Raw genomic sequence first — 231,454 nt, 5'->3', positions numbered from 1 at the left:
GCAGCCGCGGGCGGGGAGGGGCTGTGCCCACCCTGGCTAGAGGCGGCGGCCCGGTAGTGAGGGGCCGCGCAGCCCCTCGGTTGAGGCGGGCCTAAGAGGCGGGGCGAGGGCGGTGGCCCCGGGCCGAGGCCTGGCTCTGGCTTTGGTAGAACAAACCCCCATTGTTTGTTGTTTGTTTGTTTGTTTGTTTGTTTTCTGGGATAACTCCGCCGATGTGCAGCTGCAGGGGAACGGGGGCGGGGGGGGGAGCCGCGGTGTGCAACACTGCGGGGGGGAGGGGCGGCCTCGGCAGCGGGGCCCGGGGCGGGCGGTGCGGCCCAGCCGAGGGGCGGGCGGGGGCCGCGGGGCCCCTGGACCTGTTCTTGGCTGCACGGTGTGACATTAATTACAGCTCGTCACTGGGGGCTAGAAGCGAACGTTTAGATGTCTTAGAGAGTCGCTTTGCCGGCTTGGGTTACCAGGTGTGCGTGCAAACGCAGGCGTTCGAACTTAGGCTCCTTCTAAAAGACTGCTGAGTTTCGCAGCCTATCGTTGTTACACAGGATGTGTGACTGTTGTCACAACTAACAAGCAACTGCAGTTAATGAACCCAAATTACAGCACTGATGCTTTAGTGGGAGGCATAGCAGAGCCTGTACTTAACAGGCATTGCCTGCAAAGTGCTATGAATGCAGCAACTAGGAAAATGTGCTGATCTGACATACCCCTGTGACAGTGTCCCCATCGGGGTTTCTGTTCAGCTCAGACCACGGGTTAAAGCCTCTCTCCCAACAGCAATTCAGTTGTTTTATCAAAACGCTTCGGTGTAATACTGCATTGCAGTCTCTCCCTTGTAGTATGTTCCTTCCTTGAATTCATAGGGCTGCAGATTGGCAAGAGCAAGTATGATTTACAGTCCCCTTATTATCCTGAGTGAAATTTAATTTTAAATACTGTAAATCTAAGCAAATGACAGCTGTTTAATCAGAATTCCCTTTAAAACTGGGAGCATGTATGCTTCCAGATGTTACAACATAGTTTGATTTACATTGTGGGAAAAATTTTCTATTTATGTGTCTTACAAAGCCAGTCATGTTATTTAGATGGCCTTCCCAATCCATTTCTGTCAGTCTGCCTGTTCTTCGCTGGTGGGGATTCCCCTGGAAGGCTGCTGCACAGACACGGTGTACTTGTTTGACATTGAAAGGCTTCTTTATACTTAACTAATGTTTCTGATGTTTGTTTTGTAACAGTATGACCAATGTCATTCCACTAGGTTTTCTCATCCATAGTATGTTCAACAAAAGTTGTTCTGTGTTCCTACCTTTGGACTGATTTTGAAGTTGTCAGAAAGCAAATGGCATTTCAATTACAATCAGCAGCATTCCTTCTGTACCAGGGATGTGGAAAATGTGTGTTTGTTTTGTACAATGTATTTCTCACGGTAGCCCACAAAGGGGCTTTGCTTTCTGTTTTCTAGCAGGAAACAGAATGTGATTTGTTCAGCTCAGTGAATTACTGAACAAGCTGCTAGCTGACAGTACGTGTGGCTGGTATCCTAGTTCAGGAACTTAAAAGGTGAATGAAGAAAACTGCATAATATTGCGGCATTATATCCTGTGATGTGTGCAAGAGTGATTCAACTGTCTGCTAGGAAAACTTTCTCATTGTGGTTATGTTCTGGATTAGATTGCCCAAGAGGATTACAGAATCTCCGTAATTGGAGGCTTCTAACAAAGAGCAGACAAATATCTCTCCGAGTCAGGTACAGCTGATCCTGTCTCAGCCCGATAGCTGTATCCTGCAGGGCTGCTGGGGAGCAGCTGCCTCAGGGCAGCCTGTCAGGCCCTCAGGAAGCAGCGCAGGGGCTGCCTGGAAAATGCAGACACCTGCTTGGGTGCCGCAGTTTGCACAGAACATCCATGGTTATGATGTTCTCATGTTCTTTCTCATCCTTCTCCAGCCTGAAGTTTCATTCATTCTTTCTCGTTACAGAGAAGTAGCGTACTGTAAGTGTGTACTGGCCGAATTTGCACCAGCTTGCACGCTGTGGTTCACCTGAAGCCAGCAGCAGTGTTGCTCACCCAGGGTATTCAAGTGAGGGAAAGCAGCTAGGAGAAGCAGCTGAAAAGTGCCAGCCTGGTAGTCAGTGAAGAGCTTGATGTGGCTGGAGCATGGCTATGTGAGCTGAGCTGCTGGTGTGGGACAGGACACCCCCAGGCTCACCCAGAGGCATCCTAATACCATTCAGTGTGGTTGCACTACAAAGGTGTGCTTTCACATGGAGAGACAACCATTTTGCAGAACTCCACATTGAAACAATCTGAAAACTATTTTATATTATACAGCTACAATACTGGTAGGAAATATTAATAATAGTCATTGACTTTCCCCTTACTCTCCCAGTTCAGGGATAAGCGTGATATTTTTTAATTTTTTTTGACCTGCATCTCATTTCAGTGTACTTTTAAAGACATTATAGTCAGCTACATTTTTCTCTACTTTGGATATTGCCATTGAGACCTGTGATCCCCACTGAATGAAAATCAGCTAGAGAGCTTTCTAGCAGGTATGTTTTTATTATAAAGAGGTTTATATATTAAATTCGGGCTATAATAAAACAGAAATGTACTTTAATTACATTAATGATTAAAATAATAATTGATTTAAATAAAGTACCAAGAGAACTTGACTTAAACTGATTCAGTTTCCACATTGATTCCTACAAAAACACTAATTTTATGCAGTGTTTGAAGAACTTGGAGGCCAGAGCTGATTCCTTAGCAAATATGTAACTACAAGTAAAGTGCTCTGCACACAACTGTAACATTTACAAGGTCTGAGGCGGGCTGTGTTTTGAAGCAGTACTCCTACAAAGGGATTAATACAGGTCTGAAAATGGATGGGTTTGCTCAGCTAATTCTCTACCTTACATGTAAATATTCCCACATTATCTTGTTTTAGTTAAATTCAGCAATAACCTTGTACTAACCTCTAGATTGTAAGCGATACAGCTTTTACCTTGTAAAACATGAAATACCTTTTATTTTGAAACACCAGTGGTAAATCTCATACCCCTAGCAAACTCAGTTGAATGGAATTCACACATTCAATTTCATGTAGGCCCAGTTTTTAGTTAAATAAGACCAAAGGAACCTGACAAACATAGATACAGGAGATTTTATTTAACATTGTGTACAAAGAAAGGCTACAAATGCCTTAGATTCCCCCCCCCCCCCCAAAATACAGTTTTTGGATCCCTTTTTCATACTTTTCTCAGAAAATTTTAAAAAAAAATATCCAGAGTAACAATCCCTCCACCCCCACGCCCCCCTTATTTTTTCCCCCTTTCCTTTTTCCCCCCTCTCTTTGGGCCTAAACTGAGAGATGTTTAGCGGTAGATTCAACACCTTTCAGTATTAAAGTATTAAGATTAGGTTTTCTTTTCCAAAAACAGAACACAATAAGATACTGAAGCACTAGCAACAGCAGTATAAAATGTCAAAAATTGACTCCCTAACATGGTAAAAACAATGCCAACAATGTTAACTCTGATGAAACCCGAAGTTATCCAAACAATAACAAGTTGTTTATCAACTACACCTGATAATTTAGCACTAATTATATAATTTAATTGTATTTATATTTAAATAAATAGTCTTAACTCCTTTCCTTGGAATTCTTCACGGATTATAAACACTTGTAATACTAGAGATAAGAACAAACTACACAACTTACATAGGCAAGAGAAGGCTTAGTTTTATTTTTTTTGCTGGACAGACAGAAAGGACAACACTTCACAGGGTCTGGCTGTGAGATGATTTTTAAATTCACTGTTTCATTGTGGTGCTTCTCAGTCAGCCAATTCCTTACCCTCCTCTTGCTGCCTTGGTAATCACATCTGTCCCTGGGTAGCTAAATTTTATCCAGGATTCCACAAGTTTCATATGTAACTGCAAAGTCCAAACCAGGATTTCTCTTAGGCTGTGAGAAGCAGTAAGGGGATGCAGAGAGGCTGTTATAAAGAAATGTCCTTTTGCTGTGGCAGCTTTTATGTTACCACCTACTATATACAAAATAGTTTTTAGATGCGGATCCATTTTCACTGCATAATCCCTTGACTCTGCATAATCCTAATTTCTCCAAAAATGGGACTAAAATGCAGGAAATTTGAGCTACTCTGTGTAGACTGGCGTTTGATCATTCAATTAGGCACAGTGAGAAGTAACGGGAGGAGTCTCTCTCTTCCCTTAACTGCCTTGTGGGCCTTGCCCAAACTGCCCCAGGGCAGATGTGACCATCTAAGGACCAAGGCCATCTGCTCACTGGTGGCCTTTACCCATTGTGGTCCTTCCTCTGGGTCACCTGCAGAGAGCTGCTGTGTTCTCCTTCCAGGCAGGAAGCTGTTTTGTGCACAAGCCTGCCCTTCTGTACAGCTACAGGGATATAAAATGGCCTCGTCATATAAATCATTCTGCAGATGAGAGAAGTAGTTCGTGTGTAGAATGTCTTGGGTTCTCAGAGCATCTGACCACCAGGCAAAAGACAACTGAAACAGTTACACAAACCAAAGCTCTAGTGAAAAATAAAAAAATAATAAAAAGTTTTCTCCATTCTGATGAACCCCTTTTTGAAAAGAGGATTTGAACATGCCTGCAGTTATGCCAGAGCACTAGAGCAAACCATTCTGCTGGGCTTGGGGACTCTCCAATGATGTTAATTCACAAATACGCTTGAACAGGTGTAAATAATAGAATTTTACTTAATTCACAAAGCAGGCCTACAAGAGCCCAAAGTTTTAGCAGTACCTGGTCCATTCTGCACCAGAAGACTGGAAATACTTTTGTTCTTTCCAGGGATAGCTCTGCTCCAAACCGAACCTCCTGTGTGGTAGTTTCTGCAATGCAGAATGAAGTGGTTTCTGTTGCAAAGAAGGGGTCTTTCTACTGCAAAGTGGGACATGACAGTAGGAAGTGACACGGAGCACACTGGCATGGTTCACCTGCATGCTCTTATTACAGGGGTCTCCAGCAATTCCAATATGGATGGTAACACAAAGAGAATCAACAGCAGAGGCAAACTAGGGCATTTAATAATTACCTGGTTCTTGGCAAGAGCTTTTATGTATTTGCTTGACCCGGAAGGCCTAGATCTACTGCTGTGGTTATGGAAGGAGAAGAATCAAAGTAATATGTACACTCAGGTTTGCTTTGGTCCTACCGTTTCAACCATTTCATCAGAACAGAATGTTGTGGTGTTTTATTCTTGCAGCCTAGTAACAGACTTTTAGCTCGCACAACAGTAACTTTCTGATTCTATTAGCTTTCTCCTTCTTCGCGGTGGTGTTTCACTTATGGTAATATATGGACTCTATTGCTCTTCCCTATCTGTTGCCACAGGGGGAAAGAAAAGGTAGTGAGCAAGTGATAAGCTTTGCTTTCTTAGCACTGAACTGTGAACTTTTTGTAGCAAGGAAGAGGGGTTGCAGCACGTCCGAACCGGGAGGCTACAGCAGCTACATTCCTGGTGTTCCTCTATTAATATTGATTTACTGGCAAGACAGTCTTTGCTCACAGTTACCTAGGGCACGAGACGCCTTCTGTCACCTGAAATGAGAATTTCTATCTCGTCCCAGATGCTATGACCTGAGTGACTTCTAATTATGCTTCTATTTTGAATTTGTGTTACTTTTATTCCCCAAAACCTTTTAAAGGAATAATTAACTGTAAGCGCTTCCTTTAGAGCTTCTGTTGATTTTAAAGGCAATCCATGTATTTAGTTCTATTCAATGAGAAAATTCATGGAATACATATAAACGTTAATTTCAATCTACTTCAGAATGGAGAATTATTATTATCCAAGTCTCCAGTATCGCAGTTGCACATACCTTATGTGAAAGGCAGTGAATAGCATCAGATTTTTTTTCCTAACAGTACTATGACAATGATAGCAAAGTTTACAAAAAAAACCATGTCTGAACTACAAATTTAAGAGGGCATAAACAAATGAGTTACTAACTACACCAGGACTTTGATTAATTTGATTGTATCTACTTAGGAATTGCCCTTTCAGATTTTTCTTCTTGAAGGAACAAAAGCAAGTCCCTTAAATCTAGCATGAACCTATTGGTCTTCAGCTCTTAGAAGTCCCTGTCGTCTTGAAGTGAAAAGAGAAAGGGTAAGGGTTTTTCTTAAAGCATTTTCCATTGCTCACTAAAATTTCTGTAAGAATGCCACATCTGATAATATTATCCCAGTAGATGACCAAGCACTGAAACAAAAGGATTAACCAGGGAGGAATCAGAGACGGTGGGGTTTTTGCCATCAGATTTTAAACATTTTTAAAAGCCATGTTGGTCAATTTACATTCTATACATACTTGAAAGAATGGCACGTTAAGATAAATGACACATTGTGATGCCTTCCAGTGTTACAAGGATGACAAACAAATCTGGAGATCCATGTATGCTTTAAAGAACAGTACATTTGTTTAAATAAACTCATAGAAAACTAACATAAACAACCGTAAAACAGGTTTTTTAAACAGGTAGAATGAATAAACTGTAAAAATACTGCATCTCCCATAAACATACTCTGTGGTTCTACCACCTTGTGGCCAACACAAGAAGTTGCAGTTTTGCTTCAGACGGTGCACGCCGATGGCCTTGGGTTAGCAACTGCAGGTCAGAACCGAGGCAGGCAGTGGGCATCAGCAAAATATAATCACCACACTGCTGTATTTTGCCCTTAGCTGATACACTGAAAAATAGCAGCATTACAATACAGCCTGAAATAGCTTAGCTACTACCTCAACTTGTTAAAAATTGTGCAAGAATAAAGAACACCAGCAGCATTTTTAATGGATGTGTTTTGATTTGGTTTCAGACACTCCCCTCCCATACAAAGCACACACAAACACAAAGCTGAAGCTGATCTAGTAACTGTTATTTCTTGTCCATCTTTGAAAACTTTTCCCATAGTTTGCTTTACTTAACTTTTTTTAATTTCACTTAAAAACCTATCCAGTTTTGAAAAAAAACAACCAAACCACAAACATGAGCATTTTAAATAGTTTCTAAATGCCAGGAAACTGATGCTTATTCCTCTCCTCAAACTGGAGACACACAGACTATTCTAATAACTTGAAATTCTTCAGTTGAAAGTTTCAACATTTCAAATTCCTGTTACTGAAAGCTACATTTTTAGAAAGGTCTCTCCAATACACTAGGAACCGCAAGAGCATAAACTCCCAGTACATATGTAAAGGGCAATTTCTTCCTAGTTTGCTCTTACATCGTTTATATTGTACCTTTTTGATACAGAAAATGGAAGAGTTAGGTTTTCTGACGCAACTCGCAAGGGAATATATGAGTAGAAATCAGAAGGCCTTCTCTAAAACCGAGTTTTGCAATTCCCTTTTTGTTTAAGTATGGTAAGGCTTATTAAAAAAATAGCAAAGTAAAAAAACCCCAACAAAACAAAACCCACCAACAAAACCCAGCCAACATCCCTGGGAAAAAAACATAAAAGCCTTCTGGAAATACTTAATTTCTCAAAACATAAGACTATTTGAAAAAAATCTTAATTGCAAAATCAAAGGAAATTCAAGAAATCAATTCTCGTATTTCAAATCAGTCCACGATTTCATCATCAGCAATAAGATGTGCTATCTTTTCCAGCCCAAAATTACCAGCTTTGGGGAAAACATATTCATACTTAACAGAAATAATTAATGGGTTACGTTAAATTAACTTTTTTCCCTGATCCACATGCCTGCATGTTAGATAATGTTACATTAGAACTGAGCATTGTAATGAGAGACTAAAAGCAACAACTAGTAACAGTAACCAAAGCAAAAGCAATTTTCTCGTGGTTACATACTATAGATCAGTAATTTAATATTAAAATTACTTCCTATATAAATAAAAATTAAAAAATCGGGCAAAAGTAAATTGGCACAGTCATTATGGTATTGCTTTCCAGTTTCAACACTGCAAAGAGCAGCCACAGATTCCAAACACCGAAAGGAAAAGGCTATCCCCCAACCACCTGGTGTAGTTTGGTTGATGTTATTTTTTCCTTTTACGTGAAGTTATCAACAGTGCTGCTGCCTCAGATGTGTCACACACAGCTTGGAACAGACGGGTGTGCAGCTTGCAGTAAAAGGACTGCTATAGAACCACTATGTAAAAATGAGAACAGATACATTAACAAACAACCCATAGAGTGTGGTTCACTGGTCTGCGTGACTTTTCTTAAGTCAGAGTTTTTCAGGATTGTGACTAAATTTTACCTTCAAAAAGGCAAAATAATAAAAAAAAAATACAAAATCTTAAGCCTTCAAGTTTCCTTGCCTTCATTCCCTCCCTCCTCCAAAAAGCACCTTCTACTACAGACACTTTTTCTGTTTCATGGGTTCAGAAGTTGGAATGTAGTGGGAATACATACAAGGAGAAGGAATTTCTAGATGTACATTACATTACAAAGAGGTTTGCTCCCAGACCTAAGGAGGGAGGGATACTAAGCAATATTAAATTCCTATAAGAATCCTTACAAAGCATGCAAAATATTGATATACTCACAAAACTGAAATTTATATTTCTTCCTTTCTGAGTTTGCAACTTCACAGTACAATAATTTCTAATATTATGCAGCAGTCAGAATTACAGTGACTACAAAATTGTTTCCCTTTAATTTTTTTCTTTCCATTTGTTTGAAAGACTCCTTTGTAATTTTTTTTTTTTTTTGAGAGGCTGCAGATCACCCATCAGAAAATGTGAAATTCAGCATAACAGGGGTTGCTTTCTTTATCGTACTTCCCCTCAAATGACATTGACAACATAACTACCAATCTTTCAAAATCTGTCCCTCCCTCCCCTTCTCATGCTGATTCCTTCCCTTGTCTTCAGGCTGTACTTTTCTTCTTGCCAGGATGATGATGGACAGATGCCACTACATGGATGCTGCATAACTGGGTAGAACGTAAAGGAGGCCGGAGTAGTTTGTGAAAATGGACTCGCTCCCACCCTGCCAAGATGTTTGGCACAACTGCTTCACAGCCAGGACACTTTGCTCTGGATAGCAGCAGTCAGAGCTTCCCTCCAGTTCCCTAGACAAATACTGCTGTCCTGTACGCCAGTGTAACCCTGTGGCTTCACCCGATTTAGGCAGGGAAACACAAATCTGGTATTTGGCTAGACCTTGCGTACTGCTCTATGTAGTTCCATAGAAATTTCTTCACTGCTCTTACAACAGGGTTGGAATTTCTGGAGAATACTCACTAGATTGTCTGTAAAGTACATTCTGACACATTCTATCGAAGTATTTGTATCTATCAGAAAAAGACTCCTGTAGAAGCAATGTACAAAGCCTCCAAAAATTCAAGTATCGGAGAAAGAAAAAAAAAAAAAAAGAAAAAAAAAAAAAAAAAGGGATGTTCTGATACAAGTCTGGAGTAAGCAGCCAGCCCAACTGATAGCCACTGTTTGTTATTTTTTTGTGTCCACAAATGCGTCAATTATTTTTGCAGTAGTAACACCTTTTCGTTGGAGTGTTGGGAATTAATAGTCTTTCCAATTAATTTTCAGTAAGTTTGGTGGGGGCACAGGAATTTAGGAATCCTGCCTCTGCATTTATATGCAAACAAACAACAGAATCACAAACAGAATCACTGATTCTAATCCTCCCTGCCTCTCTTTAATTTGCTGTATTTATTTATAGTGTAACATCATTGGGTCTGGCTCCCTTAACCCCAAAAAACCCATCAGAAGTGCAACACAGGCAAGAGCAGAGCATCTCCTTCCCTAGAGCTGTATAAACTTTTGCAAGGGAAGGGGTGAGTGAGACAAAAAAAAAAAAAAGAAAAAAAAAAGGAAAAAGAAGAGAGAGAAAAAAACCCAAACAAACCAACAGTTCTAGTTGTACACAAAACTGTTTCATTTCTTTAGAACTCTGTTCAAATCAAGACTTCAATTTCTGAGGAGGGAATCTTAGATCCCAGACCCTTCCCTTCTCTCCTCTTGCAAAGCAATGCTATTTTTGTGGCCCAGAACAGTACTTTAAAAACAGCAGTTATTAAAGACACAGTTGTGATATATCCTTTAACTCCCCCTCACCCAAAAAGGCATATCCTATCAAGTGGTCCAGTAGAAATCTTGGAAGTTTCTTTATGATAAATTAAATCCATAAAATGAGGAATACCTTCTGTCACATTCCCAACAAGAATAACAGCCACACTCTGTGGTGCATTTGTTCAAGTGTCTATTGCTCCTTCTAGTGGAGATTCTGCACAGCTCCATCTCCAGTTCAGTTCTGGTCCTACCAAACAGGAGTAGAGATTCTTCTCCTTTCTCTTCAGCTTGTCTCTGGTTAACACACAGCAGAAGCACTGAGGGCCGTAATTCCCCAGGACAGGAACAGGCCAGTAATGTCTGAAGAAACACCAGTCGTCTTTTCCTCGGGTGAGGCGGGTTTATGCCAAGAGCAGTTTTTTTCTGTCCTGTTGGTATCGCAGAAACCTACACCTCTGTGGAAAAGAGAATGCTTTGCCTCTTGCTGTCCGGGGTAGGGATAGTCTCTAGCTGCAGGAAGTACAGAAGAACTTGAACCTGGAAAGAGAAAGAAAGGGGGAATAATAAAGCCTTGTTAACTCATCCTCATCCTGGCTCTTTCAGCGTTGGCAGACGTGCCTGCAGCTCTCTCCACAGGAACATCTTGCAGTTACATATTTGTTCTAATAAAGCAGGAATATTAAAACTTGCAGTGCTTCAGAAACACTTTTCAGCTTGCAGGGTGTAACAATGTGTTGGTGTTCCACTGCACTGAAAAATGTGATCTCCAATTCGCCATTACTCAATCAAGAATGTACAAAACAGCCTGAGTAGCTAACATAGCCTCTGCGTGTTAATTCTCTGTATTGCCTTCAAATGGCAGCAGTGGCCAAAGAAAGCTGAATGTAGCAAAGAATCTTGTTGTGCATAACTGAAGGTGGTTATTGAGGAGCACTGCAGAAGAACACTGACAGTCCTTTTATCCCAGGCTAGCAATATGGGTCTGTGAGACAGCTCTCAAAAAAAAAAAAAACCAAACCAAAAAACAACAACTTGCTATGCACAAACACAAAACATACACGATATGTGCATACTGACATTAGTACAGATGCAAGCTGAACTGCCTGAAGAGGCAGTTCTACAAACAGTCTAAAGTTTCTCTGTAAGGGCGAAAGGTGTTCAAGTTTTTCAAAAACACCATCAGGAAAACACAGAAGGGTGGCTGCACCAGGCCTTGCAACGGGACTGCCAGAAGTTTCCCCGTCTTCACTAGATTCAGTAGCACATTTTGGATTTTACCTGGGACATGACTTCCAGTGACCAACTATCGGTCATTGTGATAGGCTGGGTCGGGTTCGCGGGGATTTTACTGTCCTTCTCTGAAGGTCTGAGCAGTGTTGGTCCAAAGACAGTTGCAAGGTTATGCAGGGACATCTTGTTAACGCTTTCCCTCTCAGCAACCCTGGGAGAAGAAACAATGAACAAGGCAGATCTTTTTAAAATACCTGAATTTGGATGTGTCCTTAAGTAAGAAACCATATTTACTCCTGTTGTAAAAAGTTTTAGATAGATTCAACCAACCACTCTCTCCATATGTGCCTAAATTAATTTTATATATCTAAAGCAAACAGCCTGATGTGACACAACCACAGCCTCCAGGCACTCTACAGACATGGCTTAAACCAGGAAAGGGACTGCTGCTTACTGCCTGGACAGGGAGAGGTGGGACGGGAATAAAGGAATGTTTTTCATCCTGGTTTTATAAATGAGAAACTGAGGCACAGAGGTTAGAACATTTACCCAAGGGCAGAAAAGTCTGCAGCAGAAACACAAGTAAAACCCAGATTTCCTGGATTTTAATCCAGAACCTCAGTCACGAGATCATCTTTCATCTCACCACTGACAGTCTCTGGTATGTACAAAACACATATGTAAATTAACACATTGCGCATATAGTAAAGCAAGCTTACTGCATTAATATCAAATGCATGGAAATACTTCTTCACAGTTACAACCCTATTACAGAGACATAGACAAGATCAGAAAGACTAGTTTAAGCAAGGAACTGACAACTCCAGTTAGCAAGAGTGCTGTAATTTTTGAGAAGAAATCATGTTAGATTGCAGACACCTTCTGAAACAGGGCTCACAAGTCCTTAGACACAGCCAAAGCCTCACGATTTACACTAAAACTTTTCCTGCTCTAAAACCTTACAGTAAAAGATGTATCCAGATGGAGTTTTGCAGTGATATTGCAGCACAAATTTGCATTTGCAGTAGATAAGCCCCGAGAGTTTTGTTACCCCTTTCCTCCAGTTCTAATCCTTTCAGGATGAGTGGGAATGGAACTCAGGGTTTAGCACCTCACTGAGTACCAGATAGTAGTTACCTGACCAGCATTCACAGTAAATCAGCAAATGCTTCTTCATTTGTGAGATTCAGCATTAAAGGAAAAGGCTCTTTTCAAAATAATGACACTTTACACATTAAATATGTGTCTAAAGGATCCACATATTACCTTTTTAAATGGTCCAAAAGGAAAAGGAATGTCACAAGGTTGGGTTCTGGAAGCGATAACAATAGATTCAACATACAGCTTTCCTTTGCGACAGGATCTGAAAGTGCTACAAGACAGAAAATTACAAAACATCAGCACAAGAAGCGAACAAGAATTTCTGCAGAATTTCTGCATAATTTCCCAAACCAACAAATACGGATGGTCCTGAATGGGCTGTAATTGCATTGTAGGTTGGGAGGTCAGAGCTGCACATCAGTACCCCACAGGTTCTCTTTCCTTTATTTCATACATGTGTAGAGAATCCTTTTCTCTCAAGCAATTCAAGTGCTTTCAGACTTTCAACTGTTACGACATTCTTCCTGTGCATCCAGATATGACAAGGTATACCCACCCTGCCCCCCCACCCCCAAGAACTTCCCTGGAAGATTGAACGGGGCAAACAGCATGCACAGCCTCAACAGCTAGGCTGTCATTCTATCCTTAACCTATTCTTCAGAAACCTGGACATTTTCAACTTACAAAAATGCACGGGAATTACCCACATTCAAGCTCACAGGAAGAAGATGTCACTCCAGTGTTCACTGCTGAGCTCCATTTCACTTCCCTAACAACTTGTTCTGGGCTTCTCTCCAACACCGCCAATACGGTTTTGTGTTGCTTTAGGAGCAGCCTCCTGCAGAAGAGTTTCAGTTATCAAGGGTTATTTCTGCTACTACCTACCAATGCCCTCAGCGAAGTTGGGGTACAGTTCGTCCGTAAAGAGGGGTTCAGGCAGTTCCCGGAAGTACAGTTTCAAGGTGCCTGCAATGGCATTAACATCCATCTCGCTCATCATCACTGACACGTCTTTGTTATCTGGAAGAGGGGAAGCACAGTAAAGAAGCTGCTGGCGTTGCATTCATTTTTTTTCTTGCTTTGGCTCTCTTAGTTATTCTTTGTCTTTGCCCAAATAGCTGAGAGTTTTCCTGTTTACATTTCTCCAGATTAAATGAGATACCTTCTGACAAGTAGTTCTGAGAAGTGCTGCACAAACGACTGCAAACAGTTTAGAGCTTTAGACGGAGTTGAGGGAACCTCGCACTACCCAGGGTTAGCTGGGCTGTGCCAACAACCTCAGCCTGATCTGCAACAAACCCAGCTTGAGTGTATTTATACGCATTTCAACTTTTGTTAGTGACAACAGTTGTTATTCCAATTCCCTGCCTCTAACAGCTTAGAATAAGAGACTCTGAGGCTGTCTAGCTCCCCACTGAGCACAGCTGAAGCACACAGGCAATTCAGGGCTTCACATTTCCATTTTGCTACTACTAAGAAAAACAAAACAACCCCCTTTCCCTAAAACAAGCAGGCCAACCAGCAGAGCCAGCACGGGTTTCACGAGTTTAGTGTAAAACAGGATTTAATATAAATGAAAAAAGTTGGTTTTCAAGATACAAAACACCCTTACTTGCACTAGGAAAGATTCATAAACTGATGTTTTTGGTAGCTTAGGGGGAATGAAAAGAAAATAGAAGAAGGAAGATACTGCATAAAATAAGTGGGGGAAAAACGTGCGGGGAGGGTGAATTTGGGCACTTGGCACAGGCCTCATGACTGCTCGCATCAAAAGGGAGCTCGAGTATGGCCAGAGCAGTCTTTGGACCATCATGTGGAGGCTGGAGGTAGGGCAGAATTTCACTTTTTGTACCTCAGCAATTTGGAGGATGCCTTCTAGGAGATACACACCATTCTTTTAAATGCAGTAAGGAGCCCTTTTCTGCTCAAGATCAAAGAAAGCTTTACAAAGGTTGGTCAAAATTATCTAATTTTATGATCTGCACACATCAATCTAGACTGAGTTAAGAAAAGAACTCGTCAGCCCTGACCACCTAACTCCACTTTTGTAAACACCCTTCCTACTCAGCCTTAGAATGTTGGGGTTTTTTTGCTGGCTTCCTTGCACAAAACTTTGTTCATTCCAAGGACTTTATTATTTTGGAGACCTCACAACAGTGAGGAAATTATGACTTCTGATTGCTGCTGCTTCCCCTGAGGAAAGTGTCTGCCATTTACAAAGATTTGGCAAGGCAGGCAAACCCACTATGTCATGTCTGCTGGGAAGAATAACACACACATTATTTGGTATAAGGATCCATCCAATTGTATGCCTTGGGTTTATCTGTAGCTGAAGAATATTAATTAAAACACACAGCCAGGGTTAAAATGATTCTCCTTGTGTGAGAATCTCTACCTCTTAATGCTTCTTGGGGAACATAAGATTAAAATTAGCACAGCCACCTGACAGGGAGCTCATGCAAGTTCTCACAGTGCAAAGGAAACATCAGACACAAATACTTACTGACATCAAAGGCAGCTTTCAAAGCTTGGATATCGGTTGCAACCCCAGAGACACGGTAGATGCCCACCTCTTCCATTCCACGCCGCTCTATCTCTTCCACACACTGGCGCACTATGTAAGGCACCTTTGATCTCTCTCTCCTTTAAGCAAGCCAGATAGAAGAATTCAGTACAGCCTGTGCCCTCAATGCTTGTTACCCCAGCCGCCTGGCTGGTTAAAAATCACCCCATCATTTTACTGCGCAAACCTCTTCTGGAAAACAGGGTGGGAGAAAGTATGAACAGGCAATCAAGTCTGAGCCAAAAAATTCCTTTTAAAACTGGAAAGGGTTTTCTGGCTGTCTCAGCCTGGCTTTGGCCAAGTCCCAGTGCCCCTAGAGCCTGTGACTCTGCGCAGGTAACGAGAGGATTCCCAAACAGTCCTTGAATACATAGCAACGCTGTTGCTTTTAAATGAATGCAATTCCATAGGGAGGAAATCCCACACTTCCCAAACTATATAACAGAACAAATGGCTTTCTTCCGGCAAATGATTCATGACAAAAGATCGGGGGTTAAAATAATACAACAGGATCCAAAGAACCTGGACATTTCTGATTATGGAAAGGAAACATCACTGTTCGGTGGCTCTGGAAACTTGTGACCAAGTCAGCTAACTACAGAGTACAGGGGCAAGGGGTATTTCCGGCACTCAGGAAAGTGATATGCTCTAAGTAAACACCCTGGGTTTCAAAGCCTGTGTGCACACTGTTTTTTCCCCCCGCAAAACATGAAGCTCAGAGAATGTACATCACCTCCTTTCTGCAGCCACAGCCATCTACACTCTACATGAATGGAGCAGGCTGGACTGACAAATCCCGCGGTGGGGTGAAGACAAGCACAACCCACTGCCTAGCTGGCTTTCCAAAATACAGTCGGGAGAAATATGACCCAGCAGCTTACTTGGTGACAATAGCGATCTTGACCCCAAAAACCCCAGTCTGCTTCCGGGATGGCATCCTTTTCAGGCTAAACTCCCGGCTGGTAAACTTTACTGACAGCTTCACTTCAACCTGAGTGAAAGAAAACAGCTGTTAATTTTCAAACGTTGGTTTTTCAACACTGCAATGAAGAGCAAAGAAATAAAGCACATAAGAGGTACAGAAGCAGTGCTAACTTCTGTTCTCTATACTTACTCCATTCATTGAGATGACTGTGCGTTGCCAGTCTTTGTCCTGCAATGCCTGTGGGTCCAGCTGAAAAACATGCAAATTACCCATGAGTTAGGAACAGACTGCAGAGAAATCAGCAAATCTGACAGGCTTCTGTAAGTAAGCAGAGCACTACTGTTTTCAACATGTTATTTCTTTTCCATAGGAAAACACACATTCCAAGGTTTTCCCAGTTTCAGGTGATAGGCCATTCAGATATTGTGCAGTTCTCTAAGCAGAGCTGATGAGGACTCACACACATAGAAAATCCAGCAACATGTGTACAGTGTCTGCTCAACAACAAAGGCAACCTCAGCAAGCAAAATCAATGTTTGAAAGCCAATAACCTCAGCTTTCATAGAAAAAGAGACTACATTCATTGCTGTAGCACAACAGGCACATTAACAGCCAGCCAAATTTGTCCTATCCCACAGGGCTAGGAGTCAGAAGACAGGAGGAGAGATTTCTGGAAAAACTCTGATTTGAAATAGAGGAACTGTCTCCCTCTGCAGTTTTCTAAAGACAGGTGAGGTTGGATGAGTGTGAAAACACTGCACTGAAATAAAAAGCCAGGAAGGTCAAAGAAGAGTACCATGAAGTGATCTATACAGAGACAAGTAACTTTAAATAAACCAAACCTCTGTCAGGATCTGACAGGAGAAATGGAGAAAACTGGCCCAGAAATGGAAAGCTGTCCTCCTTCAACCTGCCTATTCCTTTTCATTTCTATTTGAGCGTGCAGGCAGGAAGAACACCTGGCCCTGCTATTGCAAGAACTCATTAAACAGAAACAAGTTCTGATGCAAAGCCCCGATCTCACATTTTCAGCTTTGCTTGATCTCTTTTGAGTGGACAGCTGTGAGGCTGGGCAGTAGCTGACTCAAGTACTCAAACTATCACCCAGCAATTCCAATACTGCAGGGAGAGTGCAAACATATCTGAATGCCTGAAGAGTGGCACTCTGCTCGAGCTAGACTGGCAAAAGAGAGAAAAGAGCTGTCTCCATGGGGACTTCCACCAGCAATCAGAACCAGCCAAAGCAAGCAGGCTTCAGCGCCTCCTGAGATGGTTTTGTAACACTTGGCTCTAGAACAGCGAGACACGGTAAGACCAGGAGGAGGCAACTGCAGTAGACTCTGCATTTTGAGTTTACTGGCATCAGCAAACAAAAAGACAGTAACTACAGCTACTTCTGCAGCACAGGTCCTCTCTCTCACAGAACTCGTGCAAAAGCAGAGTTCTCTGACAGGCAGAGGTAAGTGTTGAAACAATGGCAGCTACAATATATTCTGAGATCTTAGATGCAATCATGCTCACACTCTTTCAGATCATCAAACCAGCCCAATGCCGCTGACAGCTACAGAGACAAGTCCCCTCACACCCTTCCCCACTCCCCCAAAAAGACAGCCAGCAGGGAGGAAGGTTTCTCCCTGCTTGCTCACACCACAGAGACCCCAAGAAATAACAGACAAGCAAGTCAGGCCAACCTTATCTCTGCGCACTTTGTTACGAACGTGAGCCCACAGTGGGATGCTGCCAGCACACACATGCTTTCCTGTTGAATTGGACCGGTTCCTGTAGGTGCAATTCTGGCAGAAATTCCTGAAGACCCCTTGCAAAGAGTAGTCAGTAACCAGTAGCTCCCACATTTTGGGAGTGCACAGAGGTCCAGGAGGCCAATGGGCAGCAGTACTTCAGCGCTTCAGCAAACCCAGATAACAGTCTGCTTGCCAAGAGAGTTTGCTTATAACTCTGGCGGAACAGATCCGCCCCCGCCTGTGCAGCTGGCCAAGGTCCCTACATGTTGGCCAGAACCTAGGCTGTTACTCCCTGAATTTCCGTGCTGGAAGTTTGGTTTCTTTCAACAACTGCATTCCTTCCCAGAATCAATAGGAAACCATTTCTGAAGTGTCTGGTTTCCTATGAAGAACAACCATGCTCAGTATTTCTGAAAGCTTGATCTCCAGCTGCCTAAATAGTCATCTCATTAAGCTGCCAAAATGGCCCTGCTGATAGACACACTCACAGCCAATCCTTCAGCTCAGAAGCAGTTTTCCATATGCTTTTAGAATGGAGTCACCGAGAGTGTATTATTTATAGCAGGGAGAGACTGCTTAAGATTGAAGGGGAAAGAGGGTTTTCAGTATTTGCCAAAAATGTTAAAGAGATCAGCAAGGTCCAGTTACAGTTTATTTAATCTAACAGGTATTACTGGTCATGTCTCAGTGATGACCAGGGAACTACTACCACAAGTAGCTGTAATTAGCAAGTAAATAGCTGTTAAAAAGTACCAGCCAGACAAAGTCCTGTTCTGTCTCAAGAGTGAGTATCATAAGGTTACAAAGGACTAGTAAAAGCAGTGTGCTGGAGCTGAGAGCTCACTGAGACTCCTCCTTGCTGAGTAACTACTGAAGCTGATCAAGGACTTCGAGTGTACCTGCTGCTACCTCTTGCTCCCCTGACCTCTGAGCTCCATTGCAGGACTGGCAGGACCCCCACACTCGCCACCTGCTGTTGGACAACAGCTTGTACGGAATGGAGACAGCTAAGGAGAACAAGCACCAGGAAGCAGGTTTGACTGACCCAAGGCAACCCTGCATAAGTCGCTGTCAATAACAACAGCAATTAAAAAAAAATAAAGTCCAACCCCAGGTGCTTTTTAAAGAACAAAGCAAAATGATGGAAGCTAATAAAAAAGCAAGTTTGACTAAGCTCTCAGCAACACCGAGACAGGAAGATCAGGTCTAACAGTCTGATAAAGTCACAGTACAAAATAACAGCATCAACAGGAAACTAAGAATGTCAGTTAGACTTTGAGCAAGCTTTCAGTCTTGGACCCTACAAATGACTGACCTTCTAAGGCCAGCAAGAGCAATCCAGGGAAAGGGAAGCCGTTGCAGACAGGTTACAAAGCAGACTGAAGGCAGAGTGAGTTAGTGAATGTGATGCTTCAGCACAGAGAGGGCCTGTGACACAAATGGGGTCATGCTGTCTTCTGGCCTGATTTGAAGATCAATGACCTGGAAGGAGGAACACTGAGTAGAAGAATGAAATCTACAGACAGCGTGCCAAAAGGAGGCTGCTCTGAGTGAGCAAGCACATAGCGCTCGCGTTGCCAGCTCAAGCAGGGGGAGGCACTGTGAAATGGCTGCCTCTGCATTAATTTGACAGTGAAATGTACTGCATCTCTGAACATTTCCTTCGAACACTTGCTTGGTTTGAGTGACAAAAGGACCTGTCCCATCTCCACTGACACTGTGAAAAACTGTGCTGTTTCCATGACCTATGCAAAGAGGACAGACCTGCTAAAACCCTCAGAGACTGTATCTCACAGGCTTGTTTGCACAGTCCCCACCAAAAGCACATGCTGCACGGGAAAAATAGAAACAAACCAGTTGGCCTTTACTTCCCCAGCACCTCCAGTCCTCTTGTACCTTGTTCTTTGGCATTTGCAGTGACAAGCTACAACCCCAAATTTACTAATGAATCAAGCAAATGCCCCTCTGTACCCTGCAAAAAACACAACAGAACAAAGCTGCTCAGCACCACAGGGATTTCTGAGTGCAGGTCTCTGGCCCTCATAGCAGCTTAGCACTGAATTATGGCAGACAATGAGCGTCTAGCAGTCAGCAGGGGCTCAGCATGCAGAACAGAGTGGTGAGGACCTAGGAAAAAGGTGAACTGAGGATGCTGGTCAACAGCAAATGCAAGCTAGGCACTAAGAAGGGTGTCTGTGCTCCACCTTAGGAAACCACCACAGAGCATTTGATGATTTCCCCCACCCCCAAGAAAAGAAAAGAAAACATACAGAAAGATGTAAAAACAAAGAAGCAGCAGTGGAAATGAAATGCCTGGGAGCAAGAACTGAGGCAATCTTAAGGTTAGTGTATTTTATGCTATTTATTCATATTACTTCCTCCCTTCATTAAATCTCCCTGGCACCTTTACACTCCATCAATTTTTAATTGTAACTGATGTGACATACATGTTGTCAAGTCTCACTGCTGCTGGAAACTCCCACTCCAGCCATAACCCCATTCTTCTCAAAGCTCCCCACTGACATGTTAATCTTTCCCGCCATCACCCTTTAGACATGACCCATTGCCTTCTTCACTTCCACCCTATTTTCATTGCTGGGATACTGTTCTGCATGAGCAAACTGTTTAAATGAACTCGGGTGTGTAAAAGGTTTTCTGAATTGATGCTTGGGAGGTACAGCATGCGACAATCTGTTTTACACGGAAAACAACCTGGATGTCTGAAATAGCCATGAGCACTGCTATGAGACATCCCAGACAATTAAGCTGATAAGAGTGATTGTTTTGCATGGCAACAGAGGAATGGTGTTGCGCTGCTACCACAGAATGACTGATCTAAGGTCATATCCTCTCCGACTTTCCAGCACTGCTGTGAGGGAGAAGGAAATTGTTTGCCTGAGCTGGTCGTGCAAGAAAAAAAACACAACACAACAACAACCCCCCCAAAAAAACCCAAAACAAAATACCAAAACAGCAAAGGAAACAGCATTTGTAGGAGGCACCAACTGGAGGAGATGGATCACAGGATGAAGTATCAGTTTACTCATCTAATTTGTCCCCAAATCCTGTTTTGCTGACACATGTGCCCACTTAAATGCAGAGTCTCAGGACCAAGCAAAAGGCGGCTACACTCAAAACATGTGGATATGCCTGCCACATGAACTGCAAAATTCAAAGAGCAAAAGGGCCTGCCTCCCAAGTGCCAAAGATGGATTGCAAGGTAACAACAGAAAGAAAAAGAAAAGAAGGGGAGTGGGGGGGGTGGGAAGAGAGAGTTTAAAATGAGAGGAGCTGACACTCACAATTGAACTAAGCCTTACGTTTCCTCCTATAAGATGATGTCCATTTCTTCCTCCCCTAAGCCTTCCAGTAATTTCAGTTTCACAGTGTACCCAGGAATGGCACCTTCTCCCAGTACTTCTCATGCCTGAGATGTAACAGAAGCCCCAACCATGCATGCTGGGTAGTTAAACACTGCACATTCAGTGCTGCCATTCCCAGAAGGTCTGATGAGAGCTTCCCTTGCACATTTACAGGAGGTTCTCCCATATTAAAGCCCCACGGTTTTATTTTTCAGGGATAAAACTTGCAGGCTGGCAAGCAACGAATCTCTTGCATGTGGCTACAAAAACAGGTAAATAAAATATTTCATAGGAAAAGAAAATATGAGCAATGGGAGCTATTAAAATTACTGCCCATTCCTGGAAGCTTCTGACCACATGGACCAATTTCCAGCCTTCCTTCCTGCAGTGCCATTATCTAACAGAGATTTAATAAACATGTCACAGCCAAAACGGTCCTCGTCTCCTTGATGCATTGTCTTCATCACTGCAGCTCAGAGGGTTTGGTGAGTCAGAAATCCCAGTAGTGGGAAGTTGCAGATTTATAATAATACATGACTTAACAATACACTGCAATTTAGCCAACACAGAAATTTCCCTGTTTTTATCACAGGAGGATGTAGGCACGACTCTTGATGTTCCCAGAGTTTTTAACTAAAAAAACCTCATCCAACTTCACAGACTTCGCTTTTCCACGAGGCAGACTTTGGCTGAATGATGACAATACAACAACAAAACAGAAAGCCCCACATACGCTAGCAACTCTAAAGTAAACAAAATTTAATGTAAAAGCACCTGGAAAATCCTGAAAGAAAATTACTATAAAACCAGTGACTGGAAAAGATGCTGAAAGCATTAATACAGCTAACCTTCAGCCACAGGTTGTAACTTGATTTTGTTGTTGCATTATTATGATTTCTTAATAGAGAAATGGTATAAAACTAAACCAAAACAGAAACCTTTAGTAATTCTTATCAACCCCCAAATCTTACCAGACTCTCTTATGTTATTCTCTTTGCAGTTATTCAATAGTGTTAAATTAAAAGGTATGTGTGATAGGACAAAAATCCCTGAGAATTACGAGGATGTTCTGAGAGTTCAACAACTTTCTATATGAATTGCAAGGGGGATTTACTGAAAGCAGGAGAACTTTCACATTTGCCTTTTACAATACAACAGAATGCAACTTCTGCACATTAATCAAAAATTATATTTTTTCCCCCAACTTTTCACTCTTTAGGTTTCTCTAAAAGAATCAAGATGTAATTAATATTCAGGTATGACTAAAGAGTATTTTTACTTATTAACTTCAGTATAAAATGTTTTAACAGAATGTATAACTGCTGTGCATGAAAATGCCTACTACTGTGAAAAAAAAAAAAGCCTGTTAAAAATTTTACAATATTTTATCATTTTTTATCATTTTTTTAAATCATTCTATGTAAAATACTTGAAGAATTTAGAGGGTCAGTGATTTCAAGGCTCTCCATTATAAGCATAAAAATCTCCAGGGCATTTCAGGGCTGAAAACTTGCTCTTTTGTAGTTGCTCAGCTCCACGGAAAATAAGCTTTTGTTACCAGAAGGGACATACAGATTCCTGGTTAGCCTAAAACATATATAGGAGGCATCTTTTACTAGCATTTATTGATTTCTAAACAAATTTTCTTTCAAACACCCACCATGCATTTGGTGACAAAAGCTTTCTTTGAAAACGCCACAGCAGCCTCAGGGCTGCGAGGAGGGAGGGAAAGGAACAGGCCTAAGGAAACTCATTCAGGCAGCAAACCCTTCTAGAGTAAAGGTGAGATATGATCCTGCAGGCTGCCCTCGATCAGAGCTGCTTCTGAAAAATGGCCACAAATGGCCTTGGCTGGTGTGAACATCACTCAAATGTTGCAGAAAGTTGTCACCCATAGCAGTGATGAAGAGTCAAGCATAAATGGAGGAGAACTGGTGGTATTTTTCAGTGTGCCAGAAAGAAAAGGGAAAAAAATAATATAAATGGGTAGGGTCTCTGCTCTGTACAACAGCCAGTCCAAGACAAAGAATGTATCCTCAGAGCAAACATTTTAACACCCTCCCAAAGGTGTGGACAGACAGTGCAACAAACTGGAAGAAGAAGAGGAACATACGTTTCTTCACATCGTCCTCCCCTGATGGCCTGATTTCTCCTGCATGGAGCTTTAACACTTTATCACACAGCAGCTCCCTGAGAGCAGCAGCCGTTTACAATCACCTCTTCACCTCCCCTATTATATTACAAATTTGCCACATAAACAAAGTGTCCCATGCTGATTCTCAGTGGTAGAAATCTCTCTTAGATGCAGCTTGCTGTCACGGACACTATACTCTGGACATGGCAGTTATCAGGACAATAAGCCTGTCCTCCAAGGCCTTGCTACACATTAATCAACTTCCAACACATACAGAAGGTAGCATTTCTTCCACATGATGTACAGAGGGGATAGCGTATTCATTGCTTCCTCTTTTGTCACAAACGGAGCATCCTCAACAGTGCCCAGTGACAGTGGAATTCCTATATACTGTGCTGGAAGTTTTGAAGTTAAGAGGCAAATCAGAGATCAAAACATAAATTTCCATGAAAAAGCATCTATTCCATAAGGGTACTGAAGTAGGAATAGGGGACAAGGCAAGAGGGAAAATATCTGCTGACTTCCCACCTGTGATTACGCTGTATACCTCACTATCTGGAGAAAACTCTCCAATGCTGAGACAATCAGAGAGCAGAAAAAACCCTCCCTGGTACACTCCAGGATTCAAAAGTCCTGTTACATTCTGCAGTGAGGGTAGCAGCAATGAGTTAAGCACAGTCTTACCTGGATCTGTCCTTTCCCCATTATGCGATCTGTACTCTCTCCATCCTCTTTGGTGAGCTTAGTTTTGTTGTAGCACTTCTCATAGCACAGAATCCGCAGAGTTTGTGAGCCCTCCAGCTCAATCTCAAACTCCTGCAGGGCACCAGGAAAAAGCAATGAATATATTGCGGCAGGACGCTAGTCTCTTAATAATCAGTGTAGTCTCCTTAAAGCTCATCAGGAGGGAGCACTAAAGGACTGACCAAAACCTCCTCTCTAATGGAGCTGGTCCAGAACTAAACTGAAATTGTATTTTGTATGTATAAGTGGTCAAATTGGAGACTGAGATGGTTGACCCTTTAGTCAGATTTCACTGAGCATTCAAAGGAACAAACTCGCCCACACTCCTTGTATTTAATTTTGCTCCCTAGCAGGTTTGAGCTGACTATAAAGAGGCAAAATGCCTATAGTTAATTCTTTCCCCTCACAACAAATAAACAAAACCACCTCCTTCTTCAACATTTTCACTTGCGCCTTTAAAAAAATAATCAAACATGCACCTGTTTACATGATAAAATACTGGACAACACTAATTTGTACTACAATGTTTGTTTAACTACAGCTAATCCAAGAAAAAAAAGCTTTTGCAAGCCCTGACAGCCATAAGAACCTGGCATAAAAGTGTTTTCTGAGAGGCAGCATATGCAGCACAAATGCTGAGCATGCAGAAGTTCTTCCATTTGAGGGTTTTCTGCCCATCACGCGTTGACGTTTGGCACACAGAACAAATCACATTAAGAAAAATACAACCCACCTCATTCCAATTGGGCTCCGTGGTGTCTCTGTAAACTCTAGTTTTAGCCTTGTTCACGAAATACCCAAAAGAATCCACTTCTAATGTGCAGTACAAATCTGAGGAGGGGAGACAGGGACAGAAACTTTAAAAAATTTTCTAGAATCTCCTAACCTGCATTAATCGCCTTCAGGGTGTGTCTTCATTTGCATCTTCTTTGTGTTAGTACCAGCAACACTACCCAGCACAAATATCTGGTGTTTCTGAAGAGCTACTAATGAGCTGTAGACATTGCCCCTATTTGTAAGTTATGTTTTAATTGATGTTAGCCAGCACCTGGGAAGCCAGTGGTTCAGCAGGAGGAAGGCTAACAGAAATCATGTGCATCTAGTTCACTCCTTTCCTCCTGAGACTGCACATGCAGCTTAGATAAGAACGGGATCCCCAGGCACATGGCTACGTAAACTTTGCAGCTTTTCCTAGATTATTCTCATCAATGGCTGAGAAGTTTGTTTCTTTCTACAGATGTCCTCTTCACTCTATTTTTTGACCTTTCTTGATCTTTCTGTCAAATCACTCCCCTGAATTTTAACACCTGTTTCTTCACACCAAAAATTCTGGACGTCAGAGCACGCTTCCCATTCTTCCATTGCAAAACCAAATACAGTTGAAAGAATTCGGGATAAGGGCTGACTTTTATCCAAAACCGTTGGGTAATTAGCAAACAGTGCTTAAAAAAAACCCAAAAGACTAGGCCTAAAAAATAATGCTTCGTGCTTGATCCTTGCTCCTGATCTTTCTGCAAGTTAATAGTTAAAATAGCATTAAAAAATTACATTCCCTGAAATTCACACCAATGCCCTGATTTCACTTCTAGTTCCCTAAATCACCTCTCCTCACCATCATCCTCTCCAATCTTAAACCAGTACATGCCCAACTGTCACAGCATCCAAATTATCTACCCCTATCAATACCTCTGTATATTACAGAACTGCAACTCACTTGAACTTTGCTTGAATCCTGTGGCAGAGTGGACAATGACATTCAGGAATCCATAGAGACCTGGGGATTCATCATCTGTACAAAAGACCCAAGGAATTTTGTTACGTTCACAGAGAAGCCAAGAGCGAAAGATAGAGTGATGAGATTGATATTACACGTGTTAATGAGCAGAGGGTAAACCGTCCCTAAAAAGGATGGCAGGAGCATGCAATCTAGCTATTTCAGCAAAAGAGAAGACTGTTCCAGGTTTAGTGTCGGTTTCACCTGTAATGCCTTCTGGCAACATGTGGCTTTTACAATGATTTCTAGGGTCAGCGAGACAGCATGGAAGAAATTCAAAGGAGAAAAAGTAAAATATAGAGGCTAAGTCTATACTAGTAGATTAAATAGTAATTTAGAATGGCCTCTGACACAATTTTGGTCAACTAGTGTTCTTCCAAAGGATCCCCAGGCATAGTTCAAAGGCGTTCCAGGCTAGGACCCCAACAGGCACTTCAATTCCTTGGCATGATGGCTGCATGTAAAGACCATTTAATAGTTACTGAATATATGTTGGAAGATGCTCAGGAATAGCTTACTACTTTAGATGCAACCATATAATTTGGAGCTTGTATTTTTATTGTGGAAGCAAGTAATATTGGGATTACAGATTGTTCTTTTTCCTGCTGCTCTCTTTTTGTACGCTATCATCTACTTCAAGTAAACTACACAGGTTGGGTACATATAGTCTCAGCTTTTGTTTTATAGGAACTCTCAATTTGTAACTCATTACCAGGCTGAAGCCTGTAGCAAAAAGAAACAATAAAAGCAGTTCCAGAAGAAATACACAAAGGCAGGCAGAGGTAGTTTTTCACTGCAGCTGTACCATGTGAAAGCATAAACCAAAAGTCTCACCTTCCTTATTTATAGTGAGGGGAATGTTGTGGACTGTCTGAAGCTTCACACAGGAGTTTGTCAGCATCTGGAGCTCCACCGATGTGAGTGAGAAACTTTTAAAGCCTGCCAAGGAGATTTCAAAGAGGGAGGAATTAAAATTCAAAGCAGAGGCTGGATGCATGCTCCCTCATTCAGGGCATATGTGGGGTAGCTGCTCCCTAGGCAATGCTCAGCAACAGCACCATGGTGCTCAGGTCTGTACTGCTGCTGCAGCCCAGCTCTATTGAGGGCATACTTAGTTACTCTTCAAAGTAAAAAGACTCAGGATGGTTCACAGGAAAGAAGGGGAGCTCTTATTTTCTCACAAAGCCAAAAAGCACCCATGCCTAAAAAAGTAAGTTTCTTTGGACTGGAGTTAGGTAAAAGAGTGTAAGTGCTCCCTCTACCTGGAACTGTGCAGAGCTCTGACCTCTAGGATAAATGGGAGAATCTCTCCACACATTTCCTACACGTTGCTGTAAGCAAAAGTCCCCCAGACAGGCTCAGATATGCAGAGATGGAAGACATCCATGTTGTGCTGTGGATTTTAATGCACATCTTTTTTTGGCATCCTGATCCTCTGGACTCCTGCTCTCTAATAAGACCACGGTGTTTCTACCAGCGCCCAGCTGAGGGACACTCACATTTCTTCTGCTGTTCCCGGATGTTCTCCCTCCATTCTGCCCTTTCATAGTCCGAAGAAATGAGGAACGTGTAACTCTAGCCAGGAAAACAGAAGAAAATGGGGTATGCATTAGTCTGACCGACCACTGAGAGCAGGCCTGCCTGCCTTCCACCCTCCTCCAGTGGAAATTGTTGGATATACTGCCCTTCTAGCATTCCTGCCAGCTGCCCTACATCACAGCTTTGTCAGTGACAGGCAGGACTCGGGTAACGTGCCTTCCCAGCAATGTGCCAGTGGTACCGACACGGACTCCTGCAGTCAGAGCTTTCACAGAGCTCCACCCTGCAAACAGCAGCTGCATCAACTGGCAGCATGAGGTCCCATGGCAGCAGCTCTGGGCTATTGCTCACAACAGTTGCACCAGGAAACCCAAAAGCCTCCAACACAGGACCAGACACTGATGCAAGCTGAGGAAGCAGGGACTAGCTTGTGGATTTTCACTGAGTAGTAACAGGACCTTGTGGGATTCCTTTGCCATGTGCATGGAAAGGCCACAGCGACAGGTTACAGCACTGCCAGAGCAGAGGATACTTCTAGCTTGCTGAGCATCCCGCTGTGCTAAAGGAGATTGTTCACAACCATTCAGCATCCCTGGTGCCAAGCGCAGCCTGCAGTCCTAGGGAGACAGCCCTGAGCGCGCTAAGCCTTGAACTTGAAGGGGAGCCTGGAAGGCAGCTGCTGCAGAGCTTTATCTTAGGTGAAAAGACCCATTCCTATTGCTCTGCCAGGGCAAGTGCTGAGCTAGGGGATTAATTTCTAATGTTGTTTTTTAAATGTCAGTGTTGCACACAAATTAGTCATAGCCTTACAAGATGTCGTCAAAACCTTTTGTATAGCAAGGATTAGGTGTGTGCTGCTTGGAAAGTGCTTTCAGGCCAGATAGCAGAGGGCATGAAGACCTTGTACAACAGCGTATACAGACACACACCCCCCCTTGACCTCTGCCTTTTACACTGAGGGACCAGAAGAGCCACTCACCTTGCCATTGCGATTGTGTACCCGGAAGGCCATGTTGGGAGACATCAACAGTAGGAGGGATTCCTGCTCTGAGAGCTTCTTTTTCAACCTCTCAATGACCTTGCTGCCTTTATTGGCCCTCTGAAGGGTAGGAGAGAGGGAGACAGAGGGCACAGGTCATTCTCCAACATCTGCGCCCATTTACACTGACAGACATTTTAAGATCCACAGTCTCTTCCCTCTGTGAGTAGTCAAATGGCCCCAGGCAGGAGAAATGCTGTCCACAGGATCCACAGGGCTCCCAGCTGCTCAGGAAGATGCTACCTGCAGTTATCTCTACAGTCAGACTTGGCTCCGTTCCCCAATTCCAGCTGCCCCAGATGAAGGTGCAGAGGTGTGTGACCACTGCCCCAGCTACACCCTGTACTCCTGTTCCAGAGGCTGCAGTAGTATCATGTCACTGCGCAGCCATAGCACTGCCAGGTCCCCCACAAGCATTCTTGACCAAGGAGGCTGCAAGGAACTTCTCTAGAAGCTGCCCAGAACTCTCCCACTCACCACCCGCTGATCCATTTTCAACAGAGGTCAACTAAACCCAAGGTTCTTCTTAGATAAAACCCAATCCCAAACCCAGCCATGTATATTACTTGGCACTGATGCGCCAAAGCGTGTATCTTGACACCTGCGTCTTGTGAATAAGAAGCTTCCACATGGTGTTCCTCCTAATATCTTACTTTTCCCAGGAAGCCCTCTTTGAAAGCCTGACAGGACAGAGAGGCAGAAGCATGTTCTTTTAAGCACAGGGGATGGTCTTCTCACGGTACAAGCAATGTTATTCATATCCTGTTCTACATGCCAGTAGGCTTTCAGTTTTCAAACTTATTTCTCTTTTGGGTTCTAGGAAGGTTTGGAGTCTAACCTCTGAGAAAACGTCTTGCAAGCAAAGAGAAGCCTGGGCCAGAGACACCATATCTATGTCAGACCGCCCAGTCAGCACAATTAAGTGTTCTCCATGCATTTGCTGGTGCTTTGACACCAGTGAAGTCAGAAAGAGCTTCAATAGAATAACTGAGCCTGCCAAAATTCAGAAGTACGTGGCTTCTGACCAAAATCACTTGCAGGATCATGCTTTAATGGCCTGAAATCGGGATGCCACACTCCCAGTCCTCCTTGTGTCCACAGCGTAAGAGCCCTATGCTCCACATGGATGCTCAGGGACAGCAGTCACAGGTGGCTCCATGCAACAAGAGAAGCTACTGGGTACAACTACAGCGTCTTTTTGTTTCTACCTGCTCACAGGACACCACCATTCAAGCCACACACTAGGATGAGCAATGACAGGCTACAGAGCATCTAGATATCACTGAGAAGAGAGCAGCACCACAAGTCTCTGCTGTGCAGTCTGTTTCAGCATAGTCCCCCTGCTGTGCAGCTCTGGGAATACCGCTTCTGTCAGCACCTCACCTCAGCAGAGACACCGAGTCCATACTTGGCATGGAGTGCTCAACTCGTTTTACCTTTTCACGCTGGATGTCATTCTTGATCTGGGATATCTTGATTTTCATGGCATCCAGTTCCTCATCCGGCACCAGTGGGATATTGGGCACTGCTTCAGACTCATCCACCATTTGGAAACTAAGGTCAGTGAGTGGGATGTACCATTTGCAGTCATATTGCTGGCTTTTTCTGAAAGACAGAAGGTCCAAACCTTTTACTATTACTGGTGTTTGGCAGCACCCACTCCCCCTTCCCACAAGTTCTTCACCAATATAGTGCATAAGATACACAAATGGGCACAACTTGACTGTGACTCCCATGCGGAAAAAGCCTAGTAAAGGGCTGCTTTCCAACAAAAACGCCTAGAAGGCCAGTACAGCACATAACAAGACAACTTGTTTTTTGTTAGTTCTTTTCACCCAAAGAAAAAACAACATTTTTTTGCAAACCCTTCCCATGCTGTGTGCTCTCCCTTTGAAGCCTCTGTGGAGGTGAAGTTCAAAAGCCATGTTATGCCTCTGACCTGGCTGCTACCTATGATCTAAACCCAGGTCTCTCCTGCCTGAGCTAGGAGGGGCAAGTGAGCCAATACATAAATCCCTGTGTAATCCAACCAGAAGAGAAAAACTACAGCTCATAACTGCTGCTCTCCAGTGATTTCCCCAGGATAACCAGTTCATTTTTTTTAATATTTCATGTGATTTTTTTTTCCTCTCCACCCCTCCTGTCAGAAATATCCACTTTGGGGAACGTCCCGCTCTTTTGAAGGTTCATTCCTCACAAGCATGTGCTTCCCCAGGGGCAGCAATAACTTTTTGCTTGAGGAAGGCAAGAAGATGAGAGGGGTCGCCCAGAGCAGAACATTCACCAGATGAAAAGAAGCCCTGTTTGAGGCAGGTGTGTTGGTAAAGGTTTCTCCCCTCTCATTTGTGAAAAATGCCAACAAAACTGCTCGTATAGTTGCACTTCAGGGTTGACACATAGTCTGCTTATTGTACCTTTTCCATTTTTCTGCAAAACTGTTAACTGACTGTAGCTGAAAGGCCAAAATTCACCTTAGCAACAAAAGAAAGTGAAGAATGTCACCTATTAAAAGAATGGGCATTAGAAAAATGAATGGCATTTGCCCAGAATACCAGCAGCTACAGCACATCCTGTTTTCCTAGGAAGGCTCGGGGCAGGAAGAGGAGGAATTAACCTTTCCTGAAAGATCAGGGCTTGGCCAAAATCTCATATAATAGCCAGTACTATCTTGCTGATCATTCTTTGTCTTTACATCTTGTGGATTATGGTTACAAGGTCTGGAGTATTCATATTCAATTAAAATTGCTGGCTAAACCCATGACTCTGCTGCAGCTGAGGTGCAAAGCACATAGTCCAGTAAGAAAACCTCACCCTCCAATCTGCTTCTTGAGTTTGGCACACAGGAACAGATCAGTAAAAAGAAAGACATGACGTAGCTTACGAGCCCCCTCAACCAGCTCCACCATGAAACTGTCCTTCAGCAGCTGCCGGTGCTGGTGAAAAAACAGAAAAAAACGTTTTAGTTAGTGCAATATGAGCCCCAGATTTGGCACTGGGGCAATGCATTCCTTAGACATGACTCCTACCAGAGCTAATTGAGTAAATTGGTCTAATTCAGAAAAAAGACTATTAAATGTTCCTTGCTGTAAGCTCTGCTCCCTGCTGCTGCCCTCTCTTCCAGGGGCAGAAATGGCCATGTGTCTCCTTTATTATCTGGTTCTGGGTCAGGCTTCAGGCTTCTGTCTATCACCTGTTCCTGACGAATGTAATTTATTGTGAGTCATTGCCCAGCTTCTGCATACCCAAGGGCCAGAATCACTGACAGCACATCATCCTCTCAAAAACCAGCAGAGAGCAGCAAACACCACTTTTCTCAGGAGTCACTTACCCAGCCACTGAATTCAGCTTAAACTACTCCACCAGGGAGAAAGAGTGAACGCCTCCACTCCCCATTCACAACAGTAGTTTGTCAACCTTAACAGCTGAATGCCATTGCTCCTTCTTTATTACAAGTGCTGTTAAGTGGTAATTCCTGAACAAAATGTGTATCTAGCTAAATTCTCAGTAGTCCCTTATCAGCCTGTGTTTAAAAAGGACCATCCGGATATGCCCCCACTCCACATCTACTTAAATCTCTTATATATATATATATATATATATATATATTATACAAACATTCCCCAAACCTAGAAGACGCAAAGAAGCTGCACAACCCTAATGTCTTTATTCCTGTTTCTGGTTCCAGGGAGCTTTACAACTTCCTAAATAAGAGCCACACATTGGCAGGCAGAAGCATTGCTTTCTAATTCCCTTATGAGGGCTCCAGAGTTGAAAAAAAGGTTGGAACACTGGCACTGAGACAAATGGCTGTATGCTGTTACCAGTGTCCAAGCCAGGAGTTTCAAGCCCTGCTCTATGCCCAGGCCTTCTGCTCTGATGTCATGATCAACAGGACTCTGAGTGCACATCTGGAATAGGTATCTCCCACTAATTTTCAAACAGAAGCCGGGGTATTCGACCTGGGACAAATTTTATTCCCACCCCTATGTATAATTGTCAGTGCTGCCTTGCTGCACAGCCAGTACAAACAGGAACCATCAGCTTCTGCACACATGCTGTGGTATGCTAAGGTATGTTACATATACTGTATATACCTAGACAGGACCATGGCTGGGGATAGGAGAAATCTGCTAACATTGCCCAGTGCTAACCAGCACTCCCTGCTGTCTCACTGTTAGCTTTCTGCAGGCCCACCCTTACACTTGTCAGCACCACTCGCTCCCAGCCTGCAGTATCTCTGTGATCCCCACACTGGGAAATGCATACATGAAAACTGTCCATTTCCAAGAAGCAGCTGTGCTCAGCTATGCAGCTGCATGCAACAGGAAAGTAGTTAACCTGAGCAAGGTCAGGACATCCAAACCAGAACTGATGCCTCAGTTTCTGAGGTTATGCCCCGTGGGTTTTGTTTGCTGCGTGACTTAACAAGCCCTGAACACATTTACTGCAGAGGGTGTGGGAGTGCAAACCCCCATGCTGCCTCTCCTTCCGCCTACCATTCTTCCCATCTTGGCTCTCCAAAATGAAAACAAACCACATCAGTCCTGAGCCCAGCAGGCATCATGGCAAGGAACACAAGGTAGAGAAATTCCCTTGCAGACGTAATTCTTGTTTCCACACTGTCCTACAGCACCCTAAACTTCCTGACATGGACTATGAGTCTGCATTTTCCCGTCTGCAGCTGTGCTAGCACCGCAGCTAGCTTTTAAAGCACACAGAGCAGTGTCAGCATCTCACCTTGGTGCTGCCTTCCATTACACAAAGATCCTGGAAATCTGTGAGCAGCAGCAAAAGCTGCACCTTTCCCATACTGACAGGAAGCAAGGTTGCTTCTTAGCAGACTGTTGCACCATCTCTGAGCAGGAGTCTGCAGAGATCTGGTATCCAGCAGTGATTCAGGCTCAGAAAGGCCTGTACATATGTTAATGTTTATTTTTAGGTGGGCGTGATCCTCCTGGCTTCTTCTCAGTGGTTTTGGAGAGAACGCCTGCCTGCATTAATGTCTCTGTTGCTGATGTGCACTTGTGCATGCCTCCCCCTCCTGCCTGGCAAACAAACCCCAGGTAGGAAACTAGAAACACTGAGCTTTAAAACTAAATAAATAAAGGGGGAGGAATGTTGTCAGCAGCAAAAACACTCTCCACAGTTGCAAGGAATTTCATTTGGGACTAATAATGAAGCAGGGAGAGATATTTTCTGAACAAGCCAAAACCCTGATCTCAGGTTTCTAGATCTGATGCATATTAATTACGCTGCAAATCAGCTCAGCTCCTCTGGGGCAATGAGAATAGCTGTTTGTTGCCAGCTCAACCTCTGCTCATTGTTCGTAGGTGTAAAGATGTTCTCACAGCTCACTCACCTCTGCTACCCAGCAGGATGCAGCACTGTCCCTTCCCTACCCAGCAGGGATACAGCACAGTCCTGACCTGACCTTCTGCCCCACTCTGCCAGGCACTGGCAGTGTGTGGGGTCAGCCAAGACCCCAGCCCAGCACCCTGCTGAGGGTTCCCAGCTGAAAAATACCCCAGGCTAGTCCAGAGCACAGACTCAGCCCCCATCCTGGGAAGATGTTACTAGTGGCAGAGACAGGCCAACAACACGGCCAGCAATGTGTTTCTTCACAGGCAATGGAGGGCATAGCCTCACGAGAGCTGTTGGAAGACTGTGAAGGACTATGGCTCAGCCCTAGATCAGCTACCCTTGTTTTGGCAGTATTCCAGTACCATCATCAAGACCAGAGCATTTTGAAGACACATGTGTCCTCAAGTGAAAGGGAAGCCCATACAGCGGCACCACTGACTGGAAATCTTTGTTTAGGTTAGGCCTCCACGAAGAAAAGAAGAGCCCATCAGTACCCCCTGCAGCAAGGCTACAGTCCTCCTCACATGGCCTGCCTGGTCCAACCAGGTCACCTCTTCTCCTGCTTTCCCAAGTTGCACCTGACCTGCTGCTGCACAGTCCTTGGCTGCCACCATCCAAGCAGACTTCCTCCAAGCAGCCATGCTCTCTGTCCCACATCTCCCCAAAACCCAAGCAGAAAGTTCAGACATACAATGCCAAAACAGGGGTATGATCTTCATACAGCCCATCTGGGACTGAGGTGCCACTCATTTGCACTGAGTTTATTTTGGTTAGCGCTCCTGAGTACAAATTACCCTGACTGACATGGCACACTGCTACCATGAGGCAAAAAGTCTTTGGCAACATGATCTCCCAGAAGGAGAGCTGGGTGGGAAGAAGACAAGGCTGTATTTCCTAAGCTTGACTGGAACAGAAGAGGTAAAAGGGATGTAATCCAGTCACCCACTCAGAAGAAAACACTGAGCTTCCCAGATGTTTCACTCTTCCTATCTTCTTGCTCATAAGCTAGTTGGGAAGGTCTCCCTTCAGCAAGCAGCAGGGGTAAACTGCCACAAAAGCAACCAAGTACCTGGGGAGGAGAGGACAGGAAAAAACATTTGTGGATCAAGTCAGGAAATCTCTCCTCAGAGGGCTGTGAAGCTTGATGTTAGGTCTACCAGCTTCTCCTAGAAAATAGGACTTTCATTAGGGCTGGGCACAACAGGCATGCCCCAGGCTGCTCAGCATCAGCGGTGCAGAGGAGGAGCACTTCCAGCAAAGGGTCACATCCTTTGCTGCAAATGATTCATCTTGCCAGGCGAGTTCAGCAGGTCAGAGGGAAACAATAAAAGGATTTCCCAACTGGCTTACCAGATCCCTGCCAAATCCCACAGTGAGGGAGCACAGGGCACCTTCCCAGACCTCCCAACATGAGTCAGCCCATCCTATGTCACCCTGGGGGAGCCAGCAGCCCCCTCAGACAGGACTCGTGCTGGTCAGATGCCCTTGTCACCTCAATTCCATAGGTCCTCTCTAGCACTTTAGGAACCAAAGCCAGCTTTGGTCAACTCCTCCCAGCCAGGGTTAGCAATAGCTATTCCTTTGGTAGTACCCAGTTAAACAGTGTCTCCTGAAACATGAGGTCTTTTGCCTGGGTGATCTTGCTGTGCATGATATACAATATCCTACATGTGTGAAACCAGCTCTCTACCTTGTCTCCAAAGTAACTCTTTTTGCTAGGACTACCAAAGGTGCTAAAGGTTTCCTAAAATACCCTGAAATGACACCTAGATTACAGAAACACCAAATAAAACATCTGAGGAAACAGAAGCTTAGGATCAGAGTGGCAGTACAGTGGTAGTGACCCCACACACACACAGACAGCCCCAAGACTGTCAGGTGTCCAGCACAGGAGCTCAGTTCAGCTATAGAAAGATGTTCCAGGAGGCCTGGGGGAAACCTTCCTCTTTTGTAACATAATGGAGTGAACTGATCACTCAAACAGAGCCTGGGCAGACTGTTACCTTCAGTGGCTCTTGCAAAGCTCCTGTACTGGTGCAGTGTAAGTCCCAAGTCTCCTTTCTAGGCCCTGCTTTCCTCTGCATATTTTCACCTGCTGCTTCTCCCACGCACCTCAGTGCTCTGGACAAAAGAGCTCTCCCTGTGCTTCATTCAGTGCTTGGATATTTTCTTTAGATTGCCTATCGCTGTCCTCCTCCTCCTCCTCCCCCTGTCAGTGAGCATCTCTCTCCTCTGCTAACAACCTCACGACTACCTGTATACTCATCTATTCGTCCTACAGTGTTTCTGTGCTGTTTGCATATGATAAATCCTGCTGCTGTCACATACTGTTTAACTCCAGGAAGTGTGGCCAGCTTGTGTGAGACACATTACAAAAAGTGGAATTTAAAAATCTACTCAGCCAGCATCACAGCTGTATAAAAGGCCATCTCCTTACTTGTGTGCTGAGGAAAGAGCTCATCTGATGTGGTGACAGCAGAGGCCTGCAGCGTGCGTGGGTGACAGCCCGGGGAAGGACTGGAACATGTGTGATGCAGGAGGAGGAGGGTAAAAGCAGGAGATGGGTATTGGCATATGCCAGTGAGGAAGAGGTGGTTTGGCTTTCTGCAGAGTGTAGGAAGAAAATTATTCTGTGTGTGTGTATGCGCGTGTGTGTGTTGCAAGACCAGCACTGCAGAATAAAGGGATGCTCTGCCTAGGGAGCTAAACTGGCTGGTCTTTGAGCATTTTAATAGCCTTTCTTTTTTCTTTCCAAAGCTCCTGTCACCAGCTCTCTGACTCCAGCTGTAAGACAGAGTGTGCAGCATCCAAGATCATTTTAAAGTGCTTTATGGCCAACATCTGCCCAAGGCCTCCAGAAAGAGTAGGCACCGGGCCTCAAGCTGCGCATGGCTGCCTGTGTCCAAGCTTAGCTCCCAGCTTTTCAGAGGCTTTAGTTTGCACTTCTGCTCTGTTGCAAATGTTGTTTGTCCTTTTCCTTCCCTAGCACACTTGGCCTCTACCAAATTAAGTGGAAGCTTAAGGCAATGATAGCCAGTCCCTTGACCACAGTTTAAAACCACATTTAGAAACATGACAGAACAGCTTCTTCTCTCCAGGGCAAGGGAAAAGGTGCACAGTAGCATAAGCTGATTCAATGTGATCTAGTGAACTTGACCCCAGAAGGAACTGCCTGTCAGCCCTCTTGTGTCTAGAGTGGTTCTCATGAGACAAGACACTAAGCCATTCAGCCAGCAGAGTGACCTGAAACTCAAAAAAAGCTTCATTTTTAGGCAGCTCCATTCCTCCGTGCCACTGTGGGATCACACAAATACCACTGTGAACTCTTCAGAGAGGGTGGGACTGCATGGCCAGGGGCAAGGCAGAATGGCAGCCACTACCACTCAAGTCAGTCTGAACTGCCCTGAAACAACATCCTGAAAGAGCATTCAACAAAGAGCAGTCAAGAAAGGAACCACCATCTCCCAAATGAACTCTGCAATTTTCTGCAGTTTCATTAATTCCTGCTTTACAAGAATGGGCTGAATTAGCTGGAAACACAAGCCTTTACTTCTGGCAGGGAAAGACAACACAAGCTCTACAGTCATTTGCATCCCAGCTTATTTGAAAAAAAAAACAAAAAAACAACCCAACATGCAGTCCATATAGCTGCTCTGTTAATAAGACTAGAAAGGTTATTAACTCCCTTCCTTCTAGCACATAATAGTGGCACATAATTCACCTCAAAGCATTAATTTTCCTGCTTCCCCACAGGACCATCCCCAGTAGAACCTTAAACAGGTTCCCTATGTAAGCCAAGAGGATAGTGGTGAAGAAGGATCAGCAGTGAGCAAATAAGATGCCTGCTCCATGGTCCTAAGGGGTGCAAGATTCTCCACCATTTGCATTACGAGTCAGAAGGTACAGTGCTGTTAAGACCCCCTTTCCCTCCATGCATTTGTTCGGTTACTTAGAGGGTTGACAAAGTGGATACGTGCAGATGCTCCATCAAAAAAAAAAGTAAAAAAGTAAAAAAGTAAAAAAGTAAAAACAGAGAGGTAGAAAGATGGGAAGAACAGGAGGGAGCAAAAGAATGTGGCAGATCAGGCTGAATGGAAGCAGATTCAAAAGCCCAGGTAAGTCCTCCCGGCTCCTCTCTGCTGCCAGGTTGGGGCTCTCCTGGCTCCTCTATACTGCAGCCCTAAGCAAACCACAAAATAGAGAAGACTAGCTACAGTCAGCCTGGCAGGCAGCATGGACCAAACTATGTGATTGTAGGCTTAATCCACCAATACTACCTTCCCTGTTGTAGCTTTTTCTGTCCCTCTGGTGAATGGTTTTACTCCCTGTTCCCATCTCCTTGTACTACCTGAAATATTCATTTAGCTCAGCAAATTATTCCAGGTCGACGCATCACAGAAAACTTTTCAGTCTTTATGCATAAGTCGAGAATTTAGAAAAAAAGCCTACTGAGGCAAGCAGAACCATGGGGCTGGTGTGCAGGAAGGCCACCTGGCATCATGCAGGAAGACAGCAGGCAGTTCAGACTGAATCAATGCTCCTGGAGCAGGGAATCTCTTCTTGGAAATGGGAGGAACACTGTGCTGATGAGCCTGTACTCTTGCCTGACCTGCGCTCCTCTCCTTAGCAGCCTGTCACTAGGGAGATTAACAACTGACTGCTTTCCCCAGTTCAAAGCAATCCTGAAAAAAAGAGCCAGAGCAAGAGGCTGGCAAAGGAGATTGACTCCTCCCCACAATGCACTCAAAGGGGAAAGATATTCCACATAAAAGGCAAGGACTGGCAAAAAAAAGATAACTGAGATCAGCACCTAAGCAATACATAAGGGGAAAGGGCTGTTTTCCCTCCTTCCTCTCCACCAAGGAAATTTCAATGGGAGGAAGACAAATAATGAAAAAAGCCATCAAAGCAAGCTGGTGATTCATTAAAATAAAAAATGCATTATGCATTGAGAGCAGTCAATTAGGAGATGCAAACTGCACACTGTCCTGTCACCCTAGGGGAAGCACAAGCAAGGCAAGTGGGAGGAAAGGATAAGTAGAAAAGGAAAGATTTACAGGCATAAACAAAACCCAGCTACGACCCCAAGCTCAGTAGCTTGTCGGAAGGAGCAGCCATCACTAACCCACACGTAGTAGCTGGGAACAGACTTGCGTCTCTGGATTACTATGCAGAGAATGAACATACCTACTGTCCAGACACAGACTGGTGTCAACTGGGGCATTACCGCTTTGAAAAAACATGGGATATTGGTGCCAAATGACTAAAGAATCCACCATCAGATTTCCAGAGTGGAAGACAAACTCTGGGAAGCATCAGAAGCAAGTCCTTTTCTTCCCTGGCCTCAGTGCAAGCTGTGTGCACTGAGGGAGAGTACAAAGGGTTCCCAGTCCCCTCCAGCACACCCACAGCCCTCTCCTTGGGTACATCCCCTTCCTTCCCTCCCCACATCATAATGGAGTCACTTCAGGACCAGTGAGAGTATGAACAGGTCTGCTGAGCCCAATCCTGACAAGGTTCCCCCTCCTGCTTTCTAAGATCTGACAAACACAACACTCCAAAAAGAGAACATCAGGACCATCCTCCTGAGCCTGCCCCTCTGCCTGGGCTCTGACACCTCATTAGGATTCTGCATGACACTTTTCAAAGCCTGTACTCCTCATTGAAATGCTGACAGACAACCAGAGAAAACAAAATGCTCCCTCCCCTGTGAGGGGGCATTCTAGGCTGCAATTTCTGCTATGACTCAATCAGCATCCACTTTAATGAGGCCATCTACTATCACTGAAGCCCTAGTGACTGATGTCTAAGCTTCTACCTCAGCCTCCAATTGCTCAGCCCCTCCTCTTCTTTCCTCAGCTGCAGACTTCTGCAGTTGACAAAATGAGACAATGAATAAGACTTGCAGGACAAAGTGCACCAAATTCCCAGTACTGCAGCTTCCAGCAAATCTTTTGTCAGTTGAAAATCAGTTTAGCAGCCAAAAGCAAGTATGTTTAGCTGACAAGATTTGGGAATACACCATGAAGGTTCATCGTATCTTAACAACCTCCTGGGCTTAATGTGAGATGTTTTTGTACACAATAATTTGGGTCACTTTTGATCAGCCAGTATCTCTGGCATGTTGCCCAGTTCCTCTTAACACATACGCTATCTGAGCTGCACCTCTCTTCTCCAATCTCCTACACCCTTCTCTTTCTTTAATACTTCTGTCAGTCCTAGCCTTCCCTCATCAGGAAGGTCTGTATTGCTTTCTAATGAAATTATAAGGCAGATGAATTGAGCCCACTGAGGCATACAGGACTTGACCACTGTGTAGTTCTACATCATCCTTGCACAACATTGCATGCATGTAAAGGAACTGCACATATTGGAACATTCTGGGTGTAGTCCAGCTCCTAGCAGAGCTGAAAAGAGTTATATTACACCCTTAGGAGTCAATCATCTCCCTCAGCTTCTGCATTCCATTTGTTTTGCTTCCTAGTCCCATTTACAACATTCTTCCTTAGGAATGAGGATGTAAAAAAAAAAAAAAAAAAAAAAAAAAAAGAGTTTTAGGGCAAGAATGAAGATTCTGGAAAACAGCTTTTCCTAATCTTTTATGATTTTTTATTTCCCTCACCTTTTTCCCCTCCCAGGCTTCCTGTTTGGTTTCAGTTTGCAGGTAAGATACAAATCCATTTAGTGCATAGCAATATCCATCGTAGAAATTATATATGATAAATGACTGTAACAGTGCTAAGGATAAAACTCTAATCATATTTTTCCTCTAGGTTTCCAAACAGCAAACAGAGAGGAGCTGTACCACATCCTTTAGAGAATGAGGACACTGCACAAACTGTATCTTAGCAACAAATGAATTAATAGCATAACTTCCTAGTCCGCTGTACAGAAAAGGCACAACCAGTATTCAGAAACTGAGAAAATAACGAAAGCTGGAAGACTCACCTCCCCCTTCTTTACAGTCATGGACTGCCGACGAGGAGTGATCTCCTCATTGATACTGGAGAGGAAGTTCTGTGAGATCCGCAGAGCATCCTGCAGGAGTGGATGATCAGGGTGGCTCACTGGAGTGTGCTTGAGCAAATCCTGACACCAGGAACACAAAGAAAGAACAGAACCATGAGCAGCACTGGAAAGCAGGAGGGTCTGAGGGCCCCTAACTAGAGCTGTAGGAAAAGATGCTCCAGCTTCTTATGGATTAAAGCATGGCTCTATCTCTAGAGGAAGACGATAATACTCTGCCCTTCTTGGTAACACTGATGAAGAGGTAGCGGGGTCCTACATATGGACTCCCCCCGCTTAGTGTAAAGGGACTTATGCAGCATGACAGGTTTATTTTTGCAGTCCTGAAGCTCCATGGAAAATCTGAAGTGTGAAGAAAACAGGAAAGGGGCCTAAAGTTTGAAAACTACCCTTCAGATACTTACATGCAGGACAAGTGTGCTGCGAGTCACTCGATCCACTGGCTTGTATAACAGAGCTGTGGAGAAAAAAAAAAAAGGCAGCAGGAACATAAGGAAAAAGTACCTAAATACAGCCCCTACAGAACAACTTGTCCAATACAACTAAATGTACAGGTACAGGTTTATTAACCAATGAGCTGCTGGAAAATCCCCTTCTCTAAGGTTAATGTGCTGCACAGCCAATAAAACACACATGAACACACAGAGGAAATAAACATGCTCCACAGCAAACAGATGGCCACTTGTGAGCACGCCTTGCCAGACACTGGATGAGGAGCACACAAGGTAGTACAGAATACCTGCACGCAGCATGGCACAGTTCCTATCATTCCCTGGCAACATGCCTGGTCCCACAGGTCAGAATCAGGCTTCGCACTCTAAGTTTCCAAGGAGGTACCTGAAAAGTTGACTGTTCATCCCTCCTTCTGGAGTTCAGCATAACACGCCGAGTGCTTCCAAATCCCAATAACAGGCCAAAACAGGAAGGGGACTATCTTTTATATTGGTGAGTATGGAAGCTTCTTCCAACACAGATTGTCTTCTGCTTCTACTTACTTCTACTATTGTGCATAGAAACAAGCACCATGGAACCTGATCTTGATCAGGCTCTCTAGATGCTACCATAGGGCAAAACCCACATAACAATAACTGCTAGGATTGCATTTGTGCTATCACTGGGTAGCAGATGTTCTCTCAAAATCACAGCAGTCCTTTGGCTGGCCTGGTTCTGCCCAAAGGGACTGATGAAGTTTTAAGCTGGGCAGGGACTTCCCCATGAATGCACATAGCTTACTATGCATCAGCTCTGCTACTTAGCAAAAGGGAACTGATTTCCCAGGTAGAGCCAGCAGAGACTCCATAATTTTCCAGCATTTAAAAACAAAAAGGGAGAGTGGAGGTTTGGCAACAGCCTTCATCCAGTCCTGACAAACCAGTCTCCTTTCCATGGATCACTCACTTTCCAAGGAATTTTTCGTCGTCTGATCTTTAGATTCCTTTGTGCTTCTAGCCTTTAGATTCTAAAAGAAAAAGAAAACCCACATAGCAGATGGTCAATCACCTTGAAATATCACATGGGAATGTAAGAGGCTATCTGCTCCTCCAGGGGAGGGCCTAAGTGTGAATGGAGGACAGTCTTATCACAGCTCAAGTCAGTGAAGGAAAAGCGTGCTTTCCTTGGTAAATCCACCATTGCCATGTCGCAGGCATCCACACAACTCAAAATAAGCAATTTTCTTAGGAGTGCATATCAGTAGAGATGCAGCAAAGCAGGTAACCACCTACAGCAACAGGGATGGTGGAGTTTTAAAATTACCTGAGGAGAAAGACACATCCATAATGATGCAGCTGTTGTCACAGCACGTGCACACCATCAATAAATAAAGTACAGGATTGGGATTCAGTACCCCCAGGTTATACTTCCTCATACTTGTACTCAGAGCTATGCCTGCAACTCCTCCCTCTCTGCACATGGACTGTGAAGCTACATGCATTAGTGTGCTGAGCTCTGAAATCCTCACCAGGACACAAATGCAAAAGCATCACCACCATTATTCCAAATACAGCAGATACTAGCATGATTTCAGAATCACCCTTCAGAAAACAGCAAAACAGAGGGATCACATTTGCACAGAGCCCAGGACCCTGGGGCCTTAATCTCTATTCTGTCTTCTAGGGACGACCATATGGGATGACCATAGTATCATCTATACATATTACTATTAATAAACAGGAAAGTCCATGAAATGCATTTTAGCACTGAAAGAAAAGCACAGGGGAGGCTACTTACTGATGAGAGGACACCACTAGAGCACTGAACTGGTCAGGGAAAGGACCAGAACCTGATGGAAATCCTCAGGAAAGGAAAGAACAGAAGACATCTGCACTCCAATGAGTAGTACAGCAGGCAAGTCTTACCTCCCTCGTTTCATGCAAGGAACATGTTTTATTTTACTTCTTTATCATAAAAATCTAAAGGGACACACAATACTGAATATACTCAGGATTTTTTTCAGAGCAGTGAATGCCCCTAGTTTTATTTGGCTCTGATTATCCGTTTCTTTTTAAGGACACACATATGAAGTTCATGTCTTTTTGGCAACGGAGTTCTTCCAAGACATAATCACCACAATACAGCCAGTCAATGAGAACATGCACTGCAGGTAAAGCTGGTGGCCCGGGAAGTCTAAAAAAGTATTCGATGTCAATGCTCTGACACAGGCATTCCTCTTAAAAAGAGGAAATCAGAGAAGCCCAATGAATAATATTATAAACTATGGTGGACACACTTGCTTTTTTAAACAGACAGCTACCCTCTCCTCCTCTCCATGCCAGCGAAGCCTGCAACTCCACTGACAGTCATAATGGAAGCCATTAAGGATGGCTTTTTACACCATAGTCAGCATCATTACTAGCAAAAGAAATATGTGAGAAACTTAAATACAGCTTTCCCTTCTGGAAATGCATGAAGGTGGCACAAAGCTGAGAAGTTCAAAGCAATGCCAGTTTTTACAAGATTCCCTGGGTGGGAACAGCACATAAAGGCTGTCTATGTGATAACCTCTATTAGCCCAAAGCATAAATCGCTGTAAGAACATGAGCTGAAGACGTGAGTCTACGTGAGGTCACAACTCCTCCAGAAGTCAGGGCTGCAAAGATACTTGGAGGATAGACAGGAGTGACATCGAAGAATATTAGTCAGATCCAGACAGCTCGTGTGTCTGAATACCATGACATTACCTCAGAGATTTCAGCAAACTGAGCGTTGGCTTGGCAGCATTTCTCTGCTGTCTCCATAGCAACTTCATAGTTATCCACAAAGGCCCGGTACACTCCCAGCTGGCTGGCCTGCAGGAAGCAAAACAAAATTAAATAAACTCTGGGGAAGAAGACAGTTTGGGATGGCCAGCCTCAGTATCTAATGATTGGGTCATGTTCCTTCACATCAAAGAATCACAGGGAATGCTAAGCAGGCCCAGGAAGACATCACTGACCTGTCAGCTTTGCTTAACCAGCACAGGTGCTCCCATGTACCCAGTTCCATGTATGCTGAACAAGTTCACTTGCAAAGGATGTGGAAGCCTGCAAGAATGATGCATCCTTATCACTGCCATCTATTTTTCCCTTCTGAACTGCCAGATTAGTATCTATTAATATTTTAGCTCATTGATGTAAGTGGAGCTGCTGGCTATTTGCCACATAATATGAATCAGACAGGAATGATTCAGCCCAACAGCACAAATGTGACCCCAGCAAGCTACTTGTTAGCTTTTGCATGATGGACACACTAAATCAAACCTAATGCAGATATTAACCCATATTTGCACTAGTGAACATTGTAATAAGGGCAGTGGAGCACTGAAAATACAGAAGAAAGATCCAGAGCAAAATCTGTTTGGAAGGCAGTGACTGCAGCACTAGGTGATGGAAAATGGCAATTTTTCCAGCAGAAGGAATAAGCATTGGTCCAGAAGAAGATGGAACAGGCCTCAGAGTACAGTAATAAGCCATTATTATCACAGAGTCTTAGTACTGGTCCCATTTGCTGACTTAGGAATTGCAGCCAGAGAACGTAAGATCCAGCTCCGGAAATCCCTGGGTAGCTTCCAAGGTTGTCTGGATTGCAGAGCTGGTTTTGTGCTGCAGCGCTGCACAGGGTGTGCTGTAAACACCTCAGCAGCTTGAACATGCTTGCAAATGCATGGTGAGCCAACAGGTGGAGTGCTGTATAAGGCTCCATTAAGGAGTTCTTACCAGATGAGCTTGCACTTAACCTTATTATTTCTGCAAATTCCCTGACACTTCTGCCCAAGACATGCAACAGGCAGAGCAGTTCACTTTCCCACGCAGTGCACTTTTCCTCTCCTGCTGTCTCACAGTCATTGTGTTCCCCATTCTCTATGAAGCTTCATGCAAGAGACGATGGAAGAGAAAAAGCGACTCTCAGGAAATATATGCCTACACAAATTTCTTTAGCTAACAGAGGCTAAGAAATCGTAAGCTATTTCCTAGGGCACATTCTACTGAAAGATTAGGAACCAGTCTCAACCCCCATACAAAATGATATGGTTATGACCAAAGCTGGAGGGAACTGTGCTCACTTACACCAGGGATGACCTGGCCCATACAGTGTGGAGAGAATAAAATCTGTATTTGCCACTGGAACACAATTCTGTGAAGAAGCTGCTGTCAGAATTACTAATCATTTGCAGGATTTATGACATTCAGTTTTGGATGATGCCAGCTAACATGGCAGAGCTTTACAGTTTCTCCATTCCTGTGTGGCTCTTTCCATTTCCTGCTACTCTTGAACAGTCTTTCTAAGCTTTTGTTTTCCTCCTCTAAACATGCCGCCATGAAAACATCATATTAATTAAAAACTGAGTTTCTAATCAAAGCAATAATGCTCACACAAGTTTTCATGCTGGTTTAAGTTTTCTCTTTTCCAATTAAAAACAACACATGGCAAAAAATAAGCTTTGGTAGAAATAACTGGCTTTTGGTTACATTTTTTTCCAGTCCTGAAAACTAATCAGTGATAATATTTGCTAAATATTTCATCATTTCTAAAAACAGTTCTAAAGTGCTTCCTTTCTAGTTATAAGAGATACGTACAAAATATTCCCCAAAAATGAGAAGCATTTTTCACTCCCACATGCCTAGTGTCTTTTTTTTTTTTTCCCTTTTCCTTAGTTTCAACAGGAAAAAGGTGGAATAACAGTCACTGCCATTGCAAATGGATCATACCGTGCCAGACCACATGAAATTCTAAAACGCCTTGCATGCACTACCTATATAACTCCAATCCATGGTGCTTTGTTTTGTGTGATATTAAAGAAAATTCATGTCCCCAGGAACCTCAGGATAATAACAATTCCAGTGTTTATCATCAGATTGCATGGCATGCCCACAAGTAAACAGTCTGCTTCAAAATATTTGATGTACATCCAGTATGGATGTCTTGTAATGCCTCATGCTCTTGCCGTCTCTCTCATCTAGCTGCTTCCCACTGCCTGCCAAGAATTATTAGCTTTATCTCATCCAGCAAAGAGTTCACAATTCCCACTGATACTGTACCAAACCACCAGAAACTGAAACTGCTAAGCTAGCTCAAAGCTTCCTGTGCTAGGGCAATTTGCTCCTTTGCTTCCAACAGTAATCCAACAAAATAAACAATTCTGTAACAAATGCAGAAGAGTCAGGGGAACATAAAAATAGAGTTCTGGATGGGCTTAACTCCTGCACTTGCAACCACCATCAGCAAGAAATGGTCTTAAACAAAGGCCTAAGTAGCTGTATAGTGAATCAAAGCTTGCTCCACAGGCAGCAGTGGTGAAGATTATATTCAGGTCTTCTACAATTAGCGCTATCTTCATTGCTGCACTACACTTTCAACGGAGTTTGAGAGGCTTCCACTTTTCAGCAGCCTTCTGTATCTTTGCTTCAGCAACCAGCAGCAGGTGGCTTTGTCTTCTTAAACCAGTTGCTCAAATTGCATACCATGAACTACTCACCAAGGCACCAACTTGACCCCTCCTGGCTAAAACATGCTGGCAGTGAAAAACAGATTCCCCTATTTTGATCTTGAGCTGCTGGCATGCATGGAAAACATCATCTTCCAGACCCATCTCCCCCTGCTCCATAGGGGATGGGGATGGTGCTGGGCTACACAGCTGCTAACAATTGAGTGACCCTGGTAAAGCACACTCCTCATCCAATAACCCCCTCACTGGAATGTCACTCCTACCCTGAGAATCAGAGGCACCTCTGGAATGCAGAGATTCTTTTCTTTTCTGAAAAGGAAAAAACAGCTCCTTTAATCCTTTGCTTTCTCCACATGCTAGGGGAGAGGCTAAAGGGGCCAAAGGAATCCCCTAGAATGCAAACAATTTGTCATCTGGCACAGAAACTCAGCAATTTTAATTTAGCCTCAGGAATATGCTGTATATGTCTTTGTCCTGTTCCGCACTCAGAGAATTTTGTTGAGGTTCCTTGGAGGATTCTCAGGAGCAGGTGGACTGCATCAGCATAGCAGCAAAGGTAATATTAAAGGCCAGGATGGTGGTAGAAAAGCAAAGCCAAAAGCGATGACCATAAAACCGAGACAATCAGTACAAGATACAGCAAAGCACCACAGAAAGAAGGAAATACATGTCAAGTAGTTCAGCAATAGTATGAAACATTTTTAGCTGTTGGTGTTTCAAAGTATGCTTTTTAACACTGCCATTCTCCCATCTTCCTCTAAAGCAAATGGTCTGATGACACTGCAGACACCCTGGAGATTCAACATCTCTGTGAAACTGTATTTGTATTAGGAGCATAGCTTGCTCGAGTCTTGAATTAAAGGCAATGAAACAGCCACTTTTGCTGCAGGCCCTTCACTGCAGTGGTAAAGCTAGAAGCCTCTCACCTAACCCAGCTATGAGTTTTCATCCCTTCAGACTATGCACAGTCACCAAAGGGAGTAGTACCAGCCCTTGCAAGATGAATGGGAGGTAACAGAAACTTTGGTGATGGTAGCTGACTCACCAACTTTTGGAAGAGATCCCCTACACGTTGCTGGTGACTCCACTGCTGCACTCGGGGAAAGAGCCCATCATAGAATTCTTTGTGGATCTCATAGAGCTCAGGCACTTTGAAAAATATTGTCTCAATCTGCTGACTAGTCAGCACAGGCTGAGAGGTGGTGGCAGCTGCTTTCAAAGGCTTCATGGGCTGAAATTAGGAAAAAAGGAAATTGTTATCATGCAAACCAAGTACCTTCACCCTTGCCACATTACAACACATCCCTCCAGAGAGCTGTTTTTCATCTTATTAATAAGTGATACTTGCATTCACACAACTCCTGAAAGCTAGACATTAACAAGTTCTGTCATGGGGATCAGCCACCCCTGGTAGGTGGATTTTCCCAGGATATTAATGGTGTGATTAAAATCCCTCTGCACTCGATTTCCTTAATCTCTGCCCAACTGTACAGCAACATGTCTAATAATTAGCACAGAATACTGAAAGACAGGGCTCCTGGATACTACTACGCTAACCCTAGGTGTGCCATATCCAGTCCTTTCTTTAAGCCTCTCTTTCTCTACTGGAAGTAACAGGTGCTCTTTGCACCCAGCAACTTGTAACCCATGGTATGTGAAGTTCTGGGAAACCTCGGATGGAAGCAGCATCAAATTCAAGTACCAGTGTTTGAAATGGCATCTGTCACAAACGCTTACCAGCAGCAGAGCCTCCAGGTGGCTCAGGTAGGTTTCCTCACTGGCTAGGATTCCGGACAGGACCCATTTTCTCATCTCCAGGCCTTTTTCCAGGTCTGGTTCACTCTACAAAGCAGTTGTCAAGGAGAAAAAAAAATAAAAAAGGAAGGGGGAAAAAAGGGGGGGGGTTGGAGAGAAAGAAAAAAAACCAAGAATGAGAACGGAGAGTTAAAGAGATCATTCAGCTGACCATAGCATACTTGGGGTTTTTATTTACTTTTAGACTAAAAAACCCCACCTGTGCTCAGCATCTTGTTTCTAGAAATAAGCAAATATAAAACATTAAAGATATTTTTATTTACCAGCAACTGATGTCACTTAGATGAAATATAGGTGTTGGCTTTAGTCATCCAAGTTCAGTGCCTCAATTAGGAGCCCAGACTTCTTCACAAAATTCAAAACTCAGAACTTAAATATTCAGAATTTATCCTCCTAAACAAATCTCAGGGGACTCTTGGTTACGTGCAATTTACTCACTCCTCCCGCAAGAGTTCTCTATGATCTTACTCCAAAGCCATGTTTCTCCATGCAGACAGGATTATTTCCCCTGCATTGACACAGATGCACATGAATATACAGCAGTTACAGCCTGACATCGGTGTTAAGATGGCTGTTTCTTTCTCCCACTCTCTACTATTCACTAAATTATTCTTCAGTGCCAGCTTGTACAATGTCTATTTTTAGTGAGAGGATGGAATAATCAGCACTACTTGGAACACACATGCTGATTTTCTTATTGGGATTCCATGAAGGAGTTCTTCAACAAAACAACTGAAGGAAGAGAGAGAAAAAAATAAATACATTCACGGGCAAATGTACACATCAAGGGAAGACTAACATCAAGTGTTAAGAGAAGCAGTAATCCCCTCTGTTGAGTTTCAATTATCTTTCATCTCAAAACTGTTACCTGAAAAATGTTTAACCTGATAAAGTGAAATTGAGTATTTCCATAAACTCCGTAAAAAAATATGGCTGAACAATGAAGGTTATAAATAATCTTATAAATAGAACTTATTTCTAGTTCATTTCTGTCATTCACAGAAATGGCTTTTTACAATTGTTGCAACTTTTTAATATTGCTAAATGTCTCTAACAACAGAGTCGGTAGTTGAATCTGAAAGGGTGGATACTTTTCAAAGGCTTTGGGTAGGTTGTTCGGGGCTCTATCCTACTCCTTTTAACATCCACAGGAATCTTCAGCTATTGATTTCAGCAGCAGGAGGATCACAAAACATAGCTGTATGCACCACTCTATTGACGGACTATAAAGCCCTATAGCTGACAAAAAAGCCCTCCATTTAGTTTAGGGTCGAATACTTTGAACCCTATAGATGTATACATGAGGTTCATTATGGACAGAAGGTATCTCGACTATAGGTAAGCTGACAGTAACTGTCACATTCTGAGTGTGACTTTGAGCCTACGCACCACGCGAAGAAAGAAACAGATCCTCACGCTCCCAGATATTTCTGGATTCAGTCTCATCAATAACTATCCTGATTTTTGAATGCTTTCATTAAATGTCACAAACTATTTTCTAGGCTAAAAGACCTTGCAATGACTACCTCATAAAAATTTTGTGAGGTGTCAAATACCACCACCACTTCTTAAATAGAAGTGGCAGACAGAAGCTGTTCTAAGGAAATGAGTAAAATTTACATACACATCGGGTGCTAGATGGAAAGAAGAACTTGTCTTTGCACCTCACTCCTCAGTAAGGTTCAGTAAAAACCACAGGGCTTTTTAACATCTTGAGAGAGCATCTAAGAGGCTAGAAATCTGTAATTCAGCAGTTGTGTTCAGATGATTTCAGAAGAACACCAGTAACAAACTGCACGGTAAAAATGAATGCTGCAACAGATTCTGTGTACCTACAGAGTACCCATATGACTACCTGTAATAGCTCCAACAGAAGTGTGCAACAATATTGTGACCATTCCTTATGATTTCTCTACCAGTAGTGCCTGGATGTCCACCTCATGGACCATTTTGTGAGGTATGGTATGTAGACCATAATCAAGACAGACAGCCTCAAGATGTTTAACGAAGATTGCCTTCATCCAAAAAGGCAGGGATATAGCAGCCCTGGTGCAAAAAAACCCAACCCAAAACAACACCTCTGGGTTTCCAGAGACTTCTTACAACACTTACAAAAGAAAAATGCAGCTTCACAAAGAAGCATTGATAAAAACTAACAGTGCTCCAAAGTCCACACTCCCGAGGATGAGGTGACTGGTCAATATTGACACAGCACTATAATTATCTTTAGCAGGTTCTCTTGGAGGAGGTAAGGATTTAAAAACCAGCTGGGTATTTGTAACATAAAGAGCAGCACACAATGACAAGTTATTTAAATGGTTCAAACTTCCCCGTCATGACAGTGGCACAACAGTTTTCCTCTTCACAAATAAAAGCTTTAATTTACAAGCCAGTTCTTGCTGGGCACTGTCAGCTGACAGACAGCATTTTCTGTCTGAATGTTAATTTCCTCTCTTTAAAAAAGATGTGCTTTCAGTGAGGCAAACATCTCCCAGGACACACTAGAGGCCTTCCTTCCTGGCCACTACCACAAGGTTACTTTGCAAAGTCCATAGTATTGTCCTAACCCTTTTTAATAGAAGCCTTTTCCAAGCGTGATGCTTGCAAAACAGCTTCAGATGCAGCCAAACAGGGCAGGGCCTGGCTGCTTTAAGATACAGTACAGCAGTTGCTGCAGAAACCCTCTGGGGAGTTTATCCAACAATCACACAAGCACATTAAAAGGTTTCCAGTGCAGTACCTCAAATTTACATGCAGATCCCTCATATGTGAAAAGATGATCTCCTGCTGCTCCTGCTGTGTCAGGGATCAATATGACACTATGATGCTGCTGCCTGCATTGTACTGCCACTCTGTACTTCCTCCTGAGAGCCAGTGCCCGGACACGTGTCCCCTGCTGAGGGAGGCCTTTTCTGACAATGTCACCTGGGGTTGCACTGAGCAGCAGCTCTTGCTGCTGCATGAACATCTGGAAAACAGTCCCCATGCTTCTTCAGCCTCAGGGTGCTTTTTAAGTCACACTTGTTATGAAATGTATTCCAGGACTGAGAAACTCACTGGGAGCTGGTGCCAACATCAGGAAGAGGAGGAGTAAGTTTATTAGTTGGTATTACAACATCCCTCACTTACAGAATTGGGAACAGGCCCACCTGCTCACCCAAAGCAAAGTAATTAGCAGGCAGAGATACTGCGAGGCTGTCCAACCACTTTCCCCTTAGAGTACACCAAATCTGATGCACCCAGTGCCAAGGGCATTTTCTGCTTTGCCCGTAACTGACAAAAAAGGGAAACAAAGAGCAACAGTGACCACAACAGCCTCACTGACTGATCTGTTTTTGCACTCCAGGCAGAAGGGCAGTTAAAAGAGGGAACATCGTGGGTGTAGGTATCAAGCTTCCCACCAGTTCAGGGAGACCTGCCAAGGCTGAGGACTCCTTTCCCCTACCCTGGCAAGGAAGTAGTCAGAAATCTTTGAGCTGCTTGTGGCAAGGGGAGGAGCTGGTACCACATCTACCAGACCACATTAGCTAGGGGAAAAATACACCTATTAACCAAAGTGCAGATGGGATGTTCCCAGCAGGACATGGGAGCAGCCTGTATTGGCAAACTAACTACTCAGCAGGGAGTGCCAGGTGGTCAGCAGTCTATCCCATGCTTCCTACCCAGCTTGGTTAGCCCTTTTTTAACTTGTACAAGTCTGACTAGTATTTCACGTTCTGACTCTGTCCCTACCTCTTTGATGCCAGCATCCATTTCTAGCCTTTCTCCACTGCCCTTCCATCTTTTGGCTGCCTCTCTACCTCCATGTTTCAGAATAAATCTATCTCACAAGACTATCATGGGGCAGCAGCCAGAGCATTCCTGTCTATCTGCCATGGGAGCTGTGAGGACCCAACACCCAGCCAGGTCTGAACAAGCACGCAAGAAATCAATCCTTCCCTCCCACTCCTCATGAACTACCTTAAAAAAAACAGAAAACACAAAGGAAAGTGGAAAGCAGTATAAAGGAAGTTTCACAGGTATCTCATGCCTGTAAGGTTATGGTGTTTTCTTCTCAACTGGGTGGTGGTTCTTGCTATTCCAAAGATTTAAAAACAGAAAGATTGAGGCACAGTCAGAAGCACAATCTTGTGACCTAAACCAAGGCCAGTCAGAGTGGCTAGAAGCACTGAAGATATTACAGAGCACGCATGCACTGGCCCTGAGCCACGGCTGTTTTGAATGTGTTTACAGCTTGTCAGCCTAAGTACTTTAGTTTACTAACCAGGTTGGCATTGTATGTTGTATTCAATTACTGCCAGCCTGAGATTCACCAGCTCCAAGGATTAGACAGATTCAGCTCTTCCTGACCGTTTAAAGAACTTGGGGCTTTCTGGTTGTTGTTTGAATTTACAGCAATAATTGTTTTCTTGCAAATGTTAGAAGAACACAGATTAAGAATCTAGAAACCACAACACACAAGATTTTGCAAAGTGGTTGCTGCCAAGGCAGCTCTGTAAAGAGAATCAGTGATTCAAAGTGGGCGTATAAAAGGCACTTTAACTCTCAGACCTTCCTTTGGTACAGTGTGTTCATATGCTGTGTAATGAATGTGTTCAAAGGAGAGGTTTCCCCTAAGGACAGCTCAGAATCTCATACAGAAGTTGACAGCCTATGGAAGAAAAACTATTAATTTCAATTTTTAAAATGTAAATATCTTTGAACGCTTCAGCTAAACAGGCTGGAGGTGTCTCATTGTCTTGGTGATACTAAACAGGGCAAATTCTGTAATCTAGCCAATCATGCTCCATGCAGGGAAGGGAAGGAGCAGGGAGAGGAGCCAACATTATTTATAACATTAGTACTGGTGTGCCAGCTCTCCTCAGGAAGGGCTGTACATCCAGGCAGAGCCCTTAAGGAGCAAAGAGTTGGACAATAAAAAGGAAAAGTTGCATCTGTTGGGGGTGGTGAGAGGAAAGTGACAGTAAAACAAAACAAACAAACAAAACCAAATACTCAGAGGAAGAAAGTAGAAGGATTTAGAAATGCTGGAGAGGGAAAGACAAGCTAGCAACAGAAGTAGCAAGCAGAGCAATATATCCCATTTACTGATGTAGCTTCAGAGGTCAACTTTTCTGGACCCCCTTGGGATGAAGCTCAGAGAAAAATCCACAACCTGCTCTGCCATAGCCCTGCTTTCCATGTAGCTGGCAAATAGTGAGAACAGAAGAATCTGGTCTGAGGACCAGCAGTAACTGCCAATGCTGCACCAACTGCAAACTGCATGGCTGAAAATGGAAGCGAAATTCTACCTGGAAATCTCCAAGTACCAGCCAATTTCCCCTCCAAACAGAATGGGAAGTAGGAGTTAGTCGCTCGGCTTTAGCAGTCCTGCCTCCCTGGGTATGATACATACAAGAATTGGAGAGATCTATTTTGGCAAAAACCTCATCTTCTAAACTCTAGAAAAGTGACTCCCCTCCTTTCCTGAGGGGGTAGAACCAGTTTTGCCTTTCCACTGGCTGCCCTGTGCCCACCTCCATAGAGCCCCACACACATCTTTGAGCCTGGCTTTGACAGCGACCAGATCTTGAAAGGCCTTTCTTGCTTCTACTCTTTCGATCACTGTAATCTCTCCCCACATAAGTAGTGTCAATAGAATCATGATGACTGAAGCTTCCCATCCTCTCTCGGTCCTTTAGCCTCTGGGCTGCAACCCATCCACTCCAAAACTCTTGGCAATAACTCTTCTCTAGTGAAGAGTGTCAGTCACTAACCTTCCAGCTGTCCCAGCACTTCCCTGTGCCCCAAGAATACCGTAGCAAGCTCTTGCTCTGTCCTCCTCTAACTCTATCCAGATATCTTCTCCACTTTTCACCCCAGCTGCATGGCGAAGACAGACACGTTGTCTCTTTCTGGGAGTGAAACATCACCACCTATTACAAAGACTGTCTGACACCTTCTGAAGCTACCAGCACTGTCTTATTTGGCAAACATTTGGGCTGACATTTTCCAAGACAGGTTTCCAGAATTTTTGGAAAGTTCAGTCACAACAGCTCAACTGTTACAGAAAGCGAGGTTCGGGAAAATTAAATCACTTCTCAAGTTAAATAAACAAACAACTTAAGCGTTAGTGGAACCTATTTCTCCTTTTTCCTCTTTCCCCTGTAAGCTTGCTTCAGAGCAACAAAGTTTGGCAGAAGCATTGGCTTTATACCAGGACATGCGTCAGCAGCTCAGCACGAGATTCTGGAAGAGCCAGAAGAGGGGGTACGACCTAGCTTGCTCAATGCAAACATTTGTTAAGGCCTCCTTACCGCAAAAATGACGAGTCAAGGGATGCCAAGATCCACGTTACAAACACCCATGTTGATTAATTATGTCCTCTCTGGGTCACAGACAAAACTAATGCTGGTGCACCTTGTCACCCTCCTTGGATAGCAACAGAAGTTTATGCAACGGATACACAGCAGGTGGAATATGAATACATAAGAGGTGGCTTAAGTGGTACAGTTTGGAGGCAGACCAGCCAGCTTCTTTTAGTCTGCTTATATGGCACAGGTGGTAGGGGGGATTGGAAAAGAGATCCCAAATGACAAGGTGCAGAACACCACAAACCTTCTGGCAGTCAATTATGGCCCTCACTTCCTGAACATGGAACAGGGAGCTGGTTACTCCCCACACTGAGAGAACAACATGAAGCCCCCCCACGAGTACTCCAGGAGGTATCCCTTCATTCTTTTTTAGAAAGAGACACTGCTCTCAGCCACTCTGCACATTTTTTATGCTGGCTGGGTAGACCAGGTGGAACCCTGATGCACTATCCAACCAAAGGTGACAGCTGCTACAAGGAGGCAGAAGGACTCAGTCAAACACTTGGCAGAAAAAATACAAAGCGGAAAACAAGCTTACAAAATAAGTCAAAGCAAAATGCCCTCAAATATCCAGACAGCAACAACCCAGTCTCCAAGTGGAAGGCTGGTCTCATGGATAAGGCAGATGAGCACCACACAAGAATGCTGCTATGCCTGTGTGATGCTAAGTGAATTACTTAGGACATTTTAAAAAAATAAAAATAATTGGTTGGAATGTTTTCCATTTTCTGAGTGCCTGACTGGAGTGTTGTTAACTCTTGGTTGCAAGTGAAATTAAAGGGATTTTACTTTAAATGTGAAGAAAACTGCATTAAAAGTCAGAACTTGGTTTTGCACAACATTACGCATCTCACATTAAGCACCCAAAATTAGCAGATGCTTTTCCTATAATCTGTCTGCCTTGATTACCTGTGGTTAGTGAACATACCATCCTCTTATCTCACAGGAACATTGCAAGGATAATTAAGACCTGCGTAGCATTCCAACTGTATTTGGAGTTAATGGTCACGTCAAAAGGAAATGAGTACTGTTGTGCTGAGAGCAGAGTTTGCCCAGCATCCTGTAAATAAGGTATACACAGAGCTCTAGAGAGAAAATACCGAATCCGGTATCATTCACTATATATGCTGAACAATGCATGAATACCACAGAAAAAAAGATGAAATGATAGTTTCTTTTATAGTTATCATCGTGATTCAAGACAAGGCTACAGCCACAAGGCAAGGCTTATTAACCATCACCACTTCCTAACTTCTGAATAACTTTACAATCTTAGTATTTTGTCAGACTGGTGTGTATATAGTACATGTGTTGTATTGTCACACACTGTTAACTGTTGATTTCTAGACTCTGGTCATAAACTAAAATTTTCAGAAGTAATTGCGGGCACCTAAGAAAGATGTAAAAGGGCAAGGAGACTACTATAAAAGCAAACACAGGTAAACAAAAAATATTTTCCTGCTAATCAAGTGTAGTGAAAAAGAAAATAGAAAATACATGTCCTGGTATTTCTCGTCCAACACATCTTATGTGCTTAGCTCAGCACAGTGTATTTGACACAATTTTGCTACTGACTCTCTTCCACTACATCTGAGAACAGAACTACAGTAAAAGCCATCTAACAACTTGTGATGACAGAAAGTTTAACTTGTTTGGGAAATACTGCAACCATACATAAATTAGTCTCTTCCTCCTTGCCAGGGACAGTCCTTCATGAGTCGCATTGTCATTTATGGACTAATTACAGACAGGATCAACTGAAGCTGCTGAGGTTCATGATTAGAAGTCTAATCTGTATCAGGACACCTCTTTCTTTTGGAAGCCATAAACCATCTTTTTATAGTTAGAAAGAAGAAAGCAGCCATTTATGTTAAAAATTATTTTTAAAAAGGCAGCCTTCCAGCATTATTAAGGTAACTTTGAAATTAACTACTGTTAAGTGCTTATGAGGCAACACTCAAACAAATAAAAAACAAAATTAAGTATTAGGCAGTGTCCCTTCCAGGCCTCCAGTTACAGGCACTATGACAACTGTTTCTTTGAAGATAATTCTCAGCCATATGTAGCCACATGGCATTCTTCCTTCATCCTGAGAAACAAAACCTGGAAACCTCAAGCCAATATTAAAACATTCCTAGAGCTTTTGAATTTACTAATGATCATTTTTTCATTCAAAAGCCTCTTGCACATCACAAGAATTCTCATCTTGAGAGATAAAAAAGCATCTCAGAATTAATAGCATAAGCAGCTAACTAGATTCCATACTTAACAGTCCAACAAAATTAAGCAAACATCCACAATATATGTACTTGATAAAGCTTTAAAAGATCTTGCCAATGCATTTTTATAAATGAGAAAGAACAAGAACACTGTCTCAAGCAGGCTTCTTAATCTAACATTCATCCTAGAAAAAGCAAGTAAGTATATGATATGGTACTAACCAATAAGGAGTAATAGAAAGATGTATACAATGAATGCTTTGTAGCAATGGTTTGTGGAACTTGTCAGACTCTCAAAATCATTTTGATGCAAGACAAATAAAACTGTCTGATAAAGGTGATTGTGTTGATTTACATGTACACTGATATTTGTAAAATATTCATCATCTTCTCCCATGACATCTTAATTAACAAGACAGAACGATATAAAGCCAACACATAAGTTGAACCACTTAAACGACAGGTTTCAAAGTGTCATTTACAATGTGGGAATTCAAGGTTGTTTGGCTACACTTTCTTAGAAACACAGTAGGAAGGAAGTGACAGTTGTCTTTGTGCTATTAAGCATTTTTATGAATGACCTGGGGAACCAAAAGTTTGCAGATGACAAAGATATTCAGGGAAACGGCAATTTGGGATTGAAATGCTCTACAATCTAGGAAGCAAAGGGATAAAGAGAAGCAAAGGTTGAAAGTCAAACAGATTAATTCAAGCTGAAACAGATTTTTTGACTGCGAAAACAGCAGAGTTAATAGTTATTTACAAAGGCAAACAGCAGACTCTCTACCAAGACTACCGTAAAAACAAAGTCAGAAATTTTCCTGAAGTTCCAAGGTATAGCCATGCTACTGAACCTGAAGCAAATATAAAGCAAGATAGCCTGAAGGTCCACATCAAACCACAGGTCAGGCCAAGTGGTCCCTTCCGAAATTTTTATCTGCCGTAATTGATAGCTATTTAGTGAAAACTTGGATTTTTTATAAGCGGCCATCTAACACCCAAAGTCACCATACTTTGGAGGTGGCAGTTTTAATTCCTGTTATTCTGTTTGCACAGGGTAAAGGAAACACATCTTATATTCTAAATGCTTTATCAAAGCCTTTAACCTACCTGAAAGCAACTCTCTATTTTCCCAGCAATGACCACCCACATGCACAGATGTATGAACATCATAATGTGGGATGTTTTGTTCCAGAGTCCCCTTTCCAAAATATCTGGTATTTAGAGACCCTCTCAACAGCAATTAGTCACCTATTCTCTGCACTAAAATTCACAAAGGGTGGAAAACTGAGGCTTAAAAATCATACACACAACACTCATCCCTGAAGTAAGTTTAGGCTTAGCATCAGCTAGAAACCCCAGTTTAGTTTTAAATATACAGTATCAATCAGGCACTGACTGACTCTATTCTGTCAGGTTATCTGTCCTACAGTGTTGGCAGTCCCTGTCTTTGCTCCCCATTAAAGCAGTCTATCCCTTGCAAACCTACAAGGCTTTGCTGACTCCAAAACACAGAAAGGACTCACTGATTTTGTAGATTCCAGAGACCCTGAAGATAAGGTGTCTCGGCTGCCTCGACTCTTGGAACTGAGATGGGGTGAGGAGGATGGTGAGTCATCAATATAGGGCATCATATCATGATGTCGTCTCTGCTCTTCAGCACGGTCTGCATCATACGCATAGCTAGGTGGCGTGCCACTGAATGAAGCATCTGTAAAACAGGAGAAAAATCTGTCTGGTCAGAGTCAACCTGGACATAAGACAGCCTGTCAACCAAGGCACTGCCTGCCTCCCACCTATTATGATTACTTATCAGTAAACCCTGATTCAGTAATCGTTAAATATAGATCAAGTGGAGGCATAAAGGTAATTAAACTCAAGTTGTCACCAAACATTCACTTCACTCATTCCAAGTCCTAAAAGGTAAAGTCCTTTACAATATCTAACATTGGTATTCATTTAATTACAGCTCCTTCCCTCAAGTTTTCCTTCAAAAGCATTAGCATCAAAATAAATCCTTTTGCAGGCTCCATGCAAGTTATGCAGCCTGGGTTTCAGAACATAGTGGGGTTAGGGTAAGAGAACCTGTTTTTTTATGTAGAAAAAGAACAGATGATGCCCCTGCCAGTTTAGCAATCATAGATAATACATAGCTCAGGGGAGAAACATAACTCTTTCCAGACCTCTCAGGAACAAGAGGACTAGGAAAGAAAGGTCTTACATGTCAAGTGAACAGGCCTACTGCCAAAACAAAATCCTAAGAGGTGCTCCTCTACTGGCTGCCACTCCTCCTCCTCCTCAATTTTGAGACTAACTCCATAAACAAATGAACAAATCACCACCCTGCTACCTCCTACACCCCACCTCACCCACCCACATAAAACAAACAAACAAACCCCAACCACCCAATCAAAAACACCCAAATAAACAAAAAAGAATGGTTGGCATGAAGAGTTAAATTAACCATTATTGCATGAGATATCAATTAACTTCTGCTGGAAAGATGAGTACTAAAAGTGGTTCTGGTACCTTTAGCACAGAGACTGTTTCTGCAAAGATTGTATTGAAGGACACACACTGATCAGCTCCCTCTACCACAGGCTAAAAGGTCTTTTACCTCTCTGCACAGAGAAACATACTTGCATTCTGCACAGTGGCACCGCATCGCATACATCTTGCCTGAGAGAAGCTGGAGGCACCCTTCATGTAAGTTACACTGGCCTGTGAAGCACATTCCCTTGTCAATGCCCAGAAGGGTGCTGTGTGTAACAGTAATAGCCATGCAGGGGCCACTGAATGCAAAATGTTAGAGTTCCTCCTCCTCTTTCAGTTACGAGTCACAAAATGCCACTCTTCTCCCAAAACTGAAAAATAACCACAGGGAGATAAGCTAGATCCACTTTTACAGTAGCAGGTGAGCCTGATGGAAGACAAAGCCACACACACACACAAAGCTTTTTTCTTATATGTTTAAAATTCTGCATTAAATTCACACTTGAACACAAGTAGAACCATTTTTTACTTGTTTTCACAAATATCCAGGTTCTGCGAAAATAATAAGCAGCAGCTGCCAAGCATACTAATAATCCTGTTATACATCAGTAAGGCGGGGTGGAGGAGTAACATTTTAAAGCCCACTTTCCTCCCCCACAGTAAACTTAGTTAAAGCATGACTCATTCCAGTGAAGGATGTGAACTTTGTCTGGAACAGAATAAAACTTGATCTGTGTGGCTTATTCAGGACGGAGAGCTGGTCTAGGGAATTTATGCAAACAATATACTGAAAATCCAACAATAAATGCACTGTAGAAGTGAGCCTCTGTCTCGGTTCGTACCAAATACCACCCAGCTAAATAACAGCTGTATACGAGGCCTTTAGGCTGCTGAAGGAGCACGTCAATATTATTTTAACAAGCTCAATGAGCTTTATGTCACCCACCCGCTCATGGTATTACCTTCTGGTCAAGCTCTCAGAGTTCCTCAAAAGACTCATTAGATTGTGCAAGACCACGGGGGGCGGGGGGGAGGGAAAAAAAAGAAAGGTGCTACACATTCTCTGGAAGGCATGTTTGTCTAGTTGTTACAGGTTTCCAGAGCTCCCCAACCATTTAGAAGTCACCTATTAAGTTGATTTGGTAAACGGAGGCTTGAAAGGGAGTTGTTGAAATAAGGATGCTCAGTCACAAACAAAAGATATTTTTAGATATCCCAAAGTTGGATATCATCTACAACACCTGCAAGTCAAACAAATGTCATGCTGGACTTTTCAAAAGCTCTTTGGCCACAAGAAAGTGTAAGAGAAGACAGCATGGCCCCTACCTTGCACTACCCGAACAGGCAAGGAAACACTGAAAGAAAAAATAAAAATAGACTCCTCACACACAAGATGGATGGTCTTCTGTTTGGCCAGAAAGTTAAGGGACTGTTTTGATTCCAGAAACCAGAACTGTAAATAGGAAGGAGGATGACTGTCTCCTTGTATCTCTGCACTATATATGCCATATAATTAAAAAAATAATAATACGTAAATAGAAACCAAAACCTTAACACCATTTAACTTCAGTGGAAGAGTGCAGATACCTGTTTTCCATTCAGCTGTTCCTTGTGCAACTTTCTAACCCAAGAAGCCCGCAAGGCATTCCTGACAATTTAACCTGGCATTATCCAAGGAAGAACATCAGTACTGGGCACCTACGTAAGCTTCATGCCTTTGATCAAGCAACAGTTCTTTTTCTTTCAGTAGTTTCTTCAAACTACTCCTATCCAAACCAGTTTCTCCTGCACACAATGCAGTAACAAAACCAAGTTACTGTGCAGAAAGCAAAGCATGCATATTTCTTTCACTCCCGATGCTCACATTCAAATTTTATAGTTTGCTCCACTTCTGTTAATGGGGGAGTGAATGCAGACTAAAATATATTAGCAGAAAGGCTTGCAATGAATCACAGCATTTTCACTTTCCTCACTTTCTCCTGCTAAAAAGCAGGCTTCACACTTCCATAACATGTTCTGTCTCCTACTGCAAAGGGAAACCTTTATCTGAAACTGAAGGAAAGGGCAGTGGAAGACTTGGGTTCAGAAGAGATTTATTGCTAGCTTTGCAACAAAATTCAGTCTACCTTTGAATCACTTGGTCTGCCTGTCCATAAAAATGAAAATAACACATCTCAACAAGGAATGAATCAGTGTCACAGACTGTCATGAGATCTGTGCACAGAAAGCTCCACACAGAATTTAAAACTTTTTTTCTGTATCCTCCAGGGATCCTTCACACATTAAAAAGATTAAAAGTAGTTATAATCCCTCTTCTTTCTATTATTGCTGCATACAGCACTGAAATCCACCTATGGAGATTTTAATTATCTCCAAGGCAGAGGAACCTTCTTGCTTTTATTCTACCATTTTTTTCCAACAGAAGCAAAGTATTACCACAGCCAGATACACTACGCAAGTCTTAACACTAATAACAGAGGTAGACTCGTGTCTCTGTGATTAAAGAGACCACTGTTGCTAGGGAAACGAGGTTATTCAGATCTCCTAAACCCAGTGCAATGCTGCACAGGCTGTTCAGGCTCTACCTGGGAGCAAAAAGACCAGAGCAAAATGATTAGACCCAGGAGCTCACCTGCTCAGGCACTTCCAGCTGCTCTGGGTGCTGCTGTTGTAGATTGCAAATGGAGAGAGCAGCTGGGCCTAAGCAAAAGCACTTGGTTTCTTAGCCGGTGTCTCAGGTAGGGTGAACATTAAGAGAGAGAGTTCTTACTCTCCTTTTAGGGTCAGCCAGTAAGTCAACAGTAACACAACCATCAAAACAAGCAAAAGATGAAACACAGGAACAACAGGCAATTGCTGACAAGGGACAACTAAGGAAATGGGCTCACATACGAGGATGATGGACTCAAACATGTTGTATGGAGAGAGCACCAGAGATAGATACTGAGGACATTACTCAGGTGTCATGCTCCTCCCACCTCAGCAGCAGGCCCCCTTTCTCCTTCTCTTCGGACAACCTGTAAGATATCCCATCCCACAGAGAAGAGCAGCAGTTGTGACTTAACAGAAACGAGCCCTCTCAGCACCTAGAAGTTGCCATTCCTACCACTGGCCCTCTGACATTCTCTCACAGTACCCCTCTCCTGCACCAGCACAATCCTCAAGTGCAGGGCACTACCTGCGGATAAAAGGCTCATCACCACTTCACATATTCTGCTAAAAACCTCAAGCATTTACTTCCACCTTTGGTTCCGACAGCAACAGCCTCCCTGGCCTTGCTTTGCTCCAGCTTTCATGAGTCTTTTCTACTATCCCCCTCCTTAGTTACTGCTTTCATCCTTTCACCACCTTTCTCATCTCTGTCCCCTTTTCATTTTATTTTGGTTTTCTCAGACTTAATATGACTTTTCTTTATTTTGCTGTTCTTCCACTCTTCTGAACTGCTCCTCTCCATCACTGCCTTGAATTCCACCTGGCTGGGGGGTAAGGAAAAATCTAACAAATTTACAGTTAGTCACAAAAAATTCACTGGCCCTCAGACAGCATGGCAACACTGTTCCCTTGTCCTATTGCCTACACCCTTCCTGCTGGGTGCCGCATTCATTCTTTGGGAATATGAAATCAAGTCATAGATCTAACTTGAAAGCAGGAAGGGAAAAAGAAATTAACTTCTAAGTAAAAAGGAAGATTAGCTGAGTCTAATCCAGGGCCACACAATGGTTCAAATGCATGTGTCATACTTTCACAGCATCACAACATCCATAGCTGCTTGAGAGGCTTAACAGCAGCATGCAGCAAAGCTTCCAAGCTAGCTGTGCTCCAGCTAATCCTGCTAAAAGAGCAGCGAAGCCACTGCAGCTCAGACCTGCCTGCCTAAGTAAATACCCAGAATCCTGGAGGGGGAGGGGGAGTTGCACCTCATACCAAAGGCCCACATCACTGTGGCTTCATTGTAAATGGTACCAAGGCTAGCACAAGTTTGTAATGTCTATACTCATTCCAAAAACATTCCTACAGCTGCAGAGCAGAAGAGGGCTAAGGCAGTTTGCAACCTCTGCCTCTGTGTTTCTATGCCAAGGAATGTGTGAGGCCATAGTTTGACAACACATTGTCTTGGCAGCAATAGGGTTTAAGGTTTCCCCCACCAAGTCATAAACCTCTGCATGGCCTTTCCCCTCTTATCCCCTTAGTTCTGCAACCCCACAGATGTCTATGGCCCAGATAAAGAACTCAGCCAGCTCAAAGAAAAATATCTTTGACACTTCCCTTCTAAGCTGGATCAGCTCTCTGATCTAGTTCATGGCACAGAAATCCAAACGGAAAGGATACATGCATGGTAGTTCAGGGGTGAGTATACTTAAAAGTTTGTACTGCAACCTAAGACATCATATTTGCAAAACGCTGCTTGAGTTTCTTTAGACTGAAGTTCAGTCACTTCCTGGGATTTACACATGGCTGGTTTGGAGGCAATTTACCAGAATGCAACACGCTTTTTTTTTTTTTTTTTTTTTTTTTGTAACCTTTACGTTACTAACATGCCTTACTGACCTTAGCTCCAGCTTTTACATACTACCATTTGCTTAGTGATAAATAATAGAGAGTCATGTCATTTTATTTCTTAGTGCTGGCCAGGCTACTTGGAGAAGTATCAGGGATTCAGTCCCAGTGCTGAGCACACGTAGAAGTACATCAGTGTGGATGGACTGTGAATGCTGTTGCCTAGGGAATACAGCAGCACTTTCTAAAAAAAAAAAATAGAAGAGTTAAACTATGGAAAACTAAGCATTTTGCTTATTTCCTTGGCACCTTCTGAATCATCATTTCCAAAACAAGGAAACAGCGTGCTCAATACTTTGTACACTTTCACACAAAACTGAGATCCACAAACAATGATTTTCTTCTGCCCCACAATGAATCAAAGGGGGGGGGGGGGGGGGGGGAAGATACATTCACCATGTCAAATCCCTACAGCTTTGTTCTTAGATTGATGAACAAAAGGCTCCCCTAGGATACTAAACAGATTCAAAACAAATTATCTCCTTCATGTTCTGTATTTCTTCTCTGTGTAGACAGTACATCTACCTGTAAAGATGTTTAGTGAAACCTGAAGCCCCCACTGAAATACAAAATCAATTCACTTAGCAACAAAAAATACCATTAGTTTGCAAGTTCATTCTTTAATATTAGACGAGCAGGAAAACAGAAAGGCAAAAAGTAACAAAAGCTAGTTCCCAGCCTGCCTATGGCCTCATACTGTATTTCTCCATTAAGTGCATGAAGAGAATCCAACTATCAGTGCTGACAGACTCTTACAAGGCACCACTTTATTTGCCATAGAAGGAAAATGTCCACAGAGGATGATCTTGCTTGCCGCTGCTGAACAAGCTGTTTGGGAGCATGAGTTGCAAGAAGAAGAATTGCAGTGAAATACATAACATAGCCCACCCACAGGAAACACCCATCAGCACACAAAACCAATGCAGCGTTAAACAAGCGGTTTCATACAATGCAGCCAAGCTGCAGTTTCCCTTCTGCAGACATGAAATGGGCTCTGAAAGCGTTCCGTACATTGACAATCTGCAAGGAAACACTCTTTCGGGAAAAGGATGAAAGGGGAGTACCCCAGAAAGGTAGGTTTCTAAATATGCAGCTGAACATTGGAAGGCCAACTACAGCTTACACAGAAACTAAAAAAGGGGTTCTGTGAATCCAAAACTTCAGCAAATTTTCCTGAAATCAGCATATCCACTTCAGGCTTGCATCCTTCCCTCTCACCTTGTAATAGTTCACCTTTCTGCAGCATGTTAAGTGGCTGCAGAAACAAGTATGTCATGTACATTTTACCCAATGTTTCATTTTCTTTTAAGGGCAAGGGTGTGTTTGTGTGTGCACATGTGAGTGCATGTGTATACATGCATGTAAAGATTGAGAACTGCATCTTATTTTTGAGATGGAAGAAGGAGAAAGCAATGTACCTTACATATAGAAACAGCAAGACAGCTGGTGGTTCTCTCCACCCTCCCTCCCACAGGGGATCTCAGACCATAGATGTTAACCAGCTTCCAAGAAACTTATATCTCTACCACAGACGAGCTTTATCCTTGTTGCAGCAGACAGCACCCTTAAGTCTTTGGGAGATGAATTAACTGCAGTCCATTTTTAATCTTTTAGGTGTGTCAAACCCAGATCATTAAACATCTAAAAAAGATCAGAGTTCTTTAATCTGCCCATATATTCCATAAAGAGTTCACACAGAGACTAGAGGACAGGTCTGATCTGTTTGTTACAGAGACAAGCTGCTGCATTTTGCTCCAACTGGCAGTTTCCTGGGGACAGATTTAACATTTACACAGATCTAATAGCCATACAGAGTGAGGTTCCATGATCCAGCCACAATGTGAAAGCTGGGACTACTGAGACCATTCTCCAGCTCAGGGAAGCCTAAGGCATGCTCACACAGGACAGAAAGAACTACTCACTGAGGCTACCAAGAGAGTTGTTACCATAAGAAAAATAATCAGGAAGCTAACCTGATCATCCAGGAGAGTCCATTTATTACTAGACAAGACTGCACTGTAGCATGCAAATTCCAAAGATTTCCCTTCTGCCAGCCAGCACAACTTCCCCGCTGCCAATCTTTGCTTCAGACAATTCCAGCTTAGCAGTCATGGGGTGCTACATGCCAAGGAGTGTAGACCAAGCTGTCATCCACACATTGCATTCAGCCAGGCTTTGACACAGTACATGCCACAGAGGTCGGCAAGGGAAGAGTAGTAGCAGAGGTGTAAATTCCCATCTCTCTAAGACATCTGACACTTGGATCAGTTTCAATCAAACTGACATGCTGGGAGGGAAGCACAACCATTGCACACCACAAAGTAGACAAAGTGCAACTGATTATAACAGTTGTGATCAGGAAGAAAACAGGTTACACATTTAGAAGATGTGACCTTTCAAATACAGGGTGTCTCCACAGCAATTGTTAAATTTTAGCATATACTATAAGCATGCAGTATGTAACTAACATCAGGAAATAAAGTTACCCATAGTTACTGCAGAAGGCAAGACCTGAACATTTTGCTATGACAGCTGACAACACCTGTGTCCTACTGGTTGCTACATGGCCTTCAGGGTGCTTAAAGGGTTTAATCACCATCACTTAGAGCCCTAAACATCAGTGAGTAAACACATGCATATATGAATGAGGTATGTTTCCAGCACGACTGGCTGCAAATATGCTGCCAACAGGTAAAGATGGAGAAATTCTTGTCAGGCCTGAATTACATAGGTACCATCCATTCCAGGAAGAATGTCAGAATACTTAATTCACAATGCAGGCCAGGGCCCAAAACAGTGAAACTCCTGTTGCCTTTTTCTTTTTTTGCTGTTTCTCCTGAATGTTTACTGTTAAATTATATGGCACAATATAACACCCCATAACATGGACGAATACCTCTCAGACTCCTGCCTTGGAGAGAGCAGAAAGTGAATCTGTTTCCATCCAGGGTCTACGTCTTTAGATTTCTCTCCCATTCTATGTTTTCTCAGGCAGGCTGGAAAGGCTTCCATTCATTTTGGCAGTCAGGCCACTGGATGTTCTTGGCGAAGTAAATCCCAGAGCAAACTGCAACACCTTTCCAGTTTTGTTTTCCATTCCTTACTCAGGATTGTGCACCAAGTTTAGCTGTTCTCATTCACTGCAAGTCTAACAGGCAGAAAGTAAATTTTAGGCCCGATTGTTCAGAATTAAAGACTTCTTTCAGTATAAAAATACACAGACAGGCAGATACATTCATAAGTTCACGTGGCTTTGTACCAAAGGCACCAGGAGCTTTTGCACTGACTAGATCAGAGGTGCAAGCTGAAATAGAGAAAGGTTTCCATGAAAAATAAGGTAAAAAACAAACCCAAACAAGTAACCAACAATGAACCACACACAGCTGCAAGGAGAAGAACCTAGAGGTCAGACTTTTTTCTCAACAAAAGCAGGGGCTGCATTGTAAGAGCTACAGTTGTAGGATTCAAGCAGTCTCCACTCTCTTTGTGGGTTCCTGTCCACGTCTCCCTCACTGTCCCATAACAGGCATGTTTGCAGGGAGCACAGCAAACCACAGCAGGAGCCGGCTAAACTAAAAATAACTGGAAAGAAGTTATTTTGTAACGCAGAGCAGTTTCCTATTCCATTTCACTGATCGGCTCCAGACAATGCATCAGTATAACAGCACAGAGGTGGGATGAAGCAAATGTGACTGTTCATGTCAGCACTACTGCTGTGCTCAAACTACAGCCTTTGTTGCATTTCTTGGGGGGGGGTTGGAAAAAACAACCAAAACCAAAACCACCAAAAACCAACCTAGTAACAAAGTCTACAAGGAAACTGCACGTACTAACTACATTGGGAAGGCGGCTTCCCTCATACCTAATGTGACTCTGTCATTTGTCAAGTGAATGAAGAAAATTCCAACCATGATCAGCATTACTATTTTGTTTTTCACAGTTGCCTCAAGAGTTTTGCAGCCACTTCAAACAATGTTTGCAACAGGAATCTCCAGAGAAGTAGAAGAGAATAGAAAGTTAATAGAAACAAAATGGACCAATTGCCACAGCATGATTAGTTAACAAAAAACTCCACGATGTATATATACCATTTTGTGTATTTAACTAGAGCAGATCAAGAGTCCTTCCATGCAGAAAGGAAAGTGCCTGTTAAAACAAAAGTTTAAATGAACTGGCAATTTTGTGAGAAGGGAAGGGAGGATCAGCCCTTGGCAGCAGGAGGTACTAAAGTCTATTAAAAAACTCCCTGGTAAACATGTGTGATAAGAATACTGTTCTATTTCTAGATCTCCAACTTCTTTCAGTATGAGTTGCTTTGGCTTTTTTTTCATATTGTTTTCTCACTAGTGTAGCTAGGACACTAAGAAGCCGATAAAGCTAGCCACCATTTTCCTGTTTACACTGTCAATCTAGCCATTGACATCTTACTTATTATACTGTAAAAAAAAAAAAAAAAAAAAAAAAAGCTATTGATTTACCATCTTGGCCTAGAACAAGCAACCCAAGCTAAAAGCCTTGCTAGGCAGATGGCTCTGCCTACACCACTAACAACCTTTTCTGAACACAGCTGCTGCCCAAGCTCAGTGTCTTCCTGTCATCTGGCTGGAGAAGAAAAAACAAGAGTTTTGTATCATTCACAAGCACAGCAAGGTAGTTATTAAAACATTTTTTTTTTTTTTAATTAAAGATGCTGAAGGTAGAACACAGCTCCCTACCAGCATTAATAAACACCATCTACTCTCCATCTCTTTTCCCTTGAAACTACAAGATAAGATGAAGTAGTTGGGGGTCACATGTCAAGGTTTGTTCTGGGCGAGTAAGTTTTCACCTGACACACCATACCACCTTTCTTCCCAGACTGTGTGCTTCTTTTGCAGAATCTCCTTTTAGAAGTGGTAGTCCTCCTCTAATTACAATTGTGAAGAATAAATTCAGAAAAACATGAATCAAGAACAAGCAGCACAGTGGTGCCAGTTAAAAGTTCTCAGAGAAGCTGAAGAGCAGATGAGAGGAAAAAACCTCTCAGTCTGAGCTCATGGCGTACTCCATCAGACACCAACAACGCTGTTTTACACTTCAGCATCATTGACCAATTCATTGCTGTTCAGATTTTATTAAATATGGGATAAAAGAGAGCTTATTTTGGTAACACAGATGTGTTACACCGCCATTTCATTAAGCCCTGCCATCCCACGGCATGAATGAGCCAAAAAGTGATTCTGAAGCCATGCCAAGGGGAAGCACTAAAATGCCAATTAATATCATCCAAAGGAAAACAGGACCACACCAGTCCCAACTAATATGAAACAACTTACAGAGACGACTATGCTCCCCAACAGTTTTCTTCTGTACCCAAACTTGTATATACAAAGCAGAGCTTCTGCTCAGACAGTAGCTCTCAAAGCGAACTGTTGGAGTCCTCATGCCCAGTGAGTCACAAAGAAGTTTCATACAGTAACTTTACACCAAGGCCAAGAACTGAGCTCTTGTGGCTCCCTAATACTTCAAGGAGAGCTGTGGATTTGCAGAGGCGCACAGACCCAAGCAGGATCAAAACCCAGCTGCCTGTGCAGACAGCTGTGACTGCCACACACCCACTTCTTCAAGTGTACTGGGAAGCTGTAATTCAGATCAGCTGGTGCAGGTGAAGAGGGCAAAGCAGGACAAGGACTTACCTGTGGAAACAGCTCTCTGTTGCAGACCCTGCTGCAGGCTTTGCACTACTGCTGTACTACAGATGATGTAGCCAAGGACTGCTGACAGTGAGGACTTGTTCCCAGGCAAGTCACAAAATAAAGAGATTTTCAGGAGTGTGACCCCACACCCCACTTCCCCGCACAAGATCTCTTTCCCTACTGGTGAAGGAAGCTTCTTAGGGAAATACTCTGGACACAAAGTGTTAAGAAACACAAAATATATGCACTAAGTGTGTGTATATATACACACACACAGAGCACAAGATTGATCAGTTATCCCAGCTATTTGGGAACTGGACTTGTCTGTGCCAAAATACAAGCTGAAACCAAGGAATCCACACCAGACACCTACTGAATAGTCTGCACAGCAGGGTAAGATTTTAAAAGATTAACCAGTATAGCATGGACACTCACATACAGAGCAGACACAGCCAGTGATGATGTTTACTGCTGTTAACACTTTCAATTCCAAATTCCATTGCTTAATAAAAACAGATAGAGTGTGAGCACCTAGTCCAGAGCATAACACAAGCCAGAAGCAAACCTAGAGAACTGGTTTACCCCAGAGGAGCTAGTTCAAAGCAAGAAATCTTTAAACACAGTATAGCAGCAAAAGAAACACTTTCTCCTTTTATTTTCAGTGGCATCCCCCTCCTGGGAGCCAGATGACCATTCTCCAAGCTGAAGCACTGAAATTCCAGAAGGAGTGATAATCACAGTGTTCAGACACTGGTACTTAAGGCCTGCTTCTGATTTCAAGCCCGAAAAAAAGAATATCAATTATTTACCAGAATTACGACCTACTTCGCAGATAATAGCCTGGGATCTCCTCCCTCCCCCCTTTACAAGTAATATTTTGCTAGAGAACAAAGCACTAAAAAGGAAAGTAAGTGGGAGTAGCTGGAACAGGGGCTGTCTTGCATGAGCTATCAACCACCAAAAGTAGCATCACATCAACTGCTGGTGAACAGCCCCGGGCAGTTCCCAGCAGGCAGGTGGTGATCAGAACCAGCTCCCATCGTGTCAGGGACCACTGCCCACTCATCCCTTTGCTCACTGCAGCACTCAAACAAGGGGCTTAAAAGCATCTTGTGCTCAGCCAAAGCAATGAGCAGGCCTGAATGCCTGTGACTGACACCTGAATAGTGACCATGGAAACCCCAGCTAATAGATGCTCTGCATGAACTGATGTTGAAATCTGTATTTTGACAGGAAAAAGAATCTACAAATTAAAGAACCTCTAAGAGAAGCTCTAAGGGGGACCACCTACAGCTGTGAAAAGTCTCAAATTCGTAAGACAAAATCCAAAATCTTCAAGACACAGGGCTTCTAAAAGCCCTTTGTGTGCAGCAAGAGATAACAGAACTTTGTGCCCAAATGCATTACAAGTACACATAATGGTCTCAGTGTCTTGACCAGATATCTTAGAAGGAACAGAGACAGACCTAAATGATTCGTTGGCCCCATTCAGTTAAAGTTAACAGAGGTGGGGAAACACAAATTCACATGCATTTCTATTGCACTGGAAGCTGGTTTCACCCCACTTACCCCCAAACAACTGATTTAGGAATGGTGTCAACCTAAACTCCTTATATAGTCCAGAGGCATGTCCGGAAGCAGATGAAAATCTTAGGTGGGATAAACAGTTTACTGGAAGGGGATAAAGCGCTTGACAAGAGAAGAAATCCTCACAGTTATGCCCCACCCCACCCCCCCACCCCCCCCACCCCGACAGAGGGAGAGGATCCAGGCCATGGTTTCTGATCTGACCTGACCATTTTGGAAGGGAAAAAGATTAGCCAGGCACAAATACTTACTCTGAACTGACTAAATTGTATGTACCACTAATCTTTGTGCCAGTTACAGAGCACACACCCAAAAGGATGGCTGTGCTCCTCCATGCAGCACAGCTGTGGCCTGCTGGCTGCTCTAAAGCTTAGCTGCCTCATATCTTCATTCCTTTTACAGGAAATGTATTTATTTATTTTAATCTCTTGTCTTTCATATCATGTTTGTAGGCAGTCAAATATTTTGAGTGAAAACTTCAGAGAAAAACCTAACCCTCTTTAAACAGAATAAACATACAACCCGAAGCAAGTAAAACACAACAGGCAAAAAAATAAAGGAACACTTGTACATCAGCACTATATTTAGATACTGCTTTACTAGGACTTCTAGAGAAACTTGGAAGACTTGTTGTGTTGATGCTTAGTCCAGCCCTAAAAAGCTTCAAGCAGTTTGAAACAACCCTGAAATAGAAGTTCTGACGTTTTTGACTGCAAGCTGCACAGAACAGATACTGTTCAACAGCACAGTAGCTGTTTTCTATAAAACCTCTGCACACCACTACTTTTCCTGGACTAATGCTTCACTTTCATTTTCTGCAGCATTTTCAAACAACTACACGGTCTGACAGACACACACTTTGAAAGGTTTGAGATAACTGAAGAATTATAGGACAAGACAAGACTCCTGTCAGTATTACTACAGCAGACAGACAGAAATACTACCTGGAAGTTGCTATATGGGACTAGCTATCCAATGTGCCAAGCAGGGCATCCACTCACATCAAGCAGAAAGGTGGTTCCTGCCCCAAGAGTACAAAGTCGCATCCAGGCAGGTTTTGAATGCCTCCAGAGAAGGAAACTCCACAAGCTCTCTGGGAAGCCTGTTCCAGGGCTCTGTCACCCTCAAGGTAAAGAAGTTCTTCTTCGTGTTCAGACAGAACTTCTTGTGTTACAGTTTGCGCCCATTGCCCCTTGTCCTGTCCCTGGGCACCATTGAAAAAAGCCTGGTCCCATCCTCTGGACACTCACCCTTAAGGTATTTGTACACAATGATAAGATCCGCTCTCAGCCTTGTCTTCTCCAGGCCGAACAGACCCAGCTCTCTCAGCCTTTCCTCATCAAGGAGATGCTCCAGCCCCCTCATCGCCTTCGTAGCCCTCTGCTGGCCCCTCTCCAGTAGCTCCCTGCCTCCCTTGAACTGGGGAGCCCAGCACTGGATGCAGCATGGCAGATGTGGCCTCATCAGGGCAGAGCAGAGGGGCAGGATCCCCTCCCTCGACCTGCCAGCCATGCTCCCCCTAAGGCACCCCAGGATCTCACTGGCCTTCTTGGTGCTAGGGGCACACTGCTGGCTCATGGGCGACTGGCTGGGCACTTGCAGAAATAAGTTGCAGAGTAAGGTTTGGCCAGAATGGAAGAGACAAAAAAAAAAAACCCAACCAAAAAAGATAAAACCAACAGACAAACAAAACACACACCCAACCCCCATCCCCACCTCCCAACAACATCAAAAAAACCCTTAACCTGGGATTTGTTTTACTTCTTCACAGTGGTGCATGTCACAGTATAGATTTTACATAGTTCATAAAATGTGCCCACAGTGTTGGGCACATTTTATGAACTATGTAAATGTGCCAACACTGTGGGCACATAGTTTATTACAAAAGCTGCATGTGGCAATAGAAACCCCGTTCAGAACATCACTACCAGAAAACAACCATCTTCAAGAGGCTCCTTTTCTGTCCCAAATACTCCTTTCTCCTCCTAAAACCAAAAATGTTAAGAATAGAAAAGAAGGAAGGTATCTTGGGAAGGTGAATTAAAGGGGGAGTACTGGTACAGGACACGGGGCTGAATTTTTGGGACCACACTGGTACCTCCTAAGCCCAAGCAACTAAGTAAAATAAGACTTAGACCCAAGCTACTTGACCAAATTCTACCCTAGATCCTTGGCCAAGAAACTTTCAATCAAAAAAACTCTAGACTATAAAAACAGCAGGTGTTAATGCCACAGAGAATGACATCAAGTAGTAATGGAAGAAACAGTTCACACAAAAGAGATGACAAATATCCTCAGGCACTTTCTTCCTCTTAATAATCACAACCATTTCAGTTGTTAGTTTCATATCAGCAACACAGGGCTTGTGGACCACAAGTAGCTAGACACAGAAGGAGCTACAGGAAGTGAAACATGCCTCTTCCATCCTAAAATAAAAATGGGCTGGACCTCAGTACCAACTGAACATTTTATAGAGGGCAAGCTGTCTTTTAACAGCAGCTTGGTAGAGATGAAAAATGATGGGATAGCCTCATTTTTGTTTATGGGTTTGTTTTTAACAGATGGGAATGAGAGATGAGAAACAAAACAAGCATTACTCATTCCTTTTGCATATTACTCCTGAACATAACAGCCAAGAAAAAACATAGTTTCATAGGCACCTGCACTGATGATCCATACGTATTAATGGATCTTAACACAAAGCTTTCCTAAGGCTGAAGGCTGAATTCAGTGAGCAAGGTGAGAATTTCCTAGGTGACGCCAGTGTATCCTTGTGCCCACTACCTCTCAAAGACTAAAGTACTCAATCCTCAGTTTAAATGTCAAGCAGATGGGGCTGGGGTCTCTGGCCATCGATTAGTGTGCCCCTCTTCAACAGAAGCATGAGGATCCATGCTGTCCAGCTCTATTACAAGATTAGGTGCAGGTTTTCCTCTGGCTATGATAAGCACCTGATGTTGACAAATGGGAGTGAAGTAAGAAAGGGGCAAAAAAAAGCACAGCTGACCCTTGTCAAAGGGCAGCAGTATAGTGGCCTGGACTTCACATAAACTGGATGTTAACCAAAGGACTTGGTTGTTCACCACCCTTATTCTCTACTAGTCACTACAGGACCATAGAACTGCCAGGTCCCTCTTCCAAAGCCTGGAGTTTTAATCTTAAACTGAACCTGAAGTTAACTTGAAGTCACGCATACCAGCTGTTCTGCTTCAAAGAGGCACAAAGGGTTACAGGAGCAAAGGCAACAAGAGTCTCAGAACCTGAAGTTCTCACGAAAGTGACTATTTTAGTAGAGTACCACCAACTATTCCTGGTGCTGTTGTGTCTTGGTTATGAGGATTTGAGCCTCCTTCCATGGCTGCCTCCCTCCCACAGGAAAGGATAAGCACTGACTGATAGGTGCCTAGCAAAGAGGAGCCACTATTCCTTTTCTATAAAGCTTATTGGAAACAAAGTTCCCCATGGGACCTGGCAAAAAGCCAAGGGTGAAATGCAAAATTTAGCAACAGCAGGATCTGCAGCACAGTAGTCTCAGCGCCCAGACTTTTCTAAAGGGATTACTGGCTATCAGACATTCTCAGAGGGGGCTCTTTTACATGAGGCTGGCACTTTTCCCAGTAGAAGGTGTTAGGGGATGACACAGACACTAGGTAACAGAGGCATAACAAGGCAGTATGCACTCACTATGGACAAACCCCCTTCAGGAATCAAGGAAAAGCAGTTACTGCAACAGCGAGTCTTGTCAGATGACAGTATAAACTCTGACAGCTACTAGTAGTGCACCAAACTGTGCTTAACCCCAGAATACCCCTTAAACAAAGGAGATTAGGCCCCCCTCCTTCACTCCAGGACAGGCAAATGGCACAAGTGAAACCAGTGTTTACCAAAGACCATCACATGTCTTGGCAACCCATGAACTAGTCTCATAAGGATGTTACTGATCAATGTGATTTTTCACCAGATGGATGTAACCAACCAGCAGATACTACTGACACATAGAAGCACAGGCAATCATGCTGTGACTTATAGTGGGGATGTGCATTAGCAGGCATTAAGAAAGCTTGTGCATTCCAAAGACAAATGTTTAAAACCCACCCCTCAGCAAAAACTTGGAAAGACGGTATTGCAATATGAGCTTCCCTCTGGATATGTTTCTTATTCAAATCCAAACTCACCTTTCAGGCCAGAATTAAAATGTCCCTTTCTCCCAGTGACAGTATTTTCTCTCTAATCTGCCCTCTGGATAGGATTGGCTTGCCTCTCCCCAGTGCTTCTCTCTGGCCAGAATGTAAAGCTTCTTCTTGCCTGGTATACTCCAAGAACCTCAGGCTTCTCTTGCTTAACCCACAAGGTCTGCCAAGAAGTTGAGGCTGGAAAAGTTTTGTTATGTGAATATTCCTATTTCACTGTCCCAAGCATTTCTGTAAAACAAGAAGAATGCTACACACCCTATAGCTTTGCAGATGCCAGGACACCTGGCAGGACACAGCAGGTTGCCCTATGCAGCACATCCAGTAAAGATTCTCACCTCCTTTGAGTTCTGTTAATAATCCACTTTTCCTACTGAATGCTGTCTGTACATTACAGAGCTCCTAAGAATGCAACAGCATGGGTCGTGGACACAGCCTGCACATCTGGAGGCCTGCAAACAATGGGAGGCCAAGGATGCATCATATGCCAGGAAGCTTTAGGCACCATGCAATCAGCTCAGCTAGTTCTGTGGTTTAGAGGCTAGCCTCAAAATACCATGTTCCCATTTTGATCCTACCAAAACCAGCTCAACTAATAGGTCCAAATGCTGTGTGTAAAATATATATTTAAGGAAAGCAAGATTGGGGGCGAGGCCATGAGTAGAAGCCTTTGTGTCAGGAGTTACTCCCCATCTAGTTGTTGGGTATTTTAAGTCTTTCCTTCTCCACCACCCATGGTTATTAAGTTCAATATAAGAGGAGGAGGGAACCACCTTGGACAAGCCTCTTCTGCTTAGTTTCCTTAAAAGGTAACAGGTTCCCATTTAGTTTCACAATGTGTAACTGAACACTAGCATAATCCACTATTGCAACTACTTATTTTAATTACTTAAAACACAACAACAGGTCCAGTCAAACTTATTTCCCTGTCCCCAGTACTAGTCTTTCCCTCTGTTCTCACGCTGGGTAGGAGAAGTATTACACAAAATGGCATCCAATGCCAAAACCTCTTCCATTCTTTAATTAGCAAAGCCCATGACATTAATCTTGCAGAGCAAGGCTCTCAATCAGTGACGAAAATAGCTTGCACATAGAAAAAGAAGTGGTATTACTTGGGATGCCATTACTTGCAAGAAACGGAGCACAGACATCCTGCAGTACCATCAAGAAGAAATGGAAGAAAAGACTGTAGAAATGGCTTGAAATAGAAGTTACAAAAAAGCAGTTGCTTTAAACGGAAACCCATCAAACAACTTTTTTCTGCATGAGCAAACAATCCCAATAATTTCTGACTGGCTTCTTCAATATTCCATCCAAAGAGTCAGGCATTCCTAGCTACAGAGATTTTTTTACTCCATTAGAGGAACTGAAACCTTTTTCCTCCTGACATGGGGAACACATTTAATGTCAGCTGTGTAACAGATTATGTATGCATGTGAGTTAATGTCTCTCCTGGCAGTAGTTAATGGATGATCCTGGTAACATAAGAATTATATCAGAATTCCACCACAAAGGATAAAACTAACTTACAAGGAAACAGCTTTGCACAAAGTGAGCTAGAGCTGCAAATTCAGACTAAGGCTTAATTTAGGTATGCTTCTGTCTGCGAGGGTAGGAACAAAAAATTAAACTGAGGAGGAAAAGAAGAGCAGAAGACCTGGTGACAAACAGAGAATTCAATCCAAGGAGAAGATAGCAAAGAGAAGGTGGCTTTTCTGAGAATGACAGCTGGAGAAAGGAAGTCCCAGCATGCAGGAAACCCAAGGCAGAAAGCACTTTCCACGCCTCCAGGATGCTGGAAATTAGGAGTATTCCAGTAATTTAAACTTAATTACTTATAAAATTACAGCTCTCTGAATGCAATCAGACCACTCTGGAAACTGGCAAAACCTATCACTACTTCAGTATCACTTGGGCAGTTTGTTATTCATGAGAAGTGACACAATAAACTCTTCCTTCTCTGTACCTTGCATACGTAAAAAGTAAAATATGACAGTCAGTCATTCACAGTGATCACTGGAAAAGCATCTAGGAAACCTTTGCAACGTTTAGCAGTGTGGCACCATGGTTACTAAGACAATGCAAGGCACAAAATCCTGCTATCTAATCCCTTTGTGTGTAACCATCTGGGGCGGCAATTCTTTCATGTAATAGGGATGAGCCCCAGTATTTTAGAAACGTGATGGTTTGTCCAACATCCAAGGTTTTTCCATTACTTCTTATCTTTCTAAAATGTACAGATGTGCTAAATTTATTTATTCATTACTAACAGGACATGTGACAAAGACAACAGCTAAGAAGATCACAGTTGTTTTGTTCTGCAAGTGAACAGTTAAGACTCTAGGAAGAACCAGATTAGTATCCAGCAATGCCTTGACTTCCTCCATTTTTAACCTGAGGTATTATTTACCTATACTTGAAACTTTAAAGTAAAAGTTAAAAAAAAATATTTAAGATCTTTGGGCAGAAGTCAGTTATTACAGGTAACATTAATTCAACTTTTCTTAGGCTAACCACTTGCCAAAAAGTACATACACACAAGAAATCAATTTTCATAGCATGGAGGGTTTGGTAAGTGAATTAGGATAGCCTGCATTTCTAAGGACCAAATTATTCAATTGCAAAGAGGGGAAATTCCAAAGCATCATTCAGGAATAGCTTTCTGAGACAAGGAAAATTAGACACCTTTAAGTTACTATAGAAACAAGCAAAACACACTGCCACATGCAACAGCAGAATTTCAGAATTACATAAATCGAAGACCTCAAATATCTTACATCTATCCCCATCATCACCAAGTTGCAATCCACTATTTTGCAATCAAGCTCTTCTGGATGCCATGCTTTACTCCTCTTTTACCTTTCCAACTATCAATCCTTTAATGAAAGCTTCTGCAAGGGCATAGAAAATGCCTACATCACTCACAAATTCATAATGTTTATAGTTTTTACCTGTGCATTCCCTTCAGCTGTGATTTTGCGAATGCCAGTCCCAGCAGCTAGTCTTCAGACAAGCTCATACAGTAATTGACTCAGCATCTTCTTGAATACTTATGCATTATTATTTCGAAAGCTTACAAGTCGGAAGGTCATTGTATGAGGGCATCCCTCTCCCACACATCCTCCACTTCTCTTAAAATCATGCTCTGGAATACATCATCACATCTGCTGTCAAGGTATTGCCACATGAGGAAGCTTAACAAAGATTAAGCCAGCTCCTGTATATATCCCACCACCACCCCTCCACTCAAGGACACAGGCTGTATAAAGACAATCTGGAGTCTCACTGTCTGCAGTAGGCTGAAACCTGCAATGCATGCTTATACAAATGAAATTTCAATAAATAAATCAATCTGTAGAATAATGCTCTTTGACCCCCAGCACATATGACCAGAATGTTGGTTCAGCCTCAGTAGTTTCCACTGCTCCAGGAGCTCTGTATGTGCAGTAGGAAGGCAGCTGGGTCACTGCAGTACCTCAGCAGACCATAAATACAGCTTCAGCAAACTTTACACCAATCTCAATTATTTGGTGTCTTTTTTTGTTTTCTACAATCAATCATTCTCTTTAAGTCAAATTCTGGGTTTTCCTGTTGTTAAGAACTGAGATTCACTGCTTCAGCCTGGTTTCCTCTAGGACACATGGGGAGAAGAGATAAGCCCTCCCTTTCAGTCACTGCTGACCACAGATAAGAGCAGGGGCTTTATTATTTTCCACCTGGTCTCTACCAGCAGAACAGAAGCAAGGATAATATGAAAACCTGACAGGTTGAGGAGTGGAAGAAGCAAATGCTTCTTCAGCAAGTCTCAGCTTGCTAACAAGGTTTAAGCAACAGGGCACGTTATTTTAGGCTCAGGAAGTAACCAAATCTTACAATTCCGCAGGAAAGAAAATTAGTTCTCCTCCCTAGCAAAACTGAGGGCAAAGAGCTGATGTGCATAACCATTCTTTGGAGAGCAACACGTACTGGCAAAGCTTTTTAAGCCAGCCTTTAGGTGCATTAATTCCCTTTAACACAAAGGAATTTGAAGACTGCTGTCTAACATGAGGAAGCTTGGCCATCTCCTTTTCAGGGAGGCACAGGCAGCAACACTTAAAAGTGTCAAAGAGGGACTGAGCAAAAAAGAAGAGAGGGAGGATTTAAAAATACGCTGTAGTTCTAGTGCTTTAATAAATGCCAGGAAATTCCAAAGTCCTGCCTCCTATTTTGTCCCAAAATACAACAGTATGATTTAAGAAGGATACGAAAAGTTATTTGGTGCACCTTAACTGTGTATGTTGCTGCCCACAGGCAGAGAAACCGTACTCCAAACAGCACAGCACTGTAAAGTCTTGGTTTCTTATCACCCCAAGCTATAATGGAAGAGATGCATTTTTTAAATTTGGTTTTGTTTTATATCTTGTACCCATGTCACCTTGCAGATCTTGCTAGAGAAAAGCTTGTCCTCTGAAATAAAAAAATACAGCATTTTGGGAAATACGCAAGCAGATTAACTGAATTCCTAAACCCATTTCAGCAATATTGCTTCTCATTTATGCTCGTGCGCTGCATTCTCCAATGCTTTTAAGTTGCTGCCACATTCCTAAAGACATCTATCAGCATGGCAATTGCCATTATAAAACTGGAGTTCCATCTTTAGACTTAAGATGAAAAGGTCTCAGAAATGAGATGCAAGAAAACAAGTCTGTACTATCAAACATTTGGAAATTCTTACTCGAACAGCTGAGACAATGTTTCTGCACTGGAAGAATGTGCTCTGTTCATCAAAATGCTGCCTAGTACTTCACGCAGATTTTCTCTATGCTACCATTTCCAAGCTGGTTTCTCCTGCTAAATCAAATCCTATGTGGATGCTTGTCAGCACTGATCTTCAGCAGATAGTCTACATTTCAGAGACATTGCTAATCTGCACTCCCAATGTGATCCCTATACATAATGCACTGAAATAGTTACTGTAGGCTTAAAAATTTACAGGTCTGGTCTCTCCCTCAGAAACTGGGTTTTCTCCCAGTGAAAAGTTTGAGATATTTGTGGGCCTGGGAAAAGACATATGAAAGAGACTGTTACTAAAAAAAAGATTCTTGTAATTCATTGAAAGTTCTTTTTACTGAAACCAGTGGGACTATATGTCAGAACATACGTTTAAAAGAAACACCAAAAACACTAGAAGAAACACTAATAAGTCAAATATTCCAGTGCTTTGGAGCACATGCTCCTTAAGAGACAAGAAAGTAATTTGCAAAATAATCTCATTTTAAAACCAACAAAACCACTCCTCCAGAGACACAAACACAAAGCAAGATGCTCTCAGTATGCACAGGCAGGCACAGCTAGGATCTGCAGATCATTTGCCTGTTTTGGTTCTTTGTAATGTTTCTGTAAAATAAAGCATTTAGATAAGCAAATCCAAATATTTTGTTTAATCAATGCCCAACAGTGTGCTACAAGACTGCCTGTCAATTTAGAAAAAAATAAAAGACACAGTATTTTATTTAAAATAGAATGAAGACTCTTGATTAAAATAAGCAGGAAAGTACCCTTCAGTGAGGAAAAGGAATAACCCTGGAGCAAATAATTGAAAACTGGTTTAGATTTGACAAGTTACACAGTATGCTCAGGGGCTATACAAGCAGTACACTCTGTGCAGCACACACAGATAAGGAAGACCACACTATGTGCACATCAATGGGTAACCTACACCATGCAATTAAATATTTAGAGAAATTAGGGCCTGCATGAAGCTCTGCAGGAGCCCTTCCCTCCTTATACTGACTCTGAAAGAGAAGGTATACATTAGCCTTTGCACAGACTCTGCCCTGAGTAAGGATAACTTTCGCCTTCATGACAACATTTTCATTAGGTAGCTGTGGCAGAGGAAGATGTGATGCCCCAGGTGACAAAACCATTCCACACAAATCTTGCACAGTGAGCAAGAAGGAAAAACTTACACAGTCCCAAAGACTTAAGGCTCGGAGCTCTTAAGCTGACTACACAAACAAATTTACATTACATGCATATGGAGAACACTGGAGGCCAAAACATCTGTGTCAATGAATCAGATCGTCTATCTCTTCCTGAAACAAGAGTTTCGAAGGAACTTACGCTTTATGCACTGCACAAAAGGCCTTACTGCAAAACCACAAAATATTCTGCACATTGTGGTAACAAAAAAAACCCCACACCACACTAAGATATTTAAAATGTTTGATAACCTGTACACAGCAAACTGTAACATCTGAACTACATCTTTTATAGCATACGTAAAGAAGTGTATTTGCCTTGCTTTTAGAACATTGTAAACCCAGATTTCCTAGAGAAGGAGACTTTCAGCATTGCTGAAGTAGAGCAAGTAAGACCAGACTGCAATAGCTACCCAAAAGAACACAGATAAGGACATTATGCATGCACAAAAATGGTGTCAGCCGCCAACTTGTACATGCATTTGTCTGTAATTATAGCTTATTACGGCTGCAGTCATAACAGTTATTCAACAAATTCTGAAGACATTAGCCTCCTGGAGAGTATGAAGTACTTTTTCACCACCAGAAGAACCAGCTGCCTGAGGATTACTGCAGTGATAAAATGCAGTGAAAAAAAAAAAATCTCTTTCCATCACCTTACAGTGACAGCAAGGGCATCGAGCTGAAGGGACAATGGACAAGCCATGAGTCTGTTTAAGCAGACATCTATGGAGTACAAGGGTGGCAAAGAGATGGTTCTGAAAATGATTACCCTAGAGGCAACACAGACCAAAAAGGATGGATGCCAGTTCAAATGAAGAATCTGCCTGGTGATAGGTCCACACATATTCACAGATTACAAATCGCTACAGGAAAAACAGTGGCAACATTACATGCTTTATATGCTGCTTCTCTGACATGTGGAATTAAGAAGTTACGTAGGTATTTCTACAGCCTTAGGTCTGACCACAGCAGAACTGCGTTCCCAGAGAGGAGTGGACACCAAAAGGCTGCAAGGAGGAGCTCCTGGCAGAAGAGGCCATCGCTTGCCAGTCCAGTTGGACAGCACTGTGGGAACATCACTGCTGTACCAGCACAAGGAGTCTGGCCACTTGCTCAGAGACAAATCATGTTACTGCAGCTCTCCCAAAGTCAATTCATTTAATAAATCACCCTTGTCTCATACCAGTTTTCAGCTTCAGTATGAAGCCTGACCTTGATTAAACTGTAAAATCAGACTGGCAAAGAAATACTGCAGAAAAGTAAAACAAAAGATGCAGATTTCCCATCAGCTATTCCATTAATTTTCATTTGTAAATCCAGCTTTGAAGCTAAAAGAGGACACAAGTCTCCCATGAAAGGGGTATCCCTCATCATCAGAAGGGAACATACCAATACAGCTGCAACAATTTATCTTTAAAACATTCTGGAATTAGATTTAAATAAATGCTGTCATACTCTGCAGACCAATTTCTTTTGAGGAGCTCATTTCTGTTACGTTTGCATGCACAGATCAACATGAGGTATAAACAATATTTCAGAGCTGGTACTACAAGGCTTTTTCTAAATCACAGCTTCACCCAGACAATGCTTCAATGCCAGGCAGAGATTTGAAGAACTTCTTTTTCAGGATTTCATAGGTGTATACAACACATTCAGATTTTTGAGGTTATACTACGCACCCAGATACTTCAAACTCACGCAGAAAAACCATACTCCCCAAAACAAATTTATTGGCACTTTCTGGCCAGTATTTCAGCAATTAAAGAATTTGGAATGTAAAGTGTGCTGGGACGCGAACTCTGGGTGTGGTTACCAGTAAACTTAAGGAAAGAAACAAGCCAATGCAAGAACCACCTCATGTTTTGCCAAGGAGATAGAAACAAAAGTAAATTAAAACCAGAAACTGTGGTAATGGATACTAAGTGTCATCTTGAGTGGCACTGACTTCAGATGTGCAATAGCTACGGAATTGAGGAATTGACTGTGCACCTGAGGACAGCCAGCCAACATTCTGTTCCTGTTGATCAGTAATGTCTTGGCAGGTGATACATGAAACTTATCACTGAAAACAAACACAATAAAATAAAATTTCATCTTAAGTTCTTTCAATGAATGTCTGTCCAAGCAGTAGTTTTCTCAAGCTTTACAAATCCAAACTATATTAATGCAATAAGGTGATAGTTTTCTTCTTAAAACACAAGAAGAAAATTCTCACACTTTACACTATCCGTAGCTCACTCCTTTGTAATTGAAGATAGCACACTCTCTGCAGTACCTAAACACAAGGACCAGACAAGTCTTCCTATTATCAAAGATGATTGCTCCTTTATCCCAGCCTTTACACAAAGGACTTCTTTGCATCCCGCATCCCTATCAGAAACAAAAGTAGTATTCAGTCTTCCATACTCTTCTCTACTTCTCACCACCCAATAGCCTTCCCTAACTAAACAGATACGGAAGAACAAAGTCTGCCTGTACACTTTAATTTACAACAGATTCCAAAGTGATACAAGTGGTTGTTAATCAGAGCTGAACTTGCAGCCTCCAAGACATTTTCTTTCTAGGAAGCAGTAGACTTTCTTGTGTAGAAGAATTCACAGTCTTATTCAGAATGTGTAATTAAAAATACATGTATTTCTAGGGTAGGTTTCTTATGAAAGGCTCAGAACTACCTTCACTAATCCCTTTGAAGGTGATGAATATTTATAAGTGACAGAGTACCACCGAGACAAAGGACAGAACTTTTGAAAACAAACCAGACCCCCAAATCCTCCCCTTAAAGAGATAACACTTGTTCTAGACATGCACGACAACCTTGACAAAGGCACTTGCACTTAAAAATCAATCTACAGTTCTTTCACAAACAGGTCTGTATAGCTGGCAGAGGAAATCCCATCTTGCTACACTGGGCAAAAAAGGACTGAAGAGCCAAATGTGGCAGGAGGAACCCTTCCTGTTGCTCCTCACTGCAGAAAAAAAAAAAAAAAAAAAAAAAAATTCAGGAGTCCCTCCCAGTCCAAAATAAAAATTGCACGAGTGTTCCTCCTGCCACTCCCCAATTCCCTCCCCTTCCCAGCACCTGTAGCAGAGCATAAGTTTCTAAATCACTGCTGAGCCATCAGCTGTGCCCACGAAGCAAGCAGACAAACATTTTTTGTGCTTCTCTCATTCAGCAGCTGTGGGGAGCAGGGGGGGTAAGGGGGGGGGGATGCTAGGAGGAGGGTGTTCTCCCCTAACACACCCAGGGGAAAGCATCAGCAAGCACAGAAAAAAGGACTCAAGAAAATGGGGGAGACAACAGAACAAGCACACAGATGCCCAGATATCGATGTTTTCTCCTTCCTTTCAGCTTGCAGTTATTTATTCTGAGGGCTAATTTTTAATGTTGGGGAAACTCCAAGTCCACCTAAGGCTGGAGAATTTTAAAAAGAAAAAACAAAGCACGGTAAAAACTTGCCTGCCTGAAGCCTTTCTGGGATAAGGAGAGAAGAAAAGCCTGTCTGACAAAGCATCTTAGCCACAATAACGCACCACTTCCATCAGCCAGCCTTTGGCAAGATCCAGGTGACTAACGCCTGCAACAAACGCAAAGTGCCATCAAGCACTGGCATGCTGCTGGAGGATCTCAGTCCTGCCCCGCAGCCAGGCGGCCAACAAGCAGATACCATAATGGGGTATGCAACAGGCTCCTATTCCACAGGCAACAGGTGGATCAGAACAAGTGGTAAGTCAAAAAGTCACAGAAGGGGAGTACCAACTGAACAGGTGAAAGCTCTCAGCAGACCCCAGCTGGAACCAAATACAACAAGTTAGGAGTATGATGGCACAGCAAGTGAATCTAAGCACCAGGAAAAGCTACAGTTTTCCCTGGAGCCAAGTCCTCAGAACATGGGAGAAAATGGTAAGCAAAACTAGCAGAGTAACTGTGGCAGGGACACCAGGAGAATCAATTTAACATGCTTAGATAACAACATTTACCATGTTTAGTGGTAACATACTAAACATATGTTCCCTTTGTGAACTTTTTCTGCACCTTCCTCTGATTCTCTGTGTTCCTCTAACTAAACAATCACTATCCCTCTACAACTCAAGTAAGCAGTGAAACTCAAATGTAGACATACCACACTCCTCTCAGGCCCATCCTGCAATTTTCAAGCTGCGTACTTACACTGTACAGCACAACTCAGGTAATTAACACCAGCCCAGCTTTGATAGCGCCGTCTGTTTTTTAATGCTGTCAGCTGGTATACCAGCTGTTTTCCGCATGTACCCTTGCAAACTTAAGAGGCAGGCCAAGCAGCAGAAGTTTGAGCACTAAACTCTTGGATGAACAGGTGTTAGATGGGGCAAATACATAAGCAGCAACACTCTGAGGAAGTCAAGAATGGAAGCAGAGCTGTATACAGGCCAGCATGCAAGAGCCACTCAAACGGTATTCCTCAAAATCTTACAAAGTTTACAAATGTACAAGTAGTGGCTGAAATAGGCTGAAACTCCCTAAAAATACACACAAGTAAGCTTCTCTAAATTACAGATAAACCCTGCTATAGATCCATACTCCACCAACAGAAGTCATAAGAAAACAGGAATAAACAGGCAAGTCATCCAATTTTCCACCTACCCTTCTTGTATCACTTTATCAAGCCCAGATTCTGCAGCATCTAAGTCATCCAACATTGCACGCAACTACCAGCCACCAAACCTCACCTAGCAATTCATACACACAGCTAAGAGACCACTTCTTTTATTAACACAGGCTCCACTTTGGAACAAAAGGCTCCATATATCTTCTTTTCCCCTCTAGCTATTTTAGAGGGGGTATTATACAGCTGCTGAAGCTCCCTTATCCATACAGATTAAAAAAAAAAAAAAAAGAAGAAAAAAAAAAGAAGCACACCCACCCACCCCCCAAAAACAAACCCCCCATGCCCAGCATGCTTCAGGAAAGGCATTCAAAGTTAACCGGAACAGGCAAACCCAAGCAGAGCTCTGTAGTGCTGTTGGCCATTCCTAACGAAGAAAGCTGCCACACAGCAGCGTTCAGACTCACAGGCAGTTCTGGCATGGATTTGGTCTCGCTTTGCATTATGTAAAGTTCAAACCAATTTACAAGGAAGTCATCATCTTCCATGAGAAGACAACAGAAGTGCAAAGAGGCAAAACACATCCCCCTCAACAGTCTCACCTTCTCCCACTGTACCACACCATATTAAAGAGATCCCATTCACTTCAGGCTTTCTTGTATTGCAGTGCAACAGGACTTTGTACAGTCAGAAGATGAACTGCCTTTCACCGACCCAGTAAGATGATCAGCAGACAGGAGCTCAGGAAGGCTGCGCTGGAGCATGCTTCAGAAGAACCTTGTCTACCAGCTCTACGTAAGTAGGCTGCACTGCTCCAACACCTACTCATCTAAGCACCTACTATTCACGGATGGCATATGAGGGGTCTAGAGATTCCCTTTTCTGGCTCCTCATTTTCATTCAACCTCAACAATTTCCCACTGAAGACACTCCATCCAACATTCACCGAAAGCTATGGCATGAAAGGAATTACAAGATAAACCACCTGAACTGGAAGGATGCGTGCCTCTATCTGGCATCCTTTGAGTGTTTTGGTAACCTTGAGCCTTCAACCTTGCTAACCAGCAATGCGATCTCTCCAAAAATGCTCCACAGGTAGAGGTTTTGTTGTGTCCATCGTAACTCTTTCTATCCACTCCCCCACAAACAGTGACTCTGCTGGTGTGCAACAAAACTGTGAATCTCCCATCCCCTTTTATGTAGTATCAATCAATGAGCAGGGTCCAGAGGCAGCAGAGTGAGAGAAGTAGTCGGAGGCAAAACAGCTCCTGCTGAGCAGCCCCTAACTGCTCCAAATGGCTCTCTCCCTACACAGATATAGCTCATGCAGTCATCTTTCCTCCAGCCCTTCTGCTCTCAAATGACTGAATGACAATACATAAGCAATGCTCACTTCTCACAGCCAGAGAAAACTGAAGGGCTCATAATATGTGAACATAACTGACATGCCATCCAAATCTCACACTGCAGTCAAGGAAAGACAAGTGGTTCTAAATCTTCTTTTCAAAAAAGAAACAAAACCAACCCAAACAACAAAAACAACACAGGGCAGACCACAGCTCCCCTACTTTCAGGCCTTCCTCTCCCTAAACAGGAGTTCTAGACAAACCCCTGGTAAGCTCAGGGAATAGGAGCTCCTTCTTGACAAGCCACTAACTGCTCTGCGGAGCTGCTCCATGAAAGCAGGGTTCCTTTACTTACAGTTTCTTCCCTCCCTTTCCCACCAGTTATTTTTGAGGGATCATATTTCCTGTTTTCACTGCTCTGCCTCCATTTGTCATTCATTACTGCCATTAAAGTAGGAGGGAAGCCAGAGGAGCAGACCAACACAAAGCAAACCTTTATGGTTCAGCAAGCAAGGGATTAAATGTCACCTCGCCAGCCCGCCCCCCGCCGCCGCCTTCAGCCTCATCTCTGTCTCAGGCATCCTCCAAGATGTTATGTAAATATGGCTTATCCTCCAGCACAGGCCCAGGTTCTGAGCTTTGACAGGTCAGACATTTCAGGATGGATCAGACAAGCAACATAGTCATCCTGGTCTGTGACAGCAATTTACCTTCCCTCCACCTAATCCATTTTGGATCACCAACAAACAACTCATTCTGGAAAACTCCCACCTGTATCTTGTACCTACAAATGGTGCCACAGCAGTTTCTAGAGATGAAAGCAGAGCAATATAGCCCAGACACTCTTTCTTATTGTGCTGTTGATTTGCAGACATTGTCTCCCCACCACCTCAATACTGGCTACCCAATTTTCCTGAAAACATAGTCAGAAAAAAAGGGAGATGGAAGGGGGAGTCCCGGCAACAGTTTAAAAGGCTGAAATCCACAGAACTACTGCACTTTCCTGAAGTTTTTGCTTATACGTTCCCTGGCAGCAGTCTCACAAGCCTTCCTGATGAAGGTTGTACTTAAAATTCAGATGCAGTATAGTTGCTACAACTATACTGCCACTCGGTACTGCTGCAGCTCTTCTGCAATTTATATATGTACAGTGACCTCCAGGGACAATAAACACATGGGGTATCAAAGGTTAACAGTAACAGAACAACTGGCTTTGAGTCTATAAAGGGCAGTTTTACTATTTTAACACCTTTTCAAGTATCTCAGGCTATTTGCTCTCCTTTCATACATTCTTCTTTACTATAGCCCGACTCCTGTCAGTCACCTGAGATTCTCAAACACATGTGCTATCTATGAAGGATAAACAACAACCATTTTATCAGAAGAGGAGCTAGAAGCATCCCCACCAAGTCTGTTAGACCCCTTCAACAGTTCACAGGCTCCTATTCAGATGATGGCACAGCTTCCCCAAGAGTGCTACTACAGCTGCAACCTTCCCACTCTCCTCCCTCCCAGTCACATTGCAGGGCTGCCCCAAAGATTGACAATGCATTATACTAGCAGCAGATGATGGCTAAGGGATGGAGGGAAAGGAGAGACTAAAAAGCAGAATGTTGAGATAGGGACACAAAGACTCAGAAATAAAATGCATTTGGTTTTTGAAGACAGCTGCAAGTATGGCTCAATTATATGGCTAAGCTAGTCTAATGAACAAGCGTGTGTTTGTACACCAGCAAGTCATACACAGAAAGGATTCTTACCCAGGTATCAGAAAACAATCAGGGTTTAATTAGGCTCAGGATAGGGTGTTGGATTAGGATCAACACCAAAGAGGAAACTAATCAGATGTGAAACTGAACCATGGGTGGCATGTACAATCAGGAGACCAGGAGAGACTGGAATGGTAAAGGGCACCGAGAAGGGAGAAAAGTGCCACAATCAAAAACTCTTGTCAACAAAGAGGGAAGGTCAGCATCTGAGATGACCACTGCCGCTTCAGAGGAGGATACACTTCTGCTCCCAGGCACTGAGCAGAAGTAATGTTAACTTTGTGGGACTGCAGAAACAAACATCTCTCAGCAGTTGAGAAAAAAGTCATAGCAAAGGATCAGGAGATCCTAGGCTCAGTATCTAACAGCTCAGATTGCACAGCTGGGCAAAAGAGAATAACCCTGAAGATAAAAGCAATTTTGCAAGGTGGAAATCAAGTTCTCCGTTCCACTGCATTAGGAAGAGCTGGAGTCCTACTAACACTAGCTCACAATAGGAGTCTAGTCCTCCCTAACAAACTGTGCCACTGTGAAAGTCTACCACACTGACGCCTGTGCATCATTTTTAATTCTGATGATTAAAAGCCTATAATGAGCAACAAGTGGTGCATACAGAGAAGGGTGTAACACTGCAGGGTTATTCACAAGAAAGTCAAGAAAGCTGCGTAGGTACTGTTCCTCTCAGATGATACATTCCCTGAGGGCTGGGTATTTCTTTTTCTTTTGAACAGTATCACCTTATTTCTTGATACTAGTGTAAATGGATTCACCACAAAAGACTGGTTTAGGGAGCTGCTGATTCAAAGGATTAGCAATTTAAGATTTTAAAGTTCTCTAAGAGACAGAACAAGCAGAGCGCCCAGTAAAGGAGCTCTGGAAATAATAATAATAGAAAAAAAAAAACCACAACCAGGTACAAAGAGTATAAATAGACCACCAGATGCTGAAAATCTAAGCAAAGCTGCTGCAAGCAAGAACTGAAAGTTTCTAGGCTTTGCTAGTGTACCACAGTCACAATATAGTTGCATTCCTTTGCAGAGTAAGTACACCAGCTAGTCTCACTGATCTTGCAAGAGAATGTTAATGACACCTACCTGGAGGGCTTTAAAATTTAGGGGGAGAACTGTTCTGGCAGGAACTTACTGGTTAGTAAATCAATCTGAAACACAAATGACCTTTACTGTAAACGAACCTTCCCAAGCACTTTAAAAAACAAACACCACACACAAAAAAACCCCAACACTCGCCAAACATGAACCCACCCCCTCAAAAAAACCAACATACAGATCTGCCTTTGGAGAAAAGTAAATGAGAAAAGCCGGTTAGTCTAGAAGGCAATCCTGTAGCACAAGAAAACTGGAAAATTTTTTAAATTCCCGTCTCCTTTATTGTTGCCAGCTAGGGGCTAGGCTGATTTCTTAAGCAAACTCAGGGGAGAACAGAATGGACTTCCCTGAAATATTCTCCTGCCACATAATTTCTGTATTGCAAAGTATCATTCAATTAACAACAGTTATGGACAAAAGTAGTGTTGCTTGCACTGCAGTAAGTGAAGAAAAGCCCAAACCCTGGATTCTAGTGTGCTAGGTGCTGTAGAAACATTTCGAAAGGCAAAGACAGAAGAGCTCCCTAGTAAGGCATCTGGTAATGAGACACCAACTACTTTATCGCTTCAGTGCATTCACATGCAATAGTAATTAAAAAATAGCTGTTTGGTTGATAACATACAAGAAGTTGTGGTCACCAGTATGGTTCTTCATCATTCAAGTAACTACTGCAGAATAAGCCAACAAAAAGGCAGTAGTAATGGAAAGACAAGAAAGTTACGTGGATTTAACTAGCTTTTCTCTTTAGGCCCTAACTGCTGCAGGGCTCTAGCAGAACTGGTGAAAACAAAAAAAGGTTAAACCACACTTATCTAACCACCACACAGGTGAGCAAGGATAAAGCTTATTTAGCATCGATGTTACTGCCTCACTTCACAGATAAGATGTATGTAGTAGAGACTTGGAGGTTAAATTCTAGAACTAAGAACAAAAGTTCAGGGTCGAGACCCTAGACCTTATCTGTAGATGATCTGGGACACTTTATTTGGAATTATCAGAGCCTCAGTTTCCCTGGATAAACAGGCTCTTGATAGTTGAAGTCATTCATGTTTCTGGAACACCTGCAGATCCCTCCCATGGGGGAATAAGCCCATATCATTACAATAATGCAAGAGAAGAATAGTTTTAACAGTGCATATCTGTCCCCTTTTGTGCAGAAAATCTTAGACTGAGTTTTCTCCTCCACACTCCCTAAACAGACACAGGATCCTTATATGCATTTGTAAAGCCAACCTCTAAAACAGGACTTTGAAATGTTAGAATGACAAGTTATCCTTTCAAAAGTAAGTAACTGACCCTACTCAAGTTTCACACAGACTTTAATATAATTAACTATATTTCAACATACTTAAAACAAACCTCAAGATTTTTTAAAGACAGGACTCCCAACATCTTACATGCTATTCCATTCTACAGGCCTGCTTCTCTGAAAAACATTCACCCACCCAATTTTCGCCTTATCAGGAACCTGCTACATTCCAAAGGGCTGTGCTCAAGGTTGTAACGTTCTTTCCAGGCATTTTGCTGACTATTTCACTGCCAAATATGGCCCTTTGCAGGATGCACTCATTTGCAAGAACTCAAAACCTGGAGACACTACAACAGGACAGCACAGTATGCTGACAGGAAGAAGTAGACTGCTGTTTATTTACTTCAATCAAAGAGAAAAATTGTGTCACTTTGTTTATTTTTAAAACCAAGAATTCATAATGACATTTGCCTTCACACACTCCTTTGATCCCAAAGCGAAACAAGCTAAAGGGATACATACAGTAGTACAGCTGCCCCAGCGCGAGCCACTAGACAACTGCATACTGCGCAAGGTGGAGAAGAACAAGCAAAAGAACATGAAATTCGCCCTTGTAACAGGGAAATCACTTCTGAATACTTGCAGACCAACTAGACTTCCTGAGTATTATCTAAGAGACCAAGTTGTAGACAGCACGACGGTGAACAGCATAAGTGGTTTGCTACTCCTAGTTTCCCCTACAAATAGCAACCCCTCCCCACTGCCTACGGCACTGCCTGACATCTCCCAGACACACTTGGTATGCATACAGAGAGATACAACAGAATCTGACAGCAGCAGGTTTCATTTGGAACCATCTTCAAGGACATATTAAACGATGCAGTTAAATCCACTTAAACACCCAACAGAGTATCAGAATAAACCTGTTAAAAGGATTATTCTACATACTAGTTGATTTCTACAACAGTTGTATTTGTTGCAAAAGCCCTTTAAATGAATACGAGATAAGGAAACCACCTTGGGGCTGAGGCCTGGTAGAGCGTGCAGACAAGATTCATGGGCCTAAGAGAAGAAACCAGCTATTTTAAAAGGTTCGGCAGGAGAGAACCAGACCCAGCTCTGTTGAGCTGTTCAAACTGCCTCAGATATTAATCCTGTTTCAGGAATACAGGGAGTGCTCTGGGCACAGTGAGTCAGCAGGGTGGGGCATTTTTTTTTCCATGTTTGCAGACTGAACAGGAACAGAAAGAGCAAAAGAAGCTGCAAGCCAGAAATCTAGCACCTGGCTGCTATACAGGCAGGAATTCAGCAGGGTTAAGTTAGAAAAGTTTACAAATCTGTGCAGAGCCAGCACTCATAAGTAGAAATAGAAGTCTTATCTGGGAGTCAAGTAAACATCCTAAGCAAAATTCAAAAGAGAAACTGTAAAGATGTTTCAATGCTGTAAGCTACCTATATTTTCTCCTGATGATCCTTGCCCCCTCCTTGTTCTAGACTAAGCTTTTTAAGCAAATCATGCTATTTGACACAAGTCTTAATTGCACTGTTAGGCCAGGACAATGATAGTTATAGTTCAAAGCAAACAAGCACGAGAAGGCCTAACAATAACCTCTAAGACTCCTCTTCTGCAAAAGCACTCTTCAAGGGAAAGCATTCACACACTATGTAGTTGTAAAATGTAATATTCCGGATGTCTCATTACAGTAATTACATCATTAAAAAATAATATGAAATCTTAGCCCATGAACACTCACACACACACACACTCTTTAGAAACCAAATGCAAGTTACTTCAGGTGATCCAGTCTACTCTAAAAGCTATATTGACCCGACATTCATATAGCCCTCCTTCCAGATAATTTATGACCTAAACAATGTTTCAGCAGATGCTAGAGAATTTTATTAATCTTAGTAAAAAGGAATAATTGTATCTTCTTCTTCCATTTTCTCCTGGCCATAAACAGTCTGTACTTGCTGATGTAATAATTAAAAATGTGAAGTACTTACATAGTCAACTGGAAAGGACGTCAGTCACATGGACTAGGATATCATCTGGTCTGTCTTGCAAACAATAGCGACTGTAAATGTATCTTTTCCCCCATTTCCAGTCCTAGCATTCTGCTTAGATTTATTCTACAAAACAGTGTTTCAAACATCAGCAAGCCTTAGGCTGCCTTTTCTCTGCCCCCTCCGCCCCAGCAGAAACAAAGCATCTGACTAAGGAAGAGGTGCTCTGCTCAAAAGATACCCCAAACCTCTTCCTGAAATCCCAAAGCAGCTGGCTAATCAGAACTGAAATTGCTGAAGTTAAACATGACTTCTCAGCATTAACGTTCCCATTGTTATTTGAATTAACAACCTCAGAGTCCCAACAGACTGGGGGTTTAAGCATACATTGTCTTTCGTGGCATTATACTCTCTCCTCTCCAGCACCAACCAATCAGCTGCTGCTCCAACACAAACATTTGTGGGGAAGATGGATGAGATCCATGGTTAGAGGGGGGTTGTGTTTTGGTTTGGGGAGCTTTGTGATTTTTGTTGGGGTTTGGCTTGGAAAAAAACCAAACCAAAACAAAAAAACACACACAAAAAAAAATCCACAGATAAATTCCCCGATCCAGTTCTCAGCATGAACCTACAAACGAACAGTTGTTGGCACAACTGACAGGGCAGCATGCCACAGCATGAAGCATAATCACCAAAGACAACTTAAATCAAGATTTAGCTTCAAGGGGCATAATATGAAAATACTGCAAGACATATATACAAATATATGTTGTAAGACCAGACAGCCCTTGCTTCAAATTTTAAGCAAATAAAAATTTAAAAAAAAGAAAAAAGGAAAAAGCAGAAAAACCAGAAATCAAGACATAAGTAGAACCAATCATAGCCCAGGGAGGCAAATTTTGATTTTGATCTTAATTCTTTAGAGGGGAAACTGAGTGAGTTAACAGGAACATAAAATTAAGATGCAAGAAAATAGCAGTGGAAGAAACTATAGGAATTGTAGAAATCAGTAAAAGGGCAAGCCTCCAACGCCAGAATTGAGGTTTTTTTTATCGTGAGGTGTTGGGGTTTTTTTCTTCTACAGTATTTTCCTTCAAAAGTTATATATGGATATAAAGTCATTTCTAAACATGTACATATAGAGGAAGTTAATCCATTTTCCAGCGAAAAGAAGTGTCATCCAGGAGAAACGCACCAAACTGGATTCCAGGACACTAGCGCTCACCAAAATTCAGCTAGAAGCCTAAGCTTCAGCATGTCAAACGACTGAGCTGCATACTTCCTCGTTAAAACACTTGGAAATTTATTTATGGAAATCACTGTGTAAGATAAAAGCTTGTTATAAACCCAAGGCTGTTTTTCTTTTAAAGTACACTTTTCATTCTTTAAATGTGTTTCCAAAAAAAAAAAAAAAAACCACCACCTTGCAAACGACTGGTTTCCCTAGAAAGGAAAAAACCCACAACCACAAAACAAGCAATTATCAAGCCTATTTGCAAAAATATCAGCCCGACATGGCAAGTGCCCATTAATGGGAAAAACAGTTTTAGTATAGGAATGTTTCCTTAACTCGCTGTTGATTTAATTACAAGAAAAAGCTTGTTACAAAGCTTAGGTGGAACTTTTGTAAGGGTGCTTGCATCTTGGCATCAGTACATATTTGTACACATTGAAACCAGTCTGAAACACCTACTTACAGAATACAAGTTTTAAGTTCAAGAATTCTTCCTCTTCAGATTTTTCTTGGACAGACACATATTCGGAATGCATTTACATAACTTGCTTTAAGTGGAGATACTGAGATTTCATAGAAGTACTGAAGCGAAGGACAGACACTAACTGTGAAAAGATGCATAACCCTTTATCTGCTGTATAAATTGTATTGTATTTACATATTGAGCACAAAACAAAGCAGAGCTTATATCACATTAGTATGTATTTTAGTTTGACCAGACGATAAGATCACAACAAATTATGTATAGGTCAGTGCTCAAGCCTGAATAAATTTGGGGTAGTCAAGGTCAGGGCTAGGGCATGTTTGCTGAACACAAACATGACAGGTCAGTCACATTCAAACATCTAAGATCACACCATGGTGTAACAGATCTCAAGTTTGCTGTGGACAATTGCTCAGGTGAAAGGAAGGCATCTTCTGTTGTCTCAGATATTCTACAAACACAATAACATATTTTTTTTCTCTCCATGCATGCTAAAAAACCCTACCTAGCCAAAATTCATTTTGTTAAGAGTCTTCAGAGGACTGAACAAACTGAAAAAAGTATATCTGACGTTTTTATGTAAACACTATTTTATCACTTTCTCTTGCCTTTTTGCCCTCTTATGACGGCAGAGGCAGAGTGGCGCTAAAAGAATTATTAAATAAAGTAAAAATGTTTCCCAGATTGTATTAGTGTCTCCATAGCACCCATCCAGGAGGCATGGCAGATGCATATGGACAGCTAAGAGTCCTCCATAAACTAAGAGAAGCTTTAAAACTGAATAAAGTTTTTGAACTGCCTGTCCAGTACAGCTCACAGACAGCTCTCAACCACATCCGCAGTATCGCTACTGAAACTGGACAGCATAAGCTGCATGCATGTTAGTTTTCAAACATTCATAACCTAGGCCTGTGAAAACCCTATCAGCTCTTTCGAAGTCAGAGATCAGCCCACACTTCAAAATCAAGATACCTTGGGAAATTCTGGTTCAGGTAGTTGTATAGAAACAAAGAGCTAGTGCTGTGGAGCTCCAGTCACAGCAAAACAGTCACTAGAAATCCCCTAATATCAGCAAGCCCTGGGTCAAGCCTTTCCTGAGATATTGTTACAGTTTTCAAGAGTAACCATTGGTGCATCCATCTTTTAAATAAAAAAACCCCAATAATCCAAGAAAAAAAAATATCAAAAATCATTAAGCTCTCTCATACCTTCCTTGCTACTTATTCCAAGCTCTACCTGTTTTCTATCTGGCTAATATTTTTTCCTGATGAGAACCCTGATCCCTTTAGCAATACAGGAGTCAGTAATGGCAAGCTGACTTCAGCTCTGTAACTGCATGCTAAGCCCTACCACCTTACCTGGTGTATTTTACTGGAGATGGCCTTCAGTGCCCCACACCCCTGGGTGTGCTGTACTCAAGAGGCTCCCTTTGAAGCTGAGTCTGGTGCACCAATACCTGCCTGCCATCCATAGCACTGGTATAGACACCCGCTGCTTCTAAGCACAGCCAGTCCTCTATTTACCTTAGACAGTGCTAGATTTGCCCTTCTGCTGGGGTCAGCATTATCTCACCTATTTACCTCCCTGGAGAAACTTTTCAGTACAATGCAGAATTTTTCAGTGGCAAGAAACATTGATTATATCTTTATACTCCTGTTTGTGTTCAATGTCAAATTGCAGACATTGTCATGGAGCTCTCAAGCTGATGGTGGGGGGTACCAAAAAGTATATCATGATACTATCATCTACTAAAACTGTTGATGAGATGAGATCAGCTGAGATGCACCCCTCACTGAGGTGGAGGCTGCAACAGGACCTTCTGTCTCCTACATCTTTCTGGGATACATGTCCCCCCACCTTTATATTGTCTCCTCCCAAGACTTACAGATGCTACAGCTCTATTCCAGGGTGCTGCCCACTCCGACCTCCTGCAAGACAGATAAGTGCTACCACTGGAGAAGCTAGATTATCTTCTCTTCCCCGATACTGAAGTAGAGAGGGATTAGCATCAACCTGAAGTTTCTGGTACGGTTTCATGGTAACCAGTACTCCAGTAGCTCCAAATCCTTAGCTTACTTTGACCATCAGTTTACCAATATAAACTTATTTCACTCAGGGCATACAGAAATTGCAAAATCAATTTGGATTAGAAGGGGCCAGAAGGATGCATAAATCCTATGCAAATATTTCTATACAAAGCAGTGTGGTTTCTCAACAACTGCAAAGCAAAAGGCTTATGGGTTTGTGTAACTACTCAGCTGTGCTTAGGAGGACCTTCAAGAAATTTAGCAAATCAAATTGAGGAAGTGCCTCTCCAAAGACTAAATGCCTGCAATGACAGGTCTGCTGCATTCTAGGGGCTATGTGTTCAAACATAACTTATGAATACAGGAAAGTGGAAAACAATTTTCTTCAATATGCCCTCATATAAATTCATAAGATATGAGAGCTCCTGCACTCACTGAAGCAGAATCTAGCCCACATCTGAATGACAAGAGCATCAGACCATGTAAACAATCTCAAAATTGCAATCAGCCTCTCATTACTGTCACTCAGTACAGATCAATTCAAGAAGACAGCCAGGCCTGTAGCTCAATACTCCACCTGAAATACCAAAGGAAAACCAGGGAATTCTCTAGATCCCTATCATCAGAAGAGAGCATGGGGACCAGTCAGGTCTGCCTTGTGCTGTAAGACAGCCAGTTGCTCCCAGGCTCCCTGTTGAGGTGAGCAGACACTGGTCCTTCTGGAAATACTTAAGGACTAAACACATTGTCCCCTTTCTCACACACCAGACCCCTCCATCTGATCAAGTACCCGCTCATCATGTAGTTCTGTTAGCATCATCTGCCTTTTGGTCTCATTACAATCACAGGTCTCCTACAAAAGAGGTCAACAGCAGACCATGGAGCACACAAACTAGTTACATGATTCGCAGCATACTTCATTCCGATGGGTAAATTCCTTAGGGAAGAAGCTAGTGGAGAAAAGGCTGAATAAAAGATTCACTCAAACTATTGTTCAGGTAACTGCTAGCCCCAATGCACTGCTTGTGTTTAGTGTACTAGTCCTCTGTCCTAGTTAGGAGCAGCTCTTCAAGGCCTTTGAGGAGCATGCTTATGCAAGCTGAGAGATACTTGTTCCAGCCAGTTAGGAAGGCAAGAGCACCTTTGAGGAAATACTCTAGACTCAGCTAAAGCACTCTCTTCCTGATATCCACCTACCCCATATCAGGAGCTATGGATGATCAATATTAAGACTAGAGAAGTGGTTTATATCCAAAGGCTGAAGAATGTAATCAAGACTACAGCTTGTCAGATTTTTTTTCCTCTTTGCAATTCAAATTTCACTCATAAGGTTTTTCTTAAAGAAAAACAAGAAAAGTAAAACAAGGAACGGACAGTAAGATGTGCTGCTCTTCACTGCAGTCACTGAAGGGGTGCAGGCTGCACACCAGCTATACAAGGCAACTTTAATCACAGCTAAGCACGGGGCTTGGTATCAACCACAATCAGGCTTAGACAGGAGAACTGCAATGTAAGTTTACAACAGGATGTTCTCTCCTTGCTAATCCACAAATTCAAGTAATTAGTACAATTAGCAAGACAGATACATTCATCCAAATACCATGATTTTCGCAAAGACGATAGAATATTGCCAGAGTGAGGCATTAATGTGTTTTCTTTGAACAATGATAGTGATTTCATCCCTATCAGACCCAACAGAGTCCAATGACCACCACAGGAGAATGTAAAGCAAAAGTATACAAGATACCCAGGGAAGGTAAGGGAACTCCCACGCTCAAACATTCAACCTAGAACACAAAGGGGACAGTCTGTGGAAGACATGAAGGGCAAGGACGGGGGGAACATACAGATGTCTTCCAACAGTGATCAACTCCCTTTCTCAGCATATTATTTTCTGAAACTTCATGTTGTAATGTCAGTGCTGACCATTATAAAAAGAAAAAAAAAAAAACACAACAAAAAAACAGATAACAGGCTAGCAGAAAGGAAAACTGAAGATTGCTACGAACTGAAGCAGTTGGATTCTAACAGCCACAGAAACAGGCTTTTCTGCCTTGGCTCATACTAAGCACCATAATCTAATCTCTTTTGGGAAGCCCTGAGCCCAGCCAGGCTGACAGGCCATTACTGTCTTCCTGGGCAAGATCATATCGTGCTATGTAATTGTAGACTGCAGCAGATACAGCTCTCTGTATTTGTATGTTACACCTCCCTGGTGACAACAGACCAATCACATTTACTTTTTAGCAGCTCAGACACATTTCAAGCCCAGTGCTCCAGGGAATGAGGTATTTTTCTTCAGAACAGATCATGCCAGGAAGCTGCTGGCCCATTTTAAAAGAACATACAGATGTGACTATAGGTAACTGAGGGTTTTGTTGGGGTTTTGTGGCTTTTTGTGTGTGGGGGGGTTGATTTTATTTTTTTTTGTCGGTTTGTGTTTTTCTTTTACAACTATCCTACCAACTAGAGCCTGCTCCAGCCTCACCCGTACCATGGGTTCAAAATGGGCACTCCTTACCTAGCTTTGTAGCCATGGGAGTATATAATTTCTGATAACATAATAGCTGACACATATCCCATTAGAGAAGTAGCTGCATTTCAGTGTTGAGCATAAGTTCTTAAGAAGTAGGAAACAGACATAGTGAGCCAAGGCTGTACAGTGCACTTCTCCACATATCAAGGACAGGTCACAAACAGAGGTGCCCAGTCCAAATACACAAATTTCTCACTATTAAGTAACTACTGCAAAAGCTGGCTTCTTAGGTTTCAGAGTAGCCCACTACATTTGTTACTAGGCTGTTGTGACAAATCAATCTACAAGTAATTGGGGCTTCTGGATACTTCAGAGTGAGATTTAACCTGGGCAGAAGCTCCAAAAGAGGATGGGGTTTTTTTTATATGTTATTTTTAAAAGAAGGAAGGTTGTGGTGGATTTATTCTCCCCTAGAAAATAATTCCTCCCTCCACAAAATACAAAAAGCAACCCAGAAGCAACAAAGATTGGTGAAATAACAAATTAGTGCAAATAACAAAATAACTAGGCAAAGGGCCTGCAATACTAACAGGTGCAATCCAGTAGTATAAACCAACAGACTGAACTTTAATTCACTCTTCCTACAGGGCAATCATTGTGGACTCTCACACACATACTTCTCATGTATTCATGTAGCCATGAGCAACTAACTCAGCTCCAGCTGCCGCATTTGGGCAGAGCTTTCTCTGAAACAGAGATTCCAATTACATTTGGAATAATCTGATTACTACATCAGCCATAACCTGGTTAAGAAAGGGTCTGAGAGACAGCGTTTTGGCAGCTGGAAGAAGACAAAAGCAAGACATCCTTTTGTTATTTTAGTAATAGGAAGATTTGCAAACCGCAACCAGATTTTGTGACAGAAATACGCCACACTGGTCCTACATAGGACAGAACAAGTTTAGAGAAGTTATGGATTTGTAAAACTGCCTCAGCAGTAAGACACACCAACATTCAAGGATTTACTTACAGTTTATGGTCACTTTCACATCCCACGTAATTTAAAGATATGATCAGGAAAGCAATCCACTTTGTTATCAGTGAGCTGGCCAAAACCTGCTTTGCTCAAATTGTTGTTTTGGAAGTACTTCAGTCACATGCAGTTCACCCAGACTAATCCATGCCACCTTTTCTGTTGTCACGTGCAGACAGAGGGGTAGACTGCAAAGCAAAGCTGCCATTCAACCTGTACCAGAACAGCATTTATTTTCCTATGTGTGCCAGCAAGAGATTACTAAAGTCAATGATATTTCACCAGTGAAAGAACAGAATCAGGTCCTTATTATTCTTTCCATGCTTATCTGACTGGGCAGAACAAATCAAAGAGGAGACAGTCCGGGAAAAAAAAAATTGCTAGTCTTGGTTTCTCTGGGGGAAAGCAAGCTCCAGATAAGCTGTGCCTCCAATCAACAGTCTGATTTCCATGAACAGCAATGTGCTTCCCTATGGTAATTGAAATGGAGCAATTCCCCTCAAACAGCTTGCCAAGTCTCACCTCATTAACCTTTATGGACTGACCTCCAAAATTCCTTGAAGCTGAAATAGAGGTCCCACTTGCCTCTACATGATAACTGTTTATCCCTAAGAGGTTGGGGAGACAGGGAGGGCATTAGAGACTGAGCTGCTGAACATGCTAGAACTGGAAGATAGAGACCTGCCTCCAGGATATTACTGGGGCCCAAACCTTCGCAGGCTTTTGTCTGCTTTGCTGGCCCATCTTCCAGATAGCCTGCGAAGGCAACCTTGGATTACAAATCACCCTACCCTCCCCTAACGCTTCAAGTCAATATCATTAGCTATAGTGTACTGCCCCGTATTCAAATCAGCATTTCCTAACCTGTACTTAAAGGTTTAGCAAATTTTCTAATTAAACCTTATTTTTCCCCGCTCCCAAGTCAGGATGTCTACTCACCATTCCACTGAACTCATTTTACTACCTTTGCTCACACCTCTGCAAAACTCTGGTTTCAGACAACTACTGCCCAGGTTGGTTTACTCTTTCATGTCAAAGGCAGGTGCTTTGCAACTGCAGAACCATCTGAACATTGGGGTGGGAGAAACTCCATGATCTAAGGTGAACCTAAGAAAAGCAAAAAATAAAATCTATCTGCATGCCATTACTAATGGGAAGCCTGAGGTAAAGGTTAGCAAGTGTTTGTAGAAGGAGGAACAAAACCAAACTGGACTGCAGAGTCCACTGTAGTTACCTGGGGACATAAAGCAGAAGTTCCATAGATTCCACTAAATTCAGCAAAAGGGAAAGAGAAATCTGTCAGGGGAAAAGAAGGAGCTCTTCACTCCCCAAAACTAAGAAGGGAGTGGTAGCACAAGCAGCTTGATAATCTCAAAAGCCACTAAATCACTGGAAAGCAAATGGCAGAGGGCAGCTTTTGAACAGCATCTTTTCATCAGCGCTCCCAGGAAATCCACTGATCATCACAGCAAAGGATTAAAACATGTGTAAAAAGTAATAACAAAATGAACCAAACAAGTGTCAGAGTGAATTTAAAACTCATTCTTGACCCAACGTAAGTCACAGACTGACAGAAGGACCTGTGGCCAGCAGTCCTTAAAATTAACAAGTGAGCTGCACTCAGTTCCTACATTTCAGATCCTCAGCAGGAAGAATCACAGTGAACTGGTCTGCCTCCACTGCTCAAAGGAAAGTTGTGTTTCTGAACAGCAGCAACAGCACTGGCGTGTTGTCTTTGTATTGCTAGAACATTGCAAAGCACTTTTCAAACTACATCTTGTGAAATCCACACAATACAATAGTGGGTGGAAGAACTGCAGAATTAGGAAACTTGTCCAAGTTCTCAGAACATGCAAGTAACTCGGGAACAGACCCTTGCAGAAACTGGTACAGAACAACGTCCTTCCGTGCTGACGTACCGCATGCTTTCTTGGAGCTTTAGAATTAAGTAGTGTCAAGGATTACCTTATAAGCCTGACATTCAGATACTTGCCTACCTGGTCAGGCATTTAAGGAACACAAAAACTGAAGAATCTACAGCTCCAAGCAAGTATGCACTTTAAAATGGCATTCTGCCCAGCTGAGGTAACAGGAGTTTTGAGTCTTGCAGTTCACATGCATAGATAAATTCCAGCACTCTTTCTTCTGTCTACATCAAACTCACTAGAAATACAGAGAATGCTCCATGCATTTCAGGAAGGGATGTTCAGCACTCCCACACTTAGTACAGGATAAAATAAGTGAAACTTTACTCCAATGGAATTAGATTACACATACCCTCAAACTGACCTTATATTGAGCACTATGGTTGTTGGTAGCTTTTGAGAGCGCAAACCTGGCAGAACTCTGAAAAGTGCTATCAAGTCCTCTCAATTGAACAGAAGTCACTACTGGGGCACCTTTAAAGGAAGCAGCTTTGCAGGTAAATATTTATACATAGATTCCAGATAAAGTTTCCATGTTGTTATGCAGATAGATAAAATCATTTCACATACAGAGCTATCACACAGCATGCACTGCTTTTATGAAGCAAGCTATAAAGCCAAGCAACAACTCCAGTGTGCTCCTCAATTAACAAACTGTTACTAGTTTAAAAACTGACCCAACTGAGGCCATTGCAAGGCCTCATCACTGCATAATGGCACTATGCAACTCTCCCCTTGATTATAAGCAGAAATGCACAACGGGTGGCTTCTCTTGTGTCTGTCTCTGCAACCAATGTTTAACAGTAGACAGAATTTTAAAAAAATCTTGTTCTTCCTCCACAATCATAGTAAAAATATTCAAGCTTAACAGAGTTAAGATGTGATTTTTTTCTATTCCCACTACAGGAAATTAGTGATACATAATTAATTCTAACATGAGTATCTTTGCCTGGGCTCCATTAAGTACATTTAATAAAAAGTACAGTTATTACCAAATCTCAACCCTGAAGCTCTCATTCTGCTCCTTGAAAAAAACTGAAAGCCTACTACCTTGGCCTGATTAAAGGTTTTTGATAACCCATCTCCAAGAGCCCAGATTAAAATTTTGGCTTGGATTCCATTCACTTGGGAATTAGATGACCTCCTTCTTGTCCTTTTTTGTAATACAAAAGTAGGAAAGTGTCATTCAACTGTGAGCTCAGGAAAGAACTTGGGCAAAACAGCAGATGTCCACTGGCCAAACTCAAGATGCACTGGGACAGCAGATACAGACAGAAAGTTCACACCGCACCTGCCCACACCACATTCAGCATTACTATGGCCAGAGGCATGAAAAGCAAAGCCAGCAAGCATACAAAAATCTGAATGCACAAAGAAACCAAATACTATTCAACAAATCCCACTCGATGCTAATTAACATTATGGCTGGCCAGAGCCTGCTGTGATTCAAACTTGCACTCTGTTCAAACAAAACTTAAGGGAAGCCTGGCAGAACTAGTGACTGAACCACAGGTGCAGGAAAAGCTGTCTGGATCTGTGAACTGCATTTGCATCACGTGGTGAGGGAGAGCAGTCCGCATCAGAGTATGCTAGTTGGGAACAGTAGCCAGCCGGCTAATCACACTGTGATCTCTCATGTCTTTTGTTTGTTTTATGAAACAGAGATTCTGCCAATTGGTTTCAGATCAAAATTCTTCCTTATCAGGAAAGAAAGAAAATTCATATGAAATGATGCTCAGCAGGAATTAATCAGAAACACAGTCCTCCTGAAGGCATAAGCCTTTTTGGTTAAGTAAAAAGTTGCCACCAGCTAATGTGCAAGACAGTAATGATTAGCCATCTGGTGAAGGTTCCCGCTAAGCTTGCCATGTTACCCCCTATGCCGAGGAAAGCAGAAGGTGGATCAGTTACATTCTGTCCTTGCTTGCGATTGTGTGGTCATCTTTAGGAACAAGACACAAAGCTTTCCAGTGCAACCACGAATTGTAACTGTTCTGAATTTTCAGCAGGCCTTTTTTTTTAAAAAAAAAAAGAAATTTTTTTTTAATTTTACATTATTTTTTAAAAAAATTGATTGCCTTTCTGAAATCTGAATTTATCCTCAAGCTTTATCAGCCTTTGTTATTTTTGCCCCTTTGTTTCCTTCTGCAAAAATTGCAACTGCCAGGAGGCTTCCCAGTCATCTAAAGAGTGTCAGTAAACAAGAGCAGAGACAGATGGTTGCAGCTCAGTTTAAACCAGCACAAGATCCAGCCTCTCCCCTGCGTTGCAAGTACTACCCATAAGATACAAACATATGCATAAAACCAAACAAGAATGCAGTAGTCTCAGATAGAAAACAAGTATGTATATACAATCTGGTATGGAAGAAGTCACTGTCAGGACAGGGCACTGAGGTTTCATGTACAAAGCACATCCATTACAATGGTACAGCCTTCCTACATGGGGATGTAAGGATGGGGGGGGGGGGGGGGGGGGGGGCGCAGTGGAGAGCTCTCCCTTCATTGTTGCTCCCAGAAGTATTGCTGGCAAAAAACGATCAGCAGGGAAAGTAAAATCAGGCATCAGCAAAGTTCCTCTGAGCAAAGAACTCACACAACCTGAGAAAATGACATCATCTCCGATAGGCCTCTCAATTTATCTACTACTTGAGGAATTCAGTCACATTGACAAATAACATGTTAACTCCTTACTGAAGTGACAGATTCAGAGAGACAAAGAAAACCCACAAGGTAATGCACACATTTAGAACAACAGAAGTCTATCAATCACACTGGGGTTTTTTTCATTCCTGGATTTTTTTCCCCTTCACTGCATAGGAAACTACTGATGTTGTTAGCACAAAATAGTATTTACATTATGTGCTATGCCTTGATAAATAAGATTCAGATGTCCACATACATTCAATAAATCTATCTAAAACAACATAGTTCACTGTTTGCTCTTTCCACCAACTATAAATCCACTGTGATTCCACAGTCACACCTACATGCCTGAATGGCTTACATAAGAACAGGTTCAAACATTGCCCATTTTCCCCAAAGAAAAATTCTGACTCTGAAATTAAATTAACAGCTTTCCCTCAGGGCTGCCTGGTATTCCAAGTTCTTCCTTCACTCAGTGATAGCAGAAAACTTCAAGAACAGGGTTACACAATCATCACCTCCAATCAGCTCTAACTGAAGGATGACACGAGACAGAACGAGAAACTAGTACTCCAATTAATACAGACAGGAAAAAACAAGATTGTGGGAGCAGCATCATTATTGGTAAAGCTCCAGCAAAACCCTCAGGTTGTGGCATGTTGGCACCTACTACCTCTGAGGTAGAGTATAACTACTCAATGCAAGAATACAAGCGAGGGAATGAACTGGTGGTGAATACTGAACAGTTCTGGCCCTTTTTTACCTAGGTGTTCACATTGAAACTTTAAGAACTGATTAATATGGGACTCCACTGAGCCTCTCAAGAGAAGCCTGAATCAACCCTTCTGGGAAACCAATCTGTATTCCTAACATGCAGTCTTATGTATACTTCAGCAGGACCTTCCTAAAATAGGACAACTACAAAATAAACGCAGACTTCCCACACGAAACAGTTGCCCCTTTTGAGCGATTTACCCAGGGTCACTTGGAAAACCTCTCCCATTCATGTCCACAATGCCATTTCCTGCTCCATACATTTAAAAGACTACACAAAAAGCTGGTACACACCTGTATCCCCATGGAAGCAGCTGTCCTGATGACATCTCCCAGAAGGCAAATCTCCATCACTTGGCCAGATCTGTCCTGTTTTTCGTACACCCACAATAGTAGCCTCAGACACAATGACCTGCTGCTGCCTGTGCCGTTTTTGAGACTGGGGGGTTGGTGGACTGCTACTGTCAAAGGACTGCTGAGAGTTCTGGGAGGGAGAACGGCTCTTATCCCGATACATGCGGTAAGTGGTGGGGCTGGGGGAGACATGGCTGGACTGCCCTGAGGAGAAGTCTTCCTCACTGGAGGTAAGGTTCTCATTAGAGCTACAATCGGGAGTATATCCTCCTCCAATATCTTCAAAACTCCTGGGGGAGTAAGATCTCCTGGGCCACGTGAGATGTTTTTCCTGGTCAGTTGTGCCCTGATTTCGCAGAATAGGTCCTTTCCCTTCTCCTTCCCCCATCATTCCACCAACATAGATACTCTGATAGGGTTGAAAGTCCATGGGCTGCCAAGGTGAGCGGTTGCTGCCATTTGCATTAATCAGATTATCTTTGAGAAACCTAGGGTTCAGTTCAGCATCCTCATATTCTCCATCATAGCCAAAGCTGCTCTCTGAGGACCTTCCCCTGTAAGCAGGCCTCTGGAACTCACTGAAGCTGGGTACCATGTTAGAAGGCAGGGAGTGCAAAGACTTTTTACGTTCCATTTGCATGGCTTGGCTACCAAGGGAGCTTATTTTATCAGAAACATCTTTATCGTTGACCTTTACCAGACCCTTCTCATGATGATACTCCATGTTTACGTAAAAGGGCTTTTCAACAACATCCTTGTTATCTCCAGAAGAATGTGAATTAACCTTTTTAATCCTCTCAAAATTGGACCTTAGGGCTGCCACACTGGTGCTGTTCCCTCTCTCCTTAGAAACAGGTTCAAACGATCCCTCCTTCTCAGCAGATCCCACTAGCCTGCGCGTGGAAGCCGATCTGTGTTTTGAAGGAGAGCCATCTGTATCACAGCGATTCTCCATATCTTCTACAACTCTCTTCAGTTTCTCTTCACCATAGTACTTACACCTGTCCTGCTCTCCCTCTCCATGATGGGGGCTGTCCAAAGGTGACAGGTCTGACCCATCGCTCTGGGTAGACAGTTTCCGCAGAGAGGGTATTCTGGGTTTGAACTTTTCCTCCCCATGGTGTGACTTGCTTTTTTCATATTCGTCTTGGTCAGCAGACTGCTGATGATGCGGGTCCTGGATCTGCTGCTCTGCACCCCCTTCAGGCAACTGAGAAACACGTTTAAAACCCCATCTCTGTCTATCATAGCTTTTTTTCTCCTTTGCCAGAAGAGTCTGCAGGTAAATCATGCGGAACCTCTCCTTGTTGACCTCCATCTCCAGTCTCCGGATAGATGCTTTGCACATCTCCAGCTCCTGTTCAATGTCTCCCACAGATTTCAGCTCCATTTTAGGAGGCTCAGAGTCTGCAAATTGTGCTTTCCAAGCCTCCACAAACCCCACAGGGTCCACCATTTTGCATACAGAAGTAAGTGGAGAATAGGGGAAGGAGGCTGGAGATAGGTGGAGAGAATAAACCAACCGGATCTCACATGTAGAAGCAGAAACAGCTCCGGCAGGGTCAACTCAATGCGTCTCTTTCACGGTCCATGCAGGGAAACTGGGAGGCAAACGGCAATCCTCGGCAGCTGCCTCTCCTCCAGCTTTTGCTGGCCCCAGCCCCCCGTACGCTCGCTACTCTCTCCCCGGCATGACTGATCCTTTGCTAGCGAACAACAATGCTCCCAACCCCGGCGATCCCAGAGCACTTCAAAGTGGGTGGACAAAGGAGCAGGCTCGGGGCGGGGGAAGGAAGGTAAATATCGCCCCCCACCCACCCACCTCCAGCCGCCGCCGTCCTGGGCACGGTCCTCAGCGCAGCCACGCTCAGGAGTCCTCCGCTCCGTCCTCCCCTCGCCAGCCCCCGTGTTATGCTTTCTCTTTCTCTCTCCTCCTTTCCCCCTGCCCCTTTCCCTGTCTCCTCCTCCCGGCTATTGTGCTGTCCTCCGGGCGCACACGCTCTCCGGAGCCTCCGCGCAGAGCAGCGAGGCGGCGGCGCGTCCCGTGGCGAGCTCCGCCGCTACCCCTCGGTGCCTGAGCCCCCCGCGGCCCCGCGGGAGCCCCCTCGGCGCGGCGGCTGGCGGCGCGGCAGCGGCTGCCCGCGGCTGCCCATCGCGCGGCCCGGCTCTGGCGGCGGCGCCCCGAATCGCAGCGCTGCGGAAGGGGAGGAGAGGGAAGGAGCCCGGCGCAGCGATTGACACGGCGCTGGGGCCTCTTAAAGGGGCAGCCCGGGCCGGCGGCGGGCGGCCGTGCCCGCCGGAGCCCGCGGAGGCCTCGCCCGGCGCCCTGCCCCGCGGCGCGCTGGGGGCCGGCTGTCGGACGGACAAAGGGCCGAGCCCCGCAAGCCAACCCCGGTACGTTCGCGTCTGCTCACGCCTGCAGCCACAGGCCTGGACGGCACCACAGACAGACGTGACTACACCTAAGCCTGGGCAAGAACGCGTCGTACACACGTCCCTGTGTGCACAGGGAGGTATCCATGCTCGTCCGGGCATCCACGCCCTCATACGTTATGTATAAACGCCAGCACGTCTCTGTACTCTCTCACAGCAACGCTCTCCCCCCAGGCACCGATGCAGCTCACCTTCAAAGGTCATGTTTCTCCCCCACTAATAAGTGCTGTTTAGCAGCAGGCTTGTCATTCACTCAGTCCTCCCTTCCTTGCCGTAAGTGACAAGCTGGATTTCTGAGATGGGCAACTGCTTCTCTGAAATCACCGTAATACCAACACTAAAAGCTGCTTTGTTCAGGCATAAGTCTCACTTTTGTCCTGTATATTATCCTAGCCACAATAACTGACAGTCCCACGCCCCAGCTCTGAGTGAAGGGTGGCAAACGATTTAAATGTTAAAGTCTGGCTGCTGAGTATTGCTCTTTCTGAAATCACAGTATGTGACCTTGTTTAAGCCCTGTATCCTTTCCATGTGCTAATTCAACCTCTGAAAAAGTGGTAACAAATACATCTGAACTTCCATCGTGCCTGCTTGGATGATAGGAAAAAAGTGAGATACATACACCTCATATTCCCTATAAACCTGTTCCTTTCATGTCTGCGGTGAGTATATCTTTTCTGGCACGTTACTAGAAAAGAGGGTGGGATATAGCCCCAACAAGAACTAATAAAATCCCATAAAAACAAAACGCACAAGTTCAGGGGAGTAGCTCTCTTACCTTTGAGATATGTAGTGTTTCATAATCCATTAAACATTTCTTTCACTTCTTGCTTTTTTATATGCCAAATGAAATATTTTTGGGTATTTCGAGACATATAATAAACGACTAATCATGTATTCAGTTTTACATAGTTCATTCCTCTTGGGTTTTGTTTCCTGGGTTTAACCTCTTTTCCTGCACTTGTTTCCTCATCTTTTAACACGTAACAGGCATTGGCTGACCTGTATGGAAAACAGATTATGATCGAAATCATAATAAAATCTATATGTTTAATAAATACCTCTATAAATCTTTCAAGTAATCTCAGTCTTTCACAGAGATAAAATAAATTGGCTTTTTGCAACTGATACAGTTGGCTATTTGTTTGCCTTAGTACCAGTTTGAACAATAAAATTCTGACATGCGACGTATTTCTAGTTAATAGGAAGTTTAAGACTGTACTGGCATGGTTATAATAATGACAGGTATATTACATCACAGGGATATGTTCTGAATTCATCTGTTACTTTTAACTCAAGTTTCACAGTTCTGATTTTTTGTGTCTAGAGTTTGACAAAGGGTTCACTTTTCTGACATTTGTGCCCTTTCTGGAGGGAGGAAGAATTCTGATAGGTCAGATGAGGGATCTCTGTATGCACGCTTCCCGTGAATAATACTATTCAACAACTGCACCCTCTTCATCTAGTGAGGAACTACATCAGAAATTCCAGTGGGAACTTAAGGGATCTCTGAATTTCTGCTGATGCTTTATGCGTTCAGCGGAGTATGGTTTTAATAGGATACAAAATTTCATGAAGGCTATGGTGGCAGACACCTATCTGTGATTTGAGAACGAGAATCCTGTGATGGGAGGGCTAAACCCTGCGAGCCCGCCCAGCGCGCCGCCGTGGCGTGACCGCGCAGCGCCCCCTGGCGGGGCCAGCACCCACTCTCGGCTCAGCTTGAAAAGCGCCTCTCAGCGCCCACTCGGGAACCGCGGCTTCGGCGGGAGCGGGTAGGTTCGGAGGCTTTGTAAGGGGGGGAGGGGAAAACAAAAAAGAAAAAAAAAAAGCGGTAGGACATATGCTGAGCCTTTTTAAAGAAAAATAAACCGTGATTTCTGATTAATCTGTGGCTGAAACTAAGACACTATTTTTGTAGCACAAAACTCTGGTAGAGTTTGAGAAGCCTGGTAAATCTCAAGTGGTCCCATCCAGTCTAAACCATGCTATGAACCCCCCAAAATGGGAACTCTCCTTAGAATTCAGAGAATGGCAATTTCTCGCTGTGAGAACAACCTTCTGGCCAAAGATACAAGGAACTGGTCAAGCATCTCCACTACCAAATGCAGATTCTGCTGTAACTTGAACTTGCCAAACACTTCATTTTAACTGGCATGCTCAGATGTGTTAGAGTGTATAGCATTCACTTGCAGTGCGTTACATTGTACACCCTACAATAACCTCTAACTATTGATGAAAACCTGAAAAGACACAGGGGGACAGAGTGAACCATGAAGAATGGACTCCAGTTGTACCACAACAAGACAAGCCTGAGCTGGGAACCAACAGCATTCAGAAAGATCTGAATCACGTGACCTATAAGAAAATAAATAATAATAACCCAAGTCTCAAATAATCACTCTAAAGGCAGAAACAACATCATTACAAGTTAAAAGGAAAGGCTTTTGTAGTAAGAAATGAACTGCCTGTCAGGTGACTTTTTTAAAATTGCTTTTGATCCATTACCTGTTGTTTTGCTCAAACAGATATGCATACTTATTTAAACAGGAACTCATTAGCACATTAGCTTCTACTTATTAAGACAAGAAACAGCATAACATTAGTACTTCTGGGAAATTTTTACAATTGCTTTTTAACTTTGCTTCAGACTGTCTCCAAATTTTACTTCTCCAGTTTCTCAGCTGCAAATTCCAGAAGGAAGCTGGCACTGCAAATGTTGCCATGATCACTGTGAGGACTTCAACTGGTATAAAAATTGTGGTTTAGCCTACCTATGGTTAGAATCACTACAGTTGTTCCAACGCTGTTTTCCACAACATTAACACTTCTTTAAAGCCAATCAAGTCGCTGATAGAATGGATTAACATGCATAGATAAAACATAGAACAGATAAAAACATTTAAGAATTCGCAAATTTATATTTGTTTTTCCAAAGCTAGTTTCCTTTGTGCTTTCCTAAGCAATTCATCATTTGCAACATGAACCAAGATTCATTTTAGACGACCAATTATTAATACTGAGTTCTTTGCAGGGAAAGCCTCAGTGAGGCCAAAAAACACACCCCAAAACCAACCAACCAAATAATAAATATTAAAAAAAAGCAAAACCAAACCCCAACCCCCCCAAAAAAAACAGTCTCAAAGCATCCATCATTGACTAGATGGAGTCAGATCACTGTCAAGGGATAGTTAATGACTGACACAGTATTGCATTAAGTGAAGATTTTGGAGCTCCAGAAGATACAAACCAGTAATGACATCAAGCAATGCACTGAACCACTAGAAAAAACAAACCATCCCAGCTGATTTTCCAGACATGATTGCATTGTTGAAGAGATTGCATCTCTGTGATTTTGTACGGTAATTGAGCTCAGCAATGAAAGAAACACTTAGGAGATAACAAATATAAGAAGAGATCAGGATTCCCAGTTTGGTTTGGTTTTCCCTGCAGAACATGTTGCTGAGTCATTTTGCAGCTGTAAACACTAACACATCTGCACTGAACCCCAGCACCTAGCCTAGACAACATAATTTGCTGCAGCAGAGTGAAACATCTTTTCCACTCATTCAGACCCAGTAAACACAAAGACTGTGGCTATGCTGCCCACTCAGTGCAGCACGTGGTACAAGTGGAGCATATATTCGTCATTCTTGTGACACAGATTTGGGAGATGAACAAATACGTAGAACATCATAAGGTCCAAATATTACATAATTGGACAAATAACTCCTTGCATACCCACACATACTCATACTCTCCACCAAATGCTACATTTGCGTCTTTGCCAACAGAATTAGCACAATTGCCAAAGTGAAGATTGTCCAATAATAAAAAAAAAGACACTGAGTTCCTAGAACTCTATTCATCATATTTCATGAAGCTGCTCTAATTTACGTCATAAGAAAATACAAGTAATAAGAAGGATGTTTAAATCATCTTTTGTCCAATCTGGGGGAAAAATGGCAGAGAGTCGAGTATTTTCAGTTTGATGCACAGATTTATTAAATATCTTTATTTTCTCAGCAGCTCAAATCTGAAAGGTCCTGATATAACCAGTTTTCCAGATGCTGTTGTTTCTGTAATGACTGAATTAACATCTTAAGAAACTGTAACTTATACCTGTCCATAGGTTTTCTTTCTCCATTTAAAATAGCTGCAGTGTGAAATTTAAAGCATTATGGAAGATGTACCACTTTTTTTTTTTTTATGCCACCATAGCATCTAATGCTGGATTTGAATCTTAGAAGTATGGAGTTATAAGCTGCTGACAGATTTCTAGAGAAGCAGTCTTTCTGTTGTCCCACTGATTCCTTTGTTAATTCTTTCATTTCAGTGCTTACAGTAATTTTGAAGGACCATAAATTTGTACGGTTTCATGCAAGCAAAAGATGTACAGCACTGATTTATCTTTAGAGAAATATCACTAACTAGATACTCAGAACTGAACATTAAAATTCAGTGAAATACTGGAAAAATTAGAGGGAAATAAAATGAGTGTATTTCACTTCTTTTGTACTTTTTCAGTTTAAAACTAATTATCATATTCAATCACAGTAATACAATTTCACTAATACTGACCAAATACTTTTTACAGCAATTTCTTGCAATGTCATTTGTCAGCAGGAATGACTTATAACAGGAATATCTTCTGGCATCAGCCATTGTTGCCCAAAGGGCAGAGGAGCACTGTAAAGCTGCTTTACTTTGATGAAATTCAGTGGTACCCAGAGCTAATCTCTCCCCACTAAACAATGATTGTAATTTCTAAAGAACTAAATGCACAAGGTTATGTCAAAGGGTATTTGAAAAGGCAAAACTAGGGCAATAGTTTTTTGATCCAGCCAGCACACCAAGTCACAGCAGCATGTCCAAAGAGCAGGTTCTACTGTAAGCATTCAGTAATGACATCTTCATACAAGTACCTTAGGGCTTAGCATGGATGTGTCTGCTTTGGAGAACTCCATCTATCCCCATCCCTCTAAATCCACACACACTTGCAAGTCTTTTCACCAAATGGCAAAACCATTTCTCTACCATTACAGCTTTTATTAAGTAGCAGAGCAAATTGCTCCCAGCACCTAGTGATCAAATTTTTTACTTATCCAGTAAAAGCAGATAGAGTGACTGAATTTAGCAGCAGCATCAAATCTAATCTTACCAGCTCAGAGTTCCTACCACAGATAGGGATGAGCAAGTTCATGACTGAGAATGTGTATGGTTCCAGAATCACGTTACATTACTACAAACAAACAAACAAAAGAAGTTAGAAAAAAATTAAGAAGTCATTACTCTTAGCAACAAAGTAGAACTGCAATGTAGACAATATTCATGAAGATCAAACCAGAGAAGGATTCCCCATCCTCTCTGGAAGGTAAAAATACTATATTTAATGTATTCCATGCCACACACCTATGTAGCCACTCTTTCTTACTCAATAGAGTAGAAAAGAATAGCATTCTTATCTGGTAACATTTTCAAAATATTAGACAGCTGGGATAAACCAACAAAGTTCCTACCTAGACTTCTCCTAGGCTTGGAAATATTTAAACACTGGGCTCTGATTCTCAAGTGGAAAAATAGAAATAACACAGATTTTTTTCCTGGATGGAGAAACCACAGTGGAAACTATGCAGTCTGCATTTGTGTACTTCCATACCTGTTATTTAAAAAGATTTATTTTGGAACAGTTTTAAAGTATTTGGAATGCATAAAAGTAAGTCAGAGTTATTTTATTACTACGATCTTAAAAAGCAAAAACATATGGATAGCACTCTTCATTCTGAACTGCCATTTTTTTTCTGGCCCCATGAAAACGCAACTTTGTTATTTAAGATTTCTAGAGAATTATCAAAGAACAACCTACTAAAATTGCAAATTTTATACTTTTGACTACAAGTGTTTCTGGCAGACAGCTGAGCACATGGCACTGGCAATGTCTTCTTGCATGAAGACAAGGATGTTATGTTTCCACCACACAGTGAAAGACTTACGTAACAATTGTACCATCCTGCATGAGAGAGCCTGCAGTAGCAAGAGAACTCTCAGAAAGAAAGTTTGGATAAGTTTTTCCTCCCTCGTTTCCAAAAAGAAAACTTTCTATTTCTGGTTTGAGAGCCACTGTTGTTGCAGGCACTCTGTGCTGGACTACAGAGAAGCATGGTGCTTGCAGAAACAGTCGACAGTTAGCAGCAGTTCAGGCTGACTTGAGCATTGCCTTCTGAGATTTCCATCGTTTTCTTTTCCAGTTCTGTAGAAACAAAGAAGTTCTAAAATCAATTCACAAGAAATTATACCATCCAATACAAGGGTAACAAAAGCAAAATGCAGCCCTAGTCACCCCTATACGCTAGAACTCGGGTAGATGATGACATGAATATGCTTGCAGCTGTTCGAAATGGGCTTTTAATGCTTGAAAAGCCTCCCCAGTTCTTCAGACTGTAAACAAGGAAAATACACAAAAACTGCAAAACTTAACATACCGATGAGGTCCCCTGCCCCAATCTGGGTCATGTGCCCAGCAGTTTTCTCCAGCTCCTTTATCATGGACTGTTCAAAGGCCAAGGCAGCAACTCGGGAGAAGAACTCTTTGACATTTTCCCCTAGGAAACAGGACAGAAATTATGTGGTTTTACAACTGCACATCGACACATGATCAAGCATAACAAGCACATCTATGAATAGATCACTCCTCAATACTGGGACAGAACAGGCCTCTCCAGCAATCTGTCCTCCATTCTGATCATTGCAGAGAGAATTTCTCATTTTCTTAGTCTGGAATACTGTATCCTGTACCATACTCCTAGTTTTAGTCAGCAACACAGAGAATTCAGTTGGTGCTATAATCTTTTCTTCATTGCTAATGTTGAGTAGCAGTGCACACGTGTAGTTATGTAACTACCTATGAATTAAACATGCTTAGACATTGCACAGCAGCTCAAGTACTCCTTTCAGTAAACATGACAGTGCAAGCACACATACAAATGCTCAAATAAAATCAATCATTAATAAACCTGAAGTTTCCAATAGCAACAAAATGCAAGAACAACAGAAAAATCTGTATGGGAATGGTGGGACCAGGAACCTTAACTTCCTTCCACCTTAACATAAGCCTTTGTAGTTATGCTATTTTTACATCCTTTGCAGTAACTTACCTGTTTTGGCTGAAACCGACCAGTATTCTGCCTGCATCTCATTTGCAAAGCGGATGGCATCTAGCTCTGTCCTTTCACACACAGCATCTGACTGAATAAAAAATGTGGCATAACTTTAACATAAGACATGTATCTGGGCTGGTAATAACATAAAGGTACTGCTAGCACCTATACTGTGATGCTTCCAGTTATCACAGTGGCCTTTCTGACCTTGCCTTAGAACTTTTGCAATCAGATACAATTGCAAGAATATTCAAGTACTTTGTACTGCTTTTAAAATGGAAGTCTCCATTCACCCACAGCATTGAAACAAATAAAAAAAAAAAGTGTTAACAAGTGTGACCGTTGCATGTAACTATATAATGTTGTAGGGAGCTATAAAGACAACAGTCCAGTTACTGGTCTTTAAATTCTTGTCACTCCATCATTCTCAGCAGAAAAGCTGCAACACTTCAGATCTGCATCCTCAAATGTCTGGCCCATTTAGCTTTTACTGCAACTCAGAAAAAGCAGCATATGCAACACAAAGTACTAGAAAAAACCTGACAGACATGCAGTTTTCTGGGACTTTTTTTCAGTGAAGGGTAAGAAACAAGCTGCATAACTGATACTGTGGCAGCCAGGAGGGGTGGAAAATAAAAAAAGAGAATCAACTAAGCATCACAAGAAGCAAGTTTGTTTTGAAATTTTCAAGAATTAAGTATTGACAGCTACAGGAAGACAAACACAAGACTCAGAGTGGTATAGGTTGAGTGCATTATATCCCGTTCTTCCAAAAATTGTGTCATATTCAGTTAAGTAAGAATTGTTCCCTGTTCCTGAATAATGAACACACTGTCCCTAAAAAAAAACCAAAACCCAAGAAAAACTTCAAGATCATTAAGTACTCTATTCTTTTGTGCACCCTCTCTCACTTCTCAGTTGTTTGTATGCGATTGAAAAATGTCATGCAAGGAATGGAGACACAGAGATTTCACCAACTACCCATTTTTTCAGAAAGCAACTTCTTAAATTGGTTCCAAGTGTGCTGTTCTATAGACCTCTAATGATCTCTCTGTTTAGGTTTTTCCCTCAAGGTCTTCATCTCAACATTGTGTACAACTTTTAAGGGAGATCACTGGAGGAACTAGGGGAAATCTGATTTCCTTATCTGCATACAGTTTGCTTACCACCAAATCTTTTTTTGTTCCAACTAGAAAGATGAAGCTGGAATCTGGCTCATTCTCCTTCAGTGCATCTTCTAGCCACTGTCTGAAATAAATAAAAAGAAATCATACAATCAGTCAGAGGGAGTGAGGGATATAGGAGAAAGTGACAGATAACAGGGTCACATGAAAAGTGAGAGGATAAACTTATGTGAAGATATCAAAAGCCTTTTCTTCTAGGCAGAAAAACCCCAGGAGTTATTCCAACTCCTCTGAATACATGCCTTCCACTAATGAAAAGTTCAAACATACCCACTGTAGAGTGCAAATTCAACAATGACTTTACCACCCAGAGAGGGTATTTTTCCTTGTAAGGGAGGGGGCAAAGTTTTGATTGAGATAAGGAATAAGAAAACAAGAAGCAGAGGAAAAGACATGAACAACATAGAAGATTAGACACAAACAGGAACAAAGAAGAGTGAAATAATATAGTCAGCATTATAAAACAGCTCCCTGTGAAGGCTGCATGATTCTTGTCTTATAAGCTTTTGTATTTTTGTTACTCTGGCAATCAAGTTCCTTTTGAGTCATCCAACACGTCAAGGAGGGAAGGGAGTGTGTATGTGTGTGGGAGATCAGGTTCATAGGCTTCAATTATTTCCAGCCAAGCAAAGACACTAATATATATATTATTTTACAAAGTCCTATGTAAATGAGCTAAGTACCACAGCAGCAGTCTAATACACATTGCAATAAGACAGTATACATTGTAAAAAAACATGTACCTGCATTACAGTCACAACAGTATGTTAGGAATACATATACTCTGAGCTGGCAACAACAATGTGGATCATAGATTCATGTAGGGTTTTTTCAGGCTGTGCTAAAAGCAGATCAAGTTTACTCATAGCAATTAGCGTGCTGTTGTAACCAAAACATCACATGTATCTGAACCAGTAAGTTCAGCTATACTATGCATACTCTGAGGTTTTAATTTTCTCTCCTCTCTTTGACAGCTTATCTCCCAACAGAATCATCACAGAAATTAGAGAAAGAAAACAATTCCAGGCTAGCAGCACATCTAGAAAATGAGAGGCTTTTGAGACATTATGCACAAGATGCATCTCAATCTCACCATCCACATCAGGTTCCAGCCTGTTATTCTGTTTAGAGGAAATGGAGAGGGGGAAAAAAAAGGATGCTTTTGGGGTGCACTTCATCTCTTCCTGCATGTCTAGTTGTGGAAGGATCAAGTTCTTACTGAAGCACCTTTTTCTCTCCACTGATTATAAAGGAAGTCAAGGGTAAGTATTTCAAATTTACACTCTGCATTTTCTTCAGAAAAATCCCACCCTATGTAATCCAAAGAAGTGACAGTCATTCTTCATTTCTTAGCTCAACAGAAGATACACTCACGATCCATCAAGTTCTCAGCAGCTACAGGCTATCCATGGGAATTATACCTGCTGTAAAAGCTGTAAAGGCTAAGCCAAAATACAGAAACTTACTTGGTGTGATCCAAAGTCTGGATATCAGCCAGATCAAACACTGTTATTATAACTGCAACAAAAGACAAGAACAGAAAAAAAGTAATTAAAAAGTGTATCAGAAGTCTCTCCAATTTACCTTGTTGAACAGAGAGAATGCTTACATATAAAGAGCAAGAGCAGATTTAAGACGGATGAGATGGAGAAGGGAAAAGAATAAGCAAATGCGTAGTCTTCCAGCACCCAGTAAGACTGGAGTTCTCAGTCTTCAACCTAATTTAGTCTTTACCTGTAGTCTGCAGTCTATAGCTCTATTACTCCTTTTATTTTGTGACCAATTACTGCAGAAATTGTCTCTTACCATGTGGAACACCAGACGTATACACTTCTAATTTCAGCAATAATCTTACCCAAACTCTTTTCCCCCTAGACAGAAGTGCCAATTTTTACCACCGTATTATCAGAACATTCAGAATTTGCAGGTGTGATAACATACCAATTCATGATCATTTTAGTCCCTTATTCTCTCCAGAAACGACAATCCGTTCTACCACACTGTGTCTACAGGTACCTTTCCATGGAGCACATATGCATACATGTTTCCATATAAAGTACAAGCTCCTGTCACAGCCAGGATCAAATTAATATTGTTCTCACCCTCTGCTCCTCGGTAGTAAGCAGATGCAATGCACTTGAACTTTTCCTGACCTGCTGTGTCCCATCTGTGCAATGGGGGGGGAAGAAAAAAAAAAAAAAGAAATTTCAGGTTAATGAAAGCCAGTGTAACCTGAGTAAACACACTAATGAAGCAGCAGACTGGTACAGGTTGGAGAAGAATGTGATACCAGAGAAGTTGTTACCATCTGGAACATGTTATTCATTAACTACTGATAGAAACACAGTAAAGTTCTAATATTTAATGAAGACATTTGAACTCTGGTTTTATCTTTTTTTTTTTTTTTTTTTAAATGCTGGTCATTTGGAATCTCAATTCAAATATTTGTATTCTGTGTGGTAATACCCTTTTCTTAAAACATGTTTTCCTCATCTATGTCATTTTGATGTGTTTCTAGGGCAATCTAATTTTGAAAAAATTCTGTGCTAGTACTAGCTAAATCATATATCTGCCCATATTAGAGTCTGGCAACTGCTAGATATGATATCTGTCTATACACTACAAACTAGAGACCTACAGCTCAGTGTACCATGTACTAATGACACCATTAAAAGAAAAATCAAGAATGTGCTTCTTATTAACGAACATGATATGCAGTCCTCTCAGCTACTGACAGAACTACAGAGGTTTGGGCTTTTGTTATAGCTTAGTACTGCCAGTCACGGATACTTGCAAATTTATCTTCTATGGAAGTCTCTCAGCAAGAGGGGGCACTATTGCTTATCATATGGAAATGTTCTACTCTGCCACTGAAGATCCTGCAGATAATGCAACCTGACATCTAGTAGCTCATGAACCTTATTTCTTCAGCTTGCAAAATACTGATGCATCAGTCTAGATTTTTAGAAGGATCCAAATCCCAAAAGGATAGCACCTGGCAGAATTTTCAAACACACAATGGTACTGAAATCAGTGGGAAATGGATTTCCAAGTATTCTTCAGTAAATCCCACTAGCCATCTATTTATATCAATGATCCCTCAGAAAAAAATGTGTTCCCAAGTGAAAAGGCTTTTAAGATTCAGGCACTGAAATACTTCAAGCAAAGCATCTTATTTCTGCTGTAGGTCACACTACAGCACAGATGAATCAGTAACGCCCTCTACAGAACAATATAGCTAGCCACTGAAAATAACGAAGTTATTTGTTACAAAGTAACAAAGAACCAAAGCTTGCAAGAGAAGGTCAGTATTCCCACTGGTCTAATAAACAGAGCTGAAAATCAAAGATTTTTAGGTTCACATTTTAATAAAAAACACCCCAGTCTTTCTACAATTTGGGGAAAATCAATTAGTCCCTAATTAAGAGATGCTGAAATCACTGGACACCTTACCATTAATTTCAACGGCTGCAGGGATAAAACTCACAGTAAGGTCAAGTTCAGTGCTCATTGTGCCTGCTAAACTCAAATGACACAACGGTGTAACAGGAGAACTGGACAAAGTCTGTGCCAAAAGCTTCCACTTCTCTTTCAAGAAACTTGCGTAAAAAAGGCAGAACTCCACTGAAATGGCACAAGACATCCAAGATGAATTTTCATTGACAAACTTAGAACATTTTTTAGGCATGAGAAATCCAAGAGTAAAAATTTTACTAAAACTGCAAGTCCACATAGAGAACCTGTTTTTCAGATCGCATTATTCTTTGTGCAATTTTATTATTTAAAAAAAAAATATTATTCCACTAAAGCCTGCAGCAATTCAAGCTCTGCTGAGACTGTACTATGTGCAATGCTTAACCATGCTGTTTCAACTTACATCTGGAGATTATATGGTATTCCGATTATTTCAAAACGTTCAATTTCAAAATCCACTCCAATGGTTGCTTTGTAGTCTCGGTCAAAATTATCTTTACAAAATCTGTAATTAAAAAAAGAAAAAGAGGATGAAATGCTACTGACACCCAGTTAAAAACAACTGCAAAACTAACACTATCTAGGAAGAAAAGAATTAACTAACTGTGGAGTGGCCATATATTGCAGAAGTATATATAAAACCACCAAGAAACTAATTTAAAGAAGGAGGTACTGGATAAACTAGAAAGCATATACACCCAGTAAGCTCTCAGGATCAGATGAGAATCAGAATAAAATATCTCTGTACTGTCAAGGAAGATACAGTATCTTACAGTTTTATTTACAAGGGAATATATTTGGGGTCATAAATAATGATCCAAATGATTAATCATTGAAATCAAAAACTTTCTGTATCTACTTTAGAATGTGGAAGAAATAATAATAATAAAACACAAACATAGGAAGTTGTCACAGTGATCATAAGCTACAGAAATTCAATGATCTGTCCACTGGACTCAGATACAAAAAGCACAAGAGCTGTTTTTCCATATCCAGTAAAGAATCAAATAGCTATTCTTTAAGGCATTCTGCATTTTATCTGTCTATACTTTATAACCTATGGGAAAACCTGAGCTTCCTCTACAGACTTGCAGCTGTAGAAATGAGTACAGGTACCCACACAAGGATGACTTAAAAATGTTTCCATGAACAACACTACAAGTAATGAGAAAACATGAAACCAAGACTCAGACACTGGAAAGATTTATATTTTTTTTGATCTGCTGATTGTACCAGCCTTTAGACTAGATTTCTTAAGGAAACACTGTATCATATTTGACTGGATTAAAACAGTTCAGAATATAACAAATACTTATTGAAGTGCCAGAGCATGACTTTCTGTGTTGGTATATTAAGCTTGTCTCATACTGTAGACTCTGTTTTGTCTTTCATTTAATAACAAAATCATGGTTCAAAACAGAACCATGAAGTACCATACTGAATGGACAGGAATGGAAACATTATAACATTCACTTGAGAAACAGCAGAATCAAACAGTTTGCTGAGCTATACTGTACCTGTTGATAAGGCTGGTTTTCCCAACATACAGGTCTCCTACCATAACCACTTTGGATATTTTCAGCCTGTTATAAATATTTGAAAACATTACATGTTTTTAGTAGCAATTTCAACATTCTCTCTCTAAACATTCTGATTTAGATCCTTAAATTGTAAGTGATGAGCACATGTACCTGTGACTCCGGTTTACCTAAACGCCACTGGGCTGCAGGACCAGAGTCTTAAATTGTAAGAAAGAAAAAGAAGGTCACCAAAAATCCCAAACCCCCCTGGAGCAGAAATAGTCCATTTCTTACTCTGCATCTTTTTTCTTAAATATAATCCAGTGGGACATAAATTCTTTTCTATTAAAATTGCTTTCACTACAAGTACATACATTTGGCAGCTTGCACACAAGACCACAGACTATCTGCATCCTTTTAATTTAAATTAATCACAAGTTTCTCATTAATAGTACAAATCAAGTCCTAAGTGTAGAAACAAGGAATCACTGATAATAAAAGAACCCACTGCAGAATCTGTCTCTGGAAAAAGTCCCACATGGTTAGAGCCAATAAATTTTCTGGCTATCTAGAATAATATTAATCTGAAGCTGGCTTCATGCAAATAATCCACTTTGCTCTGGGTTCCCCCACAGAATACAGCAGATGGGCTTTAGGTGACTCAGCCTGCATTCTTAAAATTGAAATGTGGTGTATCTTTTAGGAGATACAGGTGGCTAAGTGAGTGTAAATGTATTTGTTGAGCTAAACTTGGATTGACTTCTCCCGTGCACATGCTACAAAAATGGCTTAAGAGATTTAATGTTCTTTTGTATCAAGGACTGGCTTTTTAAACAAAGGAATTAATCTTCTATTGGATACTATTTCTGTTTGTATCAGGCTTCCAAGTTATCTATTCTAAATAGTCCAAATCTTGACTGGTAAGCTGCATAACTAATATTTCCAAAAAAAGAAGGCATTTTGTGTGCCAGTCAATGCTAACCGGGTGGCCACAGGCCCCTAAGCTGCTGACATATGTCTGCCTGGTTAATTGTTACTGATAAAATACTGAATAAAATCAAGGACCTTAAGGAAAAAGCAAAAAAGTGATGGTTTAGAGGTATGTGTTCCATTAATTCACATTGTGGAAAAAAACCTCCCTAGATCAGACAGTTTAACACATTGATGGAATATCAAGAGTGTCTTAAATACAGCCATTAGCTACTGAATTTTGCAGAGTATCTTTCCAAATGACAAAGAAAGATTCCATTACTTGGGATAATGGAAAAGGAAGGTAATGGTTATTCCCATCAAGCTTTAAAATTATTGCACAAATGACTCAGTTGTCTATGCCTCCCACCCCCATTCCAAAAAATGACCAAGTAATAACCATATCTAGAGAGCAGTGAAAGTGGTTTAATTTTATTCACAAAGCCAAAATGTACAGATTTTTAACTATACTCTGTCACCAGAATAAATGAACTGGAAAGTTGCTTTACTCTGGAAATAAATAAAAAAATATATATATCTTGGTTATGGAGGGATAAAATGCCTCAATTCATTAAAGCACATGTTGCTAGCAAAATTGTCCAGAAACTTGTAATAAATTTATGTGAAACTAAGACAGTGACTGTGCTTCTAAAAACCAATAAACTCACTTGTGTCTCTAATCGAGACATATTTTGGCTTTTTTTGTTGTTGTTTTGTTTTGTTTTTTTTTTAGCAAGACTCCCTAGTGAAATGAATAAAAAGTTGTGTTTAAAGATGGATATCATGATGGATATCATGACAAGTCTCATGGTAATCATCAACTCTAGATTTGAAAGAATAGTGAGCTAATCGTCAGTATTCATAGAAGCTTCACTTTATGAAAGATCCTTCACAGTGGAACACAGAAGCATTTATTACTAAAACATACAGCTATTTATTTTAACTGAATAGTGATGATTTCTAACACAGTTTAGCCTTCTTCCATGCTTCAGGAATTAAATCATTACTTGTAACAGTTCTGAGAGAGAGATGATGTAGAAAAAACCCCAGCCAACGTAAATATTATTATTAGGGCATAAACCAGTTAATTTGGATTTTTCGGTGTCATATATTTACCAGAAATTTCTTCCAGTTTTATGGAAACATTTAAGAGAACTTCTCAGCATGTATACCTCTAAAAGACTAAAGCTAGATTCTTATGTGTTTCAAGCAAATTAGAACTGCTCTATGTTTATATCCCCACAAAGCCTTTATTAACTGCTCATTTGGAACACAAAAAGAGAATAGAGCAGGGCTAGATCTGCCCTATTCCTTATAGCTGCTCTATAATTCGGTTGCCATACTGACTTGCATGAGCAAAATTAAACTCTAATTTTAAACAGTCAATTAATCTTTGAACTAAGAGTTTAGTTCCAAGTTGCTAAACAACTATTTGTTGCTAAACAGCTCTGCTATTTTTTCAATGCTACTTATGCCAGCAGAAAACGTATCTTTGAAACTTATAGGAAGAAGAGGCACTTCATTCATTTAGTGTCAAACAGGTCAGAGAACTGCCATGTGCACGGGCTTAGCTGCCTTGAAACATGGTGGAGTGAGGAAGATGAGGAAAAGCCTATGAAGGAAGGAGGCTATAAAGAGCTCAAAATACTTTCTTTGTTGCATACTTGGTTAATTATAACCTTACCCAACTGTTCCAGTGCTCTGCTGACAAGCAGTCCTGACCTGTGCATGAAAGTGCTCTTTGAACTGCAGACAGGCCTCAGGTGTGTACCACTGAAAACAGGAGAGAACAGCTACTGTGATATACTAAGCAATGTCTACTTTGCAAGAAGTCAAATCAGCAAGGAAAAAATAGATAAGAAGGTTAATTCAAAGAGTTTGTCAAGCACAGAGATACCGTGGCATAAGAAAAGGGACAGCCTGGGTTAGAAGGCAGTAAGCCTTCCCCACAGTAAGGTTTGTAAAAACTCCTTTGGACAGTGCCATCACTTGACTACCTTTCCGAGTGTCAGCACTCAAACACCAGCTAAACTTCCAAAGTCAAATACATCTGCTCATCATTCTGTACAACAGCAAGTACCTTAAATTATCCCAGTAACGTAAAACACATTTTTTTTGTTTTATATATAATAATATATTATATTAAAATGTAATTTATTTATTTTTTTATATATATAAAAAGATAAATAAAAACACAAGACAAACACAGACGGGAGCATACCACCAGCAAGTCATTATTACTATGAAGTCTTTTAGATCTTTTATGCGTGAAGCACTGTTTTTATTAGTAGTTTTTAATTAGGCATTAGTTAAAAATGAGAAAAACTCATTTTACTCTGTATTTGCTTAAAATACTGTAGTAGTTTTCATAAAATTAAAAGCAAAATACGTGCCTGAGATCAAGCATGAAAAAAATGCCAACTTTTTAAAAGGATCCTTTGAACAATTGAAAAAACAGAATGCTAATTCCTTGTTCTTCCCCTGTCCTTAACTCCTCTGTTATACTTCAAATACAAAACTCTTCAGGGACACCAACGATATTTTCTGTCTGTGTGTCTACAGTGCCTACTACATTTGATCTACTGTATGACTAATGTTACTATACAAACAGAAAATTAAAATTGCCTTAAATTCTTCAACCAAAACCTCCAAATAGATCTAATTAGACTTTTTGCATATTTAATATCAGCTATGATTCTTATTTCCCCTTGGTGCAGGAACTCTTTAAGCATGTAATTATTAATGTTTGGCTGAAATAACAAGATGGATATTATAAGGTAACAATTCTGTGGCAAAAGTCACTTTCCATAAAGGTTGGAAAGGAAGAAATTAAAAAGGAAGAAATTAGGATTATTATTAAAGATATCAGCATGAATGGGAACATGAAGTCACATTCATCTTTGAAAGAAATCCTTAAACAATCTGTAGTTTTAGCAGAGGACAACAACTGTACATTAAATTAAAATACCATTAGCACAAGGGAAATATAGTTCAATGTGGCAGGTGCTACATACTGTGACCAGAGGGATTAAAGAATGCTTACCTTTGGAAACTGAGAGATTATTCTGTCCCTACTCACTGGCGGAACCAAATGCATTAAGTTGGACTTCATCCTCTAAATTCAATTAAATTCTACCAGACAGGAAATATATAAAGAGAAACATAGTATGTAGGAATTGCCTCAATACAGGGAAAACATCATAAAAAAAATTAACAGTTCTTACAGAATCATTTTTTTCCCCCTATCAGTACAACTGGCAGGTTTTTTGACTTTGTGTTAAAGAAAACCTGTTTCTTACATGAATGGGACCACTTCAGTGCACATAGCTGTAGTAGCAAACAGTGTCTTTCTGAAACTACAAGACAGCAACTCTAATACTGTGGAAGGGCAGGGAATTGTTCACTTAATTCAACATAAGTGTTTGCAGTTTAGCCCTCAAAGGATTTTGCAGTGTTTAATTTAAAAACCTTGCTCATCACTGTTTGAAATGCCTCTGCCCTGTACACGTTAAGAAATGTTAAGGGATACCAGATTTCATTTGGTCAGAAAAAGGAAGGAAAGATGAAGCTGCTACATTTCTTGGCACAACATCACACTTTCATCCAAGATCAGTTCAGAAAAAATGAAATCAGTATATAGTCTGACTTGGAAAAAGAATAATGTTCACATGAAAACTGCAAATGCATTTAGATATCCCACTTGAGACATATCAATTTGGTTATGCAATGAAACCTCGTGGGCTGTTGGGGGAGGGGACTCTTAATAGAGCACTGATATCTTACTGGCAGTCAAAAGAGTGTTTCTAATAAGAACATTCATCATGTAGCAAGGTGTAAGGAAGAACTCACCGTGCAGCAGCTGATGCAGCAGGATTCCAGCCACACAAACAGCTCAGCCTGCTGCTGCGTGGCCATAGCAACAGGCTTACAACACTTCCCTTCCTCCCCTTCCCTTACAGATTGAGAAGGCGGAGTTGGAGTTATTTACCTATACATAGGGCCCTAGTTTAAAAGAACAAACTGGATTTAGTGGTCATACAGATTCCTTTGATCAGAAAGCGCTCCTTAATAAACCCGATGGTTCCCTAATCCTATATAATCCCATAATCCTATATAAGAAAACAGTTCCATTTTTCTCACAGGTAGTTGTATGTATGGATACAAAGAGCAGGATTAACCCAGCAGACAAGGAACTAATAGAGTTGGGAACTGTTACAGTGCTAATATTAAGTATAGTAGCAATTATAAAGAAACTCCTGAGGGATTTTTTTCAGAATTTCAACTTGATTCCATGTCAGCTTTAGAGTCAGGATATGCATGCTACTAATGAGACATTCTGGATTCTATAAATGTCTTTCTAGTCATTAGTAAACTTGCTTTCTAACATAACAAACTAAAGACAAGGAGTAAGAAATCACACAGCTCTTTCGTATTGCCTAAGTATTGTTAATGAACTCATTAGTTTAGACAGCATTTAGTATGCTAGACCATAATTTAGGATGCAAAAAGATTCTGCTGTTTATTTAATTAGGATTTAAATTTCCAAATCTCAGGACAAAAGAAAGCTCTCACATTCTAATAGTCATATTTTGATAATGCTGGGACAGGCTTGGCAACTGAATGTGGACAAGTAATTTTAAATAATGAGTAAGTATATAACAAAAAAACTATAGCTGTGTTTTACAACCCCATGCTAAGAATAATGCTCAACAAAATTGCTAGTCTGCTATTTTAATTAACGTTTTATTCTCTTTCGTGAGGAAATGTTTTTAAATCACTTCAGACACTCATGTGATCTCAAACATACTGAAACACCTACTCCTCCCCAAAGAATCCAGATTTTCAGCTGATGGGTTATTCACCACAAAAGGTTACATTACAGTATTTATTTATTACTATATGCATAGATCTACTTGCTATGCTACTTGCAACCGTATAAAACTAGAGACACCTAGACCCTTTTAATGGTGTGTTCCTGCCCTCTTGGCAAGTTTTAATTATTTTATGGCAATGTTTATGTCTTAATAGTTCTGAAAACAAAAAGAACTCTGTCGGTAAGAGTTTCAAACACGAACTAGAAGAATATGGAAAACGCAAGTTAAACACATCCTAAGGATGTGAAGATCTGTCATATATACATAGGCTGACTCACTGCTCGTCTCCTAGAGCTCTTTAACAAACTAAGCAACAACAAAAAAAAAACAAACCAACCAAACCAACCCAAACCAACAAAACACCATCAAAAATCAATTCAACAATTTCAGTATCTCAGTGAGTCCAAAGTACAGGAGGGACCAAGACAACTATACAGAAACATTTTAAAATTTAGGCACCATCTTCATTTACATTTAGTGTATTTAATCTAAATCTCACACACACATAGACATACCCTAATTTACCAAATCAACAAGTTAGCCACACCATTAGAGGAAAAAGATCAATGATTTAAGAAATACAAAGCTGCTAAAAATACTGAGAATTATTGGTACTGAGATCCAGATTTTTCTTTTCTTACAAAGCTGAAGGGGATTCAGTCACCAGGGAGGATTGGGAATATAGTGTCTCCATGGCATCACAACCTTCCTTACATCAATATTACAGGAACAGCAGAACCAGCAGATTCTGTGGATAGACAAAGGATTTGAGGAAGACATTCAGAAGCTTTGCAAAAAATTAGTTAATGTCATGACCACTAACCAAAATCAGTATTCCAAGCTATGGTGAAGATAGAATAATTCACGCCAAAAGGATGAGAACAGTTAACACTGAAGGACAAGAGAAGTCTCTGATTTTCTTCTACCCCTTCTAGACTCAGAAAAATTCACATTCTCCCTGTTGAAAAAGGATGAAACTTTACAAATGTATAGTTAGTGGAAGTCTAATCTAAATCAGGAAAATGACCTCTACTTTAAATAATCGGCTCTAAAATGTTGCAGAAAAGACAATCCTTTCTAGAAAATACTTTTAAAAGTAGTAATTTTTCTTTTATGGATTTTGAAGATCAACAAACCAGACTGTGCTGTATTTTAATCTGGCTGATGTGAATTACTTTGGCTTTGTAAAATCCAGTTTAAGAACTTTGATTATTATAATTGTTACTCAAAGATAATGAAAAACATCTCAATGACTTCTCTATTTGCACTGAGAACTAACCTTTCATAGCACAAGCTGTTCAGGATTTTTTTTTTCCCTGATGCTTGATCACATCTGACAATCCAGAGTACCCTTAAGTTGTCCTACAACATTGCAATCATACATTCTCCCTGTATATCATCCTCTGAACAACACTACTTTTTAGCAGTCATACTAAAAAAGATGGCCCAGTGTTGAATACAGTTCTGTCAAACTACATAATGATGGAAACAGCTACACATTCTAGCTGTTTATAATGATATTCTGGAGAAGACTAGGAAAGAGAACCTAGTCCAAAGCTACTAGCTCGCTTCAGCCCTGGTACCTCACAGCACTTGCCTGCTCTGCCATTAACTTTACCACCATTTTGTTCAGTATGATTTTTAAATTTTTTTCCAATTTTGTTCAACTGAAATTACTTTAAAAACGGTATGAAAAGTGAGCCTCCTTCCACGCTTCAGCAAAGAAGCGAGGTAAAAAGGCCTCCACGCTACAACCCGACGGCGGCGTCACCCCAGTTCCTCACACTCTTCCCGCCCTCTGCGCGCCCGCCTCAGCGCGCCACTAGCGGCCCCGGCGGCTAATTCACCAACTACGCCATTGACGTTGCTCTGTGGCAGCAGCCACCGTCAAACGCGGCATTTACGCTGCTGACGGAAGGCCGGGCTCTGCGCTTGGCTGCGTAGTTGTTATTCACGGATCGGGGCATACGCAGAGAGTCGGTTGCTGTGGCAACGAGAGCACGCGGGCGCGAAAGGCGGCGCCGCAGCTGACAGGGGCTGAGGAGCGGGAGCCGCGGCCGGGCTGAGGCGGCGACATGTTGGTGGGACCGGGCGCCTTTGGTTATTTAGTCTGTTTCTTTTGTTGTGAAGAAAGAAGGGCAGCTGTTGAAACTTTGCAGCTGTTTTGGGTGGGATTTTTTGATGTTGCGCAGTTTTCAATATTGGAAGTTGTATACTATGTCAGCTGAGCCGGTTTCCTTACAGAGGGAAGGAGGAGGTCAGCCACCACAGACTCTCAAACTTTAAGGAATTCTGAGGGAGGGTTTAAACTAGACCCCTTTTAAAAGAATGCGTTTTTGAAGAATGGCTTTCTTTTGTTTGTTTGCTTTTGCTTGAATACTATTTTGAGGCCATTCTCTGGTTTGGGACAACTTTGCTTTAACCCTTTGAAAAACATTCCCTCCCTCACCTTGCAATAATACCCCCACCCCCTCTCTCTTTTACAGCATTCAGTACAGGATTAAACCAGATAAGACAACTCAGCAGAAGAACAGATGTTATTCTTGATGACCATAAACCATTCCAGTCTGTGCTTTCATAGCTTCCCAACAATGATTGTGTGCTAAAATAGCACTTCTGGGACACGGAAGACTGTTTAAAGTCAGTAGTTCCCTTTTTGGTACATTGTCTGTCCAGTCACCAGGTGCAGACATTTTGGAATATTTTTAGGGAGAGGGGAAATCCTTCCCAGGAAAATTTGGGATGGCACATGCTCGTATCTCAGGCAACTTCCCCCCCGATATAGATCCCACAAAAGCTCCTCTTGCTTTTGGAAGGAGGGCCCTTCCCAAGCTGAATGAAGAGTTATGTTCTCCTGAGCTGCTAACTCAGCAGCAGGCACTGATGACGCTCTGTGATCTGGTCCATGACCCAGAAAATGTCTACCAGGTGATAGAAGTAGGTAAGCCTAAGTTTTGACACAGTGTGTGTGCGTAGAAATATTTCTCTGCTACTTTTTTTCCTTGCAATATCTTTGATGACACAATATGGCCATGAATTTTTTTCTATTTTAATCTCTACTTATTTTACCTTAAAAAGGTAAAGAATATGATGCCATATACATGACAGTTATTTTAAGAGTATCCTTACTTTAAGATTTATCAATGGCTCACTATAAGCTTTATCAACATGTAAATACAAAAGCAGTGTAGAATCTTACTTATTTTATTCTGAATTTTAGCTAATCCTAACTTAGGCAAATTTTAAAAAAGTTAGAAAAACCACCTCCACCCCCTTGCTACTCAGTTAAATTTAATTTGCTTGGAATCTTTTCTAATCCTGTTATCCATGAACTTTCAGGAAAAAAAAAAGCAGTGAATTTATGAATTTCTAATATCATAAAACTACTAAATACATTTTATTTAGAAAGGAGAAAAGAAAAAGCTTTTAGTTATCCTAAAGCAGGAAAAAATGGCAAAGGCCCCCCTTGATATTTTTCTTTGTTAGGCATTTTCTACCAGGTATGACAGGATAGTAACTTCCTGTATTTTTCATGCTTGATGTGCTCAACATACTCATATCTCAGATCCCATAATAATAACAGGAAGAAAACTGATCAACTTTTTAAGTGATAATTAATAAAACAATATTTAAATAGGGCTTACAAGTTCATTTGCAAAAATCTGTGAGCTCATCTTTTGCCATTCATTCCTTCAGCAGTGAATAGCATGGCACATCCACTTTACTGGAGACACAAAACCAGAGCTTTTTATGCAGAACTCCTCAGAAGTGTCTTAGTGATTGTAGAATGAGTCTATAAAACCCCTGGAACTTCATAAGGATTTAAGATACAAGACAATATAACCAAATTTATCATACTCATCAGGATTATGTCTGGCCACCACTATTTTCAAAAGCTTTTATCCCAGCATTTGGGAAGAGTCCTACATTTGGATTTTGGAAAAAAACCCACACAAGCTTACCTTTGCAATTTTTAGCAGTCTGTTGTGTATCTACATAGCTCATTATGTCACAGTGAAGTCCTCTGGTTTGCCACTGCTTTCTTCTCCATTTTCTTCCTTCATGTTTTTTTCCTCATAAAGATACCAATAATCATGTTCAAAATTTATGAAGTTATTGTTTGATTAACAGTAACTGCTGAAGCAATGCAATATGGTTGGTTGTTTGGGGTTGTTGGGTTTTTTTCGTCAGTGATATATGTGTATACACATAATCATGAATGGTTTACCAAATTTATTTCTACATGTGAAAAGCAACGCTGCATGTTTTTACATAGCCCATGCTACACCTAAAGAAATTCTTTAAAATTGTATATGTCAATCCTGCAAAAACACGCTTTTCTAAAAACATCAATAGCTCTACTGACTTAAGTTACTTCTAGAGTTACAACACTTCATAAATATTTGCAAGATTAGGATTTAACTTGATACAAGGCAGCAGCTTGTTTGTAGCATGGCATTTTTGGCAGTAGGCTTTGAAACTTCAAAGTTTCTTCTCTACTTGAGATATGACAATAGGACAATCAGTACAAGATAAAAAATCTGATTATTTGCACTTCAAATTGTGAGATAAGAGTGTTGCTATATATGCTGAAGGTATGAAATGTTAAAATGAACTGTTGTGTCTCATAGGATTCTTGGATAACCTGAAGACTTTGTTGTTACATCATGACAGCACTGTCCGACAAAAAACAACACAAATCCTCTATATCATGGCTATGCATAATGTTGGCAGGTAGGTATAATTCCAGAGTTTACTGAATGGTATGGGAAGCGAAAAAGATGTTTCAGTGAGAAACAAGAACATAATTTCTAAGTCTTGGCAAGACAGGTGCAATGTAAATGAGACTATTTAGTTAAGATTAAGCATCTCACAAATAATGTATATTTTATTATGCTTAGTTAAATCTGACCTCCAATGTTGTTTTTAGGCAAGGGCTGATACAAAATGGAGTGATTTCTGCCATCACTGACCTCTTGGATGATCCAGTAGATATCTGTCGGAAGAACATTCACCAGATTTTTGAAATTATGGCAAAACTGCCTGAAGGTAGGGATTTTTTCAGTAGTTAAGTATTCAAATAGGCAAAGCAGGTAGGTGACTTTATCTGATTCCACATGTAATGTCTTCCAAATTTATTTTACTCCATTGTCCTTGAAAATCATATCTAAAACCATTATCTTTTCTATTTTTGCTCATCTTAATTTTCTTTAGTTAGTGTTTCTATGAAAATTTATTCTTTGGATTCTATCTGAACAATTTAAAATGTATGACCGTCATCTTTTTTGTTGGTGGAGACAACTGTGTTTTCTAGAGCTGTTTCTGCACTTCCAAAAATTTGCAAATTGTATAATAATAGTGAGAATACTTAGCCAAAATATAGAACATGCTTTACATAGTTAACAAGTGAAATGCCCTATGTTAACATAATACATCTGTGAATAGTCCTGTCTGTGTACTGGGGTAACTGATCCTGCTAGATCTGTAATTTTCTTAGGTCTTATACAAGTAAAGGCTACCTGCTTAAGATACAGGTTGTGTGGACTGCACACTTGAATTTGTATTTTAGAATCTTGCATCAAAAATTCACTTTGTCCTTTTCTTTTGTCAAAATGATGATCAGCTGTTCATCATGGTCCACTAACTGTACAGTACACAGGATTTGTAGAAAGTTCTTCTGGCATTAGGAGGTACAAATTTTGCAAAATTTTTTTTATGCCTTCCTTGCTCCTTGCAAGCACTGGGGTAGGAGGAGGTAAATGAGTAAGTAAGGTCACCATCCATTGAGCTGTGGACTATGCACAGATTATGTATTAATGTATCTTTGACCTTATGCTCATAGGTTCAGTTTCTTAAATGTACACTTTGACATTGCTTTCAGGAGGGAGAGAATTTAAAACAAAACAACCAGCCAGCATGGGGGTGGTGCAAGGAACAATGAAGAAGTTTGCTTTTTCTCATATTTTATTCAAATATTGTTTGCCCTTAGGTAATATTGTTAAATGGACTTGGTAAGATATGAAGGTAAAAATGTAATAAATTACACCTAACTTCTGATGTCAAATTGAGCTAATAGTCCTACCCTCCCAGTATATCAGGAGAGAAATCAGTATCTAAAGTGGCAAAAAGTCGGATATATGCATCGTTTAGGCTGAGATGCATTCTGCTCTAGTGATGGTGATTTATCTCCAGTAGGATAAGCAGAAGCTGAGTTGATTACATCAGTCACGCGTCTAGCTTTTAAATGCTTCAGCCTAAACAGAGGAATCCAAGCTGAGAATTTGTCTTTGACTTGCCAGAAGAATAGGTCATTGTACCTTTTATGTGCTTTCTTTATATTACATATATTTATAGTGGTCTAAATCTTTTATACATGGAAGGAATTTATATTGATTTGTTACTTTTATTTCTAGACTCTATGGTTATAATTTCAATAGTTTTCCAAGCTGAACATTAGTCTTAAACATTTCCAGTTGATGAAAATTTTAATTTTAAAATTAAAATTTCAGTAGATAAAAATGATCAATTAAAAAGCCATAGTATTTAAATTCATGGCAAAGTGCCTTGTCTGAGGAATTCTGTTACATTACTGGTGCTTAAAAAAATTAAATGAGTGCTTAAAGTCTTGCTGAGTTAGTATACACGAATTCTAAAAAACATAAAGAAGTATTTTTAAATGCATGCAACTATTTTTTAAGTCCTGAATAACTGAATCCATATGAGAGATATTAATATGGTGGGCTTAACAACTTTAGGACCATCACTATAGAAAATCAGAAAATTTAATTTCACTAGCTATTTTACAGATTTTCAAATCAGATGAGACAGGGACTTGGCTTAAGTAAATTTTGACCTGTTTGACTGCCTGTAAACAATTCTGTCTCTTACCAGTATAGACAGATACCATCCTGTGAATACGTGGATCATAACAGAAGCTTATGGGAGAAGGAACGGAAACTTAACAGAAGTAAATAAATGTTGCCAAATTTTTGCAAATTACTATTGGTCATTAACCACTCATCCATACTGGCTAAGGTCACCTTCTTAGCCCCTTTTGGAATGGCATAATTCAGTAATAAGCCTTGCTGTTCAGCCCCTGCTGTACTGAACTTTATTATTAGCTGTAACCTTCAGATGTGGCTAGATCTCTGGCAGGCTAATGCATGAACTTAACATTTGTCTCCTTTTGCTGATTGAGTTTCCAGGTATGTACATGATGCACAACTTAAGTTGACTGGAAAGGTTTCAATTTAAACAGGGAAGTTGCCTCAGGGTTTGGTGGCTGTTGTACGTACCCTTTTAGATATGAATGTGTGACTTACGGATGTAAACTATACACCTGCCTGCTTTTAGGTTTTATCTCCCAAACCTCAGAGTAGGTTGGAAGTTTATCTACATAAGCAGAAAACATTCACTGGAGGATGAATAAAAGTTCTAGGTGGGAAAAAACAATTAAAAAAAACCCCCTACCCATATGGCCCTGAGAGGAAGCGAGAGCTTTTTTTTTTTTTTTAACCCCAGAGTTTGCAGTTAGACACTTTCTAACAAGCAGGGACTAAAACCAAGGGTTACATACAAAGTGTTTTACTAGAACAGTCAGTTCTATTTAGGGACTTACTGTGGCAGTAAGCAATGCTAGCTCTTGGTGGTGCCAAAACATAAAATACTGCTTATTAAGAATTCCACATAAATCAAAATACGTTGCCCAAACCAGAGGGTATGTAATAGTACACCATATCGCTGCTCTGGTCTGCTCCCATTGTTCCATCCTTGTCACTGCAGGCATCCGAATAGATCATCTTAGGTCAGGAGCTACTGATGGGAACTATCACAACTGTAAAACCAATTTGGTGATAATCAGGAAATGTGAGATGATACTATACAAAGAGAAATCAAGTTGCCTCCTGGAGTGGAAGGATTATCCAACCCCTGCTAAGCTAGAAACTCAGCAAAAGCTGAAAGCCAGCTGCAGCAGTGTCTCTCCTCAAAACCTTGCCTTTGATTGAAGGCAAAGGATTCACGGCAGCTCTGAAGTAAGCAGGAGCCTCTGCCAGACAGACACCACCTTCCAAATCATGTTACAATCCCAACTTAGTGAAAGTTGCCTATATTTGCAAGAAAGGCTACAATTCTCTGAGTGGTAGTTGCTTTTCAGTGAGGCTTCTCTTTAACTAAGACTGATACCAGTATCTTCATTTTACCTCTTCCACTTCAGATACTGGTGGCAGATCAGAATCAGGTTTTCCAAATCGAATTATTATCAAGACTTGTTTTGGGGAATGGTTCTGGAGTTTAGTCTCCAAGAAAAGCAGAAAAGGGTAATTAATGGTATGAAAACAATATTTAAATAACTATAGAATTAGTTACTTGGTAAATTCTGTGCATCAGTGTCTCCACTGCAAATTCCTTTTAATGTAAATAAGGAGTTACTTTATTAGAAACCTGGTATTTGTCTGTTTTGAATAATTTTTTTCCATTCATTTATTCTTAACATTTAGTGTAATCCTAATACATTTGCAGTGATCATGCTCTGTATGCATGTAGGCCAACTTTTTCACTGTTTCCCCCCCCCACCACCACCCTCTCTTCTATTTATAAGGAATTAAAAATGAATGTAGAACTGTTTACATCTGTGAAGCAAGCAGAATTTAATCTTTATCTTCTGATCCTGTATTCAAATCTCTCAGAGAGCATGATGTGTCTAGCAGTCTCTTTATAGCTTGCTTGAGTCATACCTCTCTAGGTGAAATTCTCTTCCAAAGCTTAGTTTCTTCAGCTAAGTAATGATGCCAAAGTTTGACCATTTCCTTTGTCAATGTTTGTGCTATTAAAAGCCTCCAAGACTTGCTCAGGATAGAAGTCCTCGAGTAGACTAGTCTTGCATAGCTTTATACAGACCAGATTTTCATACAGTGCCCTTTGACAGGTTTGGGGGGCTGGGAGGAGGAAACGATAGAAAAAACCTTCAATCCTCAGCCTGTCAGCTATGTACAGTCTATAAGATCAGTGGTGTAGAAGCTGAGCTAGCATATTGTGTGTGAAAGCATCTCTGAGTAATTACGCTTGGAAAAAGGTGTTTTTCTGAGCCATATATCCTTTTCATTTAAATTAAAATATAACATATATATATAAAATTATACATGTCTGTTTAAGGGCTGGAAGGTATCTCCATGAAAAGAATTGTGTTACTGTAGAATGGACTCACATACAGATAACTACTTCGAAGAAAAACAGGAAGGTGCTAAAACTGTTTTCATTGCTATGAGAATTCGGAGAATTTAGGGAGAACAGCAAATATTTTCTAATAGGTAGTAAGAGTCACAAGGCCTGACATAATTAATCTGACATATTACAGATACAGAAATAGTCTCTGCCTGGTAATTAAGCCTTCTTCAGCTAACCAAGAAACTGTCTGTCTTCCTCTCTGCATTTACTTCTACGCCTCCCATTCAGATAATGAGATGGTATGTACAGCTGGAGGAAGTCAGCAACTAATATACCATTCCACAGCTAGATTTCTAATGTGTTCTGGAGCTGAGGTAATTTAGCCGAGGGCCAATAAAGCAAATGTTCCACACTACACAGAAAGGAACCATGCATTTGACATGAAGCATGGTTGTTTTTGTTAACTGGGAAGTGGTCAGTGATTCGCGTTAGTTCTATGCCAGGCCACCTGGTCTTTCTCCAAACAGGAGTAATTTAGGAAAATGTGGTTATTTTAAGCAAATCCACTTGCAGAGTATTTTTGATTCCTAAACTTAAGGATGTATATCAGTATCCTCCAGGAACAGTGGGACCATTAAAAACCAAAAGAGGGGAAAATCCACAAAGACTGGGAGAACACTGACAAATATAATTTCCAGAAGAAACAACAACTTCAGTGGCAAGAATTAATGGGTAGAAGAAAGACAAAAATAAGATATATCTATGTATTCAATAGAGGATAGAAGAGGGAGAAGAACCAGCAGCAGAAGAAAATTAAGAACATTGGAAAAATTAATAGCAAAACTTTCACTCTTTGTGAAAACAGTTAGTTGACACAATACTTAACAATGTTAGTGGAAGGATGATAAGCAATGATAAATGACCTGGGCAATAACAACTGCAAAAATAGTTCTAGGAAGAAAATCTTTCACTAGGATATGGCTAATACTGGAGAAGTTTAATAATGCTTACCCATTATCTGTCCTGGCTTTTATGGGTACTTAATCCTTTTAGACAAAGACTGAGGTGGATTGGATAGGGCAATGGATTTTTAAGCATGCCAGAACCTCTATTTGGGAAGATTCCAAGAGATAATGTTTCTTCTGCTACTTTACTGACCCTCTGTGCCTCCACTATTCCACCCTTGGGAAATCATAACCAATCAGATCGGCGTCTAAGGACTCTTTAAGGATACCTTTTTCCCTTTGAAACTTGTTTTGCTGTATGGAGTGCAAATGGTAAAAGGACAGATGGCATTCTTATTGCAGCAGATGGAATATCTCTTCTGTGAATGTCATTGTTGCCCAGGTGAAGTGAAATCCCAGCTGTATTAATGCAATTCTTTCAGGTGGCAGTACATTGCATCACCAATAAAACTGAGAAAATAGATGCAAATTTAATTGCATGATTTATTCAGGTGGACAATTAAGAGTCAAGAGATTTCATTTCAGCACCTGTCTTTGGCTTAGAATTTTTAGTTTTAACTTTCCAGTGCCTCAGTTCTTATACAATCAAAAAAAAATTACTTCCGTGTAAACCAGAATTTAACATCTTGAATTCTTCAGAGAGAAAACAGAGCAACCATGAGTAACTCAGAATACTAAGATCAAAAACATCATAGGAATTATTAGACAGTTGGTAGCAAGGAATTGCTATTCAGAGAACATGATTATGTGAATTGATTATTTAAACTTAATTATTTACTGCTGCATTCCTCCCCATGCCTATGCTTTCCTTAAGTCAAGTAGGAACATACAACGGTGCTTCAGTGTCCTTTCTCCTTCCCAAGACAGCTTTCATTCAATGAGAAAATTAACCGACTCCTTTTCTTTAGAAATACCTTTAGGCCTTTGTTAAAATATCCTAGGTTCTCCACTTGTGTTGTGGGTTGCCTGTAATACTTATGTTGGAAGGACCTTCTTAATTGAATCAAGTTTTATTTTTTAATATAAAACGTCTCTTACCCTCCTCATAACTGACTACACTTTTGGGTTTATTTTTCCTATTCAGCTTTCTTACCTTGAAGCTATGCTGTAATGAATGCCAGTTTTTCTTGTCACTACTTTCACCAGTCTGAAATGGCCACAGTACCATGAAAGCTAGAGGTGAAGGAGGCATAACATCCAATAGGCTATTAATAGGAAAACAAAGCCCTGACTCATTTTGTACCTTTTTCACAGTTTCACTACCTAATTACAGGATATTACACTATAGAAAGCAATTTAGACTAGAAATACTGTGCAATTTCTGAAGTGAATGATAGCACTTCTAATGGTAAGCAAAGCATAGAGAATCCTGTATTAACAATTATCACATAAAGCTTTTAGTAAACTCACCACATCAAGCAGACTGACTGCAAATATCAGAAGCAGGCAGTATCATCTTCTCACTACAAGTAAGACCTAAATACTCTGCCATGACAAACCTTTTGTACCTTCAAGGGACAGCCTCATTGGCTCTTTTGCCTCTATTCTTCCGGTGTAACAGTTGACAGGGAATGTTTAAAGGGGCCCTGTGTCTTTAGTACAGGGATAAAATACCTCATTCAAAATGAGAAAGAATTTTCCCCAGTATCAATTATGTTTGGACTGAAGAGTTTTCAAAGGCTTAATCCATGACTTGAGCCTCAGAGAATATTTTTGGTTATGGGTGCATTCTCTGGCAAGGCTGACAACTATTATTGCTTGAACCACGGCCCTCAAGTATTGTAGTTCTCTTGGCAGTCCCAGCTCATCATTAGCTTAAGTCTCCAAGCCACCTAGAAAAACCTTAGCCTGAATTTAGATATCCTCAAACAGGTCAGAAGAATAATTCTTAAACATAAGGTAAGAAAGGTGAGGACTTTTTGATGCATTTTGTAGAAAGGCTGAGAAGCAAACAAAGGAATGAAACTTTCTAAGCACTACCAAATATTTTCAGCTGGTCTCAATAATTATTAATGGAGTGATGGGTTCTAAGTCAAATTCTGTTTAAAGTCCAGGGATATTATTTATCTAGCATCCCCTAACAAGTGATTTTTCTGAGTTTATGCTGTCTGTACAAGAGTTACACACTTTCTTAACATACATCCAGACTTAGAAAGATTTCAGTTAGAGAATGTTCTGGAAGAACCTTGTTATAGTCTGAATGGAGGGAATTTTCAAGAAAACTTCAATGAAGGACCATCAACAAGACTTATGCTGACAGATTACCTTATATGGTGACTTAAAAAAAAAATAGATTTTTCTTAAAGCCTAATTTTTCACAAGCATGAGCCAGACAGAATTCTGTATTAATTTTGGAGACTTGCCGAGAGCTCAGTAGTACAAAAATGTGAAGATATTTTTCAAGTTTTTTTCAAACTTTAAACAGGTTAGGAGACCAGCTTCAGGCACTATTAAAAAAATTATATATGTGCTTATACCTAGATATGTATTTCTAAGCATAGACATCTGTGTGAAGTACCTGCTTGTGTAAGATAATATGTAGGTGGGCTTCTTATATATCTTGCCGATACCGTGGGAGTTTCTTTCCTGATATTTCCTATAGACCTTGATCTATAGCTTCTTTCCTAAAAATGTTACTAACCATCTCCCCCAAAACAGTATCAATAACATGCATTCAGAATTTGTAGGGACATTAAATGGGAACACATCCCTTAAATCTTACCAAGTCGCTCAAATGTAATTGCTGAAATTGCTGAATGTTGGTGAATAAACTGAGGAAGAAGATCTGGAGCAAATAAACAAAACTCAGCAGTCTGTCATAAAGGAAAGAGAGCTTCACAAATATCCAATTAAGTAACTGTCATAACACTAATTAATGAACACACTATAGGCACATCCAGTATCATTTGAATTATTTATTTTTTTAAGTGGACAATTTAAATGTTGATGTTATTAACCATTTTGTTTTAAATTTCTTAGAGCCCTTGGCTGAGATCTCTTGCACTAATCATAGTACATAGGGGGAACAAAAGTAGAATGTTCTTTTCCAGTGTGCATGTGTGTCTGTGTGTCTGTGTACGTATGTGCTTTACAATTATCAAACATATATTTACACACCAACTTTACACTGAAGTCTTTAAGAAGTCTTTTCTATGGCAGGGGAAAGAATCAACTGACCAAAGACTTAGGTCTATATGATCCATTTGAGATTTTCCAGTATAGTCCCACAGAGCTTCTTATGCTTTCAAACTTTTGCCGGAATGTTACTCCATCCAGTAGTGTTTCTTTATGAGATGAAACCTGGAGCTGAGGAATGCATCTCTTCAGTTTCCTTAACTTCACTAAACTTTAAATAATTTAAATTATTAAATTGAAATATCAAGACATGTAGTTATTGTTCATATCGCTCATCTGTAACCTTCTAATAATACATCACATTTTTAAAATAATTTAAAAACCAACAAAAAAAAGACTTTGGAGGCTATATACTACACAATCTCCATGGCTCCTGCTTCTTGGGAAATCTGTTACAATATTACAATTCCCAGAATGTAATTGGAGCAGTGGAACAGAACTGTCCGTTGGCAACTTTCACATTCAGCAATCCAGACACTACAACAATAATTTAAAAAATTGCCTTGTGATTTTTTTTTCTGTGTTAAAAAAGGAACACTAACCTACTTCTTAAATATAGTTTGTTTTTTGTGAAACACCACAAGATTTGGCAAAAAAAGATGTAAAAGAAGACTGTTTTGATGTATAAAACTCCTTACCAGTAGAAGAAACACTGACCTTAATTTGGCCTATTCATAGATTTCATGTAGTTTTGCTGCATATTTGAAGCCTTAAAGAGCAGAAAGAGCTGCTAGTCAGTTTGGATATCACAGAACAGTTGCGCACCAATAATTCCTTTAACAGGCAAGATGTTAAACAGTTAAACATGATAAACAGTAAAGTAAAGCAGAAGTGTGTACATAGTATACGCTGTGAGTCATGTGCATGTGCATACGTGATGTATGTGTATATACTGTTTGGCTCTGTGTATCAATATTGTGGGTGCATGCCCATTCTCTACAGATTTAATTAGTAGTTTGCTTTGAATTCTCCTGTTCTGTAGCTTCTAGTTTGAACTAGCTCTTCTCCCCAACACAACCATTCTGCTCCACACCCTGCAAACAAGTTCATCTGTCACTCACCAGCTTTATATCGTCACGTCAGTAAAATTTTAGGACAACTGGATGAAGAATTATTTCTTACATAGAACATGGTAACACTCCCACTGTAGGAAATGGAATGAAACAAATGGAATAAAAGTGCAGTGACTGTGGCGAAAACATCTCCACAGAGTTAGGCCTCAATTTCCTTTTTTGTTTTTGTTTGGGAGTTTTGAGTTGTAAGGTTGTTTTTTTCCACTGGGGTGGGGGGAGGTGGGGTTGTGTGGGTTTTTTTGGAGGGTAGGCTTTCACTCTCCAGAACATATATTTGTGAAAAATGATGTAGCAGGTTAAGGGGGCATAAGAGGAACTGTGTACATACATCAGATTTCCCCTTTTCTCTCCTTGGGCTACTACACATTGCCCCATTTTTTTCCACTAGAAGTGGAAGTGGTTAGCCCCTTGTTTATCACTTAAGGAAAACAGATTAAGCCCAAGGATTCTTAGCAGAGACCAATGTATTTGAGATTGTTCTGAATGATGACATCTGTCACTGCATCAAAGACAAACTGTATGTTACTGGTATCAGTGGCGCAGGTGAAGTGTGAGTAGATCTCCTTGGTCTCCTTGTTGCGATTCAAGTCCTCAAACTGACGTTGGATGTAGACTGCTGCTTCCTCATAAGTGTTTTGGCCTTTGTATTCAGGAAAGCAGACTGTTAAGGGGATGCGTCGGATTTTTTCTGCCAGCAGATCTTTCTTATTCAAAAAAAGGATGAGGGAAGTGTTGATAAACCAATTGTTGTTGCAGATGGAATCAAAGAGACGCAAACTTTCTGCCATTCGACTCTGTAGGAGAGGAAACAACAGTGTCAACAACAGTGTTTCAGCACTATTTTTTTGCGTGAAAAGCACACAAAACATATTATTACATCTATCAATGAGTAAAATCTGCTTTTAGAGAAAAAACTTCTATTCAGTGACTGTCCATCTTACCTGACCATGAAATTTCAGAGGGCTTAATTCACTTATTTTGATACATTTCACCATAGACTACCTCTTTCTTTATTTTTTTAAATATTTTACAACTATGGAGGGAAGTCTAAAACTGAAGATTTAGAAAGAGTAGGTGTAACTTGGGAAATCAAACTTACATTAGCACTATAAACAAATTCTTTAAATAAAAGAGATGTGTAATTTCTAAGGATTTCACACTACAGAAACATTCTACTCTTAAAGGATTTTTTAAAAAGATGGAACTGCTGCAGCACAATTGTAACATTGCATCATCAGATGTGTACTTTAGCACACCACACATGCTCAGAATTTTTTCCTTTCCTCACTTCTCCCCATTGTATAATGGCAAGCTTGGATACACAAGACCCACATGCTACTATGATGGCACAACTTGCATATTTATAGGTGAAAGATATATATATATATATAGTGAAAGCTGAGTTTAGCCAGTCATGTTTAAAATCTTTCTGTCTGCTGGCCTGAGTATGAATAAATTATGAACAATTTAGGATGACCGCCACAATTACATATTTGAAAATAAAAATCCAGTGCTACTATAGACTGAAAGTAGAAATCAGTGGCTGTCCTGAATTTTCCTTATGTGTTGCTGCTGCAACACACACACTTATGGTGCAGCTGGAGCTGTCCATGGTACCAAGTGCTCTTGGAAGGCTGAATTTATTGCTGGGTTTACACCTATCATAGGTGTAAAGAGATGCAATGTCTTGAATAGAAAATATTCTAGATTATTAAAATAAATATCACTCAAGTATTGTCAAAAGATGATACAGCAAATACCTTAATCAGGCATTTTTGCTAATGTCAGTGTTTCCCAGCATGTTACTACTTAGATCTTTATTTCTGTTAGGTTTCATTGGCACATCAGATTGCCATTATCTAAATTTAGTCAGATATTTGTATGTCATGAAAATTTTTTAATGTATGCACTCATATTTTCTATTGAAAGGAAAACACCTCTTTTAACTAAGTTGTCCTATTCATATTTAAAGAATGTTGAAAAGCATAGCATTTTAAATTCAGCATCAAGGTTTCATTCCAGTCTTTTCCAATATCCAGCAGTAATTTTTATTAATAAAATGATAATTCTTGAAGAAACAGACTTTTATTCTGTCCTTTTTCTGCTGTATTCATGTACTACTGAAAGTGGAAAAAGCTTATAAGATGGAAAATTTGGAATCAGTTTTTTCTGTACAGCAAATGTATTAGGAAAAAAGTGTAGAAACAAATATTCACAAAACAAGGTACATTTTTGAAAAACAGGAAATTCTGAAGATTTCATAGACTCTGAGACAAAGGTAATGTAGGCTGAAAATTGGAATTCTTGCAGTGATGTCTGTTTAATTTCTTGAATATTTTTTTAGCTAAAAGAGTCTTTTAGCTGGGTGCTAGTTATTCTTTTCTTGAAAATTAAGATCAACTAATTTTTCAACTTGGCGATAATGCTGTTTGCTATTTTGACCTCCATGGGCCAGTTTAATATCAGATCCCAAAGCATGAGTTAGGCTTTTTCATCATTTTCCTCTAATCCTGTTCAGACACCCTGAAATAATTTTTGCAATTTTTGAGCACCTTTAAAATCTCAGAATGCTGTAAGGCATATCTCCTTCATGTAGACGTGATCCAATGCATAGCTCTCAAAATAAATTCAAATAGGTAAACCAATGTGATGTTAATCACAGCATGAAATTCAGTATTCCTACTCACACGTCCAGATGAATTGATTTTGTATGGGAAAGATTTCTGTAAAGCTTTTAGCTCTTAACCCAAATGACAAGCCTACAGTTAATATTTTGCCTACAGCTAAAATACTAGATATTGTTCCTTCTCGCTTTTTTCTTTTGCTTTATTTAGGCTTTATACTGCTGAAAACACTGTTGTGAGGAATCATGGTTTATTCCTGGTTTATCTTCAACAGTCCTTCCCTCCGTTTTGAGATAACACCAACATTTATTGTACTCTGGTCACAAGATGCAAAGAATCCTTGTACAGTCAGCTCTGTAAAGTCTGCTTGCTGATAAACAATGGATAAAATATATAGAAAGCTTTTCATATACAGCAATATAGATAATAATCTACCTTAAAAGCAATAAGCAAGCTAAATATCTGGAAATTCTTTCCATGTTAAGTTTCCATAAAGAGATGCATATATTCAGATGATTATTCTTTAAACTGATCTCTACAAATGCTGTACAAAACTTGTTCAGATTGGTGTTTCATGTGTTTGTGAAGTCTGGGGGTTTTTAACTCAACGTATCTTTCACCATTTTTTTTCCCCTTCAGTGAACTTGCAATACTGACCTGCTAAATTAAGAAAATAAATGCTGTTCTGTTAGAGTATCTCTTACTTTCACTATTCTCAGATCGTGAGATTGCATAGGATTTAGTATAATTTCTTCAGCGTAGTCCATATAGCAAATATAATTAAATGAGGCATTATTGATCAGTGTAGGGCAAGATGGAAGGGAGGGGTATTGTGAATGATGAGCGTCATTAATGATATGTCAGGATACAGCTGCAAATCCTCCCAGTCTGTTGTCTTTGGTCTCACTTTATACCACAGTCACATAGTGAGTAGTTTTGTAATATGTACAGATCATTAATTTAGTGACTTCAGAGGAGAAAGCAGCTGATTTGGTAATTTTAATTTAAATAAAAGAAAAATAATATTGAAAATGTGTGGTAAAACTCCTGGAGATTACTGATACCTGATTTCCTAGTGCTTCCAAAAGGTATAATGAATCAGTTTATAGAGAACTTACATTTTTTTCAAAGCAGCGTGATTTCTTGAAGAAAGCCTGGAATCACCTCAAGCTTAACAATTTTGGTACAGTCAAAAGTATTTTGGATTGGCAGAAACATAAGACTGTAAGGTTTTTCAAGGGACTGTATATACCATTTGTCATTCCGAACATATTTTTAACTTGTTCTTTAAGTCCTTTTCACGGAACCTCTCCAATCCCACCTCTTGACTAATCTTTCAACAAATAAAAATACATTAATCAATAGCTACTAATTAGTAGACATCGATCAGATTATTTTCTTCAAGAAGATGTTTAAGCTGATTCCTTAAAGCAGAGAAGCAGTCTTCACTTCTTTTCACATAAGGCTGTTCAATTGGTGACTGACAGACATATTTCAGCCCATAGGATGTTTTGGCGTAGCCAGTTACAAAGTCTTTCTCATGCATCTGCATATGTCCTGTTATATATGCCCAGATCCTGGCGTTAGTTCTGGAAGCTGCTGTTAGACCTGCCTGATTCCACAGTGCTGCAACTTGTTTTCAGGTATACCTCTTGTAACAAAAAACAAAAGAAAAGTTCATTTGACTTCTTGCATTTATACCTGATATAAAATACCAGCATTATTCCCAACTGAAAGAAAAAAATATCAGTAGTCTCTTATCATACGTATACAAAGAACATAAAATTTGCAGAAGTTCATAATGCTATTTTCAGAGTGCATTCATCTATCTTTGTATCTGGTTTTTTTCTTGCCAATAACGAAACTGAATAGGGCAGACAGGAAAATAGCTATGTATTTTATCATTGTGTATAAACATACTATGGCAGATACATTGGTCAAGTACATTTCAAGAATCCACGTTTTCTTTTTAATAATTTAATAACAGAAAGCAGTGAAAATAAGGAATCAGAAGTGAGTCAGAATTCTTTGTGACATCAGAATGTGTGCCAAATAATATATTCCTTCTGCCAAAGACGTGTGCCATAGCACGCAGTGGCAGTGTTCTCACAGTACCAACAGGTACTGTACTTTGGATTTTGCTTACTTTGGATGGTGATTCTAAAACCACTGTGACACTTTGCTAATTTCTAACATTCCCACCTATTCTTCTGCAATAACTGACTCCTTTGTTTTCTTCCAATATTAACCTGTAATGAACATAGTTTCACAGTATTTGCTGCATCTCCTGTATAGATTAATCTGCAGGTATTGTGCTTTTTTGCATATGCAATATCTTAGTTTTCCAAAACCCTCATGTGTACATCATGAGTTACCACAGTGGTCCAGAGTAAGTGAACAGGAGGGATTTGGGGTATTAAAAAAAAAGGGGAGTATTCTTTTTACAAGATTATTTACAAATATGTATGTGTTCTATTTATCTGGCTTGTGTTCAGAGGGGTTGAAAATAATCTAGAGCCCAGGTATTTTCGTTCTTGTTTGACTGTGAAATATTCTGGCCTGTTTTTCTGTTTGGCGAGAGGATGATTTTGGCTTTTAATAGAAGCAACAGTATTTTGTGCCTAATTCTCCTAAAATTTCTGTCAGTTGTGTCTAGTGCATCTCCCTTGACTGCACTAGAGTTACTCCAATATTTCAACTGGTGAGATGAAAAGAGAAGAATTATTCACTGTTTATTACATGAAAAGTAATATGAAAATATAATTTATTTAAAATGTACTTTTTATTTGGTTTTATTAGAGAATGTATTGTACTGTTATTACTACAAAGGAAATCTGCAACAGTGTTGATCATTATTGTTACACTAAAACAGTATCCTGAGAAAATTACCCCTTTAAAATGCATAGTTGCGGAAATATGAGCAGACTGTTTTACCTAAGCTTTTCAAATTACTCTTGTTTTATTTGTAGCACTATTCCTTGTCATTTGCTATGGGCTGACTCGGTCAGAATTGCACCCTCTGTTCTCAGAGTTATATGAAGGCATTGATTTAGTTATTTTAGTGAGTAATTCTGTGTTTACAATGTTTAAAGATTAAAACCACAGACTACTGGCAGTTTCTGGTCATTTCAAAAGCCCCAGCAGCACAGGGGTGCACCATGATGGTTGGCACTGCCACAGCAGCAGTATGTAGCCAGGCTGAAATCTCACAAGCCTCTTAAGGCATACTGAAATACAAGCAAATTTAATGTAGTTCCTATTTTGTTTGTTGGTGGGGTTTTTTTTACTTATTCCTTTGTAAAGGTGGGGTATTCTGACATTTGAGCCTACTTTATAAACAGATTTATAGGTATAAAAATGTGGCTTTAAAAATCTGTTTGAGGGTTTATGTTTATTTTCACAATGCAGATCCTGAAACAACACATAATCTTCTAAAAACATCATAGGTCTGTTTTCAAATAGTCATGCTTTTCTTTCCTTCCCTGAATTTTTAGCTGGTAATAAAACCATGCAAGAAATTTTTAGGTCAGTTGAAATGCTTTTGGTACTAATTGTCTGGAAAAAAATGTTTTAGAGCTAATACAGGTTTTTGGCCAACTCTCAGAACATTCATGCCAAGAGGATATTGCATTTTTAAAAGTTTGTGTTTATTACTGTATTTTGTAGTGAATCATAATACTGTCTCTCTATGACCAAATCCTCAGTTGGAGTCTGTAGTCCAAGAACAAAAGCAGACAGATAAAACCTTTCCATAAATTGTGAAATGTAATGAATGCGTAGAAGAGGACTGACAGTTTTAAATTACTGTAAACTTGGTTCTCTCTTACATGATGTAAAGTAAGAATTAGTGAACTATTTTACCTAAGAAATTTCTTCTTCATTATAATATCATTATAATACTATTGGTTGAATATCTGAAAGTCATAAATACCTTAAGTAAACGAAATAGAATTTCTTATAGTTAAAATGCAAAGGAGTTATAAAAATTTTCTATTAACATGGAGGAAAAGTAATGGTAAGGAAACGCATTCTTCTTCTCTGCAGTGTCTTTTCCAGTTCAGGAATCCTGAGGGGAGTAGCTAGCCAGGTGGTTAGAAAAAATGTGCTGCTGTAATTTTATATACACAAGCTGGGGTATAAGCAAGATAATGCCAGTGCCTTATCCAGACGGCCTTGTTGGGGGCTAATTGCAAATTCTTTTCTTAGCATGAGAACAAGCAATTGGTTGCTTGAGGGAAAGAACATGCTAAGGAACAGATGGCTGCTTCTGTTCTTCCAATAATTTGCAAACATACAAACATCCCTGGTCATCCTCTGGAAGAGTAGAGGTATGCTTAGCAGGACAGAGTTTCAGAAAAACTAAGAGTTTTCAAAAGGAAGACCCTGTTATCAAGATAGGCAGTAATTAGAAAAATCACTAGGTAAATGGAGCCAAATTGGAATGTAGTATCTCCTCACAGCTTTCACATTAAAGCTCTCTGATCACAGTTGGGAGAGCTATGAACTTAAAAATGAAAAATGATGAAGAAAGTAACTATCATAAATAAGGGAATTAACTGCCATTTGTACTAAATACCTAAGAACTTAATCTTTCAATCATTCTTTCTCTTTCATCATTATTTTAAATCTGGTAGGCATTTGGGGATTGTGACAACCTTAACTAAACTAAATAAAATTTATCTTGTGTAAACCATAAACAATGATGAATAAAATTGGTGCAGGAACAGTAATGTTTGCTTTCCAGAAAAGTCAGAAAATCTTTAAATGTCAGTAAAGCTTGAAATAACCAGTGGAAGCTGAGGCTATTTTCCTGTTGAGGCTTTTCCTTGCGATAGTGGCTGGCATTTAGCATATGCCGGTAGCTATGAGCTGTTTCACAAAATGGCATGAATCTTTTCTTTCTGTTTCAAATGTGTTCTCTAGAGATCCATAACTTAAGACTTTCTAAAGAAAGCAGGTGAAGCTGCAGTATTTGAAGAAGGGGTGGTGGGGTAAAAAGATAATGGAATCTGTTGGATATGAGCATTGGTTTTTCCTTAAGGTTACTGTACAAAAAAAATTGAATCCATTCTGAAAAAAATGACAGTCTACAAAATAAATCAAAGGAAATACCATTGCCCAAGACAGTCATAGTCAAAGCAATTCAGGAATTCAAACGATGTTTGAATAAATGTATAATAGAAGGCAAAGCAGAAGAATTTTGCAGAAGAAAATACATATGATGCAGAAAGTAAGAGTTAACCTGGACAAATATGAAGAGATACTTTTTTCTTTTAAAAAAGCCTAGATTGAATGCTAGTTGAAAGGTCCTTCCTGTCTAGCAGGCAGGCAGTCCTGATTGAGTGCTGGGTAAGAGAGACTTGATTTAAAAGGAAAAAGACTATTGTATGATTCATCTTTTGTTCAAAGAAAGAACACTCCTACAGGAATGCATAGGATGAGGTGGCTATGGGTGTAAATGGGGAAAGATGGTGATAATTTCATGAGTTACAAAAAATAATTACTTTCATCTAAAAATCAAAAAGAAGAAACTATCTGTTGGAGAGGATAGACTTAGACTTAATCCAATTCACTCTATATATCTCTCAAAGAAATTAAGAACCTCACTGAGGTAGGCTTAAACTGGAATGAAACACTTTACCTGTATTGTCCTGTTAATACCTGTTTCTAGCTTTGGCAGCTCCCATGAGAGGAAGACAGGGTAACTAACAGGGATTTGACTTGACAGACTTGTTATGCCTTTCCAAATCCTTTCTTTCTGATCCTAGGATCCCAGATTTTTCCTGGAAATTGTTGGGAATTCTAAAATGTCAAAATTAGGTGGTGTAGAATGGTAAGTCCCATTGTGAATTCATTAAGAAGTGTTCTTAAGTTGCTTAGCAGCTTAACTTATTCTACAAGCAGACGAACTCATTATTCCATCACCAAAGTAATATGCTACATTAGTCTAAAACCACTGCAGGAATTCTTGACCAGTTACGTGGTAAACAAAGCAGGAAGGAGGTCAGGATGACTAGAAGCAGCTATGTCAATATAGCACCTATCATATGGATAGATATACACATGCCATCTATTTCTGTCCTTCCTACCAAAATTCCTGTGTGTCCTGCATATATATAAGGAATGTGAAGTGCAGAAAGGTGGAAATCTAACATAGCATTTTATGTGTTGTCCTGGTTTTAGCTGGGATGTTTTGGCTGTTGCTAGGTAACGTTTATACTAAGTCAACGACTTTTCAGTTTCTTGGGCCCTGCCAGGAAGAGGGCTGGAGGGGCATGGGAAATTGGGAGGGGACACAGCCAGGACAGCTGACCTGAACTAGCCAAAGGGGTACTCCATACCATATGGCATCACGCTGAGTATATAAGCTGGGGAAGAAGAAAGGAGGGACATTCAGCATTATGGCACTTGTCTTGCCAATAACCATTAAGTGTGATGGAGCCCTGCTTTCCTTGGGATGGCTGGACACCTGCCTACCAATGAGAAGTAGTGAATGAATTCCTTGTTTTGCTCTGCTTGTGTGCAAAGCTTTTACTTTACCTACTAAACTGTCTTTATCTCAACTTACAAGTTTTCTCACTTTTACTCTTCCAGTCCTCTTCTCCATCCCACTGTGGGGGAAGTAAGTGAGCAGCTACGAGGTGCTTGGTTGCTGGCCGGGGTGAAACCACAGCATGTATATACATATATTTTATGCCACTACAATGAAGGGAAAATGAAAGAGATGATAAAATAAGGTTTTATATTAGAGGAACCTTGAATCTCTCCTATGAAATGAGCATATAGAAGGCTAATAAACATGGATGTTATAAAGTGGAGCCCTGAAGAAATCTTGTGTGATTTCGGATAGAAAGATATGTATTTATATGGTGAGGGCAAAAAAATGTATTAAGCACGAAACGAGCTTGCTTCCAGTTTTTTGAAACAGAATCATCCTCAAATCAGGAGGAAAAATGATACCAGCAAACAAAATTTCTAAACTACCAAATTAATTCCTTATTATTTAAAAAATAATGTCCTGTAACTGTTTATACTTAGAGTTTGTATGCGAAAATGCAGAACGGGTAGAAGAGGCAGTAGTCAATATTTGATGCCTCTTTTTCAGAGAAGAAAGGGAAAATAAACCTGACAGAGCAGTACTGCAGCATATTGTCTCTCTTGATGGTTTCCTGTGGAGCATTACTACTGTCTTTACAGAAAATTCTGCAGATGATAACAGAATCTGGCAGTATGAATGAGAATTACATGGGGACCTTTAGTCTTGGCTATTGTATAGGATGACAATGAAAACATTATGAATACTTTATCACCTATGATCTCTGCAACTGGAAAAGAATTGTAGTGTTACTAAGGCTTAATGTGGACCAGCCTAGACAAAGCAGATTTAATTGGGAGTATTACTTTAATAATCCTGAACATTTGGCATTTGGTTTTGAAAATTGGTCCCTGCAACTTTTTAGTGTGTACTGAAACAGTAAGTCATGTCTGTAGGAGTACATGATAAATTAAGCACTGTTATATAGTAGTTACATATGGGTGCCAATGACAGACTGGGGTAAACTACTCTTTAATATTATCTATCAGAACTGGTTTATATTCCTAGATCAGGAACAATACAGATTTGTTAATCCTAGTAAGTACAATCTGACACCAAGCTGTGATTATACTAAGGAGGATGCCTGAGCTGAGAAAAGTTTGATTCAACTTCCTGACAGAAGGATTAGATTTTGAGCCAGGGGATTTCCAAGCAAAGGAACAGGACAACAGGTGCTTCTGCTAGGATTTATAAACTAAAGGAAACCTAAAGAAAGGATGTATAGAAAACTCTTGGAAGAACAGAAGAAAAGGTTACTGAGTTCAAGGATCAGAAGGAGTGGGGCATTCATCATTTAGCAAAAATGCTAGAAGAGCCAGATAAAGGCTACTCCAATAAGTCTGGCCAAGGTATTAAAGGTTGTTCCACAACAAGGAAAGGGGCAGAATAAAAACAGAGAAATACTTGTAGATTGAGTTACTGCTTGTGACTAACTATTAATACCTTCTGAGCAAGCTGAAGTACAGGAAATTTGTATTCAGAAGTCATAAAATGTGCATGTGATAGGTACTATATTTATCACTTCACATAAGCGAATTAGAAGTTCAGAGAAAAGTTCTGGGAAAAGGTACGTTCAGGAGAAGAGAAAAATGGGGCAGCCAATATTGGTCCTGTGCCTGATAGAACAGCAACACAAATCAACATTTCTGGAAGGAGTGATAAGGATAGACTGGCAAAAGAAATGCTACTGCAGCTGATGCAGGCCAGAAGAAACTTAAAGCCACAATGGGCAACATACTAAAACCTACATAGTACACAGGTAGTGTCCAGCCAGGGCAGGACTGTAGTAAAAGTATACAAGTTAAATAGTATCATGGAATATACTTCTTTTCACAGGCCTCCATTTAATCATTAAAGTGGGGGGGTGGGGGTTGGGGGGGTTAGCTTGCTTTTTCTCCTTAAAGGAAAGCTTGCTATGTATCAACTGCTCAGCAAAAAACTGTTAACACTCCTTTTACTGCCTCAAAGGTCAACAAAGCTTTATGCTACATAAGCCATACATAAGACATAGAAGTTATGAGAGCTTGCACTGTGCTTCTCTGTGTATTAGCTTGAGGGCAAGCAGTTCTGAAGAGGGCAAACATGCCATTAAAGGAATATAAGAATAAATGTTCAGTGTCTTTGACAGTGCCAGAAAACTAAGATTTCCTGAGTACAAATTAAGATAGTTCTTAACTTAGTTCTAAGAAGCAAATTAGCAGCATATAATAGCTATGCTTACTTTGGGGGGTAGGTTTTTTTTAAGCATTGTACTAGTATTCCAAGCAAACTGCTTGGAATTTCTGGAGTTTGGGGGAAAAATCTAATTTAAAAACGTTTTCTGTTAAAAACACATTTGTTTAAATTTTCACAGTTCTTGAAAATATATCCAAAGTAGCATGAACATCTATACTTTATTGTAAATGCCTGGATGTTTTATTCTTAGATTGAGTTATATATATAGTAATAGAGGCCAGCTTTTTTATTGCTGGTAATGTATTTAAATTGATTTCAATGCTTACTCATTGTGAGTGGTTTTTGGGTTTGGGGTTGGGTTTTTTTCCTTCTTTCAGGTGTTTAGATTATTTGTTTAGCTCAAGGGCAAGAGGAGCATTTCAAGTACATAGTCAACATAGCTGAAATGTTGCATAGTTTTACACATAAAGTAGTTCAGGACTTTAGCTGTCCTCATTTGAGATCTTTAAGCTTAATACCAGCCTTCTGTGTCTAGGCAGTAAGTAACTTAATGCTGCATTCACCTTCATGGAAAGGCTGAGGGAACAGGGCTTGTTTGGGCTGGCAAAGAGGAGGCTAAAGGGTGGTCTAATAAAAGCCTACAATTACTTGAAGCCTAGTTACAAAGATGATGACTCTCACCTCTTCCTAACAGTATCAGATGAAAAGGTAAACAGCAATGAAGACTTATTGCAGCTTGGCAGGTTCAGATTAGATGACAGGGGAAAAAAATTCACTGGAAGACTAGCACAGCAGTGGAACAATTTGCCTAGAAATTTTGTGAAATCTCCATCCATAGAGGTTTTCCTCTCTCAACTAGATAAAGCCAGAGCTGGCCTGATTTACTGTTGGCAATAGTCCAGCTTCAGCTGGGATGACAGGATAAGTGACCTTCAGAGATCACATCCGGCCTACATTTCTATAATTCCATGAATTGTAAAAACATATTTATAATTGAATCAATAATCGAGAAGTCAATTTTATGCGTGCAGTTCTGAGCAGATCTTAAACTTTTCATCCTGAAGAGGTGAATTCTAGCATAAGGGCTTTCTTTTTAATGGAAAGAGTTATACTAGACTGTTACTATCCTGTTGGTGAGGCAGGATGAAAAGGAAATGGTCAAAGAATGGAGTTGTGGCCTTCATAGAATACCCATTTTTATATTGTCTTCTGCTCTTTAAAGCTCTCCAAACCTTAGCCTAGCCCCTAAGCTATTAAAATACTGCAGAAATCTGCATGAGAACTACATGAGAATATGCAAATAAAAAGAAAAATGTTTTTTTACTGTTCCAGACTATTGACTAACCTACCTTTTGTATAGTTTGCTGTAACCCAACCTCTGGCTGATAGATTATGTGTAAAGAAACATTGTGGTTCATTGCACCTTCTTTGAAATGTGGATTTTTGTAATACATCGGGGGGGGGGGGGGAGGGGGGATGGTGTTAACAGGGTGAATATTAGTTCCTGTCACCCAGACAATTGTTTGCCTTAGTTGAAATGAAACAATATATTGCATACATAAGAGAAAATTGGGGAGGGGGGTTAACCTTTTTGCCACTAGTATGCCACTAGGATGCACTAGTAAGTTTAATAATTTTGCATAACAGAACCACTGCAAGGGAACAAATTGCAAAATCCAGTGCCTGTGAATGCCCTTTCTCTGGATAAAAAACATTTGAAATCTGAAACATCAGTGACAAGAGTCCAACCTGATAAACCATGATATAAAGAGAAGAGGACTTCTCAAGTAAGTAGGTTTTCATTTCAGCACAGTCAAGCCCAGCTTTAAAACAGGACTGTCTGGATATTAATGAAAGCTAATAAATATACGTAGGATGAAGTATTTCTATCAGTTAGTAGAGTAAGAAAACACAGAGAAAACCAGCAAGAATTATCACAAGTATGGAAAGACTATTAGATGAAAAAAATTAAATGAACTAGTTTTCTTCAGCCCGGAAAAAGAAATAGCTGAGAGAGAACAATGTAGAGCTCATAAAATCATAAATGGTGTTGAAATGGTGAATAGTGAATGATTTTTGCACCATTTTTTACAATGTAAGAAGTAAGAAACATCCAATTCAGTTATTTGACAGCAGACAAATATTCCTTCCATACAAAGCATAATTAAATGTAAAATCATGTCATGAGGTGTTAATAATAGTAAAAGTCATGAAAGTGTAATTGGTTTCAAAAAGCAATTAAATTAAAAGGGCACTTAAACGGGAAAATGTTGATGCAATCCTTAGTTCAGTTATCTGGTAGGGTTTATTGTAGGAAGTATCAGTGTATGCTTGACCTCTTCCCATATTCTTTTCTGAATATCCACTGTTGTCCAAAGTTGGACACAGACTACTGCAGATATTTGCTGCTTCATTCCCTGTTGGTGAAAACTTCTCCTTTACATAACCACGTACAATTGCTACAGCTCCTAGGCAATTCTGCCTTTTCCATTAGTCTTGTCCAGTATAAAAAAAAAAAAAAAAAGATTTTGTTTTACAAACTTCACCATCATTTGAAGTAGTGAGTGTTTCTCACCAAAAGAAAAAGGATCTTGGAACTAGAAGTACTGACCTCTAGTAATTTGCATTGTCTGACACCGGAGTGTATCAATGACAGCACGATAACGATATTTTCTCTTAGACCCATTAAAAACAAACAAACAAACAAAACTGGCCCACATTGGTGCTGAACCAGTTTTCAACAGAAAAAGCTGACCTGTAGTAGGAGCACTAGCTTTTCATTTTGTTACATCTTTGATGATATTTTCACTAGGATGCTTAGAGTTTGGTGCAGCTAGAAATCTTGTGGGAGCAATGGCTATCTTCCCTTTTTATACCATCTGTGTTGCAAGATTAACATAGCATAATTCAGGAGCAAGTGGATATTTCAGATCTTTTAGAAGCCTTGCCTATAATTCTGACAAAGTTCTTGTCATCATGCTGGTCTTAAGATTGCCTTCTACTAACCTGGAAGAAACATAAAAGCTATAGGGCACTGACTATAGGTCAGTGTTCAGAGTCAAAAATGAAAAAGGAACAGAGAAAGAAAGCTAAATGAAAAAACGTAAAGCAACATCAGAGGGTCTAAATTTGTGCCTGACCTTGGCTTTCTTTGTGTAAACTGAGAGGAATACTGAGGAGCGCAAAAGCAGCACGTTTAGCAGCATGGAGAAAGAAAGAATCTTGTTTTCACTTTCAAGAAATTCTTCTGGTTTTATACAGCATTACTGGAATTTAGATCTAATCAGTTTCAAGAGATAATTTCTATGAAGTTATTTTAGAGTAACTGGAGAAAAATTAAAGGAAATAAATGGTTATGTATTCTGAAAAAAATGCTCCTCCCATATTTGTAATTGAAGCACTAGTTGGGTTGTAAACAAAGTAAAAATTATTTTGGTTGACAAAGACTGAATTTAAAACAAAAAAACCCACATCATGGTCACATGATGTAAATCTCTATTGCTATTAAAGCACTATTGCTAAAGTTGTTCAGGAAAAAAAGGAATAACTTTGATGTGGATTTTGTTCAGTCTTTTGGGGGGATCATTTCTTCCACTTTATGTAGACACTGACAGTGATCCACACACTTTCATCACACTGTTTTTGTCTCTTTTCTGATCTCTACTGCTCCCATGCTAGGCTCTTTCAGTGTCTCAGCTCTTACTTTAAACAGTTCCTGTACATGGGTGGATGCTCACTCAGCAGAGGGTTTGCTACACCACCATCTGGGTTATCAGGCCAATTCTTTTGACACTATTTCATTATATGCTTTAACAAATTCAACTGAAATCAGCAATTAACTAACTGTTTCTACACATCTTCATATCTTTTCACCTGGCAAAAGGGAGAGATTCCTTATTGCCATCTGTCCAAACAGATTTTGAGTCTGTAAAATAGATGGAAAGGCTCCATCAGTTAAAGGGAAAGGTGGAATTGGTTTCGTTTACAATTACCCTGCTGTAAATTTGCAGTATTTCTAGGGATGCTAAAACAGCACTACAAAATTGAAACCATCAGAATGTGGCTCCATATTGCACCAACAGTTTGTTGTACAACAACAAAGATTGATTATCAATCTTAAGAATCACACTGTTTTCTCCAGGTGAGAAAAATAAATTTTCTTTCATTTATAGTCACTATAATGTATACTAAAAGCATATTAGCAAGAAAAAAGAAACTTTGTAGAATGTTAATAGTAAAGAATTATATCATAATAACAGTTTCTGCAAGAAATGCAAATACTTTTTAAAATTAACTTTTTATAGACAATTTAAAACATTACACATGCACCATTCTCCATAGAAGAATTCCTGTAACAAGCCCTCATAACAGAAATGTAAGTTTACAGTCATGTTAGAAGTCTGCTATCTGCTAGTCCTTCTACAACAGTCATCTTTCAATCCCAGTCAGCACAAAAATCTGCAGTAGGCTTCTGCTTTTTACACCGAGTTAACATTAAACACTGAATCAAGGTCAGGATTCATCTTCAGTGTTGTTAGATTTTTCATCCCAGAGTATGAAATTAATCTCCCAGGAAGTACTCACCACCACAAAATATAAATATACAGAAATACACAATATGCCATGAAGACAGAATGAAACAAAATTAATTATATGTAGCATATATTACTGATATTTCTTAAGGTATTTCTAAAAATAATCACAATTTCAGTAAGAATCTATTTACAGGAACTTTAGAATGTAACACAAAAAGGATCTAAACTGGAAGAACATAAAAATTGCAGACTTCTCTATTTTCAACTTGCTGTTTGTGCATCAGGTCAGAAACACTATAATTAAATTTGTACCTGATTAAAATGGAATAATTTTGGTCCAGTGAGTCCTGAACTTAGCCTAAGCACAGAGTGAGGACTCAAGATGCCTTCTCCTCCAACCTGTTTTCCATTGCATTCATTTTAAGTTCCTCTTCAGGTTTCCATGGAAATAGCAGAGAAGAGTGCTTATGTTCTTGGCATTAAAATATTCATTAAAAGAGATAAGGAGGTGGTTTATATGGCAGATGCCATATTGCTGAAGCAGGCAATCAAAAACTAAGCCTCTTGTATGTAAATGATCATATGCATAAGTGAATGTATTCTGGGGAGAGTAGGCCCAGAATGTATTCTTCACGGGGAAAGAAGGAATAGGTAGTGTAAATCTGACCTGCAGAGAAAGTGGGAATTTCTGTCTGGAATGCAAGACGTCCCAGAACAATGCAAAATGAAATGCTGCTAAGATTTTACCATTAGAAGTTGAAATATTTTTCAAGGGAACAGAAGATGATTTAAACTTACTACAGAGACACATGTTGTACTAATGATCACATACTCTAACCAGAATGTCTTCTCTAATAAAAAATGGTATGTTTCTTGAAACAGGCCTTCCTGGGTTGCTGTCAACAATCAATATATTAACATCTTTAAACCCAAAGTAAAATCTTGTCTTCTCCATAGAGAAAATAATTTTATAAACCTGATGTTTGAGCAGACCCATGGAAATCACATTAACATCATTTTAAATTTTCCAATTTAAAATGGGCAAGTAACAATTAATTGCATTTATTTAAAAATAGACAGAAGCAGACTTTGATTAAAAACGTGCATCTAGTTGTCCTAGTATTTGTACTATATGAGCTAGAAGGGCAGTAAACTATATACTGAATATAAGACTGATTCCTCTCTGAAATCTAAACACATTAACTACTTGTCATAGATGCAAGCCCACATTTACACATCAGGACCAAAGGTAAACTGAGAGCCATGCCAGAAGGATATCTTCACTATCTCTGAATGCAGAATCATGCACTCACCTTTCTTCATTATGGATGTAGGTTAGTTGAGTCTGCCATTCATCCTGAATGCCCTTGCAGTGGCATTACGCAGGTAACATGAAAAGTCTGCCTTAAGCCTTTCCTGGGTGATTTCCAGCATTGTCTGCCACAAGGCCAGATGAGATTTATGGCAGGAGTCTGAGCACATACAGCTGGACAAAAGAGATTTCAGTCTGCTTACTGGCAAGGACTCTTAAATATGGTGTAGACTATCATTATCATCACCTCTTGGCAGTCCTGCCTCTCTAGCTCCTAATGGAACCTTGAGAAATATTCCAAGACATCATCTGTTCTCTCAGAAGTGGAAAAAAATATACTACAATTTGCAGCCTCAAGTCTTGCTGTAATGCTTACGTGAGTGTAAATAATTGTTGAAACGTGCAGGTGTTGCAAACATAACTGTACGGCATTTACTAAAATTGCCTGAGATTTTTTATAAGTACCATAACCTATGTCTCCAAATGCAGTTCAAAGTGATGAATACAATATTAGCAGTAAAGAAAGTTTAGTGCATAAATCCATGCAATGTCAACCATGTCAGCACACCTACTTTACAGTTCCCCATGTTCAGAACTGTATTTTGAAATCAAACCACTTCTATATCTAGGAAGTTTCTATATATATACATATATACATATACACACATACACACATGAATAAAAATTTACTTTGTTATGTAGTGAAATGGAATTTCAGCAGTAACTAGTTTGACAGTGGACAGGAGAAATGGAAAAGAAGAACCTAGAAATTAAAGGAAGCCATTTCCTTTGGCTGTAATATTCAGGGAACAGTATATGAGATGTCATTTAGACAAAACAGCATAAATTTTTGAAGGTGATAATATAACTAACTAGAAGATGATAAAAATTATTAGATTTTTTGGTGCTAAGGATAGCCTGGATTACTTTTAAAAAACTTTTCTTGTTCAGTTGTGCATTTCAATGATTTATTTTTGATTGGTTTTTTTTTTTCAATAATATAGTTATTTATTCAGTTGAATTGAGGCGTAATATGAGAATAGAAATTAATTTTTCTTTCTTATTTCTGCATTAGTTGTAAGGGTCTGATGAAATTTACATATAAATTTGATTTGCTTTACAGAATGATGAAAGAACAAATACAAAGCCAAAACTGCTTGTTTTCTAACACATGCCCTTTTTTTGTCCTCTATGATATACTTATTTCTGACTTAGTTTATTAGCATTAGTTAATACAGTGTTTTACACTGGCACAGATGCAACTCTAACGTGACTCAGGAAGCAGTTGAACAACCACACCACTTTGTATCTGAGTTCATTCACCATTTTCCAGAAAGACAATGAATGTGTACATAAGTATATACACATATATGCATTTATATTTCTATTTACTCACAAGTTTCCATACTCATTTTCACATTCAAATGTTCTTCTTTTTGCTCAACTTCTGCCCATGGATTTAATAAATATTTATATTCATTTCAGACGCCATTGTTAGAAGCCCAGGTCTTAAAATAATTATGCAACAAATCACTCACACATTCTGGAGAATAACAACTGAAGCTGTGCTTCTCCATTGACTAATATAAGTCTATTCCATTCAAACTAACAATGAGCATGTTTATTGTTTTGGCAAGGTTTTTGTCTTCTAAGCTGTACCACTGTAACCTCACAAGCCCAGTTCGGCACATCTCCAAAAACTTAAAACGAAAACAGCTTCCAAAACTCCTAACAAATGCAATAACATCAACAGGCAAGCACCTGAGCTGGAAATCAAGTGCTGTCACCAGCACAGAATGAATCAGATCTATTAGTATGCAGACCAATTTGGAATTTATTTTTTTTTTAAAAAAAAATAGGATAAACCATTGAAATGAGCCCACTTCAGAACAATGCAAGAACATGGCAAAGCATACAAAGAATCACATCTCTTTTTCCCCCCAAAGAAAATATTTTAAAGTGTCTATCCTGATTTGACAAGACATTCTTGATTACTTTGTCTTTATTAGACATTTACTATTAGGAATCAATGTGACAGTCACCTGATCCAGTGTACAAATGGCCAAGTTTTATACCCTGTTTCCAACCTAGGGTTTTTTTTCAAACCAATTTTAATTTGCATAATAGCCTTTCTGCTAATCATAAGGAGGAAACAGCAGTATTAACTTCCCACTTCAGTCCCTTGTAGATTGCATCTCCTGTGAACCTAAACCTGGTCACAGTGCACCAACGTTTTATCTATACTATAGCATCAATGTAATACTGTTCAACATAAAATAGAGTAGAGAAGCAATGTATATTTTGGCCTTTTGAAACTGCAGTGCTGATATAATAATGATCTGTTCTGTGCAACAGTCAAATACTATTGACAAGGAAATTACACTGAATCCTGAGTCTGTCACCATGCCCTCCTTTTTAATGTTGTCTCATGACAATTTGAAACATGGCACTGTTTTATATTTGTATTTGATATAACAGTATTAGGCAACCTCAAATTACACCTGTAGCTGGCAAACATACCTTTGATCTCTTGCTTCTTATACTTCGCAGTTGTAGTGACTATGTGTAGACAAATACCTGTATCTCTATCTCCAGCAGCACAACTTATTTTTATTCCCATCAAGAGTGTTACGATGAATTGGTAGGGTGCATTTATCATATGTCTTGTAAGTATAAAGCCTGGAACTCCTCACAGAATTTTCCCATACTAGTATTTTTTTCAGGGTTTTTTCAAGACCTCATATAGACACTTTTGAAAATCCAGTTTAAACTAGCAATAATCAGAAATTAGAATTTATGGCACTACCTTTTACCATGTACGTTATTGAAAGATTATTCTTGTTCAGAAAGTAAAGGAAGTGCCTTGGGCATATGTCATAATTTATCTAGGTATCATGCTAGACTCCACAGCAAAGGTTTATAATACGTGTCTATTTTATGCTACTCAGCTTTAAAAGCTTCTACAAAAGCACTGACACTCCTTGTGATCCTTGATTCCAGAGAAATGATTACAGGAAAGCTTATAATCTGTCTCCAGAGATGACAGTGGTGCAAGAGCATTCTTGTATATTTCATTACAAAAAAAACCCAAAACAAACCAAACTGAAAAAAAGCCTCCTGATTTTTTCCATCTTGTTTCTTAGGGAAGACCAGTCACTTCACCAGTGAAGTGGACCTCATGGGATACGCACTGATTTCCATCTAGATTTGAAATACACTTTAGGACAGCAGTTTTGCAGTCTTTGTTTAATTAGAACTAAGTTCCAGTGCCACTAGTCAGGTTCTGAAGACTGAGATTTTTGTAGCAGGTTTTATTTTTGTTTTGTTTTGTTTAATTGGTTTTTAAAGCAAGAAATATAAGGGTACTTCTCAAAAAGTTGGTTTCCTTGAGTGTTTTTTTCACTTATTCACATGAGCGTTTTTTGTCAATGCATTTTTCTTTTTAAGTATTCATGTTTTGAAGAAGGAATTGAATGATTTGAGTACAGAACGGCTTTTGTATTCTCAGAATAAGGTGACATTTCTTTGACTCCCTGCAGCCTTTTTGTTTTAAATTTCTTCTTGAGCAGAACAGCACTGGTAACATTTTAGAAAAGGTGCATCACACCTTTTTACTCAGGAGACTTCCACCTAAACTTCTATTTAACTGTCACCTCAAAGAGAATTTATTAAAGGACTTCTTAACAACTAACATGAGTCACTGCACAGCTGAAATCTTGTCTCAGACTGGATCACTGGATACTTTGTGGAATTTAATGTCTGAAGTGGGAAAGACCCACTCTGGACACTGAATCCCATGGATTAGCTGATTTAGCATCTAATGTTCTAAAACAGTCATAAAACCTTAAGATTCTTCTAATCATATAAAATCTGATCAAAAGCAGGAAATATATTGACTTATTTATATTTTTATTCATGACACTTACTCAGAGTAACTATTTTGGTTATTTATTATGGAAATTTGAATTCTGAGCATTACTGAAATTATTCTAACAGTGCAAACAAGCATATTAAACAAGATATTAACTATATCCTAGAAAGTCAGTTTTTCTGATGAAAAATATAAGCTCCAGTCCTTAAAAGACCATTGCATGGACAGACTCCACTACAGTACTTTGACCGCTGAGGACAATGGAACACAGTATGTAATATAAAGACAATTTTTAAAAATCTTTGAAAAACAAACAGCAAGTATATGTAACATTTTAAACCTCACTGTTAGAATGTTTACTATGTAGCAATTTAGTGTGTTTTTCATTCTCCAAGAACAAAAGTATTTTTAAAACACGTGTAGATAAAAATAACACTTCAATATGTCAAAATAACAGTGGTGTCACTTTTAGCAGTAGAAGTCAAGAACCTTGTATTAACTTGCCTGCGTGAAGTTATTCTCAAAAAAACCCAACTTGTAAATCTAAGGCACACGACCAGTGCATACCAATGAAGACCCGTCAAAAATTTTTATTAGTCTTTATCTATGAAATCAGCATGGGTTTTGGCATATTTACCAGTAAATCCTTTTTTTGAAAGACATTAAAAAAAGGGTAATATACCAATCTGTTAAACCTATTATCTCAGCTCTGTGTGCAACAAATACCAAGACATTTTTATGCTACAAAAAGTGTTTACGTAAATATCTCTTTCAAGAAGATTTTATTTTTTTATTAGCCATACACATCTGGAACCAAGAAAAGCAAGACAGACAAGGAAAATTAAGCCCTTGATGCAAGATAATAGAACAATCAAGAAAGAGCAGTTTAGATTAGGGTTCTGTAACACAGAGAAGGACCATTATAATACAGAGAAGTTTAAGAACTGTTGATGTAAGTTTTGGAGAAAAAAACCCCAAAACATAGGACAGAACTCTTTCAGCAAAGATGCAAGGACAAAATGTTAAACTCAGACTATTTATGAATTTTCTGCCTCTGGTGCAAAATTAGAAACTAATTTATGTGACCTAACTTTAAGCTAATGAATAATAACTTTTAAAAGTGGGAGAAAAGTGAAGAAAAAAACAAGATTCTTTTCAAGGTTTTATGCATGGCAGAGTTCAGATACAAAGTAATAAACAGTGGAAAAATATTAGCAATCTACCATATACATGATCTACAAGTTTAATACATAATTGTTCTGGTGAGCCAAGATCTTCTCTTTACTGGATAGCTTCACCTCACTTCACATTGCACTGCTGTGTAACAGATGCACTTTTAGCAGAAATTATTATCTCTCTATATCAACTAAAAAGAATGACATAATGGTGATATTACAGATTAGGGATTAATTCGGTGTATTGCAGTCATGAAAATAATCGTATTGATGAGGAAAACTAGCTTTCCCCAGTTTGATAAATCATTTTTTTTCTGCTTCATTTCTTAGCTACACGATGCCTCATTTCTCCTGAAATGTTTTTATCTTTGATACATCCTTAAATACCTGTTGACATACTAAAGATTTTCATTTCTTTATTGTAAGAATTTGCTGCCATAGTATAAGCATGGCAGTATTTTTGTTTATTTAGTCACTTGTTGAACAAATGACAACATACTGAGAATTGTTAAGATGCATGTAAAATACATCTTGAACAACTATGCTGGATAAGCGCATAATTACGAGTAAATGCAACTCAGAAAAAGTGACACATGATATTGGATTTTTACCACTAGCTAGGTTAAAACATTCTTAAAAGATTTTCTTAAGGATAGGGTGCATTTTCCAGCAAAAATATTGTGTAGGACTCTCTAATGAGGCTTTTAAAGTGAGTTATTATTGTTCTTTCCTAATCTGTTTCAGAAAACTAAAATCCTTCCTGCTATGAGCTTGATTTTATGTGGAAATCAACCAAGATTGTTACAGGATCTAGAGTAGGAAGATCTCCCACAGCATTAGTTTCTAACATTCTACATTGTTTCTTATGAATAGATGGGCAGCAGAACAGACTGACAATTCACACCATTCTAACTGAAGGCATCATCTTATTTCACTTTATCAGTGAACAAGCAAACTGATATGCTATATTAGGCTTCTTCTAAATTTCTTCACAGGCTAATGCTTTTTTAAGTGCACTTTAAAAGCATTAAGTAATTTCAAAGGAGCTCAGTTACTATGAAACAGTGTCTATCATCTGAAAGAAAAGTGAAAAATACAGGAAAAATAGTAACTGAAATTGGCCATATACTTAAAAATTATAGTTTGATTTAAAAATCAAACTCTTGGGGGTTTGTGGATTTTTTTGGTTGTTTTTTGTTTTGTTTGTTGTATTGGTTTTTTTGGTTTGGTGTTTTTCTACATATTTAAGTCTGCATACAATGAAACAATTGCCACCACTCACCACCCTGTTTCCTTTAAATAAAAAATTAAGTGGTTCATATCAGACCTTTTAGAAAGCTATGGTTTAGAAGATATTTGTGCTATCCGATACGCTTTCTGTAACTGGAAGAGTAGAGTATCAACTACAGATTTATATAAGCTTTGCCTAATGGACTGTACAGAAATTGGTTGGGGTTTTTTTGAAAGTTTATTGCATACAAGAAAACTGTTCATAAAGCCAGTAAGCTATAATCCAGAATGAAAATGTTCAGTGGAAAAGGATTTTGAGAAGAATATAGGAAGTAAAAAACAGAGGACTGAGGAAATAATATGCAGAACACCAAAAGTAAAAACTTTACATAGAAATGATATGTTGTAAGATTGTGAATTGATAGGCTTGTTCCAATGTACTTTTCTCTGAAGCTGTTTTCTCTACTTTTCAAACTGGAGCAATCTTGCATTTAGGTTTTCTGTTCTCTTTTGTAAATATGTTTATAGCTAATGGCTCCAGTGTTTCCTCTGGAATTACATGACAATTCAATTTCTCCTTCAATTTATCTTACACTCTGCTTCAGCTTAAACCACTATCCTATGTCTGCACGCTCTTATATTGTACAAGAGCTTCCCGATCTGTATTGTGCCTATACATCGAGCAATATAACTGTCCAGGTTTTAGCTGAGACAGAATTAATTTTCTTCTTAGTAGCTGGTACAGTGCTGTGTTTTGGATTTGGTGTGAGAATGCTGACAACGCACTGAGTAAACATAAGTAATGTTTACTCTAAATCAAGGACTTTTCAAGTTTCCCATGCTTTGCCTGTAAGCAGGTGCGTAAGAGGCTGGGAGGGAGCACAGCCAGGACAGGTGACCCAAACTAGCCAAAGGGATATTCCACACCATGGAACGTCATGCTCAGTATATAAACTGGGGGGAGTTGGCTGGGGGATGCTGATCAGTGCTTGGGGACTGGCTGGGCATCGGTCAGCAGATGGCGAGAAGTTGTATTGCGTGTCACTTTTTTTTTTTTCCTTTAGTTTAATTCTTCTTTCTTTCTCCTTTTCATTACAATTGTAGTTGTTGTTGTAATTATTGCTGTTATTATTTTTATTATATTTTACTTTTTTTCAATTAGTAAACTGTTCTTATCTCAACCCATGGGTTTTACCTTGTTCTGGTTCTCCTCCCCATCCCACAAGGGGGGCCGTTGAGGGAAGTCAGTGAGCGGCTGCATGGTACTTAGTTGCTGGCTGGGGTTACACCATGATAACAAAATACATATAAAGCTGGTTCTTAAATAGGAAAGTCAGCTTTATGAATTGGAAAGGAAGGTATCATCCAGTATCAATTTACCAATGAAGGAAACAATTGAGAATGTGCAGGATTAATAAGGAAAATGAGTACTAATAAAAATTAGCAATTTCCTCACAGCAAATAATGAATGCAAAGAGCACAGAAGTACAGACATATTAATCAGGAAAGCAAAGTACAAAGAATTAAAATCTGGAGCCTGGCTTTTCTCATATTAAAATCAATGGTAATAAGAAGCTCATTCACTTTGTTATTTGGAAAATATTTTTATTAAAATGAAAGCAGCATCTACAATACAATCTGCTAGAATTCTATAGAATTTCCCAGTACTTATTCCCCAGTAAAATAAAGACCTCAAACATTAAGCCACATATATGATGATATTATGATTTTCTTCATCTAATTGTATATATTGTAGGACTGGTTATTACACCATTTTTCTTAATACCTTTTCTAATCCACTTGTAAGAAAAATTATAGTCCATCTCCTTTGAGAGTTTATGAAGTTCACTATTTCTGACAATTTCTCTTCCCCATATGTCAAGCACAATCATTTCATTCCTTATCTTATAGAATCATAGAATCATTTAGGTTGGAAAAGACCTTTACGATCATCAAGCCCAACCATTAACAACTGCTAAGTCCACCAAAAAACCATGCCCCCGAGTGCCACATCTACTCATCTTTTAAATACTTCCAGGGATGGTGACTCAACCACTTCCCTGGGCAGCCTGTTTCAGTGCTTGACAGCCCTTTTGGTGAAGAAACTTTTTCTAAATATCAGATCTAAATCTTCCCTGGCAAGACTTGAGGCAGTTTCCTCTCCTATCGCTGGTTACTTCTGAGAAGAGACCCACCCGCACCTCACTACAACCTCCTTTCAGGTAGTTGCAAAGAGCAATAAAGTCTCCCGCGAGCCTCCTTTTCTCCAGGCTAAAGACCACCAGTTCCCTCAGCTGCTCCTCATGAGACTTGTTCTCTAGACCCTTCACCAGCTTTGTTGCCCGTCTCTGGACACGCTCCATGTCCCTCTTGCAGTGAGGGGCCCAAAACTGAATGCAGTATTCAAGGTGCAGCCTCACCAGTGCCAAGTACAGGGGAACAACTGCTTCCCTAGTCCTGGTGGCCACACTATTTCAGATACAAGCCAGGATGCTGTTGGCCTCCTTGGCCACCTGGGCACACTGCCGGCTCATGCTCACCTGGGTATCAACCAGCACTCCCAGGTCCTTTTCTCCCTGCATAACCTCATGACATCCTTGTAGTCTTCCCGAGTTGCCTGGCCCTTCTTCCGAAGGTCATAAACTCTCCTTTAGTTCCTGAGTTCCAGCCAAATCTCTCTGTTCAGCCAGGCCAGTCCTCTTCCCCACCAGCTTGGCTTTTGGCACGTGGGGATGGCCTGCTCCTATGCCTTTAAGATTTCTTTCTTGAAGAATATCCAGCCTTCCTGGGCTCCTTTGACCTTCAGGACTGCCTCTCAACAGTCTCCCAACAGGACTGCCAACCAGTCTCCTAAACAGGCCAAAGTCTGCCCTCTGGAAGTCCAGAGTAGAAGTTCTGCTGACTCCCCTCCTTCTCTGAGAATCAAAAACTCTTATCATTTCGTGATCTCTATGCCCAAGATGGCTTCCAGCCATCACATCACCCACAAGTCCTTCTCTGTTTCAGAAAAAACACATCCAGCAGAACATGTTGCCTAGTTGGTTCACTCACCATCCGTGTCATGAAGTTATCTTACACACACTACAGGAACCTTCTAGACTGTTTCTTCTCTGCCATGTTGTATTTCCAGCAGACATCTGGTAAGTTGAAGTCTCCAACAAGAACAAGAGCTAGCAATTGTGAGACTTCCCAGCTGCTCATAAAATATTTCATCTGCCTCTTCATCCTGGTTAGGTGGTCTGTAACAGACTCCCACCATGATATCTGCCTTGTTGGCCTTCCTCCTGATTCTCAACCATAAACACTCACCCTATCATCACCATCATTAAGCTCTAGACAATCAAAACACTCCCTAACATACAGGGCTACCCCGCCTCCTCTCCCTCCTTGCCTATCCCTTTTTAAGAGTTTATAGCCATTCATTGCAGCACTCCAGTTGCGCAAGTCATCCCACCGTTTTTCTGTGATGGTAACTATAACACAGTTTTGCTCCTGTGCAATGGCTTTCAGCTCCTCCTGTTTGTTGCCCATGCTGTGTGCATTGGTGTAGATGCACTTCAGTTGGGCTACTGATCCCGCCACCTTTTGGGGGAAGAAGCCCTAATTCCTATGTGACCACTTTCAGGTACTTCCACAGTTTCTAACACATCGATAACCCTTATGTCTTTGCTACTACATGGATCTTCATCCCCCTGTCTCCACTGAGACGGCAGATCAAAGGACCTCGCTAGCACACTGGGCTTCAAATATTGGTGTGCTGCCCCCAGCCTTCTCTCTCATGAGTCTTGTTTTATCCCCTTCCCCCTTCAAATCTAGTTTAAAGCACTTTGAGTGAGCCCTGCTATCTCCTGTGCAAAGATGCTTTTCCCACTTTGAGACAGGTGTACCCTGTCCATTGCTAGCAGGCCGAGTGTTGCATAAACTAACCCGCTGTTCTCACATCTTCTAAGATAGTGAATCATTCACTGTTATAAACATCATAACATTAAAAAAAAGTGTCAAAAAGCAGCTGCTAATAAATACTGGAATGAGGTGGAAAAGCAAGAACAGGAGTAAAAATAAAATTTAACTGCTTCCTACCATGTATTCCAAATCTGTTTCATCTGTGAAAAATTGACTTCCTGTCAAAAAAACCCTATGATTCTAGTATTTGACGTGATTGCATTTAGAGAATAAGTTTATTCATATCCTGTTGCCCTATGCTCTTTTACAGAAGAAAATAAAAAGCAGCAGGTAATATTAATGATTACCATCTTGTAAATAATGCCCTGATAAGCTCATAAAACCTAACATTCAGTCAAATGCAGATACAGAGGTTTGTGATGTTTTCCCTGTAACTATGATAGTTTAACTTTCTTACTTTTCTCTCCCAAATACATAAATAAGAAATCTTACTGTAAGGTTTAGTTACGTAGGATGACTTTAGCTGCTCTAGCAGTTGGTATATCAAAGTGGAAGTCTGACTATATACCTTTTGATTTGCCTCTGCTTCTGGGCATGGGATCTTACTGTTTGCCTTACAGACCTGGAAGTCACTGGACTCCTCTGTGAGTGCTATGCTCAGGATTCCAGCAGAAAATCAACCGCACTGAAATATGGATAATTTCCTGATAGGTTTGTGAGCTATATCTGTCTACAAAGGGCCCAAAGAGCAGTAGAGCTGGCACAAGTAATGAGGTAGAAGATGCATGCAGCAGAGGTAGCAGTAGCAGACAGAAGAGTTGAACAATCAGGAAGGAGAAAATGAGGCATCCCTTTCTTCCTAAGTGGTGAGTTTACAGAAAATCTCAGCAGGCTTATATAATTTAAGATATGCATTCAATATGCATTTCACCAAATGCATGTAATTCTGCTTTCCATAATCTACGCTGCTATAAACAAAAACCTGCACAGAATCACATGATCAAGATGGGAGGTCTTAAAATGGAAGGATTTAACAGGAATGCATTATTTAATTTCTAAAATAAACAAGCATATACTTTGGACTTTTATCTCCGTATAAATAAATATTAAACAGAGTATCATGATCATTGGATCTTTTGGTCTAACTTCCATTTATCACAACTATGGTCATTTCCATCTGTTGGGTTTTCCCTGTCCTAAGCCTAGTCATTTTTAGTTGATGGCTGTTAGACTAAATTCTATCTTCCAGAAAAGCTGGTTCAGCTGCGTCAGCCTCCTTCCTAAAAAAAAATATAAATAAGCAACTATTTCAAGGTGGTATTTATCTGGCCTAACTTCTAGCCATTTGTTCTTATTTTGCCTTTCTCCATTAGATTACATATTTCCTTAAATATTGAGAATTTTTTGCTCCTTCAGGTACTTATACATGAATCAAATACTTAATCTTTTCTACTAAACAAAACAAATTAACCTTTTGAAACGCTGTAAGTCTCAGTCTGAATTTCTGGATAGCAATGACAGCCAGATGCTCTGCAGATCAGTGCTTCCAGGAATTTTAGACACAGCCACACCGCATTTAGTTTTGTCAGCCTTTCATTTTACTTTTTAAAACATATCTTCAACCTTCTTTATTAACATTTCACATTTCCAAATAATTTTGTTTTCTTTTTTCTGTGTATGGGTTGTTGGGGTTTTATTTATTTTAATTACTGCTTTCATTTGATCTATGAAGAACAGCAAAGGCACAATGCAAGCTGCTATTAGAACCATCCCTTTCTGTATCACTACTAGGAACTCATCCTATTGGACCACACCTAATATCAAAAGGTGTTGTAAAATTAAGTCTACTCTGATAAGTCCAATGACATCCCAAGGCAGCATTATTAGGGCACTACTGCATAAACGCTTACACCAATGGAATTCCAATTGATCTTGGTAAATATTAATGGGAAGAAAGTCTCATTGCTATGTCACAGTTGCAGTGAGAAAGCTCAGATTGCTAGAAACACTGCTAGCTTTGGCAGGACACAGCTGAAGCAAAGCTCATTGTCAACTGATATGACACTCTACCATGCCATGTTGCCAGGGAAACAGCAGAAGGAAGAGAATATAACGTTGTTAAACTGGAGGGGTTCTAAAAAAAATTTTACAATGCTGAGGCCAGGCTGTCCTGAAGTAAATGTAGCATACGTAGGATATATTATCATGTTCTATAACATTGGTTCAGTTATAAGCTTTCTCCCCATAACTGATAGACTGAAGGATTCTTGCTGCTAAAGATGCTACTTCTATTACACACATTTTATGCTAAATTATGTGAACTATTATTAATAATTTATTTCTACTGATGATAAACAGTAAAATATGACCAATTGGTAAATAGCAAGGCAAAGTACTGGACTGTGTATTTTGAAAGCAAGTTCTTTCAATCAGTATAATAATGGAAAGAAAGGACAGTGTCAAGATTACATATCTAAAAAATAAGTGACAGGAATTAGAGAACTGAATTAATTGGAGTAGAGGAATTATTCATTGTCTGCTAATTTTGAATATAATCAGGAGACACTGTCATTGGTTGACAAGTTCAAAATTTAACCAAGCCTATTAATAGCTTTAAAAAATGCATTTTGATACTCAAAAATCTGTCCCAAGAAGGAGGCTTAAGTATTCAGTCTTGGCAGCACGTATCATGTGTGCATGTCACATGCATATAGTGTCTCATCCATTACTTTTCATAAGAAAAAAAAGAAAAAGAAAAAAAGAAAAACAAAAAGGAAAAGAAAAAAAGAAAGAAAGAAAAAAAAAAGAAACCCCAGCCACCCAAGACAAAGATCCATCTAACCCAAAATCCCATGCCTTACACTGGCTAATAATAGATAATATGGGGAGAGAAAGAAATCTAAGATCTGGGGAGACACAAATACTTCCCTAGTACTTTATCTGTGCTCCTCATGGAACCTTTCCTAATGGTGCTTGGTTTTTTGAATGCTATTGAACATCAAGTTGATATTTCATAAACAAAGCTGTTGCAAGTCCAAAATCTCTTTCTGGTACATGCACTGTATGATAATGAGTCAAGAAGATTTCAAAGTGTTTAACAGTATTTTTAAAGAAATTAAACTTCCTGTAAACACCTTGGTACATTGCCAGAAAAATGACAGTTTGACAGTTACCTAAGTGTTCTCAGTGTTAGACACCATTATTTTTAGTTTAAAACACCTGCTGGAATGGCAACACTGTAATACAAGCATACAATTATATTTACTTGCACGTGATTTCTTTTCCTAGCACCCAACTTCTGTTCAAAAGAACCTACTCTTGAAAAGCCTATGAAGAAATACCACATACGTCAAACAAAAAAAGTGATGATACTGTAGGGAATTTTGAGTTTACAAAAACAAAACTACTAACACCACGAACAAAAGCACTACTCCTCCTCCTCCTATTATTCTGACTTAATTGCGGTATCATCTGCAATGGCAATGAGTGTGCAAGTGGCTTACATGCATGTCAGCAATTGCAAGGTGACACAGGTCGTAGTAAACACACCTTCTGAAAATATATGCTGCAATATTCTGGGTTACTTGGCTTGCAGTACTTACTGCTCTTACTTTCGTTTAACTGTGAAAATGTTTTTCTTATTGCGCGTTGTTATATCAAAGCCTAACATATGCCTTTGAATTCATGACATTAAAGAAAAGCTTTTTTAATTTCATGTAGCCCAAAGCTTAAGCAGTTTCTTAAATTTAAGATATAAGCTCATAATATTATCTCATTGTTCTGATGGTTTATTTGCTGGAGCAAGTTCTCATTCTGTGGCATCATCTGAATATACAAAAATGTGATGACATTGTAACCTTTGATAAAACACCTGTCATCTCTCTTCAAGAGTCAAAAGTTTATAGTGTATAATGAAGATCAGGTGATAGGAGGACTTGAAATTAGGAAAGAAAAAAATTTAATTAACATTAGCCCTAGTCTCAAAAGGAGTCAGTAACATATTCCAAATATTGTCATCTGTTTTCCAGTTTTAAAAATAACTGTTGTTTTTTACTTTAACTCTGGTTTGTGTAAGTGTAGTCTTACAGTTCCTAACAATACAGTAGCACACCATTCCTATAGATAGGATAATACTTAAGGTAGGGACAACAGAGCATTCTGCCAGTGCCCAAGATCCCCAGAACATTCCCCTGGGTGACCAAGGAACAGATTTGTTCAGTAAGCTACAGCAGCTAATAGAACAAGTAACATGGGAGACATGTCGCAGAATTGTTTTCTGATGATCCAGCATGCTGAAGTTCACTCACTGGCAGCCAAATAATAAGGCCTAAACTCTGATGGAGTTTGTTACACCATCTATCCTATATTGAATTGTTACTAGGAATGACTTTCCAGGAAGTCTCTATATCCTGACTCTACCCATACACCTTTGAATCAGGTGATCTTTGTGTTCTTTTTGTGTCCAGTGTGTTACATGATTTTGGGCAAGTCATTTGAAAGTGTTACAGGTATTATATTTACCCATATGCCTGTCCACCAAATTCTTCAGGTTTTATGCTACTTTTCCTCCCTTATTATGTGGGGACTACAAAAAAAGTAAGCTCTGGGCTATGAAGGTTATTCTGCCTATTGAAAATGGCTGAAAGAGCATTGAAACAGCAGCAACAAATGCAAATTACTAAATACATGCAAGTGTTCTAAATACATGCAGATTCTACAGAGATCTGTTTAATGTTCAAGCTTATTTAATACCTTAGTTAATGATACATTAACTATACTCACAGATAACTACCTTAAAACATACCATAAACACCAGCCAGGACAAATAGAACAACGTAGTGGTTTTAGAATTAATTACAGCTGCATGCCAACTCACTGAGATTTTTTTATTCATAGAAGTCATTCAGTTCAGGGGTTGCAGAAAGCTTAAAGCAAAAAACTTAAGCAAAACGAGGTTCAAAAGTTGGGATAAGAGTTTTGCATCCACAGAATACTTTCAATGCAAAAAAAAGCACAAAGAAGTTGCACTTGAGAAGGCTGTAGTGTAGACTGAGTGCCACTTCAAACTACCCCTACGGAATCTAAAAGATTTTTGAGAACATGAATACCTATTTTATAGAAGAGAAGAGATAAAAAAGGAGAAAATTGAAAATATATTTTTGTAATAATAGATACAATTCTCATTAATCCTACCACAAAAATATATTTTTAGAAAAATTCTATTTGTTAAGTAGAGTTGATCAAGTATCCAGGAACATATCTTTTGACAAGTTTTCGTCTAGTGTTAAGGTTAGTATTCTTATAAAGCCTCATTTGGCTACATTCCTCTAAAACCAGACATTACTTCTTAATAATATTTAGCTATCTTCCAGTTATTTTTCTGTCATAAGTCATATTTCTGTTGTTCTTCTGCCCATATAATGAAATCAAGTTACTTATTTCCTAAGAGTATTAAAGAAATTTCTACCTAAAATTCCAAAATTGTACACACCAGAGTCATGGCACATAGTTGACATTCATGCTTCTGTATTAATGAGATCTAGAAAAACTATAGAGTGTAGAAATGGATACAGAAAACCAAATCATTCCTTATGCAAGGCACCACCTCCAAGAACAACAGTGATATACAGGACAAGTTTATTCAAGGATCTAGTCTTTCAGCATGAAAAAAGGAAAAATCCTGGTAAAGGCTAGGATAGAAAAATATCAGTAAAAATACAACTGAAAATATCAGTAGTATGTCAGACTGAACAGCAAATTTTTAATATAATTTAAGAATACATTGAACAGTGTAAGTTGTTGAGCATCTACTGCACCTCTGCTGTCTCTTTACACTGAAAGTACTGTCCATCAAATCCTACTCCTCCCACCTTTTATCAGTTTTTTGTTCAGGACAAGCCTTTCCTATTGTGGTGGGGAAAGCCACAGCAGTCTAGTTTCTTTCAGAGAGAGTCTGTCAAAATCCTTTTTCCAAAGTAAAGTAGTTTCAGCATCTAGATTCATCTCCCTACATATTTCCTCACTTCTTGAAAAAAAAAAAACAACCACAAACCACCACCAAACAAAAAACCACACCAAAACCAACAACCAACACACATAAGCAATTTTCAACTTTAGCAGGCATGTCTTTCCTTTGTATGATATATATTTATTCCTGTTACCTATTTTTTCATGTGTCTGCATATATGTTCTAGTCTAAGTTAATAGTTTCTCCCAGCTTTTTGACCAGCACATGCACCAGCCTAACAACAAAAGCTGTTCTTGAGAAATGTTTCAAACATCATTACAAGTAATGTGATGTTAATAGTAATACCTTCAAGATGATTAAGTATTTGCTATTCACCTTGGAATGCTTTTCAAAGACAGGTACTTGGTATTTTTAGATTTCATGCATGATTTTGCCTGCTATACTATTAAACTGTTTTGGGTTTTATTTGTTAGTAATCCTGTCAAACTTTGTAGAACTTTTGGTATTCAAGATCACTTCCTATTTTCTCATTTCATGCCACACAATTTTCTTCGCTAAAGCTTGTCAAATGTTTCATATCACGTATGTTGAACCAATATCAAAATATTGGTTTGGGCAGATCTACAAACTGTTAAATCAGGTAATTTTGTTTCTGCAAGTGATGTTACTCAGAACAAAGCATAGCAGGAGAAAGACAAAATCCCCAGAAAAGTTGTCTTCCCCTTCTCTCATTTGTTTCCAGGCAGTATAAAGCTTAACATCCTTTGTCTTTTAAAATTACACACAAAGGAAAAATTGTCCAGGCTGGCAACTGATAGCTTGGGCATTATTTTTGTTCTCCCTTCTTCAAATTGGTGTCACTACAATAAGCTCGCCCTGAACTGTTAGCTATTTTCAGGACCTAGCAGTATGCAGAACTAGCTCATTTTTCTCTCAATTTTTACCATATTTGTCAATCATTATTTTAGCGCATCTTCAATAAAGGCAGAGCTCATGCATAGCATTTATCCACTTCTGTCAACAGGAAACACAGACATTACCATATTCATATAGTTTATTTGCTCAACTTCCACAGTTTATAAATCACCCAGATTCTTATAAAACTCTGTCAAGCAGTAAGTTATGTTTGGCATTGGACTAGTTTTATTTAATAGTTCTCTTCACCATAGATACTACACCAGGAAGCATTCTAGACTCAGCAACGCTATTATTTGTAGGGCTTTTTTAATACGTGGCAGCCTCAGTGTTGCAGTTCAAGTGATATACCAATGTAGGTACTTCTTATAGTTTACCTGTTGGAGCTGATTAACACTGTATTGTGTATCCAGCACACCTAGAACATGCCATCTCTACACACTAAAATTATGGATGTGTGTTTGGATAAAGCATAACAGTCAAAGAAGGACAGGTCAAAAGTAACCTGTTCTTTACGATAACACAGTAAGGCTCCCCCTGAAATGCTAGTAGTGTCTCTCTCCTTTTTGCCATATAAGTAGTAGTTTCAGGAAGATGACTGTTCTCATGTATTTCTTCTATGTTCTAATTTCTCCGCAGATCATAAAAAATTATCTGCAGAATTAAGTTTTATAGATGTGATATATGTCCAAGTGAATACTTGGACAGTATTTGCATACACATGGAAGCTGATGGATGATAAAAGTCTGAATTTCAATGTCGAATACCCTCTACAAGAGTCTTCAATGAGATCATAGGAGAGTAGCCCTTCAAGCTGTTAAAACACGATGTAAAAGCAGGCTTCAGTGTCACTCTGAAATAAACTAGGTGCTTACTTCATTTTATTCTAGATACTGGAATCAAAAGCAACATCTACAAAGATTTTTCAGAGTATATTGATATATTTTTTCCCCTTTGGGCTAGTTCTTTTTGATTTTTAAATCTGAAGAGCAAGGCAGGAAAAGTCTAGAATCACAAGAAACCAACTAACTCCTAGTCAGGTTCTAGATATAAATAAGACATACTTTTCTTAATATCTCTGAAAATGAAGAGAATTCAGGGCAATGCTTCTCTCCCGTCAAGAGGAGGTTACTAAATGAAAGTTTGATCTAGAAATTTGTTACAATAGGAAGGCACTAATGCCAAGAGCAGAATCTCCAGATAATGAAGTCCACATGTAGAAGAGTGAATGGTTAATCAGCATAGTACAGAGAAGAAAATGGAAGTGCAGTTGATAAGCTGTAAAATCACTACGGAAGATAAAAATAGGGAAACATTACTTACGCGATAAGCTATACCAACAAAGGGCCAATTCAAACAGTGCCAACAAGGATTATTGGAAATATAATTTAAGAGAAAATTCCATACTTGTAGAATAGCCTTAGACACATGGAGACAATGATGGAGGCACAACAGAAAGATCTAGACAAACTCTACAGAGCTCCAAAAATTAGGTAACAATGTTCTGTTTCTTAAAACAGATTTTTCTGGTCTGGTATTTCTCGTGACCTAGTATAATTGCTTCTCGAGCTTGTCACTTAGCTGCCTTCTAACAGGAAAAATCTTTGTAAAAGATTTAGTACTCATAATGCATATTTCATTTGCAGTAAAATTCAAGTATTTCTGAAAAGTTTTATCAAAATTCAGCTTAATTTCTTGACCATAACTTTTCTTCCCTTGGAGAATCCTGAAGTGCATGCAAATGGGATTCAACCATATAAGCCAAGCTTGTAAAACAGAGGGAATATTTTTAGTCATGATTTTGTAGGTTCAATTATAGAACTGCAGTGAGATCCTGCCTATATATGTAGGTTCATTTTTAATGAAAAAAATCACGTATGCAACTATGTTGGCATTACACAAGTCCAGTACAAAATAAACAACAGTGAAGAGAAAGTCACAGCTGGCCCTTTCTCCAGGATAGGGGAGTGGAGCTTTTCAGCGTAGAGAATTCACAACAGAGAGATCTGCACTGTGACAGACATCTTGTGTAAAGCTTCAGTACTTCCTTCCACTGAGTCTGCTTGTGGAGCAAATACTGCCTTCTCCCAACCTGTTCCTTCACTTTATCATTTTAGAGAAGTCTATATGAGTTGGTAATCAGTTATGAGATTTTTCAACGATTCCTTGAAATTATTATTTTAGGGGAAAAAAGGGAAAAGGAAATAGCTGCATACAAAGTGGTATCATACCCATACAAGCAACTAGAGGATGTCATGCATGATGCAGCTCTTACACTTACATGTGCTGTACACGACATTTCTTTAGTCTGTAAAGAAACTTTGATATAGATGTGTGTACTACACATAATTGGGGTGGGTGGGTGGGGTGTGGTTGGGTTGGGGGTGTATGTCCAATAAAGAAAAACAGTTGAGGCTGATTAACTAATCCTCTTCTGTAGAGGACTGCCAAAACCAGACCTGGCTGAAAGATCCCCTTTTGTAAACTTACGGAGAATCAATCAGATTTGAAACATTGTATAAAAATTTCTTGAAATAAATTTCCTCCCCAACAACACTTAAGGTGATGGGCCTGCTGTAAAAGAGCAAGGATTCTGGTGTTCTGGACTACTCCAGGAACTGATACTGCTGAACAAACTTTCTAAATATAAAGCAACTGATGATATGTAAAGGAGTACAAGAGAATTAGAAGCATTTTAAGGTTAACTTTCTGATTTAACAGAATAGATTTTAATTCTTCCTGAAAGGCAGCTCTTATCAAACATAAACACAGCACATTTAAGGAACCACTAGATGATAGAATTGTTATGTGTTCCTACCCACAAACTCCCATCTCTTAAGCATCATGTTTTACAAGGCTATAAAAAAAAAAGTTCAAATGAAACCCTGTAAAGGTTAACTCAGGCAACCTGAATGTAACAGCAGACACATAGTTGCACATGTGTTAAGTGTTCATATAAGTTTTTCCATAGTTATGGTATTTGCAAGCTGTGAAAAACAGAAGCTAATAGCATTAAGGGGAATTAAACAGGAAGAGTTATTCATTGGACAAGGCAAATTAGTCATATAAACAAAAACAGAGAAAATTTTCAAGTTCCATACTAATTAAAAGCCATATTTGATTTTTTTTCTTTAAAAACTCATTCCTTCACAAATTCCAATTTTAGCTTCAAAACGTCCCAGGACTTGTAAAACATGGTGTCCAAATTAGCCATCCCTGTACACCAGGATATTACTACTGTCTACCTTTTTAAGTGATGTGTAGAGTAACAACTAAACATTTAGCAAAAGGCACAAAAACCCCAAACCTGCCATCATGTGAAAAGCATCTCCATTTCCCAAAAGTAACATTAAATAAACAAATCTGTCCAGTAGGGAAAACTATCCAAATAAAGGAATCATAGCTTCTGGCTTTTTACTACAGATTGGAAGTGTGGGAAAATCACATTTGGGACCGGGAACTCAGGGATTACTGCCTTGGGAGGGTAGGGAGGTAGCGGGAAGGCCAAACACAGGAGGGGAAAAGGAAGAGAAGGAAAGAGAAGTTGCACTTACTGTTTGGTTATCTTCATACAGCTTCAAGTCATACCCACTCAGCTCCACACAGAAAATTATTGCTGTAACCCCCTCGAAACAGTGGATCCATTTTTTGCGTTCAGATCTCTGTCCACCCACATCCACCATTTTGAAAGTCAGCTCTTTGAAGGTGAACTTATTTTCTACAATCCCTGTGGTCATGTCCCGAGAACGCAGAATATCTTCCACTGTAGGGATGTAGTCCAGTGCTGCAATCCTTTCGAGGTCATTTAAGTAGTATGCAGCATTATCCTCTAAGTGGTACTCATTGGAGCGGCAAAAACACTCCTGCACACCAGGGTCTGCCCAGAGCCGTTTCATGACGCCCAGAAGCTCAGGGGTAATCTCACCTTTGCTCTCAGCTGGGCCTGTCAGGGCAAAAAGCTGCACAGCATCATAGGCTCTGTCAGGATTGTGAAATTCTATCTTAAGGGTGGCTAGAGCCCGAATGATACGTGTGAGAGAGTCAATTGCATTATAGATAATCAGAGGTTTGTATTCCTTACAGGCCTCCAAGTTAAAGCCACCACTATGAATGATTTTCATCTGCTTTACAATAGTACTCTTCCCAGAATTGCTGGTGCCCAGGAGAAGGAGCTTTATCTCTCTTCGTTGTCGCTGACTTTCAGAGCGCAGGTGGCGGTCAATCCTACGGGACCGCCGCGCTGCCTCTTTCTCCTCAGAGCTTTGCCGACATCCCATGGTACAGCAGGCAGTTACAGAAGGGAAGGATTGGAGATTGTCTCACTCTGTTTGCGTCTCTGAAAAGGATCTGTGGTGTCTTTCAGCTCTCGTGCCAGGTACACCTTGAACAAAAAAAAGTCACTATCCAATTCCCGATGGTCCAAGATGCCTGTACCACCTAATTCAGTCCCAGCAGGGGTGCAAACACATGTAGGTATGCAACCACAGAAATAGTCTCTTCAGTAGATGTCATGGCACTCCCCTTTCCAGTGCATAAACAGTGGCACATTCCTGTTAATGAAGGGACACTTCCCTTTGCCACAGTTTGGCTAGATCCATCAAATACTCTTTTCTGTTCTGCATAATTATTTTGCTGCCTTCTGTCCAAAGGTAAGGAGCTGCACTTTCACCTTCTCTGCTCTGGCTCTTGTCTTTTGATTTTATTTTCTGGTTGCTGTGGTGATGCTGCTAGATAAGGCTGAAGCTTTCTTCAATGGTGCTGTACTCGTTTCTCTTCCCCCACTTCTTCAGCTGATCCAGTTCAGCTCTGTAAATCTGTGCTTTCCACCTGCCAAACAATGAGAGAAGAAATGAATGAAATGAGAGACTCTGCTTCCTTACTGCAAACCACTCACTTTCTCCTCCTCTTCTAGACTTCTAAACCTTTTATTATCCCAAACAGAAAATACAGATGGAAAAATATGTAAAGAAAAGCAAAATCTAAAACCCTAGCAAAAATGTAGGGACAGCTGAAGCTTGCAGACCTAAGAAAATGTGGTTTCTGAACAATAGTAAATCAAATCTCTCTTTCAGCCTTCTGTGTTTTATTATCTAAACCTACATGAAAACAAACAGTGCTGAGCTGTGCCCCAATTTCTCCCTCAGCAAGAGCTTATGGCAGTGCTGTTCCTGCACAGTCCTGTTCCGACTGGTTTTCCTGAAGCAAAAAATGAAACAGACTCACAACTACTTTTCCCAGTCTCTCTATTTATATCAGTATCTTGTACCCAGACAGATGTCCTCCTGAATTTTCTTTCATCTTTTCTGTTTGCACCGAACATTTAAATAACTCAGTTAGGAAGCAAAAGGAGGCTTTACTTCATGGTTTTGTAAAAGGGAGTGTTACTGATCTTTGCAGAACAGAATAACAGGTCTTCCTTCCTGTTGGAGAACAGTACTGTTAAACACGCTACCTGCATCCTGCTTAATCAATAAAGTGATGCACTACTAAACAAACTTTGTAAGCTTCCTTCCATAGCCAAGCTAAGCCTTATTAAGCCTCCTCTCTTCCATTTCTAATACAGGAAATTCTGAGATGCAGTAAAGTGAACAGTGACTACAAGGCAAACATTTCATACAAAATGCACAGGAAATGCTGCCCCAAGCAAGGGCTGACAGCTTTTCAGTGACTGTTAGAGCAATTATTCTTTCCCAAATTAGGGTTTAAGCCTACTAGTTGGAACTCTACAGAAGGCAACAGCAGGAAGCAGTTACCTCTCACAGAGAGAAAACACAGTACTAATACCTGATTGGTGGTAACTTGCCTCTTTTCTATGAAGGGCTTGCTGCTCCCACTAAGCTCTGAGCACAGTGGGCAGCAGAATCACAGATGTCATGGCTTCCTCGCTGTATTCTGGCCACAGCCCACTTTGGCACCTGTCTTGCTGCCTGTTTACTTGTGTCTAGAGGGTCTTCTGTGAGTATTTTCATAAACTAAACTACATGCCACAGATACTGTCAGAGGTAGTCTTAAGAAAAATTTCAGAGCTTACTAAAGTAGTACAACTTCTACTACATTTTAATAAGACTAAATCTCCCAAATTCCATCTTCAAAGTTGCCCTAGAAGCCTTTGGAAGTTTTTCCTGTGTGAACTTACTAGCATTTCAGCATAGATGTGACAAAGCATTAAAATACATATTGAGGGGGATGATTTCACATTACTAGGAGAGGGACAGAATGATCCAAGCCAGATATTGAACCTCTAACTGTTGTGAGAAAAGAAACTGAACTACGACTTCTTGCAGCCTCACAGACAAACAGTTAATCATAACAGGCAATCATTGTTAATCCCTTAACATCACAGAAAAAGGTATAAAGACTGGACAGAGTCAATGGATGACAGTTTTACATATTTGTTCCTGAAGTTTCCTGGTATGTTAGCCTAGGACAGTTGCACTTGCAATCACTCACTCTCAAATACTTTTACTGATTCTATATTTATCTTTAAATCCCCTTGTAACTCTAACCCTGCTTAAGGGAGATACGTAGCTGAACGTAGACCTGGTTACAATTCATGACTACCTGGATGAGTCAGTATAGGTCAGGACTGGTATATGGAGAAGAGCATTATATTTTAGTTAGAAATAGTGAACAGATGATTGTTGCAAACAATTGCAGAATTCCACAGCTGGAACTCTGACCACAAAAAGGTGAACACAAAGAAGCCCAGTATATGAAGTATATTGGTTAAAATGTACTTCAATATCCCACTCATTCCTGTCTTTACTTAGATTCCCAGAACACTATTAACATACACATTTTCAGAATAGCAGCTTTTACTCGGTTTTGAAGATCTCCTATACAGTATTTCAACTTCCCCTCTTCTTTCTTGCTCCCATTTAAACACACCTTCTTACTATATGCTCTTTTATTCTCCATGCTTTAACACCTGCTTGTAAATCCACCCCAGATCCACATGCATGAAAGTAATTAACCAGAACAGGACTTTTACAGTAACCAAATTCAAAACCTAACCATGACAATCTTATTCTCAGTTGTTCTAAAGTAGTTATCCAGTCGATACGTCACATCACCACTACATGACAGTTTGGAGCACTTATCTGTCGTCTTTTCTTGTATGGGCCACAGTGTACAAACAGGCTTGTAATTTAAGCATTTTAAGTACCTTAAATTTAAAGATATCTGAACCCTTTGCCCAAATGCACTGCGTTTTGCTGTTTCCTGGTCTAAAATTCTACAATAGTCTTAATATCAGCTGTATTTACCTTACTTCCATTTGCATGTCAGAAGGATGTTAGCACATGAAGAACAGATTAATCAGCAGAAAATTAAAGTAACAGCATACACATTACTAGAATGGTAATCAGCACAATTTTACTCACAATTTTACTCTAATGGATCAAAGTCATGAAAAGGAAAGCCCTCCAAAATGAGGAGTTATACTTTCTTTAAATAATTGGCTTTTTCCAACGGTCATAGAAGATGAAACGTAAGAGTTGAGGAGGCTGGTTTTTAATAAGTAACTTTCCATCCACACAGAATTAAATTACTGTACTAGATATCAGGCCAAATTCTTAATTATATAAAAACTAAAATTCTTATTTTAATTATATAAAAATTAGAGTTGGCTCCATTAATCACACTTATTCTGACATGTTCAGAACATTTTAAACTGTCTTTCTTTTAAGTCCTCATCATCAGAGGCTTCGTTTTCATGTCATTGATAAGACCACTAGTCAAATTCTTTGTGACATTTTCTATGGAAAATTTTTCATCTTTAATCATGGAGATGCAAGAAGCACATATGGGACTCCCTCTCCTTTTTTATTCAGGTTTCATCCTGAAAAAAAAAACCCAAGAGGCTTGCTGGAGACAGGCAGCAAGAGGATACATATTCCTGCCAAAATGCATCAGTACTTATGATGTCTGAAGATTTTATGCCCGTATAAGATATGCAGATCTTTTTTATACTTTATGTTATTGGCCTCAACAATCATTTATGACAGTTTGGTAGAAAGACACTTGCAAGAGAAAATTATTCTTTTCAGACAGCTTGTACACTCTGTAGAGTATTTCCTATTGCGTATTTCCACAACACATTCAGATGCATCATTCATATCTCACAGTGGTTTAAGTAGCAAGTATTCTGCTTGCTGTCCATTAATGTGTTTAACACAGAAAAGGATAGAGTAGCACCTCCTTATTATAGGGAAGACCAGGAGTATGTAAGCACAGCATAAATGAGTTTTACACGGTTTAATTTCCTTTTTTTTTTTTTCTTTTTTGGCTTCCAGTCATTTCTATTGCATATATCATGATGATACTTGGATATCAATATTTCAAGTAGGAATAGTTAGGTGATTATATTATTGCTTTGGAAATAGTATCTACCATTCTGCTTTACAAATAGTTCACTACAGTAAGAAAGTTTGATTTATTTAAGTAAGTTTTACCACATACACTGAAAAGCACCTTCCATGCTCAAGTCACTACTTTTTAAAGTTCAGGAAAAGAATAACTTTACAAACCATTATGTTGCTATATTTTACTGTGCTGGCTACATGAAGATGAATTTTTCTTGGAACACGCTCAGAAAGTAAGGCACTCTAGAATTTGTTCTGGTTTTTTAGATCAGATTTCACATTAAAAATGCACGTTTCATAGCTGTAAATTTCTGATTAGATAAAAGTCTTTTCAGTTATACTAATGGAAAGCACTATTGCTTCCATTTACTGTTCACATTTCTCTCTAAACTTTGTTTAAAAAAACCCCAGACTTAATCTTTGAATGACCAGATTATACTGCGTATGTGTGTCTAAACTAATATATCTGCCTTCTCCTGAAGCTGCTCAAAATATTAAGAAAACATATTTGTTAAATCTGATGATATATATGGGCTCTTTGTCATGACTAAAATAGGTGTTTCTTCCCACAAGATAAAATTAACATGCCCCATCCTGAGCTAATACTGATCTATTTCAATTATCAAGTAAGTAATGCTAAAAAGTTCACTTTGGGAGTGGGGAGGATACTTGAGCAAAATTCTGCACTGGTTTATTACATTAATCTGTTGAAGTCCATTTAACTGAACAGCCTGTTCAGCACATTCCTCTGTCCATATTTTTGTGGCCAATAAAGCCAGTCGTTATTGTTGGTTTCATATCTAGCCTTGCTCTTTGCCCCTACCTGTCACTTCTGTCTTGCTCAAAATGATCTGTGTGTTTGTAAGCATAAACACTTATCCCTTTTCTCAGCACGTACCCAAGTAATGGCCGGGGGGGAGGAGGGAGGAGGAAGGAGAATGGCACTACAACAACACAATTCAATTGTAAAAATTTCCCTAAGGAAAAATCCCAGTATTGTCTCTTATTGCATTAGCTACTGGCACTTTATCAGGGAATGCAGAGCTACAGAATCTGCCTTGAAAAATGTTCCCCCCCCCCAAGCTTTTATTGAAAGGAGCTGGCTCCTAGGCTGAGAACAAAGCCAATGGCTGTTACTATCACAGTCAATATTGAGATTGTGCATACAGTATGCTGTTAGAAGCGGTAACTTCAGCTGGCATTGTAGGCACAAAGCTATATTCTCCCTCAAATGCAAGTAGTACCAGTAGTCTAATAATTTAGCTTCACCACCACTAGCCTGCACACCCAGAGCTTTAGAAGCCTAATTCTATTCAGCTTTTTACACTATTTCCATCCTAGTAGCCAGATGATACATATAATCTTTCCCCAGTAGGACCTAATTTAAGAAAATAAAACAAAGTTCAAAAGGTTGCAGTAAACTTTCCACAGCCGTTTTAGCTATAGTTGCCAGCAATCTTGGTTAATTCAGGACTGGTATTCTATTCAGTATTACAGAACGTATACTAACAGCGCAAGAAAACAAAACCTTACCCAAGCTACACTTTCCCTCCTTACTGGTTCTAATCGCTTCTTCTTTCTCTTTACTTATCTGAAAGTTTAGAGGTAGTGGACCTGCCTGTTTGAGCACTTACCCATGTAACAGCAAATGCAAGCAAATCTAGCAAGAAGTAGCACAGCACACTTCCAAGACTTACAAGTGTAAGCTAACCTAATGTAATCAGCTTCTAACGATTATACACATCCACAGAGAATTCTAGTAATTTAACGAAACCTTATTTTCAAAGGTTTTAATTTTCAATCACTTCTTACACTATTAACAAAAGAGAAAAAGACATGAGGGAGTATGATGTATCAGGAAATACCCAAGGTAGTTTACTGAGGAAGAAGTCAAGGGTTCTACTAAGCAGGCATCACTTTTTTTTTTTTTTTTTTTTTTTGAGTGGAACCAAGACTAACATGCATGCACTATAAATGCAACATTGAAATAACTTCACAGAAGTTAGTTTACTGTTTAATGTGTAGTGATTAAAGTGCATTTATTACAGAATGAAGTTGTTTTAAAACTCTGGCTGCAGACATTACTAACATTTACTAACATTCTCTTTAGACAAACATTGAAATCTGCAAGGAGGAGGAAAAAAAGCTGACAGAAACAAAAAGACTGGATGAGGTTTTTTTCTTCATGCAGCCTCTTAGCTGATCGCACAACTTTTTCTTCTGCAGTTGGCTGACATTATTATTTATGTTGCTGTTTTCCATTGCTTAACGCTTTGGGAAAGTACGTTGAAAATATCTCCATCAGATATCTATCTCTAAATAAATGTCTGGGGAAATTTTTCATATTAAAAAATTCTTGGGCACTTCTGAACAGAGCATTTGGGGGAAAAAATGAAATGTTTCATCCACACTAAAAGAAATTGAGAGCTTTTCTTTAAAATTCTGCTATACCTTCAAACTTTGGGGCAAGAACGTGAAATTCAACACAAGATGAGCTTTATGGTGTGGGTGTGCATTTGCCACTCTCATAAAACAGCAAGTTTAACTTGGTGACTTTAAAAAAAAATTAGTTTTAGTAGAGTAGCAAAAGGATTCCATTTCAAGAAAGCATTTTCCAGGCAAGGGTAATTGATCTTGCTGGTCTAGAAGCTTAAGAAAAAAAAAAAGAAAAAAAAAAGGAAATAGAAGATTTTGTGTTAAGAAAAAACAGAAACAATCTATCCACAAGAATGCCTGTGCCTCCAGAGCCAGAAGCATAAACCAAAGTTATGAAACCAAGTCATGAATTTTCTGCCTGCAAGTATTTGTGGAAACCCCTGATATTCCCCTCTATCCTTCTACATATAGGGTAAAAACCTATTATTGGTGTTACTCACTATTTTTATTGAATCTATGCTTCAACTTGACAGACAAGCTGTACAGACATCAATATGACCTCCTGTGATAGAATTAAGATTGTTTTGCTTGAAAAAAGTTATTTGAGAAACTTTAAGATATATTAAGGGGGAATATTCAAGTACTCAGAAGTTGTACATACAAATTATGGCCAAACTTTTAGTTCTATATTAAGGCACTATAATTGCATCCAAAACAAAGGGTGGGTCAGATCTAATAATTGAACAAAGAAAACATAGCAGAGAAAGCTGTTTTCTTTCATGGTTTATTTGTTACAGAAGTTAAAATGCATATTCTGTTAGTCAAATGAGCGAAGAAAGAAGTGTCATGATTTAATTAGCTGAATGTTTGGCTGGACACTGCTGCATTCTACCCCTCTGTCATGGTGATTCTTTGTGATGTTAATTAACTCCCTTAAGCCCATCTTTTCACAGATGATCTCTGCTTGTGATTTTCATTTCTTAGATGCCCAACTTGAGACGCTGTGATCAGGAAAATGCAGCAAGTTTTCAAGTAAAATGAGCCTGAATGGTAGCTATGTTGTATATATTCAAATATTGAAAAAGACATCTTTTTTTCACTTGATCCATCTTGAGACTTTTAAGAAATCTTAAACCATTTAAGAAATAGGGCCTAACCTCTACACTAACTTCCCAAGGCAGACCTAAGAAATTAATTAATGTCTGTGCAATAGACAAAAAATATGAGAGTAATAACAAAGTCATATCGATAGCACAGTCTAGCTGAAGTACATTACATATCCAGACCACACACACAATAACCAGTACAGAATAATGGAAGCTGCTGACTAAGGAAAGGGTTCTTAAAGGAAAGTCAGATCAAGTAGTTATAAACCAAATCATCACATACATGTGGGCAGGTATGTGTGCATGTCAGGGATAATCAAGGTTACTGAAGAAGGTATAAGGACAATGATTTAAAAGAAATTAATAATATTCAGAAATCCTCAGTCCAGGGCAGGGAATGAGAAGGGCATTGGCCAGAACTAGTGCTGTACCATGAGCCCCTTACCACCAGCACTGACTGTTAAAATCCAACGGACAACTGCTTCCAGCATACTTCCCAGAAAGATAGTTGGTAAGTCCATTAGGTTCTCATCTGCTGATTCTCACTGTGATTTTATAGAAATACTTAAATCTCTAGTGTAAAAACTGAGCTCAACTGTTAAAATTGCCACCTAGGGATACATGGCAGAAGGAAGTTTTACAAGGAAATAGCGGAGAACCCAAGGAAAACGGCTTGCTGCTATTACATGTAGTCATAGACCTAGCAGTGTGTAATCTAGATTTAATTGATATATAATAGAATTGATTTTCTGCAGTGAGATACTATATTCATAGGTTTAAACATCACATCTTTGTCTATTGTTTGGAAAACATCCAACATACTTCAGCAGTATTGATGAAATACAAGTTATGCTAGTTAGTGGTACCCACTAGCTAAGCATAACACCCCATCAAAATTTAGCATACAGATTTGATTCAAGTTTTAGGAAAACAAAAGAACCTATAGTGAAAACAAAGTATTCCTTATAAACTGAGTATCAAACCCCTGCTTTTCAAAAAAATAGATTTTGATCTTTAGTTATTAGCATTGAAGTTTGCACCAGCTCAGCGGAGATCTAGATCACAGTAGAATACAAGAACCTGTTAGTTATTTTTCTTTTAACTATGCACACCCCACTTACTCAGGAAGTTGGAAACATTAAGTCCTATAAAGCACTAATACCTAAATACTTGGTGGGTATTTAAATCATGACCTATATTTTAGCAACATTCACAAATGAGTGTGAAACCGAGAAGCATCAACGCAACCAGTACAGAATACTGATTCTTGAATAGAGCCAAAAATACAACAGTGTATTATTCTGAGTCGTGTTGCTGAAAATCCAGAGTGGTGTCAGTGACTGCTTATGGAGTTGCCTATGCTTCATAGTGGTTTAATTAAGACCAGATTCTGCCACAAGTCATTTTAGAGGTGACCTTTAGACTTCCATAAAGAATTAAGTATTACAAGAATATTACAGTGCGTCTAACAGTGGGTGTGCAGAAAATCATGGCTTCTAGATGAAAGTGAGAAGAAACAACACACATAGCATCTGCTTTAGGGACATACAAACATCAGACTCATTTAAAAATCTGTAACAAAGCAACAAACAAAACACAGTACCCACTCAGTGTTTTGTAAGCACCTCAGGTGATGACAGTAGCATAGGTTATGTCTTCATTAGAGTTGCTGTTTAGCTTTTCTCATTGGTGTTACCATAGCTCTTATATGGGTGATTCATAAGCTAAGACTCACATACCACCGGCTTGCTTTTTCATGGGTCTTACAGAGCTTAGGGAGATTACTTTATTACATAAAAAAAGATAGTAAACATTAGGTTTGGTCATTAATATAGTGGAAAATTTCCTATCGCTCATTCAACCTTATTGCACACAATACCTTATGAAAGCATAAGGAAATTTTGGTAGTTATAAGCAAATGAGAGTTAGAGGGATTTGAAACAGCATAACAATGTAGCCTTGTAAATGGAGTTTCTCTTCCTGTGCATAAAAGGTCACATAACAGAGCAAAACCATGCTTGTCTCAGGCCGTTACAGTAACAGGTACGAGCTAATCAGAGGTCAAAATCAGAATCTCTGTAGTAAGAACTTGAGAGCCTGGGTACAGATAACAGTATCCTGAAGACAGTAAGTTTCTTTAATGTGATACAGAAAAGCAGCCAGTGAACGTTCAAAGACTGAATGTCAAGGCCCAGACAGAGGCAAGGAGAAGGTGCTCCAGTAAATGGGAACCATAGCAAAAATAGACAAGTTTTATCTATGGTGATGGCTAGGAAAGCATCTTTGAGACTTGATAGAGACATAAATCACAGTAGTTCTGCTTGTTCATTTTGAAGGAAAGAACCAGAGGAAAGGCAAGAATTAAGACAAAGAACAAGACAGTAAAGTCACAGAAGCTAGGTAAGATCCCTAGGGTAAACAGAAAGGGTCTGTAAACACAGGAACTAAGAAACTTCTGTATTCATGAAAAGAAGAGGGAAGGGATAGCAACAGAGAAAGGAAAGACAAGCTGAGAAGAGCAGATGGGCGCATCTTGCTATATTACATGGGCAGAAATCAGCAGAAATCTATATAGGGAAGAAAAAAGGCCAGTGGTAGTAGGAAAGGTTTGACTCAGAAGCTGTAGAGATGGATCTGTACCTGTGGAATTTGATTACAGTAGGAAAAAGGAGGAAAAAGACGAAAAAAAAAAAGATAAAAGAATAAATCCATGGTGGAAAAAGTCACCTGGGTTATCACACTTTCACCAGAATGGTGGAATTTGCTAGAAAAAAGGCATTGCTGAGAGTGAATCAGGGCTGGAAGTTGGCAAGAGAGACCTTGCAATGAGAGGCAGAGCAAAAGGCTTTGGAAGGAGGAAAGCAAAATATGGGAAACAGTTTCAGCAGAAGTAATGAACACTGAATTCACAGCAAGGCTGAGCAAAAGCAGAGGAGGAGTGGACTGGCGATGTGACAGTTAAAGCTGGGAACTAAGCAACAGAGAATGAGTAATGTTTCACAGAGAACAAATCAAAAGAACCTTGGTGAATGGAAAAACAGGAAAACAGACATAGGTTGAATGAGTATGCAGGAGCAGCAAGTTATCAACATGAGATAGTCAAAAAGGGAACGTAGGAGATTTATGAAGAAAGAACAGCATAGGGATGTTTAGAGACAGTCACTCAAAGAAAGCATGAGAGGAATGAGCAATCTGATGCAGGAAGAGTATCAAAGAACTGGTCAAAATGGGAAACAGTAGGAGAGGAAAGGATTGTGAAAGAATAAAGCCAGTAATTCTCTAATTTAGGGATGGACAAAGAAAACCTGACAAACCTGCTGAAGTTATCAGCCTCACAATAAGATATAAACATGTATTAATATGCTGTTCTTCACAGAACAAGAGGAAGAAAGGAAGAAAGTGTGGATATCAGCATAACAGGCAGGGCTGTTATCAAGGATGAATTTGATACGTAGGGTAGAAAACAATTTCCAGCCTTAGGCCACATTAAAGTTAAACATATGAACTGTGTCAGAAGGTGTCGAAATCAGAACCGTGGATCTCCTAGGTTCCATCTTAACAACTCAAATTAAACATGATTTTATTCACAGAAGGGGAGGTGAGGAGTGGAAGAAGTATTAGACCACAGCCCAGAGGGGGGTGCGGGGAAATCCCAAGAGGCTAAACAGAATCCACAGTGTTCTCTCAAGTGTGACTCATGGGAGAGGACTTGTATGCTACCAAGCACAGATTACAGCTGCAGCCTACGTCTCATTCTGCTTCTCTTTTGAAATTCAGAAGCTTTGACAGTCTTACAATCCTGCTGCATGCAAGAGCTTCAGCAGGTACATATCAGACAGCTGAGCCATTGCCGTAGTTACTCTTTAATTCAAAGGCCTTTTTTTTTTTTTTTTAATAATCTGAATATGAAGGAAGTTATGCATGTTCTGGTTCGAGATGAAATTGCTTTGGACTGAATCCAAAACACAGATCTACCTCACAAAAGAACTCTGCAACCGGAAACATTTCAGTACAGCAGTACAATGGTTAACTAGCTCCTAGTTTCAAAAGCTAAGCTAATACTTTTTAATAATATTTTGCCATCTAGACTATATAAATTAAGCTCTTTTTCACTCCCAATAAAGCAAAAAGGCCTTAGCATCCTGATGCCTCAACTTTTTCAGCTACCATTTCCCTCTACCAACATCCCCTCCTAAACAAAACAAAAGGCCTACAAATTGCTGCTACCATAGAGAACCTAACATCCTTTTCAAGGTTTAACAGTTACTAGGCCTTCTCTTCAGTCTCTTCTTTCCAGTCCCCCATCTCTGGAGGGATGGTCACACCTTCCTTACACTCCAGCTGCAGTTACCCCAGATACACGCCCACCACTGCAAGCCAGAGGGATCCAAGTTGCTTCGTGCAGGCTGCTAACTAGGATTATGAGCTTGTTATGTTGAGCATACATTGAATGTTAGAGAACACCAGAGTGGTTAAGTTTCTTTCATCAGACTTCAAAAATGTCTTTTAATAAGCTGATAGCAGATGAAGTGAGAGATGGTGCAGATTTAACTGTCTGAAGAAACTGAAGGCCGAATTTATCCAGAGAATGCAGAGCAGCAGATGCTTGCGCTGCTCTAGCATCTCTAGCAATGTTCTCAGTGTGTTTTTCATCACTCATGCTCTGGAGAGTTGAAGTTTCTTAGGTAATGTTAGTTTTTTTCTCTTATTCAACCTTGGTTTTCTACTGAGATCAAGAATATTTCTACTTGGCACTAAGTAATACTACAATATGAACTAGAGGAACTTAAGTAGTTGTGGTGAAGTGGCAGCCTATGATAAGTGACACTTTGGAGTGAGAATATTCATAGTTCACCTTCAACAAAATAAATAGCACTGTCATTGTTTAAGGGAAAAATAAAAAAAAACCCAAACCCTGTAAAGTGCTATGGTGGTGATCCACTTACCATAAAAAGAACCATTTTAATTGACTTCCGTGGGTTTTGCAATAAGCCTGTATCCAGTTTTGAACAGGGTGTATTTAAAAACATTGCAAGCAGGATACCTAACTGCTAGCAATGTAGACAGTTTTAGTGACAAAAATTTAGTATTTACTGCGTAATTCATACTCTTCTTATATATGAATATCTACAGCTGAAAACATCTGTAAAAATAGATACAAAATTGAATAGTCCAACTTTCAGCTCCCCATTTTTATATGATCTCATCATTATTGTGTTACTAGTAGATATTGAAGCATGATCCAGTATCATTGTGTTTTCAGATTAATTTCTTCCCTATACGCACATGTTCCAATCCTGGCTTCTATTGGCATTCACCACATATGTTTGTTCACAGGTCTAGGCAACCTTATAAGAACAGAAGCCACATTTGACCACGTAGATTTTGAGTCATACTATGACAAAACCCAGTCAGGATGGCTTCACATATTCATAGGGTTATACAGATTTTGTCAGTATTGCGGATCACATTCATATCATTCTAAGAACAGATTTTTGTTTATTACAGAAATAGAACAGTAGGTATTATATATTGGATAATATTTTTAAAATGCATAGGTAATAAAATAAGCTGCTAAAAGCAAGTCCATCTTTTGAAGAAGCTTGCATGGACTTTTAACCTGGGTATTTACCGTAACATAGGAGTAGCGTGATTTACATTTGGCTGGGCACAAGTTGTTATTTTTCAGCCTCAAGCAAGTTTTAGTTATTTTTCCCCCAAACCTGAAACATCTAAATAATAGATGGGTTTAATTTGTTAGAGATAAGCCAAATTCCAATAACATTTTCTCTTGTGCTTTCATTATTTTTCAGCTGTGCATTGCTAACTGTACTACTATTACTAGTATCAGCAGTTGTAGCTCCAAATTTTGTAACACATACTAATGATTCTTTTGGTGTTCTATTAACACTGCTGGTACTTTTGTATGTACACATGTGCATGGGGCAGGGGGAGGAGACAGGTGGAGGAGGGCAATTACTACTCCTATTCAAGTGTGTGTTGCAAGGACATTTTCAGCACTCAGAATTTTTTCCCTGATTACAAATTTTTTATTCCCTATAGTCCTGCAAATTCCCTAGCCACGCAACCACAATTTCTGTATCTTCACCAAAACACAACAGCATTTTTACCAGTTCTTTAGACTTCAAATTGCGTCTGCAAATAATCCGTCTCTCCTATTATACACGTTCTCCTATACTGAGGTCAAAAAAATTTCCCTTTTGTATCACACCTCAACTAGAATGGTCTCCTCTTCTTTAAGGTACCTAATTAATTAGATCACCATTTTATGACCTTTATAATTTCATTCATTTTGTTTGAAGTAGTCTTTTGAATCAAATATTAAGAACTGATAGGTTGATTTATGATACTATATCTACTGCTACTGTTAATAGTAATAAAAACAAACTTTGCAGGGTTTTCCACATGAGGCAGTCCTACCAGCTTAAGTGAGAGATTCACAAGCCAGACAAATGTATGACAATAACCACACAGTACGGGTTTAACACAGCATTTCAAATGGTTGCTCTTTTGTTCTTTTTATTCTCAGCGACATCTCTCCTTGACTCAGATAGCTGTGGCGCTAAAATTATCTTAAAGCTGAAAGGTTCTAATCAAGCCTTTCGTTTATTCATTATTCAGCAATGGATCCTTAGTTATTAATTTCTCACATTACCAAAAAAAATTACTTTGGTAACACTGTATCCTACTATTAAAATGGTACATAAAGCTGAAATTTTACCCCTGATAAGAAGCCATGAATTGCTAGCTATTCTAGTTAGCATTCTGCACTTCACGCACGAGATATGCGGGAAAAAAAGCTGATGACTTACCACTTTATTTCTTTTTGCTCACTAAAAATCAGCTGTTGATACTGTTGTAAAACAGTAATGAGAAACAGGCACAGATCTGGGATAAGGATTAGTATATATATATGCTGGAAGTTATTCAGAATGCATCTATACCTCAGTGGAAAGGTCATACACAAATTTCTCAGCAAGGCATATGAGGTCAAAAACAGTGTAAAAGGTATTGCAGGAGTATGTATTTCATCTTCCCAATTCATCCTAAACTCACAAAGCAGATGTACCAAGTGGGGGCCACTGTCCACAATGCATAACAGAACAATAATTTATCTTGAAAACTTTGTTAAAAAAGTATGAAGACCACTCAGATTATTCAGTTAGCAGGGGTGAGGTTGGGGGCTCTGCATTTGCAGTGATCTGTTCTCACGTAGCACTGGCTTAGTATCATACCGTTTCTTGCCTGATAACTACTTGTAGCCTTCCAGGAAAATTGTGCTTAAAAGCATTGGCTTTGTTACATTTTGGTTCATTTACATCATACCTCAAGACTTTTAATTTAAGATATTGGAGTCAGTATTGTAACTAGGAAAAGATGGCAAGGGGTACTGCCTCCTGATACCAACTGTGACATTTAAACAGCTTTTGCATCTTTATTGCTGCAAGGGTGAAAAATTTCCCGCAGAATGCATCTTGGTACTAAGAGAATAACTCATTGTCTAACATCAACCCAAAAAGGTACAGACATTCCAGAAAACAAAGCCCATTTCATACCTCTTAACTCCAGGAAAATGCCTGATAAGGTGTCTCCCTACCTCTACCAAAAGCACAAATGAAGACAATAGTCAAAGAGCTACCAGCTGACTTAGCTTTCAGCGCAACCCACCTTAAAGCAATTTAAATTTTGTTTCAATTTCTTCCAGCTGGCAGCAATCCCATTAAGATGCAATGCCACTGAAATGCACACTTACTAGCAATCTCCTCCTCCCAAAGTATATTCTGTATTAAATACTTCAGGAGGAATAAAGCAAGCAGTTTGTGTTATCTTTTTGCCTACTGAAGACTCCATGTGTTAGAGAAACATCTGGTAGAAGTTTTAAGTAGTTTTGCTCTTTTAGAGACACAGGAATGACATAGAAATAGCAGAACAAGATGGTAGATTATCATCATAATACTGATTGTGTCGCCTTGACTATTCTGAGACTTTTTTCCCCCAGTTCTTAAAAACTAGGTACAATTTTGGTTTGTATTTCATATTTTTGTGCCTGCCATTAATAGTGTAAATGGATGCCCTGTACAAAAATAATTTTAACTGTCCCTTCCCATCTTTTGAGTTGGTTGCAGGAGGGAGCTCATCCATGAGTGTGAAATTTCTAAAGGCTTTTGTAGAAGTTAAAGGAACCAAATAGCAGAAATTTTGCACACCTGTACTATATTCTGAAATCTTTAAATCTTGACCTTCTGTTTATGTTCTGTTGATCTCCACTCACCTCTGATCAATCCTAATACAAGTTGAAGAAATTATTTGCAGTGAAAGATAGTATTTCATGTAGATATTGTAACTAGATAACTCTGAAAAAAAATATCCTTTTAAATTACATTTTAGAAAATATGGAATCTATAATTGATGTCTTGGTGACAAAACACATGCAGACACCAAGTAAACAATGAGACTGATATGCTCTTAATGTAACTCCATCAAATATAAATCTTCTTCACAACATAAAGACACATAATAAACATATCTAAGAAAAATTCCATTTGCGCATTGTAACTTATAGCTGAATAAGAACAGTGCTGCATAGGTTGACAGCATTCCATCTGGCCTCCTTTAAAAATCTGTTTACAAGCACATTATTATTCTCTTGAATTGACCGTTTATGTAAGCTTTTGATGAGTTCTATGAAAAATTCCTTTTTGATAAATCACAAAATCATTAGGTGTCCAAAATCCAAAGTTACAGTCATATAGATAAGCTTTGATTAATCATAGATGACATTTGGAAAAATGCAAAACCAAGAATAAGATACTGTACAAAGATACCTAAATACTGTATTTTGTCAAGACAATAATATATTTTAAATTCTCTGTGCTAATATTTCAATGCCTCACCATGAAGTAGATAAAACCAGGTTAATTTCTGGGGACTGTGCACATTCCGTGTATTATTTACTTTGACATTTAGAAAAAATGCAAACATAGACAAAGCAAGTTCAAATTTTATTTTAAAAAATACTTTTTGAAATAATTAATATACTTGCCTAGTGCTATTCTGTAACATTCTGCTGCCCATATCAGGTGTTAAGACTTTTAATGCCATTGTTATTAGTTGTGATCAAAAGACAGTGTTATTCAACAATATTTTTACAGCAACAAGAAGGAAAGTGCCTTAACTCTTTCACTCCCAAGTTGTTTAGACTGACGAATAAGAAGTCATACCATCAGCAGGAGTTCCTACATTCTTTCAGGATTTTAATCAGATCTGGCTGTTCTTGATTCTGATAACCAGATTTACAACTTGTCTCCAGTCAGCTCATTTCATAGAATCATAGAATCATTTAGGTTGGAAAAGACCTTTGAGATCATCGAGTCTTACCACTAACCCAGTCCATCACTAAACCACGTCCCTAAGGACTGCATCTACATGTTTTTTAAACACCTCCAGGGATGGTGATTCCACCACCTCCCTGGGCAGCCTGTTCCAGTGCTTGACCACCCTTTTCAGTGAAGAAAAATTTCTTAATATCCAGTCTAAATCTCTCCTGGCGTAACTTGAGGCTGTTTCCTCTTGTCCTATTGCTTGTTATCTGGGAGGAGAGACCCACGCTCACCTGCTTACAACCTCCTTTCAGATAGTTGTAGAGAACAACAAGGTCTCCCCTGAACCTCCTTTTCTCCAGGCTGAACAACCCCAGTTCCCTCAGCTGCTCCTCATAAGGGTTGCTCTCTAGACCCTGCACCAGCTCTGTTGCCCTTCTCTGGACATGCTCCAGCACCTAATAGGATTTGGATAATCCTATTCAGAATAATGTAGGGAGGCATCTCTAGCCTAATAAAAACTCTTTAGTTCAGACTTACAAGCTGGGTATAGAATGGGAACTCTGTTGGTTTTCATGGACAATGACCTGTGCTTTCCCATTAATGGAAAAGAACAAGAACTCTTGCCTTTTTTAGTTGGCCACTGCCCTGATAATACCAACTAAAATTACTTTTTAAACTACTAAATACAGATATTTTCTTGAGCAGGGTTTTTTCCTGTACTTCAAAGGTAGTCCTATAGGTGATACTGGATAATTGTTAACTGCTTGTCTACGTTACAGGTCCTTTTTTGTGGAGTACTATAAAATTCTATTTGGTCAGCCTTTTCCATTTTCTTCTTATGGAGACTGGTGGAATAGTATAGAGGCAATGTAAATTACAGGATCATAAGAAAGTACCGTACTGTCTTTGTATCACTTGAATTTCACTTGGCTGAAATTCTCTCAGAGTTAGGTAATATTACTAGCAGAACTACTCAGAGTTAAGAAGGAAGGTAACTGTCCTGCTAACTGAGAAGTTCTCCCATCATTTGTTAATTAAATCCATGGCACTTAAAGGTACTCCTAAGTTCCACGTGACTGTGTGCCCAACTTTCCCTTTAAAGCATCCTTTTGTTATAACAGGCATAACCCATTTCTTTCAGATCACTTCTTACAAAAGTCATCATGCCTAAATGATTTCCAGGTTAGGATATTACTGTATTTTGTACCTGGGGTTCACTGCTTTCCAGCATCTGAAGACATAACTAGAAAAGCAACATGAAATAGTCAAAAATAGAGAAACTCAAACACTGCTAGTCTTGATCTGAACAGGGAATCTAAAGATCTGAATAGGGAGAACAGTTTTTCATGATCCAGCCTTCATTGTAGAGCCAGGTTGGAGCTGCATAAATTTTAGCATGAACAAGAACATTTTCCAGGTATGATCCCAAGAGGCCACAATATCAGTGGCTGTTCTTGGTTTCCTTGACTGCAGAAGGAGGAACAAGGGTAGAGTTGCTAGGCCAACAACACAGTAAGAAGAGAGACTTCTCTCATCACAGACCCGGGTAATATCCTCTGTAAACATTTAATTTTAGTTTATAACCTACTTGCACTGGAAGAGAAAGGGACTATAACAGAACCAATAATTTAGTTCTTTGTCTATGTGGTAGGTTATTGCTTTATCAATGTTTTACCTCTGCACTGTTCAGGAGTGCAGTGTACAATCAGTCCTCTTGGGGAAAATGGAGAATTATAATTTGAAGTGTTAAAAGTCACATATTCTTACCTCTTGTTGATGTTGATACCCGATACATTCATTTGTTTAGACCACCATTTATTTACTTGACTTGTAAAATCAAAGAATATTGTACTGGTATAATAAGATGCACCGATCTGTAGGTCAGCCTAAAATCTTGCCACATTTAAAACAACAATGGCTAATCCCTTGAATTAATAAATTGTTGAAATTAGCACCCAAGAATTTGTTCCTGTAACGTAAAAAAATTACATGAAGTCTTCAGTATTCTATTTCTTTTTGTGAGTGTGCTTGCAAAAAGCAAACGACACACCTATGTAATCACAGTCATGAGGCAAAGTTCAGATTTGCTTTTGGGAACATTCACAGCAGGCAACATAATCAGAGGACTTATGCACATTTAGTCAGGGAACAGAAACAATATGATAATAGAACAATTGTTCAAATTTGAAGTAAGCTAGCCTTAGAATTTTAAATACCAACATAATGTCACTGAATTACAAATTAAGGTAAGTTTATCTGTTCATGGACATAAATGGATTGAAAAAGAGGTTAAAAACATGTCTCTGAAATGACTGACTAAGGTGAGGTTCTATCATTACTGAGCAATACAAAATGAAAGCTCAGTAGGTTCTTAGCAATTGTAAGAATATACAATATATCTGCCCGCTACAAAATGGCTTCTATTATAGCACTCTGACTCTATCAAATTTCAAAGGCCAGGCACAGAAAGGCATCCTGAGAGAAAATCTTCCTGCCAAGACCCAGTTGCAAAAAAGGTATTTTGTGGGACACAACCAATGCAGTGGCAGTACAGAGAGATGCTCCAGTGCAACAGTGTTTATTCTGGTATATTTTAGTTTAGAATGTATTTGGTTAGCATCATATACATTAATGTACTGTGCGATTTTAGTGCTTTAAATTATATAGAAAACGCTTTTATGTAGTGTTGGTTTGAATCCTCTCCCGTAGCATAAACACTAGGGAAGGTCAACAGCAAATATCCTGGACTTTCCTCATAAGACATCCAAACTGAAAAAATTCACATTCTAATTCACATATATGTATAAGTGGGTATTATATATCCAAATGAAATCATATTTTGTTAATACATTCCAAATATTTGGATTATATGGCTTGGGCTGGTAAATACCCAGAGGAAAAAAAATACTTAAAAAAACCCAACCTAATAACACATATTGTATTATTTTCAGAAAGATGTTCCCTTAGATGATACATAAGTATGCTTTTGAATCAAACACATATTGTGCTTTTAAAGGAAGAAGTATAATAACCAGGTGCCTACCCCATCTAAACAGCAAGCCCTCCCAGAGCTACACATCCAGCTGTGGTTTTGTTGCTATGCCATGACACTTGCATCTGAATTGATTACAGTTCAATTGAACTGTGTTTTTTCCTTCCACAACACAACTGTGTCAACTGTATTTGTGCATCGACACTTGATATGCTGTCTAATTGTATTTGTGCTGATGCGTTTTGTAAAGATAAAGGTGGTTATTCCGCATTGTCTCAATAAGGTTTGAAAATACAGGAAGCAGGCACACCAAACAAGGGTAGAAACACACTGGGAATGTATGCTAGCATACTGCCTGGAGTACTAGGGAAAACTGGGTAAACTATGTGGATTACTTGTACTGTTTTACTGAAGTCTTTCCTCCACAATACAATAGCATTGTTAAGATACTGTTAGAGGAAGAAACCAATCTGCTAGCCTAGTTACTATCAAAGAAAACAGGGTTGGTAGGTGGGGATTAGCAACTGTATTATTACTTACAAATATTTATGGCGAACCATGAAAATATCCTCATGATTAACTAGTTAAAACTGGTTAAACTTTACAATCTAGACAGTAAGAGTGGAATTTATCTGTTCAGATTTAGCATATGCATGTAGGTGGCTACTTCTGAGCTAGTCACTCAGTGCTTCCTTTGTAGGCAATGGAGAGACATAGTCATTTCCAGAGGTCAGTTCATCTCAGACTAAGATAGCGGTCAAAAACTTAGTCTGAGTAATTGCATTGTAGGAATCTCTTTTTCTCTGCACCAAATATAAGAGAAGCCTTAACAACGACACCATATATAAATGTCCGTGTCATAGGAAACAAAAAGTGATGAGAATAATTCCTCCCAACTGCCAAGTCTATTTACTATTTAATAAATCTGTTAAATATTACTTCTAAAAAAATCTACTTTAAAAATACCAGATTAACAAGTTGTAGTTCCTAAGAAATTATTATTTGCTTTCTGGTCATTATCATTCATGTATGTGGGCAAAATGAATACTTAGAATTTGACTTCAGTTTCCCAGATTTGCCTCTTTATGTTCTTCTGTTGGCCGACATGATCACTGGTTATTTCACAGGCTGTTTCTGTAACACAGAATTGTCTGGAAATGTTATCACACTTGTCTTTTTGACGTGATGACTTAGCAATCCAGAGGAGAAACAGCCCTCTGGTATAAGGGGCTTAAAAAGAAAACAAGGGCAGAGGAAAATAGGATTTGTTGGGTAAAACTGTGTCCTCTAACAATACATTGGATGTCCAATGCTAAATAATAAAATGGGATTCTGCGGAGAGCTGAGTTTTCTGCTGAACCATAGGTAATGCTCTGAGCTACTGAAGTAAAAAAACACCTGGAAAGCTGTTTTCTTCTGAAAATTTGTCACGTGTTTTGATAGGTGTGATTTTAAATGTTTTAATAGTAACAACTGTTTGAATTCTAGGTAACACAAAAATTATGGCCCAGATCAATCATCTGTTCCTTTCATCCTATTTCACCAATGCTCTTCAGTGTAAGTGAAAAGCAACAGCTGAGAGTATTTTCTCTGTAGCTTTCATTTCAAAGGTTAAATTCTGTGCTTGATTACACTTGCATAAAGCTAAAAGAACTTAAATTGTTAGTATGTACCAACCCTAGATTTACTAACAGAATAAATAAAAGCTGAATTTAGCCCTTCTCTATCATGTTGTATATTCCACATACCTTAAATTGCACGAAGGCTTTGAGAAGAGAATCAATTTTCATTGTTTTGGATCAGTCTAGTTTTTAATCTATTGTGATTATTCTTTTGTCAATATGGTAGTTGAAATTTGGGCTTCTTAATCACCACTCTGGGATTCTGGAAAGTTTAATAAAAATGTGAACTTTGAATATAACATACAAAGTATAAGTCAAATTCTGCTGTCAAGTAGACTGAAGGAAACCTGTTGTAACTATTAATGGATGTAGATTTATTCTGGATACTTCGGGGATCACAATGAACAAAACAACCTTCTTTTTTAATAAAAATAAGACAGGTTTTTTCACCAAGTATAAATAATACATCTAAGTATGCCAGTATTTTGAAGGGCTTCAGTTTAAAAGTTCTCTTGGACAAAACGGTTAATTGCTTGTGTAGTAAGCTGTTACTGCTGAAGGTGGGTAACATCAATGTCAAACATCAAATCTGTGGGAATATCATTACAATTTTCTCTGTAAAAAGAATATGATTAAAGCCACTGACAATTTAAAAGTTAAGAGTTTGTGATGCAAGTAGAGGGTTACTGAATTTCTCATTGAGACTGTGACCTCAGTGAAACCAGCTATAAAACTGTTCAACACTGTTGTTCCTAGAGGGCATGGGAGAACCTGATCAGTGAAACTATGCATGCTTGTACTGAGCTTGGGCTCCCTCCCACTGAAATTAGTGACAAAACTTCCAGTGACTCCTGTGAAAGCAGGACCAAAACTTTACACAGAAATAGTCAGGTTCAAGTCTCATTTTCAGTTACATAAATCTGGAGAATCTCTTCCAAAATAAGTGGAATTACTGTGGTTTAACCCAAAGGAATCGAGAGCATTTTTCTTTAACTCAGGGAAGGGGAGAGAGAAAAATACATCATTCCCCTTGTATTGCCTCACCACTGCATATCAACCAAGACTCTATCTGCTGTCAAAATCCTTATCTACTTAAGCTGGAGAGGGAGAGCTGACTTCACCATTTAAGGATTTAAGCTTGTATTGTCTATTGAATTTTCAGTTATCCTTATCCCTCTACTTATCCCCTTCCCCACTGCTTAGCAGGTAGTTTCCTTAAGAAGGAGGGACAAATTTCTGTTTTCTGATTCTATCTAGGTTTCTTAAAATGTAATGTACCTTATTCCATCAACATGTAACCTAAACTGAGACAACCAGACCACTTTCACTTCAGTCCTGGCTGGTTATTTTCAGATTATCATAGTTAAATTCAAAGCCAAGGCCTGTAGTTGAAACACCGAGCTGTACTGGAGGCTTACTAAATTTAGGGTAATACCTCCAGAAGAGTCATTCAGCTGTGTTCACCGGTGGTCAATGAAATGACAAGCACATAATCCTCAGATGGAGGTGTAGCATTCTTTGTGTAGCACAGAGTTTATTCATCCCTGTAAGGTCCACTGTTCAGAATGAAATCTCCATGGCCTTACACAGCATTTATCTGTTTTTCTTTCCTTATAAGCATGCATCTAAACACAGTAGTGGGATTCTTCTTTGAAAATGTAATCAGTGCTTTGGTAATGGGAGGTATCATGAGATTTTCTCCTAAAGATGCCATATAACTAAGACACTTTCTTTTGATTGCACCCATCACTGACTTCTTGAAGACTGGAACTTACACAGGCCTATCCTGTAATAACGTCCTCTATGCAAGGGCAGGGATCTTTGCTTTTTGCCTGATAGCTTCCAACCAAATGATTTGATGGAGACAGCCAAGTTACTGGCAAAAAGCTTTCTGTTCTGCAGAGCTGTATCTCTTCAGCTAGCAAATATGTGCCTTGTTGAAGAAAAGCAACTCGTTCTGCCTGTAACAGCACCTAAGCCATCAGCTCAGACTTCAGCTATTTATATCCATAAAGTCATACACAATTTCCTCTAAGGAAATACAAAATACACACTCATATTTACTCCTTCGTGAGCCACAAGTAGATGTTCACATCACTGTATTTTTCTATCAGACCTGCTGTTGTAACAACCTTTGTAGATGAAATTTTGACGGCCACAGGAAGGGTGTCACCCACAATGGCGCGAAATACCAAGCCAAAATAAAAATCAAACTGTGGGCGTAAGAGTATCAGTAAATGTATATAAAGAAAGCTGAAGGGAAAACTAGTGGATTTTTCTCAGCTCTTGCACGGGAAAATGTTGTCAAGATAGGTCAGTAGCTTCCAGAATAAATACCGCAAGAACACACGTTAAACAGCTTCTACAGTGAAACAGCCAAAACCAGATCAGATCAGTACTATTACCAGAAATTAAACTGACAAATATTTTATCTGTAGCCCTCTCAGCTAACACTGAAGGGTTGGGGTTTTGGTGTATGAATCACTCACCCAAAATGCAAATACAAAGATACTAAAAAACTTGTGGTTCACAATTGCAGATCGGAGCCGTCCACAGGTGCAGATTAATTTAACAAAACCTCCTCATTCCTTCACACGCATGGGCACACACGATGAGGTAGAGCATCCAAGCTCCGCAGAGCCACACATCCTTAGAACGAGCAGATGTGACTGTTACAGGGAGGATTTATTACAGAAATTCGGCAGCTAGGAGTCTTTTCTGATGGAACGTTAGCCAGCCTGCATTTCCCTGGGAGGAGGTGCTACATAGCGTGGAGGTTCTTCTCCCAACAGGCGGAATCTAATGGATTATCTTTCTGAATCATTAAGAGAATGCAAGGGACCTTAGTAAGGCTCAGGTATTGGATATTAATGGGTTACAGTCCAGGTTAGGAAAGGGAGATGACTTAATTTCATGAAAAGGGGATAGAGCTGAAGCAGCAGCTGATGGAAGGCCAGTATCCCTTGAGAAGGTCGTTTTCACTGGATCAGCAGTCTGCCTCCCCTTACTATTTTTTCTCTACACAGAGCAAAATATTTCTACCTCGCAGTGACATTCATCTTTTCTTCCACCCAGCAAAAGCACTGCTTACTGTTTCAAAATGACAGCTTTTCCTTCTTGCGGTAGAAGTCCCTTTTTATTTTGGAAATAGATGGAGAGGGAAACGTTCATCGCTAACTGATTTGAGAGAGAAAGAAATGCAGAATATTTCACTCACCTCTTCAGCACCAGGCAGGCAGGCAGGCAGGCAGGCAGCCTCCACCTCCTCAATCCATCAGTACAGCCGCTCGCATCCACTGACGCTTCTCCTCTCCGCTTTGGCCCTTTTTTCTCGTCAGCATCTATGGTTTGCAGCGAGCAGACACACCACCGCTGCAGGCACTAGCACCACAGCCCGAGCAGCAGGAAAAACCTGCCCTCTCCCATTTGCTCCCTAGAACAGAAAATTTTACCGAACCGGGATTTCTTAAGGGCGCTGATGGGCACACTTGGCCGGTGGCCCCCCGCGGGAGGCTGGGAGGTGCTCCGCGGTCTGGCCGGGCGGCCGGGCAGCCGGGCAGGGGGAGCGCGGGGCTGGCTCTGGAGGAGGAGCCGGAGCCTGCCAGCCCGTTTCCAAGCCAACGGCGGGGGGTACCGCGGGCGGGGAGGCGGTGGCGCGGCCGGCGGGCGGCTCCCGGGGCCGGCGGCGGGTCCCGCCCGGGGGGCGGCCAGGCCCTGCAGCCCCCCCGCCCCGCGCCCGCGGAACTCCGCGGCGCGCAAGGAGCGAGCGCTGCCGAGGGGGCTGGTGGGTTTTGGCCTCGCCTCGTACGCTGGGTTGCACTCACGCATTACATAATGTGCATGCACATACGTGTGCCGTTTCCTCCTGCTACAGGCTTTGCCCGGCTGCACAAACGCGGGTGTCTTCCTGGATTTGGTTGGCCGTTCCATGTTTTCTGCGGTAGTGCAGCTCGTGGCTCTGTCAGGATTATGATTTCCGTGATGAATTTCGCAGTGCATGTTTTAGGGGAGTGATAAGTAGAGGGAACAAGTCACATACATGTTAGAATGATGCAGTCAAGGGTAAAGAGAGAAAAAGCGGTTTGGTTACATGGAATTTATCTACTGCTTGCATTCCACTTGTTTCATCACTCAGTTGCTCTCGGTACTGTGCATATATTTTCTTCTGTTTTTCCCTTTCTGCCTTTCTCTTCTCCTGTCTGTTGCATTTGTGTGTGTATAATTTACTACAGCTTTTTAAAAGTAATGATGAGTATTGCTTTCTTTTTCTCTCACTGATGGATTTACCCTATTTATAGTTTACATATTTTCTAGTGTCTTTTTCCTTTTGGCCATGCTACAATACTAGCTGCATTGTTGAACCTGCAGCCCTGATCAAATAGCTATGATTTCTCCCTACACTGCTAATTTTATAAACATAATTTGTTACTGATACACTTCTGCTGGAGATAGCAATAGACTTTCAGACATAGGTGGAATGCAGGCTTTTTCCCCCACAGTAAGGCTGACACAGTACAGTGCAAAAAGCGTCTGATCCCTGTAAATAATACCACTTTGAGTACTGATATTATCAGTAGAACTGTGGCATCAATGAGTTATAATAATGAAATATATAATAACGCAATGTAGCCACATTCTTTTTCTTGCACAGAAATAACGGCCATGAATCAGTATAACGTGAGGGAAATTTTGCCTGTACGTAATGAATCTTAGGTCTTGGTCACACTAGAACAGTTTGCCAGTACATCTAGACTGGCAAAGTTGTTCTGGTAAACTCCTAGCACTTAAAAAAGAAATGCCATATACATAACTTGCATTGTTCTCCCAGCAACATGATAATATTCAGATCACAAATTTCCCCTGCTTTACTAAAAAAGATAATCGCTACAGTTTTGCTTCGAAATTTTAGCTTTCAATATATATGCACATATGTCCTTTGGTGCATTTATATGATCAGATAGTGGTCAATGTTAAAATTCCAATAGTGTTTTGTTTTTCAAATGTAATCTTTACTTGCAATTGCATAAATCCCTGATATATTGGGAAGAGAATAGAATAAAGAATTGTATCTGTGGTAACTGAGTAGTCTAGATAATAGGATAAAAGAACAATAACAAGGTGTACAGGTTTGATCTGCTATTCCATAAAGAACAAGTAGTTACTATAGAAACTGTCACATTACATGTATCTTTAGTATAGTACTTCACATGTGAGAAAAAACATCTTCCACACATTAACCGACTTTGGCAGAAATAACAGCATCAACTACCATCAGCCTGGGTAGGAAGATCATCATTCACATGGTCTATGCAGGTGTCATCACTTCTAGGTATTTTCAATTGATATACCAAAATGCTTTCTTTCTTGCAGTTTTGAGGAGGCACCTAACTGTAAATCAAATTTTGTCAGTGAAAGTATTACAAACATGCAGTACGTGAGTAATGGAACAGGTCTTACTCTGAGAAGTTTAGGTGTTATTATTTCAACACCACAGTATGGGAGCTTGCTGTTGATTAATGGCAGAGTTAAAACCCAACAGATCTGAAAATAAATCAGCAGTTTTCTTCAGTCTCAACTTGTCCTGCATCCAGAAATTCTCAATTAGGGTCTTTCAGCATGCATTGATTGCACTACATGTAGCTGAGCTCCCACAGGAATTTAAAGAGAAATAAGTCTCAAAATAGCATATACAGGTGATTAAATGCCAAAGTCAAATGGCATATAAAAACGGTTCTTTAGCTCAGTACTCGAAACGTTTTTCTTTGTATATGCATAGATTGAAAACACACAAATACATACTGAAAGTGAATAGTTTGTATTACTTTTTTTGCCTGGAAATAGTAAACAGTAGTTTGGGAGAACTGTGATGATGTAACTGCTCCCTTTTCCATGTCAGGCAGGTCACCATTTTTTCCCATATCAGAGCAGGTTTTCATTTGAAGGAAGGAGCATTTGCCTGTTGAGGTGTAACATCTAATATGCAGCTTACTGAAACCCTTAACTGCCCGAGTTTCACTCAACTTGCCAGTGCTATTCATTGACCAAAAGCCAAATGCTTGCCTGTTTACTGTTGCTTTCTGTTTGGGATCAATCAAAATAGATGCATTCATACATGTTTAGCTTGAAGACAATAGAGCTAAAACAGAAATGTGCTCTTAAGTGGAAAATCCCATAGGGGTTTTTCTAATCAATTAGCCTTTATTATACCACGACAACATCAAAATATTTATATGCACACATGCAATGTTCTTGCTGAATGTACATCTCCAAATGATAGAGGGTAAATTGAGAGGCCACATCTGGTCTGTAATAAAAATATAATAAAAGGCATTTTGTATTTCATTCAATTTTCTACCAAACACCCTCTTTTTAACAAGCAATTGTAGATCTGGGTTAGATATTTATAGATGGGCCTGTGATTCTCTCAGCATGAAGAACTGAACAGAACATTTAGAGAAGAACAAAAAGGCTGTATTTTTATTTTTAACCATTTTTCTCACATGGAAGAGTTTAAAATAGCATCAAGTACAGATGACTGGGATCCTATATTTATAACTATCTGGCATATTGTTGCTTTGTACCAATGACTGTGAGATGGTGGGGAAAAAAGTCATGAATGCACCTTCTAGCAGGTGGTATCAGCCTAGCCTCATTTGGCTTTATCGTTTAGGATGAAAATCCACTTTCTACCAGAATTTCACCCTTTTATCTTCTTCTCACATCCTTCAAGTAACTGAGGGTTCACTTAATATCAACTGTTTACTCTTCCTATGACCTCCTATGAGGTCAAATCATGGGAGTTATTTGAGAATAACCCAGATAATGAGTTACAGCTAATACCACAATCAACCAAAGAGGACTCCTTCTCTAGTTTTTAAAAAGACAAAAATTTTTAAAAGGAAAAAAACAATCACACCCTAAAAACATTAAATGCCTTACATACCTTCCTTCCCAGTTTTATTATGTACGTACCATATTTGCAGCTCACAGTCATTGGCTCAGCTGCTGAATCAGCAGTTGCCATTGAAGCCAAGTTTAGAAAAACAAGCATTAAATCCAGCAGCTGGTGCTGTTTGGAAGCACGTCTGGAGCTCTGGAAGATACAGTGTCTTTCCCGTGCAGTTAATTTTATGTAGCAGTCCTCATTTATCCTAAGCTTTGTGATCAATACACAGACCCCAGCTCCTTCAGAGTTCCCATGGGAAGAAAGCTACAGAGATACCATGAAATAAGATAAAGGGATGTAGTTCTTTGTAAAAGACCCATGCTTCAGGACCACATTATTATTAAAAAAAAATTTTAAAAAGGAGAATTAAAGTATTCTTTCCTCATTCTTCAATATTAAGGGCAAAGGAATGGGGAAAACAAAACAAAACAAAACCCCGCTCATAACCCAAAATGAAAGCAGGGATCATTTAGTAAAGCATACAGCAAAAGACCTATGAAGTGTGAACAACTGACAAAATCACTTGAGATCAAAATACACAGATTCTTTTGGAATTATACCCAAGGAGATGCAATTGAACAGACCCAGGAAATTTTTGAAATCCAAGTTAAAAACAAAAAGTATCAGCTTCAGATCTCCTAGTAAAGTGGTCTGAGCAACAGCGGCTATTGGTTACTCTTGGGATGCCCTCTTCCCTCCTACAGTCTTCTTGTTTGAAGGTTTTCCACTTTGCAAGAAGGATTAAATATTCATTGAAGCAGTGAGCTGAAAGTAGGTCTCTCCCACTTGAGGATACAGGTAGGCATTTAGGTTTTGTTTAATTTTTGCAGTAACAAACAAACAAAAAGAAGAAATGTATTTATTTTAAGTATTTTTTGGTTTTGTTATTGATGTTCTTGCCAGCCGAAGAAGTATCAAATTGGGGCCTCAAAAGAATTATAAATATTTTTAACAGGTACTGAGAAAAAGATGTTATAATAAGATTTCACATTTCCTTGTATCCTTTACGCATGATAATTCTGCTTCATGTAAGAACCATGAGATACAGCTACAGTTTCAGCAGGCACTATTATTTGTCCCTTTTATTACCCTGTAGTGTCTAATTAACAGGAATAAGAAATCAATAGTTTAAAAAAAAAGACTGAAAAGTTTGTTTGAGGACACAAAGGTAATTCTGGGAAGCTATGGAAGACAAGCTGGGGACATTCAGGTAGTTTTATTATGGGGGCTTTAGATGCCAGAGCAGTTCTGTAAAAAATTGGAATACTAAGGTCAGGTCTAAGTAATTAGTTCAGATAATTGTACACCCATTCCATGTCAGGCCTGCGGCTAATTTTGTATCTACGTAATGTAAACTACATACATACATCTACCAACTAGTCATCATTTATGAAGTAAAAAATAGGTATACAAAGTGGTAGCTTTAGCCATTGTAACTGATCACTGCCTCTTTTGTGAAGCATTTTTAGACAGAGGGCTGAAAAATCATACTGTGTGGTCTGTGACTACAGTAGTGATAAACTAATAGAAAACTACATAAATGTGACTGCTGGTCGTGATCTACCACTCCTCTTTTTTTAAAGTTTTTGCTCTGTCAATGGCATGCACAAGATCAAATAACAAATGGAAGTGACTTAGGAAGCAATTCAGCCTCCAGACAAAAAGTCTTTAAGACAAAAAAAGTCTTTAAGACCTTTTTCAGCTTCCAAGGGTACCCCATCTGGCCTCCAGCTGCACCCTAGAAATGTCCAAGTGTCCTGTAAATCATACCTGACAGCCCCAAGCACACCTGAGATACTAAAATGACATTAGAAACCTACATTTAGCCATCTGAATCACTGTCTTACTAACTGGGTGATGGAATCAACAAAATGGGCAAAGTACATTATGCTAACTTTGCCTAACAAATGTACTGATTAAATTGATAAACACTTTATCAGATTTTTCAATTAACGTAGTTTTCAGACTTACTTATAACAATGTTATTTTTAAAAGCATCTTCAAACGGCAGTAATTTCTATCAGCTGATTAAATAGTTTCTGGTATCTGTTAGAATTGTTGCAAATATGTTTCTTCGTTTCTGTTTAACAATGTTTTTGAATACTCTGTATATAATGTTCTTAAAGATAAGCACATTAGTAGCACTGTTGAAATACCAATGTTTAATCTGGCATGTTTACAGAAGCTAGACCTAATATTTTAGTCTAATATTTAGGTTAAGTAACAGTTTTATTTCACTGTTGCCGTGCCTTAGGTCCTACTGCACTAGGTGTTTTCCAAATAAATGATACAACAGGTCTTTTCGCAAGAACACCTTCATTTATTCAGGAATGCACCTCTAATCAGAAAATATGTATGCTGTTAAGACCTATGCCTATTTGCAATAGACTCCTTTCAGGCAGCATCTGTGCTTTACAGCTTACTGGAGGAATAAGGCTGTCAACCCAGGAGTAACACTTATTGGGGAGGCACTTCAAAAATCATCCTCAGAGCAGCCCACAACTTTGCAGTCTTGTATTCAATGAAGATTTAGGAACTTTCCACTGCTAGAAATAAAATATAGGCTAAAACATACTGGAAAGCACTATTGGAGAGCCTCTTTCAGATCGGAATGCAATTTTCATTTGGTAGTATAAGTACTTTTATTTAAGAACATGGCTTCCCATGGAGAACGTGGAATCTGCAAAGTAGCAGGTCTGAGTGGAAAGTGGAGAATCGGTCTGCCTTTCTGTACAGCTCCACTCATGTTGTGCAGCCATCTGGGCCTGTGGTTCTAATCAAGATGTGTTTCTTCTAATCTCATTTCAAACAAAATTGCCAAGCCAGACCATCTGAAGCAGAGAAGGATTTCACCCGCCTATAGTACTGTATTCTTCTTTTCCTAGAGGTTTTATCAGTTCTGACCATTCAGTTGTGCTCGTCCTGGCACCAGTGTAAGCTGTGTGAACTGGTAGGATAAAATTGACTTACTGCAGCTTTGCCAGCATACTAGACCAGCAAGCGTGAGTAGTGGATTTGTCAACACTACAATTTCTCCAGTTTCTTCCTCTTTGAAATTTCTATTAGGTCACTTTTTAAAGTAGCAAGAAAAATAAATCTCCCACCAAAAGGAAGTGCTCATACAATTAATTAATGAATTAATGTTCCCTTTAACCTCCCCCTGTTGTCTTCTACCACTATTTGCAGTCTGTTCCATTCTGTCTGTGCAATGATTCATATATTCAAAGCAAGTTTATGCTAATTTTAAAGATTAAATTCCTCGGTATCTGACACATAATTGATTCTAGATATTTTGTTCCTTTAAGCCTTTCATTTTTATTTATTGTTTGACAGGTCTATAATCAAATCTATACAGGAAACTTTCTCTTTCATATAAATCTCTTTCTGATTGATTGTAGTTCTGTTATACTATAGAAGTTCAGATTTCACCATCTCAATTATATATTTCTTCAAAGGAACAAAAGTGAAGAAATGACTGCTCTTTTATGTCTGAGCACGTGTGAGGTTAATTCACTAATTGCAAAAAGTAAATGTTAAAGCTAGCCAAAATGTTATAATAGCCATTTTGCTATGTAATGCCATTATATAATACAGGATTCATTTCCACAGATAGAGCTTCCAGATATAGAAAATTAAGATATTTAACAAACTATTTCTTGAATTTGCTTCACGTTGCTTTAATTTTTTGGCCTTCTACTCAAAAAAAAAAAAAAAATATATATATCTGTTCTTCCAGCAGTTCTGAAAACTGAAAATTTGCAATTATACATTTCTTTCACATTAAGGGCTTGTAAGGCAGTTTAACTTACAGGTTTCAAACTTTTTATTAGTGTAAAATATTGCCATAGTCCCCTGAAGGCTATCTCTCCAAATGGTCAGGCATTTTTAGACACCATAGTAATATAAGAGCAAGACATATCCATGCCTCTGAGGAAGCTGTCTGCTCTCATACAGCTTCCCACAGAGGAAGCTTCCCTCATCCCACCGAGCCTCCAGTCTGGCCCACCTCTCTATTCCTCTCTCCTGTGAAAGCAGGGCAGAGGCCATGGGTGTGCAGGGGGCAGGAGGGTTAACAGCCTCAGCCTTCCCTTCTGAGCATGGTAGTCTTGCCACTACGGCCACCAGCTGAGAGCAACAGCACCTGGGGATGTGGTGGTGAACTGGCTCTTAATGATTTCTCAACTGTTCAGCTGACCTGAAGAATTACTTCACACAATATTTTGCCTCTTTCCTTCCCATCCAACCCTTTTGCCCCATCCATCTAGACAATAATCTCTGTAGGAAGTGAGCTGTCTCTCACACATCTTTACAAGAAGCCTCTGTGACAGAGCACACCTTCTTTCTCCATAGGAATCTTTACAATTTACTACAATGTCAGTAATAATCACATGAACTTTTGTCAAACTGGTAACGTGTTCACCTTACAGTATCAATTTCTCTGTGACTGAAACTTGCTATAGTAATTGTTAATATTTTCTGCTCTCTAAATGTACATGCTTGGTATAAAGTATAAAATCCAATACTTAAGTTAATGTTTGCAAATGTGCTGGCCCAGGTTCTTTTTTGAACGTATTCTTTGTGTTATGCACGTTAAATTCGCTGTTTTCTGTGAATGCTGTATGTCACAACAAGTGCTCGTGAAAGCAGAATGTCAGCAGAGTCCCATATGGTTAAGGGTACACTAGTCCCTTTTAGTCTCATCTTATAACTACAAGTCTCCATTGATGACCAGCAGAAAAAAAGGACAAATTCTGACCTGGAAAATCTGAAGTGGGGTAGCAACTCAGCGGCTCAGCTTTTTGGAAGTAGTTGTTTCAAGGCTTTAATTTTCTCTACAGTAATTGATCTGAGGACTTTGGCACAACTAGTACATATGTCAGATTGTTTTCCTTCCTTCATGCATTTTGGCAAAGTCTTCCCTGTAGAGGAAATTAATAAATTTCAGGATGACATTTCCTTCTTCATCCAAAAGAACAAGAAAAAAACCCCCAACAACCTCTGGGTTATTTTCAGTCTTTAATTTTCACGTTTAAAAAAAAAAATTCTCTGAATAAAGGAGAGGTACTTCGTCAGAGAAACAAAAGCCAAGAAATTTCCTAATTTGTGTGACCAATATGCACGCAAGATCAGTTCAATGCACATTATACATATGCATTCACACACTTAGGTATATAGGATGATCGTGAGTACACCTATACATTAAGTTACAAATTGAGAAAATGTAAAGAATATTCATTACATGGGAGGTGCAAGCAGCTAGAATTCTGAAGGGCAAAATAAAAACATTGCAAAAGATATCAGTGCTTATACTTCAATGTGCAAGCAGACTATCAACAATTACAGCCAAGAAAAAATTTATAAGCTAACATTACTTCTATTTCACCTTCATTTTGATTGTTTCCTTTCTTGTATATGATAATAAAACTGTATTCATACATTAAAAGAAGGAAAAATTGCTTTCATTTTGGAGACTATCTTCCGATGCCATATGAACGACCATCAATCCACAGTTCATAGATTACGCACTACTACAACAGAGAGCATATTCCATTATTTCCACTATAATGTTTTTGGTGATTTTACACTAAAGGATCTGACACTGACATCAATGAGAACTAAGGTACTTGTCTTGGTCAATTATTGATCTTACACTGCAGATAATTCTTGTACAAAAACAGAACCCAAAATTTATTTTTCATGTTGGAAACTGATTCTATGTGAAACACAGGTCTACTCTAATTCATCCCCAGAGTTGCTAGAGATGCTATGATAAAAGATATTCTGCAGCCCAGAATATTTAAGTTTTTTAAATACTACTCTTTTCATAGGGCATAAATGATTTAGACAGATAGACCCATTGCTTTCAAGCAGAGGGTCACAGGCAGTCTTATTTACTACCAAAATGACATTGGGGTTTTTTTTAAATTAATCTGTTTCTTGGGTTTCTAAATTATACTAGAGAAGCTAATGCAGATATATCAGATGCAGTTTCTCTAGTTAATTATTTTCAGAGGGGCTTTGATATTACAATGGCACACATGCTAAAGCGAAGTTTCTATAAACAAAATCAAGATATGTAGGAGTCTCAGTCTTTACTGAGGATTAGGAACATCTTGTTTATTAAAACAATCTTTCCTGTTCCTTGTTAATGCTGGAAACATTTTTGATTTTTAAAGGATCCCCAGAGGCAGCCACATTGTGTGTTTCTCCAGTGTACTGCTGACTTTTAATATTTTCATAACCTTAATTTCTGTTATGTCTTTCATTCAGATAACATCCCAAAATCCTCAGTACTGGAAAAATTCTCAGTGGCTTCAAAAGCAGATCCCATAATGCTTTTATAAAGTTTATAGCTACTGTATTTTTAGTGAGGATATGACAGACACCACTCTTGAGGTTGTGATTTTATACCTGGTAAATCCCTAGGGTTATCATAAGATAAATGCATTTAGCATTTATGCACAGATTTGAAATGGTTTGAAATAGAGTTGTTTAAGATTTCTAGTCTGATACCAGTGTTTGCAGTGTTTTCCTGAATTCTTTTAATATCCCAGTAGCTCTTCAGTTCCTTTAAACAGAGACTTTCCACCTCTCAGTCCTTTAAGATAAGAGATGCTCTTTGTCTCTAGCATAGACATCCTTTGGGACACTACCGTTTATTCCTGTTAAATTATCATTGAAAGACAGAGATGTATTGTTGCAAAGAAGAAAAAAATATTCTGTCTTTCAAAGATGTCAGCAGAATTTTCCTCTTCAGTTAGAGGACTTGATAAAGCTGACAGGGTATAGACCATTTAACGTGGTCTACGTCCTGCCCCAAACTTACCAGAAAGAAATTTCAGCCCAGTTTTATAGCAGTATATTTAATCTACTCTCTGACACAGCCTTAATGCTGGAAGCACTGAGATTCAAAATGCTGAATCTTAATGTTAAATTAGCTGCTACGGGGTTCTCAAATTGTGCTCTTGTGATTGGTGACTCAGAAACCTTCTCAGTGAGTCTAAAGAACAAATTTTTTTTTCCCCAATTTAAACAGTAGTGAGCAAGGAGTTACTAAGGAATGTGTGCCGGGGAAGGATCTTCTGCAGTCAACTTGTCAACTCAGAAAGGAAACCTTATACGAGCACTGCATTTTTAAATGCATATAATAGATGCTAGCACTCATCAGTTTGATAAACACTTTGTTACCTCTGAAATGGTGCTAATCTATTGCAGTGCTAGCAAGAAAGCTGCTAGGTCTAGAAATTTTGTCAGGATCATTTGGCTATTCACAGTTAGTGAGCTCCCACGCTGGGATTTCACAGCTGCTCTGTACTGGATGTGTTGGTAGGACACCATGATGCTAGGCAGCATTTTTCCCTCTGATTGTGTCTGCGTCTGCTCCTCTTTTCCTTGTGTGCCCCTTCCTAAATAGATATGCTGTTACTAAGCATCTCAAATAGTTGTGTGAACTTCACAGAGAGACATCTGAGGTGTTAACAAAACATTCATATTATATAGAATCTGTGTTTACATATTATTTTACTATGTTATACTACACTGTACCTCACTTCGTGGCCATGCTTGAGGCACATGCTCCATACCAAAACAAACATTCAAATGGCTTTGAGTTGGAAACCGACATCTGTAAGGAAAAGGAATTGTAATGTGATTTAATTGATTTATGTAATTGAAAACCAAAACAAACCACCACTGTTATGTACTATAAATGACTCCTTTTGTCTGCTACAAAATTTACAAAATGCCCTGCAGCCATACTGAGAGAATAGAATAAATGACAACTCCTCTTTGGGCCTATTTGAGAAAGAGTCAGGAAAGGGAGGATGAGAGTGGCCAGAGGGTTATGAGAAGGAAGAGATGAGTGCTGAGATATAAAGCAGCCCAAGGGAAGATTACAAGTTCTCAGAAAAACAGATCAATAATGATATTAACTATGCAGCTGCAAATGCAACTATTTGCATTTTGAAAACATTTTTCCTACTACTGCACTATGCCCAGGGTCTAGAACACTCTCTGAAGTACATAAATCACCTTTGAAAGGGCAGTATTTTAATGAAAAGTCTAGATCCAAAGTATGCTGCTGTATTTTTCAGTATAGGACTACTAGAAACACCAGCTTACCTTCCCTCCTATTGCTGGCTCAAGTAAGATGCAAGGATCTGAGACTGCTCCAGTTTACAAGTAACTCTCAAACAACTTCCCACTGATTCTGTCTCCTCCCTTTTCCCTTTTACCTCCCTAGACCTTTCACCCTTTGGTTCCCTTGGGAAAACCATGACGAATTTCCACCTGGAAATTTCAGTCTCAAGGTTAGGTAGTCCCGTTTTGTTGTTGTTTGATGGCCTTTCCTCTCCACCCTCTTTCTCTTCACCACATTGAGACTTTTGACAAGGTCAAACAATTAATCTTTGTTTCTATATTTATATCTGGGAAGCTCCCTTTATTAGCACGATAGCTTTTCAGATAGGACAGCTTGACAAAATCAGTAGATAAGAAAGCTCCTGCTAACAGAGACCTGGCCTGGTAAAATAAAACATATTTAAAAAAAAAAAATTAAAACATCCTGAGATGTTAATACAAAATAAGCACCCACTACACAGGTTTTTCTAACCATAGAATAAATGCTACTTAATGACTCCACAAAATAAAAGCTATCCTAGACAATGCTCTGTACATTATCTTGCCAGCTTATGAAACAGAAAGACACAAAGTGGCTGTGTTGTGTATTTTGCACTCAGGACTGCAGCGCAATTGTAAAGGCTAGCACCAAAGGAAGACACGAAGTGCAAACGCAATGAATGAGGGATGACTGAGTCAAAGAAATTCAATAAACATTAACTGGAAGGAATAAACTCAAGGGCCAATGAAAGCAGTCCTGTCTAGTTGAATACATTGGTTGAACATATTAGAAGATAAGTGAAAGACACAGACACAAAGAAAGGAAACCTGAATGCTTATAGTACTTACTGGCAATAAGATAATAAAGCGATCAAGCAGTAAGTTAGCAAGGAAATCCTGAAAAAGAGGGAGTTGCTGGAAACTAAAAATGGAAGTGAAGATGATGGGTTAAAAAAATGGCTATTAAGTATTTGAAAGCAAGTACAAAAAGTAGTAATGAAAATCTGTTCAGAAGGAAAAAAATACATCTACCAGCATGAGAGAGATAGAAAGCTATAGCAAGCTTTTTGTTCCTCCAAAGGACATATTTGTATGGTTGGGCTGTTGTTTTTTCTTTACTAAGAAGCCACAGCTTCAAAGGTAACTTTTTTTTCCCCTCTTTTCCTGCTTCGCCTTTCTGGCACAAGGAGAAATCTTTGCTTTTAAAATGCTGTTAGCCTTCAAGGGTGAATTGTCTCAATCTGTTTTTCCTTATTATTTATTTGAATTCTCACAGCAACTGACCTCCAAATGTAGTACAGGTAATAAAAGCTGTAATAACATCACCCATAAGCGTTTCTTTGCATTTGCATTAGTAAAGTGGATCCTAATAAGTTAGTAACATAAGAAGTTACTCCATGTCAGCCTCACGAAAAAAACTCAGAAATATGTACAACACAATAACCTCTAGATTAGAATCATGGTTTTGATCTGGTTGTCAAGTTGAGGGATTTCTCCTGTGCGCTACCAAGGGCCATTAAAATCTCTTTCCCACTTGTCCTTTTATCCCTGTGGAGATTCATTTGAAAATACCTTGATGACTCTTATCCACAAAACTTCCTTATCTAAGCATATATATGAATCACTTTGAAAGGAGCCACATTTCTCTTAGCAACCAAAGAATCAGTCTTAGCAACAAGACAGCTGGATAATTTTGTTTTCACATAGTTACTCGTGGACAGTACGTTCTGCTTTCTGCTTTCCCATGGCATTGCTGTTTCAGTATTAACTTAGTAAAGTGTAAGAAATGGTACAAATCAAACACTTGCTCATAGCAAAGACATCACTTGCAGGGCAAATGACGATCTTTCTACCTTTGATTCTATTTCCTTTAGGAGATAGTGCAAGAATAATGACTGCTGGAAAGCTCAAAATTCAAGTTTTCCCCATGACAGAACTACTACAAAGAAATGTGTGCAGACAGTTTGCAAAATCTTTATTTCCTTCACAGAAAGCACAGTGGAGAATCAAAGTATTAACTCTAAAGGCTCACATGTCAGCCTCTCTTAGCATCTGTTCATGTTGAGAACAGTTAGAAAGACTGGATATAAAGTGACTTTTAGATATATTTCCTATATTTTTTTAGCAAGGATAATTTTGGGAGAAATATTATAGTGGGGAAAACTGGGAACATCGGAGCAATCGCCATTTCGGTTATTACCTGGGATGATGTCTTTAGAGGACTGTTGGGGAAGCTTCCCAAGGAAGCAATGCTAAGATAGCATTTACGAACAGAGTAATGTTGTAGTAGTTTCCATCTCTCAATCCTGCATCTGTATGAGGAAATGAGTTACCATATGTATTTTGGTCATATTAAGAAATTCAAAGTACAGGTAGAAATAGTAAATGCACTCGCATCTCACCCATGTTCCTTCTCTGTCTCCTCCTGTAGGGGCTGTTGGCATACTACATGCCGGTTTGATTCCCTTACTTGTATTCAAACTGAAGACTGAGTCTGATGAAATCCAGGAGCTAATCCTTGATACACTCTCCAACTGTCTGCATGTGGAGGCTTCTGAAGCTCTGGCAACTAGTGCCATCACTATCCTGAAGGAAAAGCTCACACACTCATCAGCAGCCATCAGAAGCAAAGCAGCTTGCGTCCTGTCAGAAATTAGGTAGAGATCTGTCTATAATACTTAAGCCCAAGAAAATACTCATTTCAGGAGTAAATCAATGTCATTAGTTTACAGTTCTGTTCCACTACACATTGAAGCTGTCACATTTCACATGTAAAGCAATATCAGCCTGAACACACACATAGGTAGAAGACTTCTAAAAATTGTAACTGCTATAAACCACTCAAGAAGATGTTGATCAGGAAATGTCATTCCTTCTATTTGTCTCTGGTATTGGCAGTGAAATCAGGATTTGTTCCTGGTACAGCACTGCTGAGAAAAAATTATTGCATAAGAAATCGTGCAAAAACAAGATTATGACCACTATTGCAGGTAGGGAGAAGCTCCCTCATTTTTTTGGACAACTGCTGCCTCTCAAAAAATTAAAAGGTCCTGGGAAATTTTCAGTGTGATTGAGGACAGAAATAGTTTTCTGACACAGGCTGCTGCATACGTCAGTGATGAATCAGAAAAAGCAATCTTTATATTAAATTTGTGTATCAAACACTGGATGAAAGGAACAGCTTAAGTCCACTGTCCTGCAATCACAAAATGTAATAACAGTGCTCAACAGATGTCTAGTTCAAGAAGGTCTGCAGATCATGCAGTTTACATACCTATTAGCACAAAACATTTCCTCATGTCCTATAATAAAGCGAGGTCATATGGGAAAAGAAGGAGAGTATAGATAACATAAGTCATAGAAAGAAAGCAGAAATGCAATTAGAGTACGGACATCAGCTACATTCTAGGTCCCTGCAGTAGGCTGGGCCATGTTAAATACTCCCCTTGTTAGAGAGGCTAGAAAGAGAGAAAATTGACCTGGGAGAAGAACTAATTGCAGACCCCTAATTTAGCAGGTTTTAAAATCTGTATAGGGTTCAACAGACCACCAGCACACTTAATCCTACATCCTGTTACATGCTGCTGCCCATCAATCTCCAGTATACCACAGAAAGTAAAAAAAAATCCAAACATCACCTAAAAAAAGTTGTTAAGTCCTCACACATAGGTTAATATGATATCATCAGCATTGTACCAGCAAGGAGATTTAATAGACACGAGGCACAAACAGACATCCCCTTTCTTTCCTTTGTGGCTGGACAGTGGTGCTTGCCATCTGTCTAACAGTCAGAACATTGTGACTCCAAAGAGAACAGAGAGGACTGTGTCAGCACTGTTGTCATGAAATGAAGGAAGGCTGCAGGCGTCCAGGCATGGGGAGAAGCTGTGGGTAGCTGCATGGTTAGCAGACACATGAAAGCAACTTAGCCATCTTTTCTGCACAGTACTCATCCAGAGGGAAAAAGCGTGGTATGCGAAGAGATTATTCCTGTGCTGGTGAGCCTGCTGGAAGATACAGATCCTGAAGTCCAAGCTAGTGCAACAGGAGCACTGATGTTCGCTACTGTTAAACCTGCGGGTAAGAGAGGCAGTTAGGTTAGGATACTTTCTGAAAATCCTGTTCTAAGGCAATGCGGTAACAAAACTTTTGCCCCCACAAATCCTCAGTTTCTGATAGTGTTAAAGCTCTTCAAGAAACTGTAAGATGGGGACATTTCTTTATAACTGTCTCAAGCCACTACTGTTGCTCCCTGACAGTGTCAAGGGGGAGACAGTATATTTCACATCACTCACCTGAAGTAGGTCAACAAGTTATTCATCTACCCCGCCTGCATCATTTCCCTCCAGAGGGAAACATTTCCCATTCACGTCCAGACCACACAGAAATACACACACTCTGAATGACCAGTCCTCAACAGGGGCACACTGACTTCTGGGAACTCTTTTTGAGGTTAGAGGCAGTTTCTCTCTCACTTCTCACTGGGAAAAGAATGTGTATTAATAAGGTCTGTCGCTCTCCCAAGTAACTTACATGACACTGAAAACACTAACTGCTAAATTTTCAGTGTGATGAATGACTAGACGTTAAAAACTCTTAATAACAGCAGTTGTGTTTCAGTCCTCCTCTGCAACTGTCCCCCTGACTTCTAAAGACAACACAGGCCTGGATCTCAGTGTTTGAAGTGTCTTTAAAAATAATAGAATCGAGGATGTTCTTAAGGGCATCTAAATTCCCACATTCAAAAAACCCAGTTTATCTTATAATTTGGTACCTCATGTATCTTAGATAATTTGTTGCAAATTAAATAATAATGTGTAAGGCAGATAAAGTTAACTAAAAAGATCTATTTTCTTAAAAATAAATAGCTGGCAGCAAGCCTTGGTCTTCAAAAGAAAAGCATATCCTACCTCTTTGCACTGCACCCTCTGGGGCGCTCAGAGCTGTAGCTGGGCAGGGAATAGAAAGCAGCAGTTCAAAAGCACGTTGATTATATGTAATAACACATCTCAAAGACAGTTTATTTCTCTACAGGGAGATTCTCAGCCCTAGGTGCTGAAGCCATTCCACCTTTACTGAAGTTGGTTGCTGAGGAAACCAGCAAAGCCCGTCTGAGTGCAATCAAAACCCTCACCATGCTGGCTGAGCTACCAGAGGGCCGCAAGACACTGCTAGATCATACAGATACATTTCAGCAGTGTCTGAATGATCCCTGTGAGGCAGTAAAAAGAGCTGCCAAAATTGCCATCAGTGTCATCAAATGGAAACCTTTCTGAAGACAGTGACGTTTCGTAGAGATCTATTGCCCTCTGTTGTTGTCTGGCTGTAAAAGTTGCATGATTATATGAGACCTTCAAAAACAACTCTCTTCCTCGGTTACTCTGGATCAGTTCCTTCTGAGAAGTCATTTGTCAACGGTTTCACATCTATACTACAGGTCACGAGCAGAATAATGGGGAAAAAGAGAAGTTAGGAAGTCTAGAATTTTCCACTAGGAGTTATTTTCTGAGTTACCAAGATTTTCCTGTGATACAAGAAACCAATGCTTTTTGTTTTCTTCATCACGTTCTCTTCTTTTCCTTTTTTTAAACCTTAGCCTGTCAAACATTAATTAATAATTATATTAGAAAGAAAGGTTCATAATTAACCTCTTCAGCAGTCTTGTCTATGCTGAGTTTTGCTGCAAACATTAGTCGAACATGGGATTAGAACCGTTTAGAGCATCATCACAGAAAAAGCAACAGCGATGTCATAGAAGGGTTTCCCCAAGAAAATTATGAGCTTTTCCCAGCCTAAAATACAACCAAGTACTTAGCAGCACCCTTCTAACATACGGAGTTGCTGACCAGACTTGCCAGCAGCGAATCTAGTGAAGAGGGACCCTGCTGCCCTGGGCTAAGAGCACCCCAGCCTAACCCTGTCCCTGTGACGAGATTTATCCATGCGATACTCCAATATCCCCAGCTAATGATTTCTCAAAGTAAGTTTTAGTACCGGCGCTCGCTTTACTCGGCAGCCCCTTCCGAGCACCGCTGCTGCTGTATGTGTCAGCAGCCTCACCCTCGGCCTTAGCTGCCGTGATGGCTCCTGTAGTATTAAGCTGGTGAGGATCTCAACAAGCAGGTTTTTCTCCTTCTGTGTGCTTGGATCCAGGCTCAGGGCTGCCATGTGCAGTTGTCCAAGCTTAGGGTAAAAGGAAAATAAGTCAGAAAGACTTTACCAGGGAAGCCCGTGGTAAGGCTCTGCTAGGGACCAACCCTGCTGCCTCTAAGAGAAGAGGGATCTGACCCCTCTCTGAAATTGGTTATGGTACGGAACAAAAGTGCCTCTGTGTTTGTGCTAGTACTTGGTATTTTGTAGTGTTGTACAGCTGTAATTTATCCTTTGAGTACAAAAACTAACAAATATAACAGAAGTGGAAGTGTTGTGCCAGAACTGAAGAGTTTTGCCATTGTAGCTCACTTTTGGGGGAGAATGAGGGGGCGAGAGGAAAGCTGACCCTAATGTTACAGTCCTGTCCAACAGGAGTTGGACAAGGCAGTCTCCCAGAGGTCCCTTTCCAGCCTCGCGTATTCTATGATTAACAGCTGTCTAAACAAAGAGATGAGGAGAGAACAGAGAACTGAAAATGCCAATTCCCTATTTTGGAAAAATGTGGTGGTTTGCATTTTTTTCTTTAAAAAGCTCAACAGTTTTTGTTTTTTTTAAAAAGAAACTTTTACTTCATAGAATTGAGAATAACAGAGACAGTTCAAGCTGTTCGTAGAAGCCAACCTATCCAATGAGATATAAATTGCCTGAAAGAAAGAAGGTAGTTGCTGTGTTTAGAGCTGATGGGCAGTTGAAGTGACGGGAAGTTCAGCAGTGTTTTACTCATGGTGTAGTCAAGGCAGGTCACTACAGAGATGTTGCAAATTTCTCTGCCTGCAGTTGCAAATGTGCAATTTAAGAGACATAAGCAGAAGGCCCAGGCAAAGAAATAAAAGCAAGCTAGCAGGACAACTCCTGGCCATTCTCAGTGACCAAGAAAGGCGTGATAGTGCAGCTGGCTCAGCTTCACAGAGAGTCCTATTTGTTTTCACTCAGGCTTGGCTCTCACGTGGTATTTTTCTATCTAGAAGTTACCAAGCTGTAGCTACAAAGAAGCTGCATCATCTGTATAAAGGGGTTATTTGTCAGGGCTGCATTTCTATTGTGGAAACCCACTGTCACACTGCAAACCTACCCTTATACAAAGGGTAAACTTGTCCTGTAGGAGTGATCAAGGATAAAATATTTCTCTTCCATAACCTAACCAAAAGGCGAATTTCCTCTCCTGTAAAGATAGGATTTGAAGTATTGAGTCACTTGGATTAATCCCACCTGGGCAGGACCTTGGAGGAACTCTGCCTTTTAAGCACACTTTACATACATAAGGCACGCATACATAGCGTTGATGCCAGAGTGCATCCCAAGAAGAGAGCACCAAGCAGCTTGATAACATGCTGAATGTTCAGGAAGGGCGAGGGAACCACAGAGAACGGTAGGCTCATCGGCACGTGCAAAACTTCTGTGGGAAAATGCAGTAACAATGATCATTTAGCTCAGTTCCAAACTTCTGTCACAGCCTTTCCAGGTAATTCAGGTATCACAATTCAAGGAGTTTGCAAAATAATTGGCTTGTTTAGAGATGGAAATAAGATCATTCAGACTGACCTGCTCTGACTAGAAAAAATCTAGCTGACTTGGACCTTAAGCACTGCATTCTGAGCATCTGCCTGATCATTGCTTTAAAGACAATATAAACTGTTTCCAAATAAGGCTCTATATGGTATCAATGTTCTTGTCTTACGTACATGCACAATATAAAAATGGACCAAAGTCTTAATTGAACTCTGAAGTACAGGTGAGAGTGGTACCGCTTCTACATGTCAGCTTTTCTCTCAGCAAGTCTTTGGCATTATTATATCTGACAAGGCATTTCAATCGCAACAGTAATTCCATTGGGCTATATTGACCAGGTATTGCCTATATAAACATTGGAATGCAAAGACTGCATATAGAACAGCCATGAACCATTATTAATTATTTTTTTACTTATAAAGCTGCATTTACTGATGAAAAGGTTGCAGATATTATAATTCAAATTCATATGCTCTGGCGTGGTGCAGTTTGCTGCAATTTACTGGAAGGACTGCAGATGATAAACATTTGCAGGAGCACAGCACAACGTATCACCACGGTGTCAGGGTTACACAGCCTGTGTGAAGCAAAGGATGCTACAGAGATCACGAGCTAGTGCAGAAATAATCCTATTTGTTGCAGAACGCTCTTTTGTAATCTGTGGCATTTCCAGAGCTGTATTATCTTGGTGTCCAAACATTTGGTGCCTCATACTGGGTTACACTGCAGGAGGCCAGTGCAGGAGTGCACAGCACAAGCACGCGACGTTTGACAAGGGAAGGTGCACAGATCTACCTGATATCACAGAGAAATATCACACTATCTCCTCTGTAATCCTGACCATACGGAACCTGAATTAAGATCTAAGGTTTTATTCTACAAAATCATTTTTCAGGGTATATTAAAACACAACACGTAATAGCTTCCACAGTAATATGTTGATTCCTAAATCTCCTTCCTAAAATGAGTTTCTCAGCCACAATCCGACACCTGAAATGACCCTTCACATTCTTCATAAAGACCTTTGAGCTCTCAAATATAATTTAAATCAGTCAATAGGTAAAATCCCTAACTTGATGTGGGGTTTTTTTCCTCCAGGAAAATGAAGACACACTTTCTTTTTGTTATTTTGCAGGAAAAAACATACCCTGTTTTATTAGAAGACACAACAAAAAAGGAAGAAATATAATTCTATAAGGCTTATACTATAGGCCACCCATATATTTATTAACAAGGCATAAAACCAGCATGTAGATATCAACATGATCTACCAATGTTGTTACTGAGTTGTCTAGTAATTTTTTAGGGTATGTTTCAGTGTATTTCTGAATTCCGCTATTAAAACAGTGACTGTAAGATGGGAGATTACAGCTCTGAAATAGTAGTTGGGAAATCAAAGGAATCAAGAATAAGTCCTTGAAAAAGTTTTCACAAATAGAGAAACTGATGGCAAAAAAAAGGAAATATCCAAGTTGGCCCAAAATACATGGAGGAGAGACAAAAACCAACCCAGCAGCACGAACAGAAATTGTAGATTAAAAAGAATTGAGTAGAGAATATACAGCACAAGCCTGGATTTTTATGTTGGGAATTCTCAGTACTCTTACTCAAACTGCCTTTGATTCTGTAATTTAGCAAATAATCATTTAATTAATTTTCATAAATCCTTATGATTAAGGATTTTCTTCTGAGGTACACCAAGTCTTGAAACAAAGGAGAACAAGATGTACTGAAGTTACAGTAACAGTGATTTATAGATCAGGCTGGAGTTCAGCCAAGATATCCTTTGGCCTTAGCAGTATTTTGACTTCTGTCAGTTACTAGTTAACTGCTGAGTACAGTGTTGCCCTTAAGACCGTGCACAAAACAAAAAAATGCATCCTTAAAGTCTTCTTGTACTGACATTCTGATGAAAAGAAAAGGTCACCTGTCCTAGCAAGTCCAAGGGCAGGAGCAGTTCAGGTCATGCTTCCCATGAACTTCACCAACAAGATGACAATGCTGATGCTACATGATGCTAAATGGGAACCTGCAGTATTGATGGTTTTCTTTGGGCATTCTCTCCTTCCTCAAATTAGGACATGTTTTCTGACCCATGCCACAGATTTCATCCTAGAGACACGCTCGAGGGCTCTGCCATTGTTTTGGTATTGAACGTTCATTCAACATGCAGCTAAGGACCAGGGGAAGTACTGAAATGTTAACGCATATGGGGAGAGCCTTGGCTAGCTGTAGCTAACTTCCCACTTTGGAATGAGACACAACGGCTCCTGATTTGTGAGGCTAGGAAATTAATTAGCACTCTAGGTATCAGTAAAACAATTAGCTGGATCAAAGAAACACAGCTGATGAATGCTTCCCCTTGGACTGACTTAGCTTTCAGTCAAGTATACTCCATAATAAAGCTGCCACAGACTTGGTCACAGAAACGCTAAAAATCCTTTTGAATTGCTTCATACACATTACAAATACTTAAATTAACATGTCAGGATCTGGCACTCTTCATACACTATAATTAATCTCATTGTTTCAAAAGAAATGCTGTGTGTACAGCAAGTCTCTGGTTTTAGCACTATGTGCTCCACAGCGCTCTGTGCTACAATGACATTAGCACCATTAGATTTTTGACATCAATGAAAAATGATTTATCTTTTTAGCTTGAAGCCAACAATGACATAATTAACGTGGTCCTAGGTCAATGCTGAAATTAATGCAGTTACACTCTGCACAGACCAAGTTTTCAAATCAGCTGCCTAACAGTTCTCCACGATATCAGAAGACAAGAGAGCTGCATTCATGGGAAACAAGACCTCCTCATATAAACCCTGTGTCCCACCCAGACAGAGCTCATTTTGAATGCACAAAGGTTTACATTAGTTTTTTCTAACCGCTTCCAGAAGATTAAGACTATTACAGCTCTTTGTTCTTACAACTACAAACTCACTTCCCTGTCCCCATTTGCTTTCAGAAGTTCACGAGTTGGAAACCATCCTGTCATGCTCTAGAAAGTGGCAGCTTTTAATTCTGTCTCTTCATGTTCCAAAGCAGAGAGTATTTTTGCTTCCCACCACTACGTTTTCTATTTTTAAAATAATAATCATATTAAAAATGCATAGAAGTGAGAGATTTGTCTAAGAACAAAATAAAGATTCTGGGAAAGTCAAATTTGGCTAATTATATTAAACCAGAAAAGCAGAATATCTTTTCTGTGGCTACACACAAAACTAACAGGCTGAAAAGTTCAAGCGCCGGAGCTATTCTTAACAGGACAAAATTTGCAATTTCAATGAACGAAGACCGTTCTGAGAATTTGTTTAGATACTTTGAATACAAGCAAAGTTGTTGAAGTCATAGGCCCTGATACCGTAAATAAAAATGCTGCACAGAGTAAGAATGGCTCATGCTTACCTCAGCTTGAAGTTCTTCCAGGTACCTTAAGAAAAGTAGAGGAGCTGCTGGTACAGGCAGGCAGAGCTGCTCTAGCCTTCAGCGCTGCCAGGTGAGGAGAGGGTGGACACAAGAGCTCCAGGGGAATTCCTTTTCACAGCTTCCCGTGATAGGTAACAAGACTGAGTGTTCCTCGGGCAGGACAAAAAAAAAAGCAACCTATTTTGTTAATAAGAAGGGTAATCACCTGAGGCACTCGTTATACTGTCTGTCATCAGAACAGCTAGCAGAGATCGGAGGGAGTGTGCGTTCACTCCATCTAGCTCTCTAGCATAGACCTGCGATGCACACTCCGTGAAAAAATACCATGAATCATTAAGTAAAAAACGGGGTGGTTTTACATTTCTTATCTTTCTCAATGATGTGTCGCCCTCTGTGGTTAAATCAGTGATACTGTAGTTTAAGTCAAACAGAAGGGAAGCTCTCCCTAATCACTGCTCTCTTCCCTCGCTTTCTCGCTACCACATAGTAACACCACAGGTGCAGGACACAGACACCTGCAGCTAGGACACAGGAGCATTACATAAATTTTAAAAACCTGGCAGCCTCCCTTAGAAGAGCTTTGCTGTGACCCCACGGCTTGTGAACAACCCTTGTCTGCACAGTGTGACAGTCTGGCCCCAGGAACATCACCTTTAAACTCTCCAGCTCAAGGCTTCAAACCAGTGAATTCAAGTGGTCTCCAAAGACAATAACTAAGGCTCTGTAGCTTTTCTGCCAAATGCCAGTCACCATTGGTGATGCATGTATTTATCATTCTACTTTACTCCTCATCTTTGTGTCAGCTTTTACTTCATATAAACATTCCTAATTTGGGCAATTAAGAAAGTGATCTGAGCAGTTGAGCCAATTGGCAGTCACAGCTGCTGATGGTACTCTGATCACAATGGCCACTTGCACCTGAAGAATTCAGCCTTGTGCTATATCCTAATTCACCATGGGCTGACATTTTGGTTAAAACCAAACCCTGGTTGCTGCAGAAGTACTCCAAATTAAGCCACAGACCTTTCCTGCCCCAGAATTTCAGTGCATAAGCTTTTTCAATAACAAATAAGCATAAAACCAAATTCTGAGTTCTAAGAACAGTGTTCTTGTGACCATCAATATGATGATGCGAGAAACTTGGATACATTTGTTATGGGGTGACACAGAAAAATGAAAACATAAATGAAGCATGGTTACCCTTTGTCAGGACTTGGCCTGAAATTACGTAGTTATCCTTAAATGGAAGTTCCGACTTGTTTAGTGTGTGCTCTTTATGGATCAGTGTTATAATTGCCTTACAGTACTACTAGGTGAATTTTTAAATTTTATTGTATTTTATTTTGTGCAGTTAATTTGAAGTAATTAAGTATCTCTAACTAAAGTCCACTAAAATAAGCTGTAACCCTGTATCCTACTTGAGAGAATAAGCTGGGATGTCTCAGGATCGCCTGAAACAGTTGTACTGTGCTGTACAGGCCATGCACATCCATTGTGCTATTAGCCAGAGGTATGTCTGGGGCCTCTCCACAAACCAGCAGCATTTCAAACATGGGGAAGAAGCATGTGCTCACTGTTCCCGTTTCTAAAGCATGAGAATGCCCAGGACAGTGTGAGCTTCTTTTCAGGTTTTGTCTGACAGTGTCACACAACAGTAGCTGCCACACGGGCAGAGTTCCCCTGAGAACTGAAAAAAGGTCACTCTCTTCCTCAAGATCATGAAACTCCCCTTGAATGCAATAGCCACCAACTGAGGTAGCATTTAACCGTTAATCTAAACACAAAGTTCTATCAGCTGTCCACAATATCAGGCAATTTTTCTATGAAATTCTACAAAATTAGAGAGGTACTCTAAGCAGCAGCCAAACTTTACGTATACATTCGATCTACAACATCCAGTTTTCAGACTGGAATGAAAACAGGTTGCTGAGGACAAACAGTGAATGTCCCTGGGAAACTGAGTTAGTTTTGCAAAATTCTTTAATCCTGGGAAGGAAAATGAAGTGACAGTGCCTGATTAACCAAGAGGCCGTATAAAGGTTGCTCAGCCTCCCAGCAAACCATTTGTGCTATTTCTTTATCTAAATGGCTGTATAATTCCACCATATTTTTCTTTTTGTAACAGAACATGACAAAGAGGGATCTGGGCAATCCCCATTAAAGTCTTGTTTGCCTGTCACACATTACTACTACCCAGAGCCAAAACCTAGACAGAAAATTAAGTTTGTCTCCCATCATATTACATAAAAATCCCACCATTCTGTGAACACCAAATACTTCAAAATATACAAATACTTTAATACATACAAGTCTTCATAGCCCATTAAATATAATTAATACCATGGTCTTTAAAACACTCTTTTCACTGTAAGAAAAATTTTTGCACTGGTATTTATACGTATTGATTTGGCCTAAGCAAAACCTTTCAGTATACTGCAGGGATTACACTGAAGAGCAGCAATTCTACTAGAATCCAGAGCGTTCTGGTTTAGATCCAAATGAAGAAAAGGTACTGTCAGAAAATGATGCAGTGAATGATTAAAGCTGCAGGAGCTAGCAGCAGCGTGGCATAGCACACACAGAGGGACTACACAGGCTTTGTACTTCAATGCACTTATTGCAAGTCTGGTGCATCTTGGTGTAGAGTTGCACTGAAATGCTTTGAGACAACGCAGCATCCCATGATAGGTGTGCAACAGGAACAAGGAATTGTGGTGCAGCTCAACTACAGCAGTGTCTTGGTTCCCCAGGAAGCTGAATTACATGATAAGAAGGTCTATTGCTTTTTGCTTTGAAGTGTTAAATCTATCTTTTCCAGTATCTCCAGCTGGTATCAAACTTACCAAGTGGAGACAATCAGACTGGTTTA

The 231,454-nt window shown here is 40.0% G+C and overlaps 4 protein-coding genes across 5 annotated transcripts; 1 reads left to right on the top strand and 3 right to left on the bottom strand.

Annotated features, from left to right (window-relative positions):
- Positions 1 to 6,292: 6,292 nt before the first annotated feature.
- Positions 6,293 to 108,503, bottom strand: BCR (BCR activator of RhoGEF and GTPase). 2 transcript variants are annotated; one of them, XM_037410395.1, is made up of 23 exons: positions 106,316 to 108,503; positions 58,425 to 58,609; positions 48,249 to 48,353; positions 47,557 to 47,742; positions 43,768 to 43,875; positions 41,987 to 42,047; positions 40,993 to 41,045; positions 40,511 to 40,651; positions 31,013 to 31,134; positions 29,638 to 29,806; positions 28,142 to 28,261; positions 27,123 to 27,198; positions 26,458 to 26,562; positions 25,564 to 25,638; positions 24,583 to 24,680; positions 23,790 to 23,921; positions 16,057 to 16,116; positions 15,824 to 15,933; positions 14,883 to 15,022; positions 13,265 to 13,399; positions 12,545 to 12,650; positions 11,327 to 11,489; positions 6,293 to 10,585 (listed from the first exon to the last, which is right to left on the bottom strand). In XM_037410395.1, the coding sequence occupies exons 1-23, from the start codon at positions 107,829 to 107,831 to the stop codon at positions 10,496 to 10,498; spliced, it is 4,056 nt and encodes a 1,351-aa protein (XP_037266292.1). In that variant the 5' UTR covers positions 107,832 to 108,503; the 3' UTR covers positions 6,293 to 10,495. The 2 variants fall into 2 exon arrangements, with proteins under 2 accessions (XP_037266292.1, XP_037266369.1); XM_037410472.1 differs by lacking the exon at positions 106,316 to 108,503 and adding an exon at positions 78,352 to 78,491.
- Positions 108,504 to 113,301: 4,798 nt separating this feature from the next.
- RAB36 (RAB36, member RAS oncogene family) lies at positions 113,302 to 127,051 on the bottom strand. Its single transcript, XM_037400219.1, has 11 exons — positions 126,962 to 127,051; positions 126,156 to 126,244; positions 124,797 to 124,885; positions 122,141 to 122,206; positions 121,027 to 121,128; positions 119,252 to 119,316; positions 118,616 to 118,667; positions 117,132 to 117,213; positions 115,963 to 116,053; positions 115,291 to 115,410; positions 113,302 to 115,058 (listed from the first exon to the last, which is right to left on the bottom strand). Exons 2-11 carry the CDS (start codon positions 126,222 to 126,224, stop codon positions 114,994 to 114,996), a joined length of 801 nt encoding a protein of 266 aa, XP_037256116.1. The 5' UTR covers positions 126,225 to 126,244; positions 126,962 to 127,051; the 3' UTR covers positions 113,302 to 114,993.
- A 3,677-nt stretch (positions 127,052 to 130,728) lies between these two features.
- On the top strand, positions 130,729 to 222,770 carry RSPH14 (radial spoke head 14 homolog). Its single transcript, XM_037410255.1, has 6 exons — positions 130,729 to 130,927; positions 132,618 to 132,720; positions 132,917 to 133,035; positions 219,926 to 220,151; positions 221,441 to 221,574; positions 222,529 to 222,770. The coding sequence occupies exons 1-6, from the start codon at positions 130,729 to 130,731 to the stop codon at positions 222,768 to 222,770; spliced, it is 1,023 nt and encodes a 340-aa protein (XP_037266152.1).
- On the bottom strand, positions 141,017 to 206,162 carry GNAZ (G protein subunit alpha z). The gene is made up of 3 exons (XM_037410127.1): positions 205,648 to 206,162; positions 180,182 to 181,454; positions 141,017 to 143,118 (listed from the first exon to the last, which is right to left on the bottom strand). The coding sequence occupies exons 2-3, from the start codon at positions 180,902 to 180,904 to the stop codon at positions 142,774 to 142,776; spliced, it is 1,068 nt and encodes a 355-aa protein (XP_037266024.1). The 5' UTR covers positions 180,905 to 181,454; positions 205,648 to 206,162; the 3' UTR covers positions 141,017 to 142,773.
- Positions 222,771 to 231,454: the final 8,684 nt, after the last annotated feature.

This window comes from Falco rusticolus, chromosome 1 (genome assembly GCF_015220075.1).
Source record: "Falco rusticolus isolate bFalRus1 chromosome 1, bFalRus1.pri, whole genome shotgun sequence".
Classification (NCBI taxonomy): Eukaryota; Metazoa; Chordata; class Aves; order Falconiformes; family Falconidae; genus Falco; species Falco rusticolus.
The sequence above is the reverse complement of the archived record's forward strand: the minus strand, read 5'-3'. Positions and strand labels throughout refer to the sequence as shown.

Excerpts from the sequence above, each read along its gene's own strand:
- BCR (XM_037410395.1), bottom strand. The coding sequence starts at position 107,831 with ATGGTGGACCCTGTGGGGTTTGTGGAGGCTTGGAAAGCACAATTTGCA. Across the intron at positions 47,743-48,248 it reads ACCTGGAGGCTCTGCTGCTG|CCCATGAAGCCTTTGAAAGC; the intron begins GTAAGCGTTTGT and ends TCCTAATTTCAG. Across the intron at positions 10,586-11,326 it reads CACTGGAAGTCATGTCCCAG|GTTCAAGTTCTTCTGTACTT; the intron begins GTAAAATCCAAA and ends TTCTCTTTCCAG.
- RAB36 (XM_037400219.1), bottom strand. The coding sequence starts at position 126,224 with ATGAAGTCCAACTTAATGCATTTGGTTCCGCCAGTGAGTAGGGACAGA. Across the intron at positions 119,317-121,026 it reads ATACCATATAATCTCCAGAT|ATGGGACACAGCAGGTCAGG; the intron begins GTAAGTTGAAAC and ends CCCATTGCACAG. Across the intron at positions 117,214-118,615 it reads CAGACTTTGGATCACACCAA|ACAGTGGCTAGAAGATGCAC; the intron begins GTAAGTTTCTGT and ends TATTTATTTCAG.
- RSPH14 (XM_037410255.1), top strand. The coding sequence starts at position 130,729 with ATGGCACATGCTCGTATCTCAGGCAACTTCCCCCCCGATATAGATCCC. Across the intron at positions 130,928-132,617 it reads CTACCAGGTGATAGAAGTAG|GATTCTTGGATAACCTGAAG; the intron begins GTAAGCCTAAGT and ends TGTGTCTCATAG. Across the intron at positions 220,152-221,440 it reads TGCGTCCTGTCAGAAATTAG|TACTCATCCAGAGGGAAAAA; the intron begins GTAGAGATCTGT and ends TTTTCTGCACAG.
- GNAZ (XM_037410127.1), bottom strand. The coding sequence starts at position 180,904 with ATGGGATGTCGGCAAAGCTCTGAGGAGAAAGAGGCAGCGCGGCGGTCC. Across the intron at positions 143,119-180,181 it reads TGTATGAAGATAACCAAACA|AGTCGAATGGCAGAAAGTTT; the intron begins GTAAGTGCAACT and ends CCTCTCCTACAG.